The sequence below is a fragment of the Gasterosteus aculeatus genome, chromosome 4, assembly GCF_964276395.1.
Source record: "Gasterosteus aculeatus chromosome 4, fGasAcu3.hap1.1, whole genome shotgun sequence".
Taxonomy (NCBI): domain Eukaryota; kingdom Metazoa; phylum Chordata; class Actinopteri; order Perciformes; family Gasterosteidae; genus Gasterosteus; species Gasterosteus aculeatus.
Window position 1 is genome coordinate 31,365,069 of NC_135691.1, and position 284,723 is coordinate 31,649,791.

The 284,723-nt window shown below is 45.3% G+C and overlaps 14 protein-coding genes and 3 long non-coding RNA genes across 33 annotated transcripts; 8 read left to right on the forward strand and 9 right to left on the reverse strand.

The window, feature by feature from the left end:
* Window positions 1-24,670: 24,670 nt before the first annotated feature.
* On the reverse strand, window positions 24,671-26,361 carry LOC144406097 (uncharacterized). The gene is made up of 3 exons (XR_013467267.1): window positions 25,568-26,361; window positions 25,301-25,457; window positions 24,671-25,162 (listed from the first exon to the last, which is right to left on the reverse strand). It is a non-coding gene; the product is annotated as an uncharacterized LOC144406097 (long non-coding RNA).
* Window positions 26,362-36,688: 10,327 nt separating this feature from the next.
* On the reverse strand, window positions 36,689-42,440 carry st8sia1 (ST8 alpha-N-acetyl-neuraminide alpha-2,8-sialyltransferase 1). The gene is given in 5 exon segments (NM_001267637.1): window positions 36,689-37,169; window positions 37,373-37,465; window positions 38,401-38,510; window positions 41,434-41,578; window positions 42,262-42,440. Coding segments are annotated over 5 exon segments (1,008 nt in total).
* Window positions 42,441-43,752: 1,312 nt separating this feature from the next.
* Window positions 43,753-44,656, reverse strand: LOC144406098 (uncharacterized). The gene is made up of 3 exons (XR_013467268.1): window positions 44,551-44,656; window positions 44,373-44,450; window positions 43,753-43,952 (listed from the first exon to the last, which is right to left on the reverse strand). It is a non-coding gene; the product is annotated as an uncharacterized LOC144406098 (long non-coding RNA).
* Window positions 44,657-46,641: 1,985 nt separating this feature from the next.
* LOC120817702 (troponin I, slow skeletal muscle) lies at window positions 46,642-49,424 on the forward strand. Of its 2 annotated transcripts, XM_078100324.1 has the most exons (8): window positions 46,945-46,980; window positions 47,256-47,510; window positions 47,677-47,714; window positions 48,072-48,113; window positions 48,334-48,465; window positions 48,568-48,657; window positions 48,739-48,921; window positions 49,033-49,424. In XM_078100324.1, exons 3-8 carry the CDS (start codon window positions 47,694-47,696, stop codon window positions 49,132-49,134), a joined length of 570 nt encoding a protein of 189 aa, XP_077956450.1. In that variant the 5' UTR covers window positions 46,945-46,980; window positions 47,256-47,510; window positions 47,677-47,693; the 3' UTR covers window positions 49,135-49,424. The 2 variants fall into 2 exon arrangements, with proteins under 2 accessions (XP_040030095.1, XP_077956450.1); XM_040174161.2 differs by lacking the exon at window positions 47,256-47,510 and having other exon boundaries at window positions 46,642-46,980.
* Window positions 49,425-55,157: 5,733 nt separating this feature from the next.
* Window positions 55,158-119,124, forward strand: iqsec3a (IQ motif and Sec7 domain ArfGEF 3a). Of its 2 annotated transcripts, none has more exons than XM_078100319.1 (14): window positions 55,158-56,082; window positions 67,736-67,816; window positions 85,741-86,419; window positions 92,771-94,047; window positions 100,190-100,351; window positions 103,293-103,415; window positions 106,724-106,890; window positions 108,378-108,517; window positions 110,181-110,306; window positions 111,143-111,242; window positions 111,697-111,855; window positions 113,666-113,758; window positions 113,912-113,955; window positions 115,917-119,124. In XM_078100319.1, the coding sequence occupies exons 1-14, from the start codon at window positions 55,439-55,441 to the stop codon at window positions 116,523-116,525; spliced, it is 4,404 nt and encodes a 1,467-aa protein (XP_077956445.1). In that variant the 5' UTR covers window positions 55,158-55,438; the 3' UTR covers window positions 116,526-119,124. The 2 variants fall into 2 exon arrangements, with proteins under 2 accessions (XP_077956445.1, XP_077956446.1); XM_078100320.1 differs by having other exon boundaries at window positions 115,934-117,127.
* LOC120817697 (sodium- and chloride-dependent GABA transporter 1) lies at window positions 118,974-128,739 on the reverse strand. The gene is made up of 15 exons (XM_040174156.2): window positions 128,336-128,739; window positions 126,661-127,063; window positions 125,377-125,508; window positions 125,092-125,192; window positions 124,482-124,591; window positions 124,258-124,390; window positions 123,385-123,519; window positions 123,172-123,275; window positions 122,929-123,053; window positions 122,632-122,744; window positions 121,885-122,016; window positions 121,488-121,590; window positions 121,158-121,258; window positions 120,551-120,718; window positions 118,974-120,339 (listed from the first exon to the last, which is right to left on the reverse strand). The coding sequence occupies exons 2-15, from the start codon at window positions 126,899-126,901 to the stop codon at window positions 120,244-120,246; spliced, it is 1,794 nt and encodes a 597-aa protein (XP_040030090.1). The 5' UTR covers window positions 126,902-127,063; window positions 128,336-128,739; the 3' UTR covers window positions 118,974-120,243.
* A 3,725-nt stretch (window positions 128,740-132,464) lies between these two features.
* Window positions 132,465-142,484, reverse strand: LOC120817696 (sodium- and chloride-dependent betaine transporter-like). Its single transcript, XM_040174155.2, has 16 exons — window positions 141,890-142,484; window positions 141,357-141,560; window positions 140,861-140,995; window positions 140,529-140,669; window positions 140,267-140,384; window positions 139,528-139,575; window positions 138,622-138,751; window positions 138,388-138,522; window positions 136,720-136,823; window positions 136,500-136,624; window positions 136,071-136,183; window positions 135,866-136,003; window positions 135,440-135,542; window positions 134,052-134,152; window positions 133,308-133,454; window positions 132,465-133,199 (listed from the first exon to the last, which is right to left on the reverse strand). Exons 2-16 carry the CDS (start codon window positions 141,547-141,549, stop codon window positions 133,032-133,034), a joined length of 1,899 nt encoding a protein of 632 aa, XP_040030089.2. The 5' UTR covers window positions 141,550-141,560; window positions 141,890-142,484; the 3' UTR covers window positions 132,465-133,031.
* Window positions 142,463-146,235, forward strand: LOC120817699 (protein mono-ADP-ribosyltransferase PARP11). 2 transcript variants are annotated; one of them, XM_040174158.2, is made up of 8 exons: window positions 142,463-142,684; window positions 142,916-143,040; window positions 143,621-143,741; window positions 143,884-143,959; window positions 144,054-144,126; window positions 144,205-144,332; window positions 144,529-144,680; window positions 144,791-146,235. In XM_040174158.2, exons 2-8 carry the CDS (start codon window positions 142,924-142,926, stop codon window positions 145,105-145,107), a joined length of 984 nt encoding a protein of 327 aa, XP_040030092.1. In that variant the 5' UTR covers window positions 142,463-142,684; window positions 142,916-142,923; the 3' UTR covers window positions 145,108-146,235. The 2 variants fall into 2 exon arrangements, with proteins under 2 accessions (XP_040030092.1, XP_040030093.1); XM_040174159.2 differs by having other exon boundaries at window positions 142,522-142,769.
* Window positions 146,236-146,441: 206 nt separating this feature from the next.
* On the forward strand, window positions 146,442-149,090 carry LOC120817698 (protein mono-ADP-ribosyltransferase PARP11-like). Of its 2 annotated transcripts, none has more exons than XM_078100322.1 (7): window positions 146,442-146,699; window positions 146,818-146,842; window positions 147,014-147,080; window positions 147,172-147,235; window positions 147,822-147,955; window positions 148,042-148,181; window positions 148,270-148,728. In XM_078100322.1, exons 1-7 carry the CDS (start codon window positions 146,508-146,510, stop codon window positions 148,566-148,568), a joined length of 921 nt encoding a protein of 306 aa, XP_077956448.1. In that variant the 5' UTR covers window positions 146,442-146,507; the 3' UTR covers window positions 148,569-148,728. The 2 variants fall into 2 exon arrangements, with proteins under 2 accessions (XP_077956448.1, XP_040030091.1); XM_040174157.2 differs by having other exon boundaries at window positions 146,451-146,699; window positions 146,818-146,932; window positions 148,270-149,090.
* Window positions 149,091-150,811: 1,721 nt separating this feature from the next.
* On the reverse strand, window positions 150,812-189,499 carry LOC120817695 (protein O-mannosyl-transferase TMTC2). The gene is made up of 12 exons (XM_040174154.2): window positions 188,945-189,499; window positions 171,725-172,319; window positions 163,437-164,271; window positions 163,058-163,172; window positions 162,271-162,356; window positions 161,512-161,696; window positions 161,342-161,420; window positions 160,147-160,268; window positions 157,984-158,065; window positions 156,666-156,780; window positions 155,092-155,155; window positions 150,812-152,452 (listed from the first exon to the last, which is right to left on the reverse strand). The coding sequence occupies exons 1-12, from the start codon at window positions 189,025-189,027 to the stop codon at window positions 152,243-152,245; spliced, it is 2,571 nt and encodes an 856-aa protein (XP_040030088.2). The 5' UTR covers window positions 189,028-189,499; the 3' UTR covers window positions 150,812-152,242.
* A 5,109-nt stretch (window positions 189,500-194,608) lies between these two features.
* On the reverse strand, window positions 194,609-201,632 carry mettl25 (methyltransferase like 25). The gene is made up of 12 exons (XM_040173150.2): window positions 201,360-201,632; window positions 200,829-201,017; window positions 200,601-200,707; window positions 199,907-200,497; window positions 199,578-199,725; window positions 198,500-198,594; window positions 198,265-198,294; window positions 197,697-197,770; window positions 196,742-196,835; window positions 196,538-196,612; window positions 196,222-196,293; window positions 194,609-194,910 (listed from the first exon to the last, which is right to left on the reverse strand). Exons 1-12 carry the CDS (start codon window positions 201,574-201,576, stop codon window positions 194,815-194,817), a joined length of 1,788 nt encoding a protein of 595 aa, XP_040029084.2. The 5' UTR covers window positions 201,577-201,632; the 3' UTR covers window positions 194,609-194,814.
* A 209-nt stretch (window positions 201,633-201,841) lies between these two features.
* ccdc59 (coiled-coil domain containing 59) lies at window positions 201,842-203,621 on the forward strand. The gene is made up of 4 exons (XM_040173157.2): window positions 201,842-202,078; window positions 202,265-202,655; window positions 202,756-202,864; window positions 202,990-203,621. The coding sequence occupies exons 1-4, from the start codon at window positions 201,931-201,933 to the stop codon at window positions 203,155-203,157; spliced, it is 816 nt and encodes a 271-aa protein (XP_040029091.2). The 5' UTR covers window positions 201,842-201,930; the 3' UTR covers window positions 203,158-203,621.
* Window positions 203,622-203,712: 91 nt separating this feature from the next.
* Window positions 203,713-212,443, forward strand: cracr2ab (calcium release activated channel regulator 2Ab). Of its 11 annotated transcripts, none has more exons than XR_005711952.2 (18): window positions 203,713-203,886; window positions 204,685-205,218; window positions 205,936-206,047; window positions 206,373-206,571; window positions 206,680-206,826; window positions 207,829-207,919; window positions 208,015-208,110; window positions 208,180-208,367; window positions 208,443-208,514; window positions 208,658-208,706; window positions 208,819-208,901; window positions 209,134-209,824; window positions 209,923-210,061; window positions 210,485-210,566; window positions 211,003-211,117; window positions 211,321-211,422; window positions 211,508-211,643; window positions 211,728-212,443. XR_005711952.2 is itself a non-coding variant. In XM_040173147.2 (18 exons), exons 2-18 carry the CDS (start codon window positions 205,060-205,062, stop codon window positions 211,813-211,815), a joined length of 2,490 nt encoding a protein of 829 aa, XP_040029081.2. In that variant the 5' UTR covers window positions 203,713-203,886; window positions 204,685-205,059; the 3' UTR covers window positions 211,816-212,443. The 11 variants fall into 11 exon arrangements, 7 of the variants coding, with proteins under 7 accessions (XP_040029081.2, XP_040029082.2, XP_077956452.1 ...); XM_040173147.2 differs by having other exon boundaries at window positions 211,508-211,584; XM_040173148.2 differs by having other exon boundaries at window positions 209,227-209,824; window positions 211,508-211,584.
* prmt8b (protein arginine methyltransferase 8b) lies at window positions 212,243-225,957 on the reverse strand. Of its 2 annotated transcripts, XM_078100331.1 has the most exons (11): window positions 225,407-225,491; window positions 225,147-225,244; window positions 224,348-224,572; window positions 218,936-219,091; window positions 218,251-218,314; window positions 217,534-217,676; window positions 217,208-217,295; window positions 215,571-215,686; window positions 214,071-214,221; window positions 213,302-213,423; window positions 212,243-213,066 (listed from the first exon to the last, which is right to left on the reverse strand). In XM_078100331.1, exons 2-11 carry the CDS (start codon window positions 225,213-225,215, stop codon window positions 212,983-212,985), a joined length of 1,218 nt encoding a protein of 405 aa, XP_077956457.1. In that variant the 5' UTR covers window positions 225,216-225,244; window positions 225,407-225,491; the 3' UTR covers window positions 212,243-212,982. The 2 variants fall into 2 exon arrangements, with proteins under 2 accessions (XP_077956457.1, XP_040029086.1); XM_040173152.2 differs by having other exon boundaries at window positions 225,147-225,957.
* Window positions 220,115-223,979, forward strand: LOC144406099 (uncharacterized). Its single transcript, XR_013467272.1, has 6 exons — window positions 220,115-220,238; window positions 221,444-221,501; window positions 221,823-221,974; window positions 222,074-222,229; window positions 222,414-222,509; window positions 222,846-223,979. It is a non-coding gene; the product is annotated as an uncharacterized LOC144406099 (long non-coding RNA).
* A 1,213-nt stretch (window positions 225,958-227,170) lies between the features above and the next one.
* LOC120817211 (zinc finger protein RFP-like) lies at window positions 227,171-229,355 on the reverse strand. The gene is made up of 2 exons (XM_040173151.2): window positions 229,230-229,355; window positions 227,171-229,119 (listed from the first exon to the last, which is right to left on the reverse strand). Exon 2 carries the CDS (start codon window positions 229,115-229,117, stop codon window positions 227,501-227,503), a length of 1,617 nt encoding a protein of 538 aa, XP_040029085.2. The 5' UTR covers window positions 229,118-229,119; window positions 229,230-229,355; the 3' UTR covers window positions 227,171-227,500.
* Window positions 229,356-231,215: 1,860 nt separating this feature from the next.
* Window positions 231,216-239,889, forward strand: tspan11 (tetraspanin 11). 2 transcript variants are annotated; one of them, XM_040173155.2, is made up of 9 exons: window positions 231,216-231,358; window positions 232,570-232,677; window positions 234,094-234,285; window positions 235,714-235,788; window positions 236,460-236,564; window positions 236,740-236,898; window positions 236,988-237,074; window positions 237,646-237,769; window positions 238,996-239,889. In XM_040173155.2, exons 2-8 carry the CDS (start codon window positions 232,591-232,593, stop codon window positions 237,721-237,723), a joined length of 783 nt encoding a protein of 260 aa, XP_040029089.1. In that variant the 5' UTR covers window positions 231,216-231,358; window positions 232,570-232,590; the 3' UTR covers window positions 237,724-237,769; window positions 238,996-239,889. The 2 variants fall into 2 exon arrangements, with proteins under 2 accessions (XP_040029089.1, XP_040029090.1); XM_040173156.2 differs by lacking the exon at window positions 237,646-237,769.
* Window positions 239,890-284,723: the final 44,834 nt, after the last annotated feature.

Sequence of the window (284,723 nt, forward strand, 5' to 3'; positions counted from 1 at the left end):
GCTGGAGACGACTATTTATATATTTACAGCCTTTCCGGCTCTACAAATAATAATATTTGACACAAGAATAAACACAATGTGGCCGCTGCGTGTGTCTGTTTTTTTGCGGGGGGCTGATCTTTAAGCAATGACTCCAAGGAGATAAGATGACCTTAATATTACATCAAAGCAGCGATGAGCAATACATCAATATTGTATCAATACTGTGACATGAGACTGAATTCCAACATAGACTTTGCACGTCCTTATATCATTAAATAGCAAAAGAACACTTTATATTGTGGCCCTCGTGTCCTGTGGTGTACTGAATAATGAATGCATGTGAATTAAAGAGGCCGATAAGGAGAACAGAAACTAACATCCAGGTATGACTAATAGACCAGAGCTTTATGGCATTAACAATGTTTGATTGTGATGTAATCGATGACCTTCCGAGCTCTAAAATCTATTGATCTCATCCTCAAACCAATGTGAGCTCAGACAGGAGTCTAACAGTTCTCTCATAATGCAATATAGGATGCATGTCTCTCATTTGTCATGGTAACCAGACTTGGATGAGTTAAATATAGAGGCTTCCGGTTCAGCAGAGGAGGGTTTTAAGGTCTATTCTTAGACGTTAGAGCTGGTTTACGCACAGCAGCGGTACGCAAGCTGGCCTCTGTTTCACAGCAGATGATAATATTTCAGAAAATCACAATACATATTTGCGTTTTCTCCCTTTGAAAGAAAATACACAGAAATAGAATATCACGCTGCATCAATCCAGAAGGACATTTTAAAAAGACATGCTATAATCATCGATGAATATATCAAATTAGCATGTCAGTCACGCTCAGATACAGAAAGAATTATCATGATACCATCAAAAATACTTTCGCAATTATTTTCCAACAAAGACTCAATGTATTCATTGTAGACGGCAGAGTTTGTGTTGGATATCATATTATTGCCTTTTCAACCTAGTTGATAGGAATGTGCTTTGGTGAGCTGAAACAAAAACATGAGGGCATCACATGTTGTAACTGCAAGGACATTTTTAAGTAGATAGGAATGAAGATCGCCCCTACCGAGTGTTGTAAAATTCTGCAGGAGCTCTCTCGGCTTATGATATTTGATCCAGGAACTTCCTGTCATATGCTTAAGTGTTGCCATAACACTATAAGAGGATCTCCACACCAGCACAATAAACGGGCATCACACGTTTTTGGTAAAATGTAGAACCAATCTTAAAAAGATGCCTTTTGCTGATCTTTATTGCTGAATTAATTGGACTCAATAATCTATGTTGTGTTAATTTTGTGGTTATCTTAGACAAGATAATATTTTTACAAGTGTAAAAGTCAGTCTGTCCAAACCTAAGTTTTAAATTATCACATAATCAACTTTTACTAATCAAGTTATTACATTTGTGGGCTGAAAAAACACAATCGGTTCATTAAACCCTGGATGTGCATGTGCTTGTGTCCAGCGGCTCGATGGCTTACATACTACTCTTCGATGCTTTGGTCATCCAGGCCTTATTGCATGCCTCAGACTTTTGTTCATATGGTGTTAACAAAGGAAATAACGTTGAGGAAGATAATTGATAATATTAGCGATTACAACTAATACACAACGTAAGTTGTATTATAAAGAACTGAACCTATAAGCATTTTGTAATTTTTTTTTCTGTAAAAGATTTCCTATCGAATGAACTGATGTGATTCTAATGACCAATTAGAAGGAAGCTGGTAAGAACGGCAGGATCGACTCCCAACAACCGGTGACAGGTGCTGCAGCGAGGAGCTCACCCTTCAACAAGGAAACCCACCTCACACACACACACACACACACACACACATTTATGCACACGCCATCAATGGGGCTCAGGTGTTTCTGGGACTGCCAACACACACACACACACACACACACACACACACACACTCAAGCAGCCTGGAGGCAGTTCTCCAGAGTGCACGCAGACCCATACGCACGCATGCAAACCGTACACGCTCTGACTATTATCCCCTGGCCTTGGATGCCAAAATGAGTGCAGGGAAGCAGTACGTGTGTGTGCGTGGGTGCATGTAAACAGCATGTGTGTGTGTTGACAGATGATATGCTTTAAACTTATTCCACCCACACTACCCCACTGACAGCAGGTTTCATCACAAGGCCCAGACCTTTGTGAACTCGGACGGTACACAGTAGATTGGGAACAAAACAATTTGTCATGGTCACCTTTTCACACAGAAAGCCATAGAACAGCACCTGTAATGGAAAATGTTTTTTTTTCCAGCTCTTGAATAATGGATCAACTTTTCAATTATAAACAAGTGGCGGTGATGTAGCTGCATCAATTAGTACATCTGAATATCCAGCAGTTTTAAACCATCTGAAGGAAAGACAAGAGCATTTCCATCAAGGTTTTTGGTGCAAATATCCATTGTTCCCTCTCTGGGGAACCGTCACCTTATAGTGGGGGAGAGGTTTGTGTTTCCCTATGAACCTGAGGGTGGACACCGGTGGTCAGGGAAGCCGTCCTGACTGAAGAAGGAGGCCTTCCAGGTTATGATATCCGGTGGGGCTCTGGAGGAAGTTGCAGTGTCTCGACCGGCTCAAAGGGCGGCAGCCGCTGCCATGAAGGAGGCAAAGCAGCGAGTGTGGGAGGAGTTCGGAGGAACTATGGAGAAGGACTTCGCTGCTTTTCGCAGATGGTGTGGTCCTTATGTCATCCTCTGTCTGTGACCTCCAACTCTCACTGGAGCGGTTCGCAGCCGAGTGAGAAAGCGGTCGGGATGAGGAGGAGCACCTCTAAATCTGAGGCCATGGTTCTCAGCAGGAAAAAGCAGGATTGCCTACTCCAGGTAGGGGATGTGTCCTTAACCCAAGAGAAGGAGTTCAAGCACCTTCGGGGTCTGGATGGAGGGGGTCTATGGAGTGGGAGTTTGGCCGGAGAACAGGAGCAGCAGCGGGAGACGAGGGGGTACTGCGCTCGCTTTATCGCACCGCTGTGATGAAAAGAGAGCTGAGCCGCAAGGTGCACAAAGGCCTTTGCAGTGGATTAAATCATTTAGTGAATCAAAGCAGCATTATTAGTACCACCGCTTCATTTTACAGTGATTGCATTTTCTAATCACGGGTGGTGAGAAAGTCAATTTATCCAGAAGTCTCTCAGTGGGCCCTGTTTTTTTATCCCACACACCTGACCTGTCGGTCAGGAATGGTGCCAAACCGTTTGCCTGAATAAAATTCCACACCATGAAGCTGGTATCCCCCCCCCCTCCTCCCCTTCCTTCCAAACTGTGTCCGGATGAAAGTAATGGGAAATTCTTTCTTTACACACACGTGTTATGACACGTCTCCTGCGCGGTTGTGCCGCGGAGGGTGTGCATGTGCGCCGAGGCAATAGCTGCTTCTAGGCTGGCGGTCTGACGTGCTGGTAATTACTTTTCCTTGGTAGGGTGGAGGCAGGTGGGGCGGGAAGTCGACAATACCAGCTGTCAGAGTGTCGAGCACTTCGACTTCAGGTTTTTATACCTCTCCACTGACACACTTCCCCACCCTCCTCTTTATTCTCTTCCGTCTTCAATCCAGGCAGACGATACACAAATCTCACACACATTATATTGTGTCGTCCTAATGCATTTAGACTTGACGACGTTTGTGGCAATGGCAGTTGATTAAAGGACATAGAAACCTTGGTAGAAAGTCATGCATATCATATTCATTACAGTGGTTACATAGATCAGTTATAGGCCATTAATTAGAACATTTTAGTGGCCTGTTATAAAATGAAATCAATTAAGTCATGAAGATTAGGGTCAAACTATCTATTTAGCCACATCACTTATAAACACTTTAAACATATTACATATACGTTTGAAGACTGAAGCATCTCTCTGATAACACTTTAGTCAACATACTCTGTGTGTATACTATGCGAGGCATTTATATTGTGTCCCCTCCATTCGTCGGATACAACCGGCCCGTCAGAGGTCAAATTGTGTATTCAGTGCTGTTCCTTTTTCCTCCCCTCAATCTCGTCCCCACAGACTTGCAATGTTTAATCCATAGAAGACATAAAACGCTTGTGACCTTTGATACAAATCCATAATTCCCACAATCTCATCCAGGATTGGTGTAATCCATCCTATTTGATAGCAAAAAAAAAAGTGGGAGACAGTAAGACAGTGAGAGGTATGACAGCGAATAAATCGGGAGGACGGCCGGAGAGAAATACAAAAAGGTTGATCTATTTCAAGAGTGCTAATCTGCCCGAGAACACACAATGTCAGTGAAGCCACGTGCGCCTTTACATGTCACCATGACACCGTGAGGGAAACAGCGGCGCGCTCAGCGGAGGGGATGAGCTAGAAAGCAAAATAGATCGGTGCAATCAATGGATGCAGTGGCTTTTCTTAGCGTGGACACACTTCACAGGCCTGCAGCACGTACCGTGGGGCAGCTGCAGGTGTGTGTGTGTGTGTGTGTGCAGCTGCCAGTGTGCAAAGGTTTTCAGTCCCTGCATAGATACATTTTTCTGCCTGTATAACACGCAAAAAGAACATGCATTTCTGTGCATTTGGGGAATTTGGTCTCCACTGACATTAAAAGACAGACACAGGGCTACACGGTGGGTGGTCGCGGGTCGATGTTTGCCACAGTTGAACCGTAAATCTTTGTATTCTCACATCATTTGTCTGGCCTAGAGAGAGAAAAATGCTAAGAATAAAATGTGGAGTAACTCCCCTGGTGGGCGATCTGTGTAGAAAATAGAGCAAATGAACACGGTGACTTTCAGCTGGCAACAACGATATTTACTTATTTGGATTTAGATGGTTAAACTGTTATAGGCGTTCACAGAAGAATGTGAACTAATAAATATGGATCAAGAATTTGCTCTGGATGAGAGGAAACATCCCGGTGTGCAGACGCCATTGAGCTGACTTAAATCATCTGTATTGGCTGAACTCAGACTTGCAAATTTCTCTGCGGATTCACAAAAATGAGCCACAATGCCTACAGAGCTCATAAGCTGCTTTCAAATATCTGCGAGAAATGCATCAAAGGTACATCAACAATAGATGTTTTGAATTGGTATTAAAGTGCATTTTGTATTAAGCCAGAATCGGTTGCCTTGTCCCAACCTTCCTGCCCCGAATAAAGGGAATCACCTCCTGTTTCGCTCACAATTCATATCAACGTTCTCTTTGGTGAAGAAATTGTATGTTAAAGACTGAGCAATTCATGTTTTTTTGTAATTAACAAAGCAAACATATTTGCTAGTTCCACTTACCCAGCTGAGGATGTGTGCCATCGGCCGGTTATAGTGTGGTAAATTAAAATGAACGGCATTTGGACTTTGAAGTGAAAATATACCGACATGTATATTTTACTACATTCTGACATACAGTCAAAACAATTCCGCAAACCTAAAGTATGACATTACGACCCTGTTTTGACATACAGGTAAATCTTACAATATTGAGCGTTATGTTCAATAAAAAAGTATATATTTAGTGTGTGTACCAAAACCACAACATAAAGCAACTATCGATGTAACAAACTGCATGCTTTAAATCTAAAAACCTCTTCACTATTATATCAAAAAGAACTAAAAGTCTTAGCAGAAGTCTGTTTGTCATATTTCACAATAAGGCTTCTTTTAAAAGCAAGAAACACTTCTTAACACCGAGGCGTGATTTGGGTACCCAAATCTGTATAAGCTGATCTAATCCTGACGGGCTTTCATCGCGGGTGAGCGCAACGGGAGGAAGTGATTCACTGCACCCGGTTTCTCTGTTGGATCTCTCCAAAGCAGTAAAGAAACTGATCGTGCTCATCCAGAACTATAATCCATCTTTAATGGACAATCCTCCTGCTGGACTCCGCTGACAGTCTCCCGGCGAGCCACGAAGCCAATGAAAAAACGCCTTGAACTCGATCCAAACCAGTCATCCCAAACAGCCCAGTCGTTGCCCCCCTCCACCCCCCCTCTCACCGCCCTCCTGTATCTTAATACATGCTGCATATGCAAATGGGAGGAGGATTCAAAGGTGAAATAAAGTGCTTGTTCCTATCGCGATATTCATGTGGGTGGTGACATTTTGTCAAGTCACTGAGAGCTGAAACTGTTCTCTTTTGTGTTTTTTAATAAGTGTGCTTCTCCCCTGGGCGGGAAGCTTCCAGACTCCACATGCAATCTCAAAAGATTAATGCCATTGTGTGTGTGTGTGTGTGTGCGTGTGTTTCTCGTGGATGCACTGTATTTGTATCTGCACACAAGATAATGCCTTTAGAGATAATGCTGGATTTCTCCTCAGAGAGGCATTTTGTTTCCCACAGATAACAAAGAATATTCAATGAAGCCAACACAGAATCGGCTGCTAGTCAGCATTAAATTGATTCGGCAGCTGGATGATGAATAGAACCCTTGTTTTGTTTTAGCCGCATTGGGTTTCATGCCATCAAACACATATCTGTTCATTTTACCCTTTTCTTGTCACAGTTTTGCTATGGAAAACTAAAGAAAGCACAAACTGTTTTTTGCGCTCGTGCATGTGTGTGTGCTTGTAAACGGCCTCCGGCAGGGTTATACGAGTTTAAAATCACCTTCTCGAGAGAGGCAAACGGTTCCTGCGGAAAAAGAAAATCAGGCAAAAAAATGGGCCGATGAGCAGAAGGCGATTTGTTCTTTTTGAAAGCACCACATGCCTGAAAATGGGACAGTACATTATGCCTGTTGCACTTATTTAAATGGCACTTTATCACGACCCTCGCATTCAGAGAGTGAATGAAAGCCATCTTCCCAATAAAGACACAGCAGTACATTGTTCCTGTGCTCTCTGGAGGCATGCTGCTTCTCTGCTTTGATGAAAAGAGGCTACCTTGGCAAATGACGTAAAGTGAGTTTCTTTTTTCAGACCCCGCTGCTGTCACTCAATTATCCGCAGCCTTTTCAAAAGAGGTCTTTGTGAAGCTTCAAGCCACGAATGCAACACACATTCAACCCCAGTTGCAGCAAAAACGGGATGCAGCTTCCATAATCCGTCATGGTAAATCCAGGTGACTGTCTGTTATCTGAAGACAAAGTGACTTCTTTACATTTCAGGGTTGTTAGTCAGCGATCATTGCGACCCAGAGTTTTCCTCTAGGATATTTTTTTTTCCCTCAAAAGTGTCTGTTCCCAACATAGGAAATTCATATGTGGATGTGCTGAAGGACAGGAAATGTTATACAAACATGACGGTGAAAAAAAACGCCCACTACTTTGAGTCAACATCGATGGAGCGAGTCAGCTGCTGTGTTGCGTGATCCACATTTTATTGATGCTTAATGTTGATGTACTGCTGTGTTTACTCGCAGATGAAGACAAAGTAAACCGTCCTTCCTGACAAACAGCATTTTCATTGGTTAAAATGTGATGTTTGATTTAACTACTGCGTACACCCAGTTTTTCCACATGTGCTCTGTAATAACAAATTGTTCCATCTTCTTTTTCTGTGTCCTTCATATGTCCTCATATAGTTCAAAGTCAAAGTACTTGTTGAAATCTCTGTGACTATAAGGGCGTTCAATTTGAAGAGAACAGAGACGTCGAGCTACGAAAAAATAAAACTGAAATATTGTATTGCAAGAAATTGCTGGGACGCATTCAAATACGTGTACTGTTGCCATGGTGAGAGCACCACCATTTGCTGCATGGTCTTGACTGACAGCTGCACACGCCCGTTGTGTGACGCCGTATCATTTAAGGAGCTCCGCGTTCCGCCCCCGTCCTACTTTCTACAAAACACAAATTGATCTGTGGTGGTGTGCTGTCATTATTTTTCTGTCATCCTGCACACAACGGATCAATCAGACGAGCGCTCGCATACGAGCAGTCTGCTCAGTGTGCGTTCGGCTGTATTTGGTGGTTTTTTATCAAAGTGCTTCCATGCTTCCACCTCTAAACCACTCATTTACTCTCAGTCGGGGGACTCTGCCCCCCCACGGAGCCGTCAGATGGACCGTCAGCCCCCCCACTGGTGGCCCCACGGTGACTCCAGACCCCCCGAGCGAGGCTTCACAACCAACACGTTTTAAATAGTGCGCAGACCAGAGAGTGCATGAGTAAAGATTTCTTTGCTGATAAAAAAAGAAATAAAATGTGACAGTGATGGTGCTACTTTAGCATCACAGTAAGTGCATCTGTTCTGCAAAGCAATTTGAGTTGATTTCTGACGCATTTCCAATTGTGAGCAGAAGTCATTGGCTCATCGAGTCCTGCAGCTGTTTGAAGTGGGGATTATAAATGCATGGAGGGGACCAACACAACTGCGGATGAAAATGTATAATTAACAGCGATACCACATGTGTATATTCATATTACCATAAATGTGCTTCGAACATGATGAGCAAATGGGAAATTAGGTGTTTGAAGATTCTGCTGGCTCAAATTTAAAGAGCTGGTTTTTATTTGCTTTTTGCTTGGAAAATGTACGGATTATGTTGCCTTCATTTTCACGGTAATTACTTTGCTAATTGTTGCTACTAGATATTTTGGAACTTGCTGTGGATGGGGTCACTAAAAACGCTTTGATTCAGACAGGATGTAGCAGTTTTTAAACTAATTCATCCCTGGCTTATTCCTTAAAAACTCTTGATTATACAACCTTTTTTGTTGCCAACCAGATTGAAATGAGGAATTCATGTGTGTTTTTTTACATATCCATCGTTCACATATAATGCCAGTCAACCTTCCGTGGATGCAGGTTTTTAGGGGAGTCATGAATCCTTCTGTGAGCACATCACATGAATAAACACACTGGTTTCAACTCAGCCGCCATCACGAGCCGAAGCCTCGGAGGTAAATTCCTTCTAACAGCATTCTTCACTCTCTGGGCTTGATTACAGATGCACAAAGACTTCTGTAATCTATTTTTGTCAATAGGCAACAATCAACCACTATGAGGTAAGATTGTGTGTTGCCAACAGAGCCTAGTGGTGTTTATCCCAATAGTGAGACGCGGGTGAAATGTTTCTGTGAGAAAATGTGAGAAGTAGTCAAAGAAGATGCAGTGGTGGGAACGAGTCATTGCTGGAATAACAATTGAGGGCTTTGCTGGCTGCAGAGAGAGAGATGATCCAGCAACATTGCCCTTTTGTTGTAACAGGGCGCTCATGTTTATTCATTTTGGCATCGTGGCAAAGAGGTCAACAGAGGTGTGTTTACAGAAATTCCCCAATTCCCATAATGGTATGCGGGCAAAAGACACTTTCACAATACAAAAAGGCCCATACAAGTTCAGGCCCTTAGAGATCTCCTAATCTAACTGCTAATTTGCCCAAATTAGCATTGGAATTATATAATCTATTGGTTCTGCATTGCATTTTATTTGCATGGCTGAAATACTTTGCTTGAATGAACCGTTCACACGCCCACGTGACCTTTGGCTGACCTTAAACATTAAGTCTCTTAACAAGCGCCGATGTGACCTTTGAGTTTTTGGTTAACAAGGGCGGATCCGAAGCGGCTTCACCTGGCATCACCTGGCTACACCCTCCACGCCACAGGTTTGGCACAATAGCTGTTTCTTGGACAAATGTCACCCTCCGTGCTGCCAGCCGCGTCGGCCTTTCCTCGAGCCCGCGAGTTGCTCGCACCCCCCCCACCCCGATTCTCCTCCCGACCCCTGCAGCATCAAACGCCTCACACCTAGCCGCATGCTTTGCTTCACACTCAGTAACTACGGCAATTAACCAGATGCAGTCGACCCTGTACATTCGCGGTATAATCCGGCTCACCCCCCTGAATGCAGCGGAGGAGCATTGACGCATGCACGCATAGACACAAAACGCGACCTCTGATATCCACACCGACACCCCCACCCCCCGCCCCCACCCCACCCACCCTCTTGTGGCACCATCTTTCTTCAAATGTCATATGTGAAGTGTCCGTGTCCCGGGGACAATGAAGGGTATAGGGTTTCCTGGCAAGACTTAGCAGCATCCAAACTTAGAAATGACTCCCTAAGGATGTTGGTATGTGTGTGTGTGTGTGTGTTTGTAGATAGGTGGTAGATATACACCGAACGGTAAATTTAGCCTTCTGCCAAAAGACAGTATGTCCCGGTTATAGCCTTTATGCGTTGTGGAGGTTAGAATACCAACACATCACATACAGATACTACATCTGATATTTTTGGTGTTTTTGTTGGTCATCTTGCCTCCGCTATATTGTGGCCTTTCAGTCGACCATTTATAAACAAAACTGCTGTAATAAATGGGGGAGCAAGCTTCTTTTTCCAGAAAACAGTTTTTTTATCAGAAACATTTGCTCTTCCAAACAGTGCTTCATGCAGAGCAATCACCCCCAGAACAGGAAACCAGGTGGAAAATGGACCAATTTGAGTTTTCGGAGCAAACATGCTTGAAAAGTGTGTAATCTTCGGTATCTACCCGTGTCACCCCCTCCCCGCTGGTTGAGCACCACCACTTCCAGAGTTCACCACTTGAACCCTGTAAAAAAAAAAAAAAAAGCACCACCTCCAAAGTGTCGATGGCAAGAAGACGGGCGAGGTGAGGCCACATCGTCCAGCGGAGTCACGGCCAAAAATGACAAATTCCACACGTCGCCACGCAGCGCGTCAACCTTTTCTGTTACAACACTTTGGTAGTGATGAAGGGCGGTTTGGAGAACGTCAGAGTGGGAGAAACAAAAGCACCGTTTCAGTAGGTGGTTTGGAGAGAGCTCACAAAGAGACAGTAACTATGAATCATGAAACTGTGTCCGTGTTTTGTTTTTTTCCTCCATAGTTATTTTAACTGTGTATTCTCTTTGTGTTCACCCGGCACATCAAGCGAGCGCTTGAGTATTCACGGACTATTCACACTCGCAATCTAAGAAGAGTGTAAAAAAAAGGCACGCTGGATAAATAAATCATTTTGACCTCACTGATCTTCACATTGGCTTTTTTATGTTCTGATGGAAAATGCCCGACATGTTATCAAAATAATGACTGTGAGAGATTGTGTGCGTTTGCAATTGTACTCAAAGCGATACACGAACACTAGAAAAGGGGTTAAAGGTCGGGTGCTTAGTGCTTTAACACAAACATCCACACAGCTTAAGGACACAGGGTGTGATGTACCAGTCCCCCCGGTCTCCGGACCGGGGGACGTTATCGATGTCATGGGCATGTGTTTGCAGTTGAACGAAACCGTCAATAGTGCATCAAACAATTTAACCAAATCCATGATGGGGGGGGGGGGGGGGGGAGAGGGGGTTGAACAAAAACATTAACAGCAAAGTAAAACAGATCATTACCGGTCACCCCACAATATGGCGGCATTGAAACAGCATAATCCTGTGACTGACACTTAATGCACTGATACCTGCAGCAGCTCTGCTCTTAAAGTCAGTTTTGCAGTTTTTGTGAGCCTGTCGAGCAGATTCATTTTGTCAGTGTTCGCTGAGCAGAAGCATGCGAAGCACGACCCTTTAAAAAAATGAGCATCGTACTCTTGATGCTGGTGAGCTCAGAGAAATATCATTTTAGAAACACTAGCCCAGCAGGTAAAGTGGCACTTTTGATGAAAGCCGTTTTTAAAAGTGACGTGGTTTTCCAAAAGAAGACTTTAAAAACATATCAGCGTAAATATAGCGCACTCGTATCGGTAAAATTGAAACCCAGTGGCACTCACCTGAGACCCTGTTGCCTCTTTTCCTCTCGTCTCTGTCCAGCTCCTGCTGCTTTTATCGACCGATTGGATAAATATAACCAAATAAAGCAAAGATGGCGAGAGGGCAACAACATATAGCATAGTACTTGGGAGAAAGTACCTACTTATCTGCTTTTCACCACTGAAAAAACACCTTGCCGTCACTGATGTGTCAAATTCAAATAATAAAAGTACATACTGCAATTTCTCAAACATTTAAGTTGAAGTACGGCTACTGTTAAATTCATAATGGGCAATTCTTCTGTATGAATACTAATTTGATTCAGAGTGGTTAGGCTGCTCACAGTAATTTCTAATTCATGTTCCATAATTATAATGATGGTTTAATTGCTCTATCGTTCTTATTAACTGCATGTTCTGTGCCGTGATTTTTATTCTTAAATCTTCTAATCACATTAAAACACTTTATTTCCGCTTCTCGAGTCATTTGCACAACTGATTGCTTCCTGCGTTACTTCTTCTTCTCCGTGTACCTGTTTCTAAGTCACAGCAAATCGGTTCACCCGAGTCCGACAGAAGGGACGACGGTTTCTAGGCAGGGGGGAAGACGTCAGCGGCATGAAAATACGCGTATACCGTGCATGTATGCCTGCAGGTGCCTCGGCGTGTGACGTAAGAGTCGTGTAAGATGACGAGTGGTGGATGAAGCCGTGGTCTATCTAGTAATTCGATCGATACAACATATCGACCGTGGCGGAGGCCTGTCCAGATGCAATTCTTATCGACGATCTGCACCAAGAGTTACAGGAGGAAAGTGACGGTATGACCGAAATAGAAATGGCCTAATTTACTGCGCCAACAGAAAGCCTCTGCAGGGGATTGTCAGTAGTCGAGCATTTATGTGCGAGGTGAAAATGTGCAGATGTCACGTGAATCAGCCGAATCACAATTTGAGTTCCAAAGGCCGTTAAAAGGGACAGGAGCCTCTCCCAGCGAGCGCCGGGCACCGTGTAGTCCAGGTCTGAGATTGATCATCCCGGGACATTGATGGCCGCAGTTCAATAGCCATGTTGACAATAACGAGAGGCGCCGTGGAAGACACACAAAGACACAACAGCATGTCAATATCTCCGTGAGTGAGACGGCATCCAGGGGACCGGCGGGGTGGGGGGGGGCGGCTGATTTTTGTTGTCTCCCGATCGTTATTGACTTTCATCTTTCCTTCCTACGAAAACTGATGACCAAAAAACAACAGCGGGGGGAAAGTTATTTGTCCAAAGATCCTGAAAACCTGATGAATCGCCGTCCTCCTCTTCATCGTGGTGAGGAGGGGGCGGAGAGGAGGGAAGCAGGGGGGGTTCTGGGTCGAGAGAGACAGAGCACAGGAGTTGGGCGAAGAGTGCGACAGCGGCTAAAAATAACCTGTGTGTAGGCTGTGTGTGTCTGTGTGTGTGTCTGTGTGTGTTTTCAGCAATGCAGAGTCCAATCAGAGCCAATCTGCACTCTTTTGCGCGCACACACACACAAGCAAACACATTTAAAAAGCCTTACTACCCCCCCCCCCCCCCCCCCCCCCCTCTACTCTCATGACACAGGCATGTTTGTGCTGATCACACTGACTCTCCTTTGGTTGCTGCCCATGTGTCTCCTCCACGGGGCATTTCACTGCGCTCTGTGCAACTAGAAGAGACAAGCCCCCCACGTTCTGACTCTGGGGGAGGGGATGGGGGGGGGGGGGTGGCTTCCAGCTCAGACAGAATTAACCAACCCTCGCACTGCAGGCACGTCGCTCCATCAGTTTGGCTGAACCAAAATGTAAATCAGCACGGCTCAGAGTTCAAATTTCACTCGGTTTGAGCTCATACTCATGCTTCTGTCAGGCCGGGCCTAAATGTGCCGATACGACGCCCCCCCCCCCCCCCCCCGCCTCCGGCCCTCCACTCTCCACTCGAAGGCTCCGGCACAGCAGATGGTGTGACATTCAGCCCCTGTCAACAGCGGGGAGAAAACACGGAGAAGCACAAGAGCACACGAGAGATGGCGATGGGAAGAGAAGTGGCAGAGAATCAGGTGAGAACAGGGGCGAGCGTCGGGCACGTGGAGAGAGAGAGAGAGAGAGAGAGAGAGAGAGAGACATTTGACGTTGGCCCAGAGCGCCACCATGTGGCACACGAGACGGGCTCGAGTCCCGATTTTCCACGCAGCCGACAGAATGATTCTGCCCTGCTGGGGTGAACACGAAGCCTCCCATAGTCATTTCTCCAAAATACGCACACACATGCACAGTCATAACCAAATCCCTGCAGAGCTTTACCTGGCAACGCAACACAAACAGGATTTTTGTCCCCCCCCCCCCCCCTGTCTCATACTAGGCAACATGCATGCTTGACTCAAAACGCTAAGTGTGTTTTTAAACATGCCTGCATGGACGGAATCAAAAATAAATAGAATAAGAACTGCACCTAAAAAAAAAAATTGTGAAATGTGCCGTTGACGAGGGTTGGCAAAGCAGAAGTCAGTGAGTACCGGGAGGAGTGTGTTTTGAGCCGTACAGATTAATCAGCATAATTTAAATCAGCCACCAACCACAGCCATGTTGAACTACATTTTTTTTGTCTCACATCTACATTTCTTTTTTTCGACATTAATCCCTGTGTGGGCGGCTGGGCTGGCTGAAGGCACCATCATGTGGCTGTGACGTACTCAGTCTGATTCCAGACTAGGACCTTTGTCACATGGGGCCGTCTGTGTGTGAGTGTGTGTGTGTGTCTCTAATCTACCACAAATTCAAGAATTTAGTGGAAAAAAATTAAATTAAAATGCCAAAACTTGGAATCACGACTGTAGCTACAATTTTCAAAAACTAGCTTTTTAGCTGCTCTGCTAACTAGGATCCGTTTATTTCAATCAGGAGGGACTTTTAACAATAATTTATTAAAACCAGTACTACAAGTATTAAAGTTTGTTGGCGCTTAGACACCATCCAGGCGTAGGATGGACCAGGGGCCGGGATGCCGTTGTTGTTTAAGATTTTTTTAAAAAGGCACAGTGAGAGGGAGACCATTGCGTTCTTTTTTAGATAAGAATCATCCGCATCAGCTAAATGCAATTTCAAAAATAAATGTTGGAGTTGACCCAAAGTACAGCCAAACCCAATGCTGCTGACTAGACGTGAATGGCAATAATATAATGTCTTGTATTAATATAGCTCAGAGTGAAGCCTGTTCGATCGATTCAAGTCCAGGGCAGCACAGGGGTTCTCGTGGCCGCCCCATCGGGTGACACGGAGGTGTGTTTTTCCGTGCGTTTTGTAATTGCAGAGCACGGCCCTCATTAGCATTTTTTACAGCGAGCACGGCGAGGAGGCCGACTACAAAGATTGGCTAATGACAGAGAAGAGATGGTTTACAGACATGACGAGGGCGAAGGCTCTCCGTGCCCCTAACCCTCCAAACATGCATAGCGTGCACCGCGATTTTATTGGGACATGCCGGGTAAAAACCAGCACGGGGCAATTAGCATGAACAGTGCAGAATGACTCCAGCCGCGTTGGACCGTATCATCCATCCGGTATTTTTACATGAGATTTGTGCGCATTGAGAGATAATGTGCTGCTTCCAGTTCAGTGGCTTGGCATTAAAACCTGGTGACAGACTGAATGCATTAGAAACACATTGAAAAACAGAAATCAAGGCTGCTGCCAAATAGAGTATTGGTGCAATTGTGGGACCACCACCCTTGAATGTTTGCCTTTTTTCACAATTTGTGCAAGATTAACATTTTAATATATTTAGCTGTTTTTTAAATATACCTTCAGCAACCCACCGTTTAAGACCTACTCTGCAGATTGAGCCACATGTTAAAAATCATATTGCTTGTGTATCTTATTGACAACACCCAACATAAACGTCCAGCCTTCATGCTAAGCTAATTGTACCCGGCTGGAGATTCACGTGTGACCGAAATGCAACAGTGCTCTCGTGCATCTCCCAAGAACGAGAGCGAGCGCATTCCCCGGATCTATTTGATGCCAGTAAGACTCTGAGATCTTTTGAAAAACAGGAAGGGGTGACAGAAATCTCAGACTAGTGAAGAAAATACAGAAGGAACATGAGGGTAGAGGCGATGAAGAAAAAGCAAACGGAGCCGAGCGGGAGACTGAAAACACTCTCAAGGCTGTTTCTACTGGCAGGTGAGGTGTCCTTGCTGCAGCTTACAAATCCTTTTAGATGGTAAATTGAAGCGACTGACTTTTAAAACTAAAGCCGGGAGAGATGGGGGGGGAAAAAAACAGCAACTGCTGCACGTAACAAGAGTGAGTCACAGCTGCGCACGGCAGAGAGGGCGAAACAACCACTTGTTCTTCCACCTCAACAGGGCTGTATGGCGTCCACACAGGGACTGAGCTGTGTTTGCACAGCGTACTTGCAGTGGCAGATGGGAGGGTCGGGACCACACAGTGAGCGCCGAGGTCTTTGGAAGTATCATACAGCCTTCTGGATCCCTTATTCCGTCCCACAGACCTAATAAGGACACGTTGTTCAATTAATTATATTAAAATGCTTTTAAAGCAAAGTACTCCTGTAACATATACAAGGTCATCCACAGAATCCCATAAGATCATTGATTATTTCTCTCATCTGTTACTGGTTCCAAACATCTAAAAACAAGATCACACAACTCCTCTCTATTGCTGGAAAGAGTGCAATTACACTGATGGACGGATGAGGGAAAAATAGAAGGAAAGAAAATACTTTTTGTTCTGCCCAGAGACAAAACCACCAGTGGAAACGGTTTCGGGCGGTTGGTTGATACAAAGAATTAGCACTGACAGACCAGAAATGACTTCAGGAAAAGTCCCTATGGGAGTTTCACGACGTGTGGGATGGAAAAGTACTCAAAAGTCCGTCTCCTTGCACTTCTGTCCATTTCTTGACGAGTAGTATAGGCTCAAATTTGAAATAAAGGATTCGCGCACCCAGTCTCCTTGTGCACCGTCGCGTTCATTTGAAAACGGACCTTTTATGCGCATGTGGAGAAGGAAATGAGTTGTGACATTCACTTAAACTAACGCCTCCACCTGCAACGGTAATCACAGCCACTTTAGGTAGACAAACACAGGGGAGGGTTGAAGGGGTTGCTTGTTTATGAGTACCCATTTGGCCCAGAGATCCATATCATTTGCATAAATATGAACTGCAGATATGGTTGTCAAGGGAAACGGGCTGGTGGGACATGTGAGCGAAGCATTCTGCTACGTCGAGAGGAAATCTCTTGTCCGAAAGAACCGTCCGGTTGTGAGGTTTCTTAATATGTTTAGACTTGAACGTCAGCCGCGTTGTTTGACCTTAGCTGGTGTTGAACGGGGAGGCGTTTGCGTTGTAAGGCGAGTAAATTAACCTGCGATCCTTCCCATGAGCAACATTCCGGCGCTCACCATGTGGGCTAAACAATCTTAGCTATTTGGACCTAATCTGATAAAATGGCAGAGGAAACACAAAATGTAAACAGCTGAAATCCACTCAACATAACTCAGCCGGCCTTCGAGCCAAAAACCTGCTCCTGATTACGACGGGCGGCACGCCAAGTCATAAAGAACGAAAGTAAATGCTGAAGCCTGCCACAAAACTTCACCACTTTATTGCACAAGCTGTGAATTGTTATCATCTAAAGTGCTGGAGGACCACCAATTACATGACACGCCGAAAACGTTAATAATTGTTATTTTATTTCCATCTAATGGGTAGACGGAGGGAATCAGAGTTTAAAAATGTGTCCACGGGATCCTCTAGAGACCCCACTTTAACAACTGAATGGCTGTAAAAAGTAATTACTGGCCAAATCAAAGCAATCACACGTGTGAACGGGAGGGCAGCACGGCCAAGGAGACGTGACTGGCTTCCCAGGACTGTTGCTTCAAAACCCACACGTTGTGTCAGTAATTGGGGGCGAGTTTAATGTGGGTCTCCTTACACAACAACACACATCAACCCAGTGTGTTTACCAACCTCTACCTTCCGCCATTTGTTTTTGTAATGTCTGTGTTCCATTTATTTATTTTTTTGGACCCATCTTTCCGGGAAAAACAAGTTTGAATCTCCACAACTTCCAACCTCCAGTCGAGGAACTCAGATCATTGACCTCTGGCTGAATAAAGGTTAAAAGGCCAATTTGGAAATTAGAATATCCAGTTAGATGTGTTTACTGACTGTCATGTACGTCTTGTCCTCTTGTCCCTGGGCTGTCTCTCTTTCTCACATTTGTTGACAATTCTTCAATATTGTCTTACTGCTTAAGTGGACTGACGATTTAGATGACATTGCTTTTGTAGTGATAGATTATCCGGGCAGTAGGAGCCGTCCGTAACTCGACTTTGACGCAGATCCAGAGCGACAATTTGACGTATTTCTTCTGGGAGAACTCACAGAAGCTGCAAAGTCTCAGGATAGAACAAAACCAATTTAGATCCAGCCAATTGAGAGAGTTTTTGACAGGGCGAAAGTACCACCCGGAGGGGGGGGGGGGGGTAAGACGTGTGCTGCTGTCTGACCAGCAATGATAGATACAACAAGAATAAATGATCCCTTTTCTCATTTGACGGCTTCAAATGTGTAGGTGATGCACTCTGCCTCCATCCATAGCGTGCGGGAGGCTTGCGTGCGTTCTGCCGCTCAGTCGCCTTTTTCCCCCTCACACATCAACACGTTAAGGCGGCGGGACCGCGTGAGTCACCCTTCACTGCAGAGAAGGAGAAAAAAAAAAAAATCAATGTTCTTCTTTTATTTCTGGCACTGGCAGACTGGAGTGAGTGTGATCGATTCCACGGCTTTTTGGTCGTCATCTTCTTTGTACGCGCTCTTGGTTTGGGTTACATAAGCGGCCTTAGTTGTTAACACGGGGGGCGTAATTTGATGATTCTGCGGTGAGATTTTACCCGCCGTAGGTGCATCGGGCCCGCCCCCACGCTGTGTCTCTGTGATCGCACCTCTCTGCATGCGGGCATTGGCCGACGGATGGCTGGCAGGCCTCGTGTCCAGCAGCAAGCGATGCGGCGGGGAAGGTGGGGAGGGTCTCTCAGCGTCCTCGTCTCTCCCGTTACATCGATTCGCAATCGGCTTGATTGCCTCTCAAACAAGTGTTTTCATCAGAAGTCACTCACTGATGGGTTTTCTACGAGCTGTCCGGGCTGCATTTAGGCCAAAGCCCCCCCCGCGGTGACTCACTGAGGTTCTTTTTCTTAGTGACGGCTATTCGGGCTTTACTTAAATTAAAGGATTGAAACCCTTATCTAAATCTGCAAAGAAAATATACAGGCCAACTTCACAACCAATACAGTAATATAGATTTTTAGCTTGTACAAATTGATTTTTTTCTTTCCCACGCTCTTGTTATTTGACCTTTAAGACTCAAGGTTGTAGCTCCAAATACCGCCGTCAACCGTGTCATTTTATTGCAAATACCCTCCAATGGGAAATAAAACTTGATGATCATTACCAGTCTGTAACTACCACTATATAGACGTGTAATTAGAGGCACACTGGGAGTATTGTCTTTCAAAGAATGATATTGGGGCCATAGAGATAGAGAGGTGTTTTTTAGTTCTTACCAAAAATGGTGTTGGAAGGCATTTCTGTCTCGTTGTATGTAATATTTCATGTCAAACACAAACTAAACTCCAACCCGTAAAACCATGACGGTGTGCACCCAGAGGTTACTTCTCAGACAGCGACTGTATCTACATAACACCGGTTAGACTTGACATGCCGTTCAGGCAACGTCTCAACCATCTGTTGTGTCCACTCTGCTGCCCTCAACAATATCTGACAATGACACGGTTGTTCCCGCTGCCGCGGCGACGGGGACACCGAGGACTCGCGGGGGGAGCTCGTCGCCCATCCCCTCTGCGCTTTTCCTCGGCCGCGCCGTTCAAAGAAACGCTCTCGCCGGGTGAACAAAAGCACGGAGAAACATGGCGCAGGACGAGGCCCGTCGGATTCCACGGCTCCCTTTGTGGCTGTGACGCTTCGTCGTGTGCTGACCGAGGTGAATGAAGAAGTCATTGTTCAGAACCTGACGTGACTATCCGCCACTCAGAGTACAATGTAGTCGTAAAAGCACGGAGCGAGACTGATTACTTAGTGGGTGTGTGTGTGTGTGAGAATGGATGAGTCACTCTTGCCATTTACGTTAAACGAATCACAGGCATTTGCATCACAGTCCATGCATTGTATGTATCTTGAAGCAGTAAGTCAGTGTGTTTACATGATGGTATAATTGGAATCTTTGCTTAGTCGGACTATGCTATCTTTTGGGGGGAGGTGCTATTATCCCAATATACATGGCAGTGAATAGATCGAATCATTGGCCGAAAGCATGTCATATCCGATACGATAGGTGGCGCTGTTTTCATTACAACTAGTTGTGATACAGCCATTTCCCCTTGACCGCTTCACCACTACCAACAACAACAACATCAACATTACGAGAAAGATGGCGAACGGAGAGCAAGGTGAAGCTACATCCCTCTACTATGTTTGCATGATGTTAATAGGAGCACAGCGAATGCGAATGGCGCTATTGGCTGATTTGATAACGGAGAGAAGACGCCGTCGGAATCTCAAGCATGCGCAAAGACGCAAAGTCCAGTTCCTCATCCGATTCACCGTTACATGCCGCAATAGTCGAACTATCAACTGGATCGGATCGAGTTATCCAGGGGTGTTAGTCGGACCGCACATAGTCGGACAAAGGTGTTTCCATGAAACGGATCATTCGATTTCAGTCCGACTAGTTATTCGAATCCATGTAACCACGCTGAGTGAAAAAACAACTTGATATTTTCCCAAACGTACAATTTTGCCTTGTTTTGTTTCAGGAGTTTGTGTTTCAGTAGTGTGACCGATCCAGGTCTTTGCTCTGGCTCCTCCGTTGTTTTTTTCTGTCCACGTCCTTGACTTAGAGGACTGTCACCACATGCGGAAAATTCCTCCCCTGGACAGATGGCAGTGTGTCAACCCCCCCACCACACACACACACACACACACTCTCTACCTGGCTGTCTCCTTGTAACTGCTAGGCGGACCGCCCCTGCTCCGTCTCTGCAGCGGAATAGGGGAGAGGTGGACGGAAATAGACGTGGCACGAACATCCCTCAGTCCTTCGCCTCGGACCGTTTTGACTAATGAGCCGGTGGAGCGGAGGGGTTAATTCCCCAAAGGGTGAGCGGGGGGGGGGCAACGTCGACGGCCTCATCTTCCCGCCCCAATTTTTTCTTTTTTGTCTGCGAGTGTGTGTGTGTGTGTGTGTGTGTGTGTGTGTGTGTGTGCGCTCCTCTGAGCGTGTGCTGATGTGTTGGAGTGTGCAAAATGAAACGCTCACCCTGGGCTGGGCACGCCGAGCTTTTTCTATCTGGGTCACAACGCAAACCTCTTAAAAAAAAAGGCCGAAGTAGGTCTAGGACCAGTACACTGTTTCACAGTAGTAATCACCGGGAGATGGGGGTCAGAAAACTAGAAGTCAATAATAATAATCACCGATTTATTTTCCAAGAAGGCTTGTAGCCAAAAGGGCTCGATCACACAGACAGACAGACAGTCAGTCGGACACCCCCAACTGCTCTGCTCGAGCGGTTTATCGGCTAACTGGCCGCACTGTAGTCGCGCTCGGCCCAGGTGTGACCGCGCGCCTCCGGGCGCGTCAGCGGCGAGCGAACACCTACCGCTGAAAGACGAAAGGCTAAAATGTAACCAGTGTTAGCGAGGACGATGGTGCAAACGGAGGAGCACGGGCCCTTCCAACGGTGAGGACGATTACAATGAACAGGATAAAGACAAAATCGGGCGTAATTGGGTCAGGGGTGTTGGAAATGAGTGGGAAACAACCCCCTTGGTGTCCCTAAACTAGCCGTGACTTCCCTCTCCATTTGGACTACCTTGACAACCATTTGTTTTGTTTTGTTTTGAGCAAATCCCGCATTTTCCAACCACAATCACCAGCGTATTTATGAGCTCATTAACTGGCCGAGAGCTGAATTGAATGTATCAGATTAAAGCGTGTCAGCATGCTGAGAGGACAAGACGAGGATCCATCACGATCCTGTCTGCACGGTGACCACAAGATGGCCGCTTTGACAACCTTTCTGCTGCCACCTGCTGCACACGAAACCTCAGTTCTATGTTGTTTTTTAAAGGTCCCACAAACCAGTGAATCTATGGCTTTAATTCCTAAAGGTATTTAAATCAGGGTGCTCACGTCAGGGTGCTAAAGCTCTCGGCGCCTATCTTCACCAAAGCATTTGCATGACAGTCAAGTGCTCTCAATGCTAATCATTCACCCCCACCACTTCCCATTCAAGTCAAAAATCCCTTTGAACTTCCACCAATTGGGGGGGAAAATGCTAAAATGTTTACTCTTTCGTCCGCCCCTCCTCTCGACAAAGGAACTCTGGCAGAATTTCTTTGTGCTGGAGCTTAAATTCGCTGCTTCCGCCGTTTTGGGCGACGCAAAGAACTCTTTCAATCTGATTCCTCCAGGGTGCGTCCTGAAGTTCAGATACTCATCAACGGTGTATTATAGTATTAGTATTTTTTCCTCCCTGTGGGGGTGTCAAAAAGGGACTCGGGGATGAAGATTACCCCTTAATTCCCGGCACACACACACGCTGCGGCCTGACATTTACCCTGGATGTGTCTTCACACTCTTAAGTAGGGCTCCGACTCACACCGACACAAACACGTCCACTCACACACCAGATTCTTTTAACAGCTCCAATTAGAAGGAGGCCGCGTCCCAAATCCATTGCTCTTGGCCGGTGGCCCTCTTTCTCTTCATCAGGAGCCAAGTGGGCAAACTTCCTCCCATGAGCGGGTACGTCCACGGAGGTGGGGACGGACGACTGCTGAAAGCGACTCTTTCCGGGTGAGAAGATATTAAGGCCGGTTTCGTCCCCCCCCCTCTCCACCTCGTCCCACTTTGAGGGGGAGGTCAAAGGTCATCGCGTGCTGGGGGCAGTATTCTGAGGGAACGCATAGGTATATGTTGTTTTGGGGATGATTTTGTTATTTCGTCTTCTGTTGGGCCTCCATCCCCAAAGCTTCACGTGATTAGCAGATCTGTAAAAGGCGGAGGCGGACGTAGCAGAAACCAGTAGAGCAATGCACCCATCACAAAGGGGTCGATGCTGTGGCAGCTCACAGGGCTGTCCAACCCCCCCTCCCCTCCACAAACAAAGCACACCTTTTGGTGTAGTTGCCGACCATCACACCTGGAAGTTATTTTTCTTTTGTTAAGATTGACAGGTGATGAGTCCCGGCAGCAAACAGTGGAGCCGATCCCGACCCGCAATAAGAGACTGAGGTCAGTGCGTCACCGTAGAGCACAACTGTGACCATTTCTCAGTTATCAGCCTCTGAATCAGACAGGCTGAGAATGAAAGAGGATCGAGATAACCACATGGCGGCCTTTCCCCTGCTGAGTTTTCTCCCATAAAAAGGCATGGAACTTTCAGTGTGGAGCTTTGTGAACCGTTCTGTCATTAGAAAAACCCTGGTATCAGATGTAGATTAGCTAAATTTAGTCCAGTAATTCACAACAATTCAAACAGGGGTTTTCTTTGAACTGCACTTCGGTGGTCACACTCATAACCCAAGACGTTTGGCTCAGCCTGCTGCCACACAACTTGGTCTGAAAAGAACCATGGTCGCAACAAAAAGTGATCTAAATGGCAATAAAGAACACATCTCCCTGTCATCAACTGAGTGACCTGCAGGAGCCCTCCAGATGAGTTGGACACTACTGCCCTCCTGTGGCGGAAAATGACACTACAGGTAAATTAGGGAGACAGATGGAGAACTGGGTGTGTGGTTGATGTTTGAAAACGTAACGTAGTGACTCACAATTTTAATCTTATACATTCTGTTTGCAGTAGCTTGACGTTGAGACTTCAAAAACCAGGATTCTGGGCGGATATTTATATGGTCCTGCGGCACGTGTGGTGCCTTAACGTCCATTTGATTACAAGTCTCTTAGCATTACATGTAACATTCAGCAACATTGAATGTTATTTACAGGACCTGCGCCAACTTCAAAAAGGTTACAATTATATTTAAGCGTAGCAAACTCTTAATGTAACTTTATTGCACACATTAAAGTAATGCATTTCAATAAGAGCATATAAAAATCCATTGCATACCATTCAAGTATATATTTTTTATACATTACATGTGGTGTTTGGGCACACAACTTGGCAATAGGGATGTACCGATCCAAGTATCAAGTAAACGGACTCTTGTATCATGAACAACACGTCAAATATCTGAAGAGCAATAAAATAACTATAAACATCTTACACACTTGTCTCACTCACTCATTCTCACACACACACACACACACACACACACACAGTTTTAAAACTGCATCAGAACAGCACTTAAGATGACCTGGAATAAACTAAACACCAGAGTCTAACTATTTCTGCTCTCTGCAGTTAGACGATTCCTTTTTTCATCCACGGTATTGTCTAGCCTCAGCGCTAGCCTGCTGCAAACTGTGGAATGGATTCCTGAACGGAGGCGCGGCTCAACGAGACAGTTATGAGACACGCTCAGGAAATCCATTCCACAGTTTGCAGCCAGCTAGCAGACGGGGATCCCTTTTGGAGTCATTTCACCAGACGACGTTAAAGCGCAGACATGGCTCATTGATATCGGGAAACTCCAAAGGTTGTATCGGAAATTTCTATATTTGTATCGAATTTCTTCCGATACCAGAGAAATTGATACCGATACTGGATCGGCCCCATCCCTACTTGGCAACAATGATTTTTTTCACCTTTCCTTCGAGAAGGGGGCCAATGATTCATGGATAACATTGGGAATGGAAATTCTCACAGGGACCACTTCCAGCGGTGGGCAAACTTGATTCACGATTCAACTAAAAACATTTGAGTATCAGACCTTTCACAAGGCCAATCGATCTCTTCATGAAATTGTACCATTGAGCAAAACAGACAGACGAGTCAATCAGATGTCATAAAAAATATCATTTATTGAACATGTGTCACTTAAACTATATTATATACACACCTTAACCATTGAATTAAAAAAAAAAAATCCAGTACTTTGCCTGGAATTCCACATCCACCCCCCACGAACTCATCTCCATGGAAACAGTCTAGACAACCCAATGGGCATTGAATGTCACCTTGTGTCAATCACGTGAAGACCAACCTCCTCGGTCTCCTGCTCCTCTCACGGCAGAGCCATGTGTCCCGTCAGGTTGACCTGGAAAACGCTCAGACAACAGTAACTGGACAGCACAATGCTGTCCCCCACAATGCATCACAGTGTACTACGGTTGCCAGTCATCGACAATGCAGTGCAACAATACCTGCCCGGCTTTACCTGGATTTCACAATCCGTGGACAGGGTGCGTTTGATTCGTTCCTCGAGGCGGCGCCATGAAGTGCTCAGGAGCGCTCCCTACTGGAGGGAGGGTGCGGGCACCACCCAGTGCGCCGCTGTGAGACAAATAAAGCCCAACCATGAATTATGCGACATTGCAGTCAATCACATAACACGGGCTCATGACAAAAAAGTAAAGGGGGGAGGGAAAAAAAAGTACAATCATGTCATGCATTTACAACGAAATGTCACACCTTGTTCTTTGCCCATATCGTAAAGTCACAGCTGGAAGCGAGGCCAGACCAGTAACGCAAGGCCACGCAGACCGGTTCATTCCGGTTGCCAATACAGCTCAAACGCTTCCTCAAAGTCCCGCTGTTGGAAGGCAAGGCAGCCGTCCTCGTCGCAGTCCTGTGGAGCACACACCGTGGGTGATGAAAGAGAGCCACTGCACGCGTCTGCTGACGTGTCGCGCGGAACCGCCTGCGCGTCGTCGGTTGCCATGTCCTCGTAGACATTACCCATCAGGTACTGCGTGGTGTTTTCCGGCGCCATTGCCCCCGACGGTTGGCGGTGCGCGCAGGCCGCAACGCGCCCTTCCTCGCGCGCGGACTCCATTTTGGCCTTCCCGCCGATGCCTCCCAGGAGTTCAGCCAGATCAGCCAGCCGCGGCCGCCTCGGCGCCCGCCCAAGGTATTTCCGGATGGTCCTCAACGCGCTGCCTCGACACTGCTTCAAGGCCTCGTCCACCTCACCGTCCTCCGCGAAGACGCGGGGCCGTATCCACCTCAGCTTCGATCCTGGTTTCATGGTTTTACGCAGACAGCTGTTTCTCAACTTCTTCGAGCTGGTGTCCATTGCTTCTACACACATCTCCGACCAAAAAACTGCAGTAGAGGAAAAAATGGCGACGAGGGTGACTTGGCGGCTTTCGTTTAAAACAAAAAGGATCTTCCTCGGAGTCAAAAGTGTTAAAAAAAATATTAAGGATAGGGTTATCCAACAAGCTTTTATCTTTTCGAATATGAAAAGTAACAAACTAAAAGAAGTATTTACTAAATATTCAGAGCTACGAACTGCGCCCTACTCTTAAGACCTATCGCCGTCGACTACGTTCCAACGGAGGGAACACGTTGCAATTTATACTATTAAACACCCACAATGCTTTGCTTTCCGGAACTAATAATGTCAGCGGTGATGTGGTGCTGCCACCTACTGGTGCGGAGTGAGACATGTGATACCCCGACCGATACCCCAACAGAGGCACAGTGCTCATAAGTTATAACTGAATACAATGAATCATACTTTAAGGAATAAAAACATTTTAATCAATAGCAACAAGCGTATATTATGATAAAGAACAATACCCATAAGTTCTAATAAAATAAAACAAATTAAAACCATTTGGCCACATTACTGACTCGTCTCTGTTTGATGGACTTTGTCATTTAAAGTGGCATTTATATATATATATATATATATATATATATATATATATATATATATATATATATATATATATATATATATATATATATATATAGCTGTATCCGCACTCCCTCGAATCGGGGGTCCAAAGTGAGTAAACTCGAAATCCGATCGCTCTTGGTGTTCGTCTGCACGCTATCCGCATACCTAATCGGAAATATCTCATTTAGAAGGAATTCAGTCATGAAATATATAGTTTGTAAAAATTAAATTTTTATAAAAGGGATGTATACTACTTTTTGCAATATTGCTTTGGGTCTACATACTTCTACAGTATATTGTTGCTATACCCAACAAGGTCAATATTAAATAAATATGACACCTACACCCTTACGTAAATATATAGATATAAATATCCCTGGTTTACTAATACCCTTGATTTTTCAAAGACTATTGAAAACCATAGTAGCTTCATGCTGAACTATGATGCAGACATTACAGGTCATATAATTTAACCTCACAGAATTACAAAATGAATGTAACATTCAGCCCATGAATAGAATACAACTGATTAAAAAACACCCCAATTAGATCACCGCGTGGTTATATACAGCAATAAATTACACATATTTTTCAACGGTTTCCAGTCTTGATGATATTGTGTATGTGTTCCACCAGATGGCAGACTCCAACAGAAAAAGCATCTTGTACACAATGATTAAATATTTGATTTGCCACCAGAGGAAAAGCATGGCGGCGACAGAATGTACATGCCGATAAAAATACATACTGTATCATACTCTCACTCGTGAATTTCCATCATGTTTTCAGACAAATTATATCTTGCACTCATTCATTTTATTGTGTCCTTTAGCCTTCTGATTTACTCTTCATTGCTATTTTGTGTTGGTTGTGGTGGTTTCATACGGGTTGCGTGCGGATGAAAGGGGTAGCTGTTCAGTGATGGCATAAACCAGTTAACGTCTACATACGGCTGCTCGGTTGGCTGTTATTTGTCGGAGGTTAGTGTCATTTCATTCCTTGTATATGTAAATATTGCCAGACAGACAGGATAGTTAGAACTTGATCAAATTTCCATACAAGTGCTGTTGGGTTTTATTTGTTTATCAGTGTGAAGGGTCCTCTTATAATAATCAATGTAAATATGAACATTGGTGAATGTAAGTTTAAGAATTTTTCTCTTACTCAGGATGCAGTGGTTAATCTTACTTCTCCTGTACTTAGCAACAAGCCATTATGGGATAAACTATATATATATTTTTTTATTGCAATAGATTTTTGAGCCACTCAAAGAAACAAGCTGTAAAAAACACATTGACGGCATTTTAAATTGATAAGGAAAACGTGTAAGCAAATTGACTTTTTACTCATCTTACATACAGGGGGAGCAATGAAAAAACATGGGGCAAAACAAATGGGAAAATATTCTCTCTACAGGGAAACAAATTCAAATTCTGCCACATCAAGTCTCGAAAATTGGAATCATTTCCATTTTCTGCAAATACTGATATGTTAACACAAGAACTGACAGCTGTCGTTGTACAAACCGGCTGATGCATGGGGGACTTTAAAGATGCTGCTGAAGAGAACACGCCATGGCATGGAAATGGGACTGTTCTTTTTTTTTGGACAGTGTTTGTGCGATGCATGTGGGTCCCTGCGTGGGCCGGGAACGAGTTATGTGTGAGTGATATTCACGGGGAGCCGGGCGCAGTTCAAGTTTCCTCCGCAGTGCAGTGGCTCTGGAGAGAGCGAAAGAGAGAAAACAGACAAGCTGAAACACACACACACACACACACTCAAACCACCCACAGTTTAATCAAGCAAATATTTGAATCATTTGACTTAGCCTGTGTGTGTGCAAGACATGGAACTTTGCCCTCTGACTGTTGACTGCCCGTTTTCAACTGCACATTTCACAACTTACAACTGTGCTCACTTTCAATTTCTTCGCCAGGGGACAGATGTCCTCACCCGTCTCAGCTAGCCCACGCCTGTCCTGTTTATCCACCGTGCTAGAGAGGTCATCTCATTTTCACAATGAATGATTTATGGGATATTCGACGGCCTGGAAGTCAAAGCATTTTCATTCCTGGGTCAGGGCAAGAGACTGGATGATTTGTGGTCTGTTTTTCATTCCAGTAAAAGCTCTGATGGTATTAGACAGACAGACAGGGAGTTGGCGTCATGTATTTTCCTGTGTGTGTGTGTGTATGTGACTGTGTGTTTGTGTGTGTTAGGCAGTAAAACGATTTAAAACCAGCTCCAACGTCATGGCACATTAAACTGACACAAGATTTAAATTATTGGGATTGAAGGTCGGATTAAGTATAATGAGGTTTTTTTTATTGATCGCTGCATCATTTGCCTTTTGTATAAAAATAATGTTTGGAGCCTCGCTTGTGGTTACCTCTGACACACATCTGGCTCAGAGAGGCTAGCGTTGAATAAACAGAGAGGACTGGAACATTTGGAAGGTCAAGGGAAGTGGTGACATAAGCAGTCAACCCGATTTACAGAGTTACTATTAGTCCTTAAAACTGGTTCCGGATTAATTGTACCACCAGTGTGTTAGTGCAAATCACCAAAATGTTAACATGCTAACATGCTAAATTGAAGTCATGCAAAGGTTGATAGCAGATGTTAGCATTTAGCTCAAAGCCCCATTTTACAGTCTTAAAATGCAAGCATGTTCTTTTAGTGATCTACCAAAACATTATTTCAATGTTGAATTGTACCATTAGATATTATCTGTAACTTTCTGAAGTTCTGAAGATATTTATATATTTGCAGGCATATGAGCTAAGTTGCATGGAGATTTCTCAATGTTCACCTTGCTGAAAATGGGATCTGCCGATTTACAGTCTAAAGAAAGACTTTATCCCCCAGTCGTTGTGTTATGGTGGATCAAATTAATAAACATGTGCCTTCTGGTATCATAGACCATAAATATAGCTTTTAATTGCATATTTGCTATAATTGAAGATGGATCTCGATATGTTTGTTCTATATGACCTAATGGAACAAATGAGTAAATACAATGTTGCAATTTAATGAAGCTCACTATTTAATTATATTTGCTTTTTTAAAGGAGTCAATTACAATAATTGATTATTGAATATAACGTCCAATAACTGGCAAACAGACATTGCCACTTAGAGTCTCCTCTCTTGTTCATGAATTTACAGTAATCTTAATGATTTCAATGGAACATATTCAATTTACTGCTCTCATAAAATGTTATTTACAGTTAATTTGGCCAGAACAAACACGCTTCTAATGAAAAGGCCTGTTGTCTAAGGATTATTACTGCTTGATATGCGATAGACAGTTATTATATTGTGGAAGCAGAGGTACATGAACGGCACCATTTACAAGGTTATTTAACCCACCGCGTCTTTACACGTGGAAGTTATGTTCCGTTCACTCCACCATGTCCCCTGTTACACCCACTGGCCACCTGGTGTCCCAAAATGCATGCTGGGATCTCTCAACTAGACAGATTGAGCAGATGATCAGCTCAGACAGAGAGTTCTTGTGTTCATCTGCCTGGAGGAAGCTTCTACAGTATATTCGGCGAATAGGGAACTTGAAACACATTGTGCGACCTGGGTTCCTCAATGTCCACCTCACTGTGCCGGGAACCTCTAGCAGGATGTGTCTAATGAGGGCTATAAATATCCCAGAACGGACCTGGCTGGCATTTACAGGAGCACGACCTCTGCAGCCACGCATACAGACACACACACAAAGGCATGCGCTCGTTTACAATCACCCCTTTCACACAGAATGGCAAGAAAGGGAAGTGGAGAGCGGGAGAGAAACAAATGAATGATGAAAGAAGCCCCTCGGCTTGGTCAGACACAGAACACCCCCCGCCTGCTCGCCCGCCTACTCGTCTTTCCACCCACTTGCCATTGGACCACAATGTGTCCGCATGCCTTCCAGCTCCAACATTGTGAGTCACGGCATCAAAAAAGTGTAAATTAAAGAGGTGTGTGGGCGGGGGGGGAAGGATGGAGGCTGTTTGTATGTAGCGTGTGTACCAATGGCTCACCCGCTCCATGTACACTTCCTCCTTGCGCTCTGCAGATGGTTGTTGCTGAGCTCTGGGGTCATAAACAGTAGCCAGCTGTCACGTTTCAGAAGCTCACTTTCACTTGATTAACCCACTATGCCCCCCCACCCCACCCCGCAAAGAAAACTGAAGGTTTTTTTATCATCCTTGCTGTTTTGAGAAAAGCATTGTATAGACAAACACACGCACACAAAGGAAGTGCAAGCTTGGCAATGAGAAAGAGGCGCAGCTCGAGAACCAGGAGTATTGATAAGAATAGCTCCATCTATTGACATGTTAATTATGCCTCTCAGCAGAGGGGTGTTTAGAAAACGGAGAGGATCCGGAAGGGATGCTGTAGAGTTGGACATTAGAGTCGTAACTGGCTGATGCAATGCTGCGACTGACCAGATCGAGTAACAGCAATTCTCTTTCTATACTCTCTCTCTCTCTCTCTCTCTCCGACTGAGAGTGCAGCCAATTAACCTTTCAGTAGAATCTCAGACAGACGAGAGGATCTTAACGCCAGAAACTGCATTACCTCATCGTCTTGCCAACTGCTAATGCTTTTAACCTTATTGACTTTTTTTTTTCAAAATGTCACGCAGTTTCTCAACGGAAATGGCAATTGTTCCTCCCTATGCGCACGCTCGAGGTTGAGCACGTTTCTTAACGTGCACGATACCGTTGATACAACACGGGGATACGGATTATAGCATCTTTAGATCTGTGTTTTTTGCAAAGTACCCTTTTTAACCCTCTTTTGGTTTGAATTATCACCCCAAGAATCACAATCTGCTGAATCAGCTGCCGATGCCCCTAAAATTCATCTCCTTCCAGTCTGTTCAAACGGACCACCATCTCCAAATTGCCCCCCATCCTTTGGAAATCATCCAGAGGCTCTCTGCTTCCAGCCCCATGTGGGTCTTGTGATATATTATAGATCAGATAGAGGGGAAAATTGCATGCGGTCAGGGAGAGAGCGATGACAAATGATAGCTACCCCCCCCCCTCGGATTCATTTAAAGACATGAGCTCATGGTGCACTGAACTGAACAGCTCCAGCAGCATTTCCCAACTACGTCCATTCACTAATTAAAACATTCCTGTGCACTGCTAACCTCCCACAAGTTTCACTTCTGCATCATAGGACGCACATCTTTCCATCAAGTAACACATGAAAAACTAAATGAGGATCACATGGATATTTGTCAAGCTTAATTGTTACAAATAGTCCGATGCTATCCAACTGTAAGTGATGGTTACAAGAAATACACCTTCAGTTTGGCCTGAAATATATCCAGGCATTTCCGGAACATCAAGTCAAATGGCTCTAATAATAAAGTATTTTATTACGTTACATGTCATTCAGCTGAGGCTTTTATCCAAAGCGACTTACAATAAGCGCATTTCAACCGTAAGGATACAAACTCAATTTCATTAAATAAGTTGATTTACAACTTGCCTTAGATAAGAGTAATTACAAGTACAATTTAAGTGCTACTATGTGTTAATGTTTTTAATTATCACGAGGTGACGAGCATCTTGAAATGAGCATGTGTAATTGGGAGAGAATACGGTCATTTTTACATTTTTTTTTTTTTAAACAGAAAAAAAAGTCAAATGAAAAAAATAAATGTTATTTTTTCTTTCTGTGCGGCCTGGTACCAAATGGGCCACGGGCCCGTACCGGTGCTAACGGGGGGGGCGTTTTAATGTTCTCCCCTCCTCCATAAAATATAAATGGAAAGATTTCTATTGTCCCTAAACGGGCGTGGAGGAGGAGCAGGTCCTCTCGCCGCAACACAAGATCCAATCACATGCAATGTGTGGTCTCCTAAGACTAATGTGAACATAAGGAACAAAGCGCGAGTGTTTTATGGTGCTTGGTGTGTCTCCAGCTCTCATCCTTATCAGACCTGTGTCTGCCTGGTTGGCACGTTCTGCTTTTGCCCTTTGACCTTTCACTCCTCCAGACAGTGACTCCCTAAATGGGCACTATGAAAGAACATTTGATTATCAAGGGTAACAAAAGGAGATGCACTTTCAATAAATATGTTAGGATAAATGCACTGTGGAATCATCTTTCATCTTGAAAATACCTTCTATGTTTACTCACCTACTGATGTACGTTTTCAGGACAAGTCACATGATCCACATCCTGATGTGACCATGCGCTTTCCTGGATTCCAGAGGAAGTGGGAGGAAAGCCACATGCCTATGGGGTGTAAACAAAAGCATTTGTCCACCATGAAGTGGCATTATGCTTTCTATGAGTGCTTCAGACCAGTGCCACAAACCCCATCTGATCCAGACACTCAAAGGCCCGGTCCTTGTTAGGTTGCATAGTGCTGCTGATTTAGTGAAGCAAATAGTCCTCGATCACTGTGGTTCTAAGTAGATTTCATCTGTCGCCACTTCAAATGAATATTTATTCATTGTTGGATAATTTTTCAGTCGTCACTCACGGCAGAGCAGACCATGTGGTGAAACTGGAGCTCTATATTGTCCAAGTACCAATTCTGTGAGCAGAAAACATAAATCATTTTCACAACGAATGTTGATTTTTTTTTTTTTTAGATTCAGTGTAACTGAACATGGGCACCATATCCTATCATGAGGCTGGAAAAAAAGAAGAGGAAATAACACTCATCCGTGTCCAGAGTGGCTATTATACGCTTTAACAGAGCAGAGCACGGTTCCTTAATCCCACTCAACTTCTCACTTGCTGCTTTCTACAGGCAGGTCGCCATAAATGGACATGAGACACAAGACTGGGCAAGTGGAGAAAAAGCGTGTGTCTGTTCTCGGACTTTCCATCTGAAAAATGATTCAGAGTTGTGAAATAAGGCATGACGCTTCTATTTTGACAATTCTCGGTTTTATTTAAAAACGTGAAATATTTGTCAATGACAAACCTGGTATTTTAGAGAATATGGACACTGACGCACTACTTGGTACCAGGAAGTCAAATGTAAACTAAGACCTTTGCAGAACACGTATCAATAACAACCTCAAAATGACCATGTGGGCTGAAAATTAGGTGTTTGTTTGACTTTATATTTCAGACTGGACCAAAGTGGCGGATCGACCGAACAGACTGACCTACTCTGCAATCCCCAATGCCGGGCTGTCAACATATATTATCATCCTCTAAAGGTGGAACATTAGTTAAACATTAGTTTACTTTGTTATTTATCCTTCACAGATTTATCCGAGTGACACATACAGTTGGTTTAGTCCATTTTGAAGTGCAGTTCTGATTTATTTTATCATGCTCAGGCAGGGTTGTTCACATCAGATGACATTAATGAGCAGAGGAGGTGACTGTCGGGCACAAAGCAGGGATTTATGTATATATTATGTGTTATGTGTAAATATCAATGTAACTAAAGCACATTTACACCTGCTGTTTTACACACCCAAGCTTGGCATAACATTTATTTATTAATAAAAAATGAGTCAAACAGCCTTTATAAATCATAATTCATATTTGTTTTAATCTAATTTACAGCATAAGATAGAAAGGTCCTTCGTCAGATAATCATTGTATAGGGTAACATATGATATAATGAAGTATTGAATGAAACGCATGGTCACCTAAGTAGGGGTGACCAGGGACGAACGGGCTGAAAACAACGCATAGACCGCAGCAAATATTCACCAGACTTGCCAAACCTTTATTCACTTTAAAGATGATATCAAACTAAAAATCCCCCACATGGAAGCCTGAACTGTTTTTTCTCTCTGAACATTCAGTCGTACCGTCAGAATTAAACAAACGTCAAACCTAGTTTGCATTTACTTCATATTAGGGTTGCGTGTCACCACACATGAAAGAAATGAGCACGTCTCTACACGAGAGACCCTCTGCTGTGCTAAACCTGCACTAAGACACAAGCATCAACTCGCTGATTTCCCCCCCAAACAGCACACAACATCAGGAGGGCAGATAAGGATAGAGAACTCATTGTTTGACATAAAAACACAATTGCAAGTTCCAAAAAAGTATCAATGCCTTGCATTCACATGGCTGCTACGGGGGGTCAAACATGTGACCTTTCCATGAACAGATCTAGGACACCAAATTAGTCCCCCTGCAAGAAAATAGACAGTTTGGCCATTGTGTATGACCAATGCTTTACTTCTTTCAGTCATGTTTCCCCGACCCCCCCCCCCCCCCCACCCCCCAGCTGACCTCATGTTAATGCTTACAGCTTGAAGGATACGCAAAAGCAATATTGTTTTTATATCTAGGATGCTAAAAATGAAGGAAAAGCAAGGAAACGGAATGTGGGGGGGGTCATCTTAAGGGGTAATGGTTACTTATCATGGTAAGTAACCATTACTTGCTGGTTTAAATACAGGCGGATTTACATGACAGATTAATCTCCCTTTTGATAAGAAACATCAGCTTGTTTGATCACTCAGGGAGGATGGACGAGAACAGAATGTAATGGAAATAGATTGAAAAGAATGTGTACACATCAAAAGTACATAGGCGTTTAAAAAAAACATATATAGAAATCATGCTTACTCAAAATCACCACCACGTCCTGTGTCATTCGTACACAAGAGGTAATAACAAAAAGGTGCAAATGAGAAACAGCAGAAGTACGGTGAATGTCTCAGAGAGCAACATGAGCGTTTGGATTTAAAACTTTGTCCAGCAGTATGTAGCTCTCTTGCGTGTAATTAAACACAACAGCAGGGTTCACTATCACATATCGATTGTTTCATTGAGTCAATTAAGAAAATCCCTTGTTTGAATCATCCTTTTTTGCCTCAACACGTCTGAAAAGGCACTGGGCCTTATACAGTTCAGCACGGCAGGAGTGAAATAAAAGCATGAAGTACTAAACTACCCACATGGAGTATTTTCACGGATCGTGGTACGCTTCATGCACATGACATGCAGAGTCATCCTCATCAACAAAATGGCACGGTCACATTTAGCACTCTTGAATGACACGTTACAAAAAGAGAAAACAATTTGAAATCAAGTTTTCCATCTGCAAGGCAAGTATGTAGAAAAACGAAAACGACTCGTGTGTCTGTTGGCTTCTACATGAGCGAGGCAACCGTTAGGACATTTCACCTCGCAACATCCCGTCTTTATATCCGTGTCTCAGCGTTTAGAGCACAAGGACGGTCCTCGTTGGGGTATCAAAGGGAGCACTGTTCCCTCGGCTTGGCACTCACGAGGAACTGTGCAGATTCCAAGAGATGACTTGGGAGAGCTTCTTGTAGAATGAATCGAGGCGAAGACGTTCACTTTGAGAAGAGGTAACGTGTGAGGTTTGTTTGCTGAAGAAATATTTGTTTCTTTTTTTCGAAAAGCGCTCTACCTTCACTTTGTGGCCCCGGATGCACCAAACACCCCCCCCCCTCCAAAAAAAAACTGGTCACTTCCCCTTTTCGTCAAAGGGTCCCATGAAACTTGGGTGAACATTCTTGGCTACATGGAACTTAAGACTCACAAGAGAGGAACAAGAGAATAGAAAATCAAGCGCTCGGCTGCGGAAAAGCACTGACCACAATCCTTTCACACACATACCAGCCTAATTTCATCCCCCCTCCCCCCGGTCTTTTTGTCCAATAAATGTCGGCCCCATTCAGGCCACTAGGTACCAAGATAGCATTATCTCTCCCTTGATCCTCGTATTCCGCCAGTCGTTCGGGGCCTTTTATCAGCCCCTCCCCCTTGTCCTGCACTCCTGTTACGGTTTGCAAGGACCCAGATCCCCTTATGTCAGTAAGATACAGTAACCTCCTCCACCCATCCCACACACATGCAGGATCAGGTCCCAGCTGGGGCCTAACGTAAACAAAAACCCATGCACACACACACACACACACACACACACACACACACTTTCAGAAACTATGGGAGAGAGACATGGCATGATTTGGTAATGTGAGGCCGGTCCCGGGTGGAGGACATTCTCATGATAATTAGGGATTTAGCTGGCGGGAGCGCGTACGGACCCAGACGCGGATTCCTCAAGGCAAAAATGTGTTTTTTTGTTCCTGTCACGGCGACAACTTCCTGCCTCTTAGCGATACCGACGTCTTCTTCCTCTGCCTCCTTGCCCCCCCCCCCCCCCCCCCCCTGCTGAACTCTGCCCGGCGAGCTCTAACCCCCTCCCCCCTGAGCTGGGCAGCGTCCCACCCTCACGCGCAACGCGCCGCTCTTGTGCAGGTGCCAGAGCTGCACAAACTCCTCGGGCATGGCGTGGAACCACGTGTAGGGCAGGATGTTGTCGTAGTAATGGTGGCTGACCGGCTGCTCGTCCAGGCCCACGGAAAAGGGCCAGAAGCCGTAGGCCGTCACCTCCTCGCACAGCCCCAGGGCCAGGCTGACCAGGAAGAGCCCCGTGGAGAGGCGGCGAGCGTGCACGCCGCGGGCTTTCCAGAACCGCCCCACCGTGCGCAGGAACTCGGGGTTGGCGAAGAGCATGGTGAGGTTGGAGGAGGAGTCGGCCAGGGCGTGGTACGCCCGCAGCGACGGGTCGGTGCCGGTCTTCATGGAGAAGGCCGGCATGTAGATGTAGCCGGAGCCGTAGACCTTCATGCTGTCCACAAAGACCTTCCTGGACCACAGGAGGTTCTGAAACCTGAGAGAAATAGAGCGGAAAAGAGCGTGAATGCCTGGAATCCGAACGGGACGACTCATAAGGACAGATGTCTGCTCCCTCTCAGAGGAAACTCTGAATCTCCTGAGATCACCACAATGATGTCAGGGCGTAACCCACGCACGCTGGGAGGCTCAAACCTCTGAAAGTGACCAATATCGCTTTACAATCGGTGCACGCGTCACCTTTTCTCTATGATGCTGGGGTTGGCTGTAACCAGGTGAGTTCTGGTCCCCACGTCGTCCACGTATTCCTTTGACAGTGGTGGAAGGTTGCACCTAGATGAACAAAACACACACACACACACACACACACGCATAAACAGAGAATGTATTTCAGTCATCACCTCCTGATTAGGTGGGATTGTGACATCTAGCAGAGAGGCGATGTGTACGCCATTGTGCGAGTTTGAAATGGAAATCAAAATGTCAAATCAAAAGACCCTTAATTGTCATCGACGAGGCAAAAAGAATGGGAATGAATGATTGCACGACGGAAGGCGTTAAAAGGGAATAGCATGGCTTGTGTTTGGAAGTGTTTGCTCTGTTTAAAATCTTAACTGGAGTGGAAATGTCCCTAAACACATTTTACCTACAACAAGTAGAGGTTCCAAAGCTCCTGCAATCACGCTAATTTAAGACTTAACTCACCAAAGTAACCTGTTTAGCTGAGTAAATTAAAAATGCTTACGTCGTAATTGAGTGCTACAAACTTATGATGATGCGGTTTACCACATTGTAGCAACATGTGGAGGAAGTAAAGGGCAGGAAGGATTCTTTGTTTCTGTGAATGCTCCGTCGTGGTTAATCAGCCCTGCATACGCTTGCAAACTTGTGGCCTAAGACTTCTATGTCAAAAGGCAGTACATTGCATTTACCGAAAGCACCGTATGTATTTTTATTTGAATGCTTTTCTATGTATTACTCATAGACATTCTAAGATAAGCACTGCCAGACAGCGAGCTTGTTTAAGCCTTTACATGGTTGTTTCATTCTGATTCATGCTTCCTCTTCCTCTCAGCCTGTTTCTATTTTTGCGAAAGCAGCTTTCCCCCCCCCCTCCTCCCTCGCTGTGACCCATCTTTACTGTCTTCGGCCCCTTCCCCTCTTGGCTGCAGTCGACACCAGCTCTTACTGTCGCCGATGGCGTTTGGCTACTCTGCTGTGTGTGGGGGGGCAGCCCGTTCCCATTGGAAAAGGAGCAGGTTTCTCACCGGAGGACGAAATCGGCTTGGTCAATGTCCCGTCCACATTGGCTGTGCCGCAGAATGCCGCCGTTGCCCACCACAGCGCACTTCTTCAGCGGCAGGCGCAGAGGGTTGTCCTGTCGGTCAGAGGGAGACACGCGGCTCTGTCAGCGCGCACAAAAGACAGACGTTTATACATTGTGTTCGCTTTTATTCTTTGTGAATTTAGTTGAAAACGTATTATTAGAATGGATGCAGGTGCATGCGTCGGGGGCCTCGGCCTCTTGCTAATTTCCCTTTACGGCCTGATGGTGCTGATAGTCAAAGCAGCATGGTTATCAGTGGCAGCGCCAAGTCACGACTGTGCAGCTTTTGAATCTGTTTCTGTTTTTGGATTTGGCCCGAGAGTAAAGTCTGTTTCCGGCGGTTACTGTTTAATGAAAAATACAGAGCAAACAAAAGAAAAGATGAATGAGGTTAGTGAAGGAAAATCTATTTTCCTCTTTCCTGTTAACGTCTGGCTGCTCAAAAAGAACCCCGAACACTACTTCTTTTGAGGTTAACGTTGTCACATTATTTGTCATATAAAACAAATGTTAAAGGTGGAAACAAGTACGCCTTCATTGCACCGCTCAATGAATTCTTTTGAACTGGACATTATTAGACTATTAATGCGGTCAAGATATTTTATAAAACTTTTAATGAAGATCAATTGTATATTTAAGCTGGTAAAGTAACAATCTTACTACTAAGGGGGCGTTTCAACCATTTAAACATTACGCTTAGTTTGCAAACCTTCATCCCTTTTCAGTGATGACTCGAATTGTATATCCACACGTTGTAGCAGTTTGAAATGCTCATTCGTTATGTTAAGCTAAATTGTTTAGCCTTCTCCACTTGCTGACTCAATCTGTGGATTCATATTTAATGGCAGACTTAAACCCGCGGTCTAAATCCGGTGAGTCAGACTACGGTACAAGTAACCCTGGGGATGGGAATCACTGCCCTATCATTATTTTGAGTAAACCCGTGCACGGCGTCGTAATAAAGCTGCAACAGAGAACCCTAAAATAACACGCCTCATGAAACACAGGCCCAAAATGTCCTTTCCCTTCGCCTGGGCTGCAATTAAATCAGAGGCATGGATTATTATTGTGCTCATTATTCCCCCTGGAGTGCGCACACTCAGGAATACACACACACACACAGACACACACACAAACAAATGTCTTCTTGCCTCAGGGTCTCTTTTAGACCGTGACAGGGGGTTGAGTCAGAAGACAATGCCCCGCTAAAAGTGCATCCAGCAGGGGAGGGGAACCAGCAATTTGGGGCGTAAATATTTGAGAGGGGGACACTTATCAGAGCAGCACATGATCCAGTAGGTTCTTGGTATAATCTCTTGTTTGTTTTGCGCTTCATCATTTTATTTTTGTCTGAACAACCGGAAGTCAAAATGTATTTCTGTAGCATGATGTCCATTTCACAGTTTGTTTTACAGTAAAAAAAACCCTGTAAAAAACCTTGTAAATGCCAAAAGGAGAACTCACAGCAATGAATGGATGGCCCGTTCAGGCCATTGAACTAACCAGCAATTAACGGTCAACGCCATAATTGGCACATTTCCTGGCAGAAGCCAGGATACTTTGGCTGTCGGCAGCTTAGTGCAGTGTGGCTGTCTGTCTGAGTTCCAACCTGCAATCACAGCACCGGTAGTTTGAGAAGGCAGAGAAGAAATGCGCATGAGAGCTTGTGCTTTGTCCAATCCCAACTCATTATAAATGGCCTTCTTTGGTGAAACACTCACGGAACTGGCCACAAAATAAGAAAGCAGAGGGAGTGCAGAGACGTTGCTAAATTTAGACCACGCGAGCCGTAGATGGAGACCCTCAAAGTTGGGAAATGGGACCGTAACCCTCGGCAGCGTGATCCGTCACAGAGCTAAATGACCACCAGCACCAGCGTACTTGTTAGCCAACATCACTGTTGTGTAGCAGTATAAACGTTAAGTGTTATGTAATGTGTAACCGGACATTTTCTTTGTCATCTGACTCAATTTGGATGGACCATTTTAATCTGAAATGAAAGTATAAATATATATAAGCAATAAAAAAAGGGAATATAAGAAACACATTCAATTCTGAAGCCCACCGCACATCGAGGCACACATGCACACACACTCCATATCCTCCTTTTGTTAATTTAATGGCACACCTCCCCCATCCCTCATGAATGAACATGCACTGCTCGCGCCTGCAAATTAGGGTCACAGATACATCGCATTTACACAACCAGGATATAAGACTGCAAATCTGTGGCATCCGTAACAGGGATCCAATCTTCTCTATCAGGGAGATGCATTGCCCCTGGATACAAAAACCACGGCAACAGCACCTACTGAGGAGGTTCTCCATTTTTTTTTGTGCTGTTTCCAGGCACAAACGCCCTCATCCACATGCGCGCCCACACGCAAGCACCGGTCCATGTAAAAACAGCCAATACATAATGTCCAAACGTAAAGTCTCCAATTGGAAAGGAAAGGGGGGGGGGGGCGACTTGTTGAGGGAGAACAACATCCTCCTACAGTTTATGCCAATGATTTACACATCTCTAATATAGAAAAGACCCAAGTGGTAAAATGAAAGGAGATCACACATCCTCCCGAGCCATTGACGCAGAGCAGGAGGTCTGGTTTGAAGGCAAAAAACACTATGTTCTCATCTGCACTTTTCTAACTGATGATTCTTATCGTGTCGCTAAAAAAACATTAAGAAAAAGTGAAAGATGCACGTCAACGTGATGAATAAAAAAGTGAAAGAGCAACTTTCACTCCAGCTGTGACCTGATACTTTGTCTCAATCCCACTCAGCCCCCCCATCGAATAAGGACCCTACGAGAACCCACAGTAAAACACACAGTCCTCACAAGAGTCCTGTATTGCACCAAGTGGGAGAGAAGTCAACTTTCCATCCGATCACACTGAATTTAATCTCGTCTTTCTTCCTTTTTCAGGAACGCGAATACCTCTTTAATTGTTTTTCTTAACAGTTATTAACATACCTTCACGAGGAGGGGGTAAGTCTCGTTATTGACGGTGTGCGAGTGGTAGAACTCGCCGTCGTACCACAGGACCTTGCCCGTCGGCGAGTTCTCCTTCGTCACCGCGAACATCCTCCTCGGATCGCAGCACTCTGTCAGCAACTTCCTGTGAGGGGGAGGATTTGTGAAAGGAAATAAATTACCGTGTGGAGAGTTCAACGCAAAATGCGACTCAAACAGGCCACTGTGATTCTGGTAAAATGATTATTCATGAATCGTTTATTGTTATTATTTGTGAAGAGACACCCAAAGTAAGATCTCTATTAACATGACAGGAACCTGTGCAGCATGTCAGTGGAGCTCATCACATATTTTCCCTTTCACTTTTCAGATTCAGTCAGTGACACAAAGTCCCACGCGGTGTCTGTGGCAATAGTATATGCAGTATAATACTATTATATTCCTGTAGCATATCATACAACGCATTGACAGAGACAGTGCTTTAACAATGTTTTGGGTGGAATAACAGTTTTTTAAACAAAAGATTTCTGAAACATTAACCACTTTCTTTTGTCACATTGACGTGACGCCCATATGCTCAGACAAAGGAGGTCAGGCCACAGACACTGTACTGTGATTCTCTCCTTTATATAACTTATTATAGGTTTGCATTATTTACCGCGAGTGGGCTTTAAAGTAGATAAAAAACACAACATAGGCTTGTTATTGAATAGAGGGACCCACTAGAACCCACCTATTGGACATCTAGGACCCCCCACCCCCCCGGGGACCGTCATTTGTGGGAAAACAAAGCTTCAAAAAAGCAAAGGACGGAGATGCGAGACGAACCTGTACAGATCGATGCCCGTCTGGTTCTTCTGCCATACCCCCCCCTGCTTCAGCACCTCTTCCACGATGTCTTTATCGCGCGGGAGTCTGTAGACGGGGAACACGTAGAACCAGCAGAGGACCAGCACGCACATAGCGGCCCACACCGACAGCTTGCCCCGGTAGCATCGCACCAACATCTTCCCCGGCCGCCTCGTCTTGTGCGTTTTCCAACCGGTCCTAATCCCCCCCCCCCCCCCCGACCAGACGGGGTTGGAGTATGAATGGAGCTTTTCAAGGTAGGTTGTTACCCGGTCCTTAGGGTAAAGCGTCGGTCTGGAGAGGCGCCGGTGGAGAGAAGCGGGGGCTTCCAGCCCTGCAGCGGCGGTCGTTGGGTCGCGGGGCGGTGGTGCAGTGGCTCGGGCTCTGCAGGAATCCGCCGCACCGATGTCGGTGCATCAACACCATCGTTGCAGCCTGGTTGTTGAGGAATCATGCGGACCCCTCCTCCTCCTCCTCCTCCTCCTCTCCCCTCCCCTCCGTGTCCAAACCCCCAAAGGAGACCCCCCGCTGCGGGCCACGTTAAACCGCTTTCTCTCGTGCCCTCCGGTCTCTGTCCTCGGGGCCTCCGCTGTCCTCGTCCTGCTACCCGGGTCTGCAGGGGTAAGTAAACCGGGCCACTCCAACTCAGCCTCCCCGCCCGCACCTCCCTCTCTTTCTCCCCGTCACCACCCCCCCTCCATCGACACAACGTGCTCTTGTTCGGAGCAGGCAAGTTGCACGGGTGGCAACGGAAGTCGACCTTGAAAGTAAAAGCACGCACGTAGAGAACATACTGACACGTCTCTTATTGTGGTGGGCCAGGCTAATTGTTTCCTAGGATGCTATTGTAAGCTAAAAGTAAGACACTAAAGCTACATTTCAGCATCCATATGAAAATGAGCATGCTTAGTATTGAGTAGGTAAATGTGTCAACAATGTAAAGTAGATGATGCATCAACATCATGTGCTTGTATATGTAGCTACCTTCTTTTGTGCAAAAAAAACGTTAAATGTCCAAACTGGCCAATTATGGCATGTAGTTTTTTTTCAACCCGATGTTAACTGAGTGCAAATGAAAGAGCAAATGTGAGCCACCCATCTGAGACGTGTGATGTGAAGCGCTGCCGTACTTTTCTCTGCAGGGAAAAGGCTTTGATTGAGATGAATGAACGAGACGCTCTTGCAGCTGACAGCCACAGCACCACACCCTGACTCCAACATAAAGTCACCTTATGATCCGCTTTTTGAATCCCAACATGTTTTACTCATTTCTCTTCCACAAATGCACGCAGTGCACTCACATTCTGCACTTTAATATTTCAGCATTTTCTATTCCATTCTGAATTTCCAGCACACAGTGGCAGCAACGATATGTAAAATGAACCTCTGCTGCCCTCGTGTGAAGAGAGTGTGTAAGATTAAATTGAAGCGGCCTTCATGGTCCATAAAAAGAAAAGAAATCACGTGTGGTTGGAGGCATTTAAAGTGACTTTAATCTGGACACATAAGCCGATGAAAGTGCGGGTAGCTGAGCTATGTTAGCTCCTCAGGGCGTGTTGGGAAGCGTCAAGGTTACAACAGCATGGCAGAGGGATGTCATGGCAGACCACAGTCATGAGTCAGCTGCTCCATCTGCGCTCTGTGTCCGGACAGCGGGGCCCCCACAGAGGCTTGTACCAGAAAAAAAAAATGGATGAATTATTTGAAGGTATTGCCATTTAAAAATACTCAAACGTTTCGTTTGCTCAAACCAAAACGAAAGGGCACCCAGTGACAGAATTATTGATGACATTTAAAATAATAATAATAAATAAAAACATAGTATCAACTTGTATATCCATTTTTGTTAACAAACTCAAATTATCAAATTGAATAAATAAATGATTAACAGGCATAAACAGACAAAACAGGGCCATATTTTATAACCAAATAATATGTTAAATAATCAAAAAATCAACACTCTGCTCTGACTAAATCAAAGGATCTTCACAAGAGCATCCTTCATGGTGCAACTTGTATCTGTGCATGGGCCTGCTATTCAGTGCCTATAGTGTATCTGCAATACACAGATGGTGTAAAATACCACAAACCTCTAAATGAACACCTCTTCATCTCCAGAATGAAGTGGCCGTGTAATGACAATGGGTTCCGATGGATTACATCAACAACTGAAAGAAACGTGTAAAAAGGTGGGTTAGTATTAAACCTACATTGGAGAATGGGTGTCAAGCCCGAAGGTTCAAAATGAGTTAGTTATTTGAGATTTACGGCCTGACGAGGGGAACAACGGGGCGTCGATGGTAGAAAGTGCATCACAAGCCCCTCCCCGATGGCGAGGCCTCCCTGCGTTTTACTCTGCGCGTGCACGTGTCCCTGTGGAGACAGAGGGGAGTTAGGTTGCAGCAGAAATAGAGCTCCCACCTGCTGGGGATCACAGGAAGAAAAAAAGAGCGATGACGGAACATTATTTGTTTTGCCACATCCATCGGGCCTCATTGCTCAGGGAGGCATTGCCTCTTTTTCGGCGGCAGTTCCTCCTCTGGTATTAGTGGCAGCAAAACCAACACTGCACAAAGCTATTAAACAGGAACTGCAAATGTTGAATAAGTGTACCCTTGGAAAAATGGGAAAGTAATCAGTATGCCCAGAGGCTTGGACTGAGCAACATTGTTGGCTGTATCAGCACGGAATTTTCATTTTAAAATTTCAAAAAGTGACTTTTTTTTTACATTTATACAATTTCATGATCTTAATTTCAATATACAAATATGCTTCTATATATTTTAAGTGTTATTTATTAATGGATGAATATATGTAAAACACATTTGTTTTAGATGATAGATATGATATACAGTATATTATAGTAACTTTTCTGTTACATCATTCATAACCATACATTAGATTTGTGTATTGGGGGGACATGGCATAAATAATACAATATTCAAGGGGACAATTGCAGATGCATCAGACACAAGGATCATCATTTAACTTAAGTTTGAACATGCTGTTTCTGCAGATACATCTTCACACCGGGTTTCTAATTGCTGAGAAGCCTTCATAACTCACAGAGCGCAAAGGCTCAGCGTAGACGTCCTCGTTGCTAATGCCCTGCTCACCAAAACACCTTATCACTTGCATCAGCTTTATTCCAGTGTAAGCCAGTGGAAAGAAGAGCAACTTGATGCTTCGGGGTTAAGCGATTTGCAATGGATGTCAGAGCTCAGGCCAAGATTAGCTCTGAAATCTTTGATAAAGTTCGGCCAAGAAATTGTGGACAGCAGATGTTAATAAATAAACACACAAGACTGAGATACAAGGTCAACTGCAGTGATTTAGTTAAGATAATCTAGTATTTGTAAATGATCAGAAAACTGCAGCTAAGGCCGTTGTAATCATCGTAGTTATGCAGCTTTTCAACCTTTACACACTTTTTGTTTGGTGAAACAAGTCAAAAGATGATGATTGTGTTCACACTGTACACAAGATCTTTTTATTTTCAATTCTGTGGTTTTCTCTCTTGGAATGTAATTGTAAAATCAAAGAGTGAACAGTGAACAGTGAACATATGGCCATTCCTCAGGAAATACAGTCATTTGAGTCTCATTTTTATCTTTTTATCACATTTGAAGGTTGAACAGTAGCATCATATTTTACACATATGTCAAACACTAACATTTATTTAATTGTATGACTGTATATTTGTCCCTGGTTATTTGCAGAACATCAGACGTAGCAACACGAGTGATGAATAGATGGAATGAAGAAAGTGTCTGTTTACCTATTGAGACCATTGAAACAATACATGATACATTCAAACCTGCTATTCTGCTTCTCATCCAATGGTGGTGGAACAACCTCTTATTATTTTACACAAGTTATTCCTACTATTTAACCTTGATTCGCCCCATAAATGAGTGGTAATGACAAGAGCTGACGATCTCTGCATGTCCGACAAACAGCTATTTGCTGATGCGTTTGACTAAGTAACCACAAGCAGTCAAAAAAAGGGAAACATTTTTTAGTTTGATTGAATTGTTTCAAGTATGAATATACAATGAGCAACCAAATGAGCCTTAAAGACTAAAAACTGGGGGGAAACAGCTCCTTCCACCACCAAGCCCATCTAAAGCACCTCATGAACACTTTCATTTGTTTAATCGGTACAGAAACAGTAAGGGAAAATGGCAGCTACTTGCCTACAATCAATGGCCCTGCCCATGAAACAAATACAATTCTGAATTGTTCTGTATATACAGTAGTATGCTAATTAGATGCCATTCAAACAGGTGCTGGTAGGGATATTTTTTAACCTTTGGATAGAGTCTTTAGGTTATGCTAAGCTATGCTAACAAGCCTCCGGCTATAGGTTCTCCTGGCAAGAAAGGAAAAGGATTTCAAACATTTCCTTTAATCCAGAGCCATGTGAGAGATGCAGCCTGTCAATATGTTTGATTATTTGGCTCAACAGGAGTGAATATCTAAACAATACCATTAAGGTTACACTCAGGACTTATTATTACCCTCCCCTGGTGTTGTTGCAGTGTCAGGGGAGGTGATGTGTCCCGGCTGGTCCCGTGCCAGCACATTCTTGGGACCAGACCTTATATCTCCTGTCCACACGGCTCACATAAAAAGCTGCCCATTGTTTCCAGCGGCCACTGTTTGACTCTCTACATCTCTACAGAAACCCGCTTGCAGGTAAAAAATGGATATATTTTATAGTTTTTTGTCTCGCGATTCAATTCAAATTTGGTGAAATTGCTGTTTCATTGTTTTGTTCTGGTTTACCGACGTTAAACAAAGTCTGTCCGGTACAGCTGTTATTATAGACAGCGTTTTTTACGGTTTTGTCAAGTGTATCATCTAATTACTAGATCTTTGTAAAATGTGTCCGCCGGATGGGAATATTCATTTTTGCAGATCATCTACTTGTGACCACAGCTGTCACGGCTCTGTCTGTTTCGTTTGATCAGGACGTTTTTTTAACGAATCTGTCAAGCTGCCGCGTTTCTCTGCGAAAAAGGAAACCACTGAGATAATGCTGAATACAGGGAAAGGGAACTGTTCTCGTCATGTCCTTGCGTTAATCCTCTTGTCAAGGGTGGAGAACTGTTGTGGCGCTTTGGTGGGTCAATTTACACAGGGCTATATCGGGGTGCCGTAATACCCCTAAATTGTACTAATAGCCATTTCCCTCCTGTGTTTTTTCAGAATAGTTGTGAAAAAAGGTAAGAAAATGAAAACTTTATCCCTGAATGCTCATCTCATAGTTTGTATTTATTTAATTGCCGGACATATTTACTATTCAAATAGATAAAAGAGTCTTTGTGTTCTCACATCAACCTATTTGCACATTGTATCATTAAACTAATTTGTCCCTGTTTTTGATTTCAGCCTACCGACTCAAGACGATGAATCCCAAAGGGGATAAGGTGAGCGAGCTATATTCCACAGTGATAATCCTCCATGCACCGGACACGGTGTCCTGATGCGCCAGGCAAAGATCTGGCAGCGCTTATCTGGCCGGCGTTGTTATCAGCTTCAATGAGAGCTTTCCCCTTGACCTCATCCTAATAATAAAGCACTATCTCTCCACATGCGGCGGCAGTGAGTGGTGGCATATTTGACTTTCCACATACGTGTTTTTACTGTATGTGGAACCGCCATTTGTCACGGCTTCGGGTAGAGTAGCAAGAATCTCTCAGAATGGTTGCAAAATAGTAGTCATCAAAAATGAAATGTTTTACAGCTAATTTTAAAGTGCGTGATAAAATCTTCTCTTTCCACAGCCGAAGTCGAAGATTTCGGCTTCTCGCAAGCTTTCTTTAAAGGTGAGATTTAGCACAAGCATTTGGGTAATGTACACCACTTGGCAACTGCAGAAGTTCTCCTTTTTGGGAATCCCTGCTATAATGCCACAACATATTGTGAGACTGTGTACATGTGCAAACAAAACACCTTTTGACATATAGTATTGCAACTTGGAGGCTGTACATCACTTTTATATGAACGGTTCTGAGTTTTAAATCGGTATCTGTTGTGTCAAATCAGATGCTTCTCCTCACAAAAGCCTGTGAGGATTTGGAGAAGGAGAAGCAGGAGAGGGAGGAGGAGAAAGTGCGCTATATAGGAGAAAATCTGCCCCCTTTGCAACTGTCTGGGTTATCAGTGGACGAACTACAGGTAAGGGGTGTTTACTACGGAAAAGAGCTAGTTTTTCTACAACAGGAAATATATCTCCATTAAAAGACCTTAATACCTTAAAAATCTTCCTCGTTCCACCAGAAAATGGTCAAGGAGCTTCACTCAAGGATCGATGTCGTGGACGAGGAGCGATATGACTGCGAATCCAAAGTGGGCAAACACAACAAAGATGTAGGTGAAAACTCTCCTCCTTGAGTGCTTCATTCTTAGCAAATCTTTAAAGACAGCTTAGTTTGTTCCTTTTCTTTTTAGATCCACGAGCTGAAGCTGAAGATACAGGACCTCGGAGGCAAGTTCAAAAAGCCTGCCCTGAGGAAGGTGAGGGTGTCGGCGGATGAGATGATGAGAGCTCTCCTGGGCTCCAAGCACAAGGGTTCGATGGACCTCAGATCCAACCTCAAGTCCGTGAAGAAGGAGGACGTCAAACAGGACAAGGTGCTGTTCCACGCACTTCCAAATGTTAAGCCTGCCGGTTAAACCAACAAGGTGTCAACGGGAGAGATGATGTGTTTCAATTCAGTCTTTTTTCTTTACGTTGAACCTCAGGTGCTCACCTCTGAAGTGGGCGACTGGCGTAAGAACGTGGAGGCCATGTCGGGCATGGAGGGCCGCAAGAAGATGTTCGACACAGCCGGAGGACCGCAGTGAGATGCTTTTGGAGGAATCCTGCGTATGGTGAAGAACAAGTTGGGATAATGTGCGATAGGCTAAGGGACATGAACGCGAGACGAATCACAACGGCCATAAGCATGTGCAACCACCGCTAGCTGTGCCTCAATTTTCTAGACGACCATATTTTTGTGCAATGCCTCAAAGCACTTGAGGCGAAGTGTAGAATGAGACCCGTTGTTTTTTGATTACAAAAGTTACAATATTCCTGTTTTGCTATGACATCTTTGGACAATTGAAATGGATTTGAATAAAGTTGTGCTCTTTGATCCACCGCTCACTTCATCACATTTCATTTCACGGGCACCTGTCGGTTCATGTAAGGTACGGTAAGATGGCAGAAAGCGGCTTAACTCGCGGTGGATTAAAAAAGGAAGCTGATAAGTCAGGGGAGGGGGGGTGTGACAGGTGTCACCTGCCTAAATCTGACCTCATCATTTTGAAATAGATCTTAAAGACACCGCCATGGAAGAGAAATACAATTCAAAGGACTCACAAATAATGAGGAAGACCTTTTCTATATTGTTAAGCATTTTGAACAATGGAAAATCACCAGGATTATGCTTTTCTCATTTCTCAGACTTCTCAGAAACTTGAAGAAAGTTCAAAACAACGAGTGCGGCTTCACTCCTTCTTGATAAGTCGTATTTTTAGAGTAGTTTGATGATCGAAATAAACCCCAGGAGACGTGGCTTGAATTTTATACTCTTGAACTCCGCCACAATGCCCGTCCTCCATCACTCTTAAGCCCCCTGGCATTGTTGAACCACACGTTTCATGCGTGCATGTGCTTTTTCTGTCGACTGGCTGTCACCAAGACATCGTTAATGGAAGCATGACAGCCACACCAACATTAGCTTCAGTTGGTGTGTATGACATGCTGACGCCAAAGAGCCCTTAGAAATGCCTGACGATTGTGTGTCACTCATGTGTCTGTCATCGTCCACCTCTGCTCCGTGTCTGTGTGTCGGGGGGGGGGTCATGTTAAAAAAGCCCACACGTGACCTCTCGCACTCAAGCTTAGCAAGCTGATAGTGAAAAGCAAACCAGGTCCCTCGACGTCCATAAATAGGCACCGACGAGGGCGACCTTCACGTACTGCAAATGTTCCAGATGTGCTATCCGGAGTCAACACCACATGGCGACTGTGAAACGCAGAAGGTCAGGACGCTGGAGTCTTCGGCGAAACCCGACAAAGACGACGAAACACATTAAAAGTGTGGCTCGACGTGCCAGGCGGTCATGCGATGGGGGGGAGGGTGGGGGGAGGGAGGCAACGCGGTGTGCTTCATCGTCAGCGCCACTCGGTGGCAGCCCACGACCAAAAGGAACACGGCACAACTGCTGCCGTCACTAGCTGAGCCACGCAGGGATTCATAACGTGACTTGACGTCTGCTGCCTTGGAGGAGGCAGGAAAGCGTCATTCCTCCGAGGAAGAGGAGCCTGACAACAAGCAGTTCATTTCACTCACGGAATAACCCCGAGGAAAATACTAATTAGCATTAGTCTGCAAAGATTACAATGTTCGCAGCGCGTTTGCGTGTCCTGATGAGGCACGTGTGATTGATGTTGTTAATCTTCAGCGAACAACACAAGCAGTGTATTTATTTGGGGGGGGGTGTATCTGACAGGGGGGGCCCTGTGATAGGACGGGCTGCGCTGAGACCGGGAGCTCCACAATCAGTCTGTGGAGCAGCTAATGATGTCATGTATCTTGTCTGAATGTCCTTGAGTAAGACAGGCATCGCCATACATTTTCCCAGTGTCACACAACCTCTCCTTGTGTGTATCTGCCGCCCATCAACAGGTCGTAACACTTGCCTTCTAAAACCACCACGGTTTTCGATACTATGCTCTGGGTTTTGCCTTTCCGTGATTAAATAGCCGTCTTCAGTTGGCGAAGAAACTGGCAACCTTCCTGTGATAATCCAATTTCTGTGACCTCTGGGCTTATGTTGCGCTAACCAGCTGTATGTGTTCACAGCTCTCTGTGGTGATAACACAAATAAGCAGCTTGAGGCAAATCCTGTTTTCTTTTCCAAATGTTAGGCTCCATTTGGAGGTAATGACACCGAAAAAGGAGCTTTGACTATACAAGTAGACTGTTGGATTCAGGGGTTTAACGTGAAAGAAGCACACACGCGCATACATTTTGCAATATGCTCCTCTCAAAGTCAAAATGTGTTTGGAGCGGGAGGTGAGGAGCTTTTCAACCTCAATGCAACTTTCACACGGAGCACATTTGGGATTCATTGGAGGCTGATGTCACACGTGTTCGTGACTCATATTTTTGGTTCGATCATTTAAAGGGGAGAATCTCTTTGCGGATTCTCTGTGTTTGTGTGTGTGTGTGTTTTTTTTCTTCTAAAAGCGGTTGCCGGGCTGTTTCATCAGCTTCGGCTCGGGGTTCAGAGCGGGTCAGGCCTCGACCCGCCCACCTTGCTATGTCTTTTCCCCCCCTGAACACCAAAGCAGGCCTAGTGTTAACAAGATGCAGCTTATAAAAGATCCCCTTTGCTTTAATCGGGTGGAAGCTTTTAAATGTCTGAGCAGTATTATCAAATTAACAAGAAGACGGATTTTATTTATTTCATTTTAATTTAAATCAACCCTTCTCCGATGCAAGTGTCCAACACTGCACGTCTTGACAACTAACGCATAAGACAAACAAATTCACCACCTAATACAAGAGGAGGAAGTTATCCAGCTTTACCGTTTGTTTAAAGCCTGTTAACACATTATTAAATTTGGGAGTCGTAATTTGGCACCGGAAAATTTAAGAATTCTGATCACACTGAATGCAACAAATATTAGGAACATCTTTACAAGCAGCCTGTTTTTCATAACCCAAATCCCACTCAAACCTCCATGGTGTAGAGAAACTATTTAAGATTAAAGAAGATTAAATTTGGCTGCCGACCAAGCGTAATTTGACGAGTTGAGAGTGAGAATGTGTTGCCATTATAGCTCGCCAACAGACACTAAAGATACGCACTAACTGTGTCCAGTTAGCATCACACAGCTGCTGGACTCAGATTCATATTAAAAGATGACCTTCACTTCATGTAGAATCATCTCTCATTTTTATTATTATTTCATAAGACAGCTGCATGCTGGGTAAATAATAAACAGTCCTTGCTGAACCATTCAAAGCGTAGATGCTGATGGTATCGGTAATACCTCAACTGGCACCAGTGCCGTGTCAGTAACGGTGTATAGCGCTTCAGGCAATTCATCTCCACCTGACGTTAATTGTTTGATGGCGTCAGCTCTGCTCTCTTAACTAATGTCCTTAACGCTCCAGAGTTCTTGATAAATCCCTGTCTCCTTTTTACACGTTGCTTCTACTTTCACCCCCCCCTTTTCACAACGTGAACTTAGTCGAGTTCTTGGTCATAATTTCTGAGCAAACGACGGCAATGACATTTTGAAAAAAATCTTCTTTCTTTCTTTCTTTCTTTCTTTTTTTTTCTTCCCTGTCCTTTTTTACGCCGAAAGGGAAAGCGATGACACATAAAACCTCCATAACCATTGAGTCATTGTATAGCAAAGAGTCTCTCAAACTCTGAGTCAAGATCGGGTGCATGCAACCATAATATTAATGAGAAGCGCAGCCCAGAACAAAAGGGGAAGAATGGAGAGGTTTTCTTTTAATGTTGAGTGGGGAAGATTTTGAAAAGGCGAGGAATATCTTTAAACGCTGCAAGGGTAGAATGAATGACAGACATCACTTAAAACGGAACGTTTCTGAATATGATTGCAGGTGCTGAGTGACACAAAACAAAAGGCAGGAGTTCTTCAACTCTTCAGTTTCTCTAAAAGTTGCATTCTGTGTGTGTGTGTATGTGTGTGTGTGTGTGTGTGTGTGTTAGATCCGCCATCAAACGCTGCTAAATAATAAGAGGGAATACTGCTGGTCTACTTCCAACTTAGCACAAACCTCGAGACAAAACAGGACTCTGGGGACAAAGCCCATATGAGTAAAACACAGTTTTGAAGTGAAAGTTCCGGAGGAGGATCTGAAGACGGGGCACAACTTTGATGCCAGCTAACTTTCAAACTTTCCACAGCTTTTTCAGGAGGGAGGCATCGGAAAGTCAGTGATGTCTCCAAGATTGTACAGAATAAAATATTTCACCTGAGGTTGGTTTGCTTTGTTAGCCGTGTTGTAGAGATGACAATATAGCTCTGTCAGTTGGTCTCCACACTAAAACATCTCAAAATGATTGAATGGATGGTGATCACCTTTTGGACAGACGTTAAATGGCGCCCCGGAGGATAAGTTAACTTAAACCCTGACTTTTGCTGTATAAAAGGTAGGTCCCATCCGCCTCAGCTTTGCACAAATGATATGCAAACTCTAGCATGCTAAATATGCTAAGCTAACTAAGATGGTGAACATGGTGAACAACGTTTGAAATTTTTGCATTTTTGTTTGGTTGCAGGCTCATGTTATGCATTAAGTCCAACGCGATGCTATAGCCTCACACTTCCAGCACGGCCGTTGTCGTTTAGGGCGGACGATGTGTGACCCCCTCAGAACGCGGACCCCTCCGTTAGGTAATTGGTGTTAAAGGTGGGTTGCATTTCTTCCAGGCAAAGTTCCATAACAAGTGAAGCTGAACTCTGGTGATCTGCACCATTTCCATTTTTTGCCTCCTTACAGCCAGCTGCTCTTCACCTCACTGAGGTTATAAAGCAGCCTTATGGATGCAGAGACCTTGGTGCTCCCAGTCTAGCTCACGACTGGTCCTAATGCTTCACTGTCTCAAGGTCATAAGATATTAATACTTTTTTTTAGTTTTAGGAAACTTTTAACGATATATATAGCACTCATGACGGCATTGTTAAGGCCGCTCCTGTTCTGGATGAACATGCCAGTTTGTCCTTTCCTTCAAAAGTTACATACGATATCCTTTTAGATCATCTCGTTGGTGTAAATCCTTCTGTCCCCGACAAACACAGAGGCCCGTTGCCTCTAGAAACGGTATCCACTTCACAATGGTTCACGAGGAGGAAAGATTCCTGCACATTTGCAATGCGGCAACCGAGTGAAATTGCAAATCTTAGAAGCTTCACACTGCAGCGACCAGAAGAGCGCAGCCATCTCTCTCAGTGAGATATCACTTCAGTCTGTATCAGGAGGGATCATCTCTGCCAGACCTAAAACCCATTTCCTTTCCTTGCTCTGCTTGCATGCTATCCGTCTGCTTGACTTGTTTTTTTATTCCCCTTTTTTGGTAAAGTCAGAGATAACGAGGCACAGACTGAAAGCCATCCGGCCTTTCCCGATCCAATTTGGAAAGTAGTTAAAAATCATACTGCTATCACAACAAAGCAGGGGCAAAATATAGTTGTGCCCCAAAATGTTTATAATGATGACGATGACTTTGCATAACTAAACCGAGTTTGAATGGGCAAAATAGAACCCTTAAAACATGTTTTTATGTGTTCCATCAAATGATTTGCATACTGCTGCTAAGTGAGCATCCTCATTCAGACGAAGATTACACTCTCAACCATTGCACTCCTGCAGGGGAACATTCCCAATAATACTACCACGCAACCGACTGGCGATACTAATAACATCACACATTCACATGGCGTTTCTCATTGGCATGCTGAAGTTATATCTACAAAGACCACATTATATATATTTCTTCTTGCTTTCAGTGTGATAAAATATGGTGTTTCAGAGGTATTGAATGGATGGATGTAAAGCGATGAGAATCAAGGTCATGTGCATGTAAAAAATACATTCCCACATTCTTTATAGAGAGCAGCTAGACTTTTTCTTTGATGACATAACACGTTTGAGACTCCGATCTCTGTTTCTGGCTCTGAGAGGGTGTAGCTCACGCCCACGAATGCTGAATTTTCCACAAGATGCGAGCAGTGTGGATTTACGTGTGAAACGTGCGTGACAGCTTCACCGTCTCCAATGCGCGCTGACATCACCGGCCCACCAAGGCCACGCCCTCCGCACTCCGGTGATGCTGATCCCCCCCCACCCCCGCTTTGCATCAGCACCATTTCTGGTATCCTCAGACAGAGAGAGAGAGAGAGAGAGAGAGAGAGAGAGAGAGAGAGAGAGAGAGAGAGAGAGAGGAGAGAGAGAGAGAGAGAGACTACCCAACCCCAGCAGCGCGTAGAGGCGTCAGACGGCCGCCAGAGCATCCCGGTTGCGCACTGTTCAGAGGCCCCATCGACGTTTCGCAGCGCCGGAAGCAGCTGGAGAAGAAGTGCACATCGCCGGGCACACGGCCACATTTACAGTCAGTGATGGAGAGCCTGCTGGATAATCCAATGAAAGCCGTTCTTTACCTGAAGGAGCTCACCACTATCGTCCAGAACCAGCAGAGCCTGATCCAGACGCAGCGCCAACGCATCGACGAACTCGAGCGAAAGGTGGAGGACCTGATAGGAGAGAACCGACAGTTGCGCGACCCCCACCACTACGTCCAGCAGCCTCCTCAGCAGCATCACCACCACCACCACCACCCGAGTCACCGCAGCGCCAGTCCGCAGGCGCCGGCCAACCTCCATCAGCACCCGGGGAGCAACAAAGCCGCGGCTCATCTCGGCCAGCAGGCGCAGCAGCAGCAGCCGCCTCCGCCTCCGCCACCGCAGCAGCAGCAGCAGCAGCAGCAGCAGCAGCATCATCATCATCAGCAGCAGCAGCATCAGCAGCAGCCGATCCTCGGTCTATCGGCCCAGCCTCAGCAGCATCCGACCCCGACTGCGCCGTCATCCCACCACCACCCGCAGCAGCTGCAGCTCGTCCCGACCTCGCCGCAGTCGCCCAAAGCGAGCCAAGCCAGCCCGGACTCCGCCGAGGAGGACAAGAGGAGCCCGTGCTGCAAGTCCCTCGTGCCGCAGACACCCACCACTCTCTGCCGCTCAGTGGGACTCGCGCGGAAAGCGGAGTGAGTAGCCGGCGTGGCGTTCATGTGCTCTCCAGAGAGCCGCTGTCTCAACGGGATATTTACTGTGTGTAAGAAGGTGTGCTCGGATAAGATGCACGGATAAGAATGTAGATGTAAATGCCTGTATTGTGGAAATCGTCTTCAATTCGCTGGATTGTCATGTGTTTGCAGCATGTCCTTCCATTGAAATGATTTAAATGAGTATTTCTCATCTCTAGCCTCATAAAAGTAATTAAACACTCAACATTACATCCATTGACCCATCGGAAATTTTTTGCAGGGCAAACTTTCTTGTCTAAATATAGCAAATGTGTTTGGGCAGAAAAGACTTTGATACCCTAAAGGGCCATCGGACACAATGTCACAGCATGTTATCGCCCACGCCGGCGTGTCACCTCTCGGAACATATTCGAGGGAAGCAAGACAGCAACGATTTCATGGAGCGGAAACAGAGAAAGTGCTGAAAAGTTGTATCACAAAAAATGTGTAAGGCCTGCGCTTTTGATTAAGTTCACATCCCCTGAAAAGCAAAGGCTTGATTTTGTAATTCAAGCTACTCTTGTTTTTTCCCATTATTCACTCAGTTGTTGTCCCGTTTAATCAATTGAATGCTTAATAGATATTGATTTTGAGTACGCCGGCTGGCATTTTAACCACGGTGGATTGTTCATTCTGCGCCACGTCTGTCCCGACTAGGTGGGACTATGCATTACTTAAAGTGTTTGATGGTGACTTGTAACAGAACGGAAAACAGAAGTTTTCTTAAATCATGCGCTGAATATTTGTGTCACCTCTTGTCCCTTTAGATCTGTGGCCCATTCCGGTGTTTGTGTCTCCTATTGTGTTTCCACGCTCTGAATGTGTAATGACCATCTTTTGAAAATGCATCTGTTTCAAAAGGGAGGAAGCGAGAGACACATTGAGAGGTGACATTGTAAACGTATATAAAGTGACAATAGGTCTGCTTTTTATTGAACTGTATCAGCCTCTGGACCGTCCATGACGTTGAATGTTCTTTGTTCGCCACTATCAAGGTCACATGAATTACCTCTGGCAAGGCAGCACACACTCACTCACGCACGCACACAAACACACACACACACACACAACGCACCGCGCCGAGCCCCGTCTGTTCCACTCGGCTGCATTTGCATTGTTTCCGTTAATCCAGATTGATTATTCGTGGCATTAAGATATAATTCCTAAAGAGCGTGGGGTCGGGAATAGGACGGATAGAAGAAGTAAAAAACAACAACAACAACTGCTTTCTCTTGGATTCATAAACACACTCAACGTGTGAGTTGTATAGGATGAATGTCAGAGGGGGATTCAATAAGTGGGTTCATTTCTCAATTTACCAACCCACGCCCCCCCTGACAGTTCTGCAGAATGATGAACAATGAGGGCAATATGAAGAGAACTCAAGCGAGGGAGATGGAGAGCGTGTACTGCACACCGTCTTATTTCCCTTAACGTAAAAAGCGGTGACACATGAAAAGCAGGAGACGTGAAGCCAGCATCGCAATCTCCACTTAGAGCATTGATCGTGGTCAGACAAGATGGCGTTCCGTTGGGCCGTCAGTGCCGCAGGGGCACTAATGCGTCTCTACGAGTGGGAGGGTGACGGGGACGTGTCATCGTACTCCTTTCGTTGATGGCAGCGCCTCTTGTTTTGTTTCAACAAAAACGTTGAGTAGCTTTATCGCCATGAAGTTTTTTTGGGATTTCACCCCTTTTTTAAACATTTTTACAGTTTTTGGCGCTTGTGTTGAGCTAACATGGCTGCTAGTGGTACTTGAATATATAACATGCGTTGGTGGTACATTCATTGCAAGACAGCATTAAGCATATTTCAGAAGAGGTCATTATTTTTCTTAGATTTGGATAACATTAGTTAGTTGATGGTTCCTGCAATCTATGGAGGAGCTCAGAATGCGTACAGTGGACGGGTTATTTTCTAATAAGTGAAGCACGGAAACAAGGAAGCCAGTAAGCACTGAATCCATTTTCAAAACTTTAAATGAACAACTAAACGCTCGCTCTTTCTCACGTCATGCATTCCCCTCAGCTTCCTGTTGTTCATGATTTGCAGAATGCAAATCCGCCATCGGCTCTAAACGGTGAATGCGGCAGAAAAGTTGATTCCAGACTTGTCATTCGGTGTGAGCACAAACTCCTCAGACGGAGAGTTTGAAGTGTTGCAATTGCGTTACTCAGTCGGAGGATGATTCTTAAGGGGCTTGTGTGATCTTAGGGAAGACTTCAGCAATGCTGCCGATACGCTTTCCTCCGACTCCCTCGACCTCCATAGGTGTTTCCTGCCTCCTTGTTCCCGGCTGACAAATTATTATTCCCTCTCCCTCCTTGAATGTTCTTGTCTCCTCTTTATCGAAACTCATCCCCCCCCCCCCATTTCTTCTTCTCCATCATCTCACCCGCACCTCCCTGTTGTCCTTGTATAGGAGCCACCTCTGCAGTCTGGATCAGTATTCAGTCCCATCCTCTAACCATACGGCTCTCTACCACTTAACCCGTCCCCGGGCTGGGCTAGAGGGTTCAGTCCGCCCTGTCCTTTGGTCCTCCCTCCAAACGCTCTGGGGGTTGCCATGGTGCGTGCATGTGAAACTACGAGATAGTCAAGAAGAGTGGCAGGAAGCCTGGTGAGGAGGTGGTGTGTGCAGTGCTCGTCTGAGAGGCGGCTATCCCGTTGCCTTAGGTGGAAATCCCAAAGTTCTCATATAGCTTGCATGTGCTTCTCCGTCTCACTCTCACGGATATTTTAAGCTCTTGCTTTTGCACACAAAACACTCGCTAATGCACACTAACGTGCCACATGCCACCTGTCACCTGCCACCTGGCGGCCCGCATGTTTTTTTGGACCGCCACTGACGCCCACTGCGCCCCTCTCTGGCCTTCTTTTTTTTCTCCTACTGGCTTTGCACCAGCCCCAGAGCGCAGAGTGCATGCCATCTCATATGCAGACAGCACATATGCAGGTAGGAATTCAGAAACCCGCTGAGTGCCTGCTGGACGCTGCAGTATCCTTGTTCTGATGCTCTCAGATCAATGAGCCTGCGGATTTTCGAGCCCAGGCTCCACTCCAGCATTGATCTCCAGGTCTCATGGCCTTTGCTTAAAGCCAAGTTATCCCTTATCTGAATCTATATGGGTAATTCCTTTTAATATTTGACTGACTTCATGGGTGCAATGAGAACTTACCACAAGGTCAAACCTTAGAGCAACACTAATCTTTGTTAAAAAAGGTATTTTTTCGTAAGCCCACACAGTTGTGTGGCCAGCTGGGTCACACTTCTTGTTATTGGCCATTTGTTAAGATACTTATAAGTATCCTTCCTTACACCCTACTGGCAAACAATCAATTGCACAAAGCGGCAACTTAAAGTGAAAAATGCCTGTGTAACACTTTTAGATCCCCAAACCCAATATTATGCAGCTTTTTATATGTAAAAAAAAACCTTGGTATGAAGTCCAAAATATCAAAATATCCCGTTATAATACATGTGCTTAAGCTAGTACCAACCAATATCAACCAACACTATCATGCCATGCATTTAGTAGTCAACCTGCAACAATTAGCAACGAGGGAGGTGGGAATGCTTGGTATCGCATTCCGCTCTAAACCTGGCCACCCTTGTAAAGGATTAGATTAAACCTGCCAAGAAGTCATTGGTTTTGCTCCCATTCATGTTAGTACAGAAAGTAAAAATGATTTTAACCAGATGTTAAAACCATATTCATTGATTTGTTTGCCACCTGGTGCAGTGGGGAATGTTGTAAAACATATTCGAGATATCACCACCTCATCAACTTGTTATGGTGAATTTTCTAGCAAATTTGTTGACGACTCAAAGCAAAACTGCTATTAATTGAGATTCATGTATCAGTTTTAAACCGCTGAGTTTAAATCTGATATTCCCTCCCACCATTTTGCTCCATCCGCGCCTACAGGACATATCTGTCAGCATCGCCGCTGAAGGCTTTTCCGTGTTGACCAGCGTATCGCCGACTGTCTGTCTGCCCGTTGTTGCTGGGCAGGTAAGCACACAGAGGCTTTACAAAGAGCTCTTAGCTGAAAACAAGGTTAATGGGAGCCGTAAGAGCGAACAGCTGCCCAGTTGAAAAGCAACACAACAATGAGAACATATGTATTGTTTTGTGATTATTTAGGGGAACAGTCCCTGGAGGCTGACAGAAAAGTAGAACCACTGCCCCGCTGAGTGTTTGTCTCTCAGGGACAGTGATAGAGATTCAAGGGGAAAATAGAATGACGGATGATGGATGCGATGAGCTCAAATAGACATATTTTCTCTCTCTGAATTTCGCATTCCTGCTGTCAATACTCGAGAGCTGAATCCGCCTCTCCCTCTCCTGCGAACCTCTGCTCTTTACTTCGCCTCCCCCGGTCTGAATGGGAATCACGTCCGCTCCGTTTATGACAGGGTGGCTTTGCTCGGCTGCCGCTGGAATCCAAATCATGAATATCACATTCGGAGAGTAGTGCTTTTAAATTGCTTCATTTCTCAGAGGATGTAGCTGCCGGGTGATTCCTGACTCCCGGGTAGAATATTAGCTGTTTTCATGCACAAGTTGAGCAAGGCGAAAGACAGCCCCTGTTGTCGGTAATCCAGCCGTGTGTGTGTTTGTGTGCGTTAAAGATTGTGAGTTGTGTTTGGGTGTTAAAAGGACAAGATAAGGGGATCGTTTCTGGGATGAGTTTCTCACCTTTTCATTCATGTAGTGGCTGTACGGTCGACTGGAATCACACGAATAGGGTTAATAAGACCAAACATACAGGGAAGCCCCCACAGGGCTGGAGAGCCCAAATGTTGCCTCGCTTCCATCTGTTTACCTCCTTTCCCTCGGCAATTCCCAAGCAATCAAAATTACGACATTTTTATTTAATTTTTTTAACTTACATCCCAACTGGCGGTCCTCCGTCTCTGGTGCACTACGTCGACTCAGTGAAAGATGTGTCATCCTCGTCCTTGACACTTCCAGATGACACCATCTTTTCTATGTAAATATTGCACACCCACATGACGGCTCTGCATAGAAATATGCTTTTGCCGCTAGTCATGTGGCACCATCTGCATAGTGACTTCTCTCCTTCATGGTTGGGAGTAAATTATTCACATATCTTATTGATGCATTTCATGTCTTCTTCATGCAAATGAACAGTAGACATAATGAGAAACAGCAGACAGTGTCTGTCATCGGAATGCAATCTACATATTTTTTTCTTTTAGAATCTGGGCTGCAAAATGGAAATCAACGGCCCGCCGTCCCTCAATTTGATTGTGTAATTTAAGCAGATCATTTGATGAGAAAATCAAATATATTAAAACATTTTCTTAAATAGTATGCACATCCTAACATTATGTATTATTAGTTGTAGTAGTAGAAACATTTTTTTAATGATGTTTCAAGATGAAGTAATTACTTCTGGATTGGAGCACAAAATGTGCTTTTAGCTGGTCGTTAGCAGCTGCTAAACTAGTGGCGTCGTGATGAAACCAATGCGTTGACCTTGCACACAGACAGGTGTTTTAAAAATAATGCAAAGACTAAAATGTGGTATTTTAGTGTTTGTGTTGTAAGAGCTGCATGATAGATAACATTTGACCCTCAAAGATGGCGGGATTCCTCCCTGGTAGGTAATGAGGTTTGACGACTCTCACTGGTCAGCGAGCTGATGCCCTCTGCGGCCGCTCAGGGAATGTGGAATTTTGAGAAGAAGGAACAGTGTGCAGTTATGGAAAAATGTCCACCCATCTGTCGCAGAGATTTCACTTCTCTGAGAGCTTAGCCCCGAAAATCCCTCAATGGACAATCCTAATTGTTTTGCGCCATGTGCACCAGTGTGCGCCTGTGTTTCTAGTATTCTGAGCAGGATTTCAGACTGGACACATATTTGATAATATGGAAACAGCTGTATTATAGGACACTTTTAATGGAAAACTACAGGCAACACACATTATTTATAGTGCATAATCGTTGATCTGTCTGTAATATACACTCTGCGTCGTTTTAACTGATATATTCTATTGTATTTATAGTATTGAGCCTCATTTGTTTGGGCCATTGCTCTCTGGCTAACATAATCTCCATGTCTGCTGTTGCATTGAATTCTGAAACACAAAGAGCCATGCACAGGCACACACTTGCCCAGGGAAATGTCAGGTATGGTTAACTTTACAACCCAGAGTAATGTTCAAAGCCATCCACCTAAAGCTTCGAGGCATTGCAGAGCTGATCGGAACAGGCACGGCATGTCCAATCGGCTTTCCTGGTGTTCTCGACACATTACACAAAGCTTCAACCAAAGCTCAACCGTGATTTATTGTAATGTGCAATGGTAAAAAAAAACTAAAAAAAACACAGGATACATCCACTTAGCTTCTAATTTCCCTGGATACTTTATCATTCATTTGCATTCTTCACACCTGTGGACACACATCCCTTCATCCAATTACTTTCCTTTCATGTACGTCTATTCAAAAATGTATATTCTTTCTTATTTGTGCCTCATTGCAGTAATTTTTCTGCATAATATTTCAAAGTTGGGTTTGTTACATCACATTAAATGCCTGGTTTGATACAGATTTCTATCTTTCCATGTCGGCCCCAGGTAGAAATGACGAACCAGTCGTTTGTTAGTGGGTTTGGTACATATTATAAGCATTTTGGTCGGCCACAATGTGGATTGCATCACATTCAGATGGCCATTATGGTTATATCATCAACTCCCCCATCTGTCAACCCGTTAATGCCAGGATTACGTCATCAGGTACGCGGTGCCATGGGGAGGGGCTGATGACTCCACCGGTGATGTCACTGGAGGATTCAACTTAGAGCAAACGCTAAAAGAAGCAAACAACATTTGCAGGACATGAAGACTGAATGAGTCATACGTGTGGGTACCGGAGCAAACACGTTATTGTAAGTGGATCATGTGGTGAAAAATCATCTTTCTTTCCATTTTCGTCATGCTTCCTCCGTCGTCTGCCTGCCCGCATCCCTCTTTTACTTCTTTTAAAAACCAGGAGTGTACAGGAGAGAACAAAATGTATGTGTCCATTCTGGTTGACGGGAGTTTCCTCATCAGGCCAAGCCCTGGCTGATATAAGACAACCGCGTGAGTTTGATAGCTGTCAAGCGTCAGCGTGAAGCGTGGCGAATATCTGTTCAATTTGACCCACCGCCAAGTCTTCGGCAGATGGCCCTGCAGCAACACAGCGCAGTGCTGCTGATACAACTGCTCGATAGTGGAGGCACCAGCTGGGGAGGAAAAAACTGCTGGTGTCATGGGAAAATTAGTCACAGCATTCTTCAGGTTTCCTTATGGTTGAAATTGATACTTTGTGTAGCATTAGTAGGCTGGTTTAATTGAAGAATGACTGCAAATAAGGCTCTGCTAACTCTGTAATAAGATCTTTTGCTGAGAAATTGTTCAGAATAAAGGTTGAAGCTGATAAAAGCTTTTATTTTGAAGTTGCCAAATCAGGAAATGTTGGGTTTTGATCAATAGTAGCACAAAAAGTACTCTCATCTCAGTCTCAATGTCGCAGTGATGGTTAAAAAACTCTTTTTGTGGCAAAATAAAAACTTGCCTTCCCTGTTTCTTCCTCTGTAATGTCTTCCAACTCTGCACAAAGTTTGAAAAAATAACCCAGATATCTGTCACACATCTGTCAACGGACTGAACATTTCCGGATATAAATCCAGCTCAGTGTCGGTCTTGAACCCTTTCAGCTGACGGAGAACTTTTGACAAGCGAGCGCTAGGAAGTGGTGTCTCTCGCTCCGGGCTCAGCTCCCTCCCTCTCTGCATCAGTTTTATTGTGAAGGGACCAACAGTTGGGCGATAAGTTGAAGAAGAGCGTAAAATGTTAAAATGTTGAAAGAAAGATTTTGATCATAGATAGCCTATCATTTAAATTGACTACAGAGCTCATGTAGCTGATGAAATATCCCCAAATCTATGACACACTGATCAGCAATGAAAACATTAAAATACCGTCTTCAGTAGTGCTGCAGTTTAGTTCTGGTTCCTGTTCATGCCCATGTTTGACAAACAGGAAGTGATTAAACGTGTTAGTAAGGAGCCACATTGCGAAATCAAATTCTGGTAACTGAAGTTTAAGCAACAATTCAAAGCTTCTGATGTGTATGTGATGTATATTTATGTTTTGTTGGCATCACAAACATGTAAATTGCATGTTCATTGCATTATAATTTGTATTATGGATTGCACATTGACTGCAATCAATAATGAGTAACAGGCAGGACAAAAATGAGGTGTTGCACACGCATGAGATCACGGTTACACGAATGACAAGTACACAGAGTAACATTGCTGCATGGCGGTTTGACAACTTTTGACAAATTACAAATTAGCGCATCCGCGCTTAGGTGGATACGAAGGTTACCGAATGACTTTTCCTACGTCGGTTGTATAAATGTGACCTTGCGTGGAGGGCCAATGCAGTGCTTGATGCGGAAATAGTTTCATATTTGTGCTGCATGGGAGTCAAGTAGGCCACAGTGAGACCGAGATAGTGTGAATAAAGCTCAAATGTTGCCGCTTTCCTGACCGGTGGCACCGTCAGGAGATTTTCAAGGGATCGAGTACGAGGACAAAATGAGTTTTTTTTCCTCCCCTCTTTTGTTAGCTTCCTCCAGGGAAAGCCGGGTTGCTCTCTCGTCCAACTCCAGCTCCCTCCGTTTCGTCTGCGCAGGCCGAGCTAAGCCGCTTGGGACGGCCCAAGAGTCCCTGCTGACGTGAATCTTTCAAGGAAGCTTTTTCTTAAAACGTACTGCGCGCGTGTGTTAAGAGGAATTGATATGGTCGGCTTTCCCGACCGAAAGTGCATCTGTGTTTGTGCGTGTGTGTGTGTGTGTGTGTGTGCACGTAAGATTGGTGCCGTGCTCATTTAGTGCAAGGATATCGTTCGGCTTATAATCCACCACACAATCATATTTATTATTAACGTAACATAGAAAATCCCACAGTACCCTGGATTTATTTCCACTGAAACCCTTACCAGACTTTTAGCCTGTGAAACATAATAAAGTTGCACTTACAGCCACTGCTAAATGGAAAGTATTACTTTAAAAAATGTTATGTCATTTTTGATTTAATGTGACCATAGTGCTTCTAGTAATACTGCCATGAGATGAGTTGACTTGTGGGAGTTATATAATATACAAGCCTACTTAGATTAAGCTCAAGGATTGTTATGATCTCCATACCTTGCTCTCTATTCCCTCTATGCTGAACTGGAAGAGGGTGTTGGTTATTTACGTTCAACCCACCTTACTGTTGGATCATACTCAAATGTTTTTATTTCACACACCCAAAGACGTTTGACTTTGACCTTGTCTTTAAAATGCATTTATTCCCAAATCCTGCATAAAAAGAAACGTGGCAATCATATAATGGCAACAAACAAACAAAAATCCCTTTTAGAGCGAGACCTCAGCTGCACCGCTTTTGTTAACGCTGTCGCCTCCTGCAAGATCAATTGCGTCTGGATTTACCATGTGTGGCCTTCAGGGGCAGTCTGCAATTCTGCATGCGTGTCATTCGACGAGCGACCGTTTTCAGAGCTATTTTTTTTTTCTCCTGACGGCCAAAGAAACTAATCCGTCAATTATTGCGAGCCTTGATCCCCTCTCCGTCTCCTCAGCCCCTCTCTCACCGTGCGCCCGCTTCGCTTTGTATCACTTCGGTGTGAACCGACGTTTTTCTGCCACGAGGCAAGTTGAATCAGCCGGAGAGATATTGACACACCAGATCCGAATTCAACACATGGAGGAGCGCATCGACAAACACATTAGACGCGAGCGGTTGAAACAAAATACGACGAAACCGCGGTGCACAGATTACACTCACGTTCAAACAAGCCCAATGTGTGCGGAAGAGCTTATAAAAGCCTATAGATTTTTGTTTTTATAGGTGGTATTAGCGACGAAGGTCGTGTAAGTTCAATTTGATCTTCATCAAACAGTTGGAGGGTGGTGTGTTTGAAAGCGGAGGTAAAGGTTTGCTAATTTTCTGGCGACAAATGGATGTTGAGGCAGGATAAATGTTTGCGTGATCCCTAACATGGGAAAAGTGGATAATCGTCACAGTGATCCATTAGGAAATTATAGCTCTCAGTCTTATACCAGCACGACTGAACAGAATCATGATACACGACATGATGTTTGACTTCAACATTGATAAATCTGTAGACCTTTTAAAAGAGTCGCATCGTAAACTAAAAATGCTACAAAACCCTTGCGAGCTGTTTTTGAGTGGAGCGATACAGGTGATGATGGAAGTGAGCCAGTGAGAGATGGCAGAAGATAATCCGCGTGAGATGTTTCCACACGGTGGCCTAAGATAATGAAGCCTGGCAAGTAGTAGATGTGAATCCCTGTGTTTTCCACAGTAAAATTACGGACATAACCTCCTGTAAAATTACAATGCCCCCAAAGATTTAAAATGTTGTTGCTGGTATTTTTCAAAACGACCTTGAGTTACGAGTTGCTGTTGTTGAGGTGAGCCAACACTCACACTGCTGGTATGTAAGAAGACAAAGAGGTCTCCCCGAGTACCCCGTCCTCTCCCGGGGGACAGACAGGAGGGGAAGCAGAAAGAGACAGATGATAGCGAGATGTCCTACACGGCGACAGTTAAGGATGGAGTGCCGGTTGCCTCTAGGAATGCAGGTCCGTCATCTCCGTCCTCCTGCGTGTCCCGCGTCCAGGGACGAGGACGCGGCATATGGAGAGCGGCATGCCCTTTTCACCGGCCACGTCTTCTGACAGCAGGAGTAATTGAGCAAACGGCTCTTTTGCACACAACAACAACCCGGATTAAGGGAGGGAGGAGGGGCGTGGAGGGGGGGGGGGGGCAGAGAGTGATGGAAAATCAGTGTAAAAGGGACAGGAGGAGAGCAGGGAGGGGGGAGGGGATGATACTGAGAGATGAGATGGATGAGGCGCACCGTCCAGGTGGAGGGAGAGAGAAAGAGAGAGAGAGGGAGGTGGAGGGGGAGGGGGTGAACGCTTTCTCACATGCACATCAAAATTGTATATCCTTGCTCCTCCATCGCTACATTGAAGTAGCCACAAGGACAAACTCAACTTTGTAGTACGCTGTTTTTTGATCGGCTATATCGATGGATTTATAATTTATGGCGGAACGAGGTGAACTTCCTCAACTCGCGGAATGTGAAGGTCGTCCGCTCGTACTGGGTCCGATGACCACTCACCATTTCTGCTGTATTCGACTGTAAGGGACGGATATCACATGGAAAATAACATTCAAATACACAATAGAGCCAAAGGGCAGAGCTCAACTTTTAGATTAATTAAACTAGCCCCTGCTGAAGTCCCATCAACAACAGTAAAGTAAACAATTTGTTTTCGCTCAAAAATAATAGTAGCTCTATAAACTGCACATTAAATGAAAAAAAAACACATTTCCCATTAAGAAACTTTCCCATTAATATACATGTTGTGTTGTACATTATGTTACAATATGTTCTCTTTGGGCTCTTTTAAAGGCTGTTTTACTTACTTACTAAATTTCAGAATATGACGACATCTTTTTCATCCTTCTCTTTCTACTCTTCGTCCCACAGCAACCAAACGGTGCTCCACCAGTTCTGCTGCCCCGCCCCAGAGGCCCCTGAGGGGGAGGCTTCTACCGCCTGTGTCCCCAGGTAAGACCACTGCATCCTTGTAACATCTGCACAATTTATTTTTGAATTCTTTGCTTGGAACGTTTTAATCACGGCCTCTCATCATGCATCCGTAGTAGCGGTGCTGTAGGAGCTACTTCAGGTGACACGACTAGCAGTGTTATCTAACTTGAAGTGGTTGTCGATGCTTCGGGTTTTTTTTCCAGAGACAATATGAATGTCTTTAACTGAGCCAATGGGAGGGAGACTTGGGTTCTGGGTCTCGTTGAGGATGCTATTGTTTGTCAGACTCAACCACAAAGGTCATTTCCCAATCAATGATAACGGACAGTGGTCAAGTCCTTGGTTGTAATCGGAAAACCGAAGCAAGGGAGAAAAAACTATCTGATTCTCACTTTTTCAGATAAATCCAGTGAAGTTTTTTTTCTCTTTTACTGCAAAGTATTTAAAGGCAGACGATACAAAATCTCAGATGCGGATAGATTAAACCAATATTTAGCTGCTGAACCTTTGTGCAATAGCTTTGAGGAGGCTTGATAATATATATTTTAATGTTGCACGGGCAGTCTGGGAAATATAGAATCAGATAAGCACGTATAAAAATAAATAAAAAATCACCTTTGACAAGGTTTTATCTCGCTTCTTTCAAGCAGAATTGAAAGTACAACATTTAGTTTGCCCCTAGTTTTTATAACACACAAAGTGTTTCGCTGAAAATTTACGGATATTATTTTCACAGGAATGTTTTACTGCATTTTATGAGGATGGTCAGAAAAAGGTGACGGCAGAGCAGTGAACTCCTGATGCCATCGTCCGCCACGTTTATCAAATACATTCCTAAACGACAGACTCAAAACCCAAGTTTCTCAGAGCTTCTGATTGTGGTTAAAACGGAGCAGGGGTGACTTCCATGAAATCAAAGCCTGGGGGGGAGAAGTTTGAGGACACGAATCGATGTTTTGCAGCCGCTTTGCTCGTTGTGTTTCTGTGATTGCTCTGTGCTTAAGGGGCCCCCGTTAGCTAAAGGTACACAACAGAAGGCCTCTGCTAACTTGTCAACCCCTGTAACTACTCAACACCCCCCCCCCCCTACCGCCCCCAATCTCTGAAGCAAAACCACTTCAAAGTGGGACTCTGGGGCGCCGAGACAAAAAGCAGCTTGTGGTTTTGTCTTTTTTTGTTCTGTTTTTTTTTTTCTGTTTCTCGTTGCGTCTTCTTAAAAGCTGTTATTCTGTTGACGTGGATTTCTGTATTTTCCGCATCGTTGTCAGTAATTTGTTGATCAGTCACTCACATCGCGGCGCAGGACCCCCGCTCTTCATCGCATCCATCACCACGTCGTGTTCACTTCATTCGGGCTTGTCTCTCCACTGTGGTCACGATAAGTTTGAAAGAGTCATGTATGAATACAACCATGTAAGCAAAGTGCAATCTTAAAAAAAAACCCCACCATAATGCCTCGATGTGTGTACTGTGGGGTCTTTCCCATGTTGGAAACTGGTGAGCCTCCTTGTCGACACACGTAATGCATCTGTGTTCATGTGATATCATGTCGCATGCTTTGGCTTGGAAGTGATCAGAACGCAGCCCCCCTTTCTTTCTTTCTGTGTGTGTGTGTGTGTGTGTGTGTGTGCCAGTGTGTCACTACGGTACGCACAGCACTGGTTAGATCATTTTTACAGTCACAGGAAAACACACAACATTGCTCTCTTTGAGATCAGCAGGGAAATCCATAATGATAGACTGGAAGAAGAGCTACTAAAATTAAAACTGAATTTTAAGTTTAATCTGTGAATTTTTCCGCAGCCGACCTAAAAGATAAAAGAATAATATCTCCAGATAATCTAAAAAAATGTGTGTGTTGTGCGTGTGTTTAGATTTTTGATGCAAACGGCAGGAGTCGTTTGAGAGTTACAGAAAGCCAAAGCACAAATCTACAGAAGCCTCTCGCACAAATAAAAAGGCATTTGAATTTCGACCATTTCGGGTGATCGAGGAGATCCACTCGCCACTAAACGAGACCTAAACTACATCTGGTCCCACTCATTGCTTCTTGGTGCCTCTGATACTTCCACAAGATCTCCATTAAAACCTTGATTCAAACACTGAACCTGACAAAGCAAGTGCAATTATTGATCTTTAATTCGCACCACTCTTTCTACTGAGAGTAATTCGACCCTCTGTGTCCGAGGGGTCGGCGCGGAAAAAAGGGCGCCGGCGTGCACTTCTACCAGAACTCACTCCGTCCGCATCCGGGGAGCTTCATCTGACCAGTAAGAAAGCTGGGAAAGCAAGCGGGGCAATACCGCGGCGCGTGTGGGATCATTTAAGATGAGGAGAAGGCATCCAGGTGTTAAGATGAGGAATCCAGGAAGAACTGAAAAGAGACTTGAGGATTTCACTGTCACTTGTAACGAGGACCCCGCGGAGGTTGGAAAACTCGCCCTGACATACTGGTCACTCTCGGCGAGCTTTAAGGAGGCACCAGAGGCTTTGGGGACTACAGGGGATTTGCATTCAGGGTCACCGAGTGAGCTCTGGATGGCCACAACCTTTAAAACCGCCAGCAGGAGCCGTCGTCCGCCGCAGTGTGCCGGAATCGCGCTCAGGATTTTATTTTTTATTTTTATTCACAGTTACGTATGGGACCTCACGCTTAACTTTATGCTTTGCGGCGGAGCTGAGAAGTGCTGCGGTCGACACACGGGGCCCCAGAAACCTAATAAATAGAGGGGAAGCATAATCATAATATGCTATCAGGGAGAACGGGAACCAGCAGAGGAGCTATAAATAATGACGCTCAAGATGCCTGCTGGACAGGCCGTAGGTAGAACTGTCGCTGCCGCAGTGGTTTTTTTCTGTGTGTTTGCAGATTGAGTCCATTTTTAGAAGATAAAGCCTGTCGAGTCTTTGTGGTGAACAACAGCACAGCCGTGCTGTATTTGTGTATTTGCACCTTGAACGATTCCCATTACTCAGGGTTTCCAAGTGACAAACTGTGTAAACTGGGAAGAAACATCGCGAGAAACCGCATCGGCTCGCTTTTGATCGTTTGACCACGAGGACGAGAAGTTTACGTTCATATTACTCACACGGTGCACGGGATCTTCTCCAGTTACAGCAGAACCGTTGCTCCCACTTCAGAAACAACCCTTCATTCTTTATTTCTGCAGATGGTGATAGCAGCGTTGTTCCGTCAACAAAAACTGATTATATGCGTGTGTGTCAATTGTATGCATGTGGGTCAAGTGTCAATCGTAGCAGATGCAGCAGCAGGAATATACACAAAATATTAGTGATCCAAGCTTTTTTAGAAGTTTTATTATATTTGAAATCCCAGTAATGTTTATTGATTTCAGATTTTAAATGTTTACCAGTCACAAAAGAGGAGATAAGGATGGATCATAGTGTAATACAAGCTGACTTGGATAAAAAAAGGTTTAAATTTGTGTTTTTGTGTCCACACTTTATGTGGTTCAGACCTGGACTTTCAATGAGCCTCACTTGAGGCCTTGTCACATCAGCATGCAAAATGGCATAATTTTGCATCAATTTAAACAAATTCAAATGGTTAAGACGTGATTAGTGGACCCGCCCGTGGGGACAAAGCAAATGAACAATAGTAAGCCGTCTCGACAAGCGCCGACCTTTGAGGGGAATAATTCATTCGTGGATGATTCAAGTGGCCAGGCGGGAGCAGGGACTGGATACAAACTAACTGAATTTATTCATTTAAAAAATAAATGAATAAAACAAATGAGAAAGAAGCCACCTTGTATATAAGAGCACATTACAGGTAGACACAGAGACACAACTACCAGAACTATGTCGATTAGACTTTTCTGTCTGTACCGTATTGGAATGGACCACTATTTGCACGAAAAATATTTTTAGTCTCCATCATTGGAGTCATTGGATTAGCTGATCTTCTAACCAGATAGTCTGACACGATACCAACGTCTTCACTCACGGCTGAGTCACCCACATAAAAATGGCGCTCATAGAATAGTAAACACTCTTTTGGTCTCACAGTTAAATATAGACAGACTATATAGTCAGCCTTTGGCAGGTGGCGGAACATATTTTTGGCATGTTACTGGAGCCTGTCAGCGATTTAGCTGCCAAACCGACTGCTTTCTCCCACCAGCTAGAAAGACTGACATCTTGCTCGCCGTCTAAAGGCTCTTTTTAAATCAGTCCTCCTGCTGAGCTCCTGACGACCGACTTGCACACACACACACACACACACACACACACACACACACACACACACACACACACACACACACACACACACACACACACACACACACACACACACACACACACGTGTACACACCAACGCCTTAATGAGGTATGCTATGCTAATTAGCACACACAATCTGTCGTCGTGATTTTTACCTTCTGTGGGAGGAAGGTAGTTATCAAGTTTGACTTTTTAAGGTGAGGGAATCTTAATGAACACATCTAATCCAATTAGGTTTATTTTTGGAGTAATGGGCTGTAAAACCACTCACCCAAAATTCTGTATAAGTTTTAAGTGTGATTTGTAGGTTCATTTAGATTTCATAGGGAAGAAAATTGGGGTTACATGCACTTTTTAACCCTCTGTGTCATTAAAGTTTACAACCTTATCTTTTATTATGGGCAATAAATGATGCTAAAGTGGAGAAAAGGCAAGATCACTGCAGAAGCATCTGTCTTTAGTGAACCATAAAAAGAAGGACGGGTTATTTACAGATCAGATTTAGGAGGCTTGTGTTCATTTTCATCCTCACCTGCAAAACGTCCTTGATCACGCATGAATAAAATGAGTGTTTATGATGAAGCTGACCCCTGAACAGATGACATTTGGGAGAATGATGGCGTTTCTGCAGGAAATGAATTCACCTTTAGCCGGGACAAGAGTATAGGCAGATGTGTCATCTCGCCAAGAAACTCCTTTTTTCTGATTAATCTTAAATATTAATATTAAGTAATTAGCGGAGTCAAGCTTTCTGCCAAATAAAAAGTGAGACGGTATGACACAGCTGTAAATGCGCGCGTCACTGTGGGAATAGCAACTGAGACAGATACAGGTTCTCTCTCTTGGGGGGGGGTTAGGGGACTACAGGAACCATGATGACAGTGGCAGGAGCTGATTGATCTGTCCTGTTGAAGGACGTTCAGGGGCATGTGAGGAATTAGTGCCTGAAACACTTTTTAGTCATTCAGGACACGCCTTTGAGATGTGCGGCGGGCCACACACACACACACACACACACACACACATGCACGCACACACATGCACGCACACACACTGTACCAGGCCGACCTTAAAAAGCTTTCTGATCTGCTTTTGTCCAGCATTAGTCTCACCTGTGCGTCCGCATATTAAATTTCACACGCGTGCTGTCCTCGATCACAGTTCCCCAAAATGCCCCCCCCCCTCCCCAAATGATTTAATAATCGTCCTGCTCTCCTTCTGCCTTGTGTCTCTCTTTGCGTCGCATCCCGCCTCAGCTGGAGAAAGTGACCTTGTCGGCTTGCCGTTCTGTTGTCATGGGAACAGGGGGCACAGCAGGCAGATGTGATGTTTGTCAGGAGTCGGGCTTGTCTGAGCGTATGTGCCCATGGTGGGATTTGTTTTTGTCCTCCGTTATTGGGGAGAACCCCAGCGCCACCTTTTAGCCTTTTCTTTTAATTTCCCTGTTTCTTTCTTGTTGTTTTCCTATTGGCTCAAAGGCCTTTGTCGCATGGCCAATCAAAGAAGCGGTCGCGGGTGATTCTCCTCAGAGGCCTCAGCTCATTCCTCTCCAAACACATCCTATAGGATTTGAGTGCATCCTAAATTTTCCCCGCAAATTGAAATCACCGCTCGGTAGCATCATTGTGAATGAATAAAAGCTGACTTTTAGAAAGTGTGAGCGCTCGGAGTTATTTCTAATTAAAGCGATGCTGAGACCAATTTCTCTTTCACCCCCGAGGTGCGATTTATGCCCCACACACTTGCCACTGAAGCAGTGGTACCAAAACGTTCTATTTGTTTTTGATGGCGTGCAGGCCTCGACGAGGCAGAAATAAGACCACCTACTACTTTTGGTCGCCGTGCCGCATTCCTGCAGCGTCACGTCGGCCTCCTCTGTTGCCGAGCAGCGGTACAGCGGGGGAGCGTCAAACGTTCAGATCCGAGCACCTCGCCTCCTCCTCCTTCTCCTCCTCCTCCTCCTCCACCCGCTCTGCAGTTTATCTCAGCATTGCGAAGAGAGCGCAGGGTTTTTATTACAAAGGAGATTTAATAAAAGCGAAAACATTTCGCTGACTTTGCTGCAGCGTCTCTGGTGCGTCTCAGAATCGAGGGTCTTTTAAGTTTCGGCGTGTGTGTAAATGTCAAGGATTGGTACTTAGATCTTCTTTGACGCACACACTCTGCTTTTAAAGGCGGAATGAACGCTGTTGATGGCAATGTAGTAAATAATGTGCTTTTTCACAAGGGCGCTGCGACCTTTTTACACGTCAACGTGTCGCACAATGTGTGTAATTAGTTGTTTAATGTCTTCTCTGATTCTGGAGGAGCTTTGTTAAGAAAACCCTCTCTGGCCATTGGGTTCATAATAGAGAGCATTGGAAATGTTACAAACTGGAATTTAGTTGGATTTCGAAAATACTACTACTAGTAATAGTAATTAAATGAATAAGGGTACACTTTATTATGTAGCACAGTTTTATAACAAGGTTTAAATAAGGCATATTCATAAATAAGAACAAAAGCACCATCAACAATAAAAAAGAAGCCAAATGACATTAAATAGAGTAATAAATGACAAACAATGAGAATTCAAACAATAAATAATGGTGCAGAAACAAAGGGATCACAGACTGTTACTATACAGGCATTTTAAGTGTTAAGAGAAGAGAATGATCAATCCTGGAAAAAAAGAAAAATTCCCCTGCACAACGTTCAACGATGGATTTGATCATTTAAGTGACTCACTGGTCTCTTGGGACGTGGCTACTGTAAGAATAAGCACGGAAATATCCTGCAGGAATTAATGACAAAACCATAAATACACCACATTTGGATTTTTTGAAGAAGCAGAATAAGGATAATAAATGAATAAACAACAACATTAAATCCCAAATGCAAGCAGACTCCCCTCATCTGGGTTTTCTGATCATTTGTTATCCCTCGCTGCCTCGCGTTCAATATGGTTTTGGTCATTGAGACCGACTCACTTGTCCCCGGAGGCCCGGCTCCATCCAGAATATCCCCTGAAATGTGTCACAGGAGGACTTACTCTGCGGCACTAATGCCTGTTTCTGTGCTAGCAGAGTCCCTGCTGGAACCAAGAACAATGAAAAAAATAAAAAAGAATGAGGCGATCATTACGAGCTGAAGTTCCATTCTTATTATGTCTCCCTTTGTTCTCAGCCTGAATACAGATCTTTTGATTTGTCAGACGAATGTACTGGCCACAACCGTTTTGTGTGATTTCAGAAAATAAAGATGGAGGCTATATCTCACGTATATAGGCTCTTTGCACACGAGCACGCTTTCTCATCTACACTTTGTCTCACTCACTTCTCCACCGTACTCCCTGCACACATCCAGAAACCTGCACATAAGGTGCCACGGGGGTATAAATGATCCCTCATTCCCCCTCCGATGTTCCTTTCCCCAGGCGTCCTCAAAAGTCTGCCATCTTATTAGTCTCCATCATCTCAGGGGTCTCGGAGTACCCGTACTCCCACTCTGCCGGCTAGTCAATAGCTCAACTCCGACCTTCCCGCGCTGCCATAAATTGTCCACCGTGTGTGCAGGAGCTGCATCTCTATGCAAGCCAAGAATTAAAAAATGAGCTTAATAGCCTGGGATGGGTTTGTGTAGCTGTACCTTTTGTCTAAATTGCCTGCTGATGCACAAATTTAACTCGCCCCGAAGACAGCAGGGGGTGCTAATGAGGGACACGAGACCTGGCAGTCAGAGACATCCGTCTGTCCGCATGCTGGCTGCACATTTTGTCCCGACCTTTCTGCTTTTGGCGGTCAGCCCGTATTTTCATCCTCTGTCCCTCCACCCTGTCTCCGTTGACCCGGACGATGGCTGCAGTTTGATAATAAGAGCCCATCCTTTTCATCCATCACAGTATACATCGCATCAGCCGCGGTGCCAGTGTGTCACAGAGCCGCCTCATTTGCGGTGATAGAACTAGAGCCAAACGCCTCAAAAAAAAAAAAAAAAAAAAAGCAGGCATCTGGTGCCCTCGGCCGCCCTCCCCATCATCTCCGGAGGTAGCGGAGAGGGCAGAGCGGGAGCTGTAAACCTCCTGCGGGGTTCAAGCAGAGGGAACAAGAGTGAACAATCCGCTTCCTTCTGCAGTTCTCGAGAGGAAACGGAGTAGAGGTAGTAATGCAAACTATGCACATCTTTATTATTTGTAGATCACTTTGAGGTATTAAAGGTACATTTAATATCCTTGTAAATGAATGTACAGAGTTAGGGGCCAATGGAAAGGGGCATTAGCTGTTAATGCTAATGTTACGGGCCTTGTGTTTGTGTTTGCTCGTTGATTTTGTTTTTGCATCTCTCCTCTTCCTTTGACTCTGGAGTTATTCACAAGAAAATGTACAATCTGACTGATGAGTCAATCAAAACATTTATTCTCGGCTGTTTTTCCGTTGTGTGTGCGCTCTCTGCAGGTCGGTGTTTGCACCTGTATCATGAACCAGCTGCATTAAATCATATTTAAGTCTAATCCATATGAAAACTGGAAATGGGCCACCTTATTAAATTTAATCACTAAATTGTAAACCAGATGTCAGTATTTTCTATTCAGTTTTGGTCAGGTGAGCTTCCTAAAATCCTACGGTTGCATATTTAAGAAAAACGTTTTTTTCACTCAATCCAAGTGCAACATAAATAACTAACTGCAGGAGCATGCGTGAGTGGGAGACACACACAGACACACACAGACAGGTATACTAACGAGCCAGTGCGTTGCGTTCATCCAGCGCACGCCGGGCACGAGCTCGGCGAGCCAGTGGGCCCTCTGTCGGGTACAGGTTGTTCCCCACTGTTCCCTGTGAAGGGGACATTAGGGGACAGCGTCACGTTCAGCGTACATCGCCGGTGCGGAGTCCTTGTCCTTGACAGCTCGCGACAGACTCGCGACGGTACATCAGCCGCGTAACGAGCGGAGAGGAGGATGTGGAGGAGGACACGGAAAAGCCAAAACGCTGACAAAGCGACCTGCCGCCACCGCCACCATCGCCCTCGCTCACTTTACTCGAGGGACGGGGGCCACAGGGAGGCGAGTGAGGGGGCGTGAAGGAGGCTTACTAAGAGGACAGTTAATGATGGACCTGCCTGTCTCCATCTGATAAAAAGACATCCGGGAGTCTGATGTATTTTTTGCCTTCAAAAAAGCCCATTTTCAGATGACCGGATGATGAAAGGAAACTTTTCGGAGAGCATCCTGTTTTTACTCTGCTGTGCAGCCCGTTACCATGACTTCAGCTGTGTGTGCGTGTGTGTGTGTGTGTGTGTGTGTGTGTGTGTGTGAGTCATCTCTGCAGTGTGCATGTCAGGCTGTGTCCTTCCCTGTCAGTTCAAGGCTTGTGTTGAAGAGGTGATGGGTGGTCAAAATGAGTTACTTGTTTAAACAGACCCCACGCTGCCAGTCCGAAAAAAAAGAAAATGCTTTCTTGTTGAACAGAACCGGGCACAAGCCTTCAAGATGAAGAACAACTCTGAACGAAAAAAAAAAGACATCAGAAGAAGCACAATCCTGCAAAATACTGCTTCCCGGAGAACTTCGCTTTGGCCTTTTATTGCCATTGAAATAAAGGACTGTGGTGGTGAAGTCCGACCATGACGCCCTTTATTTGGTTCTGCTCTTTCACCCCATCACGGCCCCATAAAACGCACCATTAGTTGGCCTCCACCGTAGTCCGCGAAGCCCATTTGGTGATAGCTCCGACGCTGCCGACCCCCGACCGCCCCGGGGGCCGGGTCGCTCTCCGGCGACCCTCGTCGCCTCCAGCAGCCAGCGAAAAGATTGAACGCTGAAGGTCCGCGGCGGCGTCGAGGACAGGCTCTCACTCTGGAAGAAAAACCTTCCGCATCTCGCCGAGATGTAATTGAATTTCGTGCCGCTCGCGATCGGCTCAGCGACGACGGGACGGCGTCTCGCCACTTTCAAGTGGAGAGTCGATGGAAACGCGACGCCGGTCAGAGCTCCTGGCTTAACTTGATTTCTCTCTCTTCTCCTGCCATGAAATGAGCACGGCGAAACGTTATTTTTGTTGCCCTTCACTTGAAAGCAATTTCACCGATGAAGGGAGACTGATTTGCAGTATATGAGCGAGGGCCCGTGTGTGCGTGACAACAGTGACAGATAACAGGGAGCCCGATCACAGGCCGGGCCTGTTCCGCCTCAACAAACAACCTCCTCTTATGTTTTTGCTTTTGTAGCTGGTGACAACGACGCCCTGTAGGAAGCACAATCTGGCGACAGAATATTTGACAGCACTGCCTGTTTGCGGTTCAAAACAACTCGCGCGCTTCACGCTGGAAGTGGCGTGATGTTGTTACAGGACGGTGAAATGAGAGAGTTAGCGGCCGTAATGACATTAGCGGGGTTTGCATCTGGTTCTCTGAGCAGTAGATAATGCAGTATTTAATTATGAACAACCTCCATGTCCCGTTCAATCACTGCCCGGCTACTCAGTTTAATCCGTTTAATAAATAGCTCTAATTTTACTTTTGCTTCTCATGATTAATGATGATGTATGATCTTCCAGTCCAACGCTCTTTTACTGTTTGTAAGTATGGTCTTGTCTGTGGTTTAGCACGATGAACAAATTGTATTCATTTGTGTACGTGTGTGTGTGTGTGTGTGTGTTTGCGTTTGTCTGTAAAGCCCTGCTGTGTTTGGCTGTATTAATTATTCATTATTCAGCTATGCTGTGCTGATGTTGTGTATGTTTCAATGCGTATTTAAGGTTGTCATCGGTGTCTTGGACCCTTGTTGTCTTTTCCAACATGGATGCAACGGATCTTTCTGTATTTAAAGGGTAAAAGTATCAGATGACGGTGTTAAATATACTTCCTATATTGACAGTACATATCCAAGAAATGACCGTGCAGCGTAGATAACAAATCTACCATCCAAACAGAGGAATAGAGAACTGCAATCAAGAGCATCAGAAACTTGTTGACTGACCCAACTGATCAATATCAATATACATTTGAGTGTCAAATAACTACTGAGGATTTACTCACTGTGTCCAACGCAAAGAAAACATCCAACAATTGTCCCGTAGTTACGGGTATTTTTACAGGGTATTTTAATTATTTTGTTTTCCCTAGCAGATGACGATTAGTAAAGTAAATATTAGAAGTATCTAGTATTGCAGAAAGAAAGGTAACAGGATCACCTTGAGCTTTGTCAGGACATTAGCATGGTGACAAATACAACATCAAGCATTATTCACCGGTTGTCTCTTCAAATCTCACAGTTAATCCTCCATTCCTGCATCTCAGTCGGCCTTTCATCCATCATTTTTTAAATATGGAATCATCACTGTGAGCCTTTCTCTTCCTTTTGGGGATCTTTCTTTCTCTTGCCGTGACGGCTCCCTCCGTCAGCATCCCATTCACAAATAAAAATACAAATATTCACAGTGCAACATAAATTTGACCGCTCGTTTCCCTTCTCCTTGCGGATGTAACGAACGTCTAGAGTCACGTCCACAGCTGCCTCTGGTTCCCCTCAGCTGGTCTGTCAGCTCTTTCTGCCGTTTGGAGAATCAGTCTATTATCAATCAAGAACTGCATTATTTCTTTCATGAAATCAAGCGACACCCACTTACACTAAACTTTTACATCCAGCTTTCAAACCTAAAATAGATTTCAGACTGAGCCTTTAAATCCGGTAATATTACTGAAGGATTAATGGCTTACGTAAACACCTTAATCAGAATAAACTCGCTAATTCCGGGAGAAATGTCATTACATTCCAAAGTGTAATATCCATCTGTGCATTCTCGCCCACACACACGTAACGTAGCTGCAGGGAGACGCTGGGTCGCGGTGGCTTCTCTCCTCTTTTTCAATAAGCACTTCAGTGAGAAAGTATAAAATACTGAGGTCAGCTCTTTCTAGTTTAGGGTTCAATATTTGGTCTTGGGGAGGGATTTGATTGTGGCAGAAACGGCCGGTGTGACAACGGGACGCGGGACATGAAACCGACACTATATATGATTTACAAACTCCCATCAAGACTTTTACAGGCCTCCGCATTCTGAATTGATGTAATATGAACAGTTTCATCTTGTCGCTGCTTCTCTTGTTGCATTTATTTTTCATTATGTGTAACACTACTACACTACAACGTGTTGGCAACGCGTGTCCATTCTCTACAGCTCTTATCTAAGAGATCTACAATTTACAGTTACGGCTTTTTCAAATCTTTGGCTTCACTTTCAAGTCTCCCGTTGCTGAGAAGACGTTCAACATCTAACCGTGTTGACAACCTGCACTTTCGTCGCAACCACAATGACTAAAATACTGCACCAGCTGGATCATCTGACACTCCGGATGTTGTGCAACTTCAGACCCATCGAGAAGTACCCTTCGCATTTTTTATGACACCGTTGGTTTCTCCTCCTTGTGAGCCAATAACGACGTAAGTTACTGTGGAGCGTTCAGGTCAATACGGTGCACAGTTGATGCGTTTAATATATGTTGCATTCTAAAGAGACACTTGAGTTGAGACTTCTGAGCCATCTGCGGTATTTCCGAGCTCCTTTGATTTAGCATCAAAGAGCCTCTGTCGTGGGCTCCTGCAAGTATTGAACTGTGTTGCTTGAAAAGGGCAAATTCAAACAAGACACTCATGCATCGGTAAACTGCCTCGGGATATTTCCAGATATGTGAAAAAGAGAGTGAGCCAAATAAGGAGAAGAAGAAAAAAAAACAGCTATTTCCTCCCAATGGGCCACAAATAGGCAATTAGCTTGTGAAATCGGCGGGTTGGGGGGCGGACGGCTCAATTGTTTGTTCCGCTCGCAACGAGGCGAAGCAGCGGCGCAATTCTTTCTCCAGGCAATGTTGTTCTTGAACACTTCCCTTTCTTTATGCCTTTCTGAAATAAATAAAAAAAAACCTGCTTTTGCAATGATGTTTAAAAATAGCATTGTGGTTCATATTTGTAGCAAGCTGTGGATAAAAAACTGGTTCCTTTGGACAGTGAGGACCTATAGCGGCCTTTATGCTCTGAATAATTAATCATTGTACGTTCTACCTGAGCAGAAGGTGAAGAGCAAAGAATGGAAAAAAAAACAGCTATTCATGTTAAAGTCATTTAGTATAATAGTAGAGATCGGGATGATTCCTGAATGACATTCTGTGATATAATGAATCCCTGTCATTTTCCATCCTTGCAGTCCTGACCCTGAGTACGGGCCCGTGTGTGTGTGTGTGTGTGTGTATCTGTGGGCTTGTAGTACGTCAACCGTAAATCTACCGTGCAATTTCCACCGCTGACGTCTCGCTCCGTCTTTCTATCACTTCCTGCATTTTATCCACAGCCCGGGGCGTCAGCTTTTGAAGGGATTCAATTTGAAAATCCCGTCTTGCATATTTAACAAGCCCAACCTGTTTTTATTCCCTGTGCTCTGTTGTTGCTGGAAGGATGTTACATTTACATTGCGTGTGAATGGCCTCTGGTCATAATGGCCCGTGTGTAAGAATTTGTTTTCAAATCCTTTCGGGCCGCTATACTCATAAAGTTTTAAAATTCAACACGATAAATAAAAGCCTCCAACCTTTTACCGCGGGAGGCCAGAAGCTGAGTGTGCCGTGTGCTCTTTTGTAGCCTCCCCTTAACCCGCTCACCCGGTGATACTTATAACTGGCCCGCCATAAAAGAACATCTGGAAGAGCTGAGGGCTGATTCGGTGCTTTTCACAAACATAAACCGGTCGACATTGATCTCAGTCCCGTCCTATCGGGCCCAGAATGTATGGATTACATATAAAATCAGAGCACAGCCTCTCTCTTTACGCCAGGTTTCTTCCCATCACTTTGCCTCTTCCCTGCTTAACAGTGCTATTTATGAGCCGTGTCAGCCTGCTCAAGTGAGTGCACAATTGATTGGCATCTCCATAACCAATTCATCTCTGCAGGATTGATCGCACCAGGCGAGCAGAAAGCACAAATAGAGAACGCCACCCAGGATGCATCACTGCACGTCGACTCAAGGTGAATTTCACAGGGCAGAGTTGGCCATGCTTGGTGTAGGAGCACAGTCAAGTCGTACATATTTTAGACCCATTTAATTATTAAAATAGCACTTCATCACTCCATTCTGCCATTTATTTATAAAAAGACAACAGTTCATTACGTATTTCCATTGGTCATCTGATCTGGTCATTTTATTTCATTTTTTTCCAAAAATGACGTTTGTCTTCGCATGCTTTAAGTCCAAAGGAAAAGAAAAGCCGGTGACCATGAGACTTATATAATGATTAAAACATGCCATGGCTATATTTGTAAGCCATTCCACACAACAAAAGCTTTTTTCCTCTAATGCAGTAACTGGAAAACCTTGATGAAGGATGAGAGTAGACTGATCAACGTTTGGTTTCAATAAGCAATTTGAATCCATTACATAAACTCACGGTGAAGCACACACTGTGTCTTTGGTGTGAGCGAAGAACTCGGGTTCCAAATGGAAGAAGCAGCTGCATCAAACACATGAAAGAGGAGAACGATGCCGGTGCTCGAGCGGCTGTCGCTGCGAGGTAAATGATCAAGCTTGCAGGTGGTTACGCGGAGGAGCGAATGACAACCGCACAGTCGCCGTGTCTTCGCGAGATCATTAATCGAAAGAACTGCGATCCGTAACATGAAGGGAATTAGTGGATGGCAGACAACACGGTTTCCCTCGGTTTTCCCATTGCAGCCCCGACACACACAGCGTTTTATATTTAAAAAGTTAAATGAGAGTCAACAAAGTGCCCCATGCTGAACAATGGTTAATACGTGTGTTCAAATGGAGGTTAACAGGGTGAACTCAACAAAGGCGAGGAGAATATTAGGTTACGCCCTCTTTACGGTTGCTTAGTGAAAATAAATTGCTCTACATGATTAGTCTTTGTGATGCTTAATTAAAGCCAACAGTTTTACGTTAAAAGAAATCCCAGAAGATTATTTGCAGTCTGAATGCAAATCTTTTGCAAAACAAAACTGCTGTCAGAACGTGGTCAGTTGTGTGTTTGTGTGTCTTTGGCTTCCCTCTCAGGCAGAAAATCCTTACTCTCTGTCGAACATGTGGAACTACGTCATCTTTTTACTGCTCGCGGAAACTTTGATGAATTTCAAATAGACTTATTATAGATATAGATATATTCAGCACATTACCCCCTTATCCCTCATAAGAAAGAAATATGCTTATTTATGCAGAATCTTCAGATCTCCACTTCCTCTATTCTACCGGACGAACTGATTAATTATCTATGAGGAGAATGAGAATATAAAAAATGGCTTTCTTCAACAAAAAAGCATAGTAGCAAGCAGTTTCTGTAGGGATCTCGTGTCTTCTGTTTTCCAAACATTAAAGCTCTCTCCAGCCCAGAATAAAGACCGTTTGAAGCCCACTAGTCACACGACACCGGCTGCACCATCAAGGTTACCGAAAGTCAAAACAGCGTCCACAGTGTCTGAGTTCACGCTGTGGAACAAAATCGGCCGGACCTGCTGCGCAATGAAAAGACGGAGGTCCTCCTGATCGTCGTCGCCCTTACGCTCTCTGTGGCATGAAGTCGGCACTGGGGGTCAAAATCATCATTATTTGCCCCCTTTTTCCCATTGGAACCACCCAGTCTCGCTCAACACATTCTGAGGAAGAGATTGTACCTCCAATGGTTGCTGGATACTGGCAGAAAATCTGAAATAAAGTTAGTGTTGCAATATGTTCTCTCATATTTATGTAATATATATATATATAATATTCTTGCTTGGAAACCACCAAACCGAACAACCAATATGTATTTAAAGGAGAATGTCCTCTCTAGAATAAAAACACAGTAGTTTCAGCAGGTTCCACAGAAGAAGGAGGAAGTGGTGGCCTTACTGAGTTCGACAGGACGGGGGTCGAAAGTGGCGTTATTGTAGGGAGGAGTTCCGGGGGAGGGGGAAGCAGGGGGGGGTCAGAGAGAGGGGCAGCCATGAGCGAGCACTGCGGTTGCACTCGGGATGGACAGCTTTCCTCTTCAATGGGGACTTATGGGAAGATGAGAGGAGAGAGAGGCAGCATCCGGGGCTCGTCTGTGCCCCGTCAGCGACGTTAACACCTGGAACCGCTCAATCTCCTTTACCTGGAGGAGGACAGACCGGCAGTGTGTGTGTGAGAGAGAGGATGACAGGAAGCTTGACAAAATGGATGAAAGGAAAAAGGATGAGAGAAGTTGATGCGCAGGGAGGGAGTGAGAGTGACGGACGTTGGAGGAAAGTGAAGTGTCTACGCTTCACGTAAATGCTCACACATGCAAACATTACGTTATCAGTCGTTTCATACGGATATTTATTTTTACCCTCACAAATAATCCCCTTCAACACCAAATCCAGAGTGCGTGGAACTTTTTTTTAAAAAAAGCAGCCCGCACTTTACCTGTTGGTTGTCAGATTATCTCCCACCAGAACAAGCGCTCCCGCAAAAATGCAAATAGGAGCATTTTAATGCACGACAATGAGCGTAAGCGTTGTGATGAGACGGCCGGCGGGCACAAGAACAGCTCTCCACCTAAAAGTCCTGCATTTTTTTGCACGGATCTATTTTTTGCAGCAGTGAAAAGCTCACCTGCGAGCTGAGTGATGGAGCGGAGCAGACTTTATTTCTCTATTCATTATTCATCACTCGTACAAGCTCTATTTTGGAAGTTGTAGACCAAGCTGTATCCGCGCTGAAGGTACTTTCTCCTCCAGCTTATGCGCTTCCTGCAGTGCAGGAAGGAGAAGCAGACGGGATTCTGCTGCAAAAAGTCGGTTCGGGGGCATTTTTCAGATTTAAGGCCACGCACAAACCCGACACTCTTTAGCCAAAAAACACTAACGCGATACGTGAAGGTTTCCTTTTTCTCACCTGTCAAATCAAATAATTTTAACACACTTGGACAAAAACCTTCAAAATGTCTCTGGGGAGAGTCGTGCCAATGATGCACCGCAGCAGGTCAAAAGCTTTTCATCCAGTGATTTACGCTTTTGTAATTATAATACTGACGCGTGGAGAAATGTCACAATGGCTGCTGTTAAACAGGCCTGATATCGGTATGTCTTGTGAGTGTCTTTGCTAGACACACATGCAGGGCCGTCCTGCTGGGTCAAACCTTTTTTTTAATGCATGTATTAAACCATGTACATGAGATCAATAAAACTCGGGGTATCTCTGAAACACAAAGGGGGGCCAACGTGTTCTTTAATATATTCTTTCATAAAGGCAAAGGCATTTAAAGGCAAATAAACACAGCTGCACAGGCAGTACAGTCCTGTAAGCACAGAGACACTTTCAATAGCTGCATGACCGTCCACTGTGTCTGTGTGTGTGTGTTGGGTGTGTGTGTCACTTTTAGCTGTCAGCTTTTTTTTTTTTTTCACATCTTCTCTTCTGAAGACTTTCCGCTGAACTAAATAATCGGCCCAGATCCAGTTTTCACCTTTGTACCGTGTGGTTCCGTGCTGTACATTTCTACCTCCCGGTTTCATAGCCTGTCAGTGTCTAGACGGAACAGAGCAGGTAGACGGACCACCCGGCCCGTCACAGAATTGGTAGCAGAGTGAGAGAGATCATGCAAAAAGAAAGGGTCAACTTCTTACCACTAACCCAGGCAGCCTGGAGAAGAGGTCAGAGCTCACCCCGGATGCAGCAGCAACCTCACTCTGCGTTTTCTCCTCCTTTCTGCAGCGATGACCTTTCTCCAGACTCGTCTATTGGGGAGGAAGGGAAGGGAGGAGAGGGGGAGCCGCAGAGTGAGGTTGAGTCACAACCGGAACCTCAGGCCGAGCAACAGCAGCAAGAGATTCAGCCACAGATTCAACAGTGCGAGCCCCGAGCACAGACTCCGCCTCAGCCCCGGCCCGAAAGCCATCGGCAGCCAGAGCCCGAAGCCGAAGCCCAACCCGAACCCCAGTTTGCACCAGAGCCCCAGCCTCAGCTCGAGCCTCATCCCGAACCTCGCCCCGAGCCTCAGCCTCAGCCCGAGCCTCAGCCCAAAGTGGAGGCTGAGGGCGAGGAGGCGGCGCAGGTCGCCTCTGAAGCGCCTTCGCCTCGCCGAGGGGAGCAGACGGCGGCGGAGCACGAGGAGGGAACGCTGGAAGAAGTTGTGGAGGCAAAGAGAAAGCAAGAGGGAGAGGAGGCGCCGGCCGAGCGCCGCGCGGGCGAAGCAGCACAGGAAGAAAAGGAGGAGGTGGAGAAGGAGGAGGAGGAGGAGGAGGAGGAAGGGGGCGGAGCAAAGGGAGGTGGGGCGGGGAGGAGAGCCAGCCTGCACCACACAGCGTCGCCCTTGAGGGTGCAGCGCAACGGGGCCGGCTCACACTCCACCACCTCCGACTATGAGCTCTCGCTTGACCTCAAAAATAAGCAGGTAGGGTTGTGTCGGGGACGGGGGGGGGGGGCGTTGGTGTGTTGTTTGGGTGAGTGGAGCGAGAGGGCAGCAGGTACAGTAACGTGGCTTGTGCGTGTGTGTTGTACGTCTCTGTGGTCTGACGTGTTTGTGAAGAGGAAACTTGTGCTTTGAGAGAGAAGTTGGTGTTTGATGGGATTTCGATTGTTTTGATTCTTTTGGCCCTTTTGGGTCTTTTGGCCCTTTTGGCCCTTCCCAACCGCAGGAACCGACAACAAGCTTCCTTTTCTTCACTGTCATGAACCACCATTGTCACGTCATCATTTCATTGTCATCCTCAAATCGTTTTGCCTCCCACCAATTCCGGATTGTGGACGTGTGGTTGTGAAAGTAGAACTCACACTGCTGTGTTGTAGTTTAATATTGCATTTCTTTGCAAACAATCCATACGTCCGCATACACACATCAGGGTAAAATAAAGACAATGTGCAAACAAATTGCGCTTGTATCTGCATGGAGTCTTTTCGTTTGTCTTTTCTCTACTGCTTTGCGAGATCCTCTGGATGATAAAAGGCCCCCGTTTCCATGAAGAACAAGAGCATGTGACTGTTATCTGTCCTTATAGACATATATGAAACTGTGACTGTATTTAAACATGCATCTCCATGCTCTCACGTTGGTGTTCTTATCGTGCTGTTCATCAGGGTTCTTGGAAATCATTACACCATCATCGCCCATTCCAAGAACCGTCACACATTCTGCCGTTCGTTTTCATTATCATCCACCCAACCAACATCCTCCAAAGTCCATGGATCTTCAACTAGGTAAGGCAGCAGAGTGTGGGGCTCGGTCTGGGCTCCTCATCGTTTCATAATCATTCGGGGTTAAAATTTTATTTTGCACATGAAGTTTTTCTCGTCACAAGCCCGAGAAGGACGTAGTTTATTGTGGTTTATTGCGTCTATTGTGGTTCTGAGAGAAAACGCATCACAATGACACGCCATCACGTGTGCCCTGGTCTGGAACCTTTTTTAATAGACGGTTTGCATTGGAAAGGAAGGTGTGCTATTTGAAACAAATAGGCATTTAGATTGCAGCAAGGGGCTCAGTAGATTCTGTCCGGCTGCATTGTGGGAAACAAACGCTCCAGTGATTTTGGAGCTTCCTGTGAGACAAGTCGGTATATTTCAGCCTCATTTGTTTCATCTGCATTGTGTGTACCCCACGATTTCATCTCATCAATTGTATGGATTGGCAGCTTTCCTCTGTTGTTCGACATATAAATTGCTTGTCTTTGGATTAGGGACTGTTGGTTAGGCTGTTTCAAGAAATCGACCTGAGCTTCGGAAAATCTTTTAACCAACGTTGCAGATGTGTCTTAGTTGCGGGCCTAAATACACCAATTACACACCATTCATGTTTTTGATGTCAGTCTGTACAACGTCGATGGATTAACTGTTTTCTTTGTGAGGCACAGAGGTGGCTGAAGTCACTGGTATTGACTTTGACTTTCTTCATTTCTGGCGTGTCCCAATTGACTGTCAACCAACACAGGAAGATGGGTAAACACAGTCGACCTGATGCGGAGTGTTTCTCAGCCTCAGGGCAGCAGACTGAAAATAAATGGCAAACCATTGTTACACCGAAAGCGTCAGATGTTTGTCCAAGTTCACCGTCCAATGAAACAAATTCATTCTTCCATTCTGTGTCAGCTCCATTTTTACACTTTTTTTCTACTCCAAAGGTTTTTTTAACCTCATCATGTTGCCCACGTCTCCCTCTCACCCTCAACACTCATCCAACAATTAACCATCTCCCTGTCAACAATGCTGGAGATACGCGACCAGCCAGATTGATCTACTGTCCGTCTACTTTTTGGGTGCAGAGGGTCGATGTCTCAGCAGATCAATGTCAGAGTAATTGGATCCGTGGGGAGGCACCTTGGTTGCAGAGGAGGAGTCTCTGGTTCAACTTCTTTTTTGTTTTTAAGATGTTTTAAAATGTTAACCTCATTGGATTTCAACGATTTGATTTATATTATATATATATATATATATATATATATATATATATATATATATATATATATATATATATATATATATATATATATATATATATGCTGCAGGGTTAATTAGAGAGAATTGGACTGAATGTAATCTTTGACCTCAAACCAAATAAAATCTTCATAAGAAATATCCCACAATACAATGACCTGAATTCCTTTTTAAATGCTCGTTTGTGTTTCTCTGACCATCTTCACTCTCATTTGAGTTACTGAGTCTTTCCAAACTTTCCAGCTAAACCCTAAGGAACATTAAACTTTTCTCTTCGTTAGTCTGATTAACAACTTTGTCGTAAATTTGTCCGTCCTACACAGAGACGCTTTAAAGAAACTGACTGCAAAAGCCCTTTGAAGTGATGAATGATTAGACCCAGACTTGAATCAACTGGTCTGTAATTGCCGCTAATTTCTGCTTAAGAAAATGAATCAAAAAGCCATACATCCCCTCAAAGTGAATGAACAGTGAAAAGTTAAATTTGATGGCACTCATACAGCCACTTAAATGCACCAGCGATACCAAGTCAAGAAATGTAAAAAAAAACGTACTTGTCCGAAAATTGCTGACGCATAAAGGCGTTGATTGCGATGACTTGTTCAATAGTTTGCCGCAGTACCGTCTCATGTGGCTTCGACCCAACTAATGAGACGGCCATGTTTTCTGCGTCAGAATTAGCCTTTCAGTAACCGCCGACCTTTTTCACTCAATGACTTTGGTCAAAGCTTAACTGATCACCGTCCTCTGATAACATAAAGTCTTTTCATGTCATCCTCATCTTGTAATATAGTCAGCATTAGTTGTGTCCTAGTTCTGCGCTTATATAATCATCTCATTAATCATGCAGTTGTTTCTGTGCTGTAAGACAGTGTGCATGGGGGCTAATAACCGTGCATTCCTTATTCCTGCAGGATGCGAGATCTGATAATCGGCTGTTTTACTTACGCACACCAGCCTTTTTTTGCAAATGTAAACGTCAGGCTAAAAGATAAGGGCTAAAAAAGGGAAACGCAATGCGCGGATTCCACAGGACGGCCATGTTGTTCATGTTTCTGCCGCATGCTGCCTCAGAGACAAACAACCAAACAGTTTCATCTCAAGCTGGTATTATAAACGATAAGTAATCAATATTCTACATAATCTCATCATTTTTAAACAGAAGAGGGAGGGAAAAGAATTGCAGCACATGACTACCTCTCTTTCTTGGAATCATTAAAAAAACATGCTGTGAACTGAACTTTTGTTTGACCTTTTGTTTTGAGATACATTTTCATTTAAAGCAGACTAAAACACATTCCTTTTCTGAAAGCCTCTGGGTATTAATATTTCATACATTGAAAAAGTCCAATACCTCAAGCCACTAAATCCACCATGATGATATCTGAAAAAACAAACAGCCGTTGCTCCTGAAATATATATAAACACACTTATTTTTAAGCCTTTTTGCAGATGTGTAGCCTGTTTTCTTTCTGATCTGCTCCTTTGCATGTCCTTGATATGCCTGATATCGCCTTTATCCATCCTTTCTACTTGCCAATACAAAGAAACCGTGGAATTGCAAACAACAGTGTCGTACCACTTAGCGCCCCCCCCCGCACCCCCCCTGTTCAGAGGGGAACATGAGGTCAGCGTGGTGCTGATCTGCCCGTCAAGATTAATTTAGACCTCGGCGGTACGGAGCTGTGCCACCACCGTGCACTCAAAGCACTGCCTCTCCAGAATAATCTCTCTCCATCAGCGCTTAGTGAAGTGATCACAGATAGACAGTCAGCTAATGGGGAAGGGGAGGGGAGGGGGGGAGGTTCGGCAGTGCCTGTCTCGGCGCGGCCATCCATCTCATCACCTCTTTCTACATCTACTTACCTTCCCATCGGTGCTCTTGTTTTCTTGTTTCATTAGCGCTTCGATCATTCCTTTTTTTTTGGTGTTTTGTGGTCTTTCCCATTTTTGCACGCAGTAAGTTGCACAGTTAAGTGGAAGCTACGTATGTGAAAGTGCATTTTTTCAAGCGCTGTATGTAAAACTGCATCTGTGACCATTTGAAATCAATGGACAATGTGAGGGAACATTAACCTGCAGAGGATGATCACCCTAATCTGCAATTACGCTCAGCTTTATGGGGCCAACATTTGCCCCTTTTGCATTGAGTGGAGTTGAACTTTGCAAAACATTCGCCAACAAAGTTTTAGTAAATAAGAAGTGTAAGCAGTTGACCCCACTAAGGGTCGCCCACCTTCAGCCTTATTATCGACGCATACCAGCATGAGAACAGCTCATTGATTAGATGTTGGCTCGCAACTTGAGTGTTTTCAGCTTCCATTATTTTCAGCATAAAATGTCTAAGATTCAGCAATATAATACTACGGCAGAGTAGCGGTAAAACTTGTATCAGCTAAAGTGTCAGATATTTCCCCCCGGAGTTGGTAGACACCAAAAAAACAAGCTGAAATAGAATGAATATTTAGTAAATAGTTACAATAATGGAATTTGGTGAAACATTTGGATGATAAAAAACCCTCCAAAATAAAAGCACTTTGTCAACCCAATATTAGAATGGTATCAAATTGTCTCCTTTGTTTACTCTCTTCCCCTACGTCTATCATGTCCCTGCTCGTCATGGTGGCTGTCATCTTAGTGGCAAAGTGTGTATAAGTTACACACTCTGAAAGCGAGAAAGCAACGCGACCCAAATGCTTTATTCATCGTCCCCTAACATGCTTACGCAGAAGGCAAAACAAACAAGCTCGCCTGCCACATTAAATCAAACGCATGCAAACCAAAGGCCCCTTTCCCCTACCAAGGGCACCCCTGCAGTGGAACTCTTTGCAGAATTTTTTCGATGACACCTTTTTCACGGTAATGAGATCGCATCACCTCTGTGACTTGTCATGTCGAAGGTGCACCAGCACAGTCACAGAACAATGCGGATTAAAAAGCGATAAATATTCGGGCTGAGATCGACCGGTCTTTAAGTCAGTCGCCGTTGGCAGATACGGTGAAGCGTCAGAAACCACCTTAATATTCTCAGTCCGTCTCACTCCGCTTGCAGAGGCTCTGCAGTGAAATGTAAATGGAGTTGATAGGATTTTTTTAGTGTCATTCCGCTTTTCTAAAGAGCTTTGTGTGTTATTCCGTTCCCGTAGTGACAACAGGCACAGGCGGCATCTAGAACCAACCACTTATCACAAATTGCAAACCCCTCGAGGCATTACAGCCCATCAGGTTGCGGTTGGGTGACCTTGTCCACCACTAAAGCAAAAGGAGATTAGCTGCTGGAAGACACGTTTTGATCTCTCGCCGCCGCCGCAGTTGCAGAAGAGATATTTTTTTTGGGTCCAAGGTTAATCCTCACGTAGACATCACCCCGAGACAAGAAAGTCTGGAGAAAACTGGAACGGCGAGGAGTTCTATTTTTTGAGAAGTAAAAGACACACTTGTGTGCCCTTGATACAGCGAGAACAGAAAGAACTATATTCATTGATTTAGTCTGAATGCGCATTTGAGAGTGACTGGAGAAGATAAGAGCACTTTCTGGGCACTTCCAAAGATACCCACACACTGATTGTTCTGGGAAACTCAAAGAGGTCTCATCTATTGTTTGAGCAGCGGCCAGATAAGAATGGCTATATTACATCTCTGTCTATTTCCCACAGCGGTTGAGCAATTTTTCACAGGAAGGATTAATGGCTTGTTCATTTCAAGACAATTGTGTGTTGCGTGGAGGACGTCTCCGTGGAATTCTCACAGATTATGAGTTTTATTTGCAGAGGAAATTAACAGTTTGACCAAATGCCATGAGTCAGCCTTTACCAAACTGTATGTAGGCTCAGTACACACGGGGTGCTTGCAGAAAACAATTACTGAGGCAATGCGAGGATATTATCATTTTAATTTGACGACCTTTATTTTTAAGTTAATTTTCCCTAAAATTGTTTTTTACAACCCTGTTCATCTCCTGGGATTGTCATTTGTTTATTTTCCCAACACAGTTATTCCATTCCTCACTCTACCTGTCATTCAATTTATATGTCCCATTCTTCTTCTTTTCCACAAAAAACTGGCTTTTATATTACCACAAATAACCGTGATGAAAGGGATTATGAGAGTCCTTGGCAATGTTTTGACTTGCCAATCTATGTGTGTCCTGTGTTTTTTTCTGCAATTTCTAATACGGAGCCATAATTGTCATGTATTATTGAGATAATTAAGGGTTTCTCAATAATTTCAGAATGCCCTTATTTTGCTTCAGAACAAAAACAAAAACCCAGATTCTCGATTTTCCAACTAAGTCCTTCTTTCTCCTCTTCTTCAGATCGAAATGTTAGAGCACAAATACGGCGGCCACCTCATATCCCGCCGTGCCGCCTGCAAGATCCAGACCGCCTTCCGCCAGTACCAGCTCAGCAAGAACTTCGAGAAGATCCGCAATTCGCTGCTGGAGAGTCGTCTGCCTCGACGCATCTCCCTGCGCAAGGCCCGCGTGCAGAACCCGGAGGGTTTCTCTGCTGAACGGGCCCTGGCAGAAGGCTACAACTTGACAGGCATCCCATTGGTGCGCTCGCCATCTCTGCCTGCCACAGTTGGTGGCACCCTGACCGACCTGGAAGACTCATTCACTGAACAGGTCCAGTCACTGGCAAAGTCCATAGACGATGCACTCAGCAACTGGAGCCTGAAGACCATGTGCTCACTGCAGGAAGGCGGCACCTACCAGTTTGGCGCCGACCCCTTCAGTGCCGCAGCGGCGGCAGCGGCAGCGGGAGGAGGCGGAGGCGGAGGAGAGGGATGCGCTGGGGGAGAGCCAACGCTTATTCAAGGCCCACTCGACCCAAGTGACCTGTCGAGGAGTGCAAGCAAGCTGATGATGGCGTTCCGGGATGTGACGGTGCAGTTCGACAGCCAGAAGTTCTGTGTTTCCTCCTCAGTCATGGAATCGTCCACCGTCACCCTCGGCAGCTGCGTCCAGCAGGACGGAGCCCCCCCGACTGTCACATCTACTTCCACAAAGGCAAACTCCTTTCCAGTCTTCACCCCTGCCGGCCTCTCGCAAGAACCCCCTCCTGCCCCCGCAGAGCTCCCAGCCGAACCCATAGACCCACCACCCCCGCCGCAAGAACCCCCGCCCCCCCCGGAATCTGAATTTGAAGAAGGGGAGCAGGATGTTGAGTTCCCTGCTCCGCCACCGAGTGAAGAGGAGCTCGGGGAGGACGACCAGCCTCCCCTGACCCCTCTGGATAAGATGGCTGCTCCTCAAAGCCCACCGGACGTGGTGGTGGTGGTGCCACCGCCCGCCGAGCTTCCTCAGGTCGCGCCAACGCTGCTGGGGAGCTCGCCCCCGGCGGCGCCCCTGGAGGTCAACAGGTGCAGCTCAGAGACGGCGGACAACAGCTCGGAGCAGATGAGCAGCAGCAGCACGTCCACGGAGGCCCGCTCCACATCGGAGGCCTCGTCCAAGGAGGCTCTGCAGGCCATGATCCTCAGCCTGCCACGCTACCAATGCGAGAACCCCGCCAGCTGTAAATCCCCCACGCTGTCCACTGACGTCATGCGGAAACGCCTCTACCGCATCGGCCTCAATCTCTTCAACGTGTGAGTGGCCACTGACGTTTTGTCTGTGTGTGTGCTTGGGTGATTTCTGAAGCCAGCCCAGAAATCGGGGGTCTGGTTAACGTGAGTGTTCCTCTTTGCGAGGTTTCAAATTTAAATGAAAATGTGTTTATTCAGGGCTGGAAAAAAAAAGACAGGGTATATCGGAAGAGAATGCTGTGCAGTGAGATTAATGAAACAGTCAGTTTACCTCCACCCCTCCCCTCAGTATATCTGACGTTTGATGTGGCCCTATGGACTGAAAAGAGCAAAGAAAAGCATTTTTTTCTTCTCACAGGTCCCCCTTGTGCTGATAGAACAAATAGAATAGAGCCCTAAGTCCCGAGCTGAATCTGATCTGAATTTCTTCTTTCTTCTCAGAAGGAAGCATCAACACTGAGATGAGTTATTGAGACACAGAGCCGCGTGGCGATTGATTTGTAAGAGGACAGGAGGGAAATGAGAGAAACAGACGCACCCAGACAGGGTATGACAGCTGAATAAGCTGTCTACGCCCTATATATTTTGTAGCTACGCTTTTTGTACAGCACAGCACAAAATAAAGACCACAATGAGGCAGATTCACCACTCAAAGACATGCGTGATTTTTTAGATTTTAGATTCCAGATAGGTATAAAAATAGATAGTTAATAATGGTTCCATTGGTTAAAAACAATTTCTTGTCTTGAAATTGGGTGGTTAAAGGCTAATAGCTAGTGAGCTCACTCTATTGGCCCACAGATATGGAAACAACATATTCATGTGGCACTTTAATACTGTATCTAGTTCTCTTTATACATCCATAGCTTCATGTACCATGTCAGGGACAAAGGTAACACTAGCATGCCACTGTTAGGCCTTTCCAGCTCCCACTGCAAATTTCTCTGTGGCTTCACAAATTGTCAGCAGAAGAAAAAGATTTCTGACTTGGAAAGCTTGTTTATGTTTGCAGCTTTTCAGCCATTGTGAATTCAGTTGTCCCCCTGCTGCCTAGTCAAGAGTGACGAAGACGAAAGCGGATAAGAACTTCCCAGGACGCGCGCCAGTCAGGTGCGAGGTGCTTACATGGCTGCGAGAGATAGGAGGAAAGACTGTTGCCATGGTTACAACAGGGCTATGGGCCGGCACTGAGAGAATCTGTTGATTTATTGAGAGAAACACTGACTGAGATGTGTGTCAAACTCAATTTCAGTGCAGAACATTTTGAACTGGGAGGATAACTACTACAAGCTAGATATACCGTGATTTAAGAAAGACTTACATAGTCATATTTCGCTCTAAATCAACTTTAAATATTACATAACGTATATTTACTTCACGCCATAAATGGCAGAACAAAATCTAGGATAGATAATCCTTTTTTAGGAATGTTTGGAACAACATAACAAAGCTCTGAGCAGCCGACACCTTTAAACACGGACATTTACCATATGTTCAGTTAGCATTTCACCTAGAGCCTTCCCCTAGGACCCCAACACCCCACATACACTTTTTCAATAAATTAGCTGATCTCACTCGCATGTGCTGTATTACACGTTGAATCCGAATGGATGGTGCGGCCCGGGTAACAATTAGTCGGAATACATGAGGGGTGGATCTAAAAAGATAATGGCAAAGATCCACAAAGCACAATATTCTCATTAGTCATTCTGCTACGAGTCGTGGATGCAATTAAAAGTTCCTTTAGCACTCTGTGAAAACAGCATCTGGGGAAGTGGAAGGAATGAGCGATGTTAGCATTTCAAACCCAGCTTCTATTTGTCCACCTCAACTATTTCTGAAGAAGCTCTCCTCACGTTCCAACAGAAGACACACCGTGTTCCTCCGGCTGTACAACCACTCCAATACTTTGTTGAGGTTTGGCCTCAATTAAGCCATTTCAGAGAAATTTTGAAGATTGGAGCTCCCGAACCAACATTGTCTTTTTGCTCGCTGCCAAGCAATGGAGCACAAAAAAAAGGTGCACAATGAAGCCGATTAACTTTGACTCATTGTTCAAGCGTGAACCGGAAAACAAGAGGAGCAAGAACGAGCTGTGCAGTTACTGGAGAGGAAGTAATTACCGGGGAAATAAATAAAAAACATGAACGAGGGAGATGGGTTATATGAACCCCCATGGAAGTTATTTTATTATGTTATTATTTCTCCGAGATGACAGCAGATATCAACTCATCTGTTAAGGAAACATCAGAAAGTGCATTAGAGATTCATTCCCCATGTCAGCATATCAGCAGCACTGTCAAAATACGGTAAAACTACTCAATGAATATAGTTATGATTTGGCAAATGAAACAGCCGTGGTTCAAGTTTAGGTCAGTAATGAGAAATGATCAAATTGATCGAAAGAAAACCAAAAAATGACATTACCTAATTACATTGGAAGTAAGAGAATAGTATAATCCAAGCTTTGATTTCAGTGTTGAACCCTTGAATTGATAATCTTCTCTTTTATAAATTTTATCGCTGTATCAGAATATCCTCAAATGTAAAGTAAAATGGGTCGAGAAAAGGGTCGTGAGGGTTTTTCTGCTTTAACTACAAGATATTCCAATGTCAGTCTACTTAGCGAGTCAACATAGGAATTCTCTGCCAGACAGAATAAAAAGGAAGATCAATTTGGCTCTATATTTACTACCTGCAATGCAATTACTTTTTAAGACACGTCCACCTTGATAGTGTCACTTTGAAGGGCGCAGGAAGTTTGGCTACAATCATCTGTTTGTTCAGATTGTATTTGAAACATATCCGTTATGAGGAATTCAGCACGGCACACGTTTGCAATGACCAACATCAAACACATGGAAAGATAAGCTGACTTTTATTGGACTTGTTTGTAAGGAAAGAGGGAGACGGGATGAGAGAGGAAGAGCCACATAGAGAGAGAGAGAGCCGCAGTGAGAGAGAGAGAGAAGGCAAACGCGCTGGAGGCTTATTAGTTCCACTAGTTCATATCCTCCCTCTAATACCTGCGCTGCTGTATCCTTTGCATCTTAAACAGCGCTGTTTGCTTCTGACTGCCGTTGCTTCATCATGCGGCCAAAATAGCTGACACACATGCACGCATTTGCCGTGTGTTTGCTTTGCAGGGGTGGCGAAGGAAAGGACGGGGTAGAAAGTAAATTACAGTTTTGTGTGTGAGTGTGTGTGCAGTGGCCTGCACAACGATAAAAAGATACTGGAAATGAGGTAGGGGGGGGAGGGGGGGGGGGGGGGGTTGAGTGGGTTTCCACCTTCAGTGTTTGGCTTACCAATGACTCCCTTAAAAGGTGCGTCAAGGATAACCGTCGACACACAGGGGACCTGATAGAAAACCTTCAAAAGACAGTGAAGGATGGGAGGAGGCGTGGCATTAATATTATATTCCTGAGAAAATTGCTCGTTTTGCACAGATGGATATGCATGCACTCTGCTGGGACAGAAATACTGTAGTGAAACCATTGATATCGGAGCAGCTCAGGCTGGAATCACGTTGACTCCCCATCATGCATGAAAATGGAGCAGCGGCGTAGCTTCATGAATTAAATAAAAGGAGGCGTGGGAGATACGTGCGAAGAGAGTCGGAGAGATAGAGAGAAAGGCGGATCTGAATGTGTATGTGATGGAAGGTAATTAAGATTATCAGATCAGAGAGGGTTACCCTGACGCCAGGAGGAGAGAGCTCAGTGGAAATCTCATGTTTGCTTGTGCGTATACACAAACCTCGCCTGCATTAACATTCTGCCCTCGGTGCTAAATGACCCAGCACATAATTACAAACTCTAAAAGCCAGATGGTGAACAGAGAATACGTTTCTAATTTCTCTTCTGCAGTCGTTCTGCAGGTGGTGCACGGTAAGCTCGTCGAGTAGCCCGGATCATTTGAAAAAGAGGGAAATGACCATTTCATCAATATGTATGTTGAACCGGCTGCAACATTGCAATGTTTGCAACGTTGGGGCTTTGAAGCTGAAGTTCTAGCAGCTGCCAAACGATGGAAAAACTGTACTCACGTGATGCCATTGGCAAAGGAAAGTGCTTTCCCAGAGACGTCCCAGTGCAAACACTTAAAAAAGGCCTTATTTACAACCATTAGGTTTTGTTTCATTTTATTTCTTCCGGATTCGGCCGGGAGGCAGACTTAAAGGGAAGGCTCTCGCTCTTAAGGCCCACAGATCTGGAAGATCGTAGAAAGGTCAACCGGTCAATCAATGTTTGTTTCAGACTCAGGCTCCGGGGAAATGCACAGAGTAGCAAACCAGCCGTCAATCCATCAACGGTCGCGAGAAGAGAAATGTGTGGCATCTGGCGAAAACCCCGTAGTGCTGTTCAGCACTTGTAAAGGACAATAAAACAAGGCTGAGGTACAACCCCTGTGCACATCTGAAATAGATGTGGGCGTCGAATATAGCAGACGAGCGTCTCTCAGGAAGAAATAGAGTAGTTTCATTGAGATTGGTCACTTTAGCGTTTGGTGTTTACCGATGTGGCACCGCGACGTCGACAGCAGGCATTTCTGTGTAGGACCCCCCCCCCCCGACGAGGACAGTCAATCATAACAATCCATCTGTCTCGCAGCGTTCCCTCCCCTTTGCTTTCCCTACATTCACCCCCACATCGGAAATAATAATCACCATGTGCGATCCATCTGTTGTTGGACAAACATCCAACGAGTAATATCTGCCAGATTCGTTTGGCGAGACATCACTTTCGGCTGTCAGGGCGAGCCAGCAAGCAGAGAGCGCGCTGAGGCTGTCGCAGCAGATGCTCCGGGCCAGTCCAGCCTCCACCCCCCTCCCCCCCGCCTCTCTGTCCTCACATTCCTCTTCCCGCACATCTGCTCTGTCTGGTTTTCCTCTCTCTCCCTTCCTTCTATCCTGCCCTTTATCCCCTCTCCTCTCCCCTCCCCCCCTCCCCCCCCCCGCCTTATAAACCCATTAGCTGTGGCACACACACACACACACACACACACACACACACACACAGCTGTTATGTAAAGGCTGCGGTTTAAACACCGAATAGAGACAGGGGGGGGGAGGAGCGGGGAGAGTTGTGGCATTGATGTGGTAGCCTCCCTAGAGCAATTCTCCTCTGTGTCTAATAGGGTTATGAGCAGTTACGATGTAACTCCCTTGTTCATACGTAACTTCTGCCACGCAGTCCGCTGGGAATCATCAGCAGGACGAGCGATGGGAGAATGAGAGCGGAGACGACGTCCCAAAGCGCCGATTCACAAGAAACCAATGAGACGCTTTGACGTGTCTTTGATGGCACCGCCTCCTCTCACATGGACACTTGAGATCTGTGTCCGGCTTATATTGGCACGCAAATGACATCGCCAACGGTTTCTGCATAAACAACCTTGTAGGCCCACGGGTTGCATGTAGATTAACAGCTCTTCTTCAGGTTCTTCTAACCCTCCTTTATAAAAATCATTTTTGGAAGAAAAAAAACGTTGCTCAAAAAGTTACTTTTTACTACTTAAAAGTAACTTAGCCAGGCTTTAAAGCTAATATGGCCACAGGGGACCGTTTCCAAATGCTTAAATGGAGTTCAACAGTTGCACCAGACTTATTGATGTCAGTTCCACAAAAATGTTCTTTTAGTATTTGCATATGAGCCAGCAATAGCCATCACAAGCTCGGGCCGGCTGAAGCAGCAAAACAGTTTGTTTTATTGCTTGTGATTATAATGGAACCTAAAATGGGTACGGCATTGCTTTTTTCTTAAATCAGCTCGGGGTGAACCAACATAGTTCATTTATCACAGTGACAATTGTTTTTCATCGAATCAATGAAAAGTACACACTTGACTTGACTAAAGCAGGTCCTGGACGATTTAAGGCGGCGTCCCGGATCACCACTTGTAATTCCGTCAGTGTCCGCTGGCTTTAGCAGAGTGTCAAGCTGTTAAGCAGTTGTTAGTGAATGTTGTTATTCAGAGAAGGAATGAATACAGATGAGACGGCGCCCAAGTGTGTTTTAATCACTCAAAGCAGTCCTCACTTACTTTCGTGCAGGTATATGCATAATAAGCCACCAGCGTTCTCTGAACCTTGACTCTTACTGCCGCTGCTCAGGGCGGTTGCGGTGAACCAAAATTATCCGTCAACGTCACGCGAACTAACACCAATGTTTCTTGTTTTTTTCGTTCTGGTTTGTTTGCTTCAGAAACCCTGACAAGGGCCTTCAGTTCCTGATCTCTCGGGGCTTCATCCCAGACACGCCCATCGGCGTCGCCCACTTTCTGCTGCAGCGGAAGGGCCTGAGCCGCCAGATGATCGGAGAGTTCCTCGGCAACAGCAAAAAGCCCTTCAACAGAGATGTGCTGGAGTGAGTATGGCACACGTTCCTCTTTTTTTTGGAGCACGTTTTTAGAAGATTGTGCTGCTCCCCATGACAAGGTGAAATCGAAGTGTCACGAATCCACAAATATCCCCCTGATATCGCTTCCGATTGTACGTTTAGGTTGACTTGGGAGACGGAATTGATAAAACGCTGATGAGACGATGATAAAATAAAAAGCTTTCGTGCTCTTATTTCGTTTTTTGAGTCGATAAAATCAAATTGAAACATAGTCGCTGTCGTGTCAACATTATTCCGTCAGACAGAGAGCGAGAACCACAGAGCAACGTTGCCGTTATCTAAAAGTATACATGATGTTATCATAACATTTCCCTCCTGTGACAAAAGCCCATGCAGGAGGACCGTAAATGAATGTTTACGCAGGCTGAGTGGTGATTCCTCCTGCTTTGTGAATGTGTTTATTTCACATTGAGTCATCGTGCGGTACAGTCTGTTCTTTGCGGCAGACCAAAGATAAGAGGACGGAAAGTACATCTTGACCGAAGTGGATTAGAGATGCCTCCTCATTGTGTTACTCATCACATCATTGTGAAGACACACGTGACTGACTTCACCCTCTCCGTGTCCTTCCAGGTCATTTACCTGATGGGCATTCTTTTCTTTCAAGTTCTCCTTCCATCTTTCAAGAACTTCCTCACTTTATCTCCTCATAATTACCTTTTTTTTTTTTAATTCTATCACATTCTCTCATTCAGCAATTACTTTGAAATTTGCATTTCAACCCCCCGGAGGAGGTACCGCTGATCGTTCTTTTGTCATCTCTTTTGTCCAAGTTATCAAACCTATAACACACTTTTAGTCTTTCCAAGGGAGGACGTACACGGCACAGCACTCCGAGATGTCGCCCCCCCCCGCCCCGACCCCCCTTAGGCTGCCCTCATATAATATCCACATTCTTTTAAATGGACGCCGTCCATTTGTGCTCCAAATCCATTGGATTAACAGGACTATGCTCTTAATGCCTCAAACAGATATACCTCCATCTCCACCATTGGGAGATATGGAAGTATATTCATTTCACCGCAGAGCAGTCGTACGGTGGAAGTGATGAAGAGGAACATGATAGCGGTGCAAAGTGTCTGTGAGAGCACTTTCCATAAAGTGTAGTCACAGGAGAGCGGCTGAGGGATTGCGGGCTACTGCGGAGGAGAATCTCTCATGTTGATTTATTGAGCCTGAATGAGTGTGTGTGGGTGTGAGAGAGAGCGTGTGAAAAGCATGTGGCTTCTGTTGGTGTGTGTGTGTAGAGGGGGGGGGGGATGCGTGCCTGTGTCTCCGTCCCGCCGTCTCCCGTGTTCCTGAATGCACCTCTTCTCCTCACATTTCTCTCGGCATTAAAGCGCAACGGCTGAAACGTCTTGAGTCAATTAAGCCAAATTGTGGTTATGGATTTGCGTTCCAATCAACGTGCCCCCCCCACCTCTCCCCCCCAAGGAGCCATTTACCCATAATGTCGTGTACTTGTTTAGCAGGAAAAGCGTGCTCTGTGTGTGTGTGTACACACCGCGTGTGTGTGTGTGTGTGTGTGTTGTCATTAGAGGGGGGAGGAGAGGGCAGATGTACTCAGGCTACACAACATCTCGTCTGACGTTGCATAAACTGAGAGTGACAGGCGGGGAGGAAAGAGAGAGAGAGAGAGAGAGGTGGTGGTGCGAGGAAGCGAGTCATGAAGAAGGCCGACGAGCGAGGCAAGAGGAAGAGAGTAGATGAAAACAGAGTCGCTGTGTACTATAAGCTGTACCTTATTGTGCTGATGCTGGTATCTAACAATGCAGATTATTACCGAAGGGCGAGTTGTATTAGTGTACTCGTTAGAAGTAGCAGCATCCGGTGAATTGTCGCCAATAGCTACTATCAAACGGCAACGGCAATGTGTGTTGAGAAAAGTTTTATTGGATACGGAGACACGGCCGTGATGATGAAGGAGGGCTGGATTCAGATTTGGGGGCACAGGGTTGTTCGGGTGGTTGAAGGCTGATGGATGAATGGAGGAGAGAGATGTTGCCTGAAGTCAAAGCGGCCTCTCGCTGGTTTTCGGTTCTTTGAGCGCGAGAAAAAGAAACTGGACTGTGAAAACACACACACACAGCACCGCTGTGGGTCTTGTAATACAAATACTGTACTCGGTGATCTCATGGTGCGTCGGGAAGTACTGTAGACTCAGCTATCCGACTCTTTTCTGCTGGAGCAGCATGTGTCTCAGTCAAGTAGCCACCTCATTAACTTCCAGTGTTCACAGTAATCCATCTTCATGTGTGTGTGTGTGTCCCAGTAATTTTTCCAATTTTTCCAGTGCAAAAAGAAGTGAATTGTATCATGTATTTTTGTTAAAGATTCTTCAGATCAACAGCCTCGTCTTTCTCTGAACCATCAAATGTGCTGATAATAACTAGCTGATAAATACTTTAATTTCATCGTTTGATCATCATTCCTCTTTGCACTTAGTGGTAGAACACCTCACATCAAGAGGGATGAAACCTTTAAAACCTTCCAACTCCTAAAGTCACCTTTCACTTCAAAACCTCATTCCACCTCTAAATTGCCTACGTTGTGTTGTCCCACCTGAACTCATGGACAGGATATTTTTCTTTTTTAATGAAAGTCATTAAGCCCGGGGTTGTCGGGCAAAAGGGAGGATTTTCTGCTCCGAGGGATTGTAAGCGTGCATGTGTGCATGTGTGTGTGTGTGTGTGTGTGTGTGTTTTGGCAGCTGAAGATAGCCGGGTGCAGTCTAATCCCTGGTGTCCATGCGTGGCTAACACCTGCATTAAGCAGAACGGGGCTGTGACTGGGAATCAGATGAGTGGACTTTTATCTTTAGGTATAGGAAGGGTTGGCCACTGCTATCATGCCCCCCCCCCGTGTCTTCTCCCCCCGTATTACATCTATTTCTCACTGTGCTCAACAGCTGTGTGGTGGATGAGATGGACTTCTCGGGCATGGAGCTGGACGAAGCGCTCAGGAAGTTTCAGGCCCACATTCGTGTGCAGGGAGAAGCGCAGAAGGTGGAACGTCTCATCGAAGCCTTTAGGTAATTATTGAAGTGGTGATGCTGAAATGGGTTGTTCTGCACATAAGCCCCCACTTCCCCAAATCTGTTTTTCCTCTATTCAACTGTAACCGGTCTCCAATCTCACCCCCGTTAAAAAAAAGCCAGATAGCGTTTTCAACCAACTCATTTAGGGGGATCAGTTGGCGGATATGAACCATGTATGTATCTATGAATCATATATGTGAAGAATATTGCACATGCAAGAAATTTGACAAACGTATTTAACTGCTGGGCGACAATAGTTTCTTTGAAAACGAGTCAAATATGCACAGTATCAATAATATGTCCTACTGGTGTCCTTTACTTAAATGAGGGCGAGTTGATATTTGAGCGGATGTACAAAAGGAAATTAAATATGGCCCCTCAAACATGGGGCGAAACTTGGTCCCGCAGGGGATTTAAGATGCAATTGACAGGTTGATCGATGATGAAACATCCCTAGATCAACTTCTAAAGACGTGCTGAGGAGTGACCGCTTTGAATTTGTGAGACGTGGCTTCGTTTGTATTTTTTTTAACCTTTTTACAGGACCGTTCTCGGCCGGACAAATACACAAAGAGAGAGAATATAGAAACAAGAGTAGGACTCGCTTTAATCAGAAGAATCCACAAAACACACATTAAAAAAAAAACGGACAGTTACACCTAATCCCTTAAGAAGTAACGGACAAATAACAGACTGAACATGTGAGAGTAAATACGCAGTCGTGTCCCGCCGCCTCCTCTCAACAAACGCACGCTTTCTCTTCATTTCTGCGACAATAAAACGTCGACAATGCAGCCGCCATCCAAAAAGGGGAGACAATGTGCAGTGCAGCTGCAGCTGCTGTGTGAATTGTGCGTTAATGTAATAACCACCTGTCGCTGTGGTCGAGGTGCACAATGAGGAGACAAACGGCCCCGGTGGTGTTTGGACATCGTGCTCAGCCTGCATGTTTCCGAGGGAGTAAGAGCAACAGAGAGGTGGGGGGCAAGAAGATGGGCAAAGGGGACACGAACTGGAAAAAAGGAAGGAAGGGGGTTGGGGGGTAGGGGGAGGCGGGGGGGGGGGGGGGGGGGGGGAGCACGGTTTATAAATAACCAGCGTTGCGTAACCACCACTTCCTCTCTGCGCCTGCCTCCCCTGCTCCTGGGCTTTGATATGCCCCCATACACACACACACACACACACACACACACACACACACACATACACCAAGAGTGAAATCTCCAAAGTAAGTGGGGAGGGATTTGAAGAGAGAGAGAGAGGAGGAAAAGTGAAAAGCAGCCCAGCAGCCTCAGTATCTGCTGCGTCAGTGTGCTAATGAATGAGAAAATGTGAGCCGCCTCCCAATGCTGCAGATATGTATTCAGTTCATGTTTTCTATTTTTCATCACAGTGTATTCAACCCACCCTGCGGCCACAAGCGCCATCATCTTCAATCATAGTTATTGTAGATAAAAGATCATGCAACATGTAGATTCTTTCATCAAAAGCCGCTCTCGCAGGGGTAAATAAGTGACTGATCGATTACACCTTTTAGCGGTCTCTAAGAAAAAAACGCATCAGTAATCAAATCAAATTTGAAGAACGCCAAATCCACTCCCTGATGGGTTTTTTTTTGGTGTAGTCGGAAGTAGGAACCCACTTAGAGAAGAGCACAGCTTTAGGCTTCTCTTTGCACGGCGCTATAAGGATTTACAGAGCAGATCGTAATTGCTGGTTGCTGCGGAGTCACGGCGTTCAGACACCGAGATGTGAATAAGCATCTGTGTGGAGCCGTATTATTACCAGGCTAAGACAAATACTGTGCCACCTGAACACACGCCAGAGCTCTACAGCTACAATTGGGGGTTTATACGATTAATAAACATTTGATTTCCTTCATTTATAGATGTCTATCTAGTGTTATGTGGCTCTTGTAACTGTGTTACAGCATAATTCACCGAATAATATCATAGTATGTGATTATGTGGCATCGATAAGTAATGAATTCATTTTAAATTCATTCAAACCTGTCCAAGACAAAAGCGTAAAAGCTTTTTAATTGCATTATATTGGATTACAAAAAAAAGAAGGCGATTCAGTTCCATCCATCCATCTTCAAATCGCTTATCCTGCACACAGGGTCACGGGGGCTGCAGCCCATCCCAGCCAACGGGCGAGAGACGGGGTACACCTTGGATTGGTCGCCAGCCATTCGCGGGGCGATTCAGTGCCGCGTTTTATATATTTTGATCAACTCAGAGCTTCTCCTGTCTGGATTTTAGGGGCTCGGCAGCTGGACGATAGGGTTCAGTGATCTCTTGGGTGGTGAAAAGTAGGAACTTACGCTCTTATTGCAACACGTGATGTAGACCACTGTATTCACACCACTTGTATGTGTTTCTATTCAACCCCACAGAGACACAAGATTCCAATCATGCAAAAAAGGTGCTACAGTCTCTATTGAAATGATTACTGATTAGAGTAAAGATCACAGTAGTCCACATACAACCAAACTTACACACGCACACACACACACACACACACCTTCTCCTCTGTATGATGTTGTGTCTGATTACTCACTGCAGTAGACGCTGTTCTATTGTATTATTCATTCTCTAACCAGGAGGTGTCCATGCATTTCACAGAGAAACAAACTATCACTCCCCTCTGGGAATTTTGTACCGAGACACACCCACACAACCACACACACACACACACACACAAACATAAGTAGGTGCCTGCTGATCTGAGTCTTGGTTTCATGGTTGGGGCTTTTTACCAAAGGAAAAATCTTCAGATTTCAAACATCCTGCATGAATCCAGCAATCAGGCCCATAAATGTTGGAGCATGTTTAAATAGGGCTTGGGGGAAGTTTGGGTCTACCTCGTCTTGTGCGTGCGCCGTATAACCATCCAATCCAGTGGGACAAATGTGATTATAGCGAGAGACACCGTTTGAGCAGAGCGACCACTGAAAGGTTCATTGTTCACTGCAAAAAGGCAGCAAACTGCTTCGGATGAAGGCACCGGCCAAATTACAGCCATAACTCTTATTTTTCAGCTTGTCAAAAATGCAAGCCATTTAAAATGTGTTAAAGGAGGGCTTTAGTGGCTTTAGAATATCGTGTTCATTTTTCTCTCTTTCTGTCTCATCCCCTCTGACTGGCCTCCCCTTTTCTTTACCATCCCTTCCCGTTCCTTCCTGTGTCCTCTGCCACGACCCACCGCGTGTTCCTACCTGCTTCCTTCCCTCCATTTGCATTACTTTATTCCCTCTAATGCTTTCCCTCTTCTCTCTCGGGCCTCCTGCACCCCAACAGTCAGCGCTACTGCATGTGCAACCCCGATGTGGTGCAGCAGTTCCACAACCCAGACACCATCTTCATCCTGGCCTTCGCCATCATTCTGCTCAACACCGACATGTACAGCCCAAACATCAAGCCCGACCGCAAGATGATGCTGGAGGACTTCATACGCAACCTGCGAGGTGGGTGTCCCGGCATTTAAGCCTCTCTTTTAAGGCTCGTTATGTCAGTTGAAGTGGCATTAATTAGGCGACAGTCGGCTCATTTGCTTTTGGAAAGTGTCTAGGTGTGTTATTAAATAAATTTGGCTATAATAAAATAAGGTAGTATTTTTTTTTTTTTTTTTTTATTCCTGCCTAAACTAATAGCAAACACCAACAAACCGCCCCCCCCACCCCCCCTGCGGTTCTTGTCTCCAGTACGCAGTGAGATGCTCATTTGCCGGCCGTTGAGGACGAGACGGGAGCGTAGTTCCGCTCCCCCGCTGCGCAATCAATCAGGGGGCGCTGAGGTCGATGCAGAACAACTTTAATAGATTCACCCAGACTGTTCGCCGCAATTAAATTAGGTTGAGGAATCAATTTTGGCATCTTATGTAAATTAAGACACGCCGCTCTCTTTTGGCCTCTCTATTTGTCTTCTGCTGGGTTTACTATATTTCTGCTGCTGCTCCAACGTTCTCCTCCTTGTCTCGGTCAGAATACCATTCTGTTTATTTATCCGTCTTTCCTCGTATACATACTCCCTGATTCTTTATCCTCTTTCCATTTGTGCATCACGTGTCACGTACACGCTGACAAAAAAAAAACATCGACATATTAATTGAGGTGAAATGCAATTACGCACCAGAAAGCGATAGTATTGAAGAGCCACGGAACATCTGACATCTCCATTAAAACAGAATGCCTGTGTCAAAGCTATCCCGAAATGGGCCAACGTAGCATAAGAGAAGCTTCCACCATAAATCAATCCTTCGTGTCAGCTCATTGAAAAATGTTCCCCTTTTTCAGTTTATCAGTTATTTAGCCATAAATCAAATTATTGGGCACATTACATTTTTTACATGCTGATGGTGCTCTTTTTCAAAATCCAAGTTACTGTGGCCAGGGGGAAAATAAACGAGTTCCAGGCTGCTTTGTTTTCGAAACAAGTTGAGCCATCAATGTCAAAATGGCATATAATTTTATTCAATATTTTAGATATTTTGGTCTGCAATCACCATGCACGGCGACGTTAAGCAGTGAGGTCGTGCAGAGTGTGTGGAAAGAGGCATTCAGCAAAAAAAGAATATCACTTATTCATGTGACACTTTACACACACATCCCCCCGGACATCTCCTTCCGACTCCATAACATGCAGCGACGTCTCAGCGGCGTCCCAGAGTGCCTCCCTGTCACCGCCGTCACTTTTGGCGACTTCATCTTCTCCAAACGCTTCCTGGCCCCAATTGAAAACTCTTCAATTGAAAGCGCTGCACGACCGCCGCTGTGCTGTGATGGGGAGCGTCTCCGGGGCGACCTTCCAGCCTAATGACGTGGCAGCTCTACCTGCGTGTTAAGCCAGGATGGACAAATAATGGCTCCTCTACCATTGTGAATTTAACTGTCTGGTTAGAATTAACGGTAATTATTTGTAGGCTTTGCGTGTGATCAGCCGATTCCTGTTCCAGGTGTGGACGATGGAGCGGACATCCCGAGGGACATGGTGGTGGGGATCTATGAAAGGATACAGCTGAGGGAGTTACGGTCCAACGAAGATCACGTCACCTACGTCTCCAAGGTGGAGCAGTCCATCGTCGGCATGAAAACAGTAAGGACACGCAGTCACAGTTTGGTTCTACACTTGTGAGGAGCCGCAGGACATAATGCACCTCGGCCCCTTAAGTGCAAACAGCATCGCTTTGACTGAAACCATGTTAAACCCTTGACCCGGCGTTAGAGGGGGGAGGGGGGCTGCACAATGCTCACCAGCAAGTCAGTAACTTTGTCTATCGGGAGTCTGGCGCCGGGCGGATGGAGTGGACGGACACACGGGGTAGAACGACAAAGGCTTTATTCCAGACCGATCTCACAAGACAAACAGGGTCGGGATATGCTAATAGAAACATTTAGACAGGAGAGGGGGTCGGGGGGGGTGGAGCAGCAGTTCTCGTGTCATTGTGTGAAGCTGTGGATACCGAAGGGAGCAGGTGCAGCAGGACGGGCAGGTGAGAGCGATTGAGGAACGGCGAGGAAGGTGTGAGTAACAGGTGCTCGATCGGATCCAATTTCCTTTTTCGTGTGTGACTTTTGTCTTTCAGTGTCTTTCATTGAAGGAATGAGAAGAACAAATCAGTGTTGTCATGCCCAAAACAATGATATATTATTGTGACCTGAAGGGATTATTCCTGCCGTAGCAGCTTTATGAAATAAAAAGACTCAATTTTTCAAAAGTCCCCAAAATGTAGATTTGAATTGCGTGCAAAAAGGCAGTGGTTTACATTATAATATATTCTCCAAATAATAGGAGATTGACATGTTTCTGACATTAGTGAAAGTAGAAAGTGGGCTGGATATGACCAGCCGGGCGGGCGTCTACCCTTCAGTGATGAGAGAAAAAGAGGCTGAATATGTACTCTGCGCTTTGCAAATAGTCCCCCGGGAGCAGAGGGAACAAAATTGGAATTGCATGGAGTCAAAAAAGATCCGAAGCCACTGATGGATCTATTTCATCACAAAGAGGGGGAAAATTCTGAAGAGGAAATAGTGTGATGATTTAATCGCTCTGCGCCATTTTCTGTGTGTAATCGCTTAAACATCGAAAAGCACTTTCGAGTCCGGAGGAGAAGACGGAGAAAAACAGAACTGCTGTTTTTGTAAAAAATACAAAACAACAGCTTCATAATGCTATCCAGTTGTTTTTGGTCTTTAGCCGTGGATACCTAAGTAGCGAAATGTAGATGTAGAAACAGTAGATGTAATAGAAAAAACTCAATTCGACAAAAAATGCTTGAGTAAACCTTTTCAAGCATGATTTTCTCTACACTCTCTCTAGGGTTGCTTTATGTATTAGATGAAGGTAACGTCTATTTCTCTATTAGAAGTACCCAGAGCAAGTGTAATCAAACCGGCCTTCATCAATTTAGTTTTGCTCGAATGCTAAAATGAGACTTTTTGCTTGTTCACATCAAATCACATTGAAAGTGGAGACGCGCCAGTGGAAGTAAAACTAATAAGAGTATCTCAGGCACAGAAAAGTAAAAGGAGAGGAATATATAAAACACGTAAAACTTGCATTGATACAACCTCCTAATTGTCTTCTAATCTATTGTCTACATGTCACTAATTTGTCTCAGCAAACTGTGTTTAATGTTTTTCCCGTGTTGTCTTTTAAGAGTGATTTTTATCAAGAGTCTCCCGGTTTCCCTTAAATACTTTTTTCCCCCCCGAGGGGAACTCTCGATTCACCTCGATGCCCGTGTCCTCCTCTGCAGGTTCTCTCTGTCCCTCATAGAAGACTGGTGTGCTGCAGCCGCCTGTTTGAGGTGACTGATGTCAACAAGGCCCAAAAACAGGCGGCTCACCAGAGAGAAGTCTTCCTCTTCAATGATCTCATTGTGGTTAGTATGCTATAAAAAAACATTAAGAGTAATAATTAAAATAGTTCTTCTAAAGGCTGTTAACTACCCCAAAAGTGGGTATTTCTGCTGCAAACAGTCAATCTTTTAAGCTGCTTATTTCACACTTACAGCTTACTTACAGTTGCAACGTACCGCCACCGACCTCAACGCTTTTTTATAAGTCGGTCCCCTCCGGGCGGTTTCTTTTGATAACAGATAGTAGTGAAAGCCGTTTTGCGATGCATTCATAGCCGAATATCTGTCCCCTACAGAGCAGCTTATGGCCAGTAATAAAGTTGTGTGTGCCAGCAAAGACGAGTAAATCAATTGGTCCAAAGTTGTGTAGATTGGAGAATTATGAAAGGTTCAATATGAGGCGTAATGAACGTTCCCATGAGGAGGCACACGGGGGTTATCCATCCAAAGTGTTTGACGACCCTCATAATTATGTCAAATATGATATTGGTCCAGCAAAACGCAGCTAAAGGAAAAGAATCATTGAAATTTCCCCTCCATTTTCCGCTTTAGCATACAAGTACTTGGTATAGCTGCAGGAAAAGGAGCTAAGAAGGCAAAGTAAGATGGGAAAGCAGTCACCTCTTCAAGGTTAGCGGAGCAATATATTGCATGGCTTTGTTTAATGAGCCAACGTGACGTATTGGTTGAACGCGGCTTCTCTGGGAAATGATGCACAACAGTGGCGCTGCACAACAGTATATTGTAGATTAACAGGAACTCCTCTTTGAATATGTTTGTGAACGATGAAAAACGTCAGAACACTGAGCATCTCCGCCGTTTAAATTGTTGATGAGACTCTGGTTTCTTCTTGTCCGCAGATCTTGAAGCTTTGCCCGAAGAAGAAGAGCTCTGCAGCCTACACGTTCTGCAAAGCGATGGGGCTTCTCGGCATGCAGTTTCACCTGTTTGAAAACGAATGTAAGCCACAATATCTTCACTGCAGGCAGCTGCCATGAGAACACGACATATATACACCCGGTACTTTGCACTGTTATCAGAGAAAAGCACCTCCAAGTTGAATTGAACACGGGAGGTTTAGGAGATTTCGCTGTATTTGAAATAGGTTTGATATTCAACTTTTAAAACGTTTAATGTTGCTTTATTTCTTCATATTAAGGATGGCCAAGTGGTATCATCCTCTCATAAATGAACCCTTTTGCACTTACTTTTACAAATGTAAGCATCCCGACCCTCAATAGTGCACATTGCATGCAAAGTCTTTTACTACAATATCTCCAAAAGGAGAACGACATTAAATCTACATCCAAAAGGTATTTTAATGCCCGTAGTGTAAAACTCTTGCAAACTGTTCTTGCCATGTCTTTTTTTACTCCTATTTGGACTAAACTGAATGTCCGCTGCGCTTCCCCAGATTATCCTCACGGCATCACCATCCTCTCACCTTTTGGCTCAGACAAGAAGCAGGTACTTACCTTCTGTGCCCAAAGTGCCGAAGAGCTGCTCAAGTTCGTAGAAGACCTGAAGGAATCAATTTCAGAGGTGTCGGAGATGGAGCAGATACGTATCGAGTGTAAGTCTTTGTAGGACTTTTACCTCATTAAAATCAAAGATGAGATTAGAGACACATTCAGTAGACTGGAGTCCAACAATAAGTTGTGTACATGTAACGCAGAACGTCCATCGTGTGTGTGTGTGTGTGTGTGTGTGTGTGTGAATCCTACTCCGGCAATGCAGCCAGCGTCGCGCTGTGGACCAAATCAATAGTCTCACATCTCGGAAAGAAACCGGGAGACTATAATGGATTCTAAGATACGTTGTGCGGGAATCAATAAGTCCTCAGATAGCACACAGGAGTCAGATGTCATCCTTTCGTTTCGGCTTCTATGTCAACTTGTGTAGGTTCAGAAATACTTTTGAATTGTGTTTCCTTTGGTGCAATGCAGCGGAAACAGACTGCGGGCGCCCAGCGAATTTGTAGGTGAAAAGGAGGCCAGTGCTCCTCAAAGCTGCCGAGGCGTCCGAGTTGTTTGGGTCTGCGTGCATTTGAAATTCTCCAGACAATAACACATGCGCATACTTGGACCCACACAGAGGAACAGAGCCTGGCTCCTGCCAGTGGGCCTCAAAGGGAGCATCCCCGCTGGGATTGGACCTGAGCGTTCGCCGGGAGGGAGGGGCGGGGGGGGTGGGGGGGGCAGGCATTAGTTGACAGACAAGAAGTTATTTATCTCAGGAGAAACAAAAGGTAACTCTTGTTCAGACATATTTGCTAAAAAGGCATGCAAACAACAACTTTCTGCAAAAACAAGGGGGGGGAATGATTGCTGGCATTTGCACAGAAAAACACTACGTCATCTTTTCTCCTCAAAGGGTTCTGTCAGTCTGAGATGCTTGAGGCTGGCACACTTTGGCTTTTCCCTCTTTGAGACAGGATGGAGAATATACAGTTTTAATTCATATCTAGGTGCATATTTCCCTGCATTGCAATATAATTAATGACAGAATGTCTTTGCAGAATTTATTTAAATTTAGTCCTACACTCAAAAAGAAAAAAAAGACTAGCATTTAATAGATATTTTCCTGTATTTCTGTTCTCTAGCCTGTAGACAAAACTTTAACTTTCATCATTACTCTGTTTAAGTCCATGGAAGTGTGTATTAAATTGGAAAAACGTTGCAAATTATCGCTATTGGAAGGTCTTTGAAAGAACGGCTTCCTTTACAAAACTGTCTTTGACTACCAAAATATTTTGCATTAAAACTGTAATAAACTGTAATAAAGTTCTCACTCTTTAGTTATATATTTGTTAAATGTAGATCTTTAAGAGTTTAGCCTTCTGTGTGACACCAACGGTTAGCAGAAGGTTGGACTGTTAATGCTAACATTACTGTAAATAAAAACTCTGTATAAAGTGGGGGCCTACTCTTGTAGGAGGAGCTCGGGGGCTTTTTCCCAGAGAAATGCCCACTGAATACCAATAAGAGGAAAGATTACTTGCATTTTGGCAGAGTAATGTCAAAAATAACCTGCCTCCCCCAGCTTTAAGGGTTGCATCCGCCAGTGTCGCGGCTCAGGATTAGAATGCAGCGCAGTGTTGGAGACAAAACAACATTTAGTCATCGTGATTGGAAATGACATGCAATTACCATCAAGTGTGAAGTGTAATTAGTGAGATGGCAAGTTGTGTTTTGAGATTAGAGGAGGGAGTGGGAGGGGAAGGCAACGAGAGGCTTGTGTTCAGCATCTGAAAGAAAGTAGACTTATGACGATTAATGTTGTTATTCACACCCATGTAGGTCCACCGCCGGTTCATCTGTCTATTCTGCACTCTGACGCGGTGTGCACTTTATGGCTACTCCTTATCTCCTCGTTCTCTGCAGGGGAGCTGGAAAAGCAGCAGGGAGCGAAGACGCACTCGGTGAAGAACAACGGCACACAGCTGGAGCTGCGCGGCAAACTGGGCTCCCCATCAGGTGTGTGTGAGCACTTCTTACCTCTGAAACCCACTTTACCCGTGTTGTCAATGTCTTGCTCTTAGAAAACGTTAATAAGCAGGGAAATATAAAATTTCAGACATTTTGCTGCCACTTCCTGTCTCTTTTCCCTCCATTTTTTCCTCCATCCAGGAAACCAGGAGATAGATGAAAGAAGTGGACAAAATGCAGTAGAGGTAAGTGCTTAGTGATAGAGCCATGTCCCAAATAACAGGTAAGTCAGTCCAGGGTGTCGAGGTAGGATGAGATAGAACGAAAGCCCCAGGACTAGTCATCTCTTTAGGGCTCAAAGCGTCCTGCAGAAGTGGGTGAGGAGTGGGTGATAGAACCAAAGCTGCCGGGTGAAGTGCTGTGGGCGTGTGAGGTGACCCGACCGAACCGAATAGATTGGATAAAAGTACTGCAGCAGGTTCTCCCCATGCGCAGAAAACACATCAGTTACAGAGAGGCTTGATTATTATCCGTAGGTCTAAAAACAGCAATAGGTTGTAATTAGTTTCACATGCTCAGGTCGGAAATTGTGACATTCAAGGGGTAGAAAAAGAAAGAAGCCACCATTGATGAAAGAATCAGAGGACATATGTGGAATGCATATGCTGCGTGTGTGCATATTTAAAACAGCAAAGCGCGGGCAGACGCATTTTAAAGCTCATTTGACCCAGAAATGTCACCTCTCCAGCCCTCCGGCCAGATCTCCGCGATGGGGGGGGAGACTTCTCGTGCAAACATTTCGTGCAAGCAACAGGGCGAGCTGAACTACAGTACCCATGGGGCTTTGCAATTACCATCCCAGCTTACCATCGGATGACCTTTCCCTCATCATTTCTCCGGCAGCGGAGGGGCCCAAAACTCAGTGGCTGTTTATTTTCACACGGCACGCTCTTGACACTGTGGGTCGCTGTACATTTCCACTCAGGTGCAGGGTGGAGCCAAAGGAGAGATACATCGCACTGGAAAGGGTAGACTGGCCTCAGGAGTGACAATTACAGCAGAGCAAACATCAAATCCCCTAAACCCATACAAGTGCTCCCTCTCTCTCTCTCTCTCTCTCTCTCTCTCTCTCTCTCTCTCTCTCTCCCTCTCTGAACAGCCCTGGGGTTTTTATGATAGGGAGCAATGATCAGGCCGGTCTTCAAGGTTGTCTGAGCTCCCTTCCCCGGCCGTCATCTCCTTTGCCAGGCAGTCTGCAGTGAATGTCAGTGGCTGGTGGGGAGCCGCTAGATTGTCGAAACACATTTGTCTTGGAAGGCAAGAGGGTCACACGGAGAATCCTGCACATACCAGCGGCGCGAGTGGCTGAATCATAAGAAAATGCAATGTCCAATGTATTCGATTTTGACGTAATTAGTTTCCACTGCACTGCGCATAATATGCATTTCAGATTGTGCTCATTTCACAAATTCTGACAATTCTTGTTATATTTTCTTTCTTGCCGTACGCTTCCTGAGAACAGTGTTGGAAACCTGACTTGTTTCCTAAAATAGAGCGGGCAAAAAAATGAATTCAGGAAAGGCAGCGAACAACCAAGGAAGACAGATAGCAGAACATAAACCTTGATGGAGGGTGAAGTGTCTGTATGACCGAATGTGGAGGTCACCAAACTACTGTGACTGTTGCCTGTGGACGCGTGCGCGTGGTTTGTCAGTCTGCTCACCTCCTCTCCTTCCACCTCAGTCTCCTCGTGTCACCGTAGTGCCACACAGTGGTTTTGGAAGGGAGACACGGGGGCCCTCGGTGTCCCCTTTGGAACCACCGGGCCCAGCCCACCCCCCCGCCCTGTAGCACCCCCCCCCCACCACCACTGTCCTCCTTCTGACCCCAGCCACACACTGGTGTTCCCAGCATCCGATCCACCCCCCCCCCACCCCTTCCCTCCCTCCTCAGTGCCTGTAAGGGGGAGGGGGTGGAGGCAGGGAAGTTGTCACAATATTTTTCACATCTCCCAGTGAACTCCCCTCAACACCAAAGCCCCCACGCATGCCCTGTGAGTGTGTGTGCTGTGCATTCACCAAACTACTCCCACCCCGCCTCCCCCCTCACACCCAAAAAAAACAAAACAAAGAGGGCTTGACGGATGTAGAGGAGGAACCAGCTTTATAACATTTGATGCTGTTCTCTTGGCTGTTTTCTAAACTAGGTGTCAATTCACAACAGGCTTCAGACGTACCAGCTCAGCAGCAGCACGGCGCCGAGCCCCGAGAGCGCGGCGCTTCTTAACCACCGGGGGGAGCTGCTCTTCCAGCAGGTGCCCCAGGGGCCGACCCCTGCCGGGCCGGCACCTCCACCCGAGCACACGCAGCTGCAGTCAGCGGCGAGCTCCCCGGCCCACCACCACCACCTCCTCCACCTCCAGCAGCAGCAGCAGCAGCAGCACCAACACCACCACCACTACCAGCCGGCCGTCAGCGTGAGCGATCTGAGGCCCGAGACGCTCATCCAGTGTCAGCAGATCGTCAAGGTCATCATGCTCGACAGCAGCGGCCACGGACGGGTGGAGGCCTTCCTCAGCCAGACGCCCGCGCACCACCGCTACCAGCACCACCACCACCACCACAGCCACCAACGGCTCAGCCAGTCGGCCATGTCGACGCCGGTCCGCTCGGCGGACTGCTCCCATGGCGACGATGGCCACCAGCCCCCGCTGCCTCCCCCGCCGCCGCCTTACAACCACCCTCACCAGTACATTCCACCCGACCCCCGCCTCAGTCTACATCGGACCCCAAGTGGCTCTCGGAGCATGGTGTAAATAAATGAATTAGTATTCTTTCCCTAACACGCATTTCCACACCGCTGCGCCCCCTACCCCCCCCCCCCCCTCTACCTATTTAACAGTACATAATGTACATATTATATATATATACAAATGGAAGAGCTATAGTGAAAAAAAATGAATCTCACTTATATGCATATATTTAAGGAAAAAATTCACTAAAAGAAAAAAATCAAAGTTTTAAAAGAAGAAAAGGACAAATGACGTGCATATATATAAAGTTTTACTTGATTCCACATGTATTTTGAAATATTATGTAGTTTTAACAAATTTCTATAACTTTTTGTCAATTTTAACTTGCTAGAGAAAACACAGATATTTAGTTTCCGGATTGGAGTCCTTCTGTTTGCGGCATTCAACAACACCACCAGTGACAGACATGGACTGTGATGGCTGGACACAGTCCGAGGAACCTTCCGCTTCCGTTCGCTTTCATCATCCCAAACCTCATGCCTACTGCGCCGTATGTGCACAGCTGACACTCACTGAAAATGTGTGCCAAAATAAAGAGGCTCCACAAAAACACGGACTCCTTTTGCACTCGACTGAACGCCAGCGCTAGAAGAAAGAAAAAGAAATTCATTCCTTTTTGAAAAAAGAAACAGTCCTTTCACGCTTCTGCCACAAGCAGCACAAAAAAAAAAATAGAATAACAAAACTGAACATCTGCTCCTCTGTCGTGTTGTGGTGTTTTATCATCAGAAAACAATCCCTTGTCCCCGTTGATCATTCTACAGTGAAGAATGACAGGGAATAAAGGCAACCAATCACAAAGGATTTCTGCCAAAACCAAAAAGTCATCCCACGATGCTCCTGCTGACTGTTGTACGTCTTTTACTCTTCATATTTAATATCGCAGACGCTTCCCACGAGTCCCCGCCAGTGGGGAAGTCTTTTTCATACGTTGAAATTGTTAAAGCTCCTGTAACCCGCCCTCAGACTTTTCCATGAAATGCTACGCGTGTTAAATGTCAACATCTGTGTTTATTCTGGTTTGCAGAAAGCATATTCCGGCTCTGCGTGGATAAATGACTGAATCCACCCCAAAAGCATCCGGAACTCTTTCTCTTTATGGTTCTGTTCACAGTTTTCTCTTCCCTCCAAACCTTTCAGTCTGACATTTTTTGAAAAAAGGCAAAAAACTACAGAGGCCCAAACACAGCTTGTATTGCAAATGCTGGCATTAATGGGATTGTTATCGCTGTTGGCTAGTCTGCTTTAAATACGAAAAGAATGCATTGTCTGATTATTCTCTTTAACCCCAGCCGACTTTGTAAATACCACTTTCAATTAGCGTCGGAAAGGACGAGCAAGCTCCCTTTTAGCCCCTTCGGAATGCTATCGCCCTGCCGATGCGTCCCTCATTCTGAAATAAGCCTGAATTAGTCCATCTTTTAAACATGAGCCCCCACCAGGTACTGTGGGATGGACACATATTTAACTCTGCTCTCATCTGACCGAACCTTTCTGATTTGTTGATTTATTATCACAGAGGCACCGCAGAAAGGTCTTATCCCGTCAATCTGTCCTTTTCCACTCGTTATTCCACCCAGCGGGAAGGCAGAGGTCACAGAATAAATGTGTGTGTGTGTGACCTGCTCCCAGTGGCATTCCAACTAACCCCAAAAAGAGAAATCAGACCCTCTCTCCCGTTCAGTGTGGTAATTATTTTGTTGTTATTATTCACCACAATAAAAAAATGAGCGCCTTGGAAATTAATAGAGAGCTTTTGTCAGTTTTGATAATATCAACAAACAAAAAAAAAACATTGAAGGTTATGCAATACATTCGAATAAAGGTCATCAAAAGTTGATATTTGGGATTTCACACTGGTGGCTGATGATTGTATGACTGCTGATTGATGCATTTGTTTAGATCAACTTTAATATATGATTCTTCCCCCATGCATGCCATCAGTTTGGAGGTCAATCGAACTCTTATTCCCAGAAGTTTAACATTTTTTGTGCATGACTGAATGTGCTTCTAGCTAAGATGACACGTTTCTTTTTTGTGGTTGTAAAAAAAAGAATCAAATCAAACACCCATGTAAATTTAAAATGGCAAATTTGAGGCTTCTATTTTGCAAAAACAGGCCATTTCTGTTATTCTGTCCTCCACAGCCCATTATGTGTGTTTCCCTACTTGACAATTTATGTACGGATTCTGGGGACAAAGACTGCGTGTGCAATAAACATGAATATGAGGCACACTGAAAATCACAAGTTCATGTCTGGAAGGAAACCAATGTAGCATTTTGAGAGTGGAGCGAATGACATTGAGGCGCAGCAGTGGCCAACTTTCTTTACTGAACACTGAAAAGGGCTCTGCCATACCAGTGCACTGCTTCATCCATTAATGTGGATCCTGTCTGGCTCTTCAAACACTGTGCTTGCTCATACTAGTTTAAAAAAAAAAAGAATTACAAATAGAGTGGACACATTTATTGTGAGACAAGTGGAAACTGAGTGTTACAGATATAAACCATCAACCATCCCTCAGTTAGCTCTGAATCCCTCTCTACTTGTCTTTGCAGTATATCAACATGCTATTAAAGATGATTTAAGTCTATTCACAACAAGGCGTTTGCTTCTTGGTTGTATACATTTGATTTTTTAACACCTCTAAAGCCAAATTTAGTCTATTTATTCCCCTTATATGTGATAAGATACTTTTTTTTATCACTCATCACATCATGAACCTAAACTCAGCTAATGTTTTTTTTATACTCCAGAAAGTATAATCAAAACGGATGAATCAACTATAATCAATACATTTTAATGAACAAATGTGACAATGTCAAAGGGGCTGAATGCAAAAACAAACCCACAGATTGTTGTCTGTCTTTTAGCTGAAATGTTTTGGAGAATATCAAATCTCATCAGCAGCAGAAAGCTCTTTGGTGTTTAAAAAAGCTTGATAAAAAACACTCTGTCCAGTGGATGTGTTACTTGGCAACTTTTAAAAGGATGTTCTTCTGTAATATGATGGTATTCTGTGTAGAGTTTGTTTCTGCTGCCCCCATGTGGCCAATAAGTAATTACAGGTTTAAACGAATCATTTATAGAAACAAAAGCGTAATATAATCATTTAATCAACAAGACAATGACTCAATCTCAAAGTGCTTCAAATTGGGGAATGTCTGAGTAAAAGAACTTGTACAACTCTCGTCATATTAGTATTCTATTCAAGTCTGTTGTAATCATTAAGACAACCTGGATGGCCGACACATTTATTGCCCGACAAAATACCACAGTGGCCGGCTGGTTAAGCGATAGCAAGCTCATCATCTTCGATGGATTACAGTTTTACACCTCAAATCAAGTTTTACCAGATTTTTCTAACCCTTCCGTACAACAACATTCAGGTCGTATGTGGTGAGTTTGTAGACAAAGATAGTCTTTTTCACAAGTAGAATATAGATCTAAACATCAATGGTACACATGTGGCATATGGGTAGAGGTTTGCTGCTGATCTATAAGGTTCAATTTGTAGTCCCAGTTCACTCTTTCACTGCAAAACGAAACGTATCCTCTACATGTATCAATATCGAAAAGCCTTGTTTTCTTCGTGCATTTGCCAGATTATGCCGGCATACTTTCAAATTGAAGAAAACGTCATAGTGAAATGCTGAACGAGACTCAATCTGTCCATTTGTCCCGGCAGACGGGAATCATTTCCGCCTGAACAATCCTCGCTAGACGAGAGCTTCGCCCACGCGCCCCGTGTGTCCGAATTCCTCGCGCTCCGATGGCTTTTGATCCTCACTGGAAGTTGTCATCTTCCGCCAACGCTGGTCAAGACACGTTAGAATTGAACGCTTAACAGAGAGGTAACGTGAGGTGGACCAAGACGTACATATGAAAAGTGTAAAAAGTCAATAAAATATGCTTTAGAACTTTAATTAGGAAAGCAGAGAAAATATCGTAATGAAATTGTCCTATTCTGGGTCTGGACGCCCAGAATAGGAGAATTATACAGTGGGATGCTGAAGTAGTCTGTACCTGCTTGATGTTTCCCTTGGAGACGCAGAACATGAAGATGAAGTAACCTGGGACGAGTATCATTGAAGACAGAGCCATAAACCAGCCGATCGCTTGGCCCCACAGCGGGTAGACGTACTTCCCCAAGGTCAGCGGGGTCATCTCAATGGCGCTGAAGGTAAACACCCCCTGCAATACGCAATTATGTAGTCAAAGTAACGTCTACATTTCAGTTGGAAGATATCTCAGTGAAACTGGGACAAAAATGATACTTTTAGCCGCAATGCAGCCATGTTTTGCCCAGTTATAGCCTATGCATCATAGATGTGCTCCTTCATCTTGTCAGATCACTCTTGTTTTTCTATTTCTATGGACTCTTTATGAAGCTTGATTTTGTCACCACAGTAGTGGACACAAGGACACTCCCTCAGATTTCCCTCAGGGCCGGACAGTTCATAAGTTGAAGCCCAAAACACCACATTGAAGAGGAAAATTAATTTAGCGATGTCATCAATTCTCTGCCTGTTGACACCTGGAGCGGCGCGATCGATCTCGGGGAGGGAGAAGGAAGCACGGGGGAGGAAATGCACATTACGGACGCCGAATTGATAATCGTTGAACCACGTACCAGGCAGATCAGCGGAGTGAAGAACTTCCAACAGAGCTTCCACCAGCCACACGGCCGATAGCCAATCATGTCCTCAATGTTGTCATAAAACCTGTCGGCTCCTGTGGTACAAAGAGAAGGACACAAAGAGAGGGACACAAAGAGGTGTCTTCTAATGAGGAGGTGATAATTACTGACCGTCTTATCACAGAAAAAAGAGCAGGTGCATGTAATTTCCTGTTGGACAGCCAGGAAATAAAAATGCTACGTTCACTTGCATTAGCATTAGCTCTTTTCCGGGCCGTGGTCACATTTGGTTTAAGCGTCGACTGCGTCAAATAGATTCCCTACCATAAAACCAGGATATGGACACAGTCTCGAAGAAGACGAGGTAGAGGAGACACATCCCGCTGGCCGAGTAGTAATCGAACAGCTTGAACACGTAGAGGCCACCCTGCAGGATTTCAACACACAACCACAGAAGCAAACAGAAGCTGGATATTAATAAACCCCTCTTCATTGAATCAAATATGCATGATGGGTGTACAGCGCAGGTTGTTGTCCTGAATGCAGGAAGTAGAAGGTACAAGGTTCTTTAACCTTGTGTGGGAAAAATAAAGATTGCATAGGTTGAGGTGTGTAATATGTGTCGGGATTTAACACAACCAACTGCTTAAAGAACCAACTCATACATTTGCACATTCTGCTTTGAGATAAACGGACTACGAGTGATACGCAAGAGATGCACCTGTGTGATGTTGGAGATGCCGATGACGAAGGACACCAGGCAGACAAGCAGGATGAAGATCTTCTTCCTCTTCCTCAGCACCAGGGGATATTCATCCATCAGAGCGGTGACGAAGCCTTCCACTGTGCAGAACTAATACATCCATATCGTAAAAGAGACGCAGGTAAGTACGTACTGTGCTTTGTTGTTAAAAGAGCACCTCAGTGATTTAGTAGAGTTTCATATCTGTATCTGATTGATCACTGCTCATTGTCAAAAGGCGCCTACATTAGAATCACATCACGTCAAACACACTTTAGTCATCCTCCAGTGGAAATTGGTTTACCTTGCTCACGTTCCACAATGGAAATTTAACCGCAGTGTAAATCATAATGCTAGACTGATATTAATGAGAAAATGTGGGGTGTGAATAAATGCAATTTTCATACCGGAGTAAACCGGATCATTGAACAGCTGCCAATGTGTAAATCAATTAAGGGTTAATATCTGCTGAAAGGATTTATACAGATCTATGCACATATATGTTTTCTACAAACAACTTAGAAAACAACAACCACATGATTTTATTCACCCATCCTGTGTTTTTAAAATCTATCGTGCAGTATTTTTTAGAACACAGTTTATAATTTATTGAACTGCTAGTAACATTTATTTAAGTAGACAGAGCTCAGCGTTCACAGGGTATTTAGTTGTTCATACTGATCTAATGAATACAACCATCTGCTCGGCTGCAGGTAAACGGTGTACCTGACTGTCCAGGCCCAGCATCATGAGCATGGAGAAGAAGAGGATGGCCCACAGAGAAGACATGGGCAGCTGGGTGACAGCCTGAGGGTAAGCTAAAAACGCCAGACCTGGACCTGAATGCCGCGCAGAAGACGTACCATTTAAATGACATTATACTGTAACCTACTCACATAAAGAATACCGAAGAAACATGGCTGCCTCAACTTTGAAAACTCCTCTTCATCGCTTGTAAAGAAGGACACGGCTCAGCAAGTCAAATACTGTGCAGTCTTGCGTTGCCAACCAGCGGGACGGTACCTGATGCTGCTAATTCCTTGACCGGTTTCTTGGTAATATGGGACATGAAGCCTACGATGGAGAAGATGACGAAGCCAGCGAACATGCTGGTGCAGGAGTTGATGAAGCACACAATGATGGAGTCCCTGAACAGAAAAAAGGCCCCAAAACCCCCCCCAAAACATTTGGGACTGAGGAAGAAAGCGGGACGTGTAAAGTTTCTGGGGGGGTGGGGGGAAGGGGAGGTGGACGCGTGTCCTTTACCTGTATACGTCGTTATTGTAAGTGTTGTAGCTCCCCAGCGCGATGAGCGAACCCAGGCCCAGTCCGTAGGAGAAGAAGATCTGAGTTGCCGCGTCCAGCCACACCTGTCGGATACACCAAGGCGCCCACGTCTGCGTCTGTTTGTCCGTATGCCTGTGCGTCTGTGCGTCTGTGCGTCTGTGTGACCGGACTGTGTGCGTGCGAGCGATGTACCTCAGAGCGGGTGAGCTTGTTGAAGTCGGGAGTGATGTAGAAGAGGATGCCATCAATGGCTCCGGGCAGAGTGACCCCACGGAAGAAGAGGATGAACAGCATGACGTAGGGATACGTGGCGGAGAAATACACCACCTAACAGAACAAGACAGAGAACCAAGTATTTTTCTACGCATTTCGGTTAATCAATATTCTCTTTATTACGCTGAACTAATAATGGAAGAACGTCCGTTTTAAAAAGGGATTTGGGTTTTGTTTTTTAAGAGCTCCATTCATCTTAAGAACCATAGTAGAGAAAGTGAAAATACTAAATGTGTTGTGTCTGCTCCGAGCATTTCTTGGACTTGGTCTATACAGAGAAGTATGAAAACAGTCAACAGGCAAAGTGAAGCAAAAAAAAGTCTCTTCTGTCACCTCTAATCTAAAACAGATTAAGGGAATCAGTACGGTGTTAGAGAGATGGCAGTTGGACAGCAGGTTTTAATCTAGACAACATCTGAGAGGAATAAATACATATTAAGACATCTATCATGATGAAAATATAATTGCAATACCCTTGAGAGTGTTGTTTAATTAATTCAATGAATCAACATCACGCATCAGCTGCCCCGCTTTTCTGTGACACTCTAAGGACACTACAGGCACCTTAATGCATCTGTTCATTTAAGAATTCTTACTTATTACTTTTTACACTGGAGAGAAAAATTGTATTAGAAAAATACAAAATAAAGACAGTAAATAGGATACTTTAATGCTCAGTAAGCAATTGAGCATTTGTCCTACAGAGGACATGAATCCATTCAGACCAAACTCACTTCTCTAATGTATCATCATAAACGTTTTGTGGAGGGAAACTTAAGCGCCAAGTCTGACCTTCCCTGTCCACTCCACTCCTTTCCAGATGGAGAAATAGACGAGGACCCACGCCAGCGCCAGGGTGCCCACTAAGGGCCAGCGAACCTCGCCTGGCTCCTCCAGCCCGTCGGTCAACTGGTGCATGTTACGCCTGCATGCATGAGCGCGCATAGAACATGAATTCACACGCACACATAAGCACAAAAATCCTCAGCATATAGTCTTACTCCAGTCTTACTCACTCCCAGAACTCTGTGACGGCACTGGTCAGGTTTGTGGTGTCGGTCAGACTGTAGTTGCAAAAGCATTTCTCTGTGTTCCAGGAGTTATCGCAGCTCTGCCAAGGCAGCTCCTGCATGCAAAACATATGCACGTGTAGGATTAAATATTTATAGGTTTTCACAATGTCCTCCACCGTGTCTTCTTTGAGCCGGATGCCTACGCAGAGAAATACGAAAGCATAGTGTGGAAAAAGGTAGTAGAAGTGTAAAAACTCTATATCTATTATAATGCCTACCATCAAATATTTTAAAATACATTCTTCCAATTATACGCTGAAGCTGCAATAACCGATTGCTTAGGCACTTGAAGGCATCAGAAAAAATAATAAACAAAAAACAAGCTCAAACACACCATTGACATTTTTGGTGACGGTCTGTAATCTCTGTCAATCACTTTCCAAACAATCTTTACTGTCAAATATGACAAAAACACAATCTTTTTGACATTTTTTCCAGATTAATGTGATCTCTCAAACTGGATTTTTGGCAATTTATTTGTTCTCGATAGACGAATTATAATAATTTGTGTCAAGTTAAGGTTTTCCCCCTAATGACTGATACTGCAACATACCGAACCAAAGGAGTTGAATAGGTAGTAGAGTGCCCAGGCAATGATGATAATATAGTAGATGTTGAGCCAGAAAGACAGGACTACCGAAGCTAAACCAACACCTGAGGAAGGAAGATGCACAGACATCATTATTTTACAATACAATCTTCTTACAGGTCAGCCGACAAAAAGTCAGATGTTATGTAATATGAAAAGTAGAATGCAGAGAATAAACCAGGCCAATTTAAAGCGATATAACAAAAAGATGTACATACGTGTCGCCCTATTCTCATGCCCACATCTCACCTTTCATCATAGGGATGAGCCTCCACACCCCCAGGCCTCCTACTGAGGTGAACTGTCCCAGAGCCGTCTCCAGGAAGAAGAGAGGAATCCCCGCAAACACAAGGGTCAAAAAGTACGGGATCAGAAAGGCCCCTGATGGATCGTCACAAAGTGAGACAGCAGAAAAATGTTTGAAAAGTACCTGTAGTAGGCAGTTAGATGGCTTGGGGGGGGTTCAGAAGGTTTTATCTGCAACACTGGTACACACATTTTAAAATAATACCGCATGTAGTCTAAAAGTTATAACAGTTCAATTCCAATCATTCTTTGTTTTTCAATTTATACTAAGAATTGCATCTGCTTGAAGATCTACTTTTCTTTAGGAAGAGACTTTTGTTTAAAAATGTGCCTGCAGGACACGCAAATGGAGCACATTTCACCCGCAGTTGCTACTACGACAGTTTTCATTCATTGTTCATCTTGGTCGGTCCGCTCCAGAAAGGAACACATCATAAGACAGCCGTCACTACCACGGCGCCGCGTGAGATGATCACCACCACAGCCGGTTCCAGCGAGCCGGCTATTGGTTGGAAGAACGTGGTGACCGGGGAGCAAAGATAGATGGAGCCGCATGCTGCTCATCATTAGATGGCTGGAGGCTTGATTGCCTGACAGGCCGCTGGGTCTAAATGCGCTCCAGGCCGATGTTGGGTAGAAGAGGTGTGTTTGATTGGAAACCGTTATCGTAATGCTGAATGCTTCTGTTAGTTTGTCTCACAGGCCGCTTGGTTATTCTGCTTTGTTTTCAAGCGGCGCACCGTTTGGCTGTACATGTTTCACCTTAACGTGACCTACTTTTTGAGGTGGAGATGGGTGATTTTTTTTTGGGGACGTTTGCTTTGTTGGTTGAACATTCTGACTAGCTCGACACGGTGTTGCTTGTTGGTTAGCATGCAGTTAGCTCAAAAGGCAAATGACCTGCTATCCTGTTGAGTTGAGTGTGTGGATGTAAAAACAAGAGGGTTGTTTTGGGACCCAAAAAGGTAACTTAAGTCAAGGTTAGCCGATTAGAGGCCCACTGCAGCGCCGGGATTGACCAATATATAATTTAAAATATATTCTAGTCTTCCATAGGAATATTGCACACTTTTCTGCATATTTTACAATTTATCTAGAACTGGTGGGCCAAATATACAACCACTTTGAACACACAGAAATGCACAGGTATGTGCTCTCAAAGTGATAATTGCATCATCATAATTTACTTCAGACCGACTGTTTTTTTGTTCGGACAGCATGACTCACCTCCGCCATTCTTGCCGCACAGATAAGGAAACCTCCAGACATTTCCCAGGCCAATGGCGTATCCCACGCATGACAGAAGGAAATCAAACCTCCCCTTCCAACTCCCCCTGTCAGGTGGCTCTTCTTTCTTCTGCTCTTCATCTACAAGCTGCGCCGCAGGATCCAGCTCCTCAAAGGGAACGGCTTGTTTGACCTCTGTTGGGGAGTTTAAATCCACTGTACTTTTCCCAGTCTTCCCCATGGTGGGACCCCTGCAGACCAGCGGGGTCAGTGAGTCGGTGAGTCCTCACCGCCTGGAATGGGGATGAATTGAAGTCTCAGGGTGAGACGGCGTCTCCCTCCGAGTTCGGACCTCTGCTCGATGGTACGAGGTCAGTGTGCAGACACTGGATGTGCAGGAGAACTGTAGACAGAATGAGAATACGGCGGTTTATACCAAATATGAGATTGGTGAATGCCATACTACTCTGATTACAATTCAATGAAGTGGTCACATCTATGTACATGAACAAGCAGGTGGCATCTTGAGAACACTGCAGCGTGTATCTTGATTACTTCTTACTTACTTCTTCTTCTTACTTCTTGATTACAAAGTCAAGTGGATGGTGAATCATCATAAATAACAACAAAAGGCATGGACAGGAAAATAATGGAGGGAAATACAACAAAAGGTTGTGCTTCCCATAAAAGACAGATTCAAAGTCTTCAACACTCACACTCAAGTCTACTTGTGATGCAAATTTAACCGCTGAATTGTGTTTTTTATTAATCGTTGTGAATTCTCAGCAGCCGCTCGTCTCTGCCTAGATGACATCACATTGTCAGGAAGTTAATTGAGAGGAAGTTGTTCATGATTACAATTATTGATTGACCCAGAAGTTGTCCAAATGCCCGCATGCCAATGCTCGAGGTTGTTCTCTGCTTTACATTACATTCCCTGAAAGAATATTCTTCTTCGCTGCTTATTCTTTACACAGAGCTGTGAGACAGCTGGGTCTTTCAGAGCTTTCTTATTGTGTTACTCTTCTGCATACCTAATCATCAACGGCATTGATTTCATGAGCCCACAATGCTGAATCATCTCTGATCTATTCAGCCTGATTCATTGTGCGCACTCTTCTTTTCATTGCATTCAAATTCATATTGAATTGCGATTCATCATGATGAAAAGCCTTTGCATCATTTAAGTGATGCATCATTTATGCCTTTGATGATGTTGATGAAAAGAAGGATTGTCAAAGTTTTTTTTAGAAAAAGTTATGTCTGAATCATTTGAAACAGTGATTTATTATTATCAGCGTCATCATTGATCACAAACATTCTCCCCTGCTGTTTAATGAGTTAGACTCGACACCGTAGCAATAAAAAAAACATTCATTCGGGTACTGTGTGATCAAATGGGTTCTTGCAAATAGTTTCTTAGGTGAGTATCTGCTTCAAAGGCATACCAATAATACAAAAAACACATCGTACATTCCCTTTGAGTTAAACGTAAATCCTACAGTGGAGACTTTCAAGATCTCATGGAGTATAAAAGAAGAAGAGAGTACAAGAGATTTACTTTCAATCACCTAAGTTAATTTTTTCACTTTCATATTATTCATATCTTTACTTACTTAATGAACAAAAGATTAAAAGCTGAGGGTGTTGGAGGGGGGGAAAAGAGGATTCTTACCTCAGAAATGTCCAGGTCCTCCGTCAGGTCGTGAGGTTCAGGGCTCCACAACTGCACCACAAAAGCCTTGAATCTTCCACTTCACATCCAGAGAGAAAAAAAATCATCTTTGAGACAAATTGGAAAAGCTTCTAGACGTCTCTCCGCACCCAAAGGAAGCCACAATGTATCTGCCACCCGAAGAGCTGTTTTTGATTCTGCTACATCCTCCTGTAAAGCCGTCTGTACTTTTTAGGACGTGCGGCTGTTCCTGCAGCTACTATCGAGTGCTTGGTAATAAAGTTCGACCTGTGCCTACATTGATTACTGCTCAGTTCTGACCATTGAGGCCCCCGAGGCCATGGGGGATACGTCAATCGCCCAATTCTGGTGGGAAACTCCAGCGGCAGCGGCAGTGTATGTGTGTTTGTGTGCTTTGTGCGTATGTGTTTGTTGTGTTAGCCGAGGTTATGCCAACAGCGTTACCATGGTATTTCCCAAGAAAGAAGGGCCTGATCAGTGAAAGAGCTCGTGGAGTTTTGGACCATGACCTTGGAAATGTGGGAAATGTGTGTCTGGCCAGTGTCAGACTTGGCAATGAATACATAGAGTGACATAACACCCATACTCAGTACCCTGACTCAGACGATAGGAAGGAGGGTAGGTAGGATGGTGCAAGGTCATCTTAGTCTTCCACAAACTGCTTCTAAATGGTTTATGGTGCCCAGGACGCTATGTAAACCAACACGCTCACACACAGACAGAGGGGGATTTATATATTGTGATGCAGAGAGCTCTGTGTAGTGTGCCACGCTATATGACTGAGCTGTTTGCCATAGATCGCCTCTGAAACGGACGCTTTATTACAATCATCTCGTGATTAGGTGCCAAATAGTCCCTTCTTGGGCATTTAATAGGTATCCAAGCAAGACTTTGCCCAACTTTTGTTAAACGGTGTCGACCGTAGACTTAATCGACAATTATAGTTCATTGAAGTTGAGAGGAACTCAACGTGGAAAATAAGCAGGAAACTAGTATGGTGATTTCATTTGCTTAAATTAACTGTAGAAATGTTTGTCTATGACAAATACAGTGTAAGAAAAAAACAATAAAAAATGTCAGCTATAAAGTAATAGCCAGTGTATGTTGTGTGTGTTTGTTGGCATTGTTATGTTAAGACCTTCATTTCTTCAAGAAACAGGGAGTGATTTTGGAAAGATGCGGTTTCACTTTAATGCTCGTTAACACGTGTTCATCAGGCCACCGTGAACCTTGTAGTTAATCTATAAACCACTGCACTGGTTCCGGGGAGCGGATACAGTCACACCGCATACATTGTCTTGTTAATCACTCTCGTGAAAGCAAAAATGTCTTCATTAATAATAATGAAATGAGATATCAGGCATGAGCCACTCTTCCTTGTAGGTAACCTCCTCACATTAATATCTTCTCCAGATATACTCGCAGCAGGCCATTACAAAGACTAATGAATAGTACAACAATGCCATTAGCAGCCCTGTAGCCCGTTGCCGTGCTGGTGATTGGGGAAAGTAGATAATGGCTTTCAAATATAATAGATTTAATCACGTCCAAAGCTTAATTACACCCATAGCGAGGGCTTCTATCATCCGCCTGATCCCTGCTAAGGTTTTCAATGCAGCCTAAAGATGTGTACAGTTTAAGCAGCACTTGAGAAGACGACCAGGCAGGGTGAAGGGACCTAAATAGTGAGGAACTAATGAGGGAATAGTTGTTGTGGTGTGTTGGCTAAAGACCACCATTAAATCCATTGTGGTATCTCATTTGACACTTTGTGATGAAAATGTAATATGGAGACGTCTGAGATGGATCTCGTGTGCCCATAGAGGTAAACGTTAGCGCCACAGTCATTTGTATGCATGAGCTCGGGTGCTGTCACTCCGTAACGAGCGCCTGCAGCAACCAAACATCAAGAGTACCGGCTCATATGCAATATTGAAAATAAATGGTGTGCGCTGAAAACTGTTTTTTTGTGAATTGTCAATATTCCTTTGGACGAATGTTGAGAATAATAATGTTGCGACAGATTTATTGCATTCAACAAAGAAAATATGTATCTGTGGAGAATACGAGAGAGCTGGTAGTTGGTGCTGATTCTACCAAATGTTAATGGAAGTGCATCAAATATGTATATATACCTTGACATGCTTGCTGGCCTGAATATTTGATGCATTCCGTCCATTACATTATTTGGAGAGCTGCACTGCGTTAGGACACATAAATTGATTAAGATTAAAAAAAAAAGATTAAGTTGTTTTGTTGAATGCGAGTGTCACCATCCGTGCGACGAGAGGTTTATGCAACAGGGCAACATTTTTTATTGTAATATATAAAACCATTAGAACTTCAAATTTAAGTCCGTGCAAAAATATGATCAACTTTGGATTATTTTTGAATTAATGTTATTCATGTTAACAAGGTAAAGAAGCCGAGAAGCAACTGCTGTCTCTGAGGCGTCGTAGCGAGCTGCTGTGTTCCGCGGAAGTTATTATAAAGCAAAGAACACCCAGAAGCGACTTGCATGATTAGATAAGAGGCTTACACCACCAACAGTATCACGTACGGCTTTACGTAGAACAACACATACTGCATACATTCCCACAGCTTAAGGACCAATGCAGGGCAAGGAATACCGCAAAGAGAGCATCGTTGTGGTAATGAGAGAGAGGAAGAGTAAAAAGATGAATGATGACGATGAGGATGATGGGGGAGGCACAGGCTGATAGATCACTGCAATGATGAGTACAAAGGGAACATGGAGTTGAGAGGCCAAATGAAAGGATAGTGAGATAAAAATGCGACGGCTGGGTAGATAGGAGGGCTATGAGATGAAAGGCCCATCCCTGGAAATGAAATTCTATATATATAAATATATACATATAAAAGGAAAAAAATAGAAAGACTGAACAAGATGAAGGAAGTGACAGGGCATTGAAATGTCTGAAATGACTATTGGTCCCTGGAGATCTATCAATCCCCTCATTCTCCATTTCATGCTGCTGTCCTTCCATCTCCCTTCACATCATCCTATGTTACTCCAAGTTTTACAATCCGTTACTGTGACGCATTCAGCGTTGCCTTCATCCTTTTTAGTTTTGATCAAGCATTTGAGTTGAAGCTTTAAGATGAGAAGGAATTGAGACTGGAATGAATACACAAAGCAATAACGTCATATTTCTATCATGTTTTCCATACTTTGTATAACACTTAAAAATATTATCTTTCTACAATTGAACACTGTGAACATTGGATGGAATATTTTCCAACGCAAAAATGTTAAGAAAATACAAAAACTGCATCTATTATTTTACCCTTCAAATAAAACAAATGAATGGTCTAATTTTATTGCTGTTTCCATTGATCTAATAACGTCCCCCCCGTCCAACATTTACTCACCATTCTGTATTTGAATGACAGCTGTATTCAGTTGTATTGCAGCTGGTTTAACGACTAGTTATATAAAGATCGATGAGTAGTTTCTGTGAATGTAAATACCACTTGTGGACCTATTTGTATCCACCCTCGGGCAACCTGCAGCTTCTAAATTAAGCGCAGGGCCATCAATTGACAAAACCAGTTGCCAGGCTTTTCCCTTCCACTGCTTTCTGTCACGTGAGGAACTTCCTGGTTATTGATTTGTATCTTTGTGAGAAAAAATTATACCAATGTCAAAAGACGCACATCACCCAATGATTGGTTCATCAAAAAAAGACACATTTTTTTGGGACCGACGGTCGTTCGGTGTCGTCCGGTTCAGTTTGATCCCAGTCAGCGGGCGAAACGAGGTGGGAGGCCAGCATCCGGAATTGTCTTTTAATTGAATGCCGGTTCAGATCACACAGATGACTGAACCTGCTGCTGGGATGGAGCAAGTTTACACGGCCTGTAGAATCACACATACACAAGTTATTGCACTTTTAGCATGACAGAAATAAGGTAGAGAGAAACACACACCTGGATAATATCTTACTTTATGTTCTACTTTTGAAAGAAAACATGATATTTGTTAACTGACCTGAAAAGCAGATCGTCCTGAACTTTCATTGAATGTTTATCCTCCCTGGTCAGAAATCAATATGGATGGAAATAAAAGAGACACACAACAGCAGGATAATAAGCATGGGAATATGTTTAATGAGATTAATGAGGTCCGTTGCTATTGTGACTTATATCATGGCTTTATAGATGTATCCATCTAAACAAAAGTCAACCTAGCAGTGTACAAACCCGTAATGGACATGACAGCACCACTGCAGTAAATCATCAAATCCAGCGTAGCTTAATTGTGTTTTGATTAGATCAACATTGTAGGATGTCACAGTTTTAACAGTATTAGACATGCGATGACAAAATGCTTCTAAAATTTGCAACTGCGAGTAAAACATGGAACTGATTCAAATTCTCCAGATGCATGTTTTTAAGGCGAAAACCATATTTTTTCCACATCATAGTCGGCTAGAAGGTCTGCTGGAGTATTACTGTTTCTGTGAACAAAGACATTTATAAGCCACTTAGAGTATAGGCTAAATGGTGTTTATAAAAATGTACATTTTGTGGGACTTTTGCATTATTATTTTTAAAAAAACATGAAAAAAATATAACTGTCCCTGAATATGAAATGTGTAAACACTTGTAGTTTTGTCCAACGATGACCGTTATGCACCATAACAGGCCGTCATCAAACCCCGACGGGTTCCACCATCATCACACCGCCTTTGTTTTCCGCCGCGTGCCGGCTGGGCTTGGCCTGCCCCTTGAAGATGACGCGTCCACACAGTGTGAGAATTGGCTTGTCTGGTCGAGCCTGCCGCAGGTCACTCGATGGTGTACTCATGTTTAGAGGATTCTGATTTTTAGGAGGGAAAAGCAATTAAGACATAATGTTTGTGATTGTGACACAGTTATTAAAAAACATATATGCATATATTTAAAAAAAAAAATTTAATTCACTCACCCGATACAGGGAGACCAAAACGAATAGTGGGATGCACATCAGTGGAGCGAGGATGAGGAGCGAGGCAAAACTTGTGCCCCAGGCACCGATTTCATAGTCATACACGGTGAGACGGTATGAATTTGTAACTTCATATATTAATGTGACCTAGGGGACGAGCATTTAAAAAGCTTAGACAAGTGCCGTGGTGTCCTTTGTTGTGCTTGAGAAACAATAAACAACCAAGACCAAGATAGAGCGGAGTGACAGCTTACAGCAGGCTTATAAAATCATCTTGAAATTTAATCAAATAGTTTAGAAAATATATGGTTGAAACATTTTCGAATCGGGTAAATAGGGAGATGCAATTACTGAACAATTCTGTAATTTGTAAAAGTGTAGCTTCTGCTAATATTTCAAGCATTATTTCATAAGAAAACACTGAGGGTGAAAAGTTGCTCTAAGTAAGACTCACAAGATTCTGTATGAATTACTTTTCTGACCTTGTACCAATCATGCAGTACATTGTGGTTTAAAAACAGAAACGTTAACACTCCTTTTGGAATAATCTGCAGTCTCAATTTACATTTCACGTGTGTGAACTCAAGCGAAGTGATGTGTCAAAATGAAAAATATGAAGCACTTAGCAAATATACTAAAGGTCATGAGAGAGGAGCAACCAGATGAAACAAGGACAAGAGGCAGCAAAGGATCTGCGATCGGGAGAATTAAAGGAATCGAGGTAGAGAGACGTGAGTATCTCACCCCACAAATGAGCGGCGTGATGAACAACCAGCAGTACTTCAGCACGGGGAACGGTCGGTACCCAATCATGTCCTGAATGTTGTCATAGAAACGGTCCGCACCTGCAAAGTCATGGACCAGAGGAGTCGGTCAATCAAAGGGCATAAACAGCTTTTACTTTTACAGGAAACTAAAAACACAACGAGATGTTGAAGCCAAAGCATTGTGGTATTTTTTTGTGAGCTATAAAATTGTTCATTTGTTTCCCAAAATAACCAGAGGAAAAAAGATGGAGGCTGATGAGATTAGTCGGGTTCCTGATCTTGCTGATGGAGCAACATTCACGGAATAAAAAAATAGCATTAAAGAGAATTGGACACAACTTTAAAAAATGATCTGTAAACTAATTGCATCTACGCGTGGGAGGAAGGTGAGAGGCTTGTTTACGTTTGAGTGAGGTTGTTTCTGCACGTTTTACACAGACCCACTCAGAAGAGGCAGAGCGGCCCAACGGTTGGCTAAATAACTCAAAGTGGGGATGAGGAAGCAGCTGCAGCAACGGATCGATAGCTCACTCTTCATTAGTAGAAGATGTGCTGCTGACCCTCACTCCGAAGAGCGAGTGGTTTTTGCAAAGAAAATGCACATTTCAGCACCAGAGAAATGAATCACTGTGCATACACACAAAGATGGGCGGGATGTTTCAAATCAGAGGATACTGAACTCCCCACGCACATTTTGTAATTTAGCCAGTAATACTGCGGATAATGATGGTGTGGGAAGATGTGAGAGCTCAGAAGATTTATCCAGACTGATGGCGGAGGAAGACAGGGACGTTGAAAAGGAGGATTTTTATGGTGTAGGCCATGGACATATCCGAACACATTTGGGGTAAAGAGAAAAGCATGGAAACATTGAAAGGTTGTAGTAAAACATGCCGCGCTTCGGTTAGTTTAGCGTGTTGCTTTTGGTTTCAGCCCAGCAGGTGGAGCACTCATCCTTCCAACCTCACGGACACGCTTCTTCTTGAGGTTGTACATTACACAAATAGAGTCAGTAGGATTCATTGTCTCTGCACCAGAAAGTGCACAGCCTTTAAGAATACAGTGTTTATAAAGTGGATACCTGAATTATTAGACCTACAGAAAAAAAATGTACTTGCCGCATATGCAAATGTAATGTTATAGAAAGTCATTCAGAATATAAGCACAGGAGCGTGTTAAACATTTTTTGTGTTGTGTTAATAGAGCTCTTTCAAAGTAATATATGAAAATAAAACTTTGCATAATGATTCCTTACAGATGTTGTACAGCTGCAGGAAGTTGATTAGACTGATGAAACAAGTGCCAAGCAGCAGTTCCCTGTTGGATATATGTTGCGTAGCCATTACACAACATGGCTCGACTCACCATACACCCATCCGATGACAATGGTCTCAAAACAGGCTATAAAGAGCAGAGTGATTCCACTAGGACCATAGAAGTCAATGAGCTGGAAGACGACAATCCCTCCCTGAAACAAGAGCCGAAAAAAAGAAACATTAAAACGGAAAAGCTCACGTTTATGCTTTGTTTGATTTGGCTTGTAAGAGTTTACCGCCGCAGCAGCAGTTGTTTGAGGCTATGCAGAAGCTCAAAGCTAAATGACAGCATGCTGATCTTCTCATCTTTAACAGGTATATGTTCATCCATGTTCGCTTTCTTACTTAAAACCTCAGCATGCTGAGAGTCGCCAAATAGGGGTATTAAACAACTACTAAATCGTACCTTATTATCGTGCACAATCACGCTAAATTCAAATGATCTCATTGTCCCAATGCCCCTCTGGCTGGTTACCTCAGTGATGAGCGGCAGCCCCAATAGAAAACAAACAACGGCTATGACCAGGGTCAGCAGCTCCCTGCGGCCCGGCCTCCTCAGGCGATGTGGGAACAAGTCTGTGAGGGCCGTGGCCATGCTCTCCACGCACACAAACTGTGGGGAGAGGAAGCCATCAGCTCAGAAGGGATCACCACATGACACACTGCAGCGAATACAATACCTGACTGTCCAGGCCCAGGAAGAGGATCATGAGGAAGAAGAGCACAGACCAGAAGGAGGAGCCGGGCAGCAGGGACAGAGCCCTTGGATATGTCAAAAAGATCAGACCGGGACCTGTAGGAGGCACATGAATGCATCTTTTACCACGTTACAGTTCTGAACCCACCAGACAACACTAAAGGAAACATTTAGGTATGAAATATTTCTGCTGTGTGTTCCTTGAGATGCCATCTAGTGGACATTGTGGACATGTAGTGGACGTTGTCGATCTACAATTATTCAGATGATCCAACAATGTAATGATTGTTTTTTCTAGTTACTCGAATATGAATATTGGATCATTTACAATGCATGAAAAAAAAAATAGCAACCGTCAAATCAAGCAGTCAAATAAAAGACGCAGATCCTGAAAAGGACGGAAAGAACTCACCTGAAGAAACAACGTTCTCCATGGACATGCCCATGTCCTGAGCCATGAATCCCAGCACCGAGAACACGACAAAACCAGCAAAGATACTGGTGGCGCTGTTCAGGCAACACAGTGCCATGCAATCCCTGCAACATGGCGAGAACAAAAGCCCGCGCTGTCACCCAGCACGAGAACGTCAAACCGTAAAAAGTGGCCGTGTGCTGCGTGCGAGGCCACTGACCGATAGCAGTTGTTGTTGTATTTGTTGTAGCTGCCCAGGGCGGTCAGCACCCCCTGACACACGGCGTAGGAGAAGAACACCTGAGTCCCCGCGTCATGCCACACCTAGAGCGGGTAAGATCAAATCAAATGTCTTTAAGGGCAATAAGAAAATAACTTGCCAGGTTAAAAGAAATAACCAGAATTGCTTTGCAGCTGTGCTTTACGCCAGTTATAACCATGTGGCATTTTCCGCGCTCGCGTCGGAATGCAGATTATATACAAAATTGTTTTTTTAAACAACCCCGAGAGTGAGTGTGCTCCATGTGTGCGTCCATTCTGGCTGGTGTGTGTGGGCGGGTTTATTGACACTATTGCGTGTCTGTCCCCCGGGGCCCTCGTTCTGTCAGCATCTGGTTAACATTAAAGGCCCCCGACAGCACCGTGAGGCTCGTCCAAGTCGAAGACACTGCTGGCGATGCCGCCGTGAAATACACGGGCCCCTTGTTCGGGACCGACTTATCGGCGAGTCAGTGAATCTGACACCAGACGAAGAGGAAACTGTTCACGTCTTCGGAGACATGAGCTCCACTCGACTGCTCTGCATCGAGATTCTCATGCACACGAGGGAAGGGAGACGGGGGTGCAAACGGAACCCAGATGTGGACCGCAGCTTGTCCATGATTTCCTCTGTGGTTGAAGCAGAAACATGCATGCGTGCTAAAGAAGGACGAATCAGAAACAGATTGTTTTTTAAAAGCATGTGGGGTTGCATAACACTGCTTTCCGACACAGAACCTCATTTGACCAGCCCGATTACATTCCCATGTTGGTGCAGATACGTTTGAGTAGACTTTTTATGAGTCAGTGAAGAAGCTTAGATGTTGAAAACACGTCGCAAGTTTGTTTTTTGGTTTTAAATAACTAAGCCATTACATTGAAGGGATTTTGATGCGTGCTTTGGATTTCTTTCTTTCCCTCATCAACGAACACCCAAACATTTTAGGATTTTTCTGTGTGAATAGATGTTCATACAAGGGCCACTCACTACCGACTGGAATATGCATGCAAACATGCATGTCCTCATGCACAAAGAGGAAGAGGAAGGCGCTGTGTGAGGGTTAACCTTCTGGTTATTACATCTGACCCCCGAAGCGCTGCTCTGAACTGTCAAGAGGAAGACGGCGATAGAGATGAAGCAGGCCGAGGGGAAGTAAGAGGCCAGATCTATTTTGTGGGAGAAAGAGTCCTTCTCTTATGCAACTGTCGCTGGCAGAGACTGAGGCTGTCATTGTGCATGAGAATGTGTCCAGACCACCGACCACTCACCGGCTGTCTTTCTTAAATTCCCTTTTTAGTGTGTCATTATGCTGACTGAATGACAGATCTGCTAAATAAATCAGAGATTAGCAGGTATTGTTTAAGCTCCTGTGTTATGATGTTAACGTGCACGCAAGGGGGGTGTTTTTCTTTAATATCGGACTGAAAAGCTTTGCCTTTCTTGTTGAGACTCGAGACTTGGGACCGGAAATCAGACTGAAGGCAAAAAGAGTGGGAAGAGAAAACAGGGCAGTGTATTCATCCTGTTAGATCACAGAGCCATCTAACAGAGAGAGAAGGTTCGAGGCATAAGCAGAGCAATGACGTTTGTAATGCTGTATTTCTAAAGCAAATATGGTTGGATTCTTACACGTGGATCATAGATCCTGCTTAAGTCAGGCGTGAGGTAATATCTAATTCCGTCCCAGGCTCCCGGGAGTGTCACTCCCCGGATGAAGAGGATTAACAGCATCAGGTAGGGGAATGTAGCAGTGAAGTACACCACCTGCAAGCAGAAAATGCATACAAAAAAAGACTCCAGATAAAAATCAATAACTCATATCATTCCGTATGAAGGAAGCAAAAAATAAAAAATAGCACCCGCCTTTCCGGTCCATTTGATTCCCTTAAAGATGCAGAAGTAACAAATAATCCAGGCAAGCAGGAGACACAAAGCCAGGTCCCAGTGGACCTTCCCCAGGGACATGTCACCTGACATCCTTAACACACGGTGCCTGTGAGAAAGGAGATCCGGCACGTAAACACATGTCTAACTGTGCATCCTCTGCAAATAACACGCGGGCTGATGGATGTGTGCATGTGTGCTTGAATACAAATAGTTCCTTTTTTCACAAGCCTTGTGCCACAGCGGGTTACCCAGCTCGCAACCAATGATGAAGCATCTCAACGAAGAAATGCAGATGCGAAACTCTGCGATGGTTTGGTTTTGATTCGCTTTGGTTTATATTATAGAAGTTGCAGGAAACAGAGCACATATTGTTCTCATCATTTGTAACTGAGTGCAGCTGAGGGATTTCTCAATACCTTACAACAAATCAGGGGATTGTCATGTGGGGAGCAGCATCCATGTCTCAAAATATCTACAAATACTTTACTAAAATAGAGCTGTGTGATCCCTCGACCTCCGCGGGGGATGCTGCTACCTATACACTACCTATGTTTGGACAGTAACCACTACAGCCTAATGAAATTAGGCTTACCTTCCCTGATTAAGTAATGGTTAATAAGTCATATTGTTCAATTTTTAATAACAATTAAACAATAATGTATCTTAGTTCTAAAACGTAGGTACGCTTTACTTTAAACAATCTACCCAAACAAACCGAGTGCAGATTGTCACCTCACATTTAATGAGTAGATTCTCTAGGTTGTTTTTTACAGTGTGGCCTCAGGCAGGCCAGGCTGAAAGTGATTGCTGAGGAATGTTTCAGATGAGCACGCGTGTGTGCGTGTGCGTGTGCATGTGCGTGTGTGTGTGTGTGTTTCTCACAGCCAGAACTCCTCTTCGGGTGACCTGGCAGACTTGTATGGTTCATCCCTGGAAATATATATATTTAAAACATAAGCAAGTAAGTTATGTGATTTGAAAGTCGATAGTAATTCAGAATAATGCATCTGCATTGTTTCAGCTTTGAAAAGTCAGATATTACTATAACAGTTTTTAATCATTATTATTCAAATGTTTTATTTACTATATGAGAGTGGTATCAAAATCTACCATCATGTCTATTATATAAATATGGCATTTTTCTCCCATTTTTTACAACCACTATTGCATTTAAATCATTTATCTTTATTCTGTGTACTGTTCACATTTATACTTTCCTTTTTATTACAGAAACAGATATAAGAACCTCCGGCTCTGAACCCATGAATGCATGGGTGTGTCAAAATGCTGCTACATTCACGGAGGCCAACACTAATCCCATCTTTGTTTCCTTGCATTTTAGGGAATGTAGTGGGAGTGAAAACCATCAATTGGCAGCTATTCAGCTTTACACTGCCGAGTTGAATATGATACTGCATTCAACAATAGTTAGCTTGGTGCTTTACTAGGACACACTTATTAGCTAGTTTTCTCTTAAAACCTTTACAGTTCGGTGAAGGAAGCATGTACATAAACTTCAGGGGACTACGGGTCGAGGAGTAAATTGGATTGTTGGCCATCCGCCTATCAGAGGTGATAGTTTACCAGTTACAGCTGCAATATAGAGATTACAGCAACTTACAGGTCAGTGGAGTTATATAGATAGTCAGATGATGAGATGTTGTAGAGGAACGACCAGTTGGAGCCAGGCTGAAACAAATGCGGGTTGCCGAAGACGCTGGAGTGGCCCCGACATTGCACTGAGGAAAGAGAGATGAGGTTGAGTTGGATGTCGCACGCTTGAAAATGTTTCTGTCAATGCTGTAACAAAGCAAACGCCGCGGATCAAATACAGACGTGTACAAACAAGCCAGCATTGATTTTTTTCCCAGAGCGTGACTTACTAGTGTTCCACCAGTTGTCACATGTAGACCAGGGCAACGGACTTTTGAAGGAGTTATACAAGTAGAAGATGGCCCAGGACAACACCACGATGTAGTAGATGTTCAGATAGCCCACAATCACTTGGGCAGCAATGCCCACTCCTGCAGGACAACTTGAGTTTTCACAAACTTTCACAATAAGTCTGGTTTGACTGATCTATTTGTGTCGGTACATATTCCCCTTAAAGTCTTCCCACTACGTGACTGGAAGCATTTCATGTAAAAATGTGCATTTCCTGCATGTCAACAGATGCGTTGTTGAGTAATTCCACTAAAAAAAGCGTCGTCTTTACCCTGGAACATGGGGCACATCTTCCTCCAGGCGGTCACCCCACCCTCACTGGTGTACTGGCCCATCGCCGTCTCCAGGAAGAAGACCGGGATGCCGCAGAAGAAGAGGAACACAAAGTAAGGGATGAAGAAGATACCTGCCAATACACATACCAATTAAAAAGAGTCACTTGTATGGGAGGTAAGGTTGGGTTTACACGAATATTGGCACGCTGCAAATAAGAATATGTTGAGATTGGTATCTAAGATAAAATATAAGATAGGAGGCCAAAATGGGATGATCTGAAATGTTTTGGGAAAAAAGGGAGGGGTAAGTGTCAGTAACATCTCCTTCTCGCTCATTATCAACATGATCTGTTTTCCATCTCTCTCAGAAAATCCATACATTAACACATGCAAACATGCAAATACACGTGTGCACACACGCACACTCACACACACGCACACACACACACACACACACACACACACACACGCACACAAACACACATCCCTTACCTCCTCCGTTTCTATAGCACAGAAAAGGGAAACGCCAAACATTCCCGAGGCCAATAATTTCCCCAGCCATGGAGAATAAGAACTCCATTTTGTTGCCCCATTTCCCCCTCGCCTGATCCCCTCTCTGAGGAGGGGCCCCTTCATCCGGTGCAGAGATCCCTGCAGGAGTCGCCATGGGCGTTTCTTCAGTCATGTTCCGTCTGTCTGTTGTATCCACACACAGATAATAAACACGGGTGAAATGCAAACTGCGTCTGCTATATCCTTTTCTGGCTGTTACGGTCCAGAGGTCATTAAAGTGTCATTATCATTAACATCCCAAAAGCTGAGACAGCAGTCTATTAATACCCTTCTCCCCTGAACGCCAGATTAAACAAAACCATCCAACTCCCGATGCCAATAACTGCAAACAACTTCCAAGACATAATGGTATTAACTTGATAAACTTGTGCTGTAAAAAATAACTACAGTAAGAACATATTGAGGCAAATATTTCAAGCTTTTAAAGAGAGTTTTGAATGCACGCAACTCACCCGTGGGGGCTGGCAGCGGACTCCGTGAATAAAATCCAGAGACTAAGCAAAAGTTTCCACAAAATCGGAGTAGTAAAAGGAGGGCGTGTCCTGATGGACGCCACACAAACACACGCGCACACTAGCAGCACACGCAGTCCTCGGGGACGCTCCCTCACCACGAGAAAACATACGGATTCATGCATAATGCAATATATTTATAGTTAGTTTAATTATTAGTTGAGTATTATCGCACTATATATAATATGGTGCTATCGGACATTTGCATTATTAAAGTATTATAGGAAGTATAACATGTAACACATGAATAAAATACTCAAGTGAAACATGCAACAGTGGATCGACAACCAACTTTTAACTCTTTCCCGCCCGTCTTTTTCTCACTGTGAGGTGTCTGAGTTGCAAACATCTCTCTTTCTATGATAATGCGCTGCATACCAGGCGCCTACTTGTACACGCGCAATATTTAACAATAATATATACTACATGTATTCTTAATTCTAAAAAAGAATCGCGAACGTATCTGTGCAGATGTTGTACCTGACAGGACAAAATCAGGAAACCATTGTTCCTCCCAAAAGGGGGGAGGAGTCACATCCGGTGACGCACTGACGTTATCTGCGTGACCAACCAGGAAGTAAAGGTAAACAACGCCAAAAAGGAACACAGGAAAATGTTACGTCGTGTCAGTCACCCGTTCTCATTTGGAATCCGCGATGTTTTGTGAATCATAACGCATGAAGGTCTTCCATCCCGATAAGAACAGGCACCCGGCTGGAGACGGGCTGGAAACCGGTAAGACCCCCACCACCCCCCCTCCTCCCCGTTGAACTGAGAGGACTCGGGCGCGGCAGCCGCTAAATGATGCTAGCTTGATAAGGTAGTTTCCTGTGTTATTTGGAATTTGTGTATTACAACAAGCAATGGCGACCGTGGCTCAAAACATGCACTTTTAGTTCGCTGTGTGTCACCATCGTAGTTTTTTGCCTGAGCGCGTTCGCGTCTTTTCACTTGTTCCCTTTTCAGAGTGAGCCATGTTAGCCATCAGATCGTCCGAGGAGGAGTCCACGGAGATGGAGGAGATGGACACCTCGGATCCCAAGTGGTGCTGGTTCTACTTGGCCGAGTGTGGGGTTTGGCACATGTTTGAGGTAGTTCACGGGGCATCACAACGCAGTCCGTCTACTGTGACCAATGACGGCTTTGATCCCTCACTGTGTGTGCTCAGTGCATTGTCTCACACTGGCTTTTCTCTGCTTTAGTCAATAAGATTCCCACGGGAGATCACTGGAAACCATTACTGCAAATCTCATTTCATTGTTAATCTCCATTCAGCCGTTACCTTTGCGTATTAAAGAAAGCGGCGCTGCTATGTTTACCTAATTTATTTTCCCATAGTCAATTCATTATTTGGTATTTTTCATGTCAAAATGACAACCATTGTTCGAAATTGAATTTATTAATTTAATTGCCTTTACAAGTGAAACATTCATTGATGTTGGACTGTTGATCTTATTAAACATTACACATGTTTTTTCTTAATTGGCAGATACATTCTGAAGCTGTTTGTCAATTCTTTCCATCAAATTAATGGGACATCTTCAAATTCTATCAATGTCTGAGTATGAGTCGAAAGGCTCTTTATGTAAATGGCTGCCAATAAACTCAATTACAAATCACTGTTTCAGCTCTCCGTTACAGTAATTTGAGTTCCTCAAATCCCCCTGTCAGATTGATCCCAGTGCAGCCTGCTCTGTGACCAGTGCTCAGATTGAGCAGTGCTACGGCAGAAACCAACGAGGTGTCATGGAGTTCTACACAGCCAAGTACACCTACAGACTGGACTTCTCCGGTACAGTGATATCAAACCCTCATGAGAGGAAAGAAGTGAAGATTTCTTAGCTAAACATTAGGAGTCAGGATCAATCTTGCTCCAGAAATTGTGCACGAATGTGAGTTCCTTCGGCTCTAATGTTCGTTGCGTTCCTCCCCAGTGATGCGACAGATAAATGTAACGACAGGGAAGCAGCGACCGATCAAACGCTCCCTCCATTCCGCAACTGGCTTCAGGTAAGATTTGGTGCTTAAACGCCCCCCCCCCCTCAAAAAAAAACATTTGTCTGGCCACTGAACCCTTTTCTCTCTGCTAAACTTATTCTGTCAGGTTTATATGTGATAATCTTGCCTTGCCTGTGCCATGCCATTGGGAGAGAATAAATACTGATGAGCCCTATCAGGTGAGTAAAAAAATACCAGTCCTACGATTGTTTCTATTACTTTGACTGCTTTACCATTCTGTGATTGTGTCTTTGAAGCTTGTCCAGCTCGGGCGAGACACGTATGAGTTTAAAGAAGTGGCCAGACTGTACGATAGGACAATGGATCATCCCATCAAATCCATCCAGAGGATTCAGAACCTTGACTTATGGGAATTCTTCTGCAGGTACACACTTCTCCCAAAAGTGCTTGTTTGTTAGCAGAGGATTCGTGAGGGTATTTTTATTTTAGTACTTTTTTCCAGCCCCTACCAGAGACAAATCTTTTCGCCGGTTAAAGTAAAATCACAGGGGTTTTTTCATGCCGCACCCTAAAATGATGATCAGCACTCTGTGTTGTCTTTTATTGGTTCTCCCCCCAAGGAAGAAAACACAGTTGCGAAAAGTCAAGCGCACATTAGACATTGAGGAGCGAATGCTGTTTCACGGCACGGGACACAGCAACATACAAGCTATATGCACGTTTAACTTTGACTGGCGGCTGACAGGAAGCCACGGGGACGTCTATGGCAAAGGTACATCCTGTCTGTGTAGTGATTCAACATCCCGACACAATTTTCCCGCACTGCTTTATTTATTTCTGCCTTATTTCTCACCTTTTTATTCAATGTTCCCTCCCCAACAGGAAGCTACTTTGCCCGGGACGCCAAATATTCCAGTAAATTCTGTCACACCACGGGCAAGCACAACACCATCCTGCAGAGGCACGGACTCGCCCCGCCAATATTTGCAAGTGAGCCGCCCTACAAGACCATGTTCCTGGCCAGAGTGCTGGTCGGCGAATACACAGTCGGCCTCCCGATGTACTGCAGGCCGCCGTCCAAGGACGCCTGCTTCACCAACTTTTATGACAGTTGCGTGGACGATATGACCAATCCAAAGATTTACGTCATTTTTGACAGCAATCAGATTTACCCCGAGTATCTGGTTGAGTTCTACTGAAGCCAATCAAGAAAACGTTACTTTATTTATATATATATATATATATATATATATATATATAAATAAAAGGGGCTGGATCTCAATGATGGGGTGACATTTGAAGAAAAAAAGGCAGCATACGGGACATTTGCCTTTTCTTTCAGTCACATCCAGTGAGTAACTGGAGCATGGGTTGTCTCAAGTGCCTTTGGGGAAATTGGAAAAACAAAAGACAATAAAGACTCTGTGTGCAGTGTGCGCACTGTGCAGTACATTCTAAGACGGGCCGACAGGAGGAAATTGCTGACCCAAGAGCAGTCTTTATGGCAATATTGTATTAAATGCATACATCTGTGCTTGCTTGTTCAATGTCGGCGCACAGTTGTTTAAAAATAAATTGGGAACTTGCAGCCTGTAGGTTATAGGTGATGCCTCGCCATTGGCCACACCCCCTCCTCCACGTCCACAGTGCCACGCATGAGCTTATTAACAAGTCATGTAGACATAATTCCAAATGACGAAACCAAAAACCTTCCCCGTTCCTGCTCATTCATCACAGCGACCCGTCAGTTAGTGACACCGACGTCCGCGTGCACTTAGTACAGCGTATTATGGAGGCACGGATTTTTAGTTTGTTTTTATTCGAGAAAAAAAAAAAAAAACGCTTCTACCTCTGCATAGTTTGAACCATGCATCAGTGCACTTTTCCCCCTTTCCATGAAAGGTTTTTGTATTTGTGTCACAGTGACATAAAGTTGCGATGTCTCATTCACGTGTGGTCCTTTTAGCAATATGTTTCTGTGTAACTTTTTTGAACCACTGACTTCTATCTTGAAAAGGCCGGAGACGGAGGTTGGATTTTGTATGCGTTTGCAACCGAGTTCATTCCAAAGCAAAACCAGATCTGCGTCACGTTGGACTTCAACCATCCGAGTGTGATGTCACCACCTGCTAACATGTTTCTTTGAGGCAATACGCAGGTTATCTTTGCACCTGGTGTAAATCCATCTTTAAAAAAAAATGAATGTAGCCAGCACTTGTATAGTACTGTAATGAAAATGAACGACACAATGTAATACTGCTTCGCTGTGTGCATTTGTTGAATTCATTGAATGACTGTATGTGTTATTAAAAAAGGAAAATATCAAACTGAATTAGTGTTTTATTGGCCACAAGGTGGCGGAACAGTGCAAGGATGGATCACAAGCTTCTCTTTGCATATTCGTGAGGGACCAACAATAGAGATGTGTGTGTGTCTGTAATTTGCACATGTTACAACTAATACACTTTTCAGCATAAGCATGCAAAAGGATTTTTTTTTTTTTATTAAACACATTTTAGAGGAGAAGGCTGATAATAAGTTATCTTGTTGAGAGCCAGCTCAGGGGTGTGGTTTCATTATTTGCATATGAGGAACACCAATGTCAACTAATAGACACCTGAGCAAGTCACACAGAGGAAGTCCGGTTTTACTGAAGGGAAACTCATTTGTTTGGGTATTCATATTTGGGTTGACAATGTGGTGCCATGATGAAGAGGAACCCATGGACACATCAGAGACCCCGTTGTTTTGGTATTACCTGGCGGACTGTGGGAGGTGGCACAGATTTGAGGTACGTGTTTTGTTAATCCTTTAATGAAAATCTATCTACAGTATCTGTTACCTTACACACATCTATGTGGTGCTGAATATGTGACTGAACCTGTGTTGACCTTCTGTCCATGCTGCAGGACGACCCCGACAGCCCCCTTAAAAGTGAGGATATTGAAAAATCTTTTGCGAGAAACTCGAAGGGGGTGTTGAGCATATCTTCATCCAAATGTCACATCAAGATAGATTTCTCAGGTAGCCTTCGTCCACACTCGTATCGTTTCCTCGTTCACCTACATAGCACTTATTTGACCTGACGTATGTGTCGTCAAACAGCATCGCTACGGACTGATTCCATCGGAGGGAAAACAAGTGTCCAACGCGGGTACAACATTGAGAGAAGGTGAAATTAGGCTTAAAAGCACATTAAAGTAAAATGGAAGTTTCTTTTCCTGAGTAATGAAAGTGAAAGTACTTTCTCTATCGTTCCACAGCTGCTCCTGTTTCAGCGCTGCTCCTGTTTTGTGGGAAAAGGTTGACCCCGCTTGTCCTTACCAGGTGATAATGACACAGAGGTATTTAACAGGGGGTCCGCGACCCCCAGGGGGTCCTTGTAGGTGCTGCAGAAAAAGACAATTTCTTTTTTTTTTATTAAAAAAAAAATTAAACCATTTTTTTTGTCTTCAGAATCAGAATTGTATTTATTGTCTTTAAATACACATTATAATATATAACATATTGTAGCAAACGGATAAATTGATGGAGAAGACGGGGGTCTAAAAAAAACATTGAAGACCCCTGAATCATTAATGGAAAACTATTCAGTCAAGCGAGTATTTAGCAGTGGATGACGCAGCTCGATAGCATCCTTGAAGACTCAAGCAGTTAGAAGCGTAGAGTTGGAAGAAAAACCTGCAAATGTTTAGAAACTGAATTTATCTACGTTGTCAAAGTTAATTAACAGTCTTTGAAAATGACTCTGGATAAAAAAAGACTTTGTTTTTCTTGAATGTCTATTGGAGTCATAAATCAACTCTATAGTCAAAATGACCTTTCACAAATTCTTTCATAAAACCTTTGAAAAAGAAACAGAAACCAGTACCTAGTTTCATGATTTCAATGTGTATTTTGATGTATTTGACAGTTAATCCCTCTGAATGAGCTCAGCATCGAGTATCAGAATGTGGCCCACTATGTGAAGACTGAGGGTCTGCTGGACAGATCCACTGTATCAATCAGTAGGATACAGAATATGGATCTATGGGAAATGTACTGTCGGTAAGTACGACTGTGCGTTTGTCTTTCTCCGCTACCTTCACCATGAACCATGTTTGTGATAAAAATGTGTTTCTTTTTTGTCAAAGGAAAAATAAGCAGTTGATGAGAATCCACGGCAAAATGCAGGAGAAAAGACTCTTTCATGGGACCGAAATCAGAAATGTTCACAGCATTTGCACTCATAACTTTGATTTAGGGTTATCTAGAGTGGGAACGTATGGCAGAGGTACGTTCAATGATTGCACAACACGATGCTGTATACAATTTAAATGTAATTGTAGGTGTAACTGATTTTACTGTTGTTTTTTATTTAGGAATATATTTTGCAAAACATGCAACATACGCGGACCGCTACGCCAACAGGAGCACAGATCCATTGCCCTTTTATGACGGGGAGGAGCGAGGTTTAGAGGGTCAACGTACTAAAGTCATATTTTTGGCTCGGGTAATCATCGGAAAATCAACTGTTGGACACCCGCTTTTCCGAAAACCTGACGGTGGCAGTTCAATAAACTCTTACAACAGCTGTGTGGATGATAGCTCAAATCCAAAGATTTTTGTGATTTTTGATCCAAATCAAATCTATCCAGAGTATTTGATCCAGTACAAATGACGTGAAACAAAGATCTTGATCAGGTGCAATGTCCACCTTAAAGTAAAGATTGAATTTTGTCACATCTGTTTAGAACCATAACGCTTATCTCAACATTGAACAGCTTTCTATTTGATCTTAAAATGAAGAAGCTTCATAAATAAATGTATTTTTCAGAACCAAACAAAAATCTGCATGTGTTTATTCCTGCTTGACATTAGATATCATCAGCGTTATTATTGGGGATAAAGGGCCTGAAATGACTGTTGGTTCATGGACAACGTTGGGCATTCTCATTATAATTATCACCAAACCACAGGCAGTGACGTTGGTGCAGGTGTGGAACATTCACAACAGAAGCAAACACACCTGCACCGACATGGCCGGACCTATTCCTGCTGCCCCCCAAAAAAAGAGTTCTGTTTGTTTCTTTTGTTTGCTGGTCTGTCTTTGCCCTCTGTAAAGCGTCTTTAGGTATTTAGCAGTGCTATGTTAAATGTAAGTATTATTATTATTATAACGTTGGTGGAATAAAGAAGAGAGAAACATGTCAGCATTTCTTTTCATGCCGGACATGAAGCTTGGTGGGACACTAGATGCCTGTGTTTTGTTTAGGGGTTTATTCTCTTCCACCCAAGTCTCGAAACACAAGAAAGTGTACCGAGGGTAAATTGTCAGCAGAGTTCGCTGTTTACATTCTACAAAGAGAGGTTTGCAGTCTTGGCAAAGATCCGTTTTCACTTGTCCACATTACGCTTTGAGGTCGTGCCATCATTCCTGCATGGAGAGTCAGCAGCACAGCTGGATTTACTCCCTCAGGATTCTCATCGCTCGCTGCCAATAACGTATTCTGAGTGACAAAGGAAGCTTGTAGTTAATTGGTATTTTGGTTCAAAGTACTGTAAAGACCGTGTTCACTGATGGAAAGTATTAACCCGGCTATAATTAGACGGGACGACTTGCTTGTTTTGTTTCGCTTATGCAAAATGACACTCATTTACTTTACACTAGTTCCTGGAACAAAGACAACTTGGCCTCGGTCCCGGGGGTGTGATGAACCGCACAGGCAGGAAGCAGGAGACGTTATCAAAGGCCTTCCTAATTGCCTGTACAGAGATGAGGTGTGGCCCAAAATGGCTTCATGAAAAACAGGAATTCTCTGTTTTTTTTCTTGCTTTCATGCTCGATTGTTGGGAACTTCATGAGGTTTTCGAGCAAAACACATTTTACACTGATGTCCATGTGCTTGCGTACGTAATTGAATAAAACGGGGACATGCCGTTACTGTCCATGTGGATTCCACATGATCACGAGATGATGATGTTTTAATTGGTCCAACAGGCGAGATGGGAACATTCAGTGACGAGTGTAAGACGGCGTTTGTGTGCGTAACAGTAACGCGTTCTTGTTTCAGTGTTCTTAATATTGCATTAATAAATATGTGCTCACGGATTCATGGGAGTCAACGAAGTGAAGTCTGATACCTTCTTAGATATTTACAGCTCGGTGTGCTCACAGGCCGGCATCTGATTGGAACGTCTTTGCAGACTGCGTTGATCAGATGATATCAGCGAGGAGAGTTTGTGAGAAGACTGATTAGGATTTCCTCTCAGAGAGCTCTGCGTGCATCAGAGCGAGAGACACTCTTCTTTTCCGTCTCGAATGAATAACAACTAGCTCTATCGGCACTGGATAACCTTTTGACGTTGTTTAAAAATATCTTCATTAAATGCAAAATACTTTTAACATGCCATATGACTGAAACTGGCCCTTCCTCAGATACATGTGCCTGTAATTTACTTACTAGTATTTATTCATGCTTGGAATATAACTTTTAAAACTTGAAATATTACCGCATTTGGTGTAACAACAATGTGACTTTAGTTAATATGCATTGAGCTTAAGTATAGAACAGCGTGCTCACAGTTGTAATTAATAACCTTGAAGACGACTCCTGCCTCCCCGTCGTTGCCGTTATTAATTACACACGAGGTCCAAATGACTGCTGAGGAAAGAAGAGGTTCTATTCCACACAAAAGCTTTAGTAGTTTGTAATATTGTAAATAGGCTTTGGGGATGTAAACAACTGCCGGTTATATTCTCTGCCGTGAGAAGCAGATGGTGGTGAATGCTGATACGCGGGAACGGGATGAAGAGCCGAATAGCAGCTCGGTGACTAATCTTTGTTTACAGAAATACACATTGTTGACGGACTGAATGTACGTCGCGGAGAGGCACACGCTTCCCGCAGGACATCACACGGATGACAGCAGCAGTCGTGTTTTTATTATGAAAAAAAGCAACAACTTTTCTTTACAAAAACACAAAACATTTCCAGCTCCACATTTTGTATAATTTAACCAAACATCACCGTCATCAGGAAACGTCTAACATCACTTTAAAGAAGCTCTCTCTGCGTCACAAACAGGAACCAAGACCTGATTTCCCCGAAACAGAGAGAAGAAAAACACAATTTTTTTTTAAAAGAAGCAAACAGTTTAATGTCCTTTTCATGTTGCGTAGTGACGTCTACGTGGAGAAACCAGACAGGGGCGGCGTGCCGCCGCAGCGACGGCACAGCGTTGGCATCTTCACGCGAAACAAACACGTATTAATAAATTAAGTCTGACCACATGAAACGTTGGGACACGGGGAACGCGTCACACCTTCGGTTCTTGCTTGGCACGGGAGGCGTTGAAGACTCGGTACCGGCTTTGGCACCGCTGAGGAATCATCCCGCCGAGTGTTCTCATGTCTTCAGTCACAAACGCCGACAAACAATGTTTAGTGACCCAGGCAACAGAATGTAAATTGGCCGAATGCATTACGTTTTTAACCTGGTCTTTTAATTGGTGGAGCAGCTTATTACAAACCACTGAGTTCGAGGGGGATACCTAAAGAAGATGCCTTAGCAGTGGCCTCTTTTTTAACGTTATGCTGTGTTTATTATGCTCACCCGTCAAATTTGAAGGGCAGAGCACCCTGTAACATTTTTAGACTCGAGATGGACAGTTTAAAAGAACAACTAAGGATTAAATGAATGGAGCAGAGCCAGACAGTTAGTATTGTATTTACGTTGCAAGTTCTCCTGCGTTACCCACAATGCAAAAGGTAGGATGGACATTTGGTTGCGTTATGCTTGCAGCAGCTAATGTAGCTTCGAGCCGCTACGCTCAAGCAGAAGTCAGGTTTGGCAAACTCACTTCTTTCTAATCCACTATTTTCTTTTTACGTTTTCAATGTGAAATGATTGTACCTTTTCTAAATGCACTTCTTTCAATTGCCTCAAAACACACCCAAGTCTTTAATGCTAGCGAGATAACAATCAACAAATGTTTGAGAGCTTTTTTTTTTCTTCTGAACTTTGCGATCATTGGCCTTTTGATTTCAGTGCATCTTTTAAAGACGTTGAGCATTGCTTTATAAAATTCAATAACAAAAGGTAACATCAGTCGCTGGAGCCGCCGTACGGCGCCGCAGGTGACATATTACCGGGCGGAGCTCTTACAGGCCGAGCCTCGAAATGTCTTCCACAGGCATCCCAGGCCACATCTCTTAAGGACAAATCTCTGTTGTCCTGGAGGAGAGAGAGAGAGAGAGCTTCTGGCCTCCAGCTCTTTCTCATCCTGTCCTGCTTCCCTCTCTGCAGGACACATCACCAAGGCAACGAAGAAGCGGCGGCGGCAGCAGATCCCTCAGCTCAAAGGCCGCTTCTCCGCATCCTGAGCCCGTGCTTGGACCCTGAGTCCCTGCCTCTCCATGATGTTCCACAGCTTCCGCAGGTTGGACTGGGTAATGACGTCATCGGGTTTGAGCTGAAGCGCGCGCAGATAGTTGGCCTCCGCTTGGGGAAGCTTCCCATTGAGGTGGAGGATGGCACCGAGGTTCATCAGAGCAGCCGGGTACTAGGAGAGGGCCAAACACACGGCGGGAAAAGGGAGACTGAGTGGAGCTTACAGGATTACTGTACTTGTGTCCATGTCAGACTATTTAAAACTCGCCCTTCTCGGTCCAGCAGCTGACACGGGCGGTTACGTGAGACGTGCAAACATTTTAGGATGGTGGATCAAAGGCCGCGGGCTTTGGGGAAATGTGCTCCAGGCTTAGAAAGTCGAACATGCATGAAATGTAATTGTTGCAGCACATTAGCATGGTCAAAAAAACATGTCCAGATAGGGCCACAGTCAACAAATAGGTTGCTTTTTTATTTCTTTCATAAATGAACAGCCAACTTTTTTTTATCTGGATTCCGATTTAATAAAATCCCATCTTCTGATGCTGCATATCGAAACCATCTGGCTGTGAAGAGTTCACCAGTCGCGGAAATCTACAAAATCCAGATCCTTAGGCATCACTCTCAGCGTGCCACAACTAACAAACGCGCCCGAATCCCATCCTAAAAGTCACCGGCACCTCATCCCCCCGCAACTGGCCGCGTTCCCGGGCCGGCGTACCCGCCGCACGACATATGGTTAGCAACTTGGCAACCGCTTCCCCCGATTTCCTCTCCCCAAACACAAAAGTGTTCGTCCCACATTGATATTTCTCTCGTTTACATTCCACCTCTCAAGGGGTGTTAAGAGACGAGAGTCGGTAGTGGCAGCTTGTTTTTCTCACCTCATCTGAATCAATGCAGTTTGACAGAGCGAGAGGGGCTACGCTACTTCAGTCGGTTTGTTTTTTTCTCACCTAAGGCAACAATTGATTCTATCACGAGGTTGTATCTTAAGTTTCTCCAAACCATTTCTCTGCTTTTTGTACCAGCCGAGACGTACTAAGCTGGATAAATGAGAGGCCGTTTGCCATTTTAAACAACTGGGTGATATGCAATGCACACACACACACACACACACCGGGAGAAACCATCAGAAATGGAGACCTGCTTGTGTTCTGTGTACAGGAAGGCAGACGGAGAGTAATGCAGTGTTCCTTTTTTTTGACGTCTTAATGCACTACAATCACAGTGATTAAATTCTTCTTGACCTTAAGGGAGTATTATAAAGCTGCTGCATCTGATCTTCAGTTCTATACATGCATGCTGCTCTGTGCACTTCAGTGAACGATTATTATATTGGAAGTTATAAATTAGAGTCCAGACATCCAAATAAATACAGTGTTTTGGTCTGATATGAAGTTGAATCCTATTAACGCCAACATTTCAAAAATGAATAGTGAAGAATTGCAGGTTTAATGCTGCACATCTCAACACGCAAATGTTTAGGCAGTAAATCTGAACTCTTTAGTCAAATATTAGTACATGATGTCATCTTTTGTATTTGCAGGGATACGTTTGCATACTGTAGACTGATCACGCTTCTTAATTCCCAGCTTCCCCAGTAAACTGCCTATTCTGCTCAAAGTACGGCGTTAAATTTGAGATGTGCCGCTGTCTGGTTATATTCGGCATAAATAAATCATTCCAGTGTGCAATGGGAAAAATTGGACTCCAGAGGCCCACAACCATTCCCTTTTCCTAACATAAACAGCAAAAGCTGAAAACTTTCGTGCCCTCAGAGCTACTGAATTAAGGTGAAATTTCTGAGACACGTGCATTGAAAATGTCCCCGTGGCAATTGGAAAAGAGTGCCAATTATAAGGAATAAAATGTAAACACACAGCTTTCCAAAATAAAATGGACAACCAGGGATCTTATCTACGGATTTACTCTGCTTTTAAGGCCGAACCAGGATATAAACAGACAGGCAGATCTTATCTATGAAGCTAGAAGACCCATTTGCTGCTTCTGCAGTAGCTAGGGGGTATGTGGAAAATAATTGAAGAGTAGCTCAGCTAATTTTGGGGGAAAAAAAAAAAAAAAGTTACCACGGAGTGGTGCAGGAATGACGTAGTTGTGTATGCAAACCCTGGAATTTCGCACCGCCCTTGTTCCCTCGACTAAAATGACTTTGTAGATTGACGCCTACGCCACAGTCGCATGAGCACGAGTACCCCACACACACACACACACACACACACACACACACACACACGCGGTGGGGAGCACCCCTGTGCAGCATGTGGCAATGTACAGTAACACTAAATATACCAGTGAAGTCCGACCCTCAACGCCCTCTCTCCTGTTGCAACATAAATCACATATACGACCCCGGGTAAGCAGACGAACAAATGACTGCAGGAAGCCCGTCTGAAAACACGGAGATCCTGTGACTCCAAGTGACCCCCTTCGCCTTTGAAGTGGCCGATGTACGTGAACTGGAAATGATAGGCCTCAACTTCCTCAAACGCTGACATCGAGACGCGCGGCGTCCCTCGGGGGCTTTGTCCGGGTAAACTACACCGCGGTGAACAAGTGTTTGAATCGGAAGCCCAATGGGCGAACTCGACAGCGACCGCTGTACGCTTCTCTTTCCCAGTTTGAAGCCACCGAACAGAACACAGTTCTCCATTAGATAACTTCTGTTTGCTTATAGTATTGTGTCGGAATGATAACGTAAATTATGCGGTGAATTGAATTCACAGTGTGTGTGTGTGTGTGTGTGTGTGTGTGTTTCTCCCCACAGGGCCACTATAGCCGGGGACTTACATCTGGTCTGAGGCTGGCTGCGCGCTCATAGCGCCTCTCTGCTGCCTCATTAAGACTGGCCTGTCTGAGGAGAAGGAAGAACACAGAGAGAGGAGTAAGAATGGGGTTATGTAAATAATATTATATTGCTTCTTTAGCAATTAAAATACTCTGATCATTTTACTTTTTCACAGGAATAGACTTCTTTGATAAACTTGTTTGGAAATCTCAACGTAGAGACTAAAATCCTGCATTTCTTTACATAAATTGGGTGTTGAACACTATTTTTTTATCTAATTTTAAGAGATTAACTGTATAAATCAAATGCAGCTCCATATTTAGCAGGTACAATACAGATTAATCACATCCTTTATTGGTTTGTGAACGAATCAAGGTCCCCTTAGGAACCCTCACCCCTGTTTGCACGTGTCTAGCAAGAAGCCTGAAAGAAGTATATAGTACATTTCTCCCCTTAAAGTTATAAACTGGCTTAAATAAATATAAACAAACGGATTATTGCCAGCAACAGTATTGGCATTTTCACCTTGGACTTTAGTTTCCAGTAAAAGAAAAATGATTTCTGCGGAAATGCTGTGTCCAGTTTCTATGCCGTAGTGGGGCACTGATTTGCACTCATTATGTCCTGCTTATCATTTTTTAGAGTATAATGAACAGAGGTGAATGATCTTTGTGCCAGAAACACGGCACCAAACCAGTTGCGTGTTACAGCCGGGTTTGTAAAATGACAATGAGTGCATGAACCAGACTGTGCGGTGCCAAAGTTAATAAAATCAGGGGAACCATTCTTTCCCATCATGGTGATTCATATTTATGAGACGGTGACTCAAGTCTCAATACACTTTATTAGGGGTTCAGTGGAGTCGATGACGATGAGCATAGTGATCATTTTATAGCTCGTCTCCTCGGTCTTTGTTGTGTTTGGTCGAGTGCTGCAAAGTAAATTAGGATTTTTAAGGGGTTTATGGAGTTTAAGGGGTTTATGGAGAGTTAAACTGGGCAGAGAAGCACTACGGTTTAACCCAAAACATGTAAAAACAAAGTGCTTTATTGGAGAAATAGCGTTATACGGTTGCAGTCTTGGTTAAAAACATCCAGAATACGGCAGAATGATCCGTCATTTAGATTCACTCTGTCCCAAAGGAACAAAAAAAAAATGCCTTAACCAAGCCGTGAGACTTTTAACTTCTCACAAGCCCTCTGTGGCGTTAAAGTTCGATGGATGCTATGCTCGAGGGTAGTAATGACTTCTCCAGATATGCACAGCGAAAAAGGAACGGCGGCACAATGCTCCAATATTTCCACCAGTCGCTGGCAGCAGAGCACATTTGCAGACCCCTTTGACGTGTTTTAAGACTTATTCGCTGTCTGTGCACATGCTCGCCAAACTTTAAGGGGAAACCCTCCAACGGGGGCCTCTACAAGCCTCACGAAGGACTGAAACTCTACTGCTGCTTGTAGGCGTAACGCGCAACAGCTTTCACCGACGCAGCAGTTCCATTTTCTGTTCTCCAAGTAGAGAAAAATGCGCGTGCGTGTGTGCGTGTGGTTGGTTGCGCGTCTGCGGTTCGGCCCACCTGAGCATGTGAGCGGCACTGAAGACCACGTCGAACTCCGAGCCGTCCAGCTCTGCAGCTCTCTCCGCCATCTCCGCCGCTTCGGCCAGACGGGACTGTTCCAGCAGGAACTGGCCTGGAGAGAGAGAGGGGAGGACAGAGGAGTGACATTTGTTTTCGGGGGGGGGGGGGGTGAAGTTTTAGTAGAAGTTATGTTAAGTTCTTTCTTTTTTTTAAAGAGGCGATAAAACGGTTATTTTGGTGGCGCTCAGAAGATGATTCCAAATGACCTCGGTGAGTCCATGACTTCGCCGCTGTGGGCCACTGTGGGGTTTCCCCCTGACTGAAAGCAGCCTATTTACAACCGGGTCACATGCTGGACGGTTTGCATCTGGGACAATGGCAGGAAAGGGGAGGGGGGGGGGCGGGCGTCTTAGCCATCACCCTCTCCGTCCTCGCTTCCGCTCGCGCTTTGTGCGTGCGAGCTCATCCAGCGGAGCCGGGACAGGCAGAAAGCGGCCCGATGTGCGATAAAAGAGGGGGAACCGGCCCAAGTAAACATCACCTACAGCCAGAGAGTGTAACGGGAGGGAAACCGCTCGGTCCAAAGGCAGCAACGTGCTTGAGATACCCAGCGAGGGAGATAAGGAAGAGGAGAGAAGGGACAATGTCGCCGCCAGGACAGATTTCATTTCCGATTAATATCCTGAAAACGTGGAGCAGCAATGAGCCCGTTTCTACTGACTGATATGCAATATATTGGCATGCAGAGCAGCACGGCGGCGTTTAAGTCTCTGGGTAAACTGTGATCCCCGGCTCCACACTCAGGTGAAGGAGGCCTTGCGTGGATCTCAGAGGTCCACTAGCGTGTTTAAGGGGGGAAAAAAACAACAATTATTTGACACTTTCTAAATGATTAGCACGCCGCTGTGAAAAATTGGTATCAGATTACACAAACTGAGGTGGTGCAAAAAATGAGTTGTAAGGGGAGCCGGTGTGTTTGATGACCACGGGTCTGAAGGCGGAACTACAAAGAATAGGTCTCGGACCCAAAGGGTCTAAAAGAGTCCTGCCTAATGATCATGCCGAGTGCCGCTTACTGCAGCAAAGCCCGATCATTACAGTAAAGCCTACAAGTGCGGCATGGCAGAGGAATTACAGGCAATCAGGCATGTTGTAGCTGGTGGAGGAGGTCTTTAAATGATCTCCTCACAACCCTGTCAACCAAGCGGCGAGGAATTTACGAGGACACAGGCGTCCATTTTTAATGATTCTAGGCTATAATGAAAAAGTTGACCTTTTTCTACAGATGGAAAAAAGCTTTGATAGCGCTTCTTACCGTAGTGCATGTAGCAGTTTCCTTTAGTTGGGTCTATTTGAATAGCTCTCAGGTAGTACTCCTCCGCTTTGGTCTTCTGCCCCTAAAAGGAAAAAGAAAGAAAATTAGTCCTGAAATTCAAATCAAAGAATAGTTTCGCGCATGATTGTCTTTTGTTACCTGTAATATCTTGTTGAATGTAGTTAGGTCATACAGTTTGTTTCACACTTTGACAGGCTTGTTGTTAACCTTAACACGTATTTAGCAGACCTGCAGGATCTATACCCTTTTCTCTGTGTGTGCACTTGCAACCACACTGAGAAATATATAGCTTCTGTGTGCACGTTTTTCTTCTCCATGCTTCAGCACTGATTGCTGCCACATTGCCGATGGACTTGTCATGCAACAAGAAATGAGAGGACGGGGCCTATTACATTTGCTTCATTAGCTTTAACTCATGCCCACTAAACGAATGAGCGAACATGGGGCCTTGATGGCTTATTTCACATTGTCTTTGGCACTTTTCTCCTCACATTCAATTAACCCTTTCACCCGGACATCCATCAGAGCTGAAATCAGAGTGTTTCAGTCCAGTTAGGTTGGAGGAAGTCATCGTTTAAATGATTGATGAAAGCACTTAAACGTATTTGTTTTTTTTACAGATTTGAGGGTAATCATCGGTTATCAGTGATAGATATGCTAACTTCACAGCTCAGAGTTCAAGTTCATAAATCAATGCAACGTTGACTGACCACAACTTTCCCTAATCCACACCACACCCTCCTGACGCCAGCAAGAGACAGACAGCAGGCCTGTTTGTATGCACTTTGACCTATAAGCAAATGGCTTCAGGAGGTGGCTTCAGGAGGTGCACTTGTTATTCATTGAGGGACGTGGACGGCGTGCGAGACTATCAGGTTGCAGCATTGTTATTGTGGGGTTTTAAGAAAGGGGATACGGACACTTTAAAAAGTTGACGTGTAACACAACTTTCCAAAAAAAACACAAGAAAAAAAGCCCACGGCAGCACGTTCTCGGGGGTAAACCGCAGTACGAGGCTTCACGTTGACCTTTTCTTCCCCGTTTCCGTATCGGCGATCGACTGCGGCACGGACAGCCAACAATGTAGCTGATGGAAGTGATTTAATAAGGAAGGAGAGTAATTGCATTATAAGCCTGTCCACTGGCCCGTTGTCCGGGGTCCATCCAATCTCCTGTTCCTTAAGCCCTGTAGCAGTGATGGGGGGGGGGGGGGGGGGGGGGTGCGTCTCCCGCATGGATCCGCAGTCAGCAGATGTCCGGACACAGCGGGGCGACGCTGATCCCAAACCCGTGCTCTACGTGGCGTGCGTTTGTGCCGCGTATATCTCTTCAGAATCTTTCGGCGAGGAAAAGGAAACGAACAGACGTGAGGCTCGCAGCTGCAACCGAAGCACTGCAGGTTGTTTTCCTCCAAACCCGAAGGCAATTGGAAGGGAGGAGGTCAGGCATCTCCAGAGGGGGTCGCAGAGGGGCAAGCAGTTCAACTCCCACCGCTAAACTGGACTCAGCTGTGAACACATGCGTTGTCAAAACAAGCCTTTGCTTTTTTTCTTTCAAAGCGAACAGCGAAGAGTGGAAATTTTTCTGACAAAAAAAAAAAAAAAGCTTTTGAAGTTCATATTTGAGAGAAGTTGGGAAAACTTGCGTCCTCGACGTTTGAAGGGACGGCAAACACAACCACACACACACACATGCAATCCGGAAGTCGTCCAATCACAGAGGGGTCGCTTTCACCCCCACGTCTGTGACCTTCAGACATCAGACATTTATGCCGCCACAATTTGTCTGTTCTCTCATCCACTTGGCATTGGCTCTGCATCAGGGTCCCTTCCGTCACTTCTTCTTTTCTTTTTTCCACTAAAACAACTAGTAGCAATTGAGGCGAAACAACATAATCACAGATGCAGCACCTCTCCGCTAGCTGACTAACTGATCAGGGCAGAGGAGTGCGTTTAACATGCACACCTCAAGAGTCGGAACCTCACACCTCATAACAATTATCGCAGCTCTCCGAGGCTGCGGAGAGAAATCGATCGCTTGCGCTCCGACGGGGCACGCGGTGTGCATTATTCATCCCAGCCACTGCAAATCGTAGCTGGGACAATGCTTTGGCACGGTGCGTTTGCCAGTCGTGGGACTCACCAGGATGGACAGGAGTTTGCCGTAAGTAAGGTGTGCCGGGATGTGGTCGGGCTTGGCCCTCAGGGACTCTTTGTACCAGTGACTGGCTTCCTCCAGCCGGTTCAGCCTCATGTAGGCCTCTCCTGAAACAGAGAACACGCGGAAATGGTCACAGTTTGTTTTGGAGGACGATTATGGGTACAAGAAAAACAATGGAAACATGAATAGGATTTTTTTTTCACCGAAGAAAATGTAGTTTCAATTCTGACAGCTAAAATACATCTGGCCTGTATTTTTTTTTCAACACTCTCTGCTTCTTGCACACTTAATGTGACATACATGGTGCATTTGGAGCAGTGGTTGCTGGTCTGTTTGTATCAGCATAGATGTGTCTGGGATAATTCATTACACACACACACACACACACACACCATTCTCCACTACATGTGTGTCCTCAACATCAAAGACTGAACCATCTGCCGTCTGAATACACTCCGAAAACTGCAAAAAGTTTTCAGACAAAAAGTTGATACATCAACACTGCTCGACTGTTTTTGATGCGAGGACGTGCTGTGGGCCTCCGGGGGCAAAATGACATCAGTTTCAAAGAAAGAAGCCCCTGGATATCGCACTAATGCAAACACTGCCCTCCGTCATCCCCTCCCTCCACCTGACAAAACACGCTTCCCATTCTCATTTCGCTTGTCCGGGGGAATATTTGCAGACATCTATCTCTCCGCAATCTCACCCCGTGCGTCAGGATGAGCTCCCAATAATGTCATTAGTGTTACAATAACAAAGAGAGGGATTAGCTTCAAGCCTCTGCGAGAGGACACAACGTCTGTACAGCGTTGTAATCAAACAGATGGTCTGTGTCCTGCGAAGGGTTTTTTTTTTTTTTTTTTTGGCAGCGAGTTAATGTAAATTTGTTGAATTCCGCTCAAAGCTCAGCTGAAAGGGAAACAAACACGTGAAATCAATCACTCAAACGCGAGCCAAAACTTCCACGTCGAGATTGTTTCACTCACGTCATAACAACCCGCTTGACGTTGTTCTACATGATTACACGTATCCAACGGTTGAGTTACCTCATCAAAGTACTCATTTCGGCTTTTGTTTCAAAGCAGATATTTGTCAAAGTGGTGATTTCTCATTCTGCGATTTGAGGTCGGCATCACGAACACGAGACTTGTTGTGGGGAAACTTACTAACTTACCCATCATGTTGAAAAGGCTGTGCGGCGCAAACTGTCTGGGCATTTTCTGCACCGCCTCCTTGTAAACAGACAGCGCCTCCTGAAGTGGAGGAAAAGAGTCGCCGTTTTTGTTTTGCCTCAGACGCTCTGCACCGGTTTCCTGTCACACTTGAAATGCCTCGAGTCCTCACCTCCTGCCGGCCCTGTTCGTGGAGCAGTTTCCCCAGGTTGTACAGGCAGCTGGTGACAGAGCTCTTGTGGGCGTGGGGGTCCTTCAAGTTCTCATCAGGAATGTCGGCACAAGTAAGAAAGGTGCGTTTTGCGTCCTCCAGGTCGCCCTGGTTCATCAGGATGATCCCCGTGTTCAAGTAGGCCGCTAGGAGGACGAAGAGGAGGAGGAGGAGGAGGAGGAGGGGGAGGAGGTGGAGGGAATCAATTAAACGGGACAACAAGAAGAATGCAATTTCTGATGTTGTTAAACTGAAAACTCTTGATTCATTCACACATCCAGTTGGTATATATATGCAATAATACAGCAATAGGGAGACAGCTGTCAAACACCGATTAAATTACCATAAAGAAAAAATTATGTTAAAAGGTCATGTAGCTTGGGACAAAGTTAAGATAACTTATCAGCAGTCTGGAAGCTGTCCTTCCCTCTCTCATAAAGTAAGTGATGAACCCTGATCTCACATGTGGGGCACCGGAGCGTGAGATTGAATCTCATCATTTCACCGTGCAGCTGAAACAGCCTGAATGTGGCCCAACAACATGAGCGAGTGGAAAAACAACGTCTTATTAAGCACTCAAATTGGGCCGTGATGGCGATCCAATAACGGCCCTCGGCTCACGTCGACGTTTAATCAATGCGTGAGAAAATGGAACGGCTGATAACTCTTCCCATGACGACAACCACCGCAAAACAAACCCTTTTTATTTTGTTTACTTACATGCCAGCGTTGGCCGACTCCCGATGGCCAGTTTGTAATAATGCAGGGCTTCAGAAAAACGCTCGTTCTCCTGCAGCAGCAAGCCGCTAAAAGACAAAAAGAAATGCAAGAATGTGAAACAACTGAGGATTTTCTTGGTATTTTGAATCTGTGGTTAACCCAACAAGTGATTAAGGGAAAACTAAAAACTAAAGCAGCTTCTGTAGCATTTACCCAATATATCCGACCATCCGTATTACTGAAACTGCACCTCAGTTCATGTCATAGAATGCCAAAAAAAAACCAACTATCAATAGCTTTTCCCTATTCCCTCTGTTGCATCGCCAGCTTCTTGACACCAGTAACTTGAAAAGGAATCGAGCAGTGGGGAAAAAAAAAATAAAACACGTCAGCGTGAGACACGGATGTCTGCTGTGGGGCTTTGGCACCTTCCACACCCTTTGTTCCCGGGATTGGAGGCGGCCTCGTGGCCTCCCGCAGGCCCAGCAAACCACGACTTATCAAATCAGCGGCTCAAGGTACAAAGAGCCACCAGGGACACGCAAAGTAATATCCCATTCGTTACATGATTGCATCACACGGCTCACAGACACTGTCACTTCTTTCCTGGTGTATTGGATCTATTTTCAATCTCCCTTTTCGCTACTTCCCTTTGTCCCCCTTCCGCCTTTCTTGTTTCCGCCGCTGCAATGTCAAGTGAGGAACGGGAGGAATCAGGACCGTCTGTGTCGAGACTCATCAAACAGTGGGTTGGGGGGGGGGCGGAGGAGGCGTCTTTAATACTCACAGGTTGTACAGCATGTCGGCCATGTTCCCTCGGTGGTGCAGAGCGTTTCTGTACGCCTGCTCCGCCTCCGCCATGTTGCCCTGGTTCTTCAGTACGTTCCCCAGGTTGCCCCAGGCTGCGAGAGACACGTGTCAGTCAAAAGTTGCACTTCCAGAATCAACCTTGGCGTTCGATTTAAAAGGGCATTAATGCCGTCGATTTGCTGAAATAAAAATATGTCCACTTGAGTTTCCAAAGCAGAGGCCCTAGAATTTACTGAATTGAACAATTGTGTGCTTCATTTCTTATGAATCTTATAAGGGTCGGTCAATTCAAAAGATAATTACACCCAAAATAAGCTCCTGTTGAAGGCTAATGAGGACGGCCGCCCGTCTCTTACCTTTAGCAGGATTCACACTAATCCCAGACCTGTAGAGATTCTCCTCGTTGCTCCAGTCCCTGTTTCTTTGAACCGTTCGGAGTCCATTCAGCAGCACTAGTCCGGCGCAGAGGCACAACATTAAGGCCTTGCAGCCTTTAGTCCTCAGTCTGACGTACAAGTTTCTTGCGCCAGCAGCAACCAATAGACAAAAGCCGATACTTGGGATGTATAGAACCCTCTCGGCAATAACGAAACCTACGTAGAAGAACAGGTTGGTGGCCGGGATGAAAGGCAATGAGACGATCGCTAATGATAGTAGCACGAGGTTTTCTGTAGGGGGCACGGACGCCCGTGGAGGCCAGTGGTGGACTCCAGCTGACCCGTTAAGGGTGGTCTTCGGTGGGCCCTGGTCTGTGTTGTGGTTTGTGTCAGGGGCATGGTAACCATTCCCATTGGCGATGGATTTCCCATTAGCGACGCAGGCTTTCCCATTGGCCTCCCTGGATGTGGTCGTAGGGCCCCGGAGGCCAAACAAACTCAGGAGGACCAACCCACCGTAAAAGGCCGCAGCGTGAAGGTTCCTCCAGTCGGCCAAGGACCTGACCAAGGGCACGGCGTCCATGGACCAATCGAAACTGAGCCTGTCGGGGCAGAGCAGCAGCCAGGCGTTGGCGACCGGCAGGTGGAGGAACGTCAGCGTTCGGGTGAGGAAATGCGGAGAGTCGGCTGCCGGGTTGTCAGAGTTGGAGAAGTTGGGAGGCGTGTTGCCCATCCAGTAAAGGCGAGCGGACAGCAGGATCACTCCCCAGGAAGCCAGCATGCAGAGACTCAGCAAAACACTCGTGTTCTTTTTCTGCAGAGGATTAAAAATAAAAAAAAGGAAAACACCTAAAATCAACATTTCAGTTGAGAAAAGTTCTGTCAAAGCCACAAAGTTCTTTCTGCATTACAGCGCATCTGCATTCGTTTTCATTTTGGAAGGCGATTTCAATAACCGTCTTAATCAGAGCTGAATCAGAGCAAATGTGGTCCTATGAATGTCTTTGTGTCACTGTGGACAGCGAGTTACTCAGAAGGATGTTTGCGTCTCTTCGCATGAGCTGTTGGGGTTTGATATGTAAAACCGCCTTTGAAATAAAGAAAAACGCTTGTAAAGGGATTACCCCACTACCCCCTAGAGAAAGACCACCGCGTAAAGCCCTCTCTGGAATGGCTTTGATAGCTTCCTGGGGCACAAACCGTACTCACGTACCAATATACAATTCTTTGAATCTAAAATGCATCGTAGCCAGAAACAACACAGAGGTAGTGCAATACAACATTTATACAGACAAAAGACACATTAAGATTTAGGCAGCTGGGCTCTGTGTCTCTTACGGTCAGCCACGATGTGACTATTTTCATGTTTTTGACAAAATATGGCTTTTACAAAGTCAAGGAATATTCATTATTTGCCAAAAAAGTGTGTGGAAAGTGAAGAGCCACATAGTATAGACTGAAAGAATCCACGTACGTCTGTGAAGTAATGATTATTACTCAAGTATCCTATATCAACTATATCAATAGAGCACACTTGCCTCAGTTCTGACCCGGTAAAGGTCAACTTTGAAGTTCATTTGAAGCACGAGGGGATTTCTGGCCAAGTCATTCCTTGCAGCCTGTCAAGGGTCGCAGTGAGTGTGACTGGTAATCAGCTTAGGACTTATTGTGTTGGCATGTAAAAGCTGTTTACGTCTCATACGAGCGTTCGTTCTGCAGCACGAGCACTATTAGTCCTCTGTCACGCAACGCCTTTACACAAACCAGGCACGCGCAAGCCGCCACTGTGGCCTGAACTGCACGCCGTTAAACCCGTGACGGTTGCATTGACACGTGCGTGGAAGCAAACATTCAGCCGGCGACGCTTCAGATGCATGAATTGGATTCAAAGCCAGAGACGGGAACAATGTGATGTGACCCCATGGCTGAAAATATTATTCATTTCAGTTGCTTCACATTGGAGGCCTTTAATAGACGTCTGGACGTCTGCAGTTTGAGCTGCTATGACATGACGAGGTCGTGTGATCAGATTCTTGACCTTTGATTTGTCAAATTGCATCGGTTGTTGACAGTGAGAGGGGGGGGAAATGTCTTTCACAGCGATTAGACTGAAATGTCACGGCTTATTGAAAGAGACAGACTGTCGCAGTCCTGTGCTTGTTTTTCCATGTTTCTAACAGAGTTTATCTAATGGACTAAATGTGACATCACATCGTGAGCGATGAGCACGGTAATATGAACTGTGTCTGAACCCGTCTCGGGGGTTATTGGATGCGAGTCTGTACACATACACAAGTGCATACTTCCATAATCTAATCGCTGTGAGGCACGAGAGTGCACGACAGTTTACATATAAGTAGTCGTGTTGGCTTTGATGTCCTCCTACGTCTTCTATAACTCGGTGTAACTAAGTGTCCATCCAGTGCAGCCATGCTTTTCTTTTTATCTCCCAATTGTGTTTACTGCAGTAATAATGTATAATCTGCTGTGAACAAATTGCACATTAGGGACATAATAGGAATATTGAGCACAAACAACAAGCTTGTCTCATTAATAAACCTTTGAGAGAAATATTCCCTTTTTTACAGTGAGCATGCTTGAGTGGGGCCGTGCCCGCTTTCAGGCCCCATGATAGAAAACAACAGGTTGGCCATAACAAACCGATGTTGGGATTAGAATAAGAGGTTTAACGTGGACTCCCGGGACCTACTGGCTCCAGTTGATTTGTGGATATCTGAAATGGAAAAGCGCGATCCCTCGTGAGGTTTGCGGAGGGAGGAATAGATAAAGTAGGAGGACACTGGTCAATAGTGAGATGGAGAAGGGCCGGCTTAAAGAATTCAACATTTCAGACGAGCAGTGGGAAAGAGTGAGTGGTAAGAAAAAAATTGGATATTGATTTGCATGCTGAAAGGCGGCGCAAAAAGGATGAAGGAGAGTCGGGAGAGTGGAGGGGGGAGGGGGGTGCTTATTGATGTATAGCTCACATTGCCTATCAAGGGAGGAAACTGTCTGAGAAATCCAATTGTGCTTGGCATCAGAAGATAAGCCAATTGCAGCGAGAGCCATTTGTGTTGTTTAGGTGAATGAGCTTCAATTTACCACTCGCTGCCTTGTCTATTTCTAGATGGTTCCTAAACTGACCTCCCGATCCATCGCACAACTCACACCTGCCAGGCGCGCAAAACACGGAGGCCCGGAAATCTGCTTTTGAATGATGTACGATCACAGATTAACAAACTCGGCAGCAAATAATCGTAGCTTTTCACGTCAGTTTAACGAAGGAACAAGTGGACGAACCAGGACCAAAGTGAAAGGATTGCTGCTTCAGTAGTCTTGAAAATAGATATTCAATAACCCAACAGCTGAATAATTCCCTACTAAACTGCAACCTTTAATAGCTGCAAAAGAACCTTTAAACTCCCTACTGAAATGTTGATTTATTGATTGTCCTATCCATTCCAGTCCAGAGGAGTATTGGCAGGACACTATCCTGACTAGTACAGCCCTCTTTAGTGGTGATTTCAAACCTCCAAAAATCACAAACAGGTACCACAGGTACCTATGGATCCACTCTGGGAATCCAGTTTGAAAGCTACCTAAACTCTGGAATTGGAACTCTTTCCCGGTGCACAACGATGGTCCCTCCACATTCAGGCTCTCTCCGGGGGCCTTCTAAAACCAGAATGAACTACTATGAACTATGAACTACTTCTACACATCCAGGTAAGTAAAAACAAAGACTTGGTAAATTCCATCCAAGATGAGTCAATGGAAAATGTTCAATTTCTTTTGTATCAAAGTCATGGTTGCAAATTCTTTTTTTCTCATTTATTCTCAGCAGCCAAATGTGAACACGAGGATTTCTTGGCTCAAAAAATAAAACTTAAAATAAGTAATATTTAATATGTATTTTTTGGACCGTTTTAACTTCGGCATGTGGTTAAAAAAGGCCAGCAAAAAATATATTGTGTGTCAAATTGTCCCGAAACTGGAATCTAACCATAATAGCTAGCGGTAATCCAAAGGGGTTCTTTCAGGTTCTACCTAATTTGACTGTTTTTAGCTTTACTGTAACTTAAATCCCTGGGAACAGCTTTTCGATATGATTGATTTGCCGTCATGTGATCTGTGTGTGTCCATAAGAAGACAGCTGGCGTAATCCCCAGCCGCTGTCGAATCGGCTCCGTGCCTTTGAACCCACCGCGAATCTTCTCCGCTTTGGATCCTCATTTAGAAATTCACTGTCAATTTCTATTTTTTTTTCTTTTTCCCCCCACTTCTACTTACATTACACTTTAAGTTTATTAACTTTCTCCTGAATTAACCCTACACTCGCTCTCTCCGTCTCCTTTCTCGCAATAGACATGCAGCATTAGGCTCCCCTGCCTCCATCTTTTAACGGTGCCATCCATTATTACATAGCTTTGTTTTTATTAATCCCAGAAGTGTGTGTGTGTGGTCCGCACGTTGACACTGTAGCGTGCAGAGTGTTTAAAACACGCGCGAAGTAACGGCAGGATAAAGGCCGAGTTCATACGCTCACTGTTGAAAGCTACAGCGGACTCACGCGTGGCAGCAGGGGATCAATCTCCCGGGCTTTTCTTGTTAAAGCCAAGTTCAATTTCAACCCGCTCGCTACTCCTTCCAGCACACGGATCTGATCGTGCATGATATCTCTACCACTTGAAATTTAAAATCTATTTAGAAAAGTTACGAGTTCTTGTTCAGCAAAACTGAACAAAAAATATCAAGGCAAAGTTATTACTTATTGCAAGAATTATCTCAATTTGCATGGAAAGCCCTTCTGTGTTTGCTCAGCCCACATCCAGCCGTGATCGTATTTGATGCGGCACCGGTGGCACGTTAAATTGGGATGAAAGGCACAATGAAGCGTGCATCCAGTTCGTTTTCACAACTCTCTAATGTGTTCTGGATTCCGCTGACTTGGCGCGACTCACCCGAGTCCTCAGACGGCAGCGCTGGCTGGCATCGAGCGGGCCGACTTTGATAGAGTGACCTAATTACCCCATTAGTTTCTCTCCGCCAACGCTGCGACCGCTGCTGGCGAAGGGGACCGTAATGCGGTGGGTCGCAGGTTAGAGTCCACCAAGGCGGCGGATTGCAGGCGGACGGCGCCGGTGGTGTTAATTTGCCATTTAAAGAATTCCCCCTTTTGAGTAATAAAGGGACATTACTGCAGAGAGTTCACAACAACGTGGGGATTCTTGACGCACTAGATCATCATTTCATGCTATTGCGGAAAATGATTTTTTTAGGTGCCAGAATAACGATAACTTCACCAGGTTTGTTCAAACAACTAATAGCAGCTCGCTAAACTAGATGAAACACACTTGAGTCAAGCATTTAAAAACAAGTTATAGACAATGGACTTGCCAGAAGGTCTAAACATACTTACTTCACATAGTTTTGGCATCCCAGTATACCCATGAACGCAGGCTAAATAAAGAGCATACAGCAGAACAGAGGGCATCGTTTCACAGCTGAATGCTTCTGCTTCGAGATAATTGGGACAACGTCCCTGAAACAGTCAGCTGGTCACACTGAACTTCATTTGCCAGCACTCCATGAGGCAAACTGGGAGGAGTCGGTACCCCTTGGAGAACACAATAAAATCCCTCTAATGCCCGTTTAACAAAATTAAGGTCTAAATAGTATGGAGGATTATTTGAGGCTCTATTTCAAACATGTTTTGATTTAGTGCTTTACGAACGCAGGGTCTAATCAATTAGCTTTGTTATTCATCCAAGAGCATGCTTGAAATCCTTGCTCAACACTCAAATAAACACAAACCTTTTAAATAAAATAAATCTCGCCTGCCAAAATGTCACAGATCACCTCCGGGCTCAGCAGAAGCAGGTGTGACCTCCCCCAGCTCCACCAAAAACAAACTATTTCCCCGGACTTCATTCATCAACCCGGTTCGTTTTAGCCCGTTGACAAACGGGAGTGGAGAGGAACGCTGTGCCGACGCCACACCTCCCTTTGTCTCCATCTTCCATTTCCTAAACACTCCCTCCGGTCTACCTCGTCTCATTTCAAATCTCATCTCAGTCTGATTAGGGAGTTAATAGGATGAGAAATGGAGCGCGCCGGCCCAAGCCGAGCGCCTCGGTCTCCTGCTCTTTGCAGGCTGATTTGCATTTCCATTATTGTTGTTTGCGGCCGCTGTGGGGGCCGGGGTCAGACGACCTAATGCGGAGGTTTTTTCCAATGTTTTCCTTCAGCGTGGAAGACATCAGAAATCAGTTATTTAAATAGCAAATGCTGCGTTTGTGTCCCCAAATTCAGTGTCTCCTGGCCGTGTGCCTCGGTGCGATACGACAGTAGGCGAGCGGGACTGAGACCAGATAAAAGAACGGAAGTGAGGCCATACTTTCCCCTCTCTCCTTTTGCTTATTCTCTCTCGGGCATCACCTCTCGTTCCCATGCGTCCTGAGACGTCTGGCTCATAATCAAGGAAACGATTGCCGCCCCACCCTCCCCTCCCCCCCGTGGCGGACCCCAGCACATAACGAGCTCCCTGCCGTGATAGCTGTGACTGGGGCAACAGAGGAGGGCATTGCCAGAGTGATAAACGAGCCAGATGTGCTGGAGGCGGGTTGGGGGGGGGGGGGGATTGGCACCAGGACCTGACAGGCTGGCACAAGGATGTGCCCACCAGGGCTATTGTGTCTGGACAGAGAGGCGGAGGCTGCTGCTGCTGCTGATGATGATGATATCCCTGCTCTCCTCTGTGTGATAAGCACATATGAAAATGGGGGATTTGTGCTCCTGACGAGCACCGAGGGTGATGAAATCTTCGAGAGCGTAGTGCAACAGAAAAAAGAAAAAAAAGGTGGTGCTGGATGTCTGTCAGGTTGCGCTTTCACTTCTGAGGCTCCGTCTGATTCATACGGAGACGTGAATACCTGACGAAACAAAACAATCCCGGCAAAGGCGGCATTTGAAGAGGCTTTGACATTTCTCAGTCAATTATATATATTTTTTACAATAATCCTTTCATTTAGAAGCTTAAAAAAAAAAAAAGACAGGTGTTTTCATGCATTGTCTTGAAGTTATGAAAGCGCACACACACACACACACACACACACACACACACACTTGCGTTAGTCGCCTAGCAACGAGAAGAGAAAACAATGTAACCCCCTCTCAGATCTCTCTGGGCTGGTCACCGCCCGCCTCCTAATAAAAGTTGTGGGTTATCGTTCAGCCGGAAAAACCACTACGGGAGAGCCGTCCCACGGGTCCAGCAAAGCCTCGCGCAATTGAAAGTAAGACGTATTTTCATTTGGAGGCCCGGCCGTGTAAATAGGATCGCCACGCTAAAGTCTGCTCTGGGCGGCAGTTTGCGAACAGCGGAAAAAAGTTCCAGCGGACGTTTGCGATGAGCTATGCAAGGTCAGGCCACAGACCTTGCAATAAAATGTTTTTTTTTTTAAAAAGGTATTCATAGACGTTTCCCCAAGAAGAAACATCTATAAAAAGATTCTCAGGCGCACACATACCATTTTAGAGCTAGACTGTCCTTGCTCAGTAAACCCCAAGGGGACTCTTTATGGCCCTAGTTACGGCTTTTACGAGGGCCATCGTGTTGGCTGACGAGCAGTTTCTCAAATTGAAGGTGGACGAGCTTTTCCAGTCGAACACCGAAGCCCGTAATCAGATGAGTCGCTGCGTCAAGGTTGTCCTCCTCCTCAGATATCTTTAGTTTGGAGTGGAAAATGGAGTCCTGCCTAAGAAGGAGTGTAGTGTGTGTGTGTGTGTGTGTGTGTGTGTAGAGTGTTTTTACAACTCAACAAGTGGGGCAATAATTTACCTTGGCTAGAAGTGTTACTGTTTTTCAGCGCATACCTTTCGTCGCCTTATATTGGCCTTATATTGTGCTACTGCCCTTTTCTTCCTTAAAGCAAACAAACATAACGAGGCGGAGATCCTTATCTGAATTTCCTTGCATTAACATGCATGTATTTACTGCAGCCGGCTGAAGTCTGCGAGGAAATGGAGAACTTCCCTCTGCGCAGATACCTTGAGCAGACGACAAACAACAACAGCTTACTTTTTATTCGCCAACTGTGCGCTTTGCATCGGCAAGCGGCTTTCCTAGTTCCACCCCTAACGAAAAGCATGCACAAGGCGAGACGTAATCCTCCATACAGGAACCATAACAGCTGGCCGAGTGAGGAACGCCCCGGAAGGAAAAGAGGAGGAGACCGGTTGAGTCTTCGTGGCGTGCACCCGTTTACCTTTCCGATCAGGAGGAGAAGCGCCCGGCGCAACCGCAGTCTCTGGAACACGAAGAGGTCGTACACGGCCGACACGGCCAGCACCGTCACCCCCTGCTCCTTCCACAGCATGCTGGCCGCCGCGCACCACAGGCTGGCCAGCATCCAGCCCCAGCAGCGTCCGCCGCCGCCGCCGCATCGCCCGTCCTGGGCACGAGATCCACAGTGCCTCGCGTAGCAGAGAAGAGACAGCAAAAAGAACAGCGCGGCGCCGACGTCCGCCCTCCCGACCACGCCGGCGACCGCCTCGGTGTGGACCGGGTGAGAGGCGAACAGCAGGCCCGCCAGCAGGCTCCACGGCGCCCCGCCGAGCAGCGGGCGGCTGAAGGCCGTGAAGGCGGCGGTGACCAGCCCGTGCAGCAGCACGTTGAGCAGGTGGTAGCCCCACGGGCGCAGGGCGTGCAGGGCGTGGTTGAGGCGGAAGGACAGGGTGCAGAGCGGACGGTAGGACTTGTGGCTGCCGCTGTGAGTGAGCAGGGTGCCCCAGAAGTCGTCAAACAGGATGTTGGTCCACGGCGTCTCGGGGAGAAGGTCCTGGTTGGTCTTAATGGCTCGGCTGAGGGAGCAGAAGAAAAAAAAGTATATATATTTTTGGGGTAAAGCAAAGTTGGGTTTTACATCACCACTAGCGAAGTCCTATTTTAGTTTTGTATATAAGCGCCGCTGAAGGAAACATGCGAGTACGAACAAATCATTTATTATCTCAGTGTGCACAGCATATGGCCTCGTGTGGAATGCCGATGATCCAGTTATAAGTGACATTTAATAGACAGAATGCAATGAGGATGCCAAATGTAATAAACAGGCCGCGGAGTGTTTGATTAAATAATCAGGCGTCTCCCTCTCGCCCACTCGCAGCATGTACATATGTCACATCTACCTGCACACACAAACACACGCACACACACACACACTCACTCAGTGTGGCTTCACACCCCCGAGGCTGCTGTGGATTCTCATAATTAGGGGATCATTACTGGGGACACGAGCTCATTGGCGTTCGCACGCGGACTGCAACAGATGAGGTTCACCGCATGCAGAGTGATGGATGGCAGCTACAAGAATCCCCCCACAAGACGCGGCGTTGGAAATAAAATAAAAGATACAGCTGGCATGGATATTATGCCACGACTGTCAACTTTAGAAATAATTTCATTTCTTCAGCTTAATGCAAGGAACATTTCCGTGCTCTCAGTGAACTGACTTTGACTGACTGGTGGACTTTTGTATGCTTTAATGTAGACAACCTAACGAGGAACAAGCAAGCGACAAAGAAAAATAATAATACAAGGGTTCTGTCCCGATAGTCGTATCCGTCGACAATGCATCCGCGCGTTGCAACATGGAAACTTGTGGCTGCAAGAGAACGAATGTCATGAAATGCGTGTTTTTCCACCATTCGGTCACACGGGCCGAATGGCAATCTTCTTTTCTCAGGGCTTGATTGGGATCAGCGTTGTTTCTGTTGCGTGCGGGCGCACCAGAGAGGGGAAAGACAGCGACAGGGTGGTGGGGGGGGCGGGCAGCCGAGGACTTCCTTTGTCTACAGATTGTAACTCAGTGCTGAGAGCATAAAGGAGGGAGGGATCGAGCTGCCAGCATGACAGCAGCCAAGGTAAAAAGAAAAAAAAAAAAGGGAAAGACTGACAATTTGGAAAAATACAAATCTGGTGTTTGAGAGAAAACTGTTCGTTGTGTTAATCCTGATTTCAATTTAAATTTCCTTCAACAGCCCTTTCATCATGAGATCTGTAATAAGTTTCCTAGGATTGTTCTTGGAAAGTGTGCTTCTCAGGCTGGGAGTTGGGGAACTCGCCCTTGTCCGATATTTCTAAGGAGCCAATGCATTACATCATCCAGTTTTACCTTTTCTGCAATCTCACAGTGAGCTATTACTCGTGAAACGTTTTACAGTCCCAGTACAGTGAGTATGATACGCCAACAGGGATGTAGGAGCGATAAACATGAATTTAAATGTAAATATGATCAACATTGAACGTTTTATTAATGCCGTATATACGATAATATCCCGAGAGATTACAGCAATTTCCAAGTTGCAATGCCCATAAAATATTTTGATTTATTTCTGAAAGACAATAACTAGAATGTCCACTAAAATCTGCCTTGTGCGCATTCATGTTTTTGCCACTTTCCAGTCGTCCCCTGAGGCAGTAACAGCCCACAATCAAATCCAAACATGGCAACATTCACCCTCACCCCTCAGCTCCCTCGCGTCCCCTCGCTGCGCCTCGGATCTCAATACTCTCTGCTGATAAATAATTTAAATATTCAAATCAGCGCCAGCCACTCGCCTCCCTCCCTGTTCCTGCCCGGCACTCGAGAATGAAAAGAAAGCACTGGCCATGAGGGGGACTGGTTGAAAGTACTGGTTTTGTGTGTGTGTGTGTGTTTCATTGTGGCTATAAGGGCTAAAAAGAAGGAGAAAAAGAAAATGCATGGAGTCCGTCTTTGTGCTGGTGAGTGTGTGCACATGTGTGCGTGACAGTGGCGCCCGTGCTGACGGCTTCATTGAGACGTGTCGCTGTGGCGGTGCAGATAGAGTGGTCTCCCGTAGTGATTGCTCGAACAGAGGGAGGTCTTTTGTATGCAGCCGGCGTATGTGGGGCAGGCGGGGGACTCTATTCACAAATCCCCAAAGTACAGGACGGGTTCGGTCATTTCAATTTGCTGCTTTTTTTTTTGAGTGTGTGGGGGGGGTGAAACAGGGAGGGATTTCCATCAGGGTCTGAAAAGAAACATTTTTTTTTTTTTAGGAGCGTTTGTAAATGGGAGGTCTTCTTTCACCTGTCCACTGCTTTGAGTGCTGAGAAAATTGGCCGTCTTTCAGCATTCGGGTACGTTTCGTTTTCAATATGCAAATGAAGCACTCCACCACCAAACACTGATCTCACCACTGGTGATTTGCTTTTTTCAAGTGCTGTGGCTGGCTGCAGGAACACACTGGGCCTCTTGTCAGAACCGACGGTCCCTAAATATACATGCAACGTGCAAGACATGAAGGGAACGAGGGCACATTTTCTCCAACCCCATTGGTTGAAAGCCGTTATTCATTATTTTACTGCGTTAATCCCAAAGGGGATGTCGACACGGAGAGGAATACGTGTCTTTTAAGATGAGTACCGTGATTTAGGAGGGAATGGAGATGATTGCTGCTCCCAAAAATAAAGCTAAGATGGCGCGGAATACAGCACTCCATGCTTTTGTGTCGCAGCTAAAAAAAGATCTGTGGGGATAATTCATTATTTTTAAATATTTGTTGCGGTTGTTGTTGTTGTCGTCACCACCAACCGTCAATCAGCAGAAGTGAGACCAAAGGGAAAATGCTTTTTCAGGTTTGTAAAACTATGGAAATTCAATCAAACTGCATCCTTTAAAAAATATTTTTTATTTTTATTTTTTATAATTGCACCATGTGTGTTATGATTGCATCAACTTCCGTTTACCCCCCCCCCCCCCCCCCCCACACACACATGCGTATTGTACACATTGCTCTCTGTTTGGGGTCAATAAACCCACCTTTTAGTTTGAATTGTTTGTCTGGACCAATAGAAGAGGCCATTTTAACTGCATTACAAAATACTGCACTTGAGTGTGTTTTTAAATATTTGGGCTCTGGTCCATCCCGTCTCGTCCGCTGCATGTGATCTGACCCGGCTGCTCCGCTCGCATAAACATCTGCAGCATAAACTGCCATCGCTTAACGTAATCAGGACCGGTGGAATTCCAACCTCTAGTGGCAGAGTGCATCCTCCAGCTCCCCGACAGCAGTAATCAGATGGATGAGCCGATCGCCATCAAAACTGCGCTGCTAATGGAGCTGGACATTATTTCAAGGATAACATCACCTTTTCTCTTTTTTTTTTTCGCCGTTTCTTTTGAACCCCCAACTTTACTGACCAAAAAGGGCTAATTAGGCACACAGACACATTTTGTCACAGAAGGCTTCTCAGAAACAACAAAAATGTCCCCATTCTGCCACATTTTAGTGTTTCCTTTCACAATCACTACTGCAAAAATACAACAAAGGGTTGGACTTTTTGCTAATATTGATCGGAGAACAACACGTTTGTGTCCCAAAACAAAACAATTTGCATTGGAAGAGGAGTCTCTTATCGCATCCATTACCAATTATTGATTTCAGCATTGACATTTGGATTCCGTCTTACCGGCACAAGCGGGGAGATAAAGGGCCGTTGTATTAAGGGCGGATGGAGGCAGTGTTTGTGTGGGTGGGTGTCAGGGTCCAGATCACCTCTGCGTTAATCCAATTCTTCCAGGATTAGAAAGCGATCGTGGAGTTTCTGGGACATGCACGCGGGAGTGGGGGAGGGGGGGGGGGGTCAGGGTTCAACGAGTAATCTGACTTTAAAGGTCATCAAGATCGACACAAGATGTAATCTATACGAAGAAATGTTACAAATCCATGTGGTTCGGGAGGTTGGAAGAAAAACACTAGTCTGGCCTTTGTCCCCGCCGGACGCCACAGCTGGTTGAGGATTAAAATCCCTTAAATTTCAGCTCAGCAGTCACTGCAGCGGGGCGGGCTTTGTACCACACCGCATGAGGCGGGTGGACACGTGGAGATCAATCCTCGGAGCAGCTCCTCATCCATCACAGCGCGACGGGGAGCGATCACGATCAACCGATAATCAGCTTCTATACCCCCGCCTGTATGTGGCCACGGCCTGACGGCAGGTGTGAGGAAGATAAATGAGGAAGATGAGCGTTGGCTCTCTGACTACGTCCTCATCCGTATTCCTCTGACATTTTCCAAAAGATACCTCCTGTTTAAATTGTATTCTCCTTCAACACTGCGGAGACAGACAATACACAAATATGGTTATTATTTTTATTTTTGTTTCGGTTTGTATTCATTTGTAGGCTGAAGGAAGTGAGCATTCAAACATCACACATCAGCCGGCAGAACAATAACCCCCCCCAACCGAAGTGGCACCACAGCTTTCCCACGCCAAACTGCTACGGATAAGGCGGGAGAGGGAGAAAAAATAAATGCATAAATGTCCAGATAGCATTCATAAAACCCTGACATACTGCCAGCAGCCTAGTAGTGAAATATTTATGTTCAAGCCTGCAGAGTTCCTTCCTTCAGCCTCCTAAGACAGAGTTTGACAGATTTTACGGCCTGCTTCGATCCTATTATTTGTTTTTTTTAAACAGTAATAAACTGCTGCTGGATATTGTTCAACATAGCCGGGCACTGATGACATGAGAAAGAGGACACATCTGGCATGCTTTTAATGTCTTGCATGTATATATGACTGAAAATAAACCTGAGACGCAGACGTCTCTTTGTATTCAAGACGGTAACCTACATTGTGTCTCTCAGTTTAATAGATCCATCTTTTCATTGATTCAAAAAAAAGCTCCCAGCATTTTTCCCAAAGTCCAAAAATATGTGGCAATGAAAGACCATTTATTTATATATTCAAACTCTTCCGTAGCGGGAAAGCACAGCCGGAGTCTATTTTAGAAAACGGCTAAAGGTTAATGTTTGTTATTTGGTTTCTTGTTCACAGAACCACGGTGAAATACAATGTTTCTACACAATATACACGTTTGCAAAAGGAAACCCTTGTGGCTGGATACTCATCATAAAATAAAGTCTCCTCGACATCCTCGGTGGGTCCGAGCAGCCAATCAGGAGCAACCGATTCATTTCGGCCAAAGCGTCGGGAAGTCGGCTGTCTGTTTTGGGTCAAGCCAAGGACTCGCTTTCATGTCGCCTGTGAGGCCGGTTTCCTGATTAGAAAACAACAGACTTAGAGAAGGCCGGGGTCAACGCATTGTACTTAGCGTGAATAGAATAGACCAATAGGCTAAATCATAATAATACCCTTTTTTTGTGTTAAATAAATGAGTATCAAACAAAGCCAGATCAATTGTGAAAGTGAGAGTGGTGACAATGTTATATTTGTAATCATTGCTGACCCACATCGCTGAACTTCCTGACATATTGTACATCTAGATAATTCGCCGCGGTTCAACGTTTGCAAATTCTCAAAATTGGAAGCGATTTCCCGATTGGCCGCCCCTTGTCCTTCCTGTTTTAGGATCCTAAGCAGAAAGCCATGGACATCGCTTCAGGTACGAACTTTGAGTAATTAAAAGTTATGAACCCAATCATCCAGAGTGCAACTCCTCCATCTGTTCTCCAGCAGATCGATCCCAGAGTCTTTATCTCGCATCGAAGTGGTTGATTGATCGCTTCCCCCATTAGCTTGTTGCGCAAAACAGAGGTGATCTAACAACAATGCCGCCACTGCCGTCTCAGCGGGAAAAAAAGGGAGGCAGAGCCCACCGCAGCGTCCCCCCCCCTGAGTGATGGTGTCAACGAAAGGCAGTGATGAATCCTGCGGCCGCGGCAAGGGGACGGCTATGGGAAATCAATGGTTAATAAAACTAATGCGCTCTCCCCCGGGGCACAGCTCATCAGATGCAGTGAAAGCAGAGACTGGGAGAGTCGGAGAAGAGAGGGTTCAAAACTCGGGCCTTTCAAAAAGAAATCGGTGATCAATCAGATTTTTTTTGCGTGGATATGAAAACTTAATGAATATCTGTGCAGAGCATAAAGCTTGTTGGAGCAAGCTTCCAAGCAGACCGGTCACTGGAGTATTAGTATAACATGTAATTGAATTGAAAAAGACTGGGGAGTGACGTTTGGGGAGTGTGAAGCTCACAAAAAGCTAATTTCAGTTTCACACCCCAAAGACCACCAGAAACGTCTTTGGAAAAAAAGTTCTCATAAAGTTTTGTTTCTCCCTTATACATTTCTGTAAGTCGCTCTCGGTGTGGAATTCCTAGGGATTTAAAATGAAAAACACCTCACCCAATAAATGTGCCATAAGCCTACAGACCGGTACTGTGCCCGACAGCATTCCCAGCGAGCGGCACGTTCAAACGAGCCAATATCCAGGAGCACTGGATGCAGAGTTTTTAAAGGGTTTGCAAATGTCTTGGCTCTCCACTCATCCGGCTCTTAACGGTCAAACAGCCGCCGGCTTTAACGCCCTAAATCCATCCCGACGGACACATCCAACCAGAAAATAACCTCCGACAAATGAGCAGCCAATCAGTCCGTCCATATTCTGCATCCGGTATGGTTTTGACAGCTGATTACAGCGCATGACTGTGTGTGGGGGGGGGGGTAAATAGCGTGGCCTTCCAAAGTCGCCTGCATCCACAGTGATAAATGCCTGATTAAAAACGGATCGAGGGGCGGTTGTCTGACGGAGGCGAACAATGCATAAATCACAGCTGTCTGTGTGCAGCACGAGAGGGTTTAAAACGGCAGACAGATGTTGCTGCTGCAGATACGACGGTGTTGCATCTGTGATAATTTATGCAAAATGAAGCTATTTAGGCTGGGACCTTAATTAGCTTCTTTTCACCAGAAACTATAAAATGCATGGATGATTTTTTGTCTGTTGCAAAATTCAAACTTCCATTTGAACGAGTGTAAAACGGTTTGATTGTTCCCTGAATAATGGACACTAGTTTCCTCTACAGTGCGATTAAATGGAATCAGAAATCTACTACCTGCAAAATGCACACATTTTGGAGACTTAATTACTCAAAGGTCAAAATGAAACTTATTACAACTGTATTTTTAATTGTAATAGGCTCTGTAAAAATGTCATGGATAGTACCTTTTTTGTTCATTAAAACAATTCCCATAGGAAAACTACTCCTTATGTTTCACACTTGAAAATCAAACACTTTCCACATAAATAGATGAAGGAAACTGAAAGTACACAATTCTATTAGACAAGGAGTTCTTTAGACACATCCGTAGTTCATTCATTAAAATGAGCAATCTTGCGGTCCAAGTGTTCTCTGTAGGTTGCTATTACGCCTCCAGTGGCATCACTACTTCCCTGGGACCAAAGCCTATTCCCTCACCTCCTTAATGCATCTTGCCTTCTGCTCCGACAATCAATTGCAGTGGCCTAGTTCCGGCGAAGCTGCAGGTGTTGGCACAGTGACCTATAAAAATGTGCAACTCCAGACAGCTGCACTCAAGATTTGGAGAGGGCAGACTCCAGAGTTAGACACTGGAGTTAAATCGGGGGACTCTGATCACCGAGGACGAATGCGCCGCTGCCTGGCATTGATTTTTCTCCCCAGGGAACAGACGCGTGTTGATTGGTCCTGGAGAGGCAGGGCTCGGAGAGAACACCCAAATGTTCACCTTTGTCCAGCGGTATAATTTGCATGAACACATGTTCCAATGTACCAGCGTACTAGCAAAGCACCAGGTGTGGACACATCGAATCAACAAAACCCACCGACGCCCTAATCAGAGGGCTGCAGGCACACTATTTACTGCAAACAGATTTTTGGCAAAACAGCTTGTAGTCTACTATCCTTTGCCAAGGAAAGAGGGTCCTTTCCTCAGTTCTGAACAAAAGAGTGTGTGCACCACCGAACCCTGAAAATGTGGAAATGAATCAACTGTTGTTATGAGGGGTCCATATTTTGTGTCCGTCCCTTGGAGACCAAACTTCTTCTTTCTGCGTTCCTTTGGGAAACTGGATCATTTATTGGCGGTGCAGGATACAACGGGGACAACCTTAATTGCCGATGACAAATCACGGAGCCGGTGGAGGATCCGAGTTCCTGCGCTGCCAAACGGGAGCAGCGGGAGAAACAATGCAGCATTCTGTTTCTGCTCCAAAGCATTCTGCCTCTGATTACAAGACGAAAAAAAACTTTAATATTCCACCAAAATAGGTTTGTAATCCGATCAGATTATTATTTTTTTATGTAGCAACTTTAGTAGGATGGAGAGAATTGGCGTTTTTATGCTCTATGGAAAGAATGGGTACGAGTGCAAAAAAACACTGTCACACTCGCTCTTCCTCTTTTTCTCTTTCTGCGGTCAGATTTAAATGCAGCATTTGTGATGGCTAAGTACGCTGCACTAACAGGCCATACAGCACTGTATTCAACCCAGAATAGGCCCTCCTTTCTTCTGCCGTGACCAGTTGTCACATTCCAGCATTAGCCTGGGAGAAACTGTAGCTATAGCGGGGTACCACGGGGGCCAACCCAAACCAAATCCGTCTTCTTTTCAAGGATCCGTGCTAATTATCTAAGATCTTTTCAAATTCCCATCTGTGATCTGTTGCAACACGGCTGGTACAACGGGACCGTTTGCCTGAACTCGACTCTCACATTGGAACCAATGAAGTCAAACCCCATCCACTTGACCCTTAACTTGGGACAAAGCAAAAGTTGGCTGAAGTGGTTGAGAAGTACTTAAATTCAAGCCGCGTTTACCCTCCTCCCCCCTCCCCAAATCTCTGCAACACCTTGTTCAATGCGATAATTATATAAATAGTCCAAAAAGCTGGTGCAAATAGTTATACTGGATGAATTACGAGACAAACTGAATCCGGTGCAATAATTGATTATGTTGAATATGTTAGACGCAATTTCCTGCAGGCGGTTTAACATATTCCAAGTTTGTCAAACTATCAGGAAGGGGCAGGCGTTGCAAAACAAATGGCAGGGTTTGTAATGCTGCAGGAAACTCCGTAATTAAATCCATAAAACGCATCATGTACCATCATACAAGCAGTATATTCAACTGTGAGATTGACGCGGACGTGATGTCATTCTACAACGTCGTGGCATTGGGATTGTAGGCTCGACTTTTGTTGTTTAATATATAAAGAGAGCACTGATGAAAGGAATATTTCCATCGTTTTCAAAGTACCATAATGAAGCTATGATTAAGAGCATTGACTGGAAACAGTGGGACGTGGCCAGTATGGATCCGTCTGAAGGTTTCAAATAAGACATACATCCTGTCAATTATTGTGTTTCGGATGTGCCAGTAGGGAGATTTTGTTACCTTTAGCAGCTACCAGAGTGGTGCAAATCCACTCATCTACCACTCTGTGTAAACGGAATAACAGTATTTGTCTTACTTTTCCTGCCACTTTGCTATTAGTGTAAAACACGAACAGACGAGGTCATCTCTTCAGAAAATAAAACGATAGCGTGCCTTTCCTTTGTGGTTCAGCACCCAAGATGCGTCCTTGCACTTCGCCATCCTCCCTGCATCAGGGATGTCACGTGGTTGGAGTCTTGTGCTGATAATGCTATCAGGGGCGTGGATGCTGCTGGTCAATGCAGTGGACAAAAAAAAAAAAAAAAAAACAGGGACGCCACAGAGTGTGGATTAAATTGCCGTTGTCAGCCGCCCTCGGTAATGGATTGACTGGATGTGGTATCACGATAATGAGCGAGCCTTGGAGGGAGAAATGTCTGTGTGGTTTTTTTGATGAAAAAGGCATCCAGCGAGGCACTCAAGTGTTGACCTTTAATCTGTCTGTCTGCAGAGGAGAGATTCCAATCTACCTCAGGACGGAGCCATTGGATGTTTGTTTTTTTGATGGGGGGGGGGGGGGGGGGGGGGGGGTCAACCAATCAAAGCATTGACAGTCTGAGATCTCTGATGAAAATGAAATAGAAAATGCGCCAGAGAGCTCATACAAACCGGCCATGTTCTCATCCAAAGCAAAACATGCATAATTCAGTACAGTCCACCAGATCAGAGAGATGAAAATGATAAATTCAAAGGGTGACTTGTGAGGTGATGCGGTAGTAAAAAAAAATACATCAAAAAAAAAAAAGATTATCGGAGTTCATCTTGAAAGCATTGTAAACCCAGATCATGTCCCAAAGCCATTTACCCGTGAATATCAGAACGATGGAGAGAAACAAATTACACTCAGCACAAAGATGGTGGCCGGTTTATCTCGGGCAGCATTTATCCAATGCAGATTTCTCCCATTTATCAGAGCTAACTGTGGGCTGCTTACAGTCAGGACCATCGTGTTTACTCAAACAGCAATTTACTTTATCTCCAGAAAGCTCAACAACCGGCTACTGAGACCCACTGCAGAGAAGAGGAGTTCCATTCCCCTCCGTGAGATGGGTGGGCAGAACTTAAATGGCCAACGGGACGGGAAGAATGGCTTAAATGTCCCCGGTCCCTGCCTAGATAATGAAGGAGGATACTTGGCTTGAAGGATGGCGTGTTTTATGGATCTAAATACAGAATAATTGACTTGCGCCTGAGCCAAACCCCATTGGACTGGTGTGTTTCCATTGGGATGGGAAATGGTGCACCACAAAACCAAAAAGCTGTGGCCGTATTGTGATGCAGGATGCTTCAATTCCAACGTTGAACAGCTTACCATGAACCCATAATGATTTCCTGTTTTCGAACAGGCCATTATTTCCACCACAGTCACTGAGTCTTTCTGTTTCAAACTATCTATAATAATCACGATCATCTCCTTTCATGTACAACGTGTGGCATCTCTCCTTTAAATAGCTCTCTATTGTGCCGGAACGAGAACCTCTCAACAGCAGAGCTGCGTTGAGGCCGCCAAACGTCCGCCATCTACATTATTCAGTGTGCTAAACTGCTCTCTATACCCCCGACAAACCCAGCAGAAACCCAGTGAGTGTGAAGAGAATGGAGAATAAATAACGTTTTACAGGAATTGGAAACTTTCTGAGACGTATTATACATGTCTAAACATACAGCGGTCATCCAAAATCCCTCACAGCACGTTTATGACCTCCTACGGGTTTCAATCTTGGCAAAAGCCCGTAGAAGAGTCCACCGTGCCCGGCTGCAGAGACACTGAAGGTGAACAAACACCAAACAGAGCTTCCAGTATAATCACTTCACTCCTCCTACAGATCAAAACCAAACACTATAACTGTGCCCTTGAGTAAAAGTAACAGGACTGTTATCGGATCCCTGATGAATCTTAAATCCCTAACATCCTCACGCCAACACCCCCCCCGCCGGACCCCCACTCAGGTTTTTATGAGGTGAGAAGCACAAGCCGATTTCCCCCCTCACACACTGCTGGCCCTGTCCTGCCCCAGAGAGCGTAATGCACATTAGTCTGTTTTATTATACCAGCGAGCTGGAGTAGCCGTGCGTGGAAGAAGTAGGCTTCACTGCCACTTGTATTATAATCAATGCGAAGCACGTTGGTGGTGAAAAAGAGCAGTTTAAATCATAACTTGTATTGGACAACTTCTACCTCGTCAGAAGTAGTTGCCAAGCATAAGCCTTACTTTATGTTGGGCAAGGTGAAAGAAATGTTCAATATTAGGTTTTTGTTTTTTTTGCCAAGACTTCGATCAGAAGGTGGATATCACTGATGTATCTGTGGGCTCTAAAATAAAGCAGAGAAACAACTGGCTTTGCTCTGCCCTCTCTAAAGCTTACAAATGAACACACAGTACGGAGTAATGATGGAACACGACGACATGTTTCAATTTAGTTAAAATGAAACGAACTGAAATTTGCTTTTGACAACCATCAGCCAACAAGCAGCCCCCCCACAATTAAGTCAAAGCACCAAAACTAGACAGAAAACACTCTGATCAATACCCCCATTAACTAGTGACAGCTTCACCATCACCACCCCCTGGGTGAAAGTTCCCCCGCACTTCCAGAGCGCTTTTCACACTCACAGCCGTAGTGAAATATGAGCTTGTGTGTTCAAGTGCTGCGGGAAACCTTTGATTTTCTGTTCTGACAGCTGTCCTGGGCTGCAGAAAAATAGAACCCTCCAAAGTCACTGAAAGAGGATACTCAACGGCTATTGATTGCAAAAAAGGTAGAGAAGCGGAGTGCTTGCGATTTGCGTGATCCCCGGCTTGCATTTGGTTTTGAATTACGCCAACAACTGCTTTAAATTGCTTTCGGAGTGGCCCCTTGTAGTTAAAGAGAGAAAGCGCCCGGTAACCTCCGACTGTAATCCAACGCCACCAGAGGAAGCTTTGCTTACAAAGTCAGTTTTGTGCACCGGGGGCTCAGGGAGGGGGGATTCAAACCATGATGCTGAGCCGATTTGAAGTCTCTCAATTACCCTGATCAGCCAGATAAGAAACTTGTTGGATTATGTTTTCACCCCTTTATCTAACTGGTTTGCGGTTGCCAAACATCTACCTGCTTTGAAACGTATCTAGCGTGGCGCTGGCAAAACTGGCACGCCTCCGTTGCCCCTGGATACGGGTGTTTCGGGATGGTGTGTTCACAGACTCTGACCCTTCTGGCCTTTGGGACGAGCAACAGACGAGGCGGTTTAAAAAAAAGTAGTTTATTATGACAGTACCTTTCACGAATGGTTCTGATAAAAAAAATGAAAAAAAAGACATCTGCCTTTGGCGTGCCACAATACCCTTTCACTATGAAGGACAAAGCACGCAAGCTCTTCTGTCGGCCAGATTACGTGTTCCCCGCGCCTTCAAGGTTAGTGAACGCTGGAGCGCATCCCGGCGCAAGAAGATGGGCTTTATCTTCAGCGAACGTGTTGTCCTTTTGTTTGCTCTAACGTTGAGACGGACACCATTACAACCCCAAAGAGAAAAGATTATTCTCCCCATGCAACATAACTGCGTTTGAGGATTCTACTGCGGCTTTAGCGCAGTTTCAAAAGCCACAACATCTGCTGTGTTGACCACTAAGTGCTTTTTGTGACTTAAATCTGCTTGTAATCAGAATGGAGACTCTTCGGTCCCGCCTTCCTGTTGTTTGACTAACAGCGCCGATTCCGAAGGAGCTGCAGACTCACGGCCAACGAGTAAAAACATCCTCATACGATCGGGAACATCAAGTTTCTTTCACCACCAAACCACACTTTTCACGAGGTTCCTTCTTGAAAAATACATAGTTATTCATGTGAGGAAATCTGGTTTGAAATCCTCAAAACGATCTCAAGTCAGTCTGCATACGCCCTGTTTTCTTCAGTGTCACTCACCATGTTGGTAAATTAGAGTCTGCGCTCCTCTTTAAGCGCTATAACTCATCTCCCGACAGACGTAAGCTTTTTCTACATCAGCTGCATTACTTTTTTGGCAAACAATATAAATAAAAAAAGAGATTCATTTCATTTCATTAGCTTATTGCTTGCCTCAATATTTACCCGCTCGCAGCGCGTGATGTAACTTAAACACCTAACACAACTAGGGCATGCGTTTTGGATAATTACTACACTGGAGGCATAAAGATTTCTGGCGGCATTAACTACAGTGAGCGCCAACGCAAAAGAGATAACTATTATGAGCAGTTGCGGAAAACAGAGATCATTCAGGTCCTTCTTAAGGAGCGTAGTCTAAAACAACTAAGGACTTTTATGGAATTTAGAGAAACATAACTTAACTTATTAGAAAAGGCACAGTTGATGGGCACGTTTCCCGGGGAAACAAATGTAATGTAACTAAATTAGTTCAGGTATTGAGTAATTAGTAATATTAGGAATGTTTGAATGAGCAACTGTATTGATCATACATGGAATGGTTCATTCCAATGGTTAATAATATTGGTTAAGTACGGTAATCTAAAAATAGTCAGCAGCCGGTAGCAAAGGCACCTCAGAAGCGCTGTCAAGAAAAGCAGAATTCACTGCTTCTCTTATCTTAGTTGACACAAGCGCATTCCTGACATAAGAAGGCTCCCTAACGGAGCACATGGGTGAACTTCAGCTGAAGGGCAAAAAGACGGAAGGTGTTATATTCATGTTTTTGTCTCACACTCTTCTTCGCGACGCACTTCAGATCCAAAGGTGATCACAAGCACTTCAGCCCGAAGCGAAGTGAGATGAAAGGACGCTTCCTAAAGACGAGGCCACACTGAAGCGTTTATCCATAGAAAAGTAACAGATGTTGCAACCGACCGATTGTCTCCGCAGTCTCCTGTCAAGACACAAGTCATATTTACTTGTGCGCGCGGGACAATAATTGTTTTTTTAACGGTATTTCACACAAGAGGATTGTAAAATCTAGAGTCCCGGCTCCTTGGGCAGAGATTATTTTGCTCATTGGAGGCTAAAAGGTTTTTCTTCCTTTAATCCCCAGAGGGGCCGTGATGCATTTCGTAGCGGGGAGGGGGGGGGGGGGGGGGGTCGGGGGGTGACGGGATTGGGGTCACGGACCTTTTGCGATACGCAACTCTGAATGCTGAAAGACAATTAGGATGCATTTCATTTCACAATGTCGCCTCGGCTCACGCTCGTCCTTGCTTCCCTCTCGACGCGTACGGAATAACGTCCAAGTCCTCCCGCTAAAAAGGCATCCATTGCTGGGTCGTTTTTTGTTTTTTTGTTATTAAAAAAGGAATCATTGAAATGTCGGCGTCACGCGGAGCCTCGTTTGTTAACCTGTCAAAAGGCCCGATGATGAGAATTCAAATGAGAGCCCAGAGGTTACCGTACGAGCCTTTTCCAGTCCAGAGTCCACAACTCTCAGGCAATCAATCTGACAAGCCTGCACATGCATTTAACGCATCGACTCGGAATAGCTCGCTTCAAATATAAAGCCCGTTTGCCAAATTTCACATTTGGCTGAACACAAGAAACTGCACGACGGCAGATCATGTCTTGGTTTTTTTTTTCCCCCCAAATCAAAAAAAAAAAATGTGCCTGGCTCGAGTCCTCTTTCCATCTCCCGTATAAAAAGGTGGTCATTTCACACACAGAAGGGTTTTAATATAGGAGCGGGCCAAGCCGTGACCGGGGAGAAAAACACTGGCCGTGACAAGAATCTGATCACAGGGAGGAGCGAATGTGTCTGCAACAGAGACAATATAATATAACTACAGGCCCTAATTGTGCAACGCTCCTCTACCTCGAGCTTTTCCTCGTAACTCTGCTGCCATCCCTGAGGGATCAGACCGGCAGCCCGCAGCCCTTGACCCCCCCCACCGCCCCCCCGAGACACGGCGGCGTTTGATGAACGACCAGTGGAGGTCAGACCTCTGATTGGTATTCAACCTCCTCCATCCGAGGCCGCTGAACCAAAACGCAGAGAGCGTAAATTACCGCCGTGGCTTTGACAGATATACTCAGCATCGGGACTTTCACCGAGGCGACGGGAGTGCGTGCGCGCGTGGGCTGGAGCGAGCAATCTGTCACCGAGGGGCTTCCCGACAACCTCGGGCGGAGGGATGGATGGAGAAGTTTCCCCCGCATGGATGCAACGGGAGCGGCCGTACGGAGCTTTTCTTCTGCCAGCGACCCGTGTCTCCTCCACCTCACAACACACACACACACGCAAGGGGTCACTGATGGTGCTGAAAAGTAAAGAACGGGGACCTTTGACCTTTCAGGGGTGTCTGGAGAAGCTTACCAGACATGCAAATACTGACAGAGCTGTGGACGGACGGAGGGGAGGTTTCATCCCAGTGAAATCTGCCACATACCTCGCGTATCACATCCTGTGATTGAAGGCGTGATAATGGAAGACGGGTTTGAACAATGGTTTTATGGATACGACACACAAGCTTTGAACATTCATTCGTAAAGATGAATCGGTGGGTCTTTCCTTTTTTTGTCTCAGAAGACGCCTCATCGCAGGTGAACCCACAGTACAAATCGGTGATACCTCGGACACGGATGGACGGGCGCATTTTAAAAAGACACGGAACACTTTTCTGAAACAGTCTCTTAGTGAAAGTTTCCGATAATGACACTGTCACTCTCCACCCAGAGAAGCAGAAGTTTCCCCCCAGAACGTCCCTCTGCAGCATGATGGTGTTGACATGTTTACTCAGCTGTTTGCAAAACGACCCTCCCCCCCCCTCACCCCCAACCCCTCCTCCTCCCGGTTCAAATTAGCTGTAATTCTACTGGGAGCCGGACTCGGTTACAAGAGGCACCAGTGCTCCATCAACACAAAGGAGAGCATCTGGACCGCTTCATACCAGCGGCGGGACACCGCGTGTCGGACATGTGACGTGCGCGCTCTATCCAAATAGAACAATAATAATAATAATAATAATAATAATAATGAGTTTTATATGGACAGCATTAAAAAGGTCAAAACATGTCAGGCAATTAGCAGCAGTAAAGCACGAGCTCGCGCAGTTTTCTATTTCGGTGCTTTTGGCACGTTTCCTTTCCCCGAAGGATAGAAGCGGTGATTCATTACAGGCGGCTACACGGACAAAAGCACATGCGAGCAGGCGCAACGCCCCCCCCCCCCCCCCCCCCCCCCCCTTCCCCCTCCTCCTCCTCCCCCGTCCCTTCCCCGATAACGAGAGGAGATGACAAGTGGAGGAGCGGATGGCGATGGAGCTGCTGCGCCCCGCGGTGCGCGTCCTACCTGTCATCGTAGCAGAAATCTGCGTCCAGCGTGTTCAGATAGAGACCCACTGCCACGGCGGTGCACACCAGCTCCGTGATCATCTCTCAAAGCCCAAAGCGGGAGAAGGAGCCGGGATGGAAATGACTGGATTTGGGTCGTGGTCCTCCGCCTCCTCCTCCTCCTCCTCCTCCTCCTCCTCCTCCTCCTCCTCCTCGCCTCCCAACCTGCTTCTCTCAAAAGTCTCGGTGTTATTGTGTTCTCAATTCAGCCGCTCGGGAGCAACCCGGAGCTCCGGGACGACGCGTGGGCATTTCCTCCCCCCCCGTGGCATGCAAAAGTGTGTCAGAGTTAGCCGTATTCCCTGTGACCCATGGCGCTGGGAGAAGGGTGGAGGGTGGAGGACGGGTGCGGGTGCGGGTGCGCGGGGGGTTGAGGCGGCGGTGCGAAGCTACCGGCTCGGAGCTGCGCGCGTCTGCTGTGCTGCGGCGGCCTCGGTGTGCGCATCTCTCCGCCTTGGAACCGGAGAGAGCCGAGCGGGGGAGACGCGTGTGGTTTTTCAGGGAGGCCGAGCATGCGCAGTAGGGTGAGGGGGGCGGGTGGAGGAGGAGGGAGGGTGTGTGGGGGGGTGCCAGAAAATAAGTGATTGCGTTTTTGTGCATCACCGGTGGACTTAATAACGATCAATCATGTCGTGTCATGTCATGTCGCATATCATATCATATTTTTAATGTATTTAGTGTGAATCAAGAGTCAACGTTACCTTTAGTGTTTATTTTATTTTAAACTTATATAATGAAATATAATATAATATTATATATATTACATATAACACATAGCATTTTAAAGCATGCAGCACATCGGCACTATTTTAACTTTAATGGTTGTCATAAGAGCATTTTAGAATTAAAAACACTCGTCATCATTTAATGTCCAAAGTATGTCGATTTTAACAGTGAAAAGCGCATGAAACCTACGGATAAAAATGTAATGCTTCTGCCATATTCATTATATTATCTCATCTTACCCCAAATTAGAAATATTGATTCATTTGCTAAACACCAACTCCCCAGCATCACGCGGAGAGGCTGTGGTGTGATCGATGAACTATGGTGAGGATGCATCTGGGCCTGAATTTGCTCCTGCTGACTACCAGCTGGACCAACGGCTGGCCCTCGGTCGGGGGGGACGAAAGAAAAAAACTGTTCAGAGCGGCGGAGAGAGGAAAACAGATGGCTGGAGAGCAGCTTGTGGAGCGCAAGGGCATCGGCCGGTGAAGGGTGGGACAGCGACGGGGTCGAATGCAGTCGTTTGTAACAGTGGCACCCGGAGACCCTGATTCTGAGGAAGACTTGACCTTCACCTCATGGAACCGGTTGGACAGGCCTTGTGTTTCTGTACCTGGGACGAATGTTCTTGCTGCTGCAACAGAAGAGCGGTTGTTGTGGCGCAGGGGGTAGAGCAGGTGTCTGGGAATCAAAAGGTTGGTGGTTTGAGTCCCAGCTGCCCCATGTCTCAAGTTGAAGTGTCCCTGAGCAAGACACCTAACCCCTAATTTCTCCCCGGGCAAAAAAATGTAAAAGCCATGGGTTTAAAGTGTAATGTAAGTTGCTTTGGATAAAAAGTGTCAGCTAAATGACCTGAAATGTAATGTAAAGAGGGCCTTTGCACGGGTAGTTGGAAGACACCCAGTGCTTTTTGTAACCTTATCATCCAGCCTTATTTCGAATTAGCAGAGACGTTGTCGCAACATAAACCCAAGCAAACCCTGAGGCAAACACAAAGATGTACACAACGCAAGAAGCACGCAGCGACTTTACCCTGCACCAATGGGGGGGGGGGGGGTGCAAGAGGTGCTGCATCCTGCAGTCGATTGGCAGAGGAAACGAGGGAAACGTGCTGCCTGCACAAACAGACCCCAGGGGCCAAACAAACACGTCGCAGGAGAAGAAGTGTTTACCCCCCCTGTGTGACTGATTACCTGCGACGTGCTCTTTAGCTGTAAACAGTCCTGAATAAAACATTTCAGGTGACGATGCCTGAAGGGACATTGGGGGGTTCTGCTAAATAAGAATTTACATATATTGATGAATGTATTTTTCTTATTTCTCATATTATTTCCTGTTCATGAGTGAAATGCATTGGGGGGGGGTTCTCGTTCCAGACAGATTTGGGTTTTGCTCGTCAACAAAGCTAAATTTGGTCCTTTTGGACTTTGACACTTGTGGCTTTCAGCCCTCCAGTCTTCATGCTTTAAATGAATAAGTTTTAAGGCAACACAAATATTTTTTTCGGAAATACAAGGATAAAGGAGCAATATTTACCCAATTTGAAAGATGACAATTCAAAATATGTTATATACATTAATATTAATTAATATTTTAAGTTCAAATGTTGTAAGTATTTATATTCTATTCATACAGTGATATTCTCACTAAACATTCTTTTACTTTTTTATTGAAATTGTATGTATACTCGTAAAGAACTGAACATACGAATACAAATATTTAAAAATATTTATCTTTAAATAATGATGGCACATTACATTGATTGTCTCTGCTTGGTTCTAAATAATATAACACATATTTTGTGATTAGAGTTGTGCAACCATAAATAACGGACATTTAGATTTCAGAGGGTTTTGTACATTTTGGTACCTTCCAAAAGAGCCGTGCGAGCTGTTTCCAGTATTTATACTACGATAACAAGCTTCAACGTGCACACGACTGGTTTGACACTTGAATCTCTTGTCAGAAAGACGCGTATTTTCCCAAAATGTCAAATGAATCCCTTAAGTATGGTGCAAAGGTCATTATTCATGATTATGTAACAGCAATGGCTTAATTTGATACACGATAATATTCCTGTTTGATTCACACATGCAATGTAAGAGCCAAATCACATCAAAAGGACATTTTGGATCGACGAATTGTGTTTCCATCCAGCCTGTTATTAGAGGATTTCCTCTCCTCTTTAAACTTTACAGAGCGAGTAATGGTAATTTCCCCGTGCTATTTACTCCGGAAAAAACTGCTAGATCAACCCAGCAGATAATCATCAAGGAGGAAACAGATAATCGCAGCTGGAAGGAGCGGGACCGGGTCCTGCCCTCACAGAAATAGCACTACCGCGTTATTAATACCAGCGTTCTTAAGCCTGGCGGACTTAAAATCAGGAGACATCACACCCCAAAACAAATCATGGGTGGGCTTGATGACTGTCACGCCACAGTGATGATGGCCTGCACAATGGCTTAACAAAAAGGTCAGTGGATACATTGTTTCAGAAAAGACTGTGGAATGAAATAGAAGAAAAATAGATCAAATAAAACCATTTAACCATGAAATGGTCTAAATAAAATGATATTACTAGATAATAAGTGATGGGATCCACATTGAAAGTGTCTCCTGTGGCTCAGGGTCAAACCCTTCACATGCGTCCACTCTGCCGGGTGTGAAATGCCATTTTTTATTATTAGTAAACGCAGCTCTCCAGAGATTAAATCTTTAGTGACTTGAGGTGACACCAGCCGTTTTTCTTTTCATCTAAAACAAGCCGTGTGTGCCACCGACTCGATGATCCCAGCCAAATCCCCTCTTTTTCACAAGCGGGGCATCTGGCTTTTGGCAGAGAAGTGAAGTCGGTTCGTGACTGGAGGGGCTCGATGACGGCAGCCAGGGCTTCTTCCTGGCTCTCTTCTGCCTGATGGCTGTTCGCCCGGGCCCAGAAAAAAAAAAAAAAAAGAAGCAACTCCCAGTTTGGGCTGGAGGACGTTGAAAACAGGACAACAAGAGGATGACGCTCAGATGGAACACATTAGGTATGAAAAGCGACGCTTTTGGGGTGCGCTTCTGATGCTGTTACAGACCTTTCATCACCAACGTAAAAGCTCAGTTACCCACAAGTTGGATACTTAAATCATTCCACTTTCCTTCCAAATTTGACTGATTTTACTGCGGCCTGCTCGGTCCGTCATAGATCTCCCGGGCCTCCCTCGTGAGCCTGGAGGAACTGGTTTCATAACCTTCCTTCCATCCCAAACACAACATCCACCAGCTGAGAATTTGCACAGAGGATTGGTTGATTATTAGGAGCATACAAACTTCAAATGGAGGTTCCTTCCTGAACGTGGAGAAAGAGGAAACCCTGAGAAGATTTTTCACATCAAAGAGGGTAGCAGGAACTTTTGAGTCGCGTTCCAAACGCCGCCGTGAGAAACAGCGTGCGTCAAGTGTTTGACGCACTCCCCTCACTTCGCCTGCACTTCCTCCCTTTCCTGCCTTGAAAATGAAAAGCCATTTGAGAGCCGGATCGCCTCGTGTGATTCACCCACGTCGACTATTTCTGTCCCCGGGCCTTCAGCGCGTCCTGTGACCATGTCTTCCAGCCTTAAGTGAAAACTCAGGAAATTGTGTTTTTAGCCTTTAGGCTGCCTCGGTAGCTTTTGCAGGGCCCCTTTATCAGCCCTTCTTCTATGCGGGCACATGAAAGAGGAGGACGTTAGGGTGCGTTTGTGCACACATATGTGTGGACAGCACATGCTCCACAGGACGTGACTCACTGGGCCACATCGTTCGCTAAAACAGGCCCCGAACACGTCCTGGATCGGGTGCGCTTGCGTCTGGTTTGGGGAAGGTTAACATGGTTTAGACAGGGCGGAGAGAGTCTCGCCATCTGTCTTCACCGAGGGTGAAAACAAAGCTGTGGGACACAGTATCACCACGGCAACCTTGACAGAACCAATGGATGTCCTGCAGATGTGCGGGCTGCTGCAGATACTGTGACTAATAAGCAGGAGAAGATGCGATTTGAGGAGGTGCCATGCAGGCAAAAGTGAGACTGCACAGCGGGAAAACCAGTCGTATTCCCATTGTTTTAGTCTATTTTTGTCGCCATAATTTAAAGAAAAAAGGAAGTTTCCTGCAGAGCTTTAATCAACACTGTTCACATGCACAGCGTCTATGAACATGACTCAGCGGGTGTGACACACACACGTGTCACATGGGAATAACACGTGTTTCCACCATGGATCGGCAACCTTTAGCTACAAACACCCATATCCTGTTGCTTTTAGACATTACGTTTGTAGTTTTTATAGTTCGTGTTAATGTTTCTATATGACCCAGGATATTGCAGATGTGACACTGATTACCGCAGCCTGAGAAACCGCAAAGTTCACCGTCTCAAATGGTACACGGGGTTGTTAGTGCCACCTAAAGGCTCCGTTTCCTTACTTTACCGTGAGTCTGCTTTCCATCAGCTTTAGTGCAAGTGTCACTGCCATAATTCACTTCTGTGCTCAAGACTATAACATTTGTTATTGAACATGCGAGAAGTGAGAGTGATTTATTAAATGACCGAGCACAAAGCAAAACAGGAGTAAAACGGGGGTCAAGGGCGCCTCTTGCTCGCTCTAGCGTTTCCCTTACTTCCTGTGGTTCGGGAGCCCAGAAATGGGGTTTCCAGACGTGTCCACGGAGGGGATCCAGGCTTCCCTAAATCCCACAATGCCCGCGGTTCCCTGAACGCCCCTTAAAAACAAGTGTCCTCTCAAGACTCACAAAGCACGGAGACAAAAGGCGGCGATGGATACAATCAGCTCAAACGGGACTGAGGGTTTTTCCAGGTGTTTGGACCAGGTGTTTGGAGCATGTGTTTTTCATGACGACGCCGACAGTCAAGGACTAAAGGCTGAACATCCTGGAGATTTATTGTAATGTAAAAAAACGCAAAGAATACAAAATATTTTTTAAAAGATGTTCCTAAAAGTGATACAGGGAATAAATGATAGATTAAATCATACATGTAATCAAAACACACAAAGCACAATCAGTCACGTAGGGTTGCTGATACAATCAGCGCATTTGTAATCATGTGCACATGAATTTTAATTAAGGTGAAATTGTCTTCAGTCCGACGACGGCGTAACATCTGGGAGACAGCAGCGGATCGAAGAGTTGCACCAGTGCCGTGAATGATAAATCCGCCTGTAAGAAACGCAAACCCAGAAAACCATGAGACGCAAAGAGGTTGATCCTCCTTTGCAGTTTGGCTCCGTGATCCGCCGGCGTTCCTCTGCCGTATGACGTCCTCCCCATTAGGGATCCTCCATCGGATCCCGCGGGAACAAACATCTGTACAAATATTGTGTCAGGTGCTCCCCTGATGTGGAAAACACGTTTGTCGTGCCTGGTCGTTTTGGAAAGGAAACCAGACTTCAGTCGACCGCCTCACTGGCCGCTTTGGAAGGCCTTACTGACACTGCACCCACGCAAAGGATGGGAAAATAAAACCGAATAGAATTAGTCTCATAATTCAATTGTGTGCTTACATGCTGATGCTCGGGAATAATGTTTAGCATGTTGCCAATCTTTGCTTAGCAGGCAGATATTTAGCGCCGATGATGACGCTACATGGAAAGACGGGATCACCAGTGTTGTTAGGAAATGTCTATCAGTCAAAATAGCTGTTTCGACATTTTACTCAATTTGCAACATCACGGTGGTGCCAGATGAAACGAGCGGGGATCCCAAAAGCCAGCCCGATTCGTCCTCTGAGGACAATGAACGTCTGCGCAAAACCTCATGGCAATCCATCAAGTAGTTGTTGAGATATTTCTGGACTGCAGTGGCGGTCACAGCGGGGAGAACGACATTTGCTGCTAACGCCCACGATCACCGGTGTGTATTTCAGCCTTTCAGCAGACATGCTTAATAAGTCCAATCGAATTAAATACCAACGAAGGAGAAAAGACTACGGAGAACTACACAATTCTACAGCAATAACAACCACAGCTCTTGTTCCGAACCCAAACGACCCACCCAGGGGGTGATGGGGGGGGGGGGGGGGGGGGGAGAGGGTCTCTCAGCGCTCCTGATGGGAGATCGTTTCATGAAGGGACCCTATTGAGGAAGTCCATCTGACACACAGCGCACGTGTGTGTGTGTGATGGCGACGTAGCTCCTCACAACGACGCAGCGCTACAGATGAGCACAATGAATCGCACAAGATCTCCGCTGAGATCAGATTATAAAGATGAGTGCGGCTGGAAACGGGGAGCGAGTCACGTGGCTGCCGGGGATTTTTACTAACGTGGTTATTTTTTAGTTTCTAGTTTGTTAAATTTCTATTTTGTTTCCAAGAGGGTTTGATGCATGGAAGTTATAAAATGACTCACGTATTTCCACTAATGGCTCGACTATCAAAAGAAGACTGAAATGAAGGTTTTATTCTGAAATGCGAACACTTAAGACGAGAGTATATTTGGGCTTTTTTAAAACCGCCTGGAATGACGTTACCTGTTCCTGCAGGTAGCAGAGGCGATCAAGGAGAATCAGACCTTCGATGCAGGGAGCCAGGGTCACCTTCAGCTGCACACACGATGACATCAGGACACTCTAAAACACATTTGTGGGCGATCTCCAAAAAAAACATTCTACTGCTTTGTGTCACTAAAGAAAATGGGCACGTTGGTCGACACTTCAATTAGTGGTCTCATCTTGAAGCGGGGGCTGTTTTTCTTCCCGTTCTGCGTGATCGTTCCCAGCAGACTGTGATGATTTAACTTTAACGGTCGGCAGTTTACCGGCATTACACGTCACACGTCTTACTCACCATATTAAAAGCGTGCATCTCGCCCATTCGGGGCCTGTAAGCGTCGTGGTAATCCTGGATGTCGCCGTCGGAAAGCTGACGAGAAAGAAAGAGCATCGTGCACGACCGCCCCGGACTTTTAACACGTGAAAGTAAAAAACAGTGAAAGATATGTCATCCATGAGAGGGAGGCCTCTCTGGCCGCTGTGACGAGGTGGTGCTGACCTTTGACTCGTCCAGCTCCAGCCTGCGTAGAGCTCGACGAACGTAGTCCACAAACGACTTGGACTTGGAGTAGACGTTCCCGACTCGCTTCTCACTGCAAACACAGACAAACACAGACAGACGCATTTACCTCCGGACTGATCGGTGAAGAATAGGTGCTGCTTACGGAGACGTGATGGTTACTCGATCCTGATCCGATGTGGTTCATTGATACCGAGGGTCTCGGAGGGGCGAGGGAACCCGGCACAATGCGTTAGTTAAGAGCTAATGGAAGTTACTGCTGTAGCTCAGCTTATTAATTAGAGGAGAGCGACCAAAATGCCATTATTCATTATTATTCATTACTGAAATGGCCGCAGAGCTTCCGATCTAATGGGAAACAAACGTACTCTGGTTTGAATGGTGAAATGTAACAAAGTGGAGTCTGTTCTGCCTTTATTCATTTCTAAAAAATAAGAAACAAAGCAGATTCTTTTGTTATTATTTAATAACGGCCTTTTCATTATCTATAAATTATTACGAGCTGACTACAGAAAAGTGAGATAATTCAACATGCTGAAATCCAGAGGAGTGTCCTTTATGCCATTTTGTGATTGTGTTTCTTTTATTGTTCGATTTGAAAAGATGCATCACAAACATTCCCAGAGGCCAAGATGACGCCTACAAAAAGTCTCTTTTGTCCAACTTCCAAGTCCAAGATGCCAAAAGTTAATCCATTAAGAATGATACAAACACATCTGAGGAAACTCTGGAAGTCAGCAACTGTTTGTCATTTCTGCTTGAAAATAATTAATTGATTCATTAAAACAATTTTTAGCACTAAATTGGATTGCTTTTTTTTTACTCTAAATGAATCCCTCACACGTGTTCCTGTATCTGAAACAACACCCTGCAGATATTGCTGCGATTTCCTCCCAGTGGAAGTGAAGCCAGATGCCGACCCCGTCGACGTTACCTTCTGAAGCAGTCGTAGCGATCCCTCAGAATGACGTGCAGGACGGCTCGGTAGAACAGAGACTCCATCTGAATCTGCGGGAGAGATCAAAGGTGACCCCATTCCAACGCGACGCAGTTCACCCTACTTCCCACCGAAAGAGCTCGCCGCGAACACTTAATGGATACTTCTGACACGTTCCAAGCACTGATGCAAGACTTGCAAGCAATCAGCCCGCTTTTTCTGCGGCGGGGGGGGGGGGTGGATTCAGACCCCCAGTTCCAGCAAGTAATCACTCTCGCCGTGATTGCATTAATATTTATAAACATTCCAAATTAATGGCTGCCGGCGTCGTGCGTCGGGCTTTGGCCCGGAGCGCCGAAAAAAAATACGCTGGCAGTCCGTCACCGACTTGAATCAACATCGGAATTAACGGGTCGATTGTTTGAAGAGCGCGGCCGTGAGTGAGTTGGGAGCGCACGCGTTTGATGTTTGACATAATCCCACACGCGTGTTGTGACGGGTTGGAAGTGGCGCGGAAATGAACTTGTGTGAATCGACTACAATCAAGTGTGCGTGCTTCACTTACCCCTTGGCCGTGTGAAACTCTCTCAAGCGCCTGGTTTTTGGGGGGTGAGATGGGGGAGGGGGGGGGCGGTAGAGCGTTAAGACATTTCTTTGGAAAAACTGAGCACAAGATGTTCCTGTGAGGTTAGAAACTGCTTCAGCAACACGCCCCACGCCGGCGGATGAAGAGGCCGCCCGACTGCCCGGGGAGGTCACGTGGTCACGCGCGGGAAAGACCCACGGACGCACAAACTCACCAAGCAGGCCGACATCCTGGCGTTCCGGCCGCAGAACCAGGACCGGTCGCGGAGGTACCGACTCAGGGGGAAACCACACGGTCCGCTGGCGCCCTCTGCAAAGGGAACACACACACACACACACACACACACACACACACACACACACAAAGGGGGTCTCGAGGGAGAATTCTACTTCTAATTCACAGACTTTCTTTAGGAGTAACGTGAGCAGAGCAAAGCGCCAATCTGTTTACAGCAGCTCGACCTCGCGGCGGCCACACAGCGCGCAGCTGAAGTGGCCACATACAAACGCTCGCCTGCGCCAAGACAAATATTTTGGATGTGGTCGTGGTGCTAGCGCACGTTTGCAAACATCTCGTGACGTGGAGGCTCCGGGGGGGCCCCGGGCGCCAGAATGCACTTGACCGCTTGTGAGTAAACGCTATGAGAGACGTGGGACGAGCCTTCTACAAGTGGTGCTGCTTCGTTCCCAAATGAGCTCGTCCTTTAGGGTGATGTGGGCCGACCTAGTCCTTTGTTGAATTCTTTTGAAAGATCAAGCCGCAGTTCGGGAAAACCAGGTTGGAAAGAAGTTTTTTTATTTTCGAAATCAGCGGGCCGTGATGTCACTTCCCACCCGCTCTTGGCCGACGCTGCAGCCGCGTAGACGATCGTGCGCCTCGCAGACGGAGCGGGGAAGGATGATGTCATCCCGTCGGGCTGTGTTAACCTCGGAGTCGAGGCCGAATAGGCGGAAACCTCCCCGCTGACTAAATAACACTAAAACAAATTCTCCTCAATCCCTTAAATCCCCCCTTTCGTAGCGCAACTCCAGAAGGGCAGCCCGGCCCGAGACGTTCGTCTGACTTGTTGACTATAAAATGCGACTGCAGGTGTTTCGTTTCAGACTGGATTCGGCGAACGCTGCAGGTGTCTGAGGCGGGAGAAAGAATGTGAGCTCCGTGCGCAACCGAAACCACGTGTTCCTCAAGAAAAGTGCGTGACTGTCACCGCTTCCTAACACAAACACACTTATCTGTCGCTGCCAGTGTGTGTGTGTGTGTGTGTGTGTGTGTGTGTGTGTGCGTTTGGTTACCCTGTCGGGCCGGGTCGAACTCCTCAGTCAGCAGGTGATAGCAGCAGCCCACGCTGCAGACCGCGGCCAGCTCCGGTTTGGCCACAAACATCCTCAGGGTGCTGGGAGCCAAGTCGCCGCACGTGTGCAGGCCGACCACGACCGCATCCTGGAATTTGGGGGGAGGGGGGGGAGAAAAAAAAAGGAGAATCGATGGTGAAATTTATTGATGACGACTCGCACACAGATTTGGGCCCCGCGCCGCGATCCCACAATCGCTCCGGTAATGCGAACTCCAGCTGCTGCTGTGGCGGCTCTATTTACAACTTGGCTTCCTCCCCCCGACTCACCTCCAGCTCGTCGATGAGCTCTCGCAGCTCCGTTTCGGCGGTGACGTACGAAGTGAGGGGTGAAAACGCGACGCCGGCGCCGGCCGTTCGGTTCTGAGCTTTCCTCTCCAGGTTCTCCCTCTTCCTCCTCTGCCTCTCCTCGTCGCTCAGGCGGCCGGGCGGCGCTCTGGCGGGCGACGGCCGCATCACATCCGCCGACAGGGCGCCGAGGAAGAGCTCCTCCGACTCCGCGGTCGACTCTGGAGGCCTTCCCGCCGCCGGCTCGACGTTTGATGGGACGACTGGCGCCTCCCGCTGCTCCTCCCGTGACGCGTTTCCCGGTTCCCCATCGCCGTGCGCTACATCGCCGTCTCCATCTCGTCCAGGCTTCACGTCTACTTGCACGTTCTGATGTGAAGGTGCGGCCTCTCCCTGTGCCCTCGCTGCCTTGTTGCATCTCTGGTACGCCCTGGAGAACCTTTCCAGCTTGCGGTTCCTCTCCTGGGCCCCGTGCGTGTTGGTGCTGGAGGAGTCGATGCCGTAGACCCGGAGGCAGTACTGCAGGGACAGAAAGGAGCTCAGGTAGCCTTTCCCTGAGCCGACATCGATCACCTGCACGGGAGGGAAAGTCACCATGTCAGGGTGTTCGGTTAAATGTCTCCCCAACAGAGCACGTAGGCTTTTCTAGTGCTAATTTCGAAAAAAGTCACTTGACCTGTTTGACTCCACAGCGCCGGGCCAGAGAGGCCACCACCTCCGACATGGATTTGACCTCGTGAGATTTCTTCGAGTTCATAAACTCGTCCGTCACCAGCTCAGCATCTGGGTTGGACGGAACAAAAGTCTGATTTCTTGCGCTACGTATCTTTACCACAAAAGTAAATTAATAAATAACTGGTTTCCTCCCCTCAGCGTGGAACAATGTGTTTGGACTCTTCCCTACCTGTAGCTGCCACTGGAGCAGCCGGCTCGCGCCCGTCCCCTCGGAGGCCCTGCAGTAGCTCATCCCGGCTCATGCAGACTCCAAGGCCGAGCAGCGAGTGGGCCTTGGCCGCCCGCAACAGTTCTTGGGTGTCGACCAGCCGGTTTGTATCATTGCAAAACCCAAATGTAGTCCTGGTTTGCTCCGATTCTGGAATAAGGCAGAAATGAAAGCAAAGGTTGCTAGAGTTTTATACTTTCCATGTGTTTAATAAAAACTAAATGTTTATTCTATTACGAATAGCTTGTCAGTGAATGGATTTTGGTATTGCAAACACCTTTTTACAATTTGGTACCCCTTTGGCACCCCAAAAGCTGCTTTAACTATTTGTAACAATGGCCTAGTACTAATTTGAAGGCTAAACATTAGTGTTAGCATAATAATAATGAGTGTTAAAGTTTATAGATAACCTTCATACAAGAATGGACTCTTAGAATGCGTATTTCTAAGAAATCGTTTTTTTCGGTAAATATGCATTTCTAGGCTATTTACCGTTTTCTTTGTGCTCTGGCTCCCTCTGCTGGTCATTGCGTGAAGCGACGGTTGACAGGACCTCCTGAGGTGGCACGGCCATGAAGCGGTTCCACGCGTCGTGAGTGTAAAACTCCACAGTGTGAGCGTTGGCGATGCTCAGGGTTATGGACAGAAACCGCTGAACTTCATCGATTCGGCGTTGAGTTTCTGTGAGGCTGTACGAAGCAGAAGACATATTAAAAAGCCCTCTAAAGGCGGCCAGTGTAAAGCATGCAAGTCCGTCTGCTGCCGATGTACGGTTAGGCAAAAGGAGTCGAAAAGTCGTTAGATTATTTTACAATATACGTATTTTTTCAAAGAAAATGTACAGTGGCATACATACAATGGTAAATATTTGATTTGTGACAAAATATTGCATCGTATTTGCTTCAGAAATATAAATATATCGTATTAAAAAAAAGGCTCGGTCATCGATTATTCATGCCTGCCTTGAATGCGTCATCACTCAGCGCCTGTAAGGAAATGGCATGCAGCCTGAACCCGCATGAACGTGTAAACATTTGAGTTTCCCAGGCAAGATTCAACTCAAATGGCACCAACAGATCAAAAAATGAAAAATGAGAAGTTCACCCCGAAAGATGGCAACTGGAAGAAGTCAAAAAGTAACGTCCAGGGTTTCAAGCATAAGAGGAAATGGGTCCCCGAGCAAAACGTATACGAAGGCAGTATTAAAGAAGGTAAGTTTCGGCCAAATACCGCGAACGCGATTAGTGAGTAACTGCTGTTTGATAAATAATGTGATTTAATTGGATAAGCAGAACGTTAAATAGTTTTTCCTTTCATTCTACGTCATACGGGTTGATTTTATAGATAGTCTTTCAATAAATATACCGTCAACTTTTGCTTCTGTCTTCTTTCCTAAGGTCAGGGGTTTGCTTTAAAGAGGAAGGAAAAAGTCAAGCATGAGTACAACAAGCTGCTGCGGAAGGAGAGGAAGAAAAACCCCGAGTCCAAAGCTCTGTACAAGGAGGAGTACCCCGAACACCTCAAGCATCTGTACATGGCCGAGGCCCAGAAACTGAAGAACGAAGCCTGGACCCATCGATTGAACAGGACTAAACTGAGAATTAAAGAGCCACACGTGGATGAAGAGAGCGGTGAAAGCACTAATGGTGATGGTGATGATGATGATGATGATGATGCTGATGCTGATGCTGCTCCTACTGAGCCAAATCCAGAAGCTACTGATGGATCCGAGCTGACGGACGCTGGCACTGGGAATCCGGAATCCGGTGACGCCGCAGAGAAAGAGTGGTGAGGAAATGTCTCCAAAACGTCATTGTCACATGACGCTCGCAGTTTAGCTTTGAGGGATGTTGATGTTAAGACCTAAACCTATGATCTTCTTTTCCAGTCTTCCAATGAGCAACCGCATGAGGAAAAAAGTGCTGAAGAAGACGTCCTACCAGAAGACAAAAGAGGAATTTGAGGCAATCGCGAAAAAACAGAGAGAGAAGAAAGAGGTGGAATATTTATATGATTGTTTACTAGTTAACTTTTGCCACAAAAATTACTAAACAAATTATTTGTGACTCCAAATAAACTGCATTCTTACGGGTTTCATGTTCTTTTGATTCTGTGTGTCCAGGAGCATCTGAAAAAAAGCAAGCAGAGAGGAGAAGCCATTCAGAACTACAAAAAGAAGAAGATGGAGACCTTTCAGATACTGAAGAAGAAGACCAGGAAAGGACAGCCCAATCTGAACCTCCAAATGGAGTATTTGCTTCAAAAGATCACCCAAGGAACTGGGAAATGACTTTTGAGTCAGAGCTGATATAATTATTGTGAGAAGAGTGGACCGTTACTTCTATTCAACTCTCTGTATTGAGTCTGTTGCAAGGAATAACTCAAGGACAATTCAAATTGTGCTTCTCATGAAAACATAAATGGTATTATTTTAGACTCGGACCACAAGATGGCGTCGTAAGACAAGGAGATGCTGATGGAACTCTTTTATTAATCACAAAATGTTGTATTTTTCTGTAATCGCTCTTCATTGGGCGACACATTTGTCCCAGTTGTATTTTATTACCATGAAGTCAAATATTCATCACATAAGCTGTCATTTAGCAAGAGTAAACTAGTTTAGAATATATTTAGGCATAAACCTTTGAAAATCCATTTTATCTGCAATATTCTTGTTTAACTTTGGTAACGCCAAGCTGCAAGGATCCTTTCCCAAAGTAATAACACCGCTGTAAATAAAACAATAACATTTAAGCTGCTGGTCTGGTACGTCTTCTTGTCATCAGGCGATACAAACACACCGCGTACGCGTCAGCGGCTTAAATCCAGCAACCTTCTCCGTCCCAGTGGACGCAGACTGAAAAGCCTCCGGCCGCTCCCTCATGACATCACATGGTCGCAGAATGACTTCTCAAACGTTCATCTGTGAGGCAAGACTTCCTAAACACAGAGCGCGCTCACTGCTCTGTTGATACTGCAAGCAGAAAAAGAAAAGAAAAAAGTCTTTCTTTTATATAAGGTAAGACCACGTCTTCAGTTTCTGGTTTATTTAAAGATGCCATTTTTAACTTAAAAAGTATGTTTAAAGCTGTGTGTTCTTGATTTAAAAGAAAGGACCAAAGCCTTTTTGGTGTCCTTGGAAGAGTAAAGCAGTTTTCTGTAGTACAGTCAGTCTGCAGAGGGACATACCCGAGGCCTGTGCAGGACAGGAATGTGTTTGTATTCATAAAGTCGTATGAGGATACTAACAGAAGTGTATTGTGTTTAATGTCCAACTTAAGCACTGAGTTTTGTTTTCTTGCAAAGCTTAAACCTGCTGACTCGCTACAGATAAAACCAACCTTTCCACCACGTGAACTTAGTCAACATAACTCCACTTGAAAACCTGAAATCTGCGTGTTCATTTCTGCCAACTGCTGCACGGCTCTTAATGCGAGCGACACAGTGCTTCAAACCTAGTTTGAGGTTAAGTTGTTGCAACTAAAATAAAAAACGCTATTGGTGGGAAACTCCGCTCTGAATTGAGCCGTGACTTTACTTTTGGGCAACGGGTCTTGCAGGCATTACGCCGTCATGTGTTCTATAGGTATTAAGATAATCCTTGACACTGTTTACATGCCTTTGAGTTGCTTGTTCCTGGCTTATTAGAAAAGGGAAGTACTGTACCGTCGTAGGTAGCGCGGTCCTGTTGCGTTAATGTTGTGATCACTTGTGTAACCGTACATCTCACCACTAGTTTCCTCAAAATATCGCCTTTTACTAAGTGGTATTAAGTTGAGATGACTGCTGAACTGAACTCTTTCTCTTTGTCTCATAGGAGCATGCAACCATTCTAGGTCTATTCATAAGCCACAAAGTTATCAGTGATCTCATCACTTGTGTAACCGTACATCTCACCACTATATTCCTCAAAATATCGCCTTTTACTAAGTGGTATTAAGTTGAGATGACTGCTGAACTGAACTCTTTCTCTTTGTCTCATAGGAGCATGCAACCATTCTAGGTCTATTCATAAGCCACAAAGTTATCAGTGATCTCATCACCTGATGCTGCTTCCTGTCTTCGTCGTCATGGCGACTCTTTAAGAGCCCCGCAGCACTAAAACAGGCTCAGTAAGGATGCCTGATGCCCGATTGCACTGAAATTCATGCCAAATCCACACAGCGCTTGGGGAAAAGAGTAGTCCCCCGACATGGAGGAGGAGGAGGAAGGCAGGGCGAACGGCTGCGGACTGAACCAGGAGAGGAGGAACTCCGACTGGGGGCGGATCGCCCTGCTGGACAAGACCATGGAGTTCTTCCAGACCTGCGACGTAGAGGGCAAAGGCTGTATTTCCCGCACCGATATGAGGGTTAGAATGTGTGGTTAGGACGTGTGTGCGTTGTTAATCCGGTATAAGTTAAATGGGGTAAATAGATAAGTTTGCATACTGGAAGAGGTCTGAGCCGTCCACTTCATCCGCAGGGACGTTGATGCCATGTTTTTAAAACTGCACTTTAGACTTTCTTTCCTACAACATTCTTGAGGCTGGATTAAGTATATTTTGAGCATTTCTTTAAAAAACAGAATAAGACCGTTAAAGCACAAACGTTTTCTTTCGGGGCTTTCCTCTAGAATGCTTTGGCCCTCTGCAAACGCATTAAGCCTCCAGCTCAAGGGGCCCCCCGAATCCCTGTGGCACAGTCACGGGTGCCGTCTTTTTTGCTCGATTCTCAATTTATTCCCTCCACATCACGTCCCCATTTTGACAGAAGCACCTCACCCACTCGAGCGGCGTGCAGGTTCATCTCTCGCACACATCATTTTACTGACAGGGACCATACCCACAAACCTCTACACGACCGTGTCCACACCGCGGTGTCGGTTCATTGGCCTACGGCCCTCGGGGGCATCGTGCCGTTTGTTGCTGTTTCTTTTTAAAAAGCTCTTCTCGGTGACACATAAGAGAGCCACTTTGTGCCTGAGTGTGTTCTGCGCTAGGTGTGCTTGACCTACGGCAGCACGCAGCCCGGATGTGAAGGATTTCAGGCTTATTTAAACGCCTCGTGTGTTTATGCTTTCTTGGCAGAGGCTCCACAGACGGCTGCCTCTGTCCGCGGAGGAGCTGGACGATGTGTTTGATTCCCTGGATACAGGCCGCACTGGCTACCTCACGCTGGAGGCATTCTCCTCCGGATTCAGTAGGTCTCCCGCCGCCAGAGAAACGCCAGCGTAGAGATGTGATGGTTGTAGCGCATGTTGAAATGTAACAGTCATATAGACGATAACCTCACTCAATAATGACACAGTTACGCAACTTCTCTATAAAGTTTGCAAACATTAGCCAACATAAGCTACTTTGCATACCAGACCAAGTAAGGCGGCTGAGTGGATTGGAGCAAGCGTTGGTGTCATTTTAAATGTGGACTTGATGTTCTGTTTCTCTTCTTTTTTTTCCACCCAAAGTTACAAAGTCTGGCTTTAACATGAGTGCATTTTCACATCACGCGTGTCGTCGTACCTCAGGTCAATTCCTGCACGGCCGCAGGATCTCTGTGGCCGACGACCAAAATGTAAATCAGGCCCCCGGCCCCATCGTCAGGGCCAAGGAAGCGCTCTATCAGAGCCAATGGGAAGCCAAGCTGTCTGGGGTCGAAGACGAGGAGGAGGAGGGGCACTTCTCTATGCTCCTGGAGAGCCTGGGGGCCAGCAGTGTGTTTGAGGAGTGAGTGTAATCACTCCAAATTTTTTTTCCGCATATTTCTTTTTTTTTTTTGAGGGGGGGTGTGCTTTAATTTGACTGATCTCCCTCTTTGTGTTCCCGTCTTTCCAGTCCGAGCGAGGTGCGCAACCTTTGGGCTCAGCTCAGGCGGGATGAGCCTCACCTCTTGTCCAATTTCGAGGAGTTCTTGGCCCGGGTCACACACCAGATAAAAGACGCCCACAAGGAGAAGAAGGAGATGGAGAGCGCCCTACAGAGGTAGTACTGCAGGACAGTCACAACTATAAGAAGAGACACATTCCCTCCAACTGTGTGTGTGTGTGTTTATTGCACTTCTCAATGCTGGGCCTGCAAGCCGCATAGTGTTTGCATGGATTTATCTCTAATTCTCGGTGGAACGACCCCTTTAGCCGTGTCAACTGACCACAAATCTGGAGGCGCGCTCACAAGTCAGACCTCCTTCTGCTGTTGCTGAACATGAACACATGAACACCATGCCCCCACAAAGGGCAACTAGAACACACATGTCTTCTTTCATCTTACATTGCAGCCATAACTGGCTGCACAAATTATTATGCAGTTGTTATGCAGCAGAAAGGTGCACACATATCGCACGAAAAACTAACATCAATAACGGTTGATGGAAAGAAGGAAAAGGGATGGGTGTATAAGTGAATAATTCAATGAGGGCAAAATATTATTGGTTACACAACAATAATTATATTATTCTAATTAATTATAATCACATTCAGTGATTATTACCACTGAATTATTTATTATTTCTGTCCTTGTGAGTGTTTCTACTTACATGATTGCCTCTAAAGAGTGTTTGTGTTTGCAGTAGTGAATGCGTGTGTAATGTCCAGTTTATGTAAGAATTGCATATGAATGTTTGCGTTTGTGGCATTCGCTCACCCGCCGACCACGATACTGAAGATATACGTTTTGAATGCTCTTCATTCATTTGTTCAAAGTGTTAAGCGGTTGGTAAAGTGCTTTGGCAGTTCTCCCGTGGCAGCTAGTTAAAACCTCTGGACTTCACTAATTGGCCGCTTGGGTCTTAGAAGTTGTCAACGGGAATGTAAATACCTCTCAGTAGTCTTTTGAAAAGGAAGCTCAAGCATTTACGTGCAATTACAGACGCGGCCTCAACACAACAATGCTGTTCGGTTTCTCGATGTTATATAATGTCATACTGCATATCTTACATCAGCTCACCATTAACCTCAAATGCAATGTCTCCGCCGACCCCCTGCGCAGGAAGGCTGCAACACACGACAGCGAGATCCGTTATTTATACGAAGAAATGGAGGCGCAGATCAAAAACGAGAAAGACAGGCTGGTGCTGAAGGTGCAGGAGCTGGAACGCACACACAACCTCCTCTCGTGTGCCCACCTAGAAACAACAACGTAGTCATCTGGACTTCTCTTCCTCTGACCGCGCAGGACGCCGAGCGTCTCCAGGTGCGCAGCCACGACCTGGAGCACCAACTGTTCTCCAAGGAGAAGGAGCTGGAGCATCTGTTCCAGAAGCAGAAACGGGTGCGGTGGATATCGTCTCATGAGTCGTGGTTAAATGCAAAATCGTCAACCCCCCCCGTCTCCCTGCAGTTAGAACTCCAGTGCCACGAGCTCCACAGCGAGAAGCAGGAGAGCAACGTGGAGAACGTCAAGCTGAAGGTGACCAACGACGAGCTGTGCCGAGCGCTGGAGAGCACCAGCCAGGAGCTGGGCCTGGCCCAGGAACAGCTGGCCATGCTGCAGGAGCAGGCCGCCCGCCTGCAGCAGGAGAAAGAGATGTGGGTGCACGCGGCGAACTCGCACACACGCTCTCACCTGTGTGTGTGCATAACGTCGGGTTTGTCTCGTTTCAGGGAAATGTACCGAGTGACCGAGGGACTGCAGAGAGAGAAGCAAAGTCTCCAGAAGCAGCTCGACCTGCTCAGGTGTGACATCCGATGAGCTCATGTCTAATGTTTTTTTTTTGGCCTCTGATTAAGTCGTGATTGGCAACTTCTTTTTCATGCTTTTCAGCGCATATCCTCTTTTCCATCCTTGTCCTTATTTTCTCTCTTTTCAATTTCCCCAGAGAGATGAACAAGCATTTAAAAGACGAACGGGACATATGCTGCGGTGTGGTGAGTGAACGCTTCGTATGATTGTACTGCTGCAGCATCTAGCGTGGCGTCACCTGATTGATGGGAAATACCTCTCTAACACAAACGTACCCTAACCCTCTGTTTAAATAAGCCCCGGACCTCACTGAGAAAGAAGCAGAAGCAGAGAACAGGCCTCGCCAATATATTTGATGACACCAGCCAGGCAGTAAAAAGGTGATTCATTTTTCTATCCGAATAGTTTGTGTGTTTCCGCCTCAGTTAAATGTGGAAAAAAAGTGTGTCAATGAAGGAAAAACAGAGGACGTCCGATTCTATAATCCCCAGAATTGGGGATTGTTTAGAATAGAGTAAAAACCAAACTTTTGACTGTTTTGGCCTCCAGATTTCCATCCCAGTCAAGTGAATTGACCCAGTTTCTCCTCTGTTTCTCCTCTGTTCCTTAAAGAGCCCCGCTGTTGGTGGACGGGTCCTACCAGTCTCTGGAGGCCCTGCCTATAGAGCACCTTCAAATCGTGTTCGTTGCTCCCTCTTCGTGTAGTGAAGATGACACCCCCGTTGCCGCCCCCTTCTCCTCCTTCACCTCCTCCATCACCACCACCACCACCACCACCACCACCGTCAGCACCCCCGCATGTCAACAACGGCCGGCAGCGAAGAAAAACACTGGATTAGCCAACGGCCACGCCAACCCCGCCCAGTCCAAGGCGCACGATGTGAAGCCGAAGGCCAAAAAATCCAGCGGAAAGATGGCCGCCACTAAGAGAGTGACGGCCAAAGACAGAGAGCGAGCGAAGAAAGTGGAACTTAAGAAGAAGACGGGGGTGAAGGAGGAGGTCCTGGACGCCCCTCCAGACGGGTGGCCCCTACGTCGGGTTATCTCCATCGAGGAGGACCACCTGCCCCACCTGCTCCAAGGGGGACCTCAACCTTTGCTGCACCAGCTCAGTGAGGAGGAGGACGAGATGGCCGATGAGGAAGAGGAAGCTCAGAGTGACCTCGAAAGCAGCGTTGCCTTGGCGGTGGACCCGTCCGCCACGCCACCCTCGAGTCACGCCCTCCCACCAGCTAGGAAGTCCCGCATTAAAAAGACGCCCATGTCCCCTCGAGGACAACCGGTGGGAAAGGAGACCCATCAAGTACGTCCACAGCTTTGGAGCTCCAAATGTGTTTTGTTCCTCCAGATGTAATTGACCGGATTAACATCAGCTTCTTTGCCTGTTTTCGTCCGCTTCAGAACACAAGAGCGGCGGCGCTGTTCGCCCCGGACCGCCTGTTCAAAGTGGTGCTGGTGGGAAACTCGAGCGTAGGCAAGACATCCCTGCTGCGCTCCTTCTGCGAGGGCCGGTTCCACCCGTCCACCACCGCCACCGTGGGTGAGAAGAGAAACATCGCGGTGACGTTGCGGGGCCCGTGTCGAGAGGGGGTGGGGGGGGGTTTGTGGATGCTAGCCCAGAAGAACGAAGCGTCACATGGAAGGGCTTGTGAAGTCACGCTGCCCGTCTGAGAGCCCCGGCAGGCATTGCGCTGCAGATTATGTCACTTGTGATTCGTTTTTCTCCTGGCTTTCATCTTTCTCAATCCTCACTCGAGCATTGTTACCCCCCGACCCCCCCCCACACACACACCTCCCCTTCCCCTCCTCCTCTGGAATGAGGCACAGTTGGTGTCAACCGCCGTCCCCTAGTGGCCGCTTTCGTCTCTGTTGCTCTGCCACATTTTTTTGTTATTGACTTATTTGTTCTACTAAGAAAGAAATATTGCTCCGCGGTCAAATTGCATCACCCTCTGTTGTTCAGGTGTTGACTACAGTGTGAAGACGCTAACACTGGACAACATGCAGGTGGCCATGCAGCTCTGGGACACGGCGGGCCAAGAGAGGTATTTCATTAGACACAAGTGAATATGTTTGGATTAAAACATGACTTCAAAATCAACATATAGTTTTTGGAGGATTTGCTGACATATTAAGAATTGACCAACTCCCCCCCCCCAGAAGGAAGTATAAATAATACAATTAGGAATATCAATAAATATAGTTTAAGCACATAGTTCTGTTATTCCTCAAGTAGTTATGTAGTGTACTAAGCTTCAAATGAGTGTCATTAAGCACTACTACTACTACAACAAGTGTACATTTTCCCCCAAATACATTTCAAGGCTACACCTGTGTGTACAATCAGTGTAGTATTTAAAAGGTTGATATGTTCAAATATATACACCATTAAAGTGGTTTTATTGTGTTGTATATTTAATGGAAACACTGGTCATGTTTTGTACTTGAAGTATATGAGACTAGCGGCTGTGTTGCACACAGGTACCGAAGCATAACCAAGCAGTTCTTTCGGAAGGCCGACGGTGTGGTGGTGATGTACGACGTCACCGTGGAGGAGAGCTACAGGGCCGTGCAACCGTGGCTCAGGAATGTCCAGGTCTGACCTTTGACCCGACAAAGTCCTCTCGCTTTCCTCATGCGGCGGGTTCATTTACTTGGTTTTGTGTCTTGTCTTTGAGTGGTTGACACACATTTATTATCCATAGATTAAGCAAATATCCCCATGCTTAATTTCTGTTTTCCTACAGTAAAACGTAAAAGTGTCTATTTTTGACAACCACCGGACTACTCGTCTTTCAGGAAGCGGCAGGAGAAGGGATCCCCATCCTCCTTTTGGGCAACAAAATGGACATGGACGGAGACAGGGAGGTGTCATTCAAAGACGCTGAGCAGCTGGCTCACGTGAGTTTCATCCAAAGCCAGTGGACGGTTTTATTTGACTATTTCACGCACAATTCTAATGCAAAAGGGTTTGACCTCTGTGTAGGAAAACCAGGTGATGTTCTTTGAGGTCAGTGCCTACACTGCCAAGAATGTGACCGAGTCCCTCACACGCCTGGCCAGGTGAGATCAGATCTGACACCTGCGTCAAACAGTGAATGCTGCCGTGGAACAAATCGAATGTACGATAAAAGGACTTTTAGGCTTTTGTGAGGAGAATGATGGTGTCGGTGGATCATGCGCTGTGCTTTCCTGTCTTCACTCAGAGTGCTAATGGAGCAGGAGGACAGGGTGAGAGATGCAACAGTCATCCTGAGTGTTCTGCCCATAAAGAAGAAAGCCTGCTGCAAGTGAAGTGCAAACTCAATTTACTGAGTGTCCGGTCGCTGATCGCGGCGTCACAAGACGGGGATGAGAACCGCGCTCGAACTTTATGGTAGAACGTCTTCGCTTTGTCCCACAAATGCTCCACACGGAGGACATTTTAACGTGGACATTTCTGATGAGTGTGAATGATGAGAGAGGGAGAGCTCGTCTAAAGCACCATTTCCTGTACATAATACTGTGTGGCAGAAAATCACAGTAGTGTCTAAGATTTAAGATATGTTTACATAACATAAACATAAATCATATCTACAGTGTGTATTGCTTTTTCATAAAATGCTAGCTTACAAGTGTTGATTACTTTGTTTTTGTTTTGTTTATGTAATGTAGTTCTAATTTATATTTAAGCTTAAAGTGAACAGAATTATTTGGATCTCTGTTTAAATGAAAACATGAATCAAATTCGACATTTTATTCATCATCGTTGTCCACGTATTTTTCTTCTTTTTTTTTCCTTACATATTCTTTGTCCAATCAAAACAAAGTGGTACATATTGCATCTGTGTTTGTTGTTGTTCTGAGGCGTTGTTCAGTTTTATTCTGGCGCTAAAGCACGTTTGTTCTCAATTATCCTCAATTAAAGATTTTTTTAAAATTACATTTCACACCTTTCTGAAATCGATGAAGCAAAACACGGCAATAATGCATAACAAATAAAACACTTAATTTACGGCACTACAAACAGTTACACATTGCATAATACATTTTGACAAATGACCAAAAGAAAAACAGAAGATGACTGTTCTGCGACCTTCTCAACATCACGCGGGTCGATTTTCGCTTTTCATTTAGCTGCACTAACAATTACAAAGACTCATTTATACTTAAATGTTAACATAATTTCCAGAATTTATCTGCCGAAAAAAAAAAAATCAAGTTCATTTAGGATGTTACATTCGACGATGTGACCAGGTCGATCGAGTTGGTGCAGCCGATGGACCCGGTTGCTGATCGATATCTGCCTATTCTGATGACATCACCAGGGGGCTGGCATGACGGCCTCCAATCGGATGCGTGTGGTCGCTCCCTCGCCGGCCTGGTGGAGAGCCGGCGCCGCCCCTACCCCCCCCCCCCCCCCACCCACACGCTCGAGCGTGTCGAGAGGGACGGAGGGTGGTTGGTCAGTGGTTGCTGCTCCTAACGCATTTTATAGTCGTGGGAAATGGCGGCCTCACATAGTTGTCCTTTAAAGTCGAGCTCCAGCGTGAACTCGAGGTCGCGCTGCAGGTCGAGGAAAACGTTTTTTTTCATTGATTTAATTAAGATTTATCACAAAAAGGTAACATTTACTTGTGTATCTGCACTTCAGTATTTTATACTATTAAACACTAATATCATACCTTTTACTCGGCTACATTTATGCAGCTACTTGTATTCTAGAATCTGAAGAAGTTGCATAAAAAAAATCATCTGTCAGAGATTCAAATCTCTTGCGACTTTATTTCCTGAGTCTTACCACGTTCTTCTCGTTGGGCCTGACAGCAATACTGCCAAAGATCTCCTCTCCCTTCTTGACAGTTAAGTAGTCCTCCAAGTAAAACACTGTCTGCTTCCAGTGTGTGCTGGCAGCATCTGGGGCTGAGACAGAGGACAGAAAAGGAACATTGTGTGCACGAGGGAACGAGAGAAGGGCAGAAGGAGGTTAAAAAAGAAACGAGTAAAGCCGAGAGCGGGTTTCGGGGCGAGCGTGACAGAACATATATGATGAAAAAAAAAGAGGAAAAATCCTAAGGGACACTCGGCTCCCTTGGGCACGTTAAAATGGAAAAAGAACATTTTTGAAAGCGAAGCACCTGAAAGTGGCTCACCAAGTGGGAGGAATACACGGGCTGAACTCCTTCAGTGATGCTCAGCCTCGGGCCCAACAGACTCGGCCAAACATAGAACCTCCTCTACACTGCGTTATGTAAGCACAGGCTGCGTGAACGTATCCACATGAGCTTACGTAACAGCATAATGCAACTATCTTTAGTTGGGGAGCGAAAGCTTCTATTTAATGGATGCACATTTGACTTCTGAATGGTGCTCGTGCCCATAAATTTTGAAAGAGGTATTTGAAAATCATGGGGTCTATTTCCACAGCGGGACAGACGTGCGAGCGTGAACTGAATCTTTTTGGTCTGCACAGACCAGTTGGATATGACTGCTTTTGAATGGGTTGACTTCCTTCCTTTGATGTTACGCATGTATTCACGTTGGCTGTGCCCCCCCCACACACTACCCACCAGTGGAGAAGCCGGTCTTCTTGTGACACTTGGTGAACTCGATGTTGAAGTAGGTGACCAGGGCGTGGACGTAATCGTTCCGCTGGATCTGCAGGCAGAAGGCCGACGTGAAGGACAGGTCCTCCGGCTTCACGGTGTAGATGTCCACTTCCTGTAGCGAAAAGGGGCCAGCGGTAAAACATCGTGTAGCCTACCGGCATTGGCGGCCTGCGACTCCCCCCCCCCCCTCCACGCTGGCGGCCGTCTATCTCACACGTTCGGTAAACCTATATGTCCGTGCTCGTGTTCGCCATAATTATTGCGCGTGCGCGAAAGCCCACAGGTTGAATCACGGCTGGCAAACGAAGCCTGTTCACAGTACACATGCTGTGTGGGTGTCCTCCCTCACGTCTACAAAGGAGGGAGGCTGCCACTGTGTGTTTGTGTGCGCGCGTGTGTGTGTGTGTGTGTGTGTGTGTGTTGGCTTGCGTCTAAATCAAGCGCTGCCTCGCGAATACGACTGCAAATTTAAGAATCCCATTCCAAAATAGGAGTTGAGACGGCCACGGGTGTGTGCTGTAGGTACGGGGAGGGGTGAATTTTACGCCACCCGGCCCACTGGGGGAAATTAATCGCTCAGGCCATGTGGCGTCAGCGTGGCAGATTGCGATTTAACACCTCGTCCTTTCCAATGCCGCCAGGCCGGTTTCATACACAGCAAATTGTGGGAGGAGAGAGAAAAGAAAAAGAAAGATTGTCTCGGGGGCGACATTGTAATTATAGCATGTGAGGGATGAGTGGCAGTTTGAATTAAGACGAGGTGAGGTGTCTGGCGGCCCGAAGAGGTGAAAAAGCCTCGAATACATAAACGCAAAATAGATGGGACACTCTCAGACCGGCGTGTCATTATTTAACTGCTCGGTGGCCGTATGAGTCCGTCTTATTCCCTCCGGTGACTCAATGCCAGCTCTTGTGTGACATCTCTCCATCGCACAGAGGGAGAGACAGAGTGAGACCACCCCCCCCCCCCCCCCCTCCCCTCCCCTCCCTCATCCCCCCTAATCGCTCAATCTACTGAGGCATGTCATTGCTTAAATCAGAGAGTGTGAGGGCAGATAAAGGGTAAGGAGAAGCGATTAAGAAGGGACAAGTGAGACAACCATATGATATGCAACAAAGAAGGGGGTTAAAATACAAATAATTATAAATAATAATGAAAAAAGAAATCAGAGGCAAGTTATAGTGAAAGAGACTAAACCAATGATATGAAAGGTTACAGGGTAAACAACAACAAAAAATCTATCACCTCCCTAAATACTCTTGTCCTGTATTCAATTGTGTGATAAAAGCCACTTTGAAGTAATGGAAGCCGAGCTGGAGACTATTACAGCTGCGCAGGAACCTTCTTCATGTACTAGAAGAAAAAGCCACACCGGACTTGAGGATTGATCGCTGTCTGGGATTTCTATTGGGACGCATGTAGTTGGTAGCAAAAGATTAAAAAAGAGGACACAGACTAACCTTTAGGAGGCAGGCGTTAGTCACCACCTGCTTCTGATCCACCACGTCCACCAGAGGCTCTTTGATGGCCACGTTGCGAATGCAGCTCATGTCGAAGCCGTACACGTTTTCCCACCCTGTGCACAAACAGCGCCCACGGGAAAACACATGCAAAGATTTTGTTGTTGTTTTTTCTTTTTTCTTTCTGACTTTTTTATCCACTGGCAAAACTCTGTTCTCTCCGTTCCTGCCAAGCTTTTAGGCACAAATATAAACGTGGCGGAGAAAGTAAAACCAAGCATTTAACCATATACCAGGAAAAACGCTGCTCAGTGGGGACAGACATGGCCGTCTGAAAATAGACGCCTCCGCCTCCTCCACCACGTCTGGCTTTTTTCCTAATATAATTTGGGCTGAAAACACACCGGGCAGGCATTCCCTCCCCCACTTCCTTCGCTCCGTCCACTCACCCTTGCTCTGCCAGAGGGCCAAACACTAATTCTAAGCAATGAGAAGGTGGAATATGCCGCCGACGCAGAGAGTAACTAAAAATAAGATCGCAAAGGTTCGGGTACATTTAATTCTTTTGGCCATCATGTAAGCGGAGGAACCTTTATGTGGGAAGGAGAAAGCCACCTGTGCAGTGAAAGGATCTCAGCAGGTGTTATTGACCCAGATCTGATGCCCTGGCACGAGTTTGAATGGCACCTTTATTATTGGTCCTTTGATCTGGATCACAATGTTAAGCTCAGCACTCTTGCTGTGATAGATATTAGGACACATACAGGGAGTTTAAGTAATGCCTTCAACAGTTAACACATATTTTTCATTAGTTTATCGATTAGTAACATTTGCATTAAAAGAAAGTGTGACAACTGGCCCATGCGCACAGACGCCAAGGGCCTCAAAGGCTTCACCAACTCACACTCAGGGCAAATGTATGTGTCTCTCTATGGTTGTTTTATGTCTATTTTAGTTGCTGCGTGTTTGTTTGTGGCAATCTTGTGCCTTGAAGGCCATTCCGTGTCACTTTGGTGGTGTCTTGGTCTATTTGGAGTCATTTGATGTTCCTTTGACTACATTTCGTAGGTTAAGGTCCTCCCACTTTGTTACCAGTACCCTAGTTTAGTAGTCCATCTATGCCCATTTGTATGTATGATTTGAATAGCCAGGTAGGGAATAATCCTTTTAGCTGTTATATATATATATATATATATATATATATATATATATATATATATATATATGGTAAACTGGTATATATATATACCAGCTTAACTTTCTTTTTTGTTTTAGCTGACTTCAACTCTGGTTAGAAGAGTGAAAAACAAATAAGCAGCTTAATATCTGTTGACCAGGATTCATTAATTTATATCTTATTACCATTTCAAACCCAGACTTGATTGATTGTTCTGCCGTGGATACTTTTTATTATTAATAACTGCTCACCTGCTCATTGAAATGTGACATCCACATGACCTTTTGGTAATGACGTCCTCTATATTAATATAGCTGATTTCTTTTCTAAATCTTTAAGGTACAGCGCTTATTTGAAAGTGGAAACATAAGCCTCATCTGCACCGCGGCCATTCATAATACAGTGCACAGCTTAGAGGGAGACCGAAAGAGAAAAATGCAAACCTTTCATAATTACTCACAATGTATCTTGAATTCTTTGTACTGCCTGTCTTCAATGGCTACCACGTAAAGAGCTGCTCTGTCAGGGAACATCAGGCCTCCAGGTTTCTGAATACAACAAAAAGCTTCTGGTGTTAATGCACACACACACACACACACACACACACACACACACTCACACACACACACACACACACACACACACACACGTACACAATCACTAAAAATGTGTGTGTGAGTTTAAAGCCTGCATGCGACTACTGAGGGGAGAGACCAGGTTGTTCACGTATGACCTGAGCATATGGGCAGCAGACACAAGCGCAGTGAAGCATCTACTTCATCATACCAGCCACTTGTCCCTGGCGAAGATGACGGTGTTCAGCATGGACTCGTAGAAGAGGCAGTAGCCCATCCACTCCGAGATGATGATGTCCACCTTTTCCACAGGGAGCTCCACCTCCTCCACCTTGCCCTTGAAGATGGTTATGACTGCAAGGGTGCACGGCAGGCAACGAATTAACACACAAACCAATGCAGGACAAGGCGCTGTTCTCAGATTTAGGATTTCTGTAAATTTGTATGGCTGAGTTACTTCTGGCGTGAATTTGTCTTGTTTTTTTCTGTGTCTAATCTCCACCGTGATAAGGAGATACTAGGAGATTTGTTTCTAAAAGAAAAACACAGCCATGTAAGAGTTACTATTGACACGTTGCCTCGACAATAAATTCAAATGAAAAAAAGATGAAACTAAAACCAGCCTGATGTCGAATATGCAGGTTGTGAAACCCGCCATCTGTCGCCGGTCTTGAAGCTACAGGGGGGCCTTTTACAACAGTAATCAGCGGCGCTGAGGGAACTCTGATTGATGGCTGTTTATCTGACATCAGAGGCAAGCTGCCAGTTAACAATCAGAACTGTGACTAACACTGTTGGCGATGGAATAATGACGGAAATATACAAATTCTTCACGCCGCCTCTAATCCACACGCCATTGGGGGCGGTTCTGCATTCCGACAGATAGGTATGACAAATATAGCAGTAATGAGAAAACCCTTCTACTTACCATTGTGTAGGTGATTTGACTTGATAATCTTCTCAGAGTATTCGGATATGCTTGAACATTCAATCTGTAGGGACAAGGGCAAAAACCACAGAGGTGAACTGTTGCATGCGTGTGGACATATCTACATTGTTTTTTCATCATCTATTAACAATTCCTAAAAAATATTTTCATTAGTCCTGAATATATATGTCCACCGTTTTTCTCCTTATAAACAGACGGTAAACCTTTGGGTTAATATCTGAAGGATATCAATCAAACCCTTCCAATCAATGTTCCTGATCTTCAATTCTGTGCAGCATGAAAACCTATACATCATTTTGCTCTGCCATCCATAGGTGTAACACACTAAATTAATTATACATAAGTGTGGGAAAGACACTGCCGGCCATGTATAACCTCTGTCTGGCAAGCCAGATGTTTCTTATTCGCAGTCTCTAAGAGATTTCTCCACAGAGCAGAAGGCCCTAAAGAGGAATTTGTTCATTTTAAATGGAGAAGAAAAGGCTCCGGATGAGAATTAATGTGACAGCAGAGCCAGATGTGACAGAAATTTGGACACTAAAAAGGTGTGCGGATTCTCTCTCACATTAATATTTAACAGCAGAAGCTGCTGGATGATTTCAATGAGGACTAGAACATGTTTCTGTTGGTGACTAAAAAAAAATGGCGCTTCTATCCGTCTCACCCCGTACACGTGTTTGGCGCCGGCATTGGCGGCAAACATACAGAGGATACCGGTGCCGCTGCCAACATCCAGGACAATTTTGTCTTTGAACACGTGCTTGTTGTGGTACATGGCGTTCCGGTAGGTCAGCGTCCGCACCTCGTCCTTCAGCATCTCCTGTTTGAATTAAAGAGAAACCAATGGAGCTTCAACACCGAACTGGTACTAAAAGAATAATGGGATTTACCAAATCCTCAAAGGAAAACATAACTGTAATAGAACATAATGAGCATACAAATGTTCACACATGTTCTTTGTATAATGAGGTAGATAAAGACAGTATGTAGGCCAAACGCCTCAGTGACAGCTCCTTGAAATAGAGTAAAACACAAAGCCTCAAGGGACGGCCTGATATCCATCTCCCTCAGCCCTTTCACACATCCCACTTTGTCTTTGCACTCCTCTAATCAGGGCGCACTCTTTGTCTGCAAGCAGACAAAAACTGTCCCACATGCTAAATATGGACGCTATTTAAAAAAAGGTCTGTGACGTCCCCAAACTTTCCCACCGCCACCCCTTCACAGATCAAGGTCATTTGCTATAGTAATTTGCTAGATTATGTAACTACACTTAGATTCATTTTCTGTCAAAAAAAGACACAGATTCTTTTATGGAAAACTCAACATGAGTTATAATTATCCCATATCTGGTTTCTATAGTGATAGCTGGTAAAAGAAAGGTTTTGACACACTCCCCACCCTTTCTTTGTTGGTGGACAGTAGTCTATTCTGGGAGCATCACTCAATTTAATTTTGATACTGTATAGTCAAAACTGAGTGCTTTTTTAACTATAAGTGACAGAAGCTTTGAACACTGCTTAGATGAAAGCCCATCTGTCCGTGCAATAAATCAGGTGACGTGCTTTGAGGTGTTCTGCTGACAGAGAGCCACACTAACAGGGTTAAAACGGGTGTTAAACATCTGGTGCTGTTCCTTTGCCCACACACACTGAAAAAAATGATTCGGACCCCTTTTAAATATTACTTGATTTATTCAAGGTTATTTCACTGATTTGAACGTGTTATTGAATCCTACTTATCTTTTTTAATTAATCTTAACACATTATTCCATGGTTTAGAAAAAGCTTATTTCCTTCATTTAAAAGTTACATGAAAAAAATGTGTACATTTTACAACCACATTCAACTTCCACATCTGCGCATGTGCGACCACAAACCGCCCCTGGAGGACGCGGGAATCTTTTTCACTTTTAAAGATTTGCTATATCTCCTGGCTGTCTGGGTATCCAAGGCTCTACGTTTTCAGTAAGTAAACATCTTAAATTCATGGCTGTATTATATTTTCACTTTAACCGGATTTAGAAAAGTAGTTGGCTGTCTGCTGTGTGTTAATAAAATGTTAACTGAGGCTATAGCTGCTAACGTTAGCTTAATGTTGCCTACATCATTAAGGCTAGGTTAGCATTAGTAGACTCGTTTTAAGTGAAAATAATTATCTAACTGGTGCCGATGATATCAATATAAATGCGTGATGCATCAAATGCTTTTCTTGTTGGACTTTCTCGTGAGTTTGTGGCCACTAAAAGTCGAACCTAACCAATGTCAATTGACTAGCTAACGCTAGCTGATAGCTAACGTTAGCTAACGCTAGCTGATAGCTAATGTTAGCTAACGTTAATAGCTTGTAGCTTCACCTTCCCGGCTTTCTCGGCATGTAGAAAGGTTTAACGTTATGGACCCACTTTAAGTGTATTTTTAACTTTAACCTATCAGTGCGGTAATATTAGGAGGAACAATAACTAAACTGAAATCCTATTGAAAGTGCGCTTGCTGCTCGCGCCAAATGGGTTAATGTTAACGGCCATTACGTGAGTCGCGCTCTGCTCTGCTCAACTCTTTACTGTGGTATCTTTTCCCTTTGTGGTGCCTTTTCTCGGCTATACACTAATGAGCTAGCGTTAGCTTAAACATGTAGGTAGCTCTGAGAGCACGGAGGAAATGCGCTTCAATGCGGGGAAAATGTAAGCTGCAGCTGCTCTGTAGATAACAGAGGAGGACAAGCAAGGTCGATTCATGACCACTGTCCGGTTAAAAATACTTTTTAGTTGTTGGCCAAAAACTAAATGGATAGGATAATATTGGCGTTTGCCTGCCGTGCCAAAATAGTTTAGCTTCGTTTTCAGCTCTGGTTTCATTAGAAATTAACTAACTATTGTAGCCTACCCACAGTATTTTGTCTGTTAATAATTGAGAATTGATACTAATCATATATATTCTTTTTGAATAAAAAAATATATATATGAATAATTAATGTTTAAGAAACCTTTCTGCAATTTGTTGCTCATTTCTATAGTAATATGAGGGTTTATTTAAATACAAAATGTGTTTGTTGGGATCTAATTTGAGTCATTATCTTAACCCAAGTCAGTAATGATTATTGAACATTACTTATTTTTCCTAAAATAAATACCTGAATTGTATTTTTAGGTATATTTGTATTTTTTTTGCAGTTTTTTCTATCTGATGTTGGTGTGATGTGGAACTCTTTGGGGACCTCATAAAGTTTTGGTAAGTACATTTAACAAACAAACTCTTCACAGGTATGCTGATCCCAGCAGTACTGCTCAGGATAAATATTCTGTAATGTTGTGGTATTTTTGCTCTCTATAGGGCAGTTATCGCTGAGAGCAAAGTAAATCTGCCACTGATCATATGTAGGCACTCAACAACTTTTGTGCAAATGATTTTGTTTCCTGGGACAAACAATGACTTAAATTAATTACTCATCTTTTGTTAGCTCTACAGTGCAGGAGTTTTAAGTACCACGGGTGACTGTATAAACATCATCACTAATTTTTTTTTTTTCTTCTCTCTTTGTTGTTTGTCTAGTTTATGTGGCAGTGTAAAGACTGTGTGGCGCTGAAGTGTCTAGGCGATCAAAGATTCTTAAACATTACAAACTAAAACATAGTCATTTTGGACGTGGCCTTCATATTAGGTGTGGATATCCTGATTGGCCTGCACTTTTCCATATCGATGAGGTAAGCACATGCTAGCTATTTTCCCAATGTGCCTCTTGTCTTTGTACAACAGAATATTGCACCAATACTCTGTATTTTGTCTTTTTGTTCTTTGATAAGATACATGCTGAATTCAAACGCATTACAGCCATCCCACTGGAATCTACCTTCATGGCACGGTCGGACAGCCATTTAGCCCAATTGACATCCATCTTCCAGATGAAGGGAGGAGTTGCTGGCCAGAAACTAGCTAAACATCTGGAGATTTTGCAAGAAGTAAATATGTACACCAATCATTACGACATGTAAAATGTCATGTATATATGTGATGATGAAAACATTAAGTTATATTGTACATTTAGGTTATTACATTTTATAAATATTGTTCAGTTTATTGAAATTGTTGTACTTATTTATGTATTTCTTATTATTATTTACTAATTGTAATTCTTTAACACAGGAGACAAGTGATGTCAATCTGAAAAGGACAGCTATCCTAAAGGCTCTTTGCATCTACCTGGGTGAGGACGAGGGACAGCTCGTTTGGGAGTATATAGTAAGTCATTGGGATGGATTTGCCTGTCACATGTTATGTTTTAAGATCCTAATGTCACCCACATACGTTTTCAGAGGTTCATGTTATCATTGACAGACGGTTGAGAATATTCATATAAAATTAACAACTTGCTGCACAGTATCGTCGTTCCTATGTACATCTTTAATAACACCTCACAGATATATAGTTTTATTTAAATACATATAAATTGGGATCAGATTCATCTAAGATATTATTATGTATGGTGGCAATGTTCATACAGTAAAGTATACGTCATTGAAATTAAATACATTTCATGAATCGTGTTCTTTTCTCCTATTCTCTTTACACATACAGGACATTGAAGGAAATGACATCCTGAGAGACCTGCAAAAGCATACCATGGGTATATATGTCATCAACAAGGAGGGTGGAGAAATGCGACATTGTGATGACATTGGAATTTTCGTTGAAGGAGTAATCATTCTCGACAACTGTGGATCTGTGGCCCGCGCTTGTGCAATGATGCTGGGAGTCATCTACGCTCTGAACATGGCTTACCCCAAAGAGCTAAGATACTATTACGAATTCCTTCAGAAAGTGCTCTTTCGAATGGATGCTGAAAAGCTTTCCCCCCAAATCCTTGGACTAAGGAACAAAATAGATGCTGGACTGTAGGAAATCTTCAGCCACTCTTGTGAACTGGTCTCATTGCATTGCAGAAGAAAAGAGTCGACGTAATTAAAAAGCACCAGTCAAACCCGGGTAAACGATATATATGGCACACTGAAAAGATGTTTGTTCCATTTATTGATGTGACAGTTAGTCTCGTTCTGGCTCTACACAGATTTGCTATTTTCATCTTCTGCTAGTATCGGAGAGTAAAAGTTTCTGGAGGTTTAAGTCACATGTTTCATTATGTCTTGATTTATTCGCTGACGAATAAGTCTGTTCCCAATGCACTTTTTTTTTATAATACACCAACATTTGTGCCTTAGTTGAGCATGTGAGATTTGTTTGTTTATTTATTTTCTATTTTTATATATACATATATATTATGACTGGTACTCTAGTACACACACACACACACACACAGCTCTGTTGGAACTTTTTGATTTTAAAGCCTCCTGAAGAGTCTGCAACACCTCATTGAAGCACTGAAGATAATAAATACAACACATTTATAGAACATACAAAATAGAAGAACATATCCATCTAAAGAAAAATGAATAAGAGGTAGCACAAGATTTTGATAGTGTCGTTTATTTGTTGCTCAGTCTGTTGGATTGTGTTGAGGGGCTTCTAGCGTTAAAGCAACTGGTTTATATATATGTAATGTACATATAAACATTTAATGTATATATATAGGTAATGTGTGTATATATATACATTCAGTTGTGGAAAAGAATGTTCTTTCTTTTGTTTAGATTATTATGTAAGGTGTATTATAATATGCCCTTTGCTTTTTTTGAATAAAATACACTGATATTGACCAATGGCATTTCATTTGATGAAACTTAATTTTAGTATGTATAATTTAAACAATAAATTGATTAGAATGTAAATAAAAAGAATAGTTACAGTTACCTAATTCATTTGATTAAACTGAACATGGGTTTAGTTGGAATTTCTTAATAAATTTGAGTTAACTCTACTCAAAACAGTTGAGCAGAAATTATAAATAAAAATAGGCTGAAATTAGTTGAAAATAATGAGTACAATTTACTTAAAAAATATGTCTGGATTTAGATACATTTATTTCGTGCATTTACTTACCTAAAAAAAATTAAGTAAATTCAACACATCATTTTTTTCAGTGCAGATAAAAAGCTGCCCTGCAGCCTGCATGGTCTGCCTACCTCATGGATGCCAAAGTGGGCATACGAGTCAAAGTAGTAGTCCCTTGATGTCATCTCCTCCGGGCTGATGAATTCGGAAGACTTGCTCAGACCAGGACAGGTGGCCAGTGCGGCTACATGAGGCGTGCGGGGGATGCAGGGCACATGGTGGGTCGTAGGCACTGGTTTGGGCAGTCTGGCGGGCTGGGCGGACTGGGAGAGGGGGGACGTGACAGGCTGTTGCCTCTGTTAATGCGGGAGACAGAAGCACAGACCCGAAAAAGGGGGGAGATTTTGTGTCACAACTTTCAGGCAGGAATGAGTGAAACGGCAAAGGGTTTGAGGAGGGTACGTTTAGTCAGTTTGGGTCTGACAAAAAAAAAGGAAATTAATTAAATAAGCTGTCAGGAATGTGCACGTATGGAGTCTTGGGGAAGAGCCGGCGAAAAGATGCCGCTTCCGTTTCAGCACCAAGGACAGCGGCCGCGCCGCCGCGTTCAAACGCGTCCGTCCGCGGCGGGCTGATCATTCGAACCGGACCGCATCACCATCATCATCACCAACATTCTCACAGAATCACATAAATCTACCGGGTTCACCCAGAACACCTGCAACGCGCAAAAAAACCGCTCCGCTTGCGCGCCAGCGTGGTGCAACATTTTGCTTCCAAAGGCGACGGCGAGAATTGAAAAAAACAAAAAGGTGTGTACTATTATTCGCACGCATCATAGTCAAATGTGCCGTCCCGTACAAATAAGCATCGTGACATTTGTCCCCGGTCCCGCTGTTTGCCGGGTGCGAGGAAGCACAAGGTCCCTACCTCCGAGCTGTCCGCCTCCGCCATCTTCCGCCGTAGCAGCAAACAACGCGACGAATGCCTCAGTCCCATGAGAGCCGGCGAGATTTAAGCCAACAACTCTTTAAAGTGTAGAAATGTGTACAGAAACGTGTCAAATTGAATGAATGCGAAGGGCGCTGTAATACATGTACAATTTAAAGGAGTAAAGGCAACAAAGGGCGCGGAGGCAAGCTTGGTATCATCAAATGAAGTCTAGAAAAGTTGTTGAGTGGATCTGGTACCGGGTGAGACGCACAGCAATGCCATTCAATAAATGGAGATGGGTGGAAAAAAGGCGCCTGTTGGTCTGGAAAGGTCTCTGCTGCCACTAAAAGGTTGCTGGTTCGATCCCAGCAGGGGTCCTTGCGTGCGCCAACTCAACCGGGGCGCCCCGTCGGGAAGACGTCGTCGTGCAAGACACCGCGGGCATATCTGCTATCTCATTCTTTAAAATATCTGGATAAAACTACTGCAGGAAATGGAAAGTGTCCCCCGCGAACAAAAATACCCCCCCCCCCCCCTCCAAAAAAAAAAAAACACGTCTGGAGAGAGAAGTCCACTCCAGAAAACACGTCTGGTCCGAGCGCGCTGCAGAAAGTCCTTTGCGTAATCCCGAAGGGGCTTTTTCTTTTTGCCAGAGAGTAAGTTAAAAGTTAAAAAAAAAACTGATCGTGAAGATTCCCTCAACACCCCCGCCCCCGACCCTCCCCCCGAACAAAATAAGAAGTATAGCCTGTTTCTCGGCTTCGCAAGGAGAGATGCCTCCTAACAACAGACTTTTCCACAGAGGAAGGAATCATCAGCATCATCACATCGCGGATCAGCCAATGAGCCGCTCGCTTATGTAACACATATGCGTGCTTTCCTTTTGTGTTGTGTAAACGTACGATGTGCTCAATTTCACTATATTGCACTGCTAAATAAAGTGCTTATTGTGATTGCTGCCTTCCATTGTGATGGAAAGCTACTACATAAGGTAAATTGAAGGAGAAATTAGGTGGAAATGTTATCAATTGTGAAATAATTAACAAAGAAGGATAAGACAAAAAAACAATTGGTTACATTTTATGGTTTGGTAGTAATGATGGATTATTGCATGATTAATAGATGAAATACAGTTATATACGCACTATCAGGTATGTGTGCTATAATGAATAGTATCAATCAATCAATCATCCTGATTTTATGTTCAAGCTCTGCAACCAAAGGGACAGGCAAAAAAACTAACCAATCAAAATTGTGTGTGTTGTTCATTCAAGACAAGACAACCGTCTCTAAGCATGTAATTTCACCTCAGTATGAAAAAATATATATTCAAATCACCTTCCACCTGCAAAATGTAGAAAGTATCTGGTTACTTTGGGACTTTTGACTACCGTTCTCTACTCACATACTGTATAATCTGTACCTCCTTCATTAGTCCAATGACTCACTCATTTTATGCTGTAACCAAATATTCAGTGTAAATAACTGAAAATGATCACAAGATTTTTGTCACTAAATAAAATGGGCTTCTGTCCCATTAATGCAATACAATGAAAAAACACCAGGTTTGAGTCACAGTCGTGGATGAGCTCCATCAGGAGTGCTTAAGAACATCGACCCACGCATCACACTCGAGGATAATGTGTGCATCCAACACACACACAGACACACACACACACACACACACACACAATCAGTGTGGGTGTAGGAGGGAAAGCTGTGGGCAGACTAGTATTGATTGATTTATATTTATTTCATTCAGTGAGTAACATTCCCCACCTAAAGTGTTAACAGCCACAAGGAGCCCGGGACTCGCCGAGCTGGATTTCATAGCAGTGGGGTCAGAGGTCAGACGTAGTTTTAGGTGACCCCAATGTCACAAGTCCAAATAAAATGGCGTGGAAATGATCTTTGTGCTCTTGAAATGTGTACCGCCATTGTACTAGCCACTCACAGGGGTATTGTGGGGAAGGTTTGTAAATGCCTCCTTGTGAAAAAAAAAATGCGGCATGTCTACCCTCAAGGGTTCTTACGAAAATTGGTTTAATATTGTCACAGATCTTACAGGTAGAAATGAAATTAGAAAAGAACATACGTGTACATGTCTTTAGAAAGAAGAAAGAAATATACATCATCATTATTATTTTAATAAAATGTGATCTGATCACTGCAACAATAGTATCATTAGTTTACATATATACACATACTGTAAAAAGAAAAATGCGCCTTATATATCCAGCTATATCCTGCCATTGGCAGAAAACATTGATAACGTGTAGTTAATACTTAAAGCAGATTTGTTATTAGAGACCAATGTTTTTTTCCTGTGGTCTTTAAAACAGAAAAATACCTCAGTCTGTTTGAGGTACCGGGGTTAGAATGAACGGGGCTCCATCCGCGTTGCCTTGAAAACCAAAGAATGGATACAGTTTCTCTGTAAAGGTGCAGCGAGTGAAAGAATATATGTGTGATTTAGTATTTGCATCAAAGAAAGAAACCTCTCTTTCATTGCAGTCCACAAAGATGCCGACCTTCCGGAGCTTTTCTTTTAGTGTTAATTTAGAACGGGGTGATGTCGACGCAACATGTTTTCCTTCATCAAGCTCAATGTTCCAAGCACCATTTTTTACTGTCAGAGCCTCGTTCCCTCCTCTATCCACCGACTCCCCCACCACCCCAACAATCCACTCAGCATTTCCTTCCACTTGCACCTCGTAGTAAAACTTCCCTGTTGCGAAGCCCTCCTTAGCCAAGACATCTGAAGTCATTTCAAATCTCTTTGGATTGTAGGAAGGTTTCTGCTCTGTACCTGGACTCATCACTCGCTTTCCGTCCTGACTCACGACAAGTAAACAATTTGCCGTGTCGGGATCGAAAGTTAAATGTACTGCGTGTTCTCTCATTCTCTTCATTTTGATCTCAGGAAGCTCCTCCATTATTTTGTCAACTCTCTGCTTCAGCCGAGTCACGGCGTCTCTCACCGCCTCAAAGGACGGATCGCTGTGAACGCAGACTTCGGCGCGGTCTGCATTTGGAGGAAGGCACAGGGCCGGGAAGCTCTGGAGAAAATAATGGCAATCCTTAGACTGTGACAGCCGCTCCAGCTGTTCGCCTCTGCTCTCGAGGTCTGCGACCTCCATCCTCAGTTCTCCGATGCGATCTTCGGCCTTCTGCTTTGCCTCTCTGTGACGCCCCTCAATCACTGCGACAAGCTCGGCCTGGCTGCTCTGGATGGAGCGGATCAAGTCTTGGAAGACCTGCACGCTGGCTTCCTTCTCTTTTTCGGCTCCCGTTTGGCTGACGTCGACGGACTTTTCGATCTCGGCTATCTTCTCGTACCGCGACTGCGTCAGCTTTTGGATGTTTGACTTGGTCTGGTGTAGTTTTGCCATCGTCGCTTCGTATTCTTCGTCGAGCGGGACAACCTCGTGACTCTTGTGATCGTCTTTGAGACACAAGGTGCAAACAAAGGCCCGGTCAGTCCTGCAGTACAGTTCGGTGATCTTACTGTGCGTCTTGCACATTCTGTCATCCAGATTCTTCACCGGGTCCGATATCGTGTGGCCCTTGAGGCTAGCAACTCTCCGATGTGGCTCGAGGTGAGCTTCACAGAATGACACCAGACACGTCAGACAGGATTTTACTGCCTTCGTGTCGGAGCAGATGTCACAAAGAACGTCCGCCGTTACAGGAAGTTGTGGGTCTGGAGTTGAGGCTTTGACTTGAACTAAAGACTTAAACTCAGCAGCTAACTCGGACACAAACGTGTTGACTTGGAGCTCGGGTCTCTGGGGAAATACCCTCTTGCATAATGGACACTGGCAAGTGTCGCTTCCGTCCCAATACGCCTGGATGCATGCACTGCAGAAGTTGTGTCCGCACGGCGTTGAGACTGGCTTAGTGAACACATCCAGGCAGACGGAACACAGGAACTTGTCCTCTGACAGCAGACAGCTGGCAGTGGCCATATCTGGACAAGAAGTAGAACACATACAATTACCCCTCACACAGGTAAAGGCAATGAATATCATGTGTGACGCACAAAACAAAGGAAATGAAAACAGTTTTCGTCTTTCTTACCTGTAAAGGAGTGAGTTTCGAAAGCAAACTAGACTTTGAAAACCTGTCCGTCAACTGCCTCAATAAGTTTCGTTTCAGCATGCGGTTGGTGAGGGGCTCCTCCCCTGGCTTGGGACTGTTCAGTTCCTGGTAAAAAATTAACTCTTTGGCTTCCATTTTTATGCGTAATAGTGGGCAGTGGGTAAATGAACACATACTCACCATTAGTTCCAAACATCACCTCCAAATGATCCATCCATCCATTGTCAAACCGCCTATCCTGCACACAGGGTCGCGGGGGGGCTGGAGTCCATCCAAGCCAACTTCGGGCGATACCTCCAAATGATATATATGTATATATATATATATATTTGTGTCCGACGAGTCACAAATAAAATCATTCCATTATACATGATAAGAAATGTTACATTACTTTAATTAAAGGTACTGTAACCGAACAAATAAAAAAATCTAATCCAAAATTAGGAGGAAATAAGCTCCTGAATCACATCTTTTAGGGTTTTTGTTTTGAAATTCTAGATGAGAATGACTTGATATTTTCTGCCATCATACCCAAGTGCAGCCACTTACTTTTTTGTAACCTTCTAAAATCGATGTAGTGTTGGCCTTCTGCCATTTTGAAATTATACATTTCTAATATATTTTTTTCAGTATGTATTCACTATAGTCAGAAACGTTTGAATCTTGTAATTATTATCATGTGTCATCAATGTATTTAGTTACTTTTATTTATAATGGAAGATGGCTTTTATTTTGAAGGCATTTCCTACACGTTCTTACCGTAATGCCTAAAAAGCACTCGCACTGCGGAATAACGTGGGGCTGGCTTGACTATTTTTTTTAAATGGAGGCTGGCTTGACCGCACAGGCTAATGTGAAGGTTATTTCTTTGCAGGAACTTACAGGAACCTCCAGCAAATTCAAATTCTGGACTGATGATGATGTCGGATAAATCAGTTAGGATAATATATAATGATACCGTAATTGTCTGCGGCAAGATGCATGGCAATCATGCCAACTGTTTGAGATGTCATCTCTTTTTTGTCCATCTGTTGTTGTCTCTCCGACATTCTGTTTTATCTGCTTCAATTGTGCTGTTAACATCCCCACCTTCTCCCACCCCTTACGTGTAAAGCTCTTTGAGGAGGCCTGTCTGTATTATGGCTTCCAGGCGAGTGTGACCACCAGAGGTCAGGCCCCACAAGCAGAAGCTGATCGGCTGATCAAATCCTTTTGGGCTTTGGGCTTTTATTTCATGATTTTACAATCTTGAGTGACTGTTCCTAATTTCTCCTTTCTTATCACAACACTTCTACTCCTGAGAAGAAGAGAAACAGCTCTAGACAAACATACAAATGCTCAAAGTTTAAAAGTCAAATCAACATCTTTAAATTTGAAATCACGGAAGTCATTGATTATTCAAATCCAAAAGACCTTCACGTTTTCATTGATATATGAACCGGCCTTCCAAATCTTTTCACTCTAATCTCTGCACTCTCTCGATTTAATCTTTGAGAAAATTCCCCAGGGGATGTGTGGTTACAGTGTAACCAAGGTTATGCTATTCAAGGCACGGTGGTATTCAGCTCGTGGGTGAGTGTGCTACTTTGTGGCGGTATAGTGACCCTTTCCACAGGTTAACACTATGCTGCATTAAAGGACAGTCAGAAAAAGGAACCCCCAAAACAAGATATTTCTTTAGAGGAGGTTAATATAGATGATATGTATTTGTGTGTATCTGTAGATTGAGGGTCTACTTGTCCAGGTTCATAGAAATAACATAAGTTAGGCATACAGTATGAATACGGTACTACACATTTATTCTCTTTCAGCGGAATATGAACATGGTAACTTACGAGTATATTTAATTAAGATAATCTAAAGCAAGATATGTTATTTTTGTATGGCGTTTTGCCTTCTGGTAGATTATTTCACAGTGTAAAAAAAAAAGTACAGCAAGGATGTTGAACTTTGAACATACGAGCGGGCCCTGAAGGCATCGCTCACACCAACCTGCTGTCGAACACGCTCGACTGGACAAAACGCCCCCCCGCTGCAAGCGCCGTACTCTGCGATTTACACGGGGGGAAAAACACGCGACGAGGTGATTTACCACAAACACTGCTCAGGTGAGTACGTTCTAGGCAAAGAGCGAGTCGACAGCGTTAGTTTAGTCGACGATTAGGTACATTTTGTCCAACTTTGTACTGCGCATCAACGACGCAGGTGTCGGGGTCTTTTATCGCCGAGGATGCACGAGCCTCACCCCGTCCTGGGGAAATAAATACATTTAAATAAAAATGTGACACAAAGTTAGTCCTAATCATTTTAAAGACGCACGTTCGCTTGAATTGTGGGCTGCTCGCGAGCCCGCTGAACACCTGCGGCGGTCAGAGTCGGACATCCCCGCAGCAGTGCGTCGCAGAAGAAGCCTTCGCAGTGGGTGACGTTATCCGACATGGTCCGTGAACGCATCTGGAAGGCGACTGTCATTCGTAAACCGCTGGTTTAGGCGCTCTGAAATTGCTATAACTTGCGATGCCATGCATGCTTTTCTGCTCCCATCAATACGGGATTCTTAAAGTGCTACCAAACGATGACGTTTTCACTTTTGTTGACATAGACAGTGAAAAGTTAACGTTAACAAACGTGTGAGTCACCCAATAGGCTACTCTATAGAACACGGTGCATACTGGCAAGAAGAAATAATCCAATGCTAATTTGCTCCCATTAATAGGAAAACTTTATAGTAATAGACATTTTTACAGAAAGCTAGAAGGCATTGAGTATCTTCGAGCATCACCAGACTCCTGCTGGATTATTTATATCATTATGACTCCCTGATCAACTGAAGCTAAACCTGAACTGGCCATTTCCTTTGTTGCCATTCATTCAATGACATGCTGTTGATCAATGTCATAGGTCGAAGTACCTCCCTCCCCGGGGCTTTTTTTATTTACAGCAACTCAGACGGTGCTCAACTCATTGATTTCAAAGGTTTATGGCCTGTTGATGCATAATTTAAAGATGTGGTTTATGGATGCACCACGAGGAGATGTGATTCTGAACCAAACGAGTAAGATGTATTCCGCTAGTTTTCTCAAAGCAATCACAGTTAACTTGAATTGTCGCCGACTACTGTCTGATCGATGCGATGTTACGAGGAGTGCAGGTGACATTGGATTTGATGAATCTGTTTTGTCTTTCCCGCTAGTGCCTTGATGTTTTTACTGTATTGAAAACCGAGGTCACTCAGCAAAGCGACGTATCATGTGGTGCATTTCTGTCTTATTTTGCCATTTTGTCCCTCTCGCGTTGACCCAACGATCTGCACTTTCAGGATTGAACTTGACGAAGGAGGATGACGGCGGTTTATAAAGACGACCAGGAGGACTGGCTGACTGTGTGTCTCAAGTACCTGCTCTTCGTTTTCAACTTCCTCTTCTGGGTAACTAAAGAGTTTCTTCATTTTAATTTTTTAAGCCGCCTTCCCCTTCACGACGGTTAGCTTGCATCTTCATCTATTTACCTCCTGCCTACTCGCACTGTGGCATCTCAGCCTCCCTTTTGGCTCAAGTTGCTGAGCTGCAACACAGTCAAATTGCCTCAATGTTCCTTTTTTTTTTTAAACTGCAGACAAAGAGGAATTAGGGCAAAGAATCCATTTAGCAACCGGGAGAGGATTAAGGAGAGCTCCGACTCTTAAAAGGCTGAGCTATGGACTCGGCCCAAAGTGAGTCATGGATTATTGAGGGCTTGTCAGTGTTCGGTGGGGGGACAGAGTGTCAGACGGCCTGTCTGGCACCATAGTTTATGATGCCGCAATGTGCTTCTGAAGGCGAATGCTCTTACGGCTACTGTGCAGAGTGTCCGGGGGAACCGTTTGAATACTTTTTAAAGTCTCAAGGAGGGAGAGTTGTGTGTCTGTGCGTGTGTGTGTGTGTGTCGAGAGAGAGAGAGACAGATCTGTGTGTGGGAGAAGTTACAGAGAGAAGCGGCATCAGGCTTTACCTTCCGGCTTGGCTCAATACTGATTCTTAGACAATCTTTTTTAATTTTTTGTCCACATGGCACTATCATAACATCCACCAGTCTATGTGGCATTTTTTGTTAGGACATTGATAGTTTTCCACCTATTTAACAAAAATATTTTGTTAACAAAGTAGTGTACACAATATTAATCTTGCTAAGAACACTTTTGGACACATTGGATTGATGCATGCACACTACATTGGATTTTAAACTGGAGTCAGATTAACTAATTGGATTAAATAAAAAGACAAAATGTATTGCTCTGTATTACTACTTGGTTGGTCGTGTGTTTTTGTGAGTTTGTTGAACTCGCTCTCGACGGAAGTGGAACGGGAGGATGAAGGGCAGAGACTCTCTGCGGCATTTCCTCCGTTTCCGCCTTTTGGAAACTGATGACGGGAGCAGATCCCTGGACGCCGCCCTGGGTCCGTTTACCCGGATTGTTCCTAAGGAAATGGTCACTATGCCCCGACCCGATTCTGTTCTTCACGCTTGGCCACAGCTCACTGTTTTTCTTTAGATTTCCTCTTTTTACTCTCATGCCCCTTGTCACTCATTCATTGTTTTCTCATGTTGTTGCACGTTGTGACTCCTCTAACTTCCGGTTACTCACTTCCTGCCCTGTAAAATCCCATTATTTTCTCCCTCTATTTGACATGACACACTTATTTCCGTATGTTCAAGTCATCAAATCTGCCCAGTCTCCCATTTCATAACATATTTCCTGGTCTACTACACAACTGATTCAGGTGCAGTATCTCTTATCTGTTTAACAGTGGCCACGTCCACTTCTTATTTGTCATTCCTTCTCTCTCTCTCCCTTCTCTTCCAGGTGGGTGGAGCAGCTGTTCTGGGTGTAGGAATCTGGACACTGGTGGAGAAGAGCGACTACTTGAGCCTGCTGGCCTCCAGCACCTTCGTCGTCTCGGCCTACATCCTCATCCTGGCCGGGGGCCTGGTGGTGGTTACGGGCTTCTTGGGCTGCTGCGCTGTCATCCGGGAGCAGAGAAGCTGTCTGTCCACGGTGAGAGACGGGGAAGCCAAATATGTGTGTGTGTGTGTGTGTGTGTGTGTGTGTGTTGTCGAATGAAAGTAAGGCCCAAGTGCTGATAATAGTTAGAGCTTAGGGAATAACGCCGAGTGGACAGATACATTTTCAAAGGGTGTTCCTCTCTGTGCAGCTCCATGACACAGATCCCATCCACTGTACCACTGGAAGCTGAACAAAAACGGCCCTTACTGGGAACTTGCTGTCCTCGGTATTTCACGGAAGACGGGGCCCTGGTGGGAGAGGAGCAGGTGCGAGAGGTTAAGGTTCACTGCCGCAGGACTATTTATAGGGATTTCCATCCAGCATTGACGGATGGAGCAGTAGGGAGAGTCCAGGTGGGCTTGCAGGACCGAAGAGGTGGACGTTTGCAGCATCTAGTTATGCATGAAGTTGGAACGGCTCCCCGTTTTTTGTAACCGTAGTGCTCATCCTGGAGGGAGCGGACGCTCTTCGCTAGAACCACCAGTGCTTTTGTTAGTCACACTATTCCAGCGGTTCCCAAACTCAAGAATGCCGCGGCCCAATTTGAAATCTGAAAATCTTTTGCGGCCCACGCAAACCTTTAATCACAACTCTGATCAAAACATAAACTAGGGATGATTGAGAATTTAAGATTATTAAAAATGTATTAACCGACAATGTATGTTTTGTATACCATTTTCTCCGTAGCTCATATACATTTACTTTAATACTACAAGAGGACGCACCATTTGTTTTGTTTGACGGCGCCTTTAGTTGAACAACGACAGGCGGACAAGAGCAGCCGCGTCGAGCGAGATCCATATTGTTTTATTGATCTGTTCGTTTAAATTGTTTGCTTCATCAATTAATGTTTCACATAACTAATGTGCCATTGTTCAAATAATACAAAAAGATGTGCGTTTTGTTTCTTATCAATTATCAATCGTAATTTAAATCATAATTAATTTTATGTTAATTTCAAACTTTTCAAAATTGAAAATTAAAACCATTTTATTTATTTATTGTAAATGACCTCTCGCGGCCCACCTGCAGTACCTTCGCGGGCCACCAGTGGGCCCGCACTGCATCGCTGCACTATTCTATTCTTGTATTCCTCAATATAATCCATAAACCAACGCAATAACAAATGTCGACGCCTTTAATGATGGTTCATGATTAATTAGCGTAATTTAGATTTTCCTGAGATGCTGTGTTTGAGAGTTAATCATGATGCACAATGGAACTGAGAGAAATCCGATTCTACTGCCCGTGGAGATGCCGTCTGGTTGGCCTCCTTGTCTGCGGTGCCATCTGTCTGCCGTGACAGACGCAGCCCAGAGACAGTTGATTTGTCGTTTTCATCGGCCGTCAAGGCTTTACCCGAGCGAGCCGGGTCAGCGGCGGACGGTTCTCATTGGTCCGTTTCCTTCACCCTCGCAGTATTTCTTCTGCCTGCTGCTGATCTTCGTGATTGAACTGGTGGCCGGCGTGCTGGCTTACGTTTACTACCAGAGGGTAAGTAGGAAAATACCTCGGTGTTCTTTTCTTCTAGTTAATGAAACGCGGCGCGCCATCAGGCAGCGGGGACGTTTTGCTGACTAAATCTCCAGGTTTAATGTTTCAGATTGCGTCGGCCCCTCTGGGTGTGTTCTCGACGAGACAAAAAAAACCCACTTTTCCTTCTTTCGCTGTTAACTTATCTCAGAATGGTCTGTGAGAAGATGCCATGCAGGGACACAGACCACAGGGCCTCATTATCACTTTAAAGATATGGGCTCTCATCTTTGTCCTAGGGCACACAGACATGTCCACACATCACAGTCCGTTTCCTGCAGTGTGTTTTTGCAGCTGTCAGCTACTTAACTTTTTGTCTTTGCTCCTGAACATTTTTATTATGTTTTTTAGCGGTTTTCCGTCCATCCGGCCCGTTTGTCCAAAGCGAAATCTGTTTTAATTTAGCTCGAATTCATTCGAATTCTCTGGTCAAACGTGGGAACATTGAACCGCCAGGCGGTAATTCCGATTTAATTTGATAAACTCCATGTGTAATATATTAAGCACCTGGTGGTTAGAAAACACATTTTGTTCTTTCCCATGCTCTCCCACCTCCTCTGGCTCACACACTGGATGTCACTGTGTGTTTGTGCGTGTTTGTGCGTCTCTCTCCCTTTGTTGCTCTTTGCCAGCTGAGCGAGGAGCTGAAACAGAATCTAAACCAGACTATGGCAGATAACTACGCCCAGCCAGGGAGGGAGGCCATCACACTGGCTGTGGATAGACTGCAGCAAGACGTATGTTCATACAAGATTATATCTCACACCTTTCTTTAGATCCACAATCACAGACTCGAGTTCCATCAATGACAGATGATGATGATGATATCAGTGAAATGATAGAATAATGTATGTTTTAGATAATGACTCAGAAGAAAAAACGCAGTTTGACGTGAAATCCTTCCCTCCGCAGTTCAAGTGCTGCGGCAGCAACGACTCCCGCGACTGGATGGCCAGTGCGTACGTTTCCTCCAAGCAGGCGGAAGACCGAGTGGTGCCCGACAGCTGCTGCAAGACAATCACCCCTCACTGTGGCAAGCGAGACCACCCCTCCAACATCTACAAGGTGGAGGTCAGTGGGCTTCCCTGGGAAGCGTTCGCTGGCCGACGGGATGCAACGACCTACTGTACGATTTGAACTGTCGGCCTTTGCCTCTGCAGGGCGGTTGCATCACTAAGCTGGAGCAGTTTCTGGCCGACCACCTGTTGGTCATCGGCTCGGTGGGAATAGGAGTGGCTTGTCTGCAGGTGAGCTAAACGTACTGTAGGTAAGATGGTAGTTGGAGAAGCGGAAGTGCTGCTTTTTTAGCCGCGCTGTTGTTGTTGTTTTAGACCCACCTGGTTTTGATCTTTCCATTATAGAGACATCGAAGGTCACTAATCTCTAAATTTCTTTTATTACTCCGGTCTCTGTCATCATTATCTGGTTTCCCTCTTTGCTGTTATTTGATTTGTCCCGGCCGGAGATGGACTCAAGCTTTTAAGAGACGCAAAGGCCAATGAGGAACATGTTGGGGGGGCTTTTTTTTTTTCGTAGTTGTTGCTCTGCACCGTCTCTTGGTAAATGGCCTCGTGGGAAACTTGAAACCAAACAAACCCGCATTGATTCTTCCTCGTCGTATCTGTATGACATGTAATATTCATTTTGGGGTCTCGGGGGGGGGGGTTAAGAATGAGGCCATACATGTATATATATTTTAATGTCCCACATGAGTGCCGTGCGTCGCCCCACTAATCTGTCCATGGTGAATTATACAGTATGTCTCCATGTTTGTGTGTCTTTGTGTGTCCTTGTGTGCGTGTGGCGTTGCTGCTGTAGCTGGCCGGGGCAGTCTTGACGGCCTGCTTTATTTATCTGCTCTATAAAGAAGAGGAGGAGGACTTCGGTACATTGTGATTTAGCTCTAGAGCATCGCTGTGGTTTAATCAACTGGAGAGACAAGGTTGGAAGTCTGATCTCTAACTGCTTGCTTGTCCTTGTGCGGCCGCCCGCTCTGTGATAAATGTGAAATCTGTCAACTGCACGCACACTAAATGAACATGTTTGTGTTCTTGCATGGTCTTTTTCTCAGTGTGACGCATGCGGCCGGCTGGCTTTGGCTGTGTATTGCACAGTGTGGCTCTGTATGTGGTGATTATGGGCTGTTGTGGCTGATAAATATGGGATAAACGTATGAGCTTAATTCATCAAACCTAATTGCTTTTGCACAATGAGTTTCTGGCAAGAGTAAACTTCAGTAACTCAATACATTATTGTATTAACTACCATTTCTCCCAATTCATTGTTCTATTCAAAGGTTATCTTACCCACTTTTGATAGATTTAGATTTGATGAGAGTTGATGAATCTTATGTTCAATATACATTTTTAGCAGAGTAATAATTGCTTGTCACCCAAAATATAAATATACCTGTATAATATAATAATGATTCAAAGAATCATGATGAACTTTTCTTTACCTTGATGTGTTTCATATCCCCTGTATTCTGAAATCAGCCTCATGTTATGGTTCTCTGAGCCAAAATCTATTGTTACCACATAGCCATCGCTTGATTATGATGAAGTATAATTAAAAAACCCTGGAACTCCCCTGAAGAGGGATCGTGCTGAGTGGATAGCTAATGCGGACTCGCTCGATACGGCTGCCTCGGAGGGCTTTTAGAGACTCCACGGCTGAATCTGGGCTCTTGCCGATTTTATCCATCAAGCCCAGTGGCGCTAGCAGTGATCAATGTCTATTCCTCCTCTGCACTTCGTATGGAAAAGTACGGCGATTCTGTAATCATCTCGGATTTATGGTTCTGTGTGAAAAGATTCCCACATCTGATCAAATGTCTTCATGAACAAACTTTCTGAGCAATTTGATTTGGTATTTATGTGCACTGGTTTTGCTTTGTGATGAATATTTGTGCACAAGTGTTCTTTTTGACTCCAGCACTTTGTTTTGTATCTGTTTGTGCAAGCCTGCACACACACACACACACACACACACACGTGTTGCATGGCTGCTTGACTACTGCCATCACCATGGTAACCAGCTCTACCGGCAGTCCTCCCCAGTCACCTTTAACCCCCTCTCTGTCCTCGCAGTCTGTAGCACACAGGCCCCCTGCAGTCTTCCACGGTGACGGGGAGCAGCACTTTTTGACTTGACGCCTCCTGTTTTTAGGTCTGTGGGATGGTGTTCACCAGCTGCTTGTACCGCAGGATCAAAATGGAACCTTACTGAGCACACCAGACCCCCCCCCCGACACCCCCGATGCACCATCTTCGACCGGCAGATGGAACAATGAGCCCGCTAACACTCAGACTTCAGTCTCTGCATCTTGAACTCCGACCGGCTGATTGAAGCCAAGTGCACAGACACGTTCCTGGTCACCCGCCTCGCAGTCGGAAACTAACTGTGGCCTTTACCGACCCGGCTTCAATCTGGAAGAACACGTCCGTGTGCATCATTGCCTTGGCTTAGATGCATGCTTTAGTTAGCGCGGTACAAAATAAATGGACGTGCATACGAACATACATACTCCAAATGCATTCTACTGTGCTGAACTAACAATGATCCAGATTGATTTGTCATCTCTTCCCTGTGCAGAGATTTATATGTATATATTCCATTCCTGTTCTTGACTATGCAGTGGCACCGTTCTCAAAGGTGTCACTGCCAACGAAGAAAGATCATTTCTGTTCATATATTTGGTTAACACCTCTGTGCCTCTTCCTGCTGGTAAATCATTATGTATTAATTGCGTGCCTGAAATCTTAAAAGGGAGCTGACGACGCACTGTGATAAATAACAGCAAATGGAAAGTAGATTATGATCTTATTTGTAGGTGTGTCCTCACTCCCGATAATAGAAACACTGAATATTAAAGGCCACGATAGTTATGAAAAAGTCACATGAAGACGTAAATGAGAAGATGAGTCATTCCGTCGATTGGTTTGCTAGATCTTTGAATGTATGTCTCCACCTAGTGGTTGGCACCGGTAATATCTAAGATCTACACAATTGTGACCAAGCTTAAGAATTTTTAATTGCATTAAAAACAGCTCTTTAGCTTAATGCGTGATGCTTAAGTTAATCATACATATTAAATTAACCAACATTACTTATGGATTCAAAAGTTTCATCCATAGAGACACACCGCTGTCGTACAGAGTAGAAATTGACTTCACATCTCACTGCTCTTTCTATTGTTGCTGTTGTCTGTTTGACTGGTTATAAAGTGACACAAATATGCCGTCTCAATATAGGTGTTCGTAAGAATATAATTATCTTAGACGGCTTTACGATTAGACCGTATGTCACTTCCTCATGTACCTAGTCATGGGAAGGCCCTGTCACTCTCATCATTAACCACAAGAGGGAGACAAAGATTCTCCATCCAATAGAGGCAGGTCATCGTTTTGTTTAAGCTGAACCAAGCAGGCCAGTCGGGTCCCATCCGAACCTCCACAGTGGCTTTTCCTTTCGCCAGATAGTCTTGCAGTGTCAAGTTGGTCCTCGCTCTTTTACACGTGTCCAATTCCAGGTCCCTCTTCAAAACTGTCGGTGTTTGGATCGGACCCCTTTGTATTCACAATGTGAATGTCTTGCGGTAATGCAGTAATGTAAGCCGGAGTGAGATCCCAGGTCGATTTGGTTACGTTACATTATCATGACGTGTGTGGGCTTCAGTAGAGAACATTGTGTAGGCAACTGTATCGTGTGGAGTCTCCCACAACCCTGCGAAAAAATCTGGGAGGCTTCCCAGTTCGAACCGCATTCATTTGTTTCGCAGTGCCAGGGAAGTTCTGTGGTTTCAGGGTCTTGTTAGGGCAAAGTCTCCTTATATGAAACACTGTTTAATGGCTGTGCGTTATATATTTCTCATTGATGGGCAGCCTTTTCTTACAAGACACCGTCGCTTCGGAGCAAGTTGTCACCGTTTCCCATTTAGGAGGAAGGGCAGAACGTTTTCTGAGAGTTTGGATGTTCTCCAACAGATTGTCTCCAGTGAGCCCGTAGAGTCTGTCAGGCCCTTTTTTGTCATCAGCCTGCGGAGGATGGCTCCCATTTCCCTGCACATGTCTCACACACACACACACACACACACACACACACACACACACACACACACACACACACACACACACACACACACACACACACACACACACACACACACTGCGAGGCAGGAAGAAGATAAAGGGCACACACTGATACTGATGAGATCAAAACGTGTGGGGCGAAATTTAAAAATGGGCGGACACGCGTTGAAATGTCACTAATCTGCTGACTGCAACCGCACAATGTGCTCGTGCGCTTCTCTAAATCCTAAATGAACGTACACGTGTACTTTTCCAGCATGGAAGCGTGCTTTCTGTGTCGGTTTGCTCGTAAAAAGCTGCTTTTTTTTGGGGGGGGGGGGGGGGCGTGAAGCGGCTATTTGCTCAGTCAGTGCACCTGTGTTCAACATGTGTGTCCTTTTGGCACAATGCATGTGTGGGAAAGGATTACTTGAACACGCCGTGTGCCGAATGCAACGAGCCTGGAGTTGCACACGTCTGGCGGACGATTCATTCTTGAAAAAAAAAAAAAAAAAAGCGTGTGTGTGTGTGTGTGTGTGTGTGTGCGTGCACCCGTGTGTCTGCATTAAGATCTAACTGGGATTACATCAGTGTCCGGCCATTGGATCTTTGTCTGGGGCCATCGTAGCTTAGCGGAGCCGCCCGCGGCCTCGTGAACCTGCACATAACATCAACACTCACAGTTGGAGCGGGACTTTGAACTTATTTCCTTCTCAATCACAAACAAACGTTCGTTGAGGTCTGGTTGAATGTCAGTTTCAGCCATTAAAGGGATCTAGGAGGGGACTTGAGACTGAATAAAATAAATAGTGGGCTTAATTATGTGTGCACAAACTGGTGCATGAATTTATTTCTCATTGTAGACCGTTTTATTTAAACCGCAGACCATCTAGTGGCTCCAACAGCGTAACCAGAGGTTTGGACTAATCCTTTTTCCAATATGACATTTTGCGATTCCAGAGTACAACTCTTTCTTCGTCAGAGACTGGTCTCCACACTTGGTACTCTGCCTCACCTCGACGAGGACGCGCAGCCGGCCTGCAGCACATTGCAGAGGCTTTTGGCCGTAAATGTGTGTGACAGATTTGTACAGGGATCAAAGGTGTGGAGAAGAAGTTGGCGTGTGCAAATATGTTCAAGGCTTGGGAGCCTGAAGACGAGCGCCGTCAGCTTGAATAGAAAACCTGCTCGTCCTACCTGGTTAAAAAAACAACAACCTGACATTTAGGTAGATGCTGCTTCTTACGCTACTTTAAGCCAGGTGTCATTTAGCTTCCTCCTTGAGTGTATTTGCAAAAGCAATGTGATTTATTTTGTTCACAGCAAATTAGTCTTCATTAGTTATTTGTTTTCCTATACGTGCGGCTGCGGGGGTTTCAGGATAAGTGCAAGTCCTAAATCAGCGTTTCACAACCTGGAGGTCGAGCCGTAGGAGATCGCAAGATAAACAGGAGTTGTGAAATGATTCACTGAACTGTTTCTTTTTCTTCTTTTTGTACCTTCTTTTTCTTCTGCATTGATGAATCATTTCATCAGCGACTTGCAAATAATAATGCAATTTGCATTTAGGTTTAGCAAGCAGACAAAGCTTGACTTCACCATCCAAAAATGGACCTACCATGAACTCAACTTCCGGCTTCATAGTGAACGTCCCCTCTGAAAAGCCCCATCATGTCCATATGGTCTGTTAAAGGAAGACATGGCGGCTTTGGTTTTATGGTTTCTACTGACAGCTAACCACTTTTCTTTTTAGCTATGACTGCATACCCTGGACCCTTAATGCCCCCCCCCCACAGTTGTGAAAGCTGTGGTTTCTGAATCCGTGTGTGTATTTGTGTTTCACTGTGTGTGTAGGAGTTCCTTTTGTCCATGGGAGAGTGAGTTTAGATGGAAACAAACCTTTTTAGAAAGTGTTTCAAGACGGCCTTTCAAAAGCCTGTTTGTCTGCTGATGATGATGACGAGCGTCATGCTGATGAGGGTGTTGATTGATACCAACCAGATGGCGCGTCCGGCCGCAGGGGTCACCGGGCCACGCCGTGACGCATTGCACCTCCGGCACAGGTACACCGCAGCGGGGAGCGACGAGGCGGCAGGAGACGAGGCGGCACCCCGTTTTGTTGTCGGCCCACGCGATTGGACGTGCTATACGTTGCAGTCCCGTCCGTGTCGAGGACGGGCGGGCGTCTTGTCGGGTCGGAGGAACGGGGCCCCCCCACCACCCCCCCGATCGGACGCCGCGGCGCTTCCATGTGGTGCAGCGGGGCCCAACGAGGCCTATTGGGTTGCATGCTTCAAGTGTCTGTAGTTTAACGTGGCTTCGTCGGCGTCCACTGACGGTGTCGTTACACTGTAATTCATACGGGCTGGTTCTGTTTTTAAAGCGCGGGTTGGAGTCTGTAAACTTTTACAGGCTGGCTGCAGTCCGTCTCCGCGCCCTGCATTGATCTGTCATTTAGAATGTGCAAAGATAAACTCGGCTTTATAGTGTTTTGTGTTTCAAAAAAAAAAAAAAGCTCAAACATAAAAACTGCAACGACCGGTTTGCAAAAATACAATTTCATGAGAAAAGCACATTGTCTTTTTTCTTTTTTTGGGATTATATGTGCGCATAACTGAGGCCCGTGCTTCTTTACCTGTGCAATGTCCGCATGACAATATCTACACAATATCTACACAATATCTACACAACCGGCCAACGAAGACCATGAAAAACCCTGTTTTTCCAGAAATGAGAACCGGCGCGTGGTTCTGCGTGCCGAGAAGGGATAAGACTTGTGTAAATAGATTATTCCTTCAACCTGTGTTTGTTTTACGCTCCGAAAGATGAACAAGCGGACATCATATTTTTCGGCGGCAGAAGAGTATTTATCATTGGCACAAAATCACGGTGGGAAACATAAATAGCGTGAGAGGAAGTCTTGCTCCCCCCCCTTCCCCTGAGATTGATAGCATGGAGGAGAGCGCATGGGAACGACCTTGACCCGGCGGTGAGCGCGGACGCAGGGGCGGATAAGGAGGCTCCGTAATCAGTAAACAGGCTCTCGAGTGCCCTTCAGGGAAGTAAACACTTCAACGCGAGGCGCGCCGCCATTACAGCGCCATCGGCCCCGAGAGTCGACATGCAGGCAATAAAGACAGATGGTGAATTTGTCCGAGCGGAGCAGAAGGATGTTTGGACTTTGGAAATGCATCAAATTTTATAGAGAGTTTTGGCTAAATGACTCATTTTCTGTTTGGCATTTCTGCGTGTCTGGAGGCAACTTCATCGGCCGGTAAAAAGCCTTTTTAGAAGTTTTCTCTTCCACTTGAGGAAGGACTTTTCTTTTCCCCAATAGTTTCTTTTTGTTTCGGAATAAAATATACGGCACCACTGTCAGGAAATCCATGTTACTATGTTTGGCTTTCCTGACATCTCTCCTTGTTTAAAATAGTTTTGACATGTAATATCTTGGCGTATTACCAACCCCCTAATGCAGACCTACAGCTCGTCGTAACGTTCCATGCAACGATTTGTCTTCATCAACTTCTCCAGCATCTGTCATCGTTCATGTCGGTCATCATCGCGCAAAGTATCCCGTGTTCAAGTCTTAAAATACCTTCTAATGAATCGAGAAGTGTATAAAGCATGCGTATGGATTTCCTACATGCCGCGTCTAACCGGGGGGAATCGTGTGTTTGCAAAAAACTGAAACTCTTGACAGTCTCACGGCAGCAGCGCAGTCCAGCTATTCATCTTCATCTTCCGCCTTGGATGTAATTCAAGCTTTTTCCGAAGCTGCGAGGCGGCTTTACGCAAACACTGGATGGTTTTCCAATGGGAGGGTGATCCTGTTTGTTCGCACGGCTCTCCGGGTTTTGTCCTCGGAGGACGGAAAAGGTGCCGGTCGGGCCTCAAGGTGTGCAGCTGCGGGAGCTATAAGGTCTTTACATCTGGATATCCCTTTTCAACACGAGGAGGAAAAGTGTCTCAATAAATCAGGATTCATTGAGTTAACATGATTTCCCTTCCCGGCTGCGGAACATCTGCAAATATGATGATTAGAGGCTGAAGTCATTTATTAAGAAAGATGGGTTCTGGTTTAATGATTTTCACTATTCTGATTGTTAGAAAAGGTGATTTAATGGTTCCGGTAAACAGGATTACATTTTCGAAATGCTTGAAAAATGACTGACGGACTAAAACTCTTGGTTGACTAATAGGAGCTGCAGTCCTGCTCTTCACCCTTCACACACTGCAGAGCAGCCCTGCGATCCCAGACGGTTCATTCATGAGTGATCTCTGGAAATCTTTATCATTATTTGCCCTGCAGGTGATGCCATTCTGGGATCGAGCTCCTGGGTTCATAGACTGACCCGCAGCTGATTTCAAAACCCCTCCGTTTGAATGATGCATTTAAAATCCCTCCCGTGGTCTTCTTTCACCTTTCACCGTCAAATCTCTCTTTTGTCCCCCCCCGCTCACGTGATTTGAATTGTAAGCTTCACAGGCTCGTTGGCGGTCTGACCTTGGAGTGTGGTTTGGTGTTTAGACGTCCCTCGCAGACGTAAGCTGTTTCTTCTGTGTGGCCGGGGGGGGAGGGGGGGGGGGGTGGTGAGTTTCATCGAAGCTCTTGACCGCGAGTGTGTGATTGGGGGTCCTTGTGAGGGGAAACTCTGCACCCCTCTGAAAGGAGCACGAGCGTCGTACAGACACACGGACGCTCGCTTCTCACCCCTTACCACAGGATCCACGGCCGACATGGCAGGCGGGGACTGTTTCTGACACACACACGCCTCATATTACTCTTTGCAAACCGAGATGTGGCCTTTGGTGAAAGAGACGGCCATATTCTGGCATCAGGGTGAAGCGCTCCTCTTCGTCCACCAGGTGGACTCTGTGATCCAAATGGTCGTTTGTTTGTTTTTTGGGGGGGGGCGGTTGGGCAGGCATTTGCCGTTCCAGACTCCCTGCCTGCTGGAAGGCGTAAAACGTTGAAACGTGGACTGAGCGGCGGTGGGCCGACATGACGAGCGTGAATCGTGTGGCTTCGGCCATCCTCCCCGAAACGAGACATTGTGTTCCACACGAGGGATTCAGCAGCTCTTTTGTTCCCTGTAGGCCTACTTATTTCTTATTGTTGCATTCTGGGTATTTATTGTGCTCATTTGTGGTGCTCGGAGAATGTCTGTGTGGGAAATGAAAATTATCTTGTGGGGTTATGAATAAGTCATTATGGTTTTTTTTGTTTTTTTTTACACAGAGAACGAACACAAAAACAGATGCGGTGGGGGGGGGGGATCAAGTTCACATGGGCACTAAAACAATCACCATGGAGACCGGGATTTTAGCGTGCGCGTGCGTCCCCGCGTCCTCATGTGGGATGTCTCTTACAAAAAAAAAAAGCTGACGCGACGTCTGTCACAGAAGTGTCTCTCTGTGCGGGGACGAACGTGCCTCCATTTGGCGAGCGACAACCACCCCGTGTGTCCGTCTCCGTCTCCGGCCAACTGCTGTTGTGTGATGGAAGAGGAACACTGGCCGGGAGGAAAACAGGGTAGGTGTTGGTGATCATTACACAAGCACAGAAACGGAATCTGAAGGCAGAATTGTCTCGGCTGAATAGAAAGAACCTCGCGAAAGTCCCAGCGGGAATGAATTACTTGATCTTGTTTTTCAGATTTTCCAAATGCAGTAAATATCTTAAAAACCTCCTTAATATATAATCCAGAAATCTCCCCTCTCAAAACAAAAAGAAAAGAAAAGAAGGGATTGCTTCTCCCGGACACCTATTAACACGCTTCCATTTGAATTTGTTTCAACCACTGAATGCAGATTTCTGCCGGGGTTCATTATGCAATCGTAAGCTTTCATAATTCCTCCAGTGCACCGTTTAATTAGAAACACATGGGCCTGACATCGCAGAGGAGTACAGAGCTCCTAATGTCTATTCGGCCTGCGCCATGAGTAATTGTTTCTCCCTCGCTATAGTGCACAGCCATTTTTTAACCTGCTGACAGCCAGCGAGCAGCAGCAGGAGGAGGAGGAGGAGAGATAAGAGAACTCAACCATATCTGAGTTGTTGTTGTTATTTATTTGACTACAGTTCAAGGTCAGGGAACGAGCGAGGAGAAGTGTGAAGCAAAGGTTATACACCCCCCCCCCTCCTCCCTCCTCTCAGCCAGGAGTTGTGAAGAGTGAGGGAGGTCCCAGGTGAGCTCGAGAGGTTGACATCGTGACAGGACACCTCATCAAAGCCCGCCGAAGCTTTTTGGAGACCTGCCCGGGCCGACCAAGAACTCTTGTAGCTTCTCCTATAAACTACCCGGCCGAGCAAGAACTATACCTGATATCAGGATTGTTATCGGTCATCGTGTGTGTTTTTTCACGTGCGCGCGTGTGTGTGTGTCTCGGAGCCGATTGAGGATGGCTTACAGCCATTTAAAACGTCATCTCCAACTCTTTTGCTCCTGCACTTAATCCATCCTCAGTTTTTTTTTCTCCCCCTGCTGGCTTTGGTTTTATTTTTTTTCCATATTTTTTTGGGATCTCGAAATCCGTTTCCAGCCTTCTGTCCAAATTGTACAAATGATTGTGTTTCACTATTCTCTTTGCAGGCAGGTTATCCATTCATTGATAAAGTGTTGCACACGGCATTACTGAACTGAACGGCTGCAACCGAAGCGTGCTCCCTCACCATCACTTCCCACATGTCCTCCCCAGGCGTCAATGGGCCGTCCCCGTGGACACCGGGTTCTATTCTCGGCGAGCGGATTTCTACTTGCCATTCATCCGCGCGTTGAACTTTGCCACCACGTGTTCCACGCCTATTTGCTCTTTGTCAGATGTCAGTCACTCCCGGGCCAGCGGGTGCCACCCTGCTGGCTGGTGTGTAAGCCAAACTCGAATGCCCACAGCTGTTCACAGCCGGCTGCCTCGGATGGAAAGATGGAGGGAGGAGTGGGGGTGGGGGGCAAGAGGCAGCAGGGCGGAACTTTTTTATGAGTTGTGAAGTCAGTCAATCAGCTCCTCTCTCTCTCTCTGCTTCTCCGTGTGCCCCGTCCAGAATAACCCTTAGGTCGCTACGGTTGCCGCCCACTGCTGACTGCCTTTGGCGTTCTTCCCTCGCGGGGTTGGTGATGTCACCGATCCGGGCGCCCCTTGTTGTCATCGGGAGCCGGACTCCGGGCTGATGTCACTAAACCGGCGTAGTCGCGAGAGCGAGAGCCGCTGACGGACAGCTCGGTGTGTTTGTGTGGCGCAGATGGTTGGGGAGGGGAGGGAGGACGGGGGTGGGGGTGGGGGGGGGGGGGTACTCTGGGGTGCCAGCATGGAAGGTGGCAAAGACTCGTCTTATCAAGTGATGCCACATGCAGACTCTGATGTGCCATTTTGACAGGACGTTTTTCACCCTTTCTTCTAATTTAGACTCCTATTGTCTGTGTTTTTTCTCTCTTTCTCTCTCGCTATTGTTCCTCCCCGCCTCGTTCTGGAAAGTCATTAATTAATTTCTCTCCGGCCGGCGCCTTCTTCTGCTGGTGCTTTGTCTTTCCATCTTTGTCTTCCTCTCTTCCTCTCTCTAGCTCACTATCTTTTCTCCATCTCTTTCAATATGCCGGTGTGTCTGTGGCGGTTTATCTAAGTCTCTCATCAGCGCTCGTCTTAAAGTCTTCCCTGTCTCCTCCATTTCTAATTGGAATGCTTTTTAATCCCTCCCTTTGTCCGTCCCTCGCTTCTTCACGTGTTGTTTCTCCCCCCTCTCTCTCTTTTTTCCTCTCTCCTTCCCTCCGTCCCTCGCGTTGTTCTTTGTCTGGGATTGTGTCTTCTCCCCTTTTGTGCGCTCTGACAGGCCTCTTCCTCTCATTGACAGTGATGGCAGGCTCAAGCCCACTCCATAATGCTGCTGATATTTTCCCACTGGAGACCCCACTGTTGCCGCTGCACTACCCCTGCATGCGTGAAGAAAAAAGGAAAACACACCAAATTCATACTTCGTAGTTTCCTCTAGCTCTGCCAAGCTTCTACCATTCAACAGTTCAACAAGACAAGGTTTGTTTTGGAGAGTCACTGGGCCCCAGCCCTCATACAGATTAATGCTTCGACTGACTTGGACGACATTTGTGAGGCGCGTACTCGTCCAAAGGACAGAAGGACGGGGGGGAACAGTGCAGGGTAACCGTGTGGAAGCAAACGTGACCCTTTGCCAAAACACCTCGAGAAACGCATTGAGAGATGGGTTGGAGACTGGGGCCATACGTACAATGAAGTCCCCATCAAAGATGAAGTCCCCATCGCCTTCGCCACCTCAGCATCCTTCGTGGTCACTCTGATCGATGGCGACGGACCCCCGGGCCAGCCGAGCGTTGAAGTAACTTAAATAATTCATTTGTCAGCTGTTTGCCCCGGAGTCACCATTAATACACGTATTGACATAGCCTTCAGTTGCAAGTGATCACCGGCACACAATGCCACACACACACATAGCCGTCATGAATGCATCCATAAATGTCTCCCAATTATATCCACCCGCTGCAGAAATGATGGATGCCTCGCCAGGTGTTTACCCTTAACTGCACCGTAACATGCACAAACACACACAAACCGACAGGTTCTAGGGGAGAAGTTATCAATACAGAGCCAAATTGGAATGGATCCGAGCAGAATTACAACGCACGCGGCGCTCCATCGCTCTCCGCAGCCACGTGATCAATGGGGGCCGAGGCGGCGCAGCCAAGAAGCTATCCGTTCTCATTACCGCCGCCGCTGTCCACTTCGGCCTTCTCCTTGTTGTCCGCCAGAGGCTTAGAGAGAGAGAGAGAGAGAGAGAGAGCGGCCGCCAGTAGCATCGTTGGAGTGAATTTACGATAGTGTTGAAAGTAGTCTCGAAGTTGCCACGTTCTTTGCGATTGGAGTTAATGTTTGCAGTGTGCGTCCTCTGGCTGAATTGAACGCGCCTTCTGGGTGTAGCGATGAACCTGTGCAGTTGTGTTTCCCTTGAACCTCGCTGGTGATGAAGAAAACCGGCCTCGGTTGCGCCACATGCACAAAGAGCATGACTGGCATGACTTGGTGGCCTTATTCCCCAGTGGAGGAGTGGAGTTCAGATTATCATCGGGGCCTCTGTAACAAGCATTCCTTCCTCTTTGATGTCGTCGGATGTAAGCATGAGTCCTGCTGATTAAATTATGTTGCAGAGCAATTTCACAAAGGCATCTGTGTCACATAGTTAATTACTTACAATGTGCACATGCAGGCATGCATGCATGCAAAGTCACATGCCCATATTAGTTTGTGTGTGTCTTGAAACATGGAACCACGTGCAGGATGGGAACGTAGAATTTTACATTCACCACAAAAAGTTTCATCCAATGAGATTCAGAGTAAACAGAGGAATACGTTTACGTATCCGGGTGTGTTGATTCTTTGTAACTAAAGCTCCCGAAAGAAAACACGCCAGAGCAGAAGATATATCTTGTCACGTCTTAATTCAATTATTGTGGAATCCTAAATATCCGCCTTTGCTTGTCTTGGTGGAGTTGCACATTCATCACAATTATGTCATCTAAAATCCCCAGTCGGCTCTCTACAAACAGCCTCATTGTCAGATGAGAAGCCTTTGGGTGCTGCAGGGATGAGCGTAATGAGATTGAAAGGGCACTTTTTTTTTTTCTTTCTATAAACACATCAGCGTGCTGTTGTCATGTATGAGGTGTTTTGGGGTCAAGGGACGCACCCGTTGGGTATAAGAAGCCTTTTGTTTTACTTTATGGTCGGGTCTAGTCGAATAGGGAGCTTTGTAAACCGCCAGAGACATTTTGATTTGAGTTTAAGAGCACTAGTGCGACATGTGGCGTGGTCCTTTGGGCTTTGTGGGTAATTCAGACATGCCAAAGGCTACTGGAATTGGGTACGTTCAACACTGACCTTTTCTCCGTGTAACTTTCTTTTCTAGTTAGTGGGGCATTTACTTGCGCTGAAGACATTTATATGTTGGTGACCTTTTTGAGGCATTGTGATTCATATCTTATCCGTGTCACACCTGTGAAGAAGGCCAATAACGTTGCTCACCCAGGAGAAAAAGTAATGAAACCCTACATCTGGACCGCCGTAGCAAAACAACGCACCGAACCTGCTCTACGTACATAATATCATGCCGTGTTGTCATGTAAATATTGTGAAGCAGTCCTCTTTTATTAAACCCCAGAGAGGTGTTGTGCCTGAGAAGCATCGGCGGCCGTGAAAGACGATATTGATTCTGATGAATACCAAATGCGCGTTCCACTGGCAATGGGAGCGATTTCACAAGGGCTGAGGGGTGCGTTAAAGCACAGCGGGTCTCTGGTTTCAGCCATTGTTCATTTGGGAAGTGCCTGCATGGGATTCATTTGTCCCCGTGTGTCGTTTTCGTAGACGGGGCGGGTTTACCGATGGCTGTGGCGGCCCGAGCAGTCCTCCATCATGCCTGACTGGTTCAGACAGTAATGCAGGCTGTAGCCGCTAATGGGACCGCCGGGACCTTTCCGCCGTGTGCGACATCAATCAGGGTCCTCCGCGCGCTCACTCAAATGCCCCCCACCTCACTCACTCAACACATAGCAGATGTCCCGGTCGGATCCACGTGTAAATAATGCCAAATGCATGCTAATGACGTCGTACCGCTGCTATGGCAAAATCAATCCCTGTTACGGCTACAAAGGTGCTGGGCGTGTTCTCGTATCCTGTGAAATGCTCGAGAATTCCGTGTCTGTTCTGGAAATTGACATTTCTGTGGTCCAAATGAAACATCTCCTATTGAGGTTGGCGTAAGTTCGTCGACCGGTTGGGTGTGCATTACTGTAAGCGATGTTCCGTTTGACTATTAAAGACTCGACGACAGTGTTAAATGCGCTTTGGAATCGATGTAAATGCCACAGCGTGTTGAGTACGGGGAGGGGGGGGGGGGGGGGGGCGCTGATGAGCTAGTGGTCCACGCAGCCACCGTGACGTGTCATCGCTCCGGAGTCAGGAAGCGCTTGTATAAGTGATTACTTGAAGGTGGCCTTGAGTTCTCGTTGGCGCATCGTGCACTGTGTTTCCTAGGGGTCGTACGAAACCATTTCCTTCCTCAAAAAAACGTTACAAAGCAGATTTGTCATCATGTTAGCTCGCCACCATCCCTGCCTTCGTTGACACGTTGATGTGTTTCTTTGTGCTTTGCCAACACCTCTAGATCAGTTCAACAGTTCTTTTAAATATAAAAACCAAAATGTCCTACTTTACGACACCCAAAGGTTTGGGTGCATCTGCCTCTGTGGTGCAGCGCGGCTCACCTTACTGCATTGTTCCGCTGAAGGACGAGGCCAGTGGTCCCGAGGGTCTCCGCGAGCAATAAAACAACTCACCTTCACAAAAGGATGCCACAAGTTCCTAAGAGTCGGCGGCGCTTTATTCTTTCCCGTTTTACCTCGTCCCGTTGGCCTGGTGCTGAATCGACACACCAGTGTCTGTTGGAGCGCAGCATCGATCCCTCCCCCTAGTCAGCGATGTGCTTAGAGCAGCATAGCCCCTCTTGTATTAAAACTGCTGAGACAGAGAGGATACGCGCTGATCTGTGTAAGATACACTCCTGAGCAGAACAGGATGGACGCGATAGGCCGTAACCTCCTGGCACACTTTCAAGCCGTGAGGTACATCGGCGTGAACAGCTTTTGCTCGGAAGGCACGAAGCCTTTTACTCAGAGGGTCCAAACAGCAACATCCTGCTGCCCCTTTACCCACTTAAGGGTTCTGCGGTCGTTTTCTCACACTACCTGTCCTACGTAGCTTGTTTTCCTACTTACACACTGTTCTGTCTTCCTCAACCCTACAAAAACAAGATGGTCCTTTTGTGTCAATGCACCTTCTCATTTCCTCCATTTCCACAATGGCACTGGATTAAAGGCCCACGATTTCCCTTGCTGCAATCATTCCTACCCCCTTTTCAGTAGTTGGTCCCCTCCCACTGCAGGCTGTAATCACCCTGAGAATGGGGTAATTAGGGCCACTGTAGGGTAATTACCAGAGCTTGAGTTGTTTAATTACGGCCTTCTTCGTGGCTGTCTGATGCCATTGACAGTGAAGTCCCCCCCGCTTCTCTGACGGAGGGATTTCATACTCTTGACTGCGGCAGCATGTGAGGGACACGGAGAGAGATGGAGACGCGGCGATAGCGAGTGGGCGTGAGTGGGAGCGACCGCTGGAGGTGAATCGAGTGAGGGGTGTAGGTAAAAAAAACACAAGCTCCAGGGTCGATAAATTTCCTTCCACAGTGAGGGGAGGTGACGCATAACAAAGCAAAGCAGATTTACTTCTGAGCCAGCTGGACAGCTGTGTGATGGATTTTGACCCGGTGGTTTTATGTTCACATTTACACATTTCCAACTATTTTGCTTGGCATCAATAGAGCTTTATCTTATCTTACTTCCATGTGTTTGTTTTTAAACCCTGGACGTATCTGAGAGGAACAAGGGGAAGTAAGCCAATTTCCTTGCTTTGCTTAAGTTCACTTTGGTGCGGTTTTTAGAACAAATATACACCATAAACAGTGTATGTTTTGATTCGATTTTTGACCCCCCCCCCGTTGTCAACAACAACGGGCCAGCATGACAAACGAGCAGCACAACGGCAGCGCAACAGGTTACCGAACGTGACCGAGAAAACAAGAACCCCCCCCCCCCCCCCCCTCCTTTTCTTCTCTTCCAAAGGCCCGTGCCGTCGGCGGATGGCCCGTCTCGGACTCCTGCAGTTAAGTTCCTGTGGACCTGAAGATTTGTGGGGCAAAGGTCACGGGGTCATTCCCCAAACTAGGGGAAAGGAATTCAAGCGGGTGCGACCCACCAGTCCCCCCCCCAACTGGAAAGACTCTGTCTCACCGGCGTCTCGGAGCGATCTCAAAATAGTGGCTGGCGAGAATTTTCCCGCCACCCACGACACCAACAGCGTAAAACAGGGATGCATCAATGCAGGTGATCAAAAGCACGTCCTAAAATTCTGACGGAAAGACGGTTGCGAAGCAGATTTTTGCCATACATGAAAGTTAAATACTCCCCCTTTTTTATTTGAGTGTGCTCCGCAATGGAAAAGGGTCTGCTGAGCATATTTCCCCACTGAACGTCTCCAAATTCTTCTTCATGAGTGGCGATTTGAGAGCCCCTTTGATGCAGCGACAACCTGTTAAGTCTTTGTTTGGATTCCGATGATTTGCACGCGAGCCGTGTTTGCCTGTACCAGAGGCCCTCGTAACTCCAAACACCAGACCAAGATGTAAGGACAGAAAAAATACTTTCCTGACAGATGTGTCCAATGACGGGGGCCATTTTGACCCTTCCGAACCTTGACCTCCTCCTCCCCCAAATCACTAAGTTTAGCAGCATTGGGGAGACGCGTTGGTATTTTTGTGCTGGTTGCAGGAAGGGCAGCACTCCGATTGTAACTCTCCTGGTTTCTGGGGGTTGACTGACAGGCATGTGTTCCACATACTGATCTTCAAACGGATGAGTTACAGTTGTTGTGAATGCTGCAGATGTGGCATGTGTCTCTTTACATATTTGGCGAGGTGCCGTACAGATGTTGCAACACGGCCGGCTGATGTCCGTGGGGTGGGGACGGGGACAGATGTGGCGGCTGCTGTCCGCGACTGACCAAAAAAAACTCCGGCAATGGGGGGGGGGGGGGGGGGGGGGAATCGCCTCCGCTAGTAGACAAGGATGACTGACTGCGGCACCTTCTGGTAAAAAAAACCCACCACAAGACCTTAAACCCGTGACCCACACAAAAGCTCACCGAGCCTTTATTTGTTTTCAGTGAGGGTATATTAACACCCTGTGAATTTCAGTCAGGTGGGACTGTCGCTCACGCGGGTGTAAAACGAGGAGACACCAAAGGCCGGTTGAGAAGCGCTATTTCCAGACGGCCCGGTCGGTTACGACCCGGGGTCGGATGGACGCGCTCAAACATCTTTGACACTCTGCACTCACCATCTCTGTCACCAAGTGCGCTCGTGTTTCTCCGAGGATGCGGGGGATCCATTTTTAGATTTTGTTCGCACCGTGTTTAAAGAACGAGGATGCAGCAGCTCTGCCGGGGGGGGGAGGGATTTCTTTCTGGATTCAACGGGCATCGTCTTCTGGGGGGCACGCCACATGTTTTGGATTGCCTCTGATGTGTTTTCCATACGTGGCATCCTTTCATAAATGCCTGAAGGTGCTGGAATGTTATTACCTCCCTCTGTTCCTCAAAAGCAGTGCAATCACTGGAGTTAAAAAGCTGTTGCTTTGCTTTGATTGGCTGAAGATTGATTGCTCAACATATAATTAGTTGCTTCTCAGCATAATTACTCTTTCAGTGTCGAAGTTCCCATACGGAAATAGCTCCACCGCATTTAGAACCAATCCCTTTTGCCAACCATCTTCGCTGCTTACTTCTGGTCAGCTGGCAGATTTCTTCCCAGTAGCAACGACGCCTCGCCGTCTCGCGGGATTATCTCCTCAAACGGAACACGCCGCTTTTTAAAACAATCTCAAAGCATTTCAAAGGAGAAAGGGAGCTTCACATCCGCGAAACCTCCTCGCTCCGATCCATCTCCTGCGTCCGTCTGTGAGTCTTCTCTCCAATTAGTGAGAGAAAAACAACCAAACTCGGAGAACTGAGACAAACTCCAGTGTAGAGTGAAAAAACAAAACACGCCGCAGCCTTTTGTGTTTTGATCCCTGCAGGCAATGGTACAAAGAAGCCCTCGCTGAAACGCCTTTTTAGAGTGGACCACAGCATCACCTCCTCCCACTCGGCGACCTTGTCGTATGGCTTTCCATCTTATCAGAGGAGGGAATGATGTCAGCCTTCATCCCCCTTTTTTAAAACAACAACAAGGGCTGAAACCAGACCCTCCGTTGGAAATAATGAAAGCGGAGGCTGTGTGATTTAACAGGAGAGCGCGGATCGATAATAGCCTGTGGTGTGAAGACTGGAAATGCTGGGTAGGGTTTTCGCAGTAAATAAAAATGAAATAAAAACCCCTCTCCGTGGATTCCGGCGTCACATGAGGGTCAGCGCAATGCAGTCGGCTGCCAAAGCCTGCTTTTTAATTGGCTCCCCTGTGCTGATCATTGGACTGCAGTACAGTGCCACTGCCGCTTATTAGAACTGACAGTTTAGCATCCGTCACTTAATGCGGCCCCAATCTCTCGCAGTCTGACGGAGCGCTCCGAGGCTCGTCCGGGGCCGCTTTGCTTTCCCTTCTTATTCCGGCTTTGTTTGTGCGTCTCTTCGGGCCGCACGGGCGTATGCAGAATAACATTAACCTCCTCCTCCGGTGTCTGTCAATCAACACAGCGCCTCTCTTTTGTGCACCGCGTCACTTTAGCCGTGGCGCCTTTTTAGCAGGGATGAAAAAGCCATCTGACCCCCCCCCCCCCCCACCCGCCCCCTTTTGGCGGAGCTCTGTGATCGCTCTACCATTTGTGCCCTTCCCCGTGGTCCGGGGGTTTGCCCCCCACCCCCCACACCCCACATTTCATGGCTTCACACACTTTCACTGAGATCAAACTCCCAGAGCCCCCCCCACCCGGCCACCTGCTGGGACGCCCACTCAAAGTGCTAATGACCGCGTTTGTCCGAGGAGAAACCTGCTCTGCCCCCCCCCCCCCCCCCCCCCCCACCTCCCCGCCCTCCCAAGTCCCTTCTTACTTTATAGTGATTACTTTGCCACTTGTTCGACCTTAACTGCCTAAAGGGGCGGCGCACGGGTGAACTCTCACCGTAGGTCAGTGTCTTTGGTGGGAGAATAGTGCGAGTCTTGTTTTGGGGGGGGGGGGGCAACACCTGCTGCATTGCAGAGGACACAGGTGCTGACGTGTCCACCAACATGTCACACAGTGCAGGTTTCTATATTCATACTCCATCCAGTTCTGGGTTTGGAAGAAAAATGCAACGGTAAATCCGTCCCGAATCCCGACAAAAGACCAGCTTGTATCACTTCCATCTGGCCATGTTTCAATAACAAAAGCTATGCAAGGAATCTGATACGAGAGCCGTGGCTGTGTGTCCGGTGTTTTGCAGTGATGCGCCTTTCCTCTGTGTCAGCGGTTAGGAATGACATAGAGATCATCTGCACTGCGATGATGCTTTTCCTGGGATCGGACCAACTCTACATTATCCATGAGACCTGAGTTCGGCCGTCCACTCCCCCCCAACCCCCCCCCCCCCCCACCCTCTCCTCTGCTCGAAGCGTCGTATTACACCGAGCCCGCAAAGTAATTTGTAGACAGATAATTTTAATGACCTCTGACAGCAACTACACATTGTTGGCTGTTGTCCTTGTTTGGCAGAGTGACTCTCAGAGGTTCAGCCAGTTGCTGGTTTTGGGAAGCCGGCTAAAGTGTCTGTGGTCGGCCAATTAGTGGTTTTTCGCTGATGGGGCGGGGGATCAGTGTTTGTTAGTGGGGCACTATAGTGCGCTTTGTGTTCCGACATCTAAGAATACACAAGTCTAGGAATCTAATTTTGTGCTTATTGTCGATGTACTTGATGAAGAGACACGGCGTGTTCAGCTGTGGCCGGACGCCATTTCTGCTTCTCCTGCTCAAATAGCAGGAACAGAGAAGCCGGAATCAAGTGGGAGCTGAGCCTGAGTTCATGCATCAATCACTTGTGCAGATGCGTCTTCTTTTTTTTTTTCTTCTTTTTTTTGATGCTGGCTGTTTTCTGTGGACGCAGATGCATGCACACTCCTTAAAGGGGCCCTTGTCAACTCCTTAAGTAGTTAAACTATGAAACACGGCAGGCACTCAGCTCGAAATGGGAAAAACAATCCTTTCAAGGAGGCTTTGATAACCTGTAATTGGTTCTCTGTATGCAGGATTACAGGCTTCACTCATTTCTAATTCAGACGTTTAAATGTCAGTCAAGAAACCGAAGAAAAAAAATAATTTGCAGAATAATGAAATACCTGTTAATTAGAATTGAATTTAATAGGAGAGTTTGAAAGTGTAAAATATAATTTGACTTGGTAAACATGCAGTGACTAAGTGTTGAGTCAATAATGAATGTAATTTGCTGATGCGCCAATGCTTAATTCATTAAATTCTGCAGCAGAATTATTCAATACGTCATGTTTCATTCCTGTCTGCTTCCATAATTTTGGTCGATATCATGAATGTTTAATATTTGACGAGTTGTCGTAATGAAACTGGCGGTTTTCACAAAATATCTGTCAGTATATCAACATTTGTCCCCCAGAAATCACAAACTTAAACAGTGAAACGGGTCTTTGAGTTTCTTCAGGTCTGACTACCTTAAAGTTGTTTCCCTTTCGTCAAGACTCTTCTGTTTCCCAGTTGTAACCATATTAAGATGCGATAGTAGATATGATGATATACAGTAAGCTTTGAGGTACTTTTAGGCTCTTGGGCTATCCATCTAACCAATAACCTCATAACATTATTTTGGATGCATTCATGTGTGAGTTGAGCTGCCTTTGAAAAGCCAGACATTTTCACATCACTTACTATAGTTAAGCCGTCACACAGTGGTTAGCGTGAACTTGCAACACATCCACAATAAGCAGACAGCCTTCATTTCCAGCACGGAATTTGGGAAGAACAGAAAGCCAAGGACTGGGAATACGTTTTTGGCAGATTACTTGATTTCAGAGCAAAGGGCCACTTGTGATTTGAGTTTGTTGGTGTTTCGCTACCTGTGAGAAAAGCTCTCACCGTTCTCCGAGTCTCCAGTGTGGTTAGTCGATGGGTTTGGAAGACGTTCTTCCCGATGTTTGCGGGTTTTCAATTTAAAGCCTTGACAAGCATCCAGATATAATCTTGTGGCAGCCTCAGAATAATTTAAAATGAATGGTTGATTTCGTGCCCCTTGTGTTATTATCCAATCACAGGCAGTGATGAGCCTGGGGAAGAGTGAATACTTTCTAGCGCACAACAAGGTAACTTCTGAAAGCTCAACATTTAGATGGTTTCTTTCTGTCAGATTGGGTCTAATTCCAAGCTCTAGTTATTTTTACATTGGTATGAATTAATGTTGGATCAAAAGTTAAACCCTTAACATGCCTCAGATTGTTGCTATGTTTAAATTGGAAAATGTGAAGCCTTAAAATTCACACATCTATTATTGCCTAGAAATGATTTGACAGAAAAAAATAAAAAAACATTTCTAAAACTTGTAATCCTGCTCTCTTCCCCTGAATTATCCCTCTGAAAACTAGTATATATGAAAGCAAGCTGACAAATATGGACACAGAAAAGAAGGTTTAGAAGTCAACATCACGTTATCTTGTTTGGAAATGAGTTCTGCGGTGAATAAATATTCTGTTTATCAAATATTCAAAACGTCATCTTCTGCCGGAGAGAGCGGCCCCCGTCACAGCTGGAATCGATACACTTTTCCGAGGAATGCGATGCATGAATAGATAATCACGGCTGTGAGAGCGCCAGTGGGTCCGGAGCGTTCCGTAATTGCTCCTCATGCATGTGAAAAAGAAGTGCCTGCAGTGCTGTTCCCGGAGCCTGCAGAGTCACCGCCGGCTCTGAAAACCAAAGTAGGTTATGGGCTTCAAATGTGAGGAAGAGCTGCTTCCTCGTCGTACTAGTTTCCCTGCAGCGTGTTGGATTTATTTCTGGGTTTTTCTCGTCTCAAGTTCACGTCTAAGGTTTACGCAATGTGTCCTGACTTTGTTTTTATTTGCTTTTGGCCGGTTTTCTTTCTTTTTTTTTATACTTTCTTGTTTGAGTATCCTTCAGAAGAGGGGATGCAATGCTGAGGCAAGACTGAAGCCATGTGCTGTTATTTGTTAAAAATCCCCCATGTGTAACTAACAATGGAGTGGTATTAGAGAATGCACTTATTGGCTATTTATCGCACGCGTTGGTTTTGTTTTTACGGATGACTAAACAAGAGGACGTCAGCTAAACACACTAGTCTGATTCTTTCAAGTGTGTTTTGTGATGACCCGCCAACTTGAGCGTGACGGCCAAACGCAGCCACAGGAATCCATCATGGAGGAGCAGAGGCTGATTTTTAGACACAGCTTAAAGATGCATGGATAAAAAATAAATAAAAAAACCTTTTTAGAAGCCGTATTGTGTTTTCCTGCTCCGCGCCTCCATCGTGTGTGTGTGTGTGTGTGTGTGTGTGTGCTGGATATTGTTAAGAATCAGAACTCAATTTTATGCATGAATTGTTTTTCCTCAGCGGTTCCAGAGCCTTTCCTGTAGGTACACGGGTTCACTCTCCTGCAACAGAGGCCCTTGTTGTGGCGCGGTGGCCGCGCTGAAGCCGCGCAGCAATATAACCGGCCTCCTGTGGGACAGTGATTGAGTTTGAAACAGGGCAGGTCAGCCATGAGGTATCGGAACAGGTTTAATGGACCTGCAGGAGCCCCTTGAGGGCGACGCCGGCTGGCTTGGGTCACAGCGGGGCCGTGTTTATTTAGTGCATCTCGCAGTGTGCCGAGCGCCACGTGTTTTCTCCTCGTCCCCTTTTTTACTCCGTTCGCCTCTTACGTGTCTCCAGCACTCGCCGGCCGAGAGCCACATCTGGATGCTATTCCTCTTTTTCGAGCTGATGCTGAACAATTCCTGCTGAAATTCCTTAGACTGGGGGAAGCAGGGAGATTTTTAATAAAAAATGAAATGGAAGGAAGATGAAAATGGAACTGCCGTTTTATTTCCTTTCAGCCTGAAACTATTGCTCGCACGGTGGGATGTCAAATCTGTGGATTTAGACGAATGTGACACATTTCTATGGATATTCTACGCCGCGTGGGATTAGGCGGAGGCAACGCAGATTCATGTTTGAGTCTTGTTTAAATGGGCAGTCACTTTTCATTAAATGCAACCAGATTTTGGAGTACCTGCCAATACTTAACTACGTCCTCTGTGAGTGATGCAATGGGGAAACAGCACGAGCAAAATATATGGCACCGCACGTATGAGGGAAAACGATAAAAAGGTGACAAGGTCACTCATTCACAATGTAAAGCCAGCAGCAACCTTTTAGTTGGCCAACTGCACATTTGATCAAGTTTGTCATGATCACTGTTAAAATTCTATTCAACATGAAGTCAGTGGTTTACACTTCACCGTAACATTTTATAAGTTACTTACAAACTTACAAAATAAAAATAAAATAAAAATAGTTGCATCCAAATAGTTGCATAGACAAAAAGAAAAGGAAACCAAAACATATGCTTTTGCCATTTTACTCATTAAATAATTCCACAGCTTTAGTAAAGTCAGCACCTGGAATGTACTCTGAATGCACATTAAGGATTCTAAGCATAATCTTACTATAACCATTTTCCTAAATGAAATTTACTTGGAATTATCTTATTAAGTGGTTATTTCGTATTCTCCCAATTGGACAAACTGATTCGGGTGCCAAGCGACTTTAACTCCACAGAAGCCTCTGGCTACTCAGTTGGCTCAGACTGAGCCTGAGTTAGATTGCTTGTGAAAGCTGTTCGTGTGCATTGATGGGCTGTGAACACCTTCTCACCTTTGGACCGTGTGGGCTAAATAATGAAACCGCCATCGGCTTCAAAAAGAGGTATCGACTATTTAAAGAAAAAATCCCTCCGATGGCCCAAAGAAATCATACAAACACCCGACATGTCCCGTGACGCAGTCTTATTTGTCTTTAATAAGTTTAAAGTTTCACTCGGCGTATTGACAATTAATGTGAATTTGTGTGTTTTTGTGTACATAGGTGTGCACACATGCAAGTGTGTAATCCGTGGATATCAGCGGTCAAACCCCACTAGCCTACAGGGATTTGCGAGGTATCGTGTTCTGGTTTTGGAATCCGGTGTGGGGCGCTGACTGACCCGCAAAGACAGCGGAAGAATCAAAACCAGCTGGGAGACGTCAGCCGCTGTTTACTGATATTCATCTGTGACTCGCGCTGATTACACGAACGCTATCAAGGAATCGTGAGCTGTTGAGGGAGAACGAGTCAGCGGGAGAAAAAGGAAATCGGGGAGTAGGGATAAGCACCAGAGATGATACAGGCGCCACGCTGAGTTCACCCAAATTACTCCTATGGTTTTTATTTTACCTGCTGATGTCATGAGATACCCGTCGAGGTTCCTGCCACAAACCCAAATACAATGGAGGTAAATGGAATTTAGCGTTCGGTGGTCAGGATTTAAACGTCTTCCAATGGAAATTGTGGCCCGTGTGGTCTGTGGATTCTCCAGAACGACCAGGATGCTGCTTTCCCTGGAAGGACACGTTGCAAAAGAGCTGCTGAAACAACTCTGCTTTCAGCTCCATTACAACGTGGTTCGCAAAAATGGAAAATAAAAATGCTAACAATTTAAATGAAGACATGCAAGACTGCAACTCTTATTCGTGTTAACTATCAGCTCGATGGACGCAGCACTAAACCTTTGCTGGAAAACAACCAGGTTGCATGCTGGGACGCCTTATCCACGCGCCTCCTCATCTCCTCCATCAGATCACACGGGCCCCGGGGTCGCCAGGGGTCCCAGATCGGACGTCCCCCCCCCAACCCCTCACCCTTCCCTGTCCCGTCCAGACCTCAACGTTATCAGCTCTGTCAGATGCACAGACAGCGGAGGTCTGGGACCCCCCCCTTGACCTGCCCATCCGCTCCCTGAGGAATTCCCCTTAATGAGGCGCTATGGGGAACAGATGCAGAGAGGGCAGCCGGGGCAAAAACAACCTGCCACAGTCACTTAATGGTCACGCGCGCGGTTATGTCACAGAGGCTTCCAGGACGCCGCGTTTGTTTACGTGCGCGTGCAACAGAGTAATCATATCTGTCTCCGTTTTACTGGATCCTCGCACCATGTGTGCGCGGCCCCCGAATCTACAACGATGATTTAGACGTCGGAAATGTCGGTTGTTGTTCTCTTTTGATGACTCACTCGGGTTCATTTGTTTATTTTTCTCCCCCCTCTGTACGTCACACACGCTTCATTCGGCCCGCGTCGACCCGGCTCTTCGCCAGAGGCCTTTCGAGGGCGTCGGTTACTGACCGCCTTCCAGAAAAACGCCACCCATCCTTCGAAAGTAGTAGTAATGCTCAGAACATGCAAAGTATTACACATGGTCACCGTGTTCCACCTCTCACACATGCGCTACTGCCCCCCCACCTGGGAATGGGCCCATTCCGACTGTCCGAGGTTTCGTTTCGTTGCACGATCTTCAATCAATGGCGTAAATGTTAGGACATCTTTGTGTTTGTGCAATTGCCGGCCGATGCTCTGTGCTGTTTGCATGAATTGTGGTCGAGTGGGATTAAAGGGCCAGTTCATGAAAACAAGACGGCTCTGCCAAGCGCGCAAACATCCAAATGGTGGGAGAGGATTCTCTGCCAATTGCTCACAGACTGTAAGGCGTGTGTCGAGAAGTCAAACTTGTATGTAATTAACATAGCTTAGCTCTGTCTCCTCGCTCCGACTCCCCCTTTGATAAGCATTTATTGTAACGAAGGACGACTGCGCCGATATCAAGTGTGTTTTCTTGTTAATAGGATCACAGTGCATCAAGGGAATGCGGAGGAGGGGAGGAGTCACTTTCACGACGGGGAAGGAGGGAAATATATCGGCTCCAGATGTGCGTTGACGCGCTGTCAAGTCGTTTGATCAGGTACCATGAGGCCCGGCTTCCCTCTGTCCGTCTCTCTTCGTCTCACACTCTCACCACGGTCCACTCTCTCCGTCTTACTGCTCCGCTCATGCCACCTTCGCTTGTTTTTTGCCTTCTCATTCCGGCAAGAAACTTAACATGTTCATGTTAAACGGGCTGTCTCCCCCCCCCCCCACCCCCCACCCTTCCTGCGTGTCCAAAAGAGAAAGATAACCCAGACAATGGAAATGAGCACATACCAGCTGTTAGTAGCGATCAGCTCACGCTTACCTCAGCCCCACATCGGCCCACAGATTAAATACAAAACAGAACCCCGGCGCTCACTGCATCTGGATGCCGATTCCTTTTCATGAGGTTCCCGATTGCCTTTGGCACCGCATCAGCGGAGGCCCCTCTTTCATGTACATATTGAGATTCATGAAGTCCCAGCACATGGTAAGAGTTGATTTACAGACTTCGACAAGGTAGTAATTTTAAATACAGATCAGGGTTGACATCAGAAATATCACAAAGATGGATTTGGCACTTCAATGAACTGGATATTACTGTTTATATCCAATTTATTATGTTATATATATATATAAGGATAAGTACTTATTATATATTATTTGATTGCTGTATTACATTTGCCTTTTCTAATGACATCTTCTTATACAAACATACAAATTTGTCTGCTTTGCAATGATCATAACTTTCTAATACATATTGGGTTTAAATTTACTCTCTGACTATTTCCACTAGCAATCGGTTTCTCCCGTCACGCCACAGTTTATGTGTCTAGACACGTTTATAACAGCTTGCAATACCTTCCATTTATAACTAGTAGCTTTTAACTTTCCTGGCAGGAAACTCAACGACGTGGCACAATGAAACCAAGCCACCCAAATGTGCCCATTTCCAACAACGTGAAAATAATAACGTAGCAGGGATCCGTGCCCAGAAGGTCCTAAATGAAAACGTTAAGCGGGTCACCGACACGAATCCCCCCCCGATCAGCCTCCTGTGAAATCTCTGCACGTTACTTGGGTGAGACCTCAAAGGCTGATAACGACCTACGGGCGACTTCTCAAGCTGCCCAATCAGCACAATTGAATTGGGACTCGGCAAGTCTTTACAGGTTTTTAACAGCCCTGTAATCATATCGATTGGCCTTCCGGGTCTGAGGGTCTTTATTGATGAAGCCATGAAGTAGAGGCCCGTCTCCGCGAGAGGGATTGTACGACAAAGCGCCTGCTGGATTTGAGCGTTTCAAGCGGGCGGCTGAATTCCCCGGGAACTTTCTGAGAGATCGAGTCGGGTGTTGGAGTTGACTGACTTTTAAACTGTAATCTCCGTACCAAGAAGCTGTTGGGGTCGAGCCCTTGATTGAATAATCGAAGATGCGCCAGGAGGAAATGAGGGAATCAGTTTCGAGGGATTGGGTTATCTAAGTAGAAAATTACACTATTGATTTTGGTTAAAGTGCCTGGCCTCGTGTAAGGGCGAATTCATTAGGAGGAATTCTTTAGGTGGGTCTGTCCGCACTTTGTTCTTTCCTAACACTGACTGTTTCTCTTTGTATTCATTGCTCTTTTTTCTCATCTTTACGTGCAATATAATAATATAATAAGCATTTGAATCTTATAAGGCACTTGATGCCTATTTGTGAAATTGTTTTGCCACTATTGAAATCCTCATTTATGATTACAATTCCTCTAGTGGAAATTTCCAACTTCAAGTTTTTCATTCTTCCTCCTAATATGGTCCGATATGAAAATCTGGACATGGTCCAATGGCCATTTTCTCTTAAAGCAAGTTAAGTAATTTAAAAAAGAGGTTTAAACACTTAATAAAAAACAAATAAAACCCTTCAGTGATATTCTGGCGAGGACCCGAGAGTTGGTGCTCATCTGGTGCAGCGGGTGGCCCATGTACCACGAGTGCTGATAACAGAGCGCTGAGATGCATGTTGCCCCCCCCACCCCCTCTCTCTCTTAACCCCTCCAGTCCCAGCCTCTCCCCTCTAATAAAAAGGACCATAAAGGAATGCTTCTACAATTCTATTGTTACTTTTCTTTCTTTGCTTCCATAGCCAGCGCCCATCGCAAATGGCTCTCCAATTAAATCACAAAAGGGGAATACAGTGCGATCTGCTGGAATAAACAAAAAAAGGTACCCGCGGAATTTCAAAACCCCTCTTTGCGAAACTCTCCTGGCAAAAAAAATGTTATCGGACCGCCCACTCAGGTTTCTAATCTTCAAAGCCTTCACTTGCATTCCTTTGTGTTTTTTGAGAATATTTTGTGTCTGCAAACGTTCCCACCTCTGCGTCCGGTCTCAGGTTTCCCTCCATTATGAAACCTCCCTGGTAGCTGAGCATGAATGATGGGACAGTGCTAATGCCAGGCTCGCTTGCTGTTGGAGGAGCCGGATCAAATCTCACCATGTCATAGATGGCACACATTATAGTCTAGTTGAAATGTCTTCATTGTACGAGTGGACGGATTATTATCAAAGACGTGCTCATAAGATAAAGGTCTATTACAAACACAATGTGCCCTCTGTATATTTGCCTGTCTCCTTTAAAGCCAATATCAGTTTCCCAGCAGGTTCACTTTGTGTGATTCTGATCCAAAGCCAGAGGGACGGTTGCAGATGAAAGTTACAAGCAGCTTTCTTTCTGTGAATTTGATATTTCTGCAAATAAGATTTCACCCTGAAAGTGTTGGACGGAGGAATAAAGGCTTTTATGTGCTTTACCTTTAACCCCTGTAACCTTTCGCAAAGTGTTTCCTCGCAGGACTTCAAATAGCAAATATTGAACTCAAGTCAAAGTGATGGACCTTTTTAAGCGGAATGATGAAACAGCACCTTCTGACCCCTGGGATTGTTGAAGCCGCTCCCTGTTTTACCGGTGCAGCAGCTTGTAAGTCATGATGTCAGGTCCCCCCCCCCCGAGCCGGCGTCCATGCATCTCCTGCTCCGCCACAACCGTCGCCTCCTAAACCCGTTGACCTCTCTGCACTAATACAGGCAACGCCGCTCTCGTGCCCCGTATTGAGGCGGCTTTGCAGGCAAAGAGAAAAGTGCTTGGCTGGGGCATTTGAATCAATGGCCAGGTGGACAGAAGGCCAATGCAATCAGGGAGCCGAATTGAAGCGGACTCGAAGCCTGCTGAGCCAGCACCAAACACCCGGAGCGAGCGAGCGAGAGAGAGAATCGTTTGGAACTGGGTGCCTTCTACTTGTCCTCTGGGCAGCAAAACCCAACAAAGCTACAAGCACCAAAGGCGGGACTACAAGCGCACATTTTCAACCGCCGTTAATCTCCGTCATGCACACACACCCAAAATGCAAGAGCCCGCTCTTCTCTGCTCGCAGCACTCCGAGCAAAGCAAGGCTGTGTTTGTTAATAAGAGGCCGAGACAGAGATGGATGAATTCCGTTTTGATTTCATTGCAGTTTTATTCGAGTGGGAAAAATCGCTGCCGCGAGAAAAGAATAACACTTTTTTTTTTTCAAAAAATGAACGCGAGGAAAAGCGTAGAGCTTGAGGTCACTTGGACAGATGTGCAATGTCGTCATTTCTGTCCTGCCGTGGGTGTAGATGTTTCTTTGCATGCTGCTTGCGTACATTTTTCGGCCGTGTTTATGTGTTTGCGTTGCGCAGAGGTTAAAAGTGGTGACAGAGCTCCTCTGGTTCACTGACAAACATCAGCAAATGGATGTTCTGCAGCTGCGCAACCCCCCCCCCCCCCCCCCCCCGCCACCCCCCCGACAGACCCGCACACACACACACACACAGCCCCCGCCCTGTACCATGACACCAAAACAGTGTTTCAAGATGGGGGACCTCATCACAGGCGCCGGACGGAGAGCGAGATTGGTTTGATACGAGGCCTCAACGTGCAACACTGGAAGCTTTCACATGAAGCAGCCGACGCTGTGAGGTCACTGCTTTCATTCACTTCCACTGAAAGCAGTGGGCGGCGCGGTTATTGTGGACCACAGGCGGTAGTCGTTACTCCAACATCAGTCTGCGCGGGTCTCGTTGTAGAAAGGGCAAACTGGCCAACGCGGGCTCCCCTGGTTGGAATAACACAGGCCTGTTTTCTTTGTCGGGAGGGGGGGGGGGGGGGCTCTACCGGCCCGCCAAAGCGCCGGCGTGCTGTTTTTCCCCGTTAAACCTCTCCGAGGTCTCTGTCCTCTGGCTCCATTGTGTATTCGGCCTCATCTGTGAGCACAGTGGGAGTTTTTTCATAAGTCGTGTGTGCACTGCGCAGATTGTCTGTGCGCACGGGTATGTGACCTTAGAAAATGTGCATGCGCAAGGAGAATCTGATATTTGCGCGTGTTGTTGGCCGAAGCCCGACCCGGAGCAGGAAGAGCTATTGTTGGTCTGACACTTTCCGCGGAAATGATGAATTTATGAGATAACCTGTAGCAATTTTTATCCTAAATGATGTTTTTCTTGCATTTGTACTTCAGCTGAAGGAAGTTTTTTTTGGCCCGGTTAAATTAGAACCTTTTCAATACCTAAAAGAAATATATATATATATATATATATATATATATATATATATATATATATATATATATTATATATATATATTATATATTGCCATCAGTGTATTTGTCAGTAAAAGATTTATTCTCCTTGTCTGCTACACAAATAGTTCATATAAATTAACTAAGTACAGTATTTATTACTTGTTGACATCTATGAAAAAAAAAAGGTAAACATGTTTTTGTGAAACGTTTTGTGACCCAACTTTATTTCTGTTAATTGTTCATGAGGCCATTATACCTATAATAGTATAATACTGAATTGTGTGTATACTGAGCTGCATTGACTGTGTGTGTGTGTGTGTGTGTGTGCATGCGTGCATGGGGGGTGGGGGGGTTAAATGACTGACTGGGCAGCGTGAAAGCACATTGTGGTAACTCCACTCAGGTCAAACTCCCCCCAGGGACTGGAAGTGGAACGTGAACGCTGGCAGTTTGAACATCGGCCCGTGACAACTGCTCTTAGCGGCGTCTCATCTGACAAACCTATTAGCACTGACGCCAACACATCGGACACACGAGCACGAACCCGGAGCGCGGTTGGGAGAATGCTCCGGAAGATGCGGGCAAAACCCTTGCGTCCTCTCTCTGGTAAACGCACATCGGCTGGCGGGAAGCGGAGGGCACGTTTCCTGCGGTGCCTCCTGGAACGCGTCACAAACCTCGGACCGCGCAGCGAGAGACATTTTGTGTTTCATTTCCGGCGCCGCGTCCTCCCCACAAAGAGGAAATTGAAACAACGAACCCCTGCGATTATCCAGATTATGATCGGGGTTTTTTTCGGGTTGATGTACAACGTGGAGCGGCGGCCGCCGTTGCTTGAGGTGTAATTGGGTTTCGTGAAGACGGCGCGAGTCAACAAAATATCTGGTTACACCTTCCGAAATAGCTCACAACTTAGGGCAGTTATCTAAAATGGCCTGTGGCACTTTTTTTTGGTTTTACCCAACACATTTCTACGCACATGGAACACTTGCCAAGATCATCTTTCTTATGAATGACCGTGTAGAGCGCAGCCAAAGCCAGAGAGAACCCCGTGCCCCGTTTTAATAGTTCATGGGGGGGGAAAAGGCCGTCACTGGGAATCTCACTGATTGATTAAATGATGCAAACAGTTGGTGGGATTTCTATCCAAAGTGGCTTGATTTTGTTTGCGCTCGAGACTCTTTTAATGCATCCGAGTTTGGCGATGTGAATTATTTCGGGACCGGTTGTTTATTGAATGTTTACTGCAAAGTATTTGATTAATGTGTCGGGTTTTCTGTCGTTCGTGTTTAGTTTTGTGTTGGGTCTTTGATGGCGTGTTTCAGGTTTCCTCCCAGCGCCAGCCGCTCAGTCGTCCGTGGAGGCTTTTTCGTGGTACCCGGACTGTGTGATCAGAGGTTCTCGCTTTGCGCCGCCTCGCTCTTAATCATCTATTCTGGCTTTGATTTTGTCTGGCTGTCGTTGTTTGCTCAGACATGCAGGTGTTTCTCATCAGTTCCATAAGAGGGAGTTTACTGCTCACCTAAACCTTTCCATACGTGGAGGTGCCCTTTTTTGTCCTCCGCTCAGGTTTCAGCCCACTGGCACGAGAACAACAGAAAGCGTCGGCCCTTTTAGACCTGGAGTCCGTTGGGGCTTTATAAGAAAATCCTTAAGGGAAGAAGGAGCTGTGGGGGGTTGTTTGCTATCTGTTATAGCTTAATAATATAACCTGTCCTGCAATGTAACCTTAATGCAACATGGTTCTTACATTGAAGCCCTCTGGAGACAGCGTGGTCTTCTATATCATCCCTTATGATGCCCTTTAGTTGAGGGTAACACCAAAACCCAAACAAAGTTATGAGCACATTTCATATTTTAACATTAACTTGTAGGCCTTAAAAAGGTACGATAGGCAGGTCAACTGCAGGTTTCACTGTATTTGGGTTTATATTTTTCTATTTGGTAATATTTCCATTCCTTAGCATTTGGGTTACCTAAGTACTTTATTCTTCCAACCGGGTGTCATGAAATCTGTTGTCATATAAATGGACATTGGCCTGATAATAATCCAACTTGTATCTTAACATTTTCCGTAGGTCATGAGACCGAATTAATCTGCCATGTGTTGTAATGGTTAGCAGGCACCTGTCGGTATAACACCACTTGGTTTTTGTGAAAGAGGGCACTCAAACTTCACAGGGGCCACTGGCCAGCACTTTAAGCCATTGCAAAGCCTGGCTGAATTCACGCCTCTCCATTTAACAGCCCTTGGCCCCATCTTAGGGAATCGGGCCCGTCCTTTTTCATTGGTGCACCTGGTACATTTTTATTTGCTGCGGCTGGAGATATTCAAGGTGCAGGGGAAAGGCGACATTAGTGAAGCCGGTGGTGGAATGAGCCTCTTGGCTTATTTCGTCCTGAAGCAATGCCAGAGGCCCCTTTTTTTATTACTTCCCTAAACACTTTGGTTGTTACACTGCCAGGAAGAATAGTTCTTAAAAGGCTGGACATTGTTTGGCTTTGAGAGTTTTCGATTGTTTCATGAGGGTCATCCATGGGTGACATGATGTGCCCATCCTTTATTACCGTACTGTTCTCTCCCTTCAACGTGGTCGGAATCAAGAGCGCGTCCTTAGTTATATCCTGTGCCTGTTGCCCTTCGCTTACCGTGTTACTCCTATAATTCCTTCCTGTAATTGTGCCGAATATTTTCAAAAACCACAAACTTTAAAAAAAGTAATAATTTCTGGCCAAGAAATGGCATAGCTGGCAGTCTTCAAGCTAGCATGACATTTGCACACACAAAGAAACGCATCACCCACACATCTGGATTCAGTTTTAAATGCCCTTCCTTGTATTTTTTTCCCTCTTTCATCCTCACACACACAATAGTTATTTCATCCGTTCTAAATACAGTCCGGCCCGACCACAGTCACCGTGTCTAAATAGGCCGATGAATCGCAACATGTCATCAGCATAATTAGGCCGTTTAGCACGGCGAGCTGAATGTGTCGTGCATTTCGTACGGCGCGCCGTTTCCTCATATAGATCAGGTAAAGTATTTTAGTTGCTCTTTATGAAAGGCACAGAGGAAGAAAGAAAAAAAAAACAGTGTTCAGTGGCTGTGGCATTTCACAAAAGGCAATTACCATCAATCATGTGGAATTCTGTGTCAAGGTGGCCTGGAGTTGATTCCTGTACCGTGGGGACAGCGCGTTGACAATGACATAGGATCCTCTATTGGCCACAAGCAGGAAGGTGGAAGATGAAAGATCCTATTGGACCTAATGGGGACCAGGGTCTGAAATGTAATGCATGGCCATTGACTATCATTACGCCCTTGAAAAGCCAATAAACTGCTGCGGGACACAGACCATTATACGTCATTAGAAGTCAGCTCATGCCCTTCATCTAAACACATAACATTTTACTGTACCCCTGTGGCTTCCGGCACAGACTTTGTGGGAACAAAGCAGTGCGTTTTGGTCAACTAAGGTTTAACTGAGCAAATGACATCACACGCGGGCCGCCGGGGGAGACAAACGCGAACAGGATCAAAGGTTTGGACACGCACTTTCTCAATGAATCCAACGAGAAAACGCGCCCAGACCTTTACCTCGTGCTGTATATATCCTTTTACTTTTGCCCATGTTTGTCCCAAGATTTCCTGTCAACGTAACCTCAACCAGCTCAAACCATCTCCTCTTTCCGCTCTGCAATTTTCCACTTGACACTTACTGTGTCGTGCACGCGACGAGTGACTGTACGCGCGCATAATAGCCGGCTTCCAAGTACCTTCCTGCGAGTGTTTATAGTCCCACTGAAAGGAAATTGACAGATCTCACTTCGCCCTCGGCACAGAGCATTCCACAGCTCCGCAGAGGTGTTGGCTAATTAGTCACCTGACCTTTTTTCCGGTCAAAGGTGGCCTGCGCACCCTGCCTCAGGGTTACCCCAGTGATATTTTTAAGCAGTTTTGATTGTGGACACTTAAAACGGATGAAATGCCCCGGAGGTTCTGCAAGTCGTCTTAAGTGCATTACCCTGGGTCACACAATGACAGGTGATGGGTATCAAGATGGAGCTGCAGCGTTTTTCTGACCCCTGCTCCTCCGATTCCCCCCCCCTTCCCCCCCGTGTCTCTTCGGTGAGGAAAAGAGCCGGTAGTCAATGATGCAAGGGGAGGCAGTCCTTGAAAAGATCACCTGGGATAGTTGCTTCTGGCTGTGGTTGGGAACTGTAGCACATTCCCTCCCTGCAGAGGCCCCGGGGACAAAAACGGGATAATGGCTTAACAAAGCTCCGACTGCTTCATCCAAACATCTACCCTTGTTTGAATGGAAAAGTTTATTTCAACATAGAAATTGGGATTCTGTCTCCAGGTAATCATTTTGATATTCCTGGACTTTACTCTGCATCCAAACCTTGACAGGCCTGCCGTACCTAATTACTGTTACTGCGCTAATTAGACCTTCACTGTTCATGGAAGGAGACTAGTAAAGGTTTTGGATGAGGTCCTATTACGTCATATTGAGCCAAAGTAAGTGTGATAACTGGAAGATGCAGGACAATAACATTATAAGCTGGTGGTGAACTCTGAAGGCCGGCGCATGCTTCTGTGTCTGCGTCGTCGTGTCGACGCACTCGTTTCAATTCATGGTTCTCAAAATCTTGCGTATGTTGCAGAGCAATTCACCGCCAGAACAACAGGCGGAGTAACGCGTTTTTGTCGAAGACGACCTAGAGAGTCACGTCTTTGTGTGTGGAAGTCGTTGGTTTGTTTGTTTAGTTATCATAGACTTTATTGCCCCGTGCGTCGCCACTGCTGCTTGTCATCGCGGACACATTTGTCCCGTATTTTCCTCCACAACTTTGCGCGCCTCTCGACCGGCAAACCGACGTTTGCGGCGATCTCCCTCCGTGAATCCAAACCGCTTCTAAACCCGCCAATGACGGCTTGTATAAACGGTCATATTTACGCGTTTCTTCCGACAAAAGCTCTTCAATCTGATCCGTTCTCTCGTAAACATTCTTCGTTTTAATAATGGCGGCATCGGGCTATGAAAGCGGAAATGTGAGACTCCGCAAAGGACGTAGTTAGCGGACCAATCGCAGCCTGGTGCGCTGCGGGAGGCTTGCGTCGCTTTCAACGCAAGCCTAGAAAAATGGGTCGACGCACGCAAGCACGCAAGGAGGTGTGAAAAGCGACGCAAGGGACACGCAAGGGACACGCAAGGGGTCTACGTAGAAGCATAAACTAGGCTTGAGTCAAAGGGTTCACGGCGAGATCGCCCCTCTAAAGACACACAGACCGCTGACAGCGATGGAGTGAGAGAGAAAACAGGTGTGACGGATTGGAAATAAAGAGCCGTAACCCACAAACGTGGACACCTCGTTCACCAGCCCAGGCCTCTTCGATGTAGATATCCGCTTCCATATCTTCCCCCGCTTTTTGACAGGTGATACTTTACATGCATAAAATCCATAACATTCCTCCCACTGTCCCTTTTTTACTGCTCGCCACCCAGGTGGAATACGTCGCCCGTACGTATCGGAGGCCTTTGAACGAGGCGTTCGCCGTCCTTTGCCCCCGGGGTGTTTCGAACACAGTGCAGATGACCTGCCACGCCATTAAACTCACCACGCTTTCAGACGCCCCCCCCTCCGTGTGAAGGCGCTAGCTGTGATTTACTCAAGCCCGTCCTGATGCACATGGCTCTTGGGGAGTTACCTCAAGTCATTCAAATAAATCAGTTATTTGCAGAGACTTGACCTTTGGCCCCGCCCTGGAAAAATGCGTTAAACATGGATGCATCTCTGTGTGCAGCAGAAACCGGGGCTGATTTGAACTGATTAACTCGTGTGTGGATGTAACCTTTGACAGGGTGCTGAGAGCACAGTTTTAGTGGTGTTAGAGTGGTGGATTGTGGGAGAATTAAAGAGGTCCCGGGTCTCCTTTGCGGAGCAGCTGCACCCTGGATACGTGTCCTCCTGTTGTTGGTTGTCGGTTTCCCGCAGTGCAGCACAATCTTTTAGTTTCTTATGCTTGCGCGGTGGGTTTCGCCATTGTCCCTAAAAGTGAATTCACCGTCTGATATAAAACCAAAATGTGGGTAAAGCGACAAATTGAGGCCAAAGGCGTTTTGCCTGAACAGAAAAAAAAGAATGTCATCATTAATTACATTATTAATGACTATAAATAAATGTGATACCGAGAACGGTTTTGTGGGCAATATTGTGCCACATTTATCATTCGTACGCCATAAATTTGTCCCCCTCCCTGGAGTGTAACCCCGCATTTTGCCTCCCGCTGTTTCCGAAGCCGTGTTTTAAGCGCCGGTGTTATGCACAGTGGGCAGAACCAGTGGGAGGTTTACAGTGTGCGTAAAACAATATGTGGCCACACAGACGGCAATAAGTCTGCTCCACCCTGACTGATAGGTCCACTTTATTACACCAGCCAGAGAGTGCGGGGGTCCCCCTCGGGGGACACATACCTATCTGCATGATGGATGGAGATTTTAGTCACAACACAACCCCTGTTCCTCCGGGTGGGGTTTCGTCACTTTAGCCGAGTATTTTCGAGCGGCACTATTTGGAAAGTGTCTCAACAATTAAAGTACGGCTGGAGAGTCAGAAGTTCATGCTGATATGGTATTGAGGGGAGGGGGGGAGGGGGTTCGCGGGGTTACTCGTTTGCCTCCTCTGAGGATTCGACGGAATGAGCTCCACGGAGGCAGAGCGGTTCGGATGTTTTGAGAGTGTGAACGTAGGTTGAAGGTGCTAAGTTGTCAACTCGCCATCCAGCAGCAGGGTGGCTGCAATGAGCCCGGCGTGTGTATACGAAGGCTTTGGCGGCCGCGAGAAAGAAAATGGGGTATTTTGGATTGTGCGGATGCTTGGACTTTTACCCACATAAAACACGCGAGTCACTCCGACTCCCATTTTAATGAGAAGAAGGTAAAATAACTGACCAAACACAGCAAATGAATCAAGCCTGACTACTTTACAATGGGCTTTGTTAGCTTCTCTGCAAAGATCCCAGGATCAATGAACAGCACTGCAAGTAACAAGAGACATTTCCAGCTAGTTTGCAGAGGCCTGCATAGCGGAAAGGCCATCTTCCTACAAAGGTGGGCCTTTGCTGCGATTTCTCTTTTGAGGTCCGTGGGTGGAGGTCAGCATCGGCTTTGGAGTGCGGCTTTGCGTATCGACTCTGGAGGATGTTGGAAAACATGACCTATTGATTCAGGTTCGGTCGTCAGGTCTATGAAAGTCCAGCGCTGACGGATGGCGTTGGCCCCGCTCAAAAACACGTCAGTCTGCCTGATGGATGTTTGGCCTGCGTAACATGTCGGTATTGACAGGCAGGGATGGATGCTAAAGCATGCACACGTATTGATTGGTGGATGCAGATGAAGCCAGTGCGAGGGTCAGAGCCCCCGGGGGAGCCGGGGATGTGTTGGTGTGAAAGTCAGCCAAGGTTGGATCCAGTCGTTCTGCAACATGTGTGTTTAGGAAAGGCTGGGGGCATTGGGTGTGTGTAGATGTATGTGGACATTCAGCATACGGATCAGGGTTTGTTTCTTCACATTTTAGAGTTTCTGCTGTGAGCATGACATTTGTTGTTTCCATGAAAAAAAAAAGAATAAAGACAAAAGTAAAATCCATCGAAATTCTCTTTAGTGTCGTAGTTTTTGGATTGTCAGTCAAGTGGTAACCCTCACGGCGTATGTTTGAAAAAAAAACAACACAAAAACAAGGCTTGTAATTGAAAAAGGATAAACGCTGAAACTAGAGGGGAAAACAAGACCTGAAGGGAATTTTCCCTTAAGTGCTCCAAAGAGTGAAGACATTACTCTTGACTTCTGCAGACAGCTCTGATTGCTGCCTGATTCATGAGCACTTCAAGTTGAAATGGGAATTCCTCCTGTCAGTAGCGAGGATGACACTTTCCTTTGGTATTATAATTGTTAGAGTGTCTGGAAGCAACAAAAGATTTGTTCATAAGATAAGCAGATATTCTGGGCCGGCAAGAAATACGTTAATCTAAACTCTGCAAAATACTTTTATAAATACATTTCAATACTGCTGACAAATGTCCCATGTCATGATTTACGAGTTAAAATAAGGATTAATGCATTTCCAATCCAATCCAAAACAAACATCAAGACTGATGTTGGGTATCGGACATAGGGCCCATACGATGGTTATCGGTGAAAATGCAAACTGACGTTGAATCGGTACTCTGCATCAGTCAACACTGAAAGTCCAGTTATGTTACTATCAGGACTGTTTATGTTGACAGAATCCTAATATGACCTAAATTTGAGGTTTCCCAGATAAAAGCCAAATGTCAGCGGACGATTTAAGGTATAATAAAATACTCACTAGTATGTTTAGTGATCAGTGTTGGGACATTTCTGTCACTCCACACATACGAGTCTTTTTCTGTGATGAATTCTGGTTATTTTTTAAAGCTAGTGCTCCAATCTTCTAATGTCTGTGAAGGAAGGAGCACCTGTCCCACCCATCCATCAAGGTCGAGACATCTTGAGTTTGGTGTAGATTACCTCTAGTATTTGTTCACAACTTGCTAACAGAGTCATCTTTGTTACTAATATTACAGTTATTATGTTAGTTTTGTCAGAAAATGGCAATTAATCTTATCGAGAAAATCCTCTAGACGCAGCTCCATCCCATGAGGTCATTTGATCCTGGTGATCTCACAGTCTGGCCTGTCATCGCCCGATAGCAAAGGTTAATGCTCTTCCCAATAAATACAGTTCCTGTTTGGATAGTGTGCACAACATGCTCTGGGGGGGTTTGGATAATATTGTGACAGTCTGAGTTTGCAGAGATCACCCCTAAATTCTCCTACATGGATCACGCAGGCGTTTTGTCTTTAGAAAACATCAAACATCTTGGCCCATCTCGGACCGCGTCGAATTCCATGCACCTGGTTGCCACGGCGGCGTGGCGCCTTTGCATTCCGTCTCATTTCCCAAAGACAGGGAGAGAGAGGGAGAAGGTGCAGCACGGCGCGTAGCTCTCTCATCCTCACACCTGCAGCCCGCCGTGGAGAGGAAAAGAAGGGAGGGAGGGGTGGAGGAACGCGGCGGTGGATCACATGTCTTCATGGCTGTCCAACAGTAAATTAAAACGAGGAGCAATTTCCTGAGGCCCAATTAGCAGAAAATTGGTCCTGTCTGTTGGAGTGACTCCCCTGGGAGGAGGGAGATGTGTTGGGGGGGAGAGAGAGAGAGAGAGAGAGAGAGAGAGAGAGAGGGGAGGTAAACTCTGCACAGATCGTAACATCGCAGTGTGGAGATTGTGTGAGATGGAATGAGCAAGGTGAAACAAAATATAAACGTGGAAAGTATTTTTGAGGAATTGGGGCTTAATCTATAAAGGCTGCTTGAACCAAAATGTGGAGTCCACATTGGAATGTTCTGTCGGGGGAAAACGGTTCCTCTCTCGTTTGGCTGTCTTCATATTCCGTCTCCTGTCTTCTTTAGCTCTCCTTGCTCATTCTATATTCACTAAATCCAACATTCAATTTGTTCTCATTCATGTCTTTTTTGGTTTTAGACAAGGTAACCATCTTAAAATTAGGATTTAGTTGCAATTGAATGCAAGCTTCTAGGGTTAGGGGTTAGGGTTAGCTAAATCTAGAGGTGGTACAATGCATTATTGGCTGAATAGGCATTCAACATCGAGACTAAGTCAAAATAGTTGCTGTTGACTTTTATTTTTCATGCCGTAGTTGGATACTTTATAGCAAGATTGGAGATTGCAGGAAAACAAAGAAAATTATTTAAAAGGAACGTGATCAGCACGGCATTGAAATCCTATCAAAATGTATTTGCTATTGGAAATTAGTGGTATAAAAACATGACTCCTAGGAGACAGGATTTGGCGAGGCCTATAAGCAAATAGAAAGGGGTGAGTGAGAATGCAAGAAACGAGTGCTCTGAGAATAATCCCAGCCGAGAAACTGTATTTACTTTACTCACAAAGCAACAAACGCTCCTCTTCTTCGAATCCTCTTTTCTACTTTCATGTGAGACAAAAGAAAAATACTGTCTTCCTTCAAATCGCAGAACAACCACACGTCTAATGAGGCAAAAGGTCCGAAGTGGGACTGTGCGGAGCGTTAATTCAACCACAATGGAGAATAGATAACGGGGGCAGCGTAGTGATGGACGGCGTCTGTTTGGATGAGGTCCAGTGCCTCCGCCAGCGATACTCTGCATGTGCTCTGCACGATCAATTCACACACACAATCTGGCCCTTTGGCTATTGATGCCAGTGATGACGGACTTGGGTAGACGCAGGGAGGAAAACTGGGTCAATGTCGGTTCCTGGTTCGGGATCGACCCGCCTCGAACGCCACGTCACTCAGCGTTAATGAAAGGCCCCGATCGATTGCCGGTGCGTAATCCCGTTTGCTGCAACACAACTCATCAACCCGGTTAAAGAAGTCACTGCGCACAAAGAATTATGGTTCTTTAGTCTGTTAATGAATTCAACATTCATCCGGCGTCATAAATTGTGCTGTCCAGCTTTTTTCATGGCAGAAAAACAGAGACTTCAAAACCTCTTTTACAGTTTCACATAATTACGTGTGACCTAATCGAGGCAAATAGATAAAACACTGAAGCTGCTGATGGACTGACAACTAACAACTAACAATACTGTGACTGATTCTATTTCCATGCTGGGGTTGAGCCCATATATCTTTATCCCTGTCAAAACGTTCTTCAGCAATCACTTGCCTGATTAATATATTTTAAATGACTCTTTTTAGCATCACCGCAAAAGTAGGCGAATCGAGATTGAGAATAAAAAAAGAAACCTTGACGCAGGAATTCTGATAAAACAAATGTTTACTTCTGAATTTTGGCCAACTCATGACAAACACACAAACCTCTTATCCTACACTTTATGACAGTGACTGAATCATACGAAATGATATGTGAAACGATTTTATTCATCCTTAAATCCACGAATAACTATCAGGGGGATCATAACATCCTTATATAACCATGTTTGTGTCGTACACATCCTGTATTATTTATATATCATTCCTTCAGTCACATGTGCAGCGAGATGAGCAAATGTCAGCACCTGAGGAAGCGTTTGATTTTGGTTTAAAACTAAGACTAAACGTAGTTATTTTCCCTTCTGTTTTGTCACAGCGTGGATGTAGGACAAAAACCTGTAACGAGGATGTGCCTCTGCGGATGCAACAAAGACACTAGGACGCGGCGATCCAGCATTGTCTGCGTCTCTGTTGTCCCTTGCTGATAACATTCAGCCCCGTGTCTACTCATCCATCTAATTATCTGCCTACCTGCCTGCATCTGTCCATCGCCACCTTCCTCTATTGTTATTCACTCCGGGCAGGACAAACATGACTTGCTGACCTCTGGCCATTAGGGAACCTTTCAAGCCCCCCCCCCCCCTCGCCCCAAAAAAAGACTGTGACCCTTTTTACTTGTCGCTCTCAGGGTCATTGAGCGCCACTGTTTCACTGCTTCGTGGCATTATATCATTTCAAAAGAGGACAATGGCAGTTTGCTTATGCCAAGTGTCAACGCAACTTCAACGGCAGCCTCCAAGAGGGCAAAGGTGAAACAACCCCAACTGAAGCCAATTGAAAGCGTACTTCAAGCCAGAGCTTCTTTTGCACTTGGGGGTTAATGTATAATGACACTCTCAAGAGTTTCTTCCATGATCTCAAAGACACGGCGAGGAGGTGTGGTGTGGTGGGGGGGGCTTGACCTGGATTTCTGTAAAGCTCTTACTCTGGGCGACGGTCGTACTTTTCAGGGATATCAAGTCTTATCACCTTTTATCTTTTTTTTTTTTTTTTTCTTCCCCCAAGTAGGATCGCTTACTTTCGTAAAAGCCCCGGCTTGCAACAAAAGGCCTTATTCTCCCGGTGATTGAGGCGCGGCTTTACGCTGCAGCCCCTTGATGCATAGGAAGGTAATTTCATGGCTCCTTCCTGCAGACACGAATCAGACACAGCGCTCTATTATCGAGGCCTGGATATCAGGCTGCTAGGTAGGGGACCGAGGCGGGGGGGGGGGGGGGGCATTAAGCCTCCGAGTGTGTGTAAGTATGTACGTGCGTGTGTGAGAGAGCATGCGTATATGTGGTCTTCACAAAGCAATGGGGAGGGGATGGAAGTGAGGGGGGGGCGGGGGGTTAAGCGGCCCTGTGCATGATGTATCATGTTGCCGACTGCGCGGCGGCTGCCGTCACATCAAAGAACAAAGGGGTGTTTATGTCATGCCTGAGCGATTTGCTTTTTATTAATATCTTACCTCCCTATTCTCCCCCACGACCGTCCGCTCCCACACATCACTCCCCATCCCCCATTATATTAACTCCAAATGGTGCCTTCGAGACCACGCTGATATCTTTTGCGTTAGTCCCACCGCCCTTCTACACACACACACACACACACACACACACTGTAAGGGTTCTTGCATGTCTCAAATAGGGGCCCCCCTGAAACGCGCCATGTATTCTGGCAAAGTGGATGAAGCGCACAGGCAGACACTCATTTCCCCGCCCCCCCCCCCCCCTCACCACCCCTCTTCCCCTCGAGCCATTACACAGTGGAAAAGGTTAATTACCTGAAACACCAGCGGTGTTATTTCAGCTGATTCCAGAAGCTTCTGGCGTCTGATATTAAACAAAGAAGAGATTCCTCTGAGGATAACTGACTGTGCCAGAACAGTATTTGCACATATGAATTGGGATAGCACCCAGGTAATTTAGTACAATCTGTCCTCACTCGTGAGTGATGGGCCCGCGTGCAAAGGCAAACGCGGCGAATCCCTTATGACCACGTCGCGTCGTCAGCTCGTGAAGGCCGTTAGCGCTGTGGGTGATCGTTCCGTACGGCTCGGGGTCAGCGCTGAGTTTACTTTGAGGCGGCCCGGCAGGAAGACAGAAAGACGCGGATCAGAGTGAGGGTTTTAGAGGAGACAGACGGACGGACGGACGGACCGGGGGGGGGGGGGGGGGGGATTAACAGAAAGACGCATTTGACTTGACAAAGCGGAAAATGTGGCTGTGAAAGGATGACCCGATCTACAGAACGTCGACGGTTGATTAAAGCTGCTCACTGATTAGTTTCCAACGGATTTAAGATGTGCTAATCGCTAATATTGATTAAAAAAAAAAGAAAAAAAACTGTGGAAAATGTTATTAGTGGTAAAGTTGCAAACCTTGGTGGTTAATGTGAGCTTTTTTTTTTAGAGGGTTTAATGTTCCCCAAATTGTGTTTGCGTGCATGTCAACGTTTACACACACAAATTCCCGCTGATGATGACAGGAATGTCATATTTGAAACTCAAGAAGAGAAGTGTGAAAACCGCCAAAGCTAAAGAAATGAACCGTCTGTAAAAGCCAAATGTCTGTATTAAATTGCACAGGAATCCAGTGGATAGTTGTTGGGATCTTTCAATCTGGACGAAAGCGGTGGACCAGCGGGTAAAAACCCAATCAGCTTTACACTTGCCTATACATTGCAAAATTGCCCTTTACCTGTTAATTATATATTCTCAATGTAATTATTTCAAGCCTTTGAGCTTTTACATGTTATCATGATGTTTAATTAAACCCAATTTCTGACAAAATTGCTGCTCCGCTCCACAAATTACGGCACCTTTCTCTGCATTAGGCTCAATCAGTTATATGCTCGATGCTCATAGTGAAAGTGTTTTCTGTGTGTGTGTGTGTGTGTGTGTGTGAGAGGGCGTGTGCGATTCTGCGAACCCTCAAACACATTAGGTGCGAATGGCGTCGGGAAGGCGAGCGCCGTCAAACAAATTACTCGAGGAGAGAGGCGGCCTGAGCTCTCGCGTGCGTCGCAGTGATTGGGCCTGAGAGGTAGAGTGTGGCATTCTTTAAACACGCCGTGTTTGGGGAGAAGTGGCGTTTTCAAACACGCGGATAAGAGAGATGGAGGGGGGGGGGGGGGTGGAGGGGGTGTTGCGCATAGCGAAATGCATTACGGACTCAAAGCGGTTGAGGGAGTGCGACATTTCCAAACACATTATGCTGGAGCGGAGATGGCATGCTTTAACAGAGTGTTGATGGAGAGGGGGGGGGGGGTCAAGGGAGTTTCTGTTTTATTTCGGCGAGGTGTGTGCGCTTGTGTCTGCCCATTGAGTGCTGACTGAGTTTTGACATCAGCTCAACCTGGGTACACAAACTCACCAGAGTGATTCGTCTCACCTGAAGTCTCACTCTGCAGACGTGAATAGATTCACGCATCCGAAGATACAAACGTCCAATAAAAGCAGCATGTAGGATCACTCCCCCAACTACACCCCTGACCCTGCCGATAAAGCCTGTCGCGAAAGATTAAGCTCAGATGCGGCAAAACACTTGAAGACATGTTCTCCCGTGCTTTGCCTTGGCACCGTGTCCAGCCCAATTAACCTTACAAGGAGGCCCTTTTTTTCCATGTTGCCAACTCTGAAGCAGCAGGGGTGCCTCATCCCTGGCATTTTTCTTCGCTTGGCAACAGAACACCTTGAAAAATGCAGACAAAATGTAAAAAAACAAAAAAAATGCTTTCTTCTGCTCCTGGGGGGGGGGGCACTCAGGTTGAATCTTTTCAATTAGCCAGGTTGACTTTGCAAGGCTAATTAAGTCCTCATCCTTGATGAGCTGTCTGACTTCTCCTCCAAGCCTCTTACCGGGGGCTTAGAGCCCCGCGGGGTCCACCGGCCAGACAGATTGTTGTCCAGCTGGAATGGGATTAGCAGCCCGAGGCCCACAGTCCCCCCCCTGCAAGCTTTTGTTTGAATCTGAAGTATCGAGTTGGAATGGGCGAAGCAGGGACAGAGAGGATTGAGGTAATCCCCTCCTCTTCAGGGCCGCTCCCTGGAGGAGTCCAGAGTAAACCCCCCCCCCTGAATGCTGCAGACCACCAACCACCATTGTTGCCCCTGTTTACACCCCAGCAGGTAGAAGGCCAAAGAAGGACCCCCCCCCCCACCCTGACGTGAATGCGTGTATGTTGTGAAGGGTAATGACTGTAATCAGAACACGTTTCCCCCGGCCAAGCGTACAATATAGGAGTTGTTTGGAAAGATTAAAGGCTTCACACTGTGAAGCAGCAGATTGAAAAACACACCTCGTGCACTGGGATTTTCTCAGATTATTTTGTTTTTCAACAAGAAAAAATTAGATGTTGGCAAACAGAAACCTCGTTATAAATGATATACTCATCTATAGTTTTAGAATTGTATGTTGAATATTTATCAGATTAGTCCCATTGATGACTGATTGTACAAAAAATAACTGTGACACACCTGTGCTATGCAGGTGTCAGAAGTCATGTTCTAGCTGTAGCGTGTGTACGCTTATGACAATGAAGTTTTGGTGCGGATAATACATGAGTCAAAGGACGTGTCTTATTCTGTCATGTAGGTTTTGCCTGCATTTTTCCCATGACAACTGTTGTTTTAATGTAATCCCGCACATAGAGGATGAGGACATGTTAATCACAAATACTTTAGCTTCAGAGGCTAAACTTGTCAGGGTTGCAAATACCCGCGACAAAGAACACAGTGTGGGGTTTGTGTTGAAAACCTCCGCCCTTTTTAAAGGCTTAGGGGAGGGAAAAAAGGCTGAATTCTGAAAAATTGTCAGGTTAGTCTCTGCAAAATCAGGTTTGGCAAGTTCAAACCAGTATGTATCTACTGCCTGAAGGAGAAATAGGTGCTTGAATTCCTGCTTTTGTTGAATGTTCTTCAGATGAACACTACATTAATCTGTGTTATTAGCCTTATTGGGTTATATTCCTATGAATACCACCGAAGAGGGAAATGCAATGCTCAGCTAGGGACCTTCTCGTGGTGCACCTGTGCCCGTGAGTCAGCTTCAGCCCCGAGCCAACACCAACAGGCCGTCTTTCATCGCGCTGTGGCAGAAGCACGTGAGATTAGGGCCGAATCCACCAAAAACAACCCCACCGAGCCCAGGGATAATCCAGAGCCCAAACATCAGAGGGACACGGGAGGACATCCATCATCCGGGCGAGAATCCGCCCCGAAGAAAAACACAGGGACGGGGCGCGCCGCTATTGTCCGACCTCGCGGGCACAGGGGAAAAAGAAGGGTGTGATGAGTTTCTGTGCCTGGGGTGACTGGTGAACTGCCGGCCCATCAGCCTGGCAGCATGTGCCCTGTTTTTTTTTTTTGTGGGAGAAGACAGCGGCCGCTTTTGTACTGAAGAATAAAAAGATGTTCTGTCTTTTGCTTCATTCGCGAGCGGACACGGTGTTTAACAAAGTAAATAAAAAAAACATTGGCCCAAGCGCAGCTCCGTCAATGAGATGAGCATTGATATAAAGCTCTGAATGGAATTCAGGCTCCGGGGCTTCTCCTTTTTTTGTTAAAGTTCAATGTGCTGAAAGATGAAAGCTGCGCTAATTTGTACAGCGCCCCATTATGCGCCATTCACTGCTCAGGTGACTGATGTGGTGTCTTCTGCTGTCAGCAATCTCCGTCTTATTTTACAGTCACACCACAAAGGCCTTCGCACAAACGTGCGATCCCGCGCCCGAACATCCGACCTGCAGCTGTTTGAGACACTCAATACATCGGCGTCGCCTCGGTATTCTCTTTTTATCACCGATCCCATCCCCACCGCCCCCACTCGTG

Bases quoted from the DNA above. Each gene is read 5' to 3' on its own strand.
- LOC120817699 (XM_040174158.2), top strand. From the start codon at position 142,924: ATGTTAGCCATCAGATCGTCCGAGGAGGAGTCCACGGAGATGGAGGAG. The intron at 143,041-143,620 runs GTAGTTCACGGG...TCCCCCTGTCAG, and splicing joins GGGTTTGGCACATGTTTGAG to ATTGATCCCAGTGCAGCCTG. The intron at 143,742-143,883 runs GTACAGTGATAT...GTTCCTCCCCAG, and splicing joins CTACAGACTGGACTTCTCCG to TGATGCGACAGATAAATGTA.
- LOC120817695 (XM_040174154.2), bottom strand. From the start codon at position 189,027: ATGATCACGGAGCTGGTGTGCACCGCCGTGGCAGTGGGTCTCTATCTG. The intron at 164,272-171,724 runs GTAAACGGGTGC...AATCCTCTGCAG, and splicing joins TTCTCCTCCTGATCGGAAAG to AAAAAGAACACGAGTGTTTT. The intron at 156,781-157,983 runs GTAAGAAGCGCT...CTCTCTCTCCAG, and splicing joins AAACTGCTACATGCACTACG to GCCAGTTCCTGCTGGAACAG.
- mettl25 (XM_040173150.2), bottom strand. From the start codon at position 201,576: ATGTCTTCTGCTTCGTACAGCCTCACAGAAACTCAACGCCGAATCGAT. The intron at 200,708-200,828 runs GTAGGGAAGAGT...CGTCCAACCCAG, and splicing joins TGCTCCAGTGGCAGCTACAG to ATGCTGAGCTGGTGACGGAC. The intron at 200,498-200,600 runs GTCAAGTGACTT...CCTCCCGTGCAG, and splicing joins GGCGCTGTGGAGTCAAACAG to GTGATCGATGTCGGCTCAGG.
- ccdc59 (XM_040173157.2), top strand. From the start codon at position 201,931: ATGGCACCAACAGATCAAAAAATGAAAAATGAGAAGTTCACCCCGAAA. The intron at 202,079-202,264 runs GTAAGTTTCGGC...TTCTTTCCTAAG, and splicing joins CGAAGGCAGTATTAAAGAAG to GTCAGGGGTTTGCTTTAAAG. The intron at 202,656-202,755 runs GTGAGGAAATGT...CTTCTTTTCCAG, and splicing joins GACGCCGCAGAGAAAGAGTG to TCTTCCAATGAGCAACCGCA.
- LOC120817698 (XM_040174157.2), top strand. From the start codon at position 146,508: ATGTCAACTAATAGACACCTGAGCAAGTCACACAGAGGAAGTCCGGTT. The intron at 146,933-147,013 runs GTAGCCTTCGTC...GTCGTCAAACAG, and splicing joins CATCAAGATAGATTTCTCAG to CATCGCTACGGACTGATTCC. The intron at 147,081-147,171 runs GTGAAATTAGGC...ATCGTTCCACAG, and splicing joins GGGTACAACATTGAGAGAAG to CTGCTCCTGTTTCAGCGCTG.
- cracr2ab (XM_078100326.1), top strand. From the start codon at position 205,060: ATGGAGGAGGAGGAGGAAGGCAGGGCGAACGGCTGCGGACTGAACCAG. The intron at 206,572-206,679 runs GTGAGTGTAATC...CCGTCTTTCCAG, and splicing joins GCCAGCAGTGTGTTTGAGGA to TCCGAGCGAGGTGCGCAACC. The intron at 210,062-210,484 runs GTGAGAAGAGAA...TCTGTTGTTCAG, and splicing joins GTCCACCACCGCCACCGTGG to GTGTTGACTACAGTGTGAAG.
- tspan11 (XM_040173155.2), top strand. From the start codon at position 232,591: ATGACGGCGGTTTATAAAGACGACCAGGAGGACTGGCTGACTGTGTGT. The intron at 236,565-236,739 runs GTATGTTCATAC...TTCCCTCCGCAG, and splicing joins TGGATAGACTGCAGCAAGAC to TTCAAGTGCTGCGGCAGCAA. The intron at 236,899-236,987 runs GTCAGTGGGCTT...TTGCCTCTGCAG, and splicing joins CCAACATCTACAAGGTGGAG to GGCGGTTGCATCACTAAGCT.
- LOC120817697 (XM_040174156.2), bottom strand. From the start codon at position 126,901: ATGGGGAAGACTGGGAAAAGTACAGTGGATTTAAACTCCCCAACAGAG. The intron at 124,592-125,091 runs GTATGTTGCAGT...TTTTGCATGCAG, and splicing joins TATTCAACTCCTTTGGTTCG to GAGCTGCCTTGGCAGAGCTG. The intron at 123,276-123,384 runs GTACATCGCTCG...TGTATCCGACAG, and splicing joins ACAAGCTCACCCGCTCTGAG to GTGTGGCTGGACGCGGCAAC.
- prmt8b (XM_040173152.2), bottom strand. From the start codon at position 225,215: ATGGGACTGAGGCATTCGTCGCGTTGTTTGCTGCTACGGCGGAAGATG. The intron at 218,315-218,935 runs GTGAGACGGATA...TTGTCCCTACAG, and splicing joins GCGCCAAACACGTGTACGGG to ATTGAATGTTCAAGCATATC. The intron at 217,677-218,250 runs GTAAGTAGAAGG...GCACCCTTGCAG, and splicing joins GTCAAATCACCTACACAATG to TCATAACCATCTTCAAGGGC.
- LOC120817696 (XM_040174155.2), bottom strand. From the start codon at position 141,549: ATGACTGAAGAAACGCCCATGGCGACTCCTGCAGGGATCTCTGCACCG. The intron at 136,004-136,070 runs GTATTGTATTCG...CTCTCCCCACAG, and splicing joins TCCTGGGCCTGGACAGTCAG to TTTGTGTGCGTGGAGAGCAT. The intron at 134,153-135,439 runs GTGAGTCGAGCC...ATGACTTTGCAG, and splicing joins TGTCATCGGATGGGTGTATG to GTGCGGACCGTTTCTATGAC.
- LOC120817702 (XM_040174161.2), top strand. From the start codon at position 47,694: ATGAATCCCAAAGGGGATAAG. The intron at 47,715-48,071 runs GTGAGCGAGCTA...CTCTTTCCACAG, and splicing joins TGAATCCCAAAGGGGATAAG to CCGAAGTCGAAGATTTCGGC. The intron at 48,922-49,032 runs GTGCTGTTCCAC...GTTGAACCTCAG, and splicing joins AGGACGTCAAACAGGACAAG to GTGCTCACCTCTGAAGTGGG.
- LOC120817211 (XM_040173151.2), bottom strand. From the start codon at position 229,117: ATGGCCACTGCCAGCTGTCTGCTGTCAGAGGACAAGTTCCTGTGTTCC.
- iqsec3a (XM_078100319.1), top strand. From the start codon at position 55,439: ATGGAGAGCCTGCTGGATAATCCAATGAAAGCCGTTCTTTACCTGAAG. The intron at 86,420-92,770 runs GTAGGGTTGTGT...CCTCTTCTTCAG, and splicing joins TTGACCTCAAAAATAAGCAG to ATCGAAATGTTAGAGCACAA. The intron at 108,518-110,180 runs GTAAGGACACGC...CCTCCTCTGCAG, and splicing joins CCATCGTCGGCATGAAAACA to GTTCTCTCTGTCCCTCATAG.